The sequence below is a fragment of the Hemicordylus capensis genome, chromosome 1 (assembly GCF_027244095.1).
Source record: "Hemicordylus capensis ecotype Gifberg chromosome 1, rHemCap1.1.pri, whole genome shotgun sequence".
Classification (NCBI taxonomy): Eukaryota; Metazoa; Chordata; class Lepidosauria; order Squamata; family Cordylidae; genus Hemicordylus; species Hemicordylus capensis.
Window position 1 is genome coordinate 92,441,361 of NC_069657.1, and position 288,358 is coordinate 92,729,718.

The window sequence follows — 288,358 nt, forward strand, 5'->3', positions numbered from 1 at the left end:
TGAAAAAATGAATGAAATGAATGAAATTGATCAATTACAGGAGCAGGCTGTGCACCAGTTTATTATTTTTTAATGGGAATACATTTATGAAGCAGGGGCAGAAGGGGATCCTTTAGGAACACACTCAACCAAGTCTATCCTCAAGGAATTTGACGACATTGCAATTAGATGTTTATTCCTGCATGCCAGCATGCAGAGATATAAATCAAACAATAAAGACAAACAGTGTATACCTTTTGCAGCTATATAAATAATAAAGTAAATAAGGATAATAACTCTTCAGAATGCCCCCTACAGATCATTTAATCCCTTGTGCAAGAGATTGTCACAGATTTTTCAGTGTATGTGTTGTCTTCACATGTAAGTCACTGACTGATATCCAGAGTAATGCAGTGCTGGTGCCCTAACACAGTATTTTTCCTGCTAGAACTTCACTGGTACTATAAGGATGGGAAATTTTCAATGACTTGCCCATCTCTATGAAGTACATTGTGCATGCTGGAAATATGTCTCGGAGAGTTGCACAGCCCTCAGAGACATATTTGCAGCAGGATAGATAAAGATTGCCCCTCCATCCTAGCACAAGTGCAGCATTAGCAACATGAGCTCTGTGTTTGGATGTCAGTCACTGAAGTATTAACTTGTTCTCTTTTATTCTCTAATGAATATTTTCCAAATGTCCTTCCCAAATGCGTACACTGTGCTAGTGTCTGACAGTAAAACATAGTCCTATGTAGGCACTGGACGTATTCACTCAGTCCTCTGAGAATCCACTTCAGGTTGGCACTGTGTCTTCTGTGTTCTTGTTCCATATTATGTAATGCAAAATTGATAGTTTTTCAGATAAACTACACTTTAAAAAGACCATTTCTCTTGAGCTGTGTGTAAAAATTTCATAGAATCAAGTCAAGCTCCACACCCCCACCCCCCTGGAGATCTAGATATGTTAGTGAGCACTGATGCTTTTTTCACATATTAAAATATTATAGTAATATTATTTATTTATGTATTTATCATATTTTCATACCACCTATGTAAATCTCTAGGCAGTGTACAAATCCCAACATTAAAATCACAGGTTAAAATACATAAAACACGATAAAAACAATATAAAACAGATAATTAAAATTATTAAAATTCTAATTAAAAGCTTACGAGAACAGGAAAGTCTTGAGGGACTTCCTGAAAACAAACAGAGAAGGAGATGCTCTTAGTTCAGCAGGGAGCATATTCCAAAGCCCTGGGGCAGCCACAGAGAAAGTCCAGTCTTGAGTTGCCACCAGATGAGCTGGTGGCAACTGCAACCGGTACTCTCCAGAATATTGTAAAAAGTGGGAAGATTCATGGCAACAGAGGCATTCTCTTAAATAGCCTGGTCCCAAGCCATTAAGGGCTTTATAGGTAATAACCAGCACTTTGTATTTCACCCGGAAACATATTGGCAACCAGTGCAGTTCTTTCGAAACTGGTGTTATATGGTCCGTTCGTGTTGTCCCAGAGACCAATCTGGGTACAGCATTCTGTACCAATTGTAGTTTCTGTATGATGTACTAAGGCAGCCCCACGTAGAGCGCCTTACAGTAGTAAAGTCTGGAGGTTACCAGCATATGTATCACTGTTTTAAGGTCATTCAACCTCTAAAAATAGACGTAGCTGACGAATCAGCCGAAGCTGATAAAAAGTGCTCCTGGCCACCGCCTCAACCTGAGAAACCAGGGAAAGCTTTGGTCTAGGAGTACTCTCAGGCTACGTACTTGATCTTTCAGGGGGAATGTAACCCCATCCAGAACAGGTAGATCTAAACCATCCCTCAGGTCAATTCCCAAATGCCACCTCAACAGCCAAAAGAGAAAAGCCCCACTGGGATTCTTAGCCAGGAGAAGGACAGTCTGAGGAATGCTTAAGCCATTGATTACTTCCTCATAAATTGATTACTTCCTCATATTCATAGTAAGTGTGAAAAAGTGAAAGTGGGGTCATGAGAGTTGTTTAATTGAAAAAAATCTCATTTGCTATGATAGAATGAGAATTCACACCTTTTCTATTCACCAAAATTCACCCCTCTGCCCAATCACTCTGAAATTGGGGATGGGTGGTAGCCTCCACCCATTAGGCACTATCTACCAGCCCACCCCACTCCTTTGGGGCAGATCCACTTTCTGCCCCCAATCTGCCCCAAAGACACCAAAACTTCAAATAATACCAAAAAATCAGGCCTCTGCCCAATCCCCCTGAAATTGGGGTGGTAGCCTCCAACCATTAGGCACTACCACCCCACCCCACTATTCTGCCCCAGTCCCCACTTTCTGCCCCAATCTGCCCCAATCTGCCCCAAAGACATGAAAACTTCAGAAATTCCCCCCAAATCAGCCCTTTGCCTAATCCCCCTGAAATTGGGGTGGTAGCCTGCACCCATTAGGCACTACCACCCCACCCCACTCTTTTTGCCCAGATCCCATGCTATGCCCCCAAACTGCCCCAAAGTCACTAAAACTTCAAAAATTTGCCAAAAATCAGCCCTTTGCCCAATTCCCCTGAAATTGGGGTGGTAGACTCCACCCATTGGGCACTACCACCCCACCCCAAAATTTTGCCCCTGGGTCCCTTTTTTACCCCCTGAATCGATTCAGATTTGGATTCGGATTAAATCCGAATCCGAACCAAATCAAGGGTGATTCGGGTGGCCCATATTCGGGCACAAAACAGAACAGGGGTGATTTGGTTTGGGTCCCGAACCGAATCACCGAATTCCCGAATTGCACACCCCTAACTAATAGGGATGTACAAATTGATTCAGGTACAAATCGATTTGTACCTGAATCTAGCTGATTTGGAAGATTTGGAGACTAAACTAATCACCTCTGTGGTTCATTGGCTAGATTTGGGTACAAATCAAATTGCACCTGATTCAATTCAAATTAATTCAAGATTTTGATCCCTCCAATTAATTCCCTCAGATTCCCAGCTTTCATTTAAAACAACAACAACAACAGTTAAGCTCTAACCCTTGTAGAAGTTGAGTTAGGGAGCAAAATGTGTGGTCACTATTTTTCAAGTGTTTGGATTCTTTGATGTATAATAAATTTCCCTCAATGAATCCCTGTGAAGATTCATTACACACCTTCGTTTCTTCTATTCATTTTGACTGTCTTTTCGACAGTGCCACTTGTCAACTGCCATGTGCCAACTACACCCCACTCTGACCTGCAAGGCAGTGAGGTACTACTCAGTTTATGTTCTAGGATTTTTTTCAAGTGTTTAGGCTCTTTTGTGTCTAATAACCTATCCTCATAATGAATCCTTATGAGGATTCATTATACACCAAAGAGTCTAAACACATCAAAAATTCCTGAAATAAAAACTGAGTACCCAGTGGCTTGTGGGTTTCAGGGTAGTTGGAACATGGGATGCCACTAATTCCTCACCCCCACCTGCAAAGCAGTGGGGACAAAATGAACAGAAGAAATGAAGGTGTATAATGAGGACACCAAAAAATCTAAGAACTTCAAAAAACCTAAAAAATAAACTGAGTACCCCAGTGTGTGTGTGTGTGTGTGTGTGTGTGTGTGTGTGTGTAGTTGACACATGGCAGTTGACAGTTGGCACTGTCCAATGACAGTCAAAATGAATAGAAGAAATGAAGGTGTATAATCAATCCTCATAGGGATTCATTATGAGGAAAAGTTAGTATACACCAAAGAATCCAAACACTTGAAAAAATAATGACTGCACATTTTGCTCCATAACTCTACTTCTACAAGGGCTAGAGCTTAGCTTTTTTTAAAAAAGAAAGAAAGCTGGGAATCTGTTTTAGGGTTAGGATATGGCAACTTCAAATGCCGATTGTTTCCTATGGCAGAAATGTTCAAAATCAGTAAAAATTAAAAAAATCATTAAATATCAACCAAGTTTCCCACTGCCTTGAAATTTGGGTGGTAGGTGGCACCCATGGGGATCTACCCACCACCTAAATATGGTGCCCATATGACCTTTTTAAGTGGTCCAAATCCAAATTGAATCAAAGCAAATACAAATCAAATCTAGGGTGATTTGGAGGGGGTGGATTTGGATACAAAACAAATCAGGGATTATTTGTTTGGGGCACAAATTGAATTTAAAAAATCAATTTGTGTACACCTCTAGTTACTAGCACATTGAACTGAGCCAGGAAGCAAATTAGAAACCATTGTAATTTATATTCTCTGTGATAGGGACATAACATATTATTTTTGAATAAATCAGCTGCCTGGTGACTATATTCTGAACCACCTGTTGTTTTTAGAAATTATTCAAAGGTAGTTCTATGTAGAATAATATCAAAGTAGTCCAATCTGTTTCTGTTTGCCATAAAGTCACTAATTATTTAAAGTAACAAATAAAGGAATTAGGCATATGAGAATCTACGAACTTGCTTCTGATATATGCTAAAAGAACACACAAGCGTAGTCTCACCATAAAATCAGATTTTGCAGTAATTCCATTGGAGATCCAAAAGAATCCCAGTCATGTGTTTACCAAAGGTTTGGTTTGTGTTTTTGTTACAGCTAGGATGCACCACTCTAGTTAGTGCTGCTATTTGTGACATGCCATTACAGTTGGATCAGGGCATGTTTATTCTTACAAATATTTATTTATTTATTAGATTTATATACTGCCCTTCCGATATGGCTCAGGGCGGTTCACAACATGATAAAAACAATTAAAAACAAATTAACAATTAAAATCAAACTATTAAAACACAATAAAACCAATAAAACAGCTAAAAGCCCTAAAAATCAGGGCAACAATTTAAAACAGTTTAAAACAATTAATCATTTAAAACTCTGGAAGGCCAGGCCAAATAAGTACGTTTTAAGGGCTCTCTTGAAGGTCAGCAATGATCTCAGATTACGAATTTCTGCCGGGAGTGCATTCCATAGCCCAGGAGCAGCTACAGAGAAGGCCTACCTCTGCGTTGCCACCAGACAAACTGGTGGCAACTGGAGACAGTCCTCTTCAGATTACCTTAACGTGTGGTGGGGATCATGTAAAAGAAGGCGCTCTCTTAGATAACTCGGACCTAAGCCGTTCAGGGCTTTAAAGGTAATAACCAGCACTTTGTATTTTGCCTGGAAACATATCGGCAGCCAGTGTAGCCAGCTACTAATAAATAATTGTTTATTCATAGAAACACAGGCTTGCTTATATACCATTACCACTTTGCTTGGGGATGGAAGGGAATAGAAACATCCACAGCTGGCCCACATCCCATAGAGCCTCAGCCCACACAATGGGAAACAACCACACTGTATTACCTTTCCCACATGGTCTCCTCATTACATCTATTATTAGAGTGTCCTAGGCAGTAGAGGCTGGTGAGGGCACCGGTGGAGGGGCGGGGAGAGGCACCTTTAAGCGTAAAAGAATAGGTGCTTATCTCTGCTCCCGCCACACCTGAATGCTGCTCGGAGTAGCAGCATGCCGCCCAGCACCCCCTGTGGCTGGGGATCACCTCCGCCACTCACCTGGCTTCCACTGAGCCAATCCCCTGCCAGCAGCCATGTGAGTGGTAGAAGCAATCCCCTGCTGCAGGGGGTGATGGGTGGCACGCTGCTTCTCCGAGCAGCGTTCAGATGTGGCAGGAGCAGAGATAAGCACCTATTCTTTTACTCTTAAAGGTGCTTCTCGCCGCCCCTCCCCCCCACCAGCGGCGCCCTCACTGGCCATTACTGGTACTAGGAAGCAGCCATACAAAAATGAAAAGAATAAGTACCACGACATATAACTGAAATTGAAATATCACTTTATGCGATCAAACGAATGCAAAAGAATCCCCAGGGCTAATCCACATTCACTTAAAGAAAACTGTGAAGTGGCTGGTTATGCTGGTGACAAATATAAATTAATATTACCCTGGGTACATTCATTGCTCATTATCAATAATGTCTGCTCTTTTTGATATGAAGATACATTTAGGGAATGAGAGAGAACTTCTTTGTGACACTATCCTTAGAACAGAAGCACGAAAACTTGAAGCTCAGTCCTTATATCTATCTTTGTAATGCAGAATGACCTGATTGTGTTTTATGAAGTCTGGAGTTCGGGAATTCATTTTGCTCTTGTGTATAAATCATTTTATAAATCCAGTTTACACAGCCTGCCTGATTTCTTTCTTGCCACTGAGTGGCTGAACATCCTGTAATATCACAAAAAATATGTTGTGCTTCTTAGCAGAAAATGATTTATTCAGTAACATTAAACTCAATCCTGGTTTAACAGTAGATGGGGGCAAACTGACTCATGATAGTATCTCAATTTAGCAAACCTCTTGTCCTCAAGAGAGGTCCCAATAGACAGATCAAGAAGCTAAAAATAATCCACTTTCATCCATGAAAAACATTTCCTCCTTCTCTTCTACTTTGCTGGCAGGCCTTAAGAAGAGTTCTTTTCAAATGACTGCATCTGGGTATTGGACAGATAAGATATGCACTCAGCTACCTTCAGAAGATATCAGCTTACACTAGTCCTTACTAAGCTCAGGAAAGGGAAATGTTCATTTGGGTTTCCATGACATGGAAATGTTGTAGATGAGCATCCAACATGTTACCATGTAGACATGCAAAAATGTTAAGCACTCTTGATAAATTCAGTACATTAACGACATGATACTAGGGGTGTGCATTTTGGAATTTTCTCATTTCAATTTGTATCTGAATCAAAACACCTCTGTTTTGTTTTTTACCCAAATTTTCTGAGTCCGAATTACCCCTGTTTTGTTTTGTAGCCGAATTTTCAGAATCCGAATCCGAATCAATTTGGATTTTAAAAAAGGGTCCCAGGGCAAAAAGAGTGGGTGCTGGTAGTAGTGTCCAATGGGTGGAAGCTACTATAATGGAGTTTTCAGCAGCCCCATAACTCCACTTGGGGGGCACCGGGGTGGCCCAGAGCGAGTAGTTGTGTAGTGCACATAGGGTGTCAACCACCCCCATACCCACAAGCCCATGGGGTACTGGGTTTTGTTGTTTCTGAGATGTTTAGTGTAGATTCTCTGGTAGCATATGAGATTTTCAGTGAAAAACAAGAATCCACTCTCAAATGCTACCAGAGAATCTACACTCAGAACACCACAGAAACAACAGAACCCAGCACCTCATGGTGCTTCTCATGGTGCAACCCATAGGGGTGGTTGGTACCCTATGGCACTACACCACCACTCGCTCTGGGCCACCCCGGTGCCCCCCAAGTGGAGTTATGGGGCTGCTGAAACCTCCATTATTCTCTATGAATAAGATGCATACATTTTAACAAATCACAAATCATCTGCCTAATTCCTTTGGAATCTGGGTGGTGGCAGACTGGCAGGCACCCATTGGGGCACTACCACCCAACCCACTCTTCTGCCCCTGAATCCATTCCCAGGCTGACATGCACTAGCCATAGCAGGCTGGGCTCAGGCTGACAACAAGGCAGACATCATGGCAACTTGAGGCATGCAATGCTGCAAACTAGTTCTCTCTCTCCCTCTCTCTCCCCCCCTCTCTCTCACTCTCCAATGAGGCATAAAGGCAGAATGGTGACTACTAACTTGCTGAATGAATTGAAAACCCCTTCTTGAACTCCCCCCCACCTTGCCCCTACTTCAACCCTTCCCCTGGCCAATGTGGGGTCAGTAAAGAGTGGCAAGAATACAAAGAGCCAATGGGGGACAAGGAGGGAATTGTCAGCAGGCCTGCCCATGCTTTAGGTCACCGATTGGAAGGCTGGAAGGGTGGGAAATTCAAAGAGATGTCAAACACAAAATGGAGACTGACTCAGAGATCATCACAAAATGGAGGTCTGAAGCAACAAAACATTTTGTAGCCAAAACAGGGACATTTTGTTTTGTATACAAAATTTTGGATCTGGAAGGGAAGAGGGAAGATCTTGGGCTGGCAGTGACTGTGTTTCTGCTTCTGCCCTACCTTTCTTCAGGTGTGTTCCATCTATGGGGCTGACTCTGCTGCTTTAAAGCTCAGGCTGGGCCAGGGCCTGAAGAAGGGAAGAGGGAAGATCTTGGGCTGGCAGTGACTGTGTTTCTGCTTCTGCCCTACCTTTCTTCAGGTGTGTTCCATCTTTGGAGCTGACTCTGCTGCTTTAAAGCTCAGGCTGGGCCAGGGCCTGAAGAAGGGAAGAGGGAAGATCTTGGGCTGGCAGTGACTGTGTTTCTGCTTCTGCCCTACCTTTCTTCAGGTGTGTTCCATCTATGGGGCTGACTCTGCTGCTTTAAAGCTCAGGCTGGGCCAGGGGCGTGAGCCTCTTGGCGTGAGCCGAAGGGCGAGAGCACAAGGACTCTCGTCCTTGTGGCTCTCGGCCGTGGGGTGAGCTGCCTGGGGCCCTGAAGATCTTTTCCTCCTGCCCTGAAGATCTGTCTTCCCACAATCAAAAAGCTAGCAGGAGATCACGCAAGTCTGGTCTTGGTTTTTTATTAAGCCAAGAAGCCGTGGTGGTTTATTCTGGGGAGATGTGCCTGGGGGAGCGAAAAAGTGGGTCTGGAGTGGGGGCGGCAATATCATGGGTAGCGGGCAGAGGGAGGTATGGTGGTGGGAGTTCGGCAGGCCGTTACAGGGGAAATCGGTCCAGGCAATTGAGGCCTGTTCCTTTTTCCGGCCCTTCTCCCAACCCTCTGACCCTAGGGAGCTCTGGGAACACTCCTTCGAGGATTAGGGTGCTGCTGCTGAATGCCAGGTCAGTTAACACAAAAACATCTCTTATCCACGGTCTGATTGTGGATGAGCGTGCTGACCTGGTATGCATGACGGAGACCTGGTTGGATCCGCTGGGCGGGGTTGGTCTCTCTCAGCTTTGTCCTCCAGGTTTCCAGATCGTGCAGCAGCCCCGCCTCGAGGGTCGGGGAGGAGGCGTTGCAGTCATCTTTCGAGAGACTCTCCCCGTTTCCAGGTGCCCGGTCAGGCAATCTCAGAATTTCGAGTGTTTGTCCTTGAGGGTGGGCCTCCGAGATAGGCTGGGGATTCTGCTGGTGTACCGACCACCCCACTGCACTTCAGTCTCCCTACCTGAGCTGGCGGGGGTGGTCTCGGAGGTGGCCTTGGGTTCCCCCAGGCTTATTGTTTTGGGGGATTTCAATGTCCACGCTGAGGCCCCCCTAGTGGGTGCGGCTCAGGATTTCATGGCCTCCATGGCAACCATGGGCCTGTCTCAATTGGTATCGGGCCCTACCCACGTGGCGGGACACACTCTGGATCTGGTTTTTGCCGACCGGGAAATAAATGATCTGGAGGTGGGGGAATTTGAGACCACTCCCTTGTCATGGACAGATCATCACCTGGTGGGGTTTAGTTTGACTGCTCCGTCTACCCTCTGCAGGGGTGGTGGGCCGATTAGGATGGTCCGCCCCCGGAGGCTTATGGATCCGCTTGGATTCCAGTCGGCCCTCGGGGAGTTTCCAGTGTCCAGAGCTGGTGACCCTGTCGAGGCCTTGGTTGATCTCTGGAATGGAGAGATGGCCCGGGCTGTTGACACGGTTGCCCCCAAGCGCCCTCTCCGGCTTGGTGGAGCCCGTTCAGCTCCTTGGTTTTCCTCGGAGCTTAGGGCGATGAAGCAACTCGGGCGACAGCTGGAACGACGCTGGAGGAAGAGTCGTCACGAATCCGACCGAACACGGGCTAGAGCCGATTTTAGGGACTATGCCGTGGCGGTGGGGGCGGCGAAGAAATGCTTTTTCTCCGCCTCCATTGCGTCTGCTCAGTGCAGACAAACAGAGCTGTTTCGTGTGGTGAAAACCTTGCTCCACACATCCCCCCGGACAATGGGGGAGGAGCCATCTACAGCTCTTTGTGATCGGTTTGCCTGTCGCTTTGCAGATAAAGTCGCTTGCATCCGTGCTGACCTGGACTCCAGAGTTTTGGCAGTTCCAGCAGACGTGCCTTTGGTACCATCTGGTCCCGTTGTGTTGGATTCTTTTCGGTTGGTGCGGCCTGAGGATGTGGACAAGATCCTGGGCAGTGTGCGGGCGACTTCGTGCGCTCTTGACCCTTGCCCTTCATGGCTAATAAAAGCTGCCAGGGAGGGGACAGGTAGATGGCTGGAGGTGATCGTTAATGCTTCATTAAGGGAGGGCAGGATGCCATCGTGCCTTAAGGAGGCGGTGGTAAGACCTCTATTAAAAAAGCCCTCCCTTGATCCCTCCAACCTGGACAACTATAGACCTGTGTCTAACCTCCCCTTTTTGGGCAAGGTGATAGAGCGTGTGGTGGCGTCCCAGCTGCAGAGGGTCTTGGATGATACGGATTATCTGGACCCTTTTCAATCTGGCTTCCGCCCCGGGTATGGGACTGAGACTGCCTTGGTTGCCCTAGTCGATGACCTACGCTGGGAACTAGACAGGGGGAGTGCGTCCCTGTTGGTTCTGCTGGACCTCTCGGCGGCGTTCGATACCATCGACCATGGTATCCTTCTGGGCCGCCTCTCGAGTATGGGGATCGGAGGCACTGCGTTGCAGTGGTTTCGGTCCTTTCTTGAGGGGAGGGTTCAGAAGGTGGTGCTGGGGGACTACTGCTCGGCCCCGTGGCCGTTGGCCTGTGGGGTCCCGCAGGGATCGGTCTTGTCCCCCATGCTGTTTAACATCTACATGAAGCCGCTGGGAGAGGTCATCCGGAGATTTGGACTGAGTTGTCAGCAATATGCGGATGACACTCAGCTCTATCTCTCCTTGTCATCTGATCCTAGGGAAGCGGTGGATGTCCTGAATCGGGGGCTGGAGGCCGTGATGGGTTGGATGTGGGCTAACAAACTGAAATTGAATCCGGATAAGACGGAGGTACTGTTGGTCAGTAGGAGAGCCAATCGGGATGAGGAGATTTTACCGGTTCTGGATGGGGTTGCACTCCCCTTGAAGGAGCAAGTACGCAGCTTGGGGGTACTACTGGACCCGGCTCTGCTTTTGGAAGCTCAGGTGGAGGCGGTGGCCAGGGGTGCCTTTGCACGGCTTCGGCTGGTGCGCCAGCTGCGTCCCTTTCTCGAAAAGGCAGATCTGGCCACGGTTACCCACGCCTTAGTCACGTCGCGGCTGGATTACTGTAACGCGCTCTACGTGGGGCTGCCCTTGAAGAATATCCGGAAACTGCAGCTAGTGCAAAACGCGGCAGCGAGGGTTTTATCCGGAGCTGCCCGTTGGGAACATATCACCCCCATTTTGAAAGAGCTGCACTGGCTGCCGGTTCGTTTCCGGGTCCAATTCAAGGTGCTGGTTTTGACCTTTAAAGCCCTAAACGGTTTGGGCCCGGGGTATCTGAGGGACCGCCTGCTCCCAAGGGTTGCTGCCCGCTTGACAAGGACATCTGAGGGGGCCCTGCTCCGGGTGCCGACAATGAGGGAGGCCCGGCTGTCGTGTACTCGGGACAGGGCCTTCTCTGTTGCTGCCCCCAGACTCTCGAATGCTCTCCCAGTGGCCATTCGTTCCTCGGACTCCATCACGGCTTTTAGAAAGCTTTTAAAGACTTGGCTTTTTACTCAGGCTTTTACATGATCGTTTTCTACTGCAGCTTCTTTGTGTTTTTATTTGTTGTATTTGTTGTGTTGTTTTTAATGCCTGTTTTTATATGTTTTTATATTTTTAACATGATGTTTTTATTGTCTTTTTATTGTATGTTTTTAACTTTTGTAAACCGCCTTGGGGTTATCTTTTTAACGAAAGGCGGTATATAAATGCAAAAATAAATAAAAATAAATAAATAAAAATGGGTGGTTTTTTTTTGTCTACAAAACACCCCAAATGGGCTGTTTTGGGTACAAAACATTTTGTATTTGAAACATTTTGCACATCCCTACATGATACCCAGGATTCTCTACTGAGAATACATGGAAAACATCCACTTCCCACTGCTGACTATATGGACACCCAAGCTGTGTCTGGAAGTCTGATTTCTTGGGTTGTGATATAAAAGTAATTGACAATGGAAATAAAAGCCAGTTCAAATCTTACAGGGGCCATGGGATACAGTATTCCAAGTGATGGTCCTATCTCAGAATACAATTGGGGAATGGCTCAGCCCTGTTCAGGCATTATGACCGTGGGGATGCTGTATACAGTGCTGGCAAGCTCTACCTCTGCTGTGATGCGAATGAAACACCCCCCTCTTTAGATAAATTCTGTAACCATGGAGAGTGAAGGTGGGGTTAAAAAGCATGTCACCATGGGAGTTGGACTTACAGGTGTGCTCTAATGCAAATTCAATTTTTATTGGTTTACATATTTTAACAATAGTAATCATAATAAACATAATAGACAAAAATGGACTTCCCGCGCAGCTCTCTTCGTGAGACATCCAACTATAAAATTTACTCTTGCTATAATAAAAGTACAAAACAGAAATTTAAACCTTTAAAAAAAAATTAATCTACCCAACCTGCATTATTCCCCCTCCCCCCGCTTTCCCCCCCTAAATTTCAAATCCTGCTGTAAGATCCATAGTAGGAAAATAATTTTTTAGGTACAACAAAAAAAGGTTTCCAATCTTCTTTAAAGCATTCTAAATTTTGATCTCTTATCAGTGTTGTAAGTTTTGCCATCTCCGCATATTCCAAAGTTCTTATCAACCAATCTTCTTTTGAAGGCAGTTCATTACTTTTCCATTTCTGTGCATATATTATTCTAGCCGCTGTAGTAGCATACATAAAAAATGTCAAATTATTTGTAGGAATTGTTCCTTGTGTTATTCCCAGCAGGAAGGATTCTGGCTTCTTAGGAAATGTCATTTTGAATATTTTCTTTAACTCAATATATATCATATCCCAACAGGCCTTAGCCTTCCCACAGGTCCACCACATGTGGAAAAAAGTACCTTCAGAATATCCACACTTCCAGCACTTGTTTGAGACATTTTTATACATCAATGCCAGTTTTTTTGGTGTCAGATACCATCTATACATCATTTTATAATAATTTTCTTTTAAAGCATAACATGCAGTAAATTTTAAATCAGTTTTCCATAGTTTTTCCCAGGCTGCCATTACTATATTATGCCCCACATCTTGAGCCCACTTTATCATAACCGTTTTAACCACTTCTTCTCTTGTTTCCTCCAGAAGTAACAGTTTATACATTTTAGAAATTAATTTTTCATCATTTTCACATAATTCCTTCTCAAAACTTGAAATCTGATCCACAAATCCAACTTTACAGTCTTTCTTATATATTTCATTTAACTGATAATACTGAAACCAATCTTTAACCAAGTTCTGCGTTTCAGTTAAACTCTTTAACTTACATTCCTTTTCCTGGAAATATAACAAATCCCTATAGGTACCCCAATACCTTTGCATATTTACTTCTTTACGCGATAAGGCTTCAATCGGAGATACCCACAACGGAGTTATAGGTTCCAACCAATTTTTATATTTTAGCCACACCCTCATTAAGCTCCTTCTCACATAATGATTCAAAAAATCTTTATGTATTTTGCTTTTTTCGTACCACAGATAAGAATGCCATCCAAATCTCCTATCAAAACCTACCAAATCCAGTATTCTAGGGTTTCTTAATGTTATCCATTCTTTAACCACGTCAAACACACAGCCTCAAAATACAACCTTAGATCTGGTAAAGTAAGACCACCTCTCTCCTTTGCATCAGTTAAATTCTTAAAATTAATTCTTGGTCTTTTCCCTTGCCATACAAACTTAGTTAAGTCTTTCTGCCATTGCTTAAAACAAGTTATAGGGATAGTCTGAAAGAGAAATAACATTTTTAGGTAAGACATTCATTTTCACCACTGAGATTCTTCCCATTAAAGACAGATTCATTTTAGACCATCTTTGTAAATCAATTTCCACTGTATTCCATATTCCATATTTTAACATAATTATTTGTAAACAACAAAGAATTATTGTTCGTTAGCCAGACCCCCAAATATTTAACTTTCTTCTCCACTTTCAGTTCACTTATTTCAGAAAGTCTGTCCTTAGATTTCTGATCCATATTTTTAGTCAAAACTTTAGTTTTGGCCTTATTTATATAGAATCTGGCCAACTGTCCAAACTGTTGTATTTTTTCCAGGAGTCTTTCAATCTTGTCCATAGGATTTTCTAAAAAAAAAGTACAACATCATCCGCAAAGGCTCTAAGCTTGTAATCTAGTGTGCTCTAATGGTTAACGTACATAACCCACAGGAACAATAATGCCTGGACATGATTTTTTTCTGAGTACCCCATAGGATCCTATGGGTGTTTTGGGAAAGGTTAAAAATTGTTTTAAATCACCTGCTTGCCCATTTCTGTTGTGGGTTGTGTGGTAGGTAGCACCCATCATGCCCTACTACACAACCCACTTTGATGTCCCTAGGAGCTACCAATGGAGAACAATGGAGTGTTTTGAGTTTCCCCATTGTTCCCTATGGCCAGAACAAGCTGCACTCACAGAGTGCATACACAAGTTTTCCTATGCAATTTGCAATGCATTTTGCAACCTTGCCTTGAAAAACAGTGCAGAAGTACACAGTAAAAGGGAATCAATGCCATGCAGGAGCTGCATCTCCAACACCTCTTCTCATCATCTCATGCAGAGATCCACGACTCCCACCGTCTCTCAAATAATTTAGAACTGGTCTCTTGGAAGTGCCTTGGTTCACTGATCTGCTATCCTGGTGCCCACAGAGCCCTGTGGTTTTCTTTCGGTAGTATACAGGAGTGGTTTACCATTGCCTCCTCCTGCACAGTATGAGATGATTCCTTTCAGTATCTTCCTGTATCTCTGCTGCCTGATATAGTTCCAGCAGGGATTCAAACCGGCAACCTTCTGCGTGCTATTATTTATTTATTTTTATTTATTTATTCAATTATTATACCGCCCTTCTGAAAAGGCTTAGGCAAGCCGAAAAGGCTTAGTCAAGCATTTCCCTGCTGCACCATTAGGTAGCTTTCAATTGTGCACTACTTCAGGTTAACTAGAAAATTTTCTTGTGCCTCTCAAATATATTGTTGCTTTGTATCTATGTAGTTTGTTTGAGACATAGTAGGGATGTGCACAGAACTGGTATGGCTGGTTTAGCTCATATTTGAACCAAATTTGAACCAACAAAGCTTGGTCCAGTTCCAGCTCTGGCCGAATTGGGCCTGGTCTAGTTCAATCACTGAACTGGGCAGGTTGGTTCAGGTCAATGCTTGTAATGGGGAAACCATTGAGGATTCCCCTTTACTAACAAAGGCGGGATTCTCTAAGTGGGGGTGAGGGGAACTTAACTTCCTGATGGTGGTGGGATGGCAGTGGTGGGCTCCTCTAACCCCCCTGCCACTGGCTTCCCAAATAGCAGGACAACTCCATGGTCACAACAGAGAAAGCAGAAAATTGGACTCCTTTGGGAGACGACTATATTCGGCATTGGCCCTTCATTTGAGGGTGGCCAACTATCAGGCATAGAATGCCAGATATAACCATTTCCTTTGGGAAAAGGTGGCCCCCTTCTTGGATCTCCTACCACAGGAGGAGGATGATGATGATGATTAATTATTCAATTTCTATACCACCCTTCCAAAAATGGCTCAGGGCAGTGTACACATAGAAATAATAAATAAATAAGATGGATAAGAAGGATCCAGACCAAGCCTTCCTTCGGGAAGAAATCCAGGTGACCAAGCAAGAACTGTTTTCAGCTTGGCACTTGGCAAAATGTGTGGCCAAGGTTATGGCCATGTCAGTGGCACTTAGATGTCATGCCTGGCTGCGTGCTTCTGGCTTGCACTACAAGGCCCAGGCTAGGATCGAAGACCTGCCATTTGAAGGCACTAGCCTTTTTGTTGAGCAGATGGATGACATGCTCCAAAAGGTCCAGAAGATGCAGAGCACGGCAAGGTCTATGTCATACTCTTTTCCTGTGGCCAAGACACAACAGCCTTCCAGGTGGACCCATACCAGCAGAATTCATCCTTCCAACAGCAATCCCCTTCAGACTGATCCTTTTGTGGAGGCAAGCCACCACCTCGTTATAAACCAGGCTCACATTCGAGTAAGCCATCTTTTCAAAAGCAGTGCTAGAGACTTTCCCCAAGAAACAATGACTCGGGGAACTTTAGGACTCATCTGGCGCCGTTTACAGACAGATGGGAAGAGGTGACAATGGACCAATGGGTCCTATCCCTGATACGTTTGGGGTACACCCTTGAGTTCCAGGAGAATGCCCCACGGTACCAGATTGTGACCACTCAGTCCAACCCCGATCTTCAGTGGGAAATCGCCGCTCTACTTTCAAAGGATGCGATAGAGTCCTTTGATCCTAGGAGCCCCAGTTTCTACTCCCGGTACTTTATAGTATCGAAACCAGATGGAGGCCGGCGCCCCATACTGGACCTCAGGGCCCTAAACAGATACCTAGTGTACAGGCATTTTTGGATGCTGTTGATACCAACCATCTTGAACATCCTGGAAAGGGGGATGTGGATGGTGTCTATTGACTTAAAAGATGCCTATTATCATGCATCGATCAGAGCACCGCCATTTCTTGCAGTTTCAGATAGGGGGGATTCCTTATCAGTTCAAGGCACTGCCATTTGGACTCATGACAGCTCCAAGAGTCTTCACGGACTATGAAGCTCTGGTCGTTGCATTCCTACAGGAAAAAGGAGTGCAGGTGCTCCCGTTTCTGGATGATTAGCTCATCCTGGCGTAGTCCAAGTGGGTAGTCTTGGATGCTCTTGAGATCGTAGTACAGATGTTGCAGAGTCTGGGTTTTGAGATCAATTTCAAAAAAATTGCGGGTACTGACCCGCAAGATTGTTTATAGGCCTGATCTTCGATACGGTATCAGAGAGGGTCTTCCTCACGGACACGTTCATCCTGGTGCTCAGGAGGCTAGCTTTGAAGTTCCTATCCGGAGGGCCGCAGACCATGCAATCAGTTCAATGCCTACTGGCATTGGCGGCCACCATTTATGTTCTGCCTCAGGCACACTTCCGTATGTGTATCGTTCAAAGGTGGTTTCTGGACACGTTCGACTCTCTTCAAGATCCTGCACACCTGGAATGGATGCCCCCCTGGTGGGTGTGCACCTCCGTGGCATGGTGGATGGAGTTTCTCCATTTGTGCTTTGGGGCTCCCTTCCACTGCATTGAGTGATCACCACCGATGCTTCGGAAGTCAGGTGGGAAGTGCACCTAGACAGTTCTCGCCTGAGCAGGCATTGGTCTCCAAGGGAGAGGGCCCAATATCAACTACTTGTTGTTGTTGGCAATATTCATGGCTCTCAAAGGGTTTTTGCCAAGGATTTCGGGCTGCACAATGACTATACAGACAGATAATACCATGGCAAAGGCCTATGTAAATCGGCAAGGGGAGGATTCTTGGAGGAGCCTTCTCTCTCTCTCTCTGGAACTTTGGAATTGGTGCTTCACACATGCGGTGTCGCCCCAGGCGGTCCACATATGGGGTGCCTTGAATGTCCAGGTGGACAGATTAAGCAGGTCATTGATGGTCTCCCATGAGTGGACCTTGAACAGGGGTGTTCTGGAGGACCTGTTTGCTCAGTGGGGGACTCCAGTCCTGAAACTGTTTGCTGCTCCTAAGGCAATGCCCTGTGTACCCTTATTGTTCTGGGGGGGGGCAGGGGGTGAGTTCGTTGGGAGACACCCTTGTCCAACCATGGACAAGTCATCTGTTGTATTTGTTTTCCCCGTTTCCCCTGATTCCAAGAGTCCTGAACAAACTAAAACTGGACCGCTCAGAGGCCATCCTGATAGTGCCTTGGTTAGGAGGCCTTGGTTTCTGAATTTGAAGGGACTGGTGGTGACTTGGAAAAAGCTTCCACTCCGATCGGACCCCTTAACCCAGGACAGCGGCCGGTTGCTCCAATCCCTACACTTGACAGCCTCGAGGATCCTGCCAACTTCCTGCCAAGATTGAAAGACCTTCTGGTGGCAGCCAGGAAGTTGTATGACACGGAAATCGTATGACCACAAATGGACTCATTTCTGTTCCTTTGCTTCCTTGCATGGATTTGATGCATGTAATCCCTCTGTACAACATGTGTGTGATTTCCTGAGGTCTCTAAAGGAGTCTGGGCTGAGACGTTCATCCCTGAGGGTATATTTAGCAGCCATTGTGGCCCATTCTCCACTTAATCGGCCTTCATGGTTTAAGAACCTGTTGGTCAAGAGTTTCCTAAAAGGCTTTTCTCATGTTTTTTTCAACGACCCTGTCATGGCACCAGCCTGGGATCTGTCGGTGGTGATGGCTGGCTTGCTAAGACCTCTGAGTCCTTGGCTTCAGTGGAGCCACACTTTCTGACCTGGAAAGTCGCCTTCTTGGTGGCAATCACCTCTGCAAGGAGGGTTAGCAAATTGCATGCTTTAAGGGTTGATTTACCATATTTACAGTTTCACAAGGATAAGGCCAGATGTCCACTTCCTCCCAAAAGTGCTTTCTATGTTTCACCGCGCTTCACCCCTCATTCACTCTGTGTTTTTTCAGACTCCCTCCTCTGATGCGGATCATAGGTTACATTGGTTGGATGTCAGAGGGGCATTGTCTTTCTACTTTCAGTTGTCTGCAGAGTGGAGGAATATAGCCTCACGGTTTGTTCTATGTGATGGACTCCATAAAGGGCTCAAAGTTTCCACTCAATCCATGTCCAGATGGATAGTTTCAACAATAGAGCTTTGTTATCAGTTAGCTCATAAGCAGTTGCCTGCCACGGTTAAGGCACAATCCATACGGTCAATTTTAGCTTCATGTGTTAATTAATCTTTCATTTTCTTCCCATGTGCAGGGTTCCTGGGTCTCTTTCTTTCTGACCATGTAGGAAAGTCTCCTGGGTGGACCCGCTTTGTTGGGTCTTTGTGAGTATCTCACTTCTGGCTCAACTTCTGCTTTCCCTTCTGGTTCTGGTTTGCTGGTTAGCTCCTGGCTTATGGAAATTTCTTCTTCTCTTGGTTCTTTTTTCATCCAGATCTCTGGTCCAATTTCTGGCACCTTCAGATAGATAAAAATTGGTCTTTATTTTTCATCGAAATATACTACACTGCATATTCTCACTGTTCCAGTGGTCACATCAATGATTCTGTATCCTTTTTCTCCTAGTGTATATTCAGAGAGTATGAATCCCCAAAATCTGCTTGCATCCTGCATCCTGCAACATGCAACTTGCCATTTGCAATAGGGAACAATTCTTTCTTTCTGCTATGCCATTCTGTACTGGGGTGTAAGGCACTGTTCGTCCATGTTAAGTGCCTTGTTCCTTTAGATACTTGGCCATTTCCTTTGGTGTAAACTCACCCCCATTATCAGATCTTTGACATTTTCTACCAAGCTTGCTGCTCACTATTGCAACATACTCCTTATATTTCCTCTAGAATTTGGATTTTCTTTTTAAATATATAAGTAAAAGTGTATCTGGTGCAGTAATCCATGAGAATCAAGATATATCTGTTTCCTCCTAATGATTCAACTTGTTTTGGTCCACAGACATCACTATGAATCAACTCTTGGTGGTGCTGTGACTTTTTGTTTTCTGGTGAAAGCTCTTTCTGACCACTTTGCATTTAAAATGGGACAAACATTGAGAATCATTACTTTTGCAGGGCTGAACTCTCAAGGTTCTTGCTAAATCCTCCTTCTCAAGTAGAGAAATTACTTTAACTTCTCTATGCAATCAAGCTCAAACAAGCCACTTTATCTTAAAGGACCTCTCATTAACAATTCCTGTTTGTCTCTGATGTAACAGTGATCATTCTTGAACTTTACTTCATAGCCTCTGCACATTGCATGTTTGCTTGCTTTCAAATGTAGGGACATAAAGTGTTTCCTCAATTCTCAGGATTATGCTCCTTCCCAATGGCAGCTTGCACCTCATTTTTGCTTTCCTTCTGCCCTCTTCAATGATCTTTCTGCCATCTAAAGGGGAAGGATGTCAGTTCAGTCCCCAAATAGCAAAACAAAACCAGTTTGGTGAGAAAGCAGCAAAGCAAGAGATCTTGAGACAGTTCTTTAGTATTGAAGAACTATCAGGATTTATTTAAAGAAATGGTTAGAAATGAATGTGAAAAAGCATGCAGCTTAATTTCAGCTGTAGCTCATGGCTGAAGCGAGAGACCAAAACAAATAGACATCTCTGGAGAGACAAAATGGAGACTAACACTAGAATAACAAAGAAGGGAGGAGTCCACCACTTTTATCCATGACCCTAAAAAACCCCAGTGGTCGCTATGAGACATTGCAGCTGAGAGCTGATGCTGCCAGGGTCCTAGCTCCAACACCATCAACAAAAGATACTGGCCTTTTATTATTCAAGTCCAACTCATTGAACAGTCCCTTGTCTTTAGTCAGATTTAGTCAGTTGTGCCACTATCAACTAGGGGTGTGCAATTTGGTTTTTTGGTGTTTTGATTTGTATCTGAATTGAAACACCCCCATTTTATTTTTGGGTCTGAATCTGACCCATCTGAATCACCCCAGATTCGATTCAGATCCAAATTAATACAAATAGAAATACAAATAGATTCAGACCAAAAAAATGGGTCCCAGGGACAAAAGAGTGGGGTTGGGTGGTAGTGCTTGATGGGTGGAGGCAACCACCCAAATTGCAGAGGAATTGGGGAAAGGGCTGATTTTAGGTGAATTGTTGACATTTTAGTGTCTTTGGGGCAGATTTGGGGCATAAAGTGGGATCTGGGGTGGAAGAGTGGGGTGGGGTGGTAGTGCCTAATGGGTGAAGGCTACCACCCAAATTGCAGAGGGGTTGGTCAAAGGGCTGATATTTAAGTGATTTTAGAAGTTTTTGCATCTTTAAAGTTTTTCTCCTTAAGGAACAATGGAGGTTTCTGCAAATGTATCGCTTCACTTCAGGGGGAAAGGGGCAGCCTAGAGCCGAGTTTGTTGGGTGGTAGTGCCCAAGGGGGGCAAGGAAGCTGCCAGAATTATTCAAAGGAATTGCGCAAAGGGCTGATTTTTAAGTGATTTTAGAAGTTTTCGCGTTTCTAAGGATTTTCCCCATAAGGTATAATGGAGGTTTCAGCAGCCTCATAAGTGCACTTGAGGGGTGCTGGGGTGGCCCAGAGCGAGTGGCGGTGTAGTGCACAGAGGGTGCCAGCCACCCTCATGGGTTTCTAACCAATGGGGTACAGGGTTCTGTTGTTTCTGAGGTGTTCTGTGTGTAGATTCTCTGGTAGGAAATGAGATTTTCAATACAAACCATGAATCCACTCTCATTTGCTACCGAGCACACACACAACTAAGGGCCACAGTAAAAAGCAGGGTTATGTGGGTGGTCAGCACCGGGATCTGTGTAGATCCCAGTGCTGCACATGAACAGCCTAACTCAAGATGGGCTGCCCTAGCCTGGGCTAGGCTGCTTGTGTGAATAGGCTCAGTATATTATCTTGTTTTTCTTTCGCTTACACACTGGTAAAAACATTTTTGCAATTTTCACAAGAATGCAAAGAATTCCTTGTAAAGCAATTTACTGGAAATCCGAAGTCCACTGACAGGAGTTCTCTATTAAAGGAAGTAATCAAATTAAGCCAAAAACCTATCTAGCAAAGGAGAACTGCAGATATCTCAAGTTTAGGGTAGGATGTGAGAAGTATAAACACTGATATTTCCTCTTTGCGAACAGAATGTTTCATTTGACTTTGCCACATTAAAATAGCTGCATACGAAATCAAAGGAGCTTACAATGGGAATTCAATATGCCAATATGAAATCTGAGAAATTATGATCTTGCTTATTATTACAGTCCTAATCAGAAAGTCAGCACACCCAGCAAACAACAACAAATGCAGCAATGTGTCTTTGGTTAGAAATATAATGCCAAGAGCACAAACCAATAAAAGTAATAGGACAATTGTGATAACATTCTGCTAGGTGATGGCCCCAAACTAGAAAAAATATTACTAAGTTATTTTCTAGAAATTGTTCTGCTTATTTGAAGCTTGAGTTTTACAAAACAAAAAAGAACTTTTTTGAGTGAAATGAAAGTGGATGTACATAGCTTCTCATCAACTTCCGTTCCTTTGGCTTCAATATGGTTGGAAAGGGAATCCAACATCATTTCTTTCCTCCTCCTCCTCTCTCTATAGCTGCTAACTGAGCAAAGAGTCACCTTTTAAAATTTTGATTCTCTTTAGCAGGGGGACAGAAACTGTTCCTATCCAGCCCAGCCCAGCAACCCTCCAGTGGCCGTTGCTGGTATCTGATTGATTGATTGATTGATTGCTGTCAAGTCATTATCAACTCTTAGCGACTACATAGATAGATTCTCACCAGAATGATCTGTCTTCAACTTGGCTTTTAAGGTCTCTCAGTGGTACATTCATTGCTGTTGTAAACGAGTCCATCCTCCTTGCTGCTGGTTGTCCTCTTCTTCTCTTTCCTTTAACTTTCCCCAGCATTATAGACTTCTCAAGGGAGCTGGGTCTTTGCATATGTGTCTTCACACGTGTCTGAAGTATGATAGTTTGGGCCTGGTCATTTGTGCCTCGAGTGAAAATTCTGGATAGATTTGTTCTATGATCCATTTGTTTGTTTTCCTGGCTGTCCATGGTATCCTCAAAAGTCTTCTCCAGCTCCAAAGTTCAAAAGTGTCAATGTTTTTTTCTATCTTGCTTCTTCAAAGTCCAGTTTTCGCATCCATAGAGTGTCACAGAGAAAACCATTGACCGAATGATTCTAATCTTTGTAGGTATAGACACATCACAGCATTTAAATATCCTTTCCAAGGCCTTCATTGCAGCCCTACCAAGTGCTAGTCTGCGGCATATTTCTTGACTGCTGGATCTTTACTGTTGACAGTCGATCCTAAGAGTCAGAAGCTATCCACCACTTCAGTGTCTTCATTGTCAATTCTGAGAGTGGTTGCTGTACCCGTTGTCATTAGTTTAGTCTTCTTGACATTTAATTGTAGTGCCATTTTTTCACTGTGTTCGTTGACTTTCATTCTTAGAGCTTGCAGATCATCTGCATTCTCAGCTAACAGAGTGGTGTCATCAGCGAAGCGCAGGTTATTGATGTTTCTTCCTCCAACTTTAAAACCACGCTCATCTTCTTCCAAGCCAGCTTCTTTCAGTATATGTTCAGCATATAAACAGAATAAATAAGAATAAATAACGAGAAAGTATACAGCCTTGCCTCACTCCTTTGCTGATCGGAACCAGTCTGTTTCATCATGTTCCGTCTGGACTGTCGCATCCTGTCCTGTGTATAGGTTTCTCATGAGAACAATGAGATGTTCTGGAATGCCCATTTTCCTAAGGATATTCCACAATAGGGATGTGCACAAACCAGTCCGGAGGCCATGTTGAAGGCCTCCAAACCGGTTCGGAACCTGGCCGGTCCGGCGGGGGGGAGGGAGTCTAGCTTTAAGGGCGGCAAAGTTTGGGGGGGCGGCAGCATTGCCAGGAAGAAGAGGAAGTTACCAGCATGCATACGCCCACTGCGGCGCACGCGCCCGTCACCTCCATATGCGTATGCCACACACATCACAAGTTGCATGTGCATGCAACGTGTGATGTGTGTGGCACGCACGGTGGCAGCGGTGGGCGGGCGCGCCACAATGGGTGCATGCATGCTGGTAACTTCCTCTTCTTCCTGGCAATGACAGGGGCAGGGGCGGCAGAGAGGAGCACTGCCGCCCCCCAAACTTTGCTTTTAAGTGAAGCACCAGAGGGGGAAGAGCGGCAGGAGGGGTAAGTACTACCCCCCACCCTTAAAGCTAGACTCCCCCCAGTGCCGGACCGTGCCTCTGTGGTTACGTGCACATCACTATTCCACAACTTGATATGGTTGACAGAATCAAAGGCTTTTCTGTAGTCAATAAAGCATATTGACTTCTTGCCCCGTACCCCAAGGAGACACCAGGTACTGGAGTAAACGAGAGCCACAATTTATTTAAACTTCAAAGGAACTTAATTAATGAACAGGGATTGGCTCTACACCACCACAGTGCGGTATCTAAAGGCATGCTCACCAGGGCATGTCTCCACATAGCCTGGGGCAATGGACCAGGGCTCCAGGCAGCCCCAATGCTCTAGAGCAGGAGCTGCCCATTTTAGCCGGCCTAATGTCAGGCCTCTGCCATAGAAGCACCCCCCAGTAGCCACCTAGCCATGCCGGGGAGCATAGCCTGACAGAGTAGATCAGTCTAAGCCAGGCCTCCCTGAGCCGCCCAGCCTCTAGGGAATTGACCTGTCCAAGCTATAGCCAAACACTTACCAACAGGTGTTCATCAACCTCAGATGTTATCCCAAACTGCACTGTACCTGCCAAATTGTGACCAATGAAAGAACAACTAACTACCTAGCTAATAGCAATACAGTTCAGAGCAAGTGAAAATGGACATTCACCACAGGCCAATCAGAACAGAGGGAAAGCAGCTGCGCCGTCTAATCAGGCAGTGAGCAGCTTGATTTCTGGTATTCTTTGGCTTTCTCGATTCTCCAGCGTCCATCAGCAATGATGTCTCTTGTTCCTCAGCCTTTTCTGAAACCAGCTTGAACATCTGGCATTTTCCTTTCCACGTAGGGCTCTAATCTGCATTGGATGATCCTGAGCATTATTTTGCTAGAATGTAAAATTAAGGATATTGTGTGATGGTTTGGGCAATCTGTTCAATCTCCTTTCTTTGGTATGGGTATGTAGACTGACCTCTTCCAATCTTTGGCCACTGTGTTGTTCTCCAAATTTGCTGGCATAGTTTGGTTAGAGCCTAGACTGATTTTTCTTCTGTTGCCTGCCATATTTCTGTAGCTATTCCATCAATTCCTGTAGCCTTCCAACTTGGTAATGACCAAAGTGCTGATCTAACTTCATCTTCCTGTACTAGAGGTTCTTGCAAGTAGGGAATATCTTCTAGAGTATCTTGGATGTTGTTGTCCCTGCTGTACAGATTTTCGGTAAATTCCTTCCATCTATGTTTGATCTTCTCTGAATCAGTTACTAATCTGGCATCCCTTAAGATACCAATTTGAGGTTGGAACCTCCCTCTGAGTTCAGAGATCTTTTGCAAAACTTGCCTTGTTTTTCTGTGTCTATTTCCATCCCCAAAATCTTCACAGATGTCATTGTAGTATTGTTCCTTGTCTCTTCTAAAAGCTTTCTAAAATTCCCTATTAAATTCCTTCCTGAGGTCTTTATCTTTCATCACTTTGGTTTCTCTCCTCTTCTGGGCAATTTCCACCATCTGTTCTGACATCCATTTTGCTTTCTTCTGTTTCTTGGTCTTTGGCAGTCTCTTTTCACATTCATCCTTAACTACTTCTTTGATTTCATTCCACAGTTCCTCTGGTTCCCTATCAATGAGGTTCAGAATTTCAAAGCAGTTCCTGATGTTCTCCTTGAAAATGGTGGGTACATTCTCAAAATCATAATGTGGAAGCTGGATAGCTTTCCCCCCCCACTTCAGCTTGACTTGGAACTTACACATGAGCAGTTTGTTATCGGTTCTACAATTGGCCCCTGGCCATGTCTTTGTTATTATAACTGAGCTCTTTCACCTTGCACCAATAATGTAATCAATTTGATTTCTGTGTACTCCATCTGGTGATGTCCATGCGTATAGTCGCCGCTTTGGTTGTTTGAAGAATGTGTTAGCAATGAAGAGATCATTGGCTTGACAGAAACTAATAAGTATTTCTCCTGCTTCATTTCTGTTTCCTAGGCCATATAGTCCGACTGTTTTTTCCTCCATACCTTTTCCAACTTTTGCATTCCATTCTCCAACCACCAGCATCACATCTTGCTTTCATGTTCTGTCAATTTCAGAATGAACTTTGGCATAAAACTCATCAACTTCCTCTTCTTCTGCATCAGTTGTTGGGGCATAGACTTGAAGAACTGTCATGTTAAAATATTGCCCACTAAATCTAATTGATATTAGTCAGTCACTGTCTGCAGTGTACCCAAGTACTGCTATTGCTATATCCTTCCTGACTATGAAAGCAACACCATTCTTCCTTTGGTTTTCATGTCCTGAGTAGTAAACGCTATGGTTTTCTGACTGAAAGTGTCCCATTCCAGTCCATTTTAATTGACTGATGCCCAAGATGTCAATCTATTCATTTCATCTTTCACTGTGTCAAGATTTCCCATATTCATACTTCTTACGTTCCACATTCCCATTGTTATTCGGGGCTTCGGATTTTCTTTTCCCACACAGCAACATCAACTGCTATATGTCCAAAAGGCTTTAGTCTAACCGCATCATAAACAATACTGGTACTCTGAGAGATCCTCAGCTCTTCCTCAATAGCATGTAGAGTACCACAGGAACATAGGAACACAGGAAACTGCCATATACTGAGTCAGACCATTGGTCTATCTAGCTCAGTATTGTCTTCACAGACTGGCAGCGGCTTCCCCAAGGTTGCAGGCAGGAATCTCTTGCAGCCCTATCTTGGAGAAGCCAGGGAGGGAACTTGAAACCTTCTGCTCTTCCCAGAGCGGCTTCATCCCCTGAGGGAAATATCTTGCAGTGCTCACACATCAAGTCTCCCATTCATATGCAACCAGGGCAGACCCTGCTCAGCCATGGAGACAAGTCATGCTTGCCACCACAAGACCAGCTCTCCTCTCCTGAGGGGCCCATCCGACCTGAGGGGCCCATCATCCAGCAGTACATCGACAATCATTCTATTTTGTCTATCCATGTGGTTTTCTTGGTAAAATACAGGAGGGGTTTACCATTGCCTTTTCCCGCGCAGTATTAAATGATGCCTTTCTCATTGTCACTGAAGTGATCATCTACCTCTAGCACCTTCCCATATTGCTGCTGCCCAACATAGGCACCTGCTTGCTTTAGCTGGACAGCTGGGATGGCCTTTGTGCTTTGGGTGACCCTACCGGGAGTATACCTCCCTGCTTCTTCTGCTGCCAGTGCTGGGAACCTCAACAGTGGACAATTATCTTGGGATGCAAGATAGACTTGTAGAATTATGTCTATTGATATATTTAATTAGAAACTCTTGACGGGGGACAGGATAATGTAGCAGATATGACTGCAGAAGCGGGGGAAAGGTCATTCTGGCCCAAGTCACCCGCTAAGAAGAAGGGCTGTTGGGAAGTTTTGCAGAAGTCTGTGGAATATTTTGAGATACTCAATCTCTTTGTTTTGGTTTTAAAGATAGAACACTGAGCTGCTCAGAGTCCTATAGATGGACTCAGAGATAATTAAAATACACAGACAAATAAATCAGATAAGCAAATGAGATGTTGTTGACCTTCATAGTGATCTAATCCAAAATACACATTTGTCTGTCTCAGAAATGCCAAGTTATACGACGAACTGAGTGCCATTTCACCTAAAAGTTCTTTTTCAGCTCACCATGTAATGTTTGAGTCTACACATGTGCATTCAGGCCAGGCTCCTAAAGGCACATATAGGCCATATGCACAAATTATTTAACGTTAAATCCATAACTTTCACTGAAACAGTGATTATTATAAAGTAACATAAACTAGAAAGCCAGCTGCTTTATAAGCATAAATGTTATGTGCAGTGTTAATATTAACCCCTCACTCTCAAGAACTCTCAGTGATAGCTGTGAGCTATGAGAACAGATCATTTGATCTTTGGTGAGCATCTTCTCTGTATCTGGGTTGTCCCCTGCTCCTCCAGACAAGAGAACAGGAGGCACATGTAGTTGTGGGGTGAGCAGCACTTGGTACCTTGCCTCAGGTATCCAAACACCTTAGGCCACTTTTGTTCCCAAGGTTCCCATGGCTGAGGATGGGTTTGAAACCAGGCAACACTCTATCCCTCCTACTACACCTGTGTTTTGGTTTGGTCCTAAGTAATTGTCCGATGGAAGCCAATGTGAGGGGAAAGAATTAGCATATTTAAAATGTAGAACTTACATATAAAACCTTAATTTTGATTTTTGAATTTTTGTAATTCAAATTCTGTTCACAATGTTTTGCAGTTTGAGTTTTATATTTTGAGTGATGATTGATGTTTGGTGGTTGATTTCAGCCCTTGCTCAAAAATCTGTATCATGACTTGAATCTGCAAGCTTATGCAGATATGAAGGTTCACAGCTCATGCTGTGTGTATTCTGAAGCTGCTCTATTAGAAATTCCTTATCCCAGTTGGTGCAGAATTCATGTGTCAGGCTTTCTAATTTCGTTGATAAACACAGCTCCTGGCATTTGGTTGATGTTATCAGTTATCAGCACACACTGTAACTGAGGGGTTTCATACAGAAACACTTATTTCGGGAGGATATCAATGTCTCTCTAACTGAAGATAGACTGTAAATAGAATCTGGCTGCAGCAACTGTTGTGTATAAAATTAGCATAGATTAAAATTCACGTCCAAACATAGGGATGTATGTTTATTTATTACACAGGGCTTTTTGTGTAACCGCAATATGTGAAATGAAAAGAACTGAATATTTGAAGGACCTGCCAGCCATTCCTTTTCTTTTTACTTTGCAACCAAACAGTTTAAGATGCATGAGCAATCTGAACATTTACCAAGGTGGTGAATCATTTTATGAAAGAAAACTGTCTACCACTGTTAACAACCACAACTCTTGTTTCCATTTTAAAAAAACAACAAAAACATGGACCAACAATATAAACTAAGATCATGTAGTGTAGGGAACAAGCATGCAGGCCTGTAAGAGAAATAAAATCAAGAACATGAGAAAAGTAGTGACGTATCAAACCCATCTAATGATGTAACCCAACAATTTGTCTCTGACAGTGGCTACTTAAACATCTCAGAAGAGTGTGCCACAGGGCAAGATAGTGTTTGTCCCCAGCAGAGACGCACTGCCTCTGGTTTTAGATTTAATGCCTAATAGCCATTGGGCAATAGTCCTGTTCAGACATTGGGGGTTGGGAGTACTCATGGTGTACTCATGTACAGTGCCGCATACCATGCCCAGAAGTCTCAGCCCAGTACTGATGTGTCAGGAAGCATCATCCTCTCCGTGCACAGTTACAGTATTTGTCTGAAGAGGCTAATACTGTAGACATGATGACAAGCGTTTCCATGATTGGAAAACTGGCACACTACAGCCTTCTGATCACAGAAGTGCTTGCCATAATGCCTATGGTGTTCACCTCTTCAGACAAATGCTGTAACTGTGAAAAGTTCTGGGACACTGTACAGAAATACAGAGTCCCCTTTCCCCCATGTCTGAACAAGGCTTTCAAAATATCTGTTTATGACATTGGCCATCACAAAACCTGTAGCCATGATTTATTCCAGTTCACTGATTTAGCAATCCAGAAATCTCTCACACATGGTAGGGCACCACAACTATGTATATGGTGTATAATGGACTTGTGCACATACTGTCGAATGGAAACAGTAGCCTGACATCCTGACTTATGAAGTGGGTGTACAGCACAGGCACACTTGCTTTGTTCCAGAATGAATGGGGGTATTTTAGTGATTTTCCCTACCCCTTTAAGTACATGATGACCTCCAAAAATATGTCCTTGAAAGCTGTGCAACACTTAGGAACAGAGTTTCAAGCATCACTGAGTGACCTGAATGCTTCAGAGGGAGGGTCAGATTGGCAAAAATTGTGCCCTTCTGACTTGGACACCTGAGTGGATTTACTCTTGAATAAAGCAAATTCACATGCACTTCCTTTGCTGCATACCTGCTTCATAAATCATGTTGGCCAATATCTTTTAAGTGACACTGTGATAGCCCTTCTCCTCAAGAAAATGGATAGTTCTGAAGTTTAAGTTTCAGAGGTTTTATCTGCATTTTAAAGAGTTGTAATTGTGTTAATGTTTTAATTGTTGTGTTTTTTGATTGTGAACCTCTCCCAGATTTGCATATTGGGTGGTATACAGGGGCATAACTATAATAGGGCAAGGGGAGACAGTTGTCTTGGGGCCCACTGCCTTGGTGGGCCCCCCAGAAGCAAGTCACATGACTGACTCCCCCAGCTGCGCACCCACCCAGGCTTCCTTCAGTTGTATTCATCCTCCAAAATTGATGTGAGTGTTAAGACCTGGAGCTACTAGAACAGCATGACTTTCTCTAGTACCATGAAATGACTTGTATCATCCACAATTTACAAAACCTTTTAAAAATATAACTCTGCTTTTTGTTACCACTATTCAGCCTCATTTAAGATTTCTTTACTTCATGAGCTGAGCTTTAGTGAGTGGGGGCATTTTAAAATCTTGTCTCTGGGCCCACTCCAACCTTGCTACGCCCCTGGCGGTATAGAAATGTGTGGAAGGAAGGAAGGAAGGAAGGAAGGACCCCAAACCTCCGGTTTAAGATGAGAGTTAAGGTACTTTATATTTTCACGGGCTCTAAAAATAATGGATATGCCTAGGTAAGGTGCCCATCTTAACTTCCGTGATTCCATGTCCCACACTTTGTCTTGAACAGAGATTCATCAGGCAGAAATTCATCAGGGGCATCTCTAGGAAGTGATAGGGGAGGCTGAACCTGTTGAATGTCTGCCTTGGTGCATCCCTCCCCCAATGTTCAGCTGAAGGACCAAGGCAAAGTGTGGGTGTATGGAACCTCATTTCTAAAGCCATTGTCATACACTAGACGGTACAAAGTGTTTACAGTTTAAATGGTGTGGAAGTTAGGATGAGCACCATAACTTGGAATTTCCATTCTTTTCAGAGCACGTTTGAAAATGTGAAGCATCTTCACCTTCATCTTAAATCAAAGATTTTTGGATTACTGAATTTCCAGGCATTTTAAAAAGGAAAAACTGATTAGACACTATGGGGAAGAGTTTACCCATGCTGGTCTAGTGGAATCTTCCAATTCTTAGGTAAGCCTCTAATGCAAAACTTCTCTGTTCAAAGGCAGTCTGCCATCACCTTATATGCCACTGTAAAGCCCTGTTCATCTTGCCTCCAGCTTGCATTCCCTTGTAAGTTCAGTTGCCACCTCACTGTTGCCACCTGTACCTTCACATGTCCATTTGCCATCCTGTCCCCACTGCCTCATATAGCTTGTAAGGACCCCTGTTACTTGGCCACCAGCTTGTGCTTCCTCATAAGCATTCACCTTGTCACAACCCCTTGGCACCTGTTTTCATTCCCTCACAGCCATGTTCATACACCACTCCACTGAGGCCATAGAAATAGCACTATGTCCTTGTGTGAGTTCTCAGCCAGCCCCATGGGCTCTGCTTCTATCAGAAGATGCCCTCGCAGCACTGGGAATGTGATGAACTGCACCAGAGATGACCACAGTGGAAACAGCACCAGGGGGGTGCTGTAGATTCATTTGGATTCCAGCATCCAATGAACAACCCTAGCAGCCAACACCTGTTTTCTAGAGTTTAAGGGTCAATTTTTAAATTGCTTCGTCTTAGCCGCTTTACAGTAGTTCTGCACCAGATTGGAAGGGATGGTGTCCCCTGGTTGATGCCTGCAAAATTTCAGGCGGATTCAGCAGACAATTTAAATTTCATCAGCAAAAGAGGAAATCTGGGTGATCCCAGGGGTGAGCGGTGCAGCCCTGGAGGCAGGGTCACATAGAACCCATGCACCCTATTACACCTCCACCTCTGTCTTCATGTTTCCCTAGGGTAACAGGAGAAGCCCTGTACCATGTGGGAGGAAACATGGCCATGGTTCCTTTTCAGACTGGCATTCCCCCAGTTTTTGGAGGCTTGATGCTGTCATGGGTGCAGGGGCATAGCTAGCCCGCTAGTGGCGTGTGTACGGCCGTGGCAGGCGCCCCGATAGCCCCGCCCCCTGCATCTGACATCAGACGCAGCGGATAGCCATGCCCCTCGCATCTGACGTCAGACGTGGGGGGCGTGGTCTGGCTCCCGAACGGAGCCTTCAGGCTCCGTTCGGGACAAGCAGCTTAACTGCTGAAGGGGCCGCGTGGCCCCTTCGGCAGTTAGACAAAGGCTGGTGCTGCATTCCCAGCGCAGCCCAGGAGCGGCTCTTCCCTACAGTGAAGAGCCATGTGAACGCAGCACCAGTCTTAGCTCCTGAAGGGGCTGCGCAGCCACTTCAGGAGCTAGTTAGGCTGGCGCTATGTTCGCAGCGCCAGCCAGGAGCAACTCTTCCCTGCCTTTTCAGGGAAGAGCCGCTCCTGGCTGGCGCTGTGAACACAGCACCAGCCTTTGTTTAGCTCCCGAAGGGGCCGCGCAGCCCCTGCTCGGGAGCTAAACTACCGCCCCCCGCGTCTGACATCAGACGCGGGGGGCGTGTCAGGGCCATGAATGGCGGCTCCTGATTGGGCATGGCTTGGGTTCTTTGAACCCGTTCACCCAATTATAGCTACGCCCCTGCATGGGTGTGAGCCATAGTATGGGTCAACGTGCATTATCCAGTGGAATGAAGTGGCTCCCATGCTAGAGGGATAATGTAAGAACTAAGTGACCAATGAAACAGCACATTAAACATTGGCAATTGACTCAGTAACCAAATTTTCATCACTCATACTGGAACCCTGAACAGTAATAGGGACAATGTGGTAAATCATGCCAAATAGGGCCACACAAGATATGCCAAGGAAATATACCAAATATAACACATTTAATAAAACAAGTGTGCTGGACTTTTCAAAATGTGTCAGTTTGTGCCATTATGACAAAATCATACTTGTAGGCTGAAAGAAAACGGTTTTTCATGTCAAAATTATATTGTAGTAGTTATATTTACTATGGGTCTCAATCTAGCAACATATAGCTGTAACGTTCAGAATGAGTTAGCTTTGTTTTCAAATGCCAAAGGCATATAACAAAACACAGACCTGGCTGTGATGCTCTGTGTGTGCTGTATTATTTTACATTTCCTTGGCTGACATGAACATCTCATATTCTATATTACTACAATAGATGATTATTTTGTACCCAGCAGGAGTCCTGGTGCTTTTTTCATGATTGCAAAATCAGATGCCATGAAACCAGAGTAATTCAAGGAAGTTGAGTGTGTTTAGGGAGAGCTATTGTACCCTCACTCTGCTCCAATGTTTGCTCAGTTTAGCAAAATTGTGGGCAATCTAAATATTGTAGTTCTGTTAAGTTGTCTTTTGGTGGGCATGTATCAGAAGTGAGCTGTAGTCAGTCTCCAAGCAGCATCCAAATGAATGAAGTTGATAGGCATAGGACAAATTCACATTATGATGATGATTTATTGTGGCCCCTATGGTGTTGAGGTGCTCTTCAAATCGTTTTGGAATTGCACCTAGGGCACCAATTACCACTGGGGTTATTTTCGTCTTTTTCTGCCACAGCCTTTCAATTTCAATTTGTAGATCTTTGTTTTTTGTGATTTTTTTTCTATTTCTTTTTCTTCTATTCTGCTATCCCCTGATATTGCTATGTTGATTATTTTAACTTGTTTTTCTTTCTTCTCGACTACAGTTATATCTGGTGTATTGTGTGGCAGATGCTTGTCTGTCTGTAGTCGGAAGTCCCATAATATTTTTGCCATAATATTTTCCCATAATATTTTTGCATCTTCGTTTTCTACAACTTTTTCAATTTTATGGTCCCACCAATTCTTGGCTACAGGTAGCTTGTATTTTTTGCAGATGTTCCAGTGTATCATCCCTGCTACCTTGTCATGCCTTTGTTTGTAGTCAGTCTGTGCGATCTTTTTACAACAGCTGATTAGGTGGTCCACGGTTTCATCTGCTTCTTTACAAAGGCGGCATTTGCTGTTTGTTGTGGATTTTTCGACTTATTGCATTTGTACTTAGTGCCTGTTCTTGTGCAGCCAGTATTAAACCCTCTGTTTCTTTCTTCAAGTTGCCATTCTTAAGCCATTGCCAGGTCTTGGTGATGTCTGATTTTCCACTTATATTGTGCAAATATTGACCATGCAGGGGCTTATTTCTCCATTTTTCTGCTCGGTTCTTGACTTGTTCTTTCTTGTAGGCCTGCTTTCTTTCATTGGTGTTGAATAGTTTCGCATTCTTGACCATTTGAAGTGCATCTTCTTCACTGTCCTTGATATATTCTTCAAGGCCTCTTTTCTCCTCCTCTACTGTTTGATGGACTTGCAGCATTCCTCTTCCACCTGAGCTGCGAGGGAGGTATAGCCTATCGACATCACTGTGGGGGTGCAGAGCATGATTGATGGTCATGATTTTCCTGGTCTTACGATCTAGCGTCTCTAGCTCTGCCTGGGTCCAGTTTATTATTCCTGCAGTGTATCTGATAACAGGTATAGCCCAGGTGTTTATGGCTTGTATGGTGTTCTCGCCATTGAATTTGGACTTGAGGATTTTTCTAACTCTCCTGATGTATTCACTTCCAATTTTTCTTTTAACTTCAGTATGTGCGATGTTATCAGCCTGGAGAATGCCCAGGTATTTGTAATGTTCTTTCTCTTCCAGGTTCTTGATCTTGCTTCCATTGGGTAGTTCTATTCCTTCTGTTTTTCTTATTTTCCCTCTGTTCATTATTAATGCAGCACACTTGTCTAGTCCAAACTCCATTGCTATATCGCTACTGAATATACAGACAGTGTTTAGCAGTGATTCGATTTCTGACTGGGACTTTCCATACAACTTCAGTTCGTCCATGTACAGCAGATGGTTGATTTTACTTGATGTTTTAGATGTTTGGTATCCAAGGCCTGTTTTGTTTAGTATTTGTGAAAGTGGGGTCATGGCGATTACAAACAATAGAGGGGATAGTGAGTCCCCTTGGAAAATGCCTCTTCTAATGCTAAGCTGTCCAAGTGTCTCACCATTGATTGTTAACTGTGTACGCCACATGCTCATTGCTTTTTAAATAAATATCTGAATGTTTTTGCTGACACCAGTTGTTTCTAAACATTTTAGTATCCATGTGTGAGGCAATGGATCGAAGGCTTTCTTGTAGTCAATCCATGCAACACTTAGATTTCTTTTTCTTCTCTTGCCATTTTCTAAAATCATTTTGTCAATCAGCAGCTGGTCTTTTGTGCCTCTGGTGTTGGGGCAATTTCCTTTCTGTTCAACTGGAAGCTGTTTGTTAGTTAATAAGTGTTGCATCACTTCATCTGCTATTATTCCAGTTAATAATTTGAACGTGGTTGGCAGGCAGGTGATCGGTCTATAATTACTTGGGACTGCACCTTTTGCTTGGTCTTTCATTATGAGATGAATTTTCCCAGTTGTTAGCCATTGTTCAATATCACCTCCTTGCAAAATGTGATTGAACTGTTTTGATAGTTGTTTATGAAGGCTTGTTAGGTGTTTAAGCCAAAAGCCATGCAGTTCATCATCGCCTGGCGCAGTCCAATTTTTAATTTTCTTTGCTCTTTCACTTATTAATTCTGGTGTTATTATTAGATCTTGCATTTGTTGGTTACATTTTTCGACCTCTTTCATCCAGCCTGCTTTTTTATTATAATCTATTGGATTGTCCCATAATTTTCCCCAGAATTGCACTGTTCCTTCTTTATTTGGTGTTTCTAAGTTTCTTGCAGTTTCTTCTTCTATGCTTTGGTAGAAATGTTTCTGATTCGACTGGAATTGGAGATTCTGCCTGTGTTGTATGATTCTGGCTTCGTATCTGCTAATCTTCTTTGACACTGCTGTTATTTGCTGCTTTATTATTTCCAGGACTTCTCTAATTTTCCTTGAATCTAGGTGGTATTTTTGGATCAGATACTGTTTGGTGTTTTCATTCTTCAGCTTCTTGTCTTTCATATCTTTCAATTTACTAGCATCTGATCTGAGCCTGGAGATTTTATTTTCTAATCTAATCTTCCATTTAGGTGATGTACTACTTTCTTTTTTTACAGGTCCACTGATCTTATATCTGAGCTCTTGTGTTGTTATTGTTGTTGCACTGTACATTAGTTGGTTTGTTTCTTGCAGATTCTTGGTTGTTATTTCTGCAAGTGCAGCATTGACATCTTTTAATGCCTGAGTAAGTTGTTTTTTGGCAACTGTTTTTAGAGCTGGAAGTCAAACCCTGGTGGTTGTTTGGTTTATGTGCTCAGGTTTTTTTTTGCTTTAGTTCTTGTTGCATCATCATCATCATCATCATCATCATCATCATCATTTCCCTATACTGCCCTTCCAAAAATGACTTGGGGCGGTTCACATAGACAAATAATAGATAGATAGATAGATAGATAGATAGATAGATAGATAGATAGATAGATAGAAAGATGGATCCCTGTCCCCAAAGGGCTCACAATCTAAAAAGAAAACTAAGAGACACCAGTAGCAGTCACTGGAGGTACTGTGCTGGGGGTGGATAGGGCCAGTTACTCTCCCCCCTACTAAATAAAGAGAATCACCATGTTAAAAGTTACCTCTTTGCATGTTAGCAGTGGATCAACCCTATCAAGTTTAGACATAATCCATCACATATCCCTTTAGTTAGATTCAGATATAGCTATGGATTTCCTTAACTGGTGACTGAAGTCAGTAATTGACTTCATGGAGGCTAATAAACTGAATCCCAATCCAGATAGTGCAGAGAGTGTTGTTGACCCTGGGAAGTTGTGTTCTCCATTAAGGATCATTGTGCTCCCCATTAAGGATCATGTTCACAGCTTGGAAGCACTTTCAGATCCAGCCTTGCAGCTGGATACTCGACCGTTGTCTGCAGCATGTAATACCCTTTACCATTTTTGAGTGATGCATTTGTTTTTCTTCTTGGAGAGGGAGAGTCTGGCCACAGTTATCATACATTCAGGCTAAATTACTGCAAAGTTCCAAATGCAGTAGCCAGATTGTCAATTAGGGCTGGCTGTAGAGACCATTTGAGAACACTGCTGAAAGAACTGCACAAACTATGAGTGTGTTTACAGGCTCAATTCAAAGTGCTAGTGTCAACTTTTAAATCCCTAAATGGCTTAGGGATCCAAGTAGGAAAAGGACCACCTGTTGCCTGATGAATCTGTTCTGGGGATGTGCACAAAACCAATTTTGCTGGTTTGGCTCGAATCCAGACTGGATCTGAGCCTACCCGGCCCAGTTCAGTTTTGGCCCAGTTGAGCCATACCAGGTTTAAGTTTGAAACAAGCCAGTTCGACCAACTCAGAGCTATACTTGTAAAGAGGAATCCGTTGAAGATCCCCCTTTACCAGTACAGGGGCAGGGGGCCTGTCCTAAGTATAGAGTGGGAGGGAAGGAAGAAATTGTCTACTCACAAGTAGAAAGACAACAACATACACAACAAAGGGGCACCTTTTAAATTGATGGTTCTGATAGATAGATAGATAGATAGATAGATAGATAGATAGATAGATAGATAGATAGACAGATAGATTACAAGCCACAGCTGTGATGGCAGCAGTGGGGATAAGTGCAGGGGTTTGTGGCAGGGGTGGAAGCTCCCCTCCACCCTGCCAGCCTTCCCCTGAGTAGGATGGGCTGCTAGTGGCCCAGTTTGTACATTTTCTGGCCTGGTTAGGGCCTCTGAACAAACATGGGGGCCACTTTAGTGACCTCCATGCATGTACATAGGCTATTTGCATAACCACACAGTTAGTACTTGTGAGTACAGATTTACTCCCCTCCTGTCCCCTCTATATTTAGGACATCCTCCACTGGCCCCGTACTGTTAAAGGGGAATCCTCACTGATTCCTCTTTACTAGTATAGCTCCAAACCAGCTTGGTTTGAAGCCGGTCTGGTTCTACCCCAAACACATAGATCCAAGCCAGTTCTATATTTAGCCCAGCTCAAACCGAGCTGGCTCACACACCCCAAGTTTGTTCACTAGTAAGATCTGCTTCAAAAGCCTTTCTCCAGGTGTCTCTGCTTTCTGAGATGAGATGGGTTGTCACAGGACAAAGCATTTGCAGTGGAGGTGCCTCTCCACCACTTCCAGTCACTACCCAGGCATGTGTGCCTTAAACCAGGGGTGCATTTAGGTAATTTTGGAGCCTGGACCTAAAGGCCTTTGGAGGACCGCCCCCCCCAATCACTGCAAATTAAGCATCACACACACACACACACACACACACACACCATGACAAAGACGGTAGTTTTAACATGTGGGTTCCTGAGAGCACAAACAGCAACTGAACAAACAAGGATGTAATCATATAAAACAGATATATTTATGCAAATATGCATTAGCAGAAACATTTCAACACAGAACTTAACATATTCCCATCCCACACATTTCTTTCTCCCCTCCCCTCTCTGCTTCTAAAGCACCCGACATAGGTCATAATCACACCTGGCCACCCAGCACAGTGCAAGGCATCGGAAACCACACCACCCAGGATAGACTAAGGAGAATTTGAGGTCCCCCCAGGTAGTGTGGAGGCCATGAACTTCAGCCCTGAAGTTCAGGGGTAAGAGCACCACTGCCTGGAACCTGATTTCCTATCTTTTAGGAGCCATGCAACATCTGTTCCTTTCTTCTCTTCTTTAATTGCTTTAATATTTGAACCTTTTAAATTACATGTACTGTTTGCAATAAACAAAATTCTTGCTGCTTTTAACTTTTCTTTCTTCTTTCAGTTTTATTTTTAGCTATATATTTATTGGTCTCCTCCTCCTTTGTTAATAGTGTGCTATAGTGATGTTCATAAATCTCCTGAGAAAAGTTACTGTCTAAGAAACTTGATGTTTCCCCTTAGCAGGGACCCTGAATTTCACTGCAAATTTTACTTTGTGTGAAATTTCACTGTCAACACTAGGAATGTGCGTAAACCTTCTGAGTAAATTTGCTTGTCCTGTAAGAATTCAAGTGTTTTCCACTGAGAATTAATAGAAGCTTCTTCTTGGGAGAAACTTTGAAATTTCCTTCCAAATTTGTCTTCAAGTTCAAGCTTTATTACGGTCAGAGACCAGCATAAAATTTGTCTGTTTAAAAGTTTGGGTGCCAGTCCTAACTGGAAACCACTTGGAAGCTATATGTGATATGAAGAGGTAAGATGAAACCTATCCACGTGAATACTTTTTGTTATGTTTGTTGGTTTTAAGTGATGTTTGGTTACTTAATTTTATTGTAAATTACTTGTTTTTATTGTACACCACGTTGAGTAAGGCACCTTTTAAAAGTGGTGATTCTCTTTATTTAGCAGGAGAGGAGCAACTGGCCCTATTCATCCCAAACACAGCATCCCTCCAGTGCTGGAGTCTATGTTTCTTTTTTAGATTGTGAACTCTTTGGGGACAGGGAGCCATTTTGTTTGTTTATTTATTTAAATTTATTTCTCTATGTAAACCACTTTGCGAACTTTGGTTGAAAAGTGGTATATAAATATCTGTCATATCAGTGGTTAGAGTGCTGGACTGGAGAGACCCGAGTTCAAATCCGCATTCAGCCATGATACTAGCTGCGTGACTCTGGGCCAGTCACTTCTCTCTCAGCCTAACCTACCTCACAGGGTTGTTGTGAGGAGAAACTCAAGTATGTAGTACACTGCTCTGGGCTCCGTGGAGGAAGAGCGGGATATAAATGTAATCATCATCATCATCATCATCATCATCAAATATTCACAGCTCTCCCTTGAATGAGCAGGAGTCGATGCAAGCAATATACAGAAAACCAGTGTTCAAATATTCACTGCACTAGAGTGATAGAAGTGCTCAGATTCCAGATTGTTGCTAACAACTGCTGGGCTTGTGGGTCCCTCTCATTTTGTTTTGGTTATCACTACTCTCTTGTAGTGTAGCTCAGTGATACAACATGTGCTTTGTATGCAGAAGATCCCAGATTCCATCTCTAGCACAAGGGCATAGCTACAACTGAACAAGTTGGGTGGGGGAGAAATATTCCTTGGCCCCTGAGGAAAGGAGGTTCACCAGCTGGGTGACAGCTTGTTCTTTGCTCTTCTTCTCAGGCCTCTCTGAAGAAGGTGTGGGGTGAGGGCAGAGACCCATCTTCACTTTTAGTCCTAGGGCCCACTTCAACTTTGCTGTGCCCTTCCTCTGGCAAAACACACCTGTCTGATACTCTGGAACGCTCAGCTAAATGGTCCGATAGTCTGACTTTTTATAAGATTTGTATGCTCATATGACCTCAATATCAAAAGCAGATGTTTCCAACTCAGTGTGGATATGTGGAAAACCTTTTATTGAGACATTGCAATATGCAAATATATTTATTTACACCAGGTTAATTAATCCATCAAACAAACAAAACCTAACAAACATTGTTTTATTGACAACTCTGATTTTACCTTGTTATAACAATGTGCTAATGCAGCAAATGGGCACCTTTTAGAGTGATGGTTCTCTTCTGTTTTGCTGGCGGAGAAGTTGAGCAACTGTCCTTAGCATAGCATCCCTCCAGTGGCTGTTGCTAATGTTCCCTTGTTTGTTTGTTTTTTAGATTGTGGGCACTTTTGAGACAGGGAACCATCATCTTCTCATTTGATGTATAAAGTGCTTAGAGAACAAAAACTGACATCCTAACTAAGTGAAAAGCACTTAAGAAAAGGCAAATAAAAGTTTAATAACTGTATTTATAGAGATAATGATTTTAAAAAGATAGAGTTTGGTTTGACAATAAAGCTTTCTATTGCTTATGGAAACATACAGAAGTTGTAAATGATACATTGCATTTCATTCAAAAGGAAATTTCAATCCTTTAAAACACTACAGAGCCACAGGTGTGAAAAATATCAAACTATGTTGTCACTTCACGCAAATGTTTCATTTTTGTCCTCACTGGCATCTTTGGTTAATATATATTTTCTATTTTTATGTATTTATATGCACACTTCTACAATCAAAGCCTAGTGTGTTGCCTTTAAGCATGAAACATTTTTTGTTCATTGTCCTGCTTAAGCTTCCTTTATTCTTTAGGGAGGGGGATCTCTTTGAAGAGTCCTCTTGATGACTGTTAAATAATTGATATCCAAATGTTCACACCTGTGCCTTTGAACATGGTTACAAAAGAAAACTGGCCCCAGAAAAAACATGAACAAAACAGTCATTAAAATAATGGTATTGTTTTATTTTCAAATAAAACATTTTCATTATAGTGGGTACAAAATTAGATGCTCCATGTTTTATAACATTTTCTATTAACAAGCTGATGATTGCTAAATAGTACAAACATCTAATATCCTTGAACACATTGGCTTACATACTGCACAGCACCAGGATGATTCATGTGTGGTGCCAATGCACTGGCCCTATGCATCCCCAAACTCCAGTGATGCAGAAGCTCTGTTGTTACTAATGATTGCTTCATTGCTACAATGACTATTCTCCCATTAATGATTATTCTCCCATTACTCTATACTCCCATTATTTTGCCACTTCATGAATGCTACATAAAATGATGATCTCGATCTCTCTCTCTCTCTCTCACACACACACACACCCCAAGCCCTCAAGGTAGCTCTTAAAATCAATAACACACAACAGTAAAGAACAATATTTAGAACACTGGCTGACATTCAGACTAATAAAATGTGGGTGCTTGGTGAGAAGTGCTAGTGCTGCTTAAGGTTTTGACTAATACAGCACCAGCAATCATAGTGCATGTGTGTGAGAGAGAGAGAGAGTGAGAGTGAGAGTGAGAGAGAGAGTTTTAACTGCCTCCTCTTCCTCTGTAAGAGCTTTATACCACCTGAAAATATGTTTCTGGTGGATGCAAAGCTGTCGGGGGGATATTTTATGTTGACACAGAGTGCTTCACACACACCCATGTAACTAATAGTGCTACTTTAATTGGGACCTCAGCAGCAGCACCAGTGCTTCTCTCTCTGTCATGTAACTTGCTTTGTAAGTCTGGATGTCAGCCACTATCTCCAAAATATTCCAATTTAATTTAAAATATATATGATTTATATGATGAAAAATCATATATGCCCCAAAGCATTTTTAAAATACAAGCCATTAAAAAAGAAAAATAAAACAGCAGTAAATCTCTCTTTCTCTGACTGCAAGTTGAAAGAAGTCATGTGATTAAAGGTAAAGGCCAGCAGTTTGACTTGGTAGAAACAAATCTGGCCAAGCTCAAAGCTTCAACAAAGGTGTAATATGTTCCCACTGGCTCACTGATTCTATTGTGGGCTGCTGCATTTTGGACTGATTGAAATTCTGAAAAGTCTACACAGGGTGCATTACAATTTGGTGTCTGATGGCCACCAAAGCATGTTTCACAGTGGTTAGGTCAACATTATTTAGAAACATCTGCTGCTGATATAGCCTAATTCTTGGAAACAGAGATTTACCTGAGCACCTGGAAGATGTACCCTGACTTTTCAAGTGTGTGAGCCCCAATTCCTAGATCTCCTGGGGCACACATCATTAACATCTGTGTCTTACCTGGATGAGGTGAAGAAAGGATTCTTTAAACCACTGTGAACTATTTTAATTGATAATACTAGTGTTTTGTTTGCTTATTTTTTTCCTCATTGACATCCCTACCCATCTCCCTCTCACAGATACCTCCATTGCTCCTAACTGGACATTCAATACACAACATGGCATTACATTGGTATATGCCAAACTTATTTTAATGACTTTCCTAGGACAGGAATTTTAATGTGAAAGATGACTGTGATCCCTCTTATGTTTGCTGATAGATATCAGTCTACCTGGGCACGAGCACTGTTGGGTAAATTGTCATCATTCGGCCTCTCTGCTGAACATTTAATATTATTATTAGATTACAGTCAGGCTAAGGAGATCCTCAAAAAGAAGGTCTTGGACATTGAACATCAGAATGATTTAAGCTCCATCCTGGAGACCATGAGGGTGCCTTGGTGACTTTAACCAGAAACCTGCTAGCTATCTATTGTCCCTTCCTTTACTGAGCCATCACAGGGTTTTCCTCCGAGCAAGATATGATGCCTTACCATCAGCAGTTTTATCTGGAAGATTGCTGAAAACCCCTCTGGCCAGTCAGTTCTGCCCCTGTGGCTCAGATGAGATTGAATCTGTCCACCATGTGCTGCTGTTTTGTCCTCTTTATAATGATAGCTGATGCAGTCTTATTTCTCCCTTGCTATCACGCTTTCCTGGCCAGACTGCTGAATTTTACGCCACATTCCTCCTTGCAGATAAGAAACCTTCTACCACCTACAAGGTTGCCAAATTTTGTGGAGCTGCTGTTAAGATCTGTCAGCAGCTAATCTCCAGTCCTTCTTTTTAGATGCTGTTACATGAGGCTTCTATGTTGGTGTATTCTGTATGATTTATTTCTTATCTGAATGTAGTATCATCTGTTTGTATATATAACTGATCAATGATTGTAATAAAGCTATTCATTCAAGACTGTGCTTTCAAGCAGTGAGTATGAATATGAATACGATGGATACTTATATACCGCTTTTCAACCAAAGTTCCTAAAGCAATTCACATAGATATAAATCAATCAATCAATCAATTAATCAATAAAATAGATCCCTGTCCCCAAAGGTCTCACAATCTAAAAAAAGAAACATAAGATAGACCCCAGCAACAGCCACTGGAGGGATGCTGTGCTGGGGATGTATAGAGACAGTTACTCTCCCCCGATAAATAAAGTGAATTACCACTTTTAAAAGGTGCCTCATGCAGCCCCGTTTGCGAGCAAAAACACACCCCTGAATCTGACATCAGATGGTGTGTCTGATGTCAGATGCAGGGGGCGTGGCTGGGGGGGCACTGGCAGCAGGCTGAACTGTGGTGCCCGCCTTTAGTGGTTCACATGAATCAGCTCATTGTGCAGTCGGGGCAAGGATGCACTCAGAAAGCCCCTATTCTGACATAATTTCGGGGTGTCCTATTGTTCTGTTGGAAGTCCTTTAATCGTATGAGAGGGGTGATAATCTGAATTGCCACCCACACACTGCAAATCTTGTTTAAGGATTCTGTACTGGAAGTAGGGGGTAATTTGGATTAGCATTCCTCTCATGCAATTAATAGATGTCCCAATAGTGAAGTGGGTTGTCCTACAATAACGTTATGACAAGTGTGCACTCAGTGTGTCCCTGCCTTGATCACGTACTGAGCTGGCTTATTGTGTGAACCAGCGCCTCATATTTCTTTTCAGAAATACAGGGAGACAGGGAACCATCTTCTCATTTTTTCTATATAAAGCAGTTTGAGATCCTTTTGTTGTTGTTGGAAAGTGGTATATAAACAATAGTAGTAATATAGTCAAATAAAAGGACTTGCTTGGTTTGTTTGTTTTTAAGAACAAGGGTCTGCCTTAGAGAACTTTCTTCCTCCTCCAAATTACCTGCATTGCAGGAAGGATGCATGCATGCTCAGAATGTATTTTATTCTTTCTCAGAGCTATCAGAAATGCATGTTGATGCCCCATGCATATAGATTTTGCAAGTCTCTGAAGAATTTTAAAAGAGAGCATATTTAAAGAGGGTGGGGATACATAAGCAATCCTGGCTCTTTACAATTCCATATCTCTTTGGAAAAGGAGTGTTCCCACCCACTGGGAAATTAATCCTATGCTAGGAGAATAAATACTTATAATTCTGTTGTAGGAATTCAATATTATCCATTCACAGTTCCTTTTCAGTACAGCAAGAATTAGTAGAGAACATTTTGAGTTTCAATCAAAACAGTGGATTGTGCCACTGTGCAAATGGTATGAAACATACAGACTTACAAAGAAAGGCCTAACTAGTTGACTCTACATGATAAATTCTCACATGTTACAGGAGAAGCACCAGTGTAACACCAGTGCTTTGGAAAAGATCCAGATGAATGCTTCACCAATGCTTGCACAGGGAGGAGGAACGAATTTCAACAACTTTCCATTACCTCGGAAGCACTCTGTGCCCCCCCAAAAATATTTCTCTTAGGGCTGTACAATAAGGATGTGCACAGAACCAGTTCGTTATGGGCCTCCAAACCGGTTCAAAAGACCAATGGTCTGGCCGGTTTGAAGGTGGGGGGGATAACTTTAAGGACTGGGGAGGATGCTCTAACACCCCCCCCGGCCGCATTTCCCCCACTGGCACTGTTCTCAAAAATGGTCCCACCGGGGCAGCACCATACCCCCTTACCACCCCAGTATGTCGCGGACTGGAAGTGACCAGAAGTGGCCATCCTCCCCTGATACATCCATGGTGGAGACAGAGGTACACTAACCCCTAGATCTTGGGGACCCGGCCTGTTCCTCCAAGGTCCGGGGGGGGGCTCCAAATGGCCAGGGGCCTTGGTAGCCACCCCGCACCCTCCCCGCCGAACCTCTGCTGTATTTTTTAAAAAACTTCTTACCATAGTCGAAGGGTGGCTGTGGGGGGGGGATCAGGGCAGTCCTTCTCCCTCCCCCCCCTCACCTGGTGGCAGGGAGACCAGAGGGATGCTGTCCACATCCATTCGGACTAGCGTCTTTAACAAAGCATCAGGTGCACCTTGCACTTCGTTAAAGACAGTGGCCTGAAAGGATGTGGCCAGCGTCCCTCCGGTCTCTCCATTGCTGGGGGAGCGGGGGAGAAGGGAGAATGGAGAAGGACCACTCCCCTCCCCTCCCTACAGCAACTCCTCGGCTGTAGTAAGAAGTTTTAAAAAAACAACTGTGGAGGTTGGGGAGATTTGGAGGATCCCCCAAAGGAGGTTTCAGGGGGCCTTATGAATGTGGGACCCCGCACGTGAGGGGTCCCCTCACAGCTGGGGGGTCCAGGTGGTCTGGGTACCCTGATTAACTTGGTGTGCCCCTGGTTGGAGATTAGTTAGTTAAACACTCCTGAAGCACTGGTGCTTCTCACATACCACTGGTGTTTCATTAGCCTGGATGTCAGCATTTGTGGTGTGGCCCCACAGCCTTCTTCAACTCATTCTTTCCTTCTCCCAACCTAAAGATCATCCCTGCTTCTGAGATAACTGACTCAGAAACATCCCCCTTTGATCAGTTATCTGCCTCTGCAACGCTTTTTGCATGAGATCCTCCTTCTTCCTTGACTCGCTTCCCATTCATTATGGGAATGACCAGATAGCTCCTCCCTTCCTTAGGCATCTTCGGTTTGGCTGGTGGGTGTGAGAGAGAAGACATGTTATTTGCCAGGGTTCTAACTGTGAAGAAATGTTTCTTCCAATTCTAAAATTTAAAGTCTGGAAAATGGCAGAATTTGGGGTTTTTTAGGGCAGACAATCGTATTTTCTGCATATATGCTGAACCTTCAAAGAAGACTGCTTTAAGAAACACAGGTCCTCCAAGCCAGAAATAGAAGTGGTTGTTTACTGTACTTGGTATCCATTTCTATTTGCAGCATGGTAAAGGTGATATATTTGAATTAGGTTTCTTTAAAAAATCCTTCATAGTAGTATGGGATTAAGTTCCAAACCTTGATGAAAAGGCCACAATTAACTATGTGCGGGGAACAGCTGTTTACTTTTTCATTGCCATTTCTAATTAATTGTGTATACCAATAATTGCCAATGGTTATATATTTGTGAATTTGTTTTATTATTTAATGCCATTTTATTTGCTTTAAGTTAAAAGTGTCACTGCTGTAATTACCAACTCCATAATTACTTTATGGTGTGTCACTAATAAAATGAAATTACTTGAGAAATTTAACATAAATCCCCATTTCATGCAATAACTACTTGGATCAAAATAACTAATTTAAGTCATTCGTTGCTCAACAGTTGGGTAGACTCTGAATAATTTTTCAAATTGTGGAATTGGTGCAGTAATAAATGTGTCATTCCTTAAAGGACATTTTTATATTTAGGAAGTTTGAAAAAATTAATAGTTGTGTCTTATGAACTACAGAATGAATGACTCATTACTGTCTAGTGTTTCATGCTGGGCTGTGTATGTGAATAAACTTGTTCTATGTATTCCTGTTTCTGGATTAATGTTGTTACCAAAGCAAATGGTACCGGCTCTCAGTGATATGGGACAACTTATAAAATGATGGTCTTATTTGGTACTGGGTTTGCAGGCAACATGAACATCTCAGAAAGTGTTGAGTCACTGTGATACAAGTACACATAATCACTGCAATGTAAGTTGGCAGGAACCATGGGTTCCTGGGGAGTGCATGCTCCCAGTTTGAGCAACTACTTCCACATTGTCTGAGTTGTGGCCATCATCCAGTTCCTGAAGTGTACCTCCCTCCAGAAACCCGACATTTGTAACCTTCATTTGAAGTTGGGTGGCAAATGTTGGTTGGTGGAGGGAAGTTCAGACAACCTCAGGAACCAGAGGTTTGGACAAAATGGAAATGTGTGGAAGTAGCTGCTTGCAACAGGAGCATGTGCTCACTGAGAAATTATGGTTCCCACCAACTTACTTCCTGGTAGTCACATGAACTTGTCTGCCGTGTATTAGACTAAGATAGGTGAAACCTAGGTTTGAATCCCACATAGCCATGACAATCACTGGGTGATCTTAGCTGGTCACTATCCCTTAGCCTAACTTACTTAAAAGGGTTGTTGTGAGGGTAAAATGGAATGGGGGTTGTGAGGATAAAAGGGTTGTTGTGAGGCCGATAAATGATGGGATCAGAAACATAATAAAATACATTATAATAACCAGTATTACAAAGAAGTCATGTGGAGCATACTGCAGTTTAATAGGGATGTGCATGGGACGCTATTTGTATTCAGTTTCAAGCTGGGAATTGAACACAAATGCCCTGGAACATTCTGTCAGAACAACCAATCAAGCCAGTTCCAACAGAACGAGCTTGGTACACTCAAAATGTTCCAAGTGCCATTTTGGACTCCACAGTGACACTTTTCTGGCCTCTGCAGATGCACGGTTGCCATTTGCATGGTGGTGCTGAACTGCATGCGCAGAGGCCATAAGAGTACCATTTTGAAGCCCAAAATGGTGCTTCGAACACTTGAAATGTTCTGACTTGGAATGGGCTATTCCATTCCGAGCTCAGAACAGGCCCTTCATTTGAAGGGTGTTCTGTTCTGAGCTCGGAACACTCGCAACAGGCCATTTCAAGTTGGAATGTTCCAAGATCAGAACATTCTGTGCAACCCTACCGTTTGGTACATGCTGTTTGCATGCAGACAGTCCACATAGTAGGATACAACATGAATTGTGGTCAGATGATCAAGCACTGTTTGGTTGTGAGACACAGTGATGGAGTTACTGGTATTCCAATGTGTCCTTGGAACATGGGCCCACTCTGCCCCTGGGGCCCTTCCCCACCCCCCTTTTCTCCCACCAGCTGGTGGCTCATCCTGCTGCTCACCAGTGGTAGTATCTGCCCACCTGTCTTGCCCTTCGCTGCTTCCTCCTCCTCTTCTCTGGCCCATTGGCTGTTCTGCCTGCCTGCCTGCCTGCCTGCCTTCCTGCTTTAGGCTCCCAGTTGGAAGCAGCCATTTTATTAATTTTTTTTATTTTTGCGGCTCCCAATGGTGTTACAAAAAATATTGAAGGGGGCTCTTTTCATTAATTGAACATGGGTCTCCTCCAAGTTCATTATACTACTGGTGAGAGGTGGGAATGAAAACAAAAAACAGAGGCATTATCCTTGGCTTGGTAATGCCCTGTCTTTAAATGTGGGGTGGAGCTCATCTCAAACTATTTTCTATAAGGGCTGGGAAACCTTTCAATTTAATTTTTCACGAATTTAGTTGCTTTGGTCATGTTGGGACCAATTTTATAGTCATTGTTCACTGTTATGTAGTTTAATTTAATTTATTTATTTATTTATTGAGATGATATAATGATGATGAAATACACATTTTCCACAATTCACCAGCTTTTTTCAAGACCTCTTTAATGTGCAAATATATTTTAAACAACAGGTGTTCAAGATAGCAGACGTTTCAATGTAAAACATCAGCTTCAGTGTTATACAAAAGTGGCTGAGTTGTTCTCTTAAATTGAAGTCAACATCATGATTCTGCAAAAAAAAAAAAAAAAAAGACTGACAGCAATCAGTCAATCCTGTTACACTGTCAATCCCATTACAAAACCCCAATATCTCATACTCAGAGGGAGGGAAAAATGCCCAACTTCACATAACAGGGAGAGCAATAATGGAAGGGAGAAAATAAAACAACATAAAATGAAGTTCATATCCACACACAATAACCAATGAATTTCATTGCTTCCATCATTTCCCTCATGACAGTGAGTTGAATTTAAGAGCACGGCTCAGCCACTTTTGTATAGCACTAAAGCTGATGTTTTACGTTGAAACATCCCTAGCACAGTACTTCCAGTGACTGTTGCTGGTGTGTGTCTTATGTTTTAGTGATGTGCGGTTCGGTCCGGATCCGGATCGGTTCGTCCCGAACCGGTCCGGATCCGGCGGTTCGATCCCGGACCGAATCGGGCCCTTCTGGGACCGATCCGGACCGAATCCGAGTCGGTTCGGCTCCGAACCGGCTCGGGTTTCCCGAACCGGTTCGGGAGTTCAATTGAGTCTCTGGAGTGTCCCTTTAAAGTTTGAAGTGTGTCCTCCATTTTGTGGCTCATTCCTGAAACTTTTGCTCCTAGCATCCATTTTGTGATGCTATTTTCAGGCATTGTATTGGCTGCGCTATTGATCCTTTGATTGGCCAGAATGAGTCCTTTGGTCTGGTAGGCTGCTTGGCTGTTGCACTGTTGAGAGCTGGCACCCTGTTGGCCGTGGGGGAGTGCAAAGGTGGGGGCTCCCAAAGGAGGGAATTTCAAACCTATATAAACCCAAGCCTCTTCTCTGGAAACTTCTCTTGGCTGCAGTTGTGGGATCATCTCTGAGACCTTGCTTGCTCTTTTGCTGCTGGTGTCTGCTGTGAGTCCCTGCTGACTGTGTGTCACATTAGTGTGTGTCTGTCTCTCTGCTCTCTGTGTGTGTTGTTGTGTGCCACCTTGTCCATCTGCCCTCTGTCTGTCTCTGTCCAAACCTCTTTAATACTTTCCCCTCAACTTTTTCCAACTTTTCCTGTTGTGTGTTTTCTGTTCTCTTCACCCTTTCTCTCTCAACCCTTCTTCCAAAGTTTTGGCTTTCCCTCCTTCCCCCCCCCCCTCTTCTGCATTGCTTTCCTGTTTTTGTGCCTTGCCTGACTTTTGTTCCACTTTTTGAGTTGCATTCAATTATTGCTTCTGTGTAAATTTATATATTTGCTGATTTTGGTTTTTAATTAATAGCTATTGTTATTGCTGGCTGCCTGTCTGAGTTGTGTTTCTGAGGATTTAGTTTATATTATTGCTGCAATTTGATTCCTTGTGTTCTGATTTTGATTGTTAATTTGTTCCCCTCTGGCCCTGCTCCTAGCTTCCCCCCTCCCTCCCTCCCTCCCACCCAGATAAGATTGTTTCCCTCCTGTGCTGCTGCCTGTTGAGCCTTGCATTCTTTGGATTTCTTTGTGGAATTAGGTTCTGGTTTTGGTTTTGCTCCCTGTGTGTGTCACCCACTCCCCCAGTCCCTCCCCCTGGTAGTTGTAAACCCCCCCCCCCGCCCTGAGACTTTCTGGCTGCCCTTTGGTTTCCTTTTTTTTACTTTGTGTATAGATTGTTTGGATTCAAATTTGATTGTTCCCCTGTGGTCCTGCTCCTAGCTTCCCCCCTCCCTCCCCTCCAGAAACCCACTCCCCCCACTGCCACCTCCTCCTCCACTCCTGCCCTGCCTGCCCCCTCCCACCCAGACTGAGTGTTGTTCCCCATCCTCCCTGGTGCTGCTGCTGCTGCCTGTTGAGTCCTGTCTTAGTTACTTTGGTTTTTTGTGTGAAATCAATTAGCTTCTTTTGGTTCTGGTTTTGCTGTGTGTGTGTCCCATTCCTCCCTGCTGGTTGTTGTTGGTTCCTCTCCCCCCCCCCAGACTTTCTGCCCATTGTTCCCAGGTGTTGTTTTTTTTTTTTACCCCAGGCCCCCTGCCACAGACTAGCCCCCAACCACACACACCCTCTCTGCTCCCCCCACCCCACCTCTTTTCCTCCTTGCCCCCGACTCTCTCCACTCACCCCAGGCCCCCTGCCACACACTAGCCCCAACCACACACACCCTCTCTGCTCCCCCACCCCACCTCTTTTCCTCCTTGCCCCCGACTCTCTCCACTTACCCCAGGCCCCCTGCCACACACTAGCCCCCAACCACACACACCCTCTCTGCTCCCCCCACCCCACCTCTTTTCCTCCTTGCCCCCGACTCTCTCCACTCACCCCAGGCCCCCCTGCCACACACTAGCCCCAACTACACACACCCTCTCTGCTCCCCCCACCCCACCTCTTTTCCTCCTTGCCCCCGACTCTCTCCACTTACCCCAGGCCCCCTGCCACACACTAGCCCCCAACCACACACACCCTCTCTGCTCCCCCCACCCCACCTCTTTTCCTCCTTGCCCCCGACTCTCTCCACTTACCCCAGGCCCCCTGCCACACACTAGCCCCAACCACACACACCCTCTCTGCTCCCCCCACCCCACCTCTTTTCCTCCTTGCCCCCGACTCTCTCCACTTACCCCAGGCCCCCTGCCACACACTAGCCCCAACCACACACACCCTCTCTGCTCCCCCCACCCCACCTCTTTTCCTCCTTGCCCCCGACTCTCTCCACTTACCCCAGGCCCCCTGCCACACACTAGCCCCAACCACACACACCCTCTCTGCTCCCCCCACCTCTTTGGACCGCTGCTACTGCTGTGTCCTCCCCCCACACCTGAATCCCCCCTCCCTGCTGCGCTGCGCTTCTCCTCTCTCCTCTTTCTCTCTATCATCTCTCTTTCTCCTCTCTCTCTCTTTCTTTTCTCTCTCTCTCCTCTCTTTCTCTTTGTCCCTGCCCCCCCTCTCTTTTCTCTCTCTCTTAGTCTTTTCTCTCTCTGCTCCCCTTCACTTTCCACCTCCTCTCCCACAGCTGCAGCCACACACAGTAGCCTACCCACCTGGCGGCTGCCATCGGTTTTTTTTTCTTTTTATAGTTTTTGGTTGATTTTGTCTCTGCTTGGGGGTGAGTTGAGCGACACAAACAGTGTTGTCTCCTCACTTCTGCCCCTCCATCGTTGTTGAACTACCCCGGTTGCCTGTGTGCCTCGTGCGGCCGCCCTGCTGTGTCTCAGCCCAGGGTGGCTGGCTGGCGGCGGCGAATCCGTGACCAGCAGTGAGCGGCAGGAGAAGGACCGGAAGAAGAGGGGTTAGTGCGTGTGCGATTGTGCACCTTTTGTTGCCCCTTTCTCTCCCTAGCTGGTGGTTTTAAATAGGGACACCCCTATTCTGAAATGCATTTGGGTGTGGGGAGGAGGGAGGGAACCTTGGAGAGGAGATGTACTGTTGTAAAACTTGTGTCTTCATGCCCATGCCCAGTAAAGAAATTGCTGCTGTGTGTTGCGTTGCATTGCATGCGTCTTGCAGGTGGTTTTTGAACAGGTGCCTTCCAGAGTGCTTCCTTGCCTCTGGGGCAGTCTGAGTGGGGTCCAGGGTTCTGATGCGATGCTGCCACTGCTGGGCCCATGCCATGCCAGAGTGCTTCCTTGCCTCTGGGGCAGTCTGAGTGGGGTCCAGGGTTCTGATGCGATGCTGCCACTGCTGGGCCCATGCCATGCCAGAGTGCTTCCTTGCCTCTGGGGCAGTCTGAGTGGGGTCCAGGGTTCTGATGCGATGCTGCCACTGCTGGGCCCATGCCATGCCAGAGTGCTTCCTTGCCTCTGGGGCAGTCTGAGTGGGGTCCTGGCTGGTCTCTGATGCTGCCACTACATGCTGGGCCCATGCCATGCCAGAGTGCTTCCTTGCCTCTGGGGCAGTCTGAGTGGGGTCCTGGCTGGGCTCTGATGCTGCCACTACATGCTGGGCCCATGCCATGCCAGAGTGCTTCCTTGCCTCTGGGGCAGTCTGAGTGGGGTCCTGGCTGGGCTCTGATGCTGCCACTACATGCTGGGCCAATACACACGCATGATGATGATCATGATGTTCAATCCATGAGGCTGCCATCAAGTGTTTGCTGCTGCTTGCTTGCCATGGCATTGGGCAGGCAGAGTCACAGAGTGGGTGGGTTCAACCTCTGTGTTGGTGTGACTGGGTTCTGGTTTTGGTTGTGTGCAATTTAGAGTCACTAAATAGGCTGCATTGAGTTTGAACCACCCCCCAGAACCCACACTTTGTGTTCCAGTTCACTAAATAAGGGTTTCCTCCTTTGATCTGCAGGTTCCCAAGCGTTGACTGCATCCCTCCCCCACCCCCGGTAGGTGCTGTGCCCTCCCCCCATCCACTCCCCCCCCAAAAAAAGCTAAAAACTTGCCACCCACACCACAACTACTCCACCCAACTGCCCGTGCCACCCTCCCACACCGGGGTTCCACCCTTTAACCCCCTATTTTTCTAAAAAAAAACCCTCCCAGACCCATCTCCCCAATTGGCTTGGTGGTTGACTCCCAAATTCAAAAAGGACACCCTCCCCCTCACTTCGATTGGCTTCCCCCCCCCATATCAAAAAGTCTTCCTTTCCCCCCCATTGGCTTCCTTTTTTCAAAACAAACTTCCCCCCCGCCGCCTCCAAATCAGCTGCCTTTTTTTTGGCCCCTAAGCCCCTCCAAATTATTTTTTTGACCCTGTCTGGCCTTCCTCCTAAAGTCTCCCTCCTTCTGACCTAGCAGCATGTCTGAGCGCCGTGTGGCGGGCAGGGCTCGCTCAAGGCTGGCAGGCAGAGGTGGGAGAGGCCAGGTGCGGGGTGCGCCTGCGGCACGGGGAGGGAGAGGACGCGGGGAGCCTGAGGACACCCCAGTTCTCCCCATTGGAGAATTCTTTTCTCCGGCCCCATCTTTGGTGCGCAGGATTCAGTTCCCCACGCCTGCTGCCGCCAATCGCGGCAGAGGCAGAGGCACCGTTAGGGCTGTGGCGGGTCCCTCCTCGCCGGCGGCACCAGGTGCTGCTGAGCTACCGCCAGTTGTTGAGGTGGAGGAGACTGTGGAGTTGGAAGAGCAGGTAGAGGGCGGTGAGGACCGTGCGGCTGGCAGCGATGCAGCCAGGTTCTCCCTCCCTCTGGGGCCCCTTCCCCCTATCCTTTCCCCGCTCAGTGGGGCCCCCCCTCGTGAAGCCCGACACTCTGGTGGGGAGCGGTCTGGCGAGGTGGTGGAGGAGAGGCCTGCCTCTCCGATGCCAGTTCAGCCGGGCCCTTCCTCCGCTGTGGAGGGCGGAAGGGGCGGGTTGGGTGGCAGCAGTGGGCAGGCAGCGGCGGCCGCCCCCCCCGTAGGACTGCAGCCACCCTGCGAGAAACGGCCTAGGACGGCGCCCAGGGCACAGGAGGCCAAGGGCAGTGGTGCATGGGTGCATTTTGAGGTCCCTCAAGATGCCCCATTCCACGCCCGCTGTGTCCACTGCAGGATGCTTGTCAGCCGTGGAAGGGACCCTGCGCACCTGGGTACGACGCCTATGTGGAGACACCTAGAGCGTCACCACCCAGGTCTCAGGGGACAGGCTGGCAGCGCTAGTGCGCCTTGTGCATCTGCCACTAGGGCGGGCAGCGGCAGTGTGCCAGCCAGCAGGCAGGCTACACTGCCCGTCCAGCGGTGGACGCAGTCCTCGGGCAGCCAGCGTATTGTTCGCGTGGACCATCATCACCTCACCCGCCTCATAGGGGAGATGATTTCCACCGATGACCAGCCGTTTCAGGTGGTCGAGAACAACGGCTTCCGCCGTATTCTCCAATACCTGGCTCCCGAATACGTCATCCCCTCAAGGACGACGTTCAGCCGGAACGTGGTCCCCTCCCTGTACCGCCGGTGCAGGGAGCTCGTGTCGGCCGAGCTGCGTGCAGCTCCGGCCGGGACAAGCGTGCATTTCACGACTGACCTCTGGACCAGTGTCAGTGGGATGCACGCTTCTTTCCTGGCCCTCACTGCCCACTGGTGGGGACCGGAGAGTGAGGGGACCTCCGCGGGCGATGCTTCCGGGTCCGGCGCGGCTCCCGATGCACTACGGCACAGGTGGGCCATCCTGCACGTGGAGACGATGGACACGAGGCACACCGCGGAGGAGGTGGCGGCCGTACTCGACCGCCAGATAGAGGAGTGGATTGGCGGGTGTCCACACCTCTCCCGCGGCTTCATTGTCACCAACAATGGAGCCAACGTTACCGCCGCTGTCGAGACAGTCATGGACTGTGTGAACATACGGTGTATGGCACACACGCTCCATCTGACCGTCAGGGACGCCCTTGGCCTTAAGGAGCTGAGGGCGTCCCAGGAGAAGGGGGCCCGCCCCATCGCAGGTGCTGTTGCTGCCACGGCCACGCTTGTGGATAAGTCCCGCAAGCTGGCCGCCCACTTCCACCGCAGCGAGAAGTCCAGGAGACTGCTTCGCCAGAAGCAGGATGACCTTGGCCTTCCTCGCCATCTCATCCCTACGGATGTGGAGACGCGGTGGAACTCCACCTTCCTCCTGTTCCAGCGCCTGTTGGAGCAGGAGAGAGCCCTTGTCGCCCTGGCGAGGGACGAGTCCTTGGATGTCTGCGACTTCTCGAACGCAGAGTGGAAGCAGATGTCCGAGGCGGTGTCGGCACTCGAGCCCTTCCAGCTTGCCACGAAGGGCTTGTGTGGCGACACCACTCCCTTGAGCCAGGCGCTGCCCACAGCTGTTGGTCTCGAGAAGCTGATGGGTGGACTCCATATCTCTCTGACCACGCCAGAGGGTCGTGCTCTGGCTGGGAGGCTGAGGTCTGGGGTTGACAAGCGGCTCGTTGATGTGCTGGGAGACAGGGAGGAGTATGTCCTCGCTTGTCTCTGTCACCCAGCCCTCAAGGGCAATGCCGTGAGTGCCGACGACTTGCCCAGGTGGAAGGGCATCCTGGTCGAGAAGGTTAGGGAGGAGGAGGCCGCTAGGGCACGCAGAGACCAGGGTGTTGGTAGTGGTGCGGGGGCAGCCCTCGCAGCCCAACCCGCACCCAGCAGCAGCATGGGCGGCCAGCCGGCGTCAGCTTCCCCTTCCCCTCCCTCTTCCCAGTCCAGCAGCGCGGCATCCCAGGCGGCGCCATCGCAGCAGCCATTTGCTACCGACTCGAGATCCGCCCAGTGGTTTCAGCGGTTCTGCTATGGCGCCATGCCTGGTATGCGGGAGGCTCGACCTGCCAGGCCCCCCTCCAGTGCTGAGCAATGCGTTGCGCAGTACTTGGAGGAGCCTGTGGAGGGAGACGGCGTGGACTGCGCACAGTTCTGGGCGAGCCGCCGCCAAGTCTGGCCGGACCTGGCGGTGGTGGCTGTGCGCCTCCTCTCCTGCCCCCCAACCAGTGTCCAGAGCGAGCGGGTGTTTTCACGTGAGAGTGGATTCATGGTGTCTCATTGGAAATCTCATTAGCTATCATAGAATCTACACTCAGAACACCTCAGAAAAACAACAGCACCGAACCATCACTCCTATCTCTACGGGGATTGCTGGGAGCGATTGAGGGCATTTTTGCCATGGCCCCGGACCCACTTTGGGGGTGCTGCCACCCCACAGAGGTGGGTCTGGGGCAGCCCTAAACCCCCATTCTAGCCAATGGAAAAAAAATTTTCTTCAAAAATTCACCAATAATACTAGGAGCCACCAATTGCCTTGGGATTTTTGGGGTGGAGGACACCCATGGGTGGCTACCACCCACCCCAGCTTTTTTGCCCCTAAGGGCTCCACATTGTGAGTTATGGGCAAAAATTAATTTTTAAAAAAAAAATTGTAAAAAATCAGAGGAAGGTCCAATCGACTTGAAATTTGGGTGGCAGGTAGAACACAATGTCCCCTTCAAAACCAGCCACTTTTTGTGATCCGAACCAGTTCGGTTCGGATCCGAACCGGTTCGAAACTGAACCGGACCGGGGTGGTGGTCCGGCAAAACCAAAACCGAACCACCCCGGTCCAGTCCGGACCCGGTTCGGACCCGAACCGAACCGGGAGAACCGGTTTTATGCACATCCCTAAGTTCAGACATACAGTTTAACTGCAGTTAAAGCTAACAGTGTTTGTAACAGCAGTACACCGGAACACGGAAACCCCCAGTTACGGCCAAAAAGTTAACTCTAGTCTGCCCCAACTAACTCCAATTTGAACCTGAGATTTTCCCCATGGTTCACTGCCGATAACTGTGGTTATGTCACTGAAGCCTTATGCCCGAGCCCTGACCCATCCCTAACCACAGTAATACACCCAGTTCCTAACTCCAATCATAGAGGCGGTGGTGCAGACTCGCTCGAGGATGCGGCTGCTCCATGCTTCCGGCACTGCTCACTGCAGCCACTTGGAATACCAGGCCCGCCCCTCTTGTCAGCCAATCAGCTATGGAGTTGCTAGGCTACAGGGATGCCAATGCACCTCATCCTGGACCGGCACCCTGTCAAGCCGCTCAGCCGCTCGGGCCTGGCAGTCATGGGTGTCTACAAGCACAAGCCCCCCAAGTGGGAGCACAAGCAGGGTACCCACTGGGAGGGGGGGAGCATCAAGGCAGACCCAAGCAGGGAAGCTGGAGCAGCCAAGTTCTATTCTTCACACAGAAAGGGTGAGGGAGGGGGGACCCAGCCCCTTCCCCAGGTGGGAAGATTTGTTCCCATAGCCTTACTCATGAGAAGAACCATCTGTTGGGCACTAATGCAAACAGTATGAGGGTGTACTGGGTCTGTACTAGAATGCAATATCGGCCCATTATCCCATGTAATGCTCTTGTGAGAGTAGCAGACTAGAGGGAGCGAGGGAGTATGTTCCATGCAGGAAAGCTGCAGGGAAGGGCACTTGGGCAAGTGCTCTCCTTGTCTCAGTGACCGTTGCCAGGCCACTGTCAAACCCTGTGCCCTGCCAACCCAACTGCCAATGTGGAGATGTGAACAGTAGTGGCTGGCCCTGGTGGCCGATGCAGACATCCCTGGGTAGGTTGAACATGGGGCTCTCTACTCTGGGAATCATCGCACCTCCATATCTACATATGCTACAGCACTGGCCCTGGCGCAGGAGTTTCGAACAGCTGGAAGGATCTGCTCTGTAGCTCACTGCTGGTACCATCCTTGCAAATGATTTGCGTGGGGGTACTAGTGCTGGGATCTAAAAGGCAGACCCCCCCCCCAAAGTTATCGCAGAGCAGCCGTTCTACTTTTCATCAAGTGAGGGTGGGGAAGAGGGGCCCAGCCTCTTCCCCTTTGGGAGGGTAGATGTCCACAGAGGCTAGCTCATGAGCAGGACAGGTAATTGAGGAGAGCCTTGGGTCAGATGAGATCCTTCTTCAAGGAAACCTCTGCCCAACCCAGGGCTCAGTGTGGAAGTGTGGGAGAGACAAGCCAAGGGGACACCCCCCAGACAGCTCATGAGAGGGACCATCAGAGCGCAGAGGAGAGAAATGAGCTGGTCTGGCAAATCTGCCATGATGCCAGATGGCAAAACACCCCCTTCTCTACCTAACACCTCCCTCAGGAGAGCGTCAGGCCATGGTGCTCTGAAGAGAGTGATGATGGTTTCTGGCTCATGACCACAGGGAATCCCAAGGTACATTCCTAGCCTTGGGGACCACAGGCAAGCTGCTGCAACACTTTACCCCTTTCTACCCGCATATCATTGTGCATGTGTGTACCCTTTTCAGCCCCCTGGAGCAGCAACCACCTGCTGCTGCACTGTCTGGAGAGTGGGTGGGGCTCCCCTCTCCCATCCATCCCAAGGCTGTCAGATCTGCATATGGCAATGGTGTGAGCTGGGAGATGTGAGTCCTGAATGGGCAGAGAAGTTTGTGGCTTGATCCATCCCTCCAGCAGCACTGCACACTCACAAGGAATAGGGGGCATCTAGATGCCCTCTGGGTGCTTTCAAGGCCGCACAAGGGAGGAGTGGGGGAGGTCTGGAGGGAATCTGTTATAATTTTTAACAAGAAAGGGTGAGGAAGTGGGATCCAGCCACTTCCCAGGTGGGGATTAGAACCCTGGCTTACTCATGAGCAGGGCCAGTGGGATAAAAATCTCTCTAGTTTTATTTTTCATTCCATTTTTGGAAGGGCGGTATAGAAATCAAATAAATAATAAATAAAATAATAATAGTTTTTGGAGCAATATTTCCTCTGTGATGAGGATGGCTACCAAAGCCCATGTGGACTCTTGAAAGTGGCAGTCTGTGGGTGCAAGGGGTTGAGCTGTGTTTGGAAGTGGCCGGAAAAGCTGTTCCAGAGACTGCTTTCCTGGTCCTGGAAAACCAGCCCACCGCCTGGCCATCTGCACTGTGGACAGGAGTGAAGGGCGTCTATAACAGATCCAGCTGCCAGGGGAGCAGGGAAAAGTGTCCTCTCTCATGATTCCCTGCACCCACTCATCTGCATGCAGCACACAGATGGGCTGGACCCAGGAACTTTAAGATTGTAGTGAATGTGCTGTCTGGTTGGCTCACCCCACGGGCATGCACACGGCTAGACTATGGAGCCTGGGGATGTCCTCCAGGGTATGAACACTTCAGAGGAAGGATCAAGGGAGTGGGTTTTTTCCTTTCTATTTTTCAATAAGTAAATTTGGGGCCCCCACTAGAGCAGGGCCACCTTCGATTCCCTGATGGTTAAGTGGCCAGCTCATCTCGTGAGCACACAGTCCGCAGGTGGGGATCACGCCTTAGTGGGCACAGGCATATCCTCAATAGACTGGCCCTCTCATGAGAGTGAGAGCCCACCAGGCAGCAACCTGCTTGGAGCGGCTTAGCAATGGGTCTGGGTGGATTGCTCTGCCAGGCTCTCTCCTCACAATATCTTCCCATGTCATGGTGGGGCAGGCCCCCCAGCATTCTTTGCCGTGCTGCATCTGCAAATCCCATTCTGGCAAATGTGGGCTCTCCCCTCCGATCCCCAAAAGAAAGCAGAACTCCATCCCCCCTGGACCCTGATCCCCCTGGGGATAGGGGTTTGCAAGGTGTTTTTGTGGTACGTGGCTACTTGTGGGGGGAGGTGCCAGGGCTGGCAGAAGCAACGCTCGCATAGGGCATTTAAAGGTCTTTCGATGTGTGCTTCCCCTGCAGAGGGCAGGTGGGGGACTCCAAAAATTTCAGAACACACTTGGTATGTCCCACCAGAGACCATGTCCAATCACGCCTGAGTGGCTGATGCGATGATGCTTTACCCACAGTCTGGCTGTGGATTGGGCTGAGAGGCCGAGCAGCAGGGAGAGGCTCCCCGCTCACTCTGCTAACCACAGTTAGTTGTACGTTAGTGGTGTGATTTGGAGTTAGGGTGTTTAACTCCAGGTACTGCTAAATACAGTTACTCTAATGCTAAATACAGTTGTTTTGTACATGTGAACTGGGCCACTGTGTTGCGAGGCAAGCTTCATGCAAAGTTTGTTCCCTAGCTGCTTGTGAGGATGGAGCTTGCTCTGCCCTCCTCAACCTATGCAGCATGTCAGCCACTATTTCTAGTTTGGCCCTAAAAATTTGGATATATGCTTAAGAAGACAAATCAACATAACACATGCAAACCAGTTATAAGGTCACTAAAAGGACTATAAGAATGAAAATCACAAAATAGCCAGTCAACTTGAGGGAAATTAATTTGTATCTCCTAAGATGATAATCAATAAATCAAGTCACTGATTATCATATTAAGACTGCAGCACTAGATCAGGTTGAGCAATAAGTTTGAAACTCATAATGCACTTCCTTTGACAGAAAAAAAATCATAATATTTCATTCATTCATTCATTCATCCATTCGATTTTTATACCACCCTTCCAAAAATGGCTCAGGGTGGTTTACACAGAGAAATAATAAATAAGATGGATCCCTGTCCCCAAAGGGCTCACAATCTTAAAAACAAAACAAAATCATAAGATAGACACCAGCGACAGTCACTGGAAGTACTGTGCTGAGAGTGGATAGGGCTGGGGGTGGATAATATGATGTAACATCAAACTATTGTATTTGACATTGGCATTACATTGGTTCACGTAATAAGGCTATGCACATTTCCATATTTTCTCATTTCCATATTGATTGACACCTTATATTAATTTCTACCTGTTCACTTTTGTAGTGTACTGATGATTTTTCCTCACATTATCCTAGCTTAATCTTCTTATGATATCTTATCATTAGTTTATGTCTCCATTCCCCTGAATTTCCTGCTCCTTTAGCAAAACATATGTTCTATTTTTTCTTGTTTTGCATTGAATATCTGAATCTTTGATCCTTCATTGCTAACAGTCTATGATGCACTTTGTCATGAATGCTTCATGACATTGTAGGGATTCCAAACCTATGGTGTTCCAGATGTTGCTGAACTATAACTCCCATCATCCCCCACCACAATAAACTGTAGCTGAGAATGATGGGAGTTGTATTTCAGCAACATCTGGAGTAACATGGGTTGGGAACCATGGCTCTACTACTTCCCTGAAAAACTGGCCTTGGTCAATACCAAGGTCCTGGATCAGTGAAAAATCCTTATCTCATATATATTAAGATTAGCCATAACCACAGCTTAGAGCAGATGTTGGGCAGTTAAGTGAAGCAGACATCAAGAATGAGCAACATTGTTCAGTACCACACAACAGAAATCAGTCAGCATATTCACCAGAAAATAATGACTCAGCCATTTCCTATGGATGTGCCATATGAAGGAAAAGGAATGAAATATGATATATAACAGAGAGAGGAATACAAATCTTATAAGCTTAGAGGGCTGATTTGGATGATAGTTTACCTTTCTTGTAAGTAAGAAGGGGAAGCACAGAGAGTGTGCCCATTATGATGTCTTCCATGGACATCCAAATGCCTTCCTGTTGGAGCTAGGACCATGGTAGCATCAGCTCTCAGCTGCAGTGTCTCATAGTGGCTACTGGGTGGGGGATTGGGGCCATGGATAAAAGTGCTGGACTCCTCTCCCCTTTATTCTTCCAGTGTTAGTCTCCATTTTGTTTCTCCAGAGATGGCTGTTTGTTTTGGTCTCTCTCTTCAGCCATGAGCTACAGCTGAAATTATGCTACAGGCTTTTTCACATTTGTTTGTAACCTTTTCTTTAAATAAATCCTTGTAGTTCTTCAGTACTAAAGAACTGTCTCAAGACCTCTTGCTTAGCTGCTCTCTCACCAAATTGGTTTTTCTTTGCTATTTGGGGACTGAAATGCCATTCTTCCTCTACACTTCCAACATGGTGTGTGTGTGTGTGTGTGTGTGTGTGTGTGTGTGTGTGTGTGTGTGTGTGTAGTGGGGGGAGGTCCTCTGCTCATCAAAATGGTTGCTGTACACAAGCTCCAAATATTTAACCAAGTATTTGAAGAATGGGTAGAACAGCCACCCGGTGAACAGCTTCCTCATACAATAAATAGGCATGCTGGGAGGATTCAGGATGTGTCTGGAAAATGTCAGGATGGGTACAGTGTCAGAGCATCCCCTTCCGAATTGTGTGGGCCAGTAAGGTATTATCCGAACTGGCCCAAAATGAAACATTATTCCTAGAAGTAGGGCATTTATAGCAAAAACAATACACTGCTTATTATTCTGGCACTCTCCAAGAGCAATAATTGTATTAGATAGAAACTACAGGTTACACATGGCAAGACAAATGTTTAAGAATGTGGTCATCAACTTTGATTTGATGATAGGACATTAGAGAAGATATTTTGGCCATGTGGCATTGGATAGTGGGAGCATGAGCTGAAAATATCCAGAAGACACTAGCCAGGCTGGAACCAGAAGTCCAGCTGAGAATGAACTGGATTATATGAGAAAATGTGCAGTTCTATCCCATAAAAATGTGGCAACAATAATTAGGTCAGTGAACTTCGTCAAGGTTTGTCATTGTTTTCAGTATGGCTGGGACTGAATAATGAATAAATATGTGCAATATAATATTGTTGAAAAATAGATTCCTGATGATTAGAAATGAATACCCCTTATTGGAAGATATGGACACCGAGGAAAAACAAGGATAGAAAATGTAAATGAAATGCAAAACAAGGGCTGTTCACATGACGTCTTAAATGGGCAGGCGGGGAGGCAAGGCAGCCTTCCCACAGACAATCAAAGCAAACAAGTAAAGGCTGCCGATCTTGCGTCCACGCATGTGCCTGGGTGACGATCCACAGTGTGTGGCTGGGAGGAGCAAAGCACATCCTTGGTCCTCCATGCACCCACAATTCAGCGTGTTTGCATCAGAGCAGCTGCCTTTGGGGTAGTAGCTGTTCCACTCCATGTGGCTGCCAGTCCCCCATTTCCCTCCTGGAAATGGTGGTGGGCCTAATAGAGGTTTTGTTAAGGGAAAGGGAAAGCGTCAGTGTATTATACACGGATAAGTCAGCATAATTTGCCCAAAGTGATCAGGAGTACCAGACAGAAAAAAAACCTGGTTCCCCCGAAAGGGAAGAATATTAAATAATTGAACAGTTTTACTGTTCATAATGGAAGCTATTTCTAAAACTTCTAAGCTATTGTTATATAACAAGTGAGAAAGTTAAAACCATGTAGCATGATTCATATAATTGCTAATATTACAGCTGAGCTATTTAGAAATAGAAATCCCTTGTGTGACAGAAAAGAAAAATAACTATACATTATGCATTCTTCATTTCCCTCAACCAGCCCCCATGCGCCTACTATTTGTAAAGGTTATATATGGGAGAGCTTATGTGTGCTGAAGATAAAATATGGTTTTGTGATTCACTTAGCTGCCCAACAACTGGGCCAAGCAGTGGTTACAATGGCTAATGTTAATGAAAGATAAGATAGGAATTTTTCACTAATTCAGGTCCCACCAGTGCCAAGGTCAGTTCCTCGGGGTAGCAGCACAGGAACATTAATCATTTCTTGTATTCTGTGGTGGCCTAGTTCACAGACAAAAGTCTGGAATTCAGGGAACTATAGCCATGGCTTGAGGGCTCTCAGAAAATCAAAGACAGAAAACACTTGGCATCGTCCCAGAGAGCCTTGTATTGAAATGTTTTCTCAAAAAAAGTAGAGAGAGAGAAATACAAGGACGTATATCATAAGGAAGACATTCTAAAAATGGTGGGCCACCTCAGACAATGGTGATAATTTATAATAAATGCATACACACTGAGACCCTGGGTAATGGAGAGAGGAACAGCAAATAAACTGCCCCCACAGTATTTTGTAAAGCAGAGTTGTGCTGTTTGTGCAAGGGGTGATTTTTGCCCCTCCCTTCAAAGTGCTCCCTTTGATCTGGAAGGAGGACCCTGAGGGTGTGCAGCCCTCAGGGACCTACTTCTGGGTTACAGGGAGTGTTTCCAGGCAATTAGGGAGAGGGGATTGGTGGAAATTATTTCCTCTCAGGGGCGGAGCCACCATTGGGCTAACAGGTTCAAAGAACTCAGGCCACCGCCCCTCAGGGGCCATGCCTCATGGGTCCAACACGTCCCCTGCATCTGACGTCAGACATGGAGGGTGCTGGTTTAGCTCCCAAGCAGGGCTACATGGCCCTGTACGAGAGTTAAATGGCCAGTGCTGCGTTCACGGCGTGGCCAGGAACTGTTCTTCCCTGCCTTTAAGGGGGAAGGGCTACCCCAAGCTGTGCAGCAAACACAGCGCTGGCCCCAATTTAGCTTCTGAACGGGTTTCTCAGCCCCGTTTGGGAGTTGGATGGCCAATGCTCTGTTCGCAGTGCAGCCAGAAGTGGCTCTCCCCTGCCTTTAAGGCAGGGAAGAGCTGCTCCTGGCTGCGCTGCAAATGCAGCTCCCACCTGGCTCTAATTCCCGAACAGGGCCACGGTGTGTGGCTAGCCCTCATGTCAGACGTGGGGTGCAGGGTGAGCGGGGCCACCGTGGTGGCCAGGCACGGGCTGCTTGCCATCTGGCTCCGCCACTGTTTCCTCCCATGTGTGCAGTGTAACTCTGCATTACAAAATGCTGCAGAAGTGTTTGTATGCTGTGCCTTTGCATCATTAGTTAGAATATCTCCTGCATGTACAGATCTAATGTGGGTTTGGAGACTGAGGAAGACTTCAATGTGTACATGGAGAATATCTATCACATGGCTTCCTTCACTAGTATCTCTTTATAGTAGATGCTGGAGTCAAAGAAGGTATGACTATCACTATCATGCCGTGGTTCTGAACTTCCTAGGGACATCTGACTGATGAAAAGTATGATGGCTCATCCCTCAAAAGAGAGAGAGATAGATGTTGGAAATTCTCTGTGGTGAGAGAATCCCTTTCTCATTATAGCAGAGTGCACAGAGGCACAACACAGCGGAATTTAGTTAGGCATGCGTGTATGCTGAGAGTAAAGTAACTTGGAGCCAATTCATAGTTTCAAATCAATATAAAATGCATTTATTAAGGAACTCCATTCTAGATAGGAAAGTGAGGAGTTAGGATCTCTAATCTAGCTAGCTAGCTGGATGCAGATGGATCCTGCATCTTCTCTGCACACATGGTGCAGGGAGAAAGGCTTGCCATGTTGCAAGGTAGAAGGACAGGTAGGGAAGAGAGAGAGGAAGGAAGTTAATCCCTGAGATTAGCAATCTACATTTCAAAGGGATAGTATCAGAGCAGTGGAGAAGGGATGACCAATGTCTTGACCCTCTAGCCCTCTGACTCACTAGTCTGTCCTCCACTGTCTGCGACAAGAGACAGCACAAAGTCCTTTAACTTCCAACAAGAGAGAGAGAATGAAACCATTTCCATATTCCTTAAAGATTCAAGTTGCTTCTGTTCATTTCCTCAGCACAGACACTACTCTTAGATTACCATATCATTGTTCTATGAGTTTGTAGTGAAACCCTCTTTAAGTAACTGGTCCAATTCATCCACTTTGCTTTTATTTACAAGGTGGATCACAGAGAGAGAGAGAGCTATTGAGTCATCTATAGCTTTTTTCCTCCTTGATTTATTCAGCATTTGTGATCGATATATGATGCAAGGGAAAGTCCAGGGAGCCCCACAAGTCTTCAACAGGCTTGGAAAGGAGTGCACAATTGGCAATCTAGAATTTCAACTGCTCAATGTTCAAGCCAATACACCACTATGGGTGTCTGAAAACAGATAAGAGAGGCTCTCTTATTTAGCACATGACCTCATAGTATGTCTTGTTGGCATAGCTACAAAGAGCAAAACTGATAACCACTTGTCCCTTCCGCACTCATTACATGAGGTGTCAGTTAAACCCTGGTATCTTTTTGAAACTTCCTATGGAAAATCACACGAAAGACCTGTCCTATCTAGGAACTTCATCTTGGTGTGCTTTGATATGCTTTATATTTCCACATGAGGATGATTCAACCAACTTAATATCCTTGTGAAAATGCAGGTGGTAGACACTCATGGAAGGACTGTCCCATTTCAGTTTGTGCAGACGTAAATGGGCCTTTATTTTTAGCTGACAGCTAAGAGAGAGGATTAGAAAGCCCTCTTTGGTGTGAACCCAATTGACCATTTAAAAAAGTATATCCATAAATCTAGGCTTCCTCATTCTATAGCTCTGGATGTTCATTAGCAGTGAATGAAGTTAGATGCAGATCCTGCTGAATAAATGATTTCAATAGGTTTCCTTCTTCAATATGTTTTACTCCTTTATGACCTTTTGAAAAGTAAGGATTAAACCTGAGTGAACTTAATAGGCTGAAATATTTCTATACAAAGTGTTTTCCCAACAATTACCATTAAACTTACATTTAAAAGCACACTGGGGGGAAAGACCAGTTAATCAGATAAATTATCCATTACATTTAGTTTGCCCAAACCTTAATAGAACACAGAGACCTGACTCAATTTCCTGCTGCAATCATTTGACTGCAATGTCTTTGCTAATGTGTGCATGTCACCCTTACACACTGAAAAGTACTGCAAGTGAAATATGCAGATGCCCCATCCAGAAAAGTCCATCACTATATTTTCCACACAGTCTAAGTAGCCAAATTGCCCAGGGATACACCGTAATGCAATATGGATCATGATAAAAAGCAAAACTCTACATAATTATCTCATTTCCAGTGACAAATTGTCTTTTTATTTCCAAGAAGGAGGTACTATGAGATAAAAGAAAATAAAACTTACGTGAAGCATGCTGCAAGTCATCAGCATAACAAGAGAAAACTATCTGCACAAGGAAGAGCTAATGAGATTACATTGGATCCCTAGTGTATGTTGTATGACCAGAACCTATTTAACAAAATTAGAGTCTTTCCTGTTACTAAGCTTCCTGTCACAACTTAGTCATTAAAAACCAAAATATTCTACAAACTGTGATCTGATTACCCATAAACAGAAAACAGATATTTTGAATCTATTCCAGTTACTGTACTTGGAACAAGCAGGAAATTCGATTGCTATTTACAATGGACTGTTGGACATTGAGTCGGGAATTACTTCAAGTCATATACTAGCCATAAATGCACACTCTTGGCCTCAGTATCCCATCTTTGAAGTAGAGTAACATGGAGTGGATTTCTGTGAAGGCATAAATGGTGCACATTTTTATTTGTAGATTAAAAAGTGTTTATTTCAAATTGCATGACAAATATTACATAAGCTGCAGTGCTATCCATCGTTATGAAAATTATGATCCACTCAATTCAGTGGAATAAGGAAGTTAATATCCTTACTTTGAAGGATATTAGGAGATTTCTTCCCTCTCATGTTTTTTGCTACTGAGTGGTTTTACAGTCCAGGCAGTCATGGTAATCGCTTTGATTTGAATTCATGATCACACTGTTACAAGCAACCCTCCCTTTCAGTCCAGACTATATGCTTATGGGTCTCCAGGCAGTACGAGGAATTGTTCAGATCCAGATTGGCATTACCAGATACAGAACAGAAATATTTTAAATCGAAAATATAGAAATATTTCTCAGTGGAATGTTAGAGACCGTTTGGCATCAGTGCCCCTCTCCCATATTGATATACCAATAACAAGAGGGCTGAACAGGTCTTTGAGTAAACCAGATACTTGGGAAAACCCAAGAACAAGTCTGGTATGCATATCCTAAGAAGCCTTCCTCAGGAAATTAAAGGTAATCACTAATAAATAAATTCATTGGCAAAGCAATTTCCCTGTTGAAGCACAAAACGTATTTCCTTCTACTGATTACGCCTACAGGACTAGAACAAGTGGCATAGGGAGGGCATAGGCAGCCCATGTTTGGGCCACCCATCCCCCAACCCAGAGATGGCCCCACTGTGTGGCATAAATTCTCCCTCTGGTCCCCTTGTGTGGTGGCCTCTCTGACCAAGCAGCCTGGGGTAGGCTGCTCTGCCTCCACTGCTCAGCTGGCTGTGGTGCATGTGCAGCAGCCATTTGAGTAGTTCGCAAGGAAGCCAAGTGCTGTGCTGACCACTCACCCACCACAACCTGCTCTGGGTCACCCCGGTGTCCCTCAAGTAGAGTGACAGTGCTGCTGAAAACCCCATTATTCTCTATGGGAAAATGTGTGAACTTTAAGGCATGCAAACTTTAAAAAATCGTTAAATATCACCCCTTTGCTTAATTTCTTTGAAATTTGGGTGGTAGCTTCCACCCATTGGGTACTACCACCCACCCCAGTATTTTGCCCCGGAACCCCTTTTTTGCCCTGAATCAATTCAGCTTTGGAAAATTCAAGTACAAATCAAATCTGTGGTGATTCGGAGGGGGCAGATTTAGACTCAAAACTAATCGGGGGTGATTCAGTTTGGGTACAAAAAATTGATTCGTGCACATACCTAGTTAATTCTTTTAAATATAAAACTGAAGTTCATAAGTGCAGTATTTGAGGCATTCCCTTACCTCACATCCAATAAGGATATCTCTTATAAGACGGTGCCCAAAAAACTGGCATTATTGTATAAAAATGTTTCAAACAAATGTTGGATGTGTGGGCATATTGAAGGTAGTTTTTTTCATATGTGGTGGACCTGTGGGAGGGCTAAGGCCTATTGAGACATGATATATAATGAATTGAAGAAGATACTTAAAGTGACATTTCCTAAGAAGCCAGAATCCTTCCTGCTAGGAATAACACAAGGAGCAATTTCTATAAATAATTTAACTTTTTTTATGTATGCTTCTACGGCGGCCAGAATATTATATGCACAGAAATGGAAGACCAATGAACTGCCTTCAAAAGAAGATTGGCTGATAAAGATTTTGGAATATGCAGAAATGGCAAAACTTACAACACTGATTAGAGATCAAAATTTAGAACGTTTCAAGGAAGATTGGGAACCTTTTTTGGTTTATTTAAAGAATTATTTTCCTATTATGGATCTTACAGCAGGATTTGCTATTTGAAATGCAGGTTGGGCAGATTAATGGTGGTGGAAGGTTTAAATTTGTGTTTTTTTAATTAATTTTGTAATAAGGGTAAAATTTATAGTTGTTATCACGCAAAGCGGTGCGCGGGAAGTCAGTTTTGTAATTGTGTTTATTATGATAGTTATGGTTATTATTATTATTGTTAAAAGTTAATAAAAATTTGAAATAAAAAAAAATAAAACTGAAGTTCATAAGTGCAGTATTTGAGGCATTCCCTTACCTCACATCCAATAAGGATATCTCTTATAAGACGGTGCCTGCTGCAACACATAATATGCACTGACTTCAAAATTATGTTTTTAATATGCAAATATTAAGATCCTGCCTCCCCTCCTCCCTCGTCCCAGCTGAGGTTGTGTGAAGGACCTCTTTGTCTACTTTGGCCTGGTTCACACAAGCATTTGATTCTAGCTGCATACCAACGTTAGTCTGATTGTGTGAAACTATGCCAAGGTGGGAATCTTAGATTCAGACCACAAACCACCTTTGTGTGGATTCACACAATCACACCAATGTCAGCAACTCATATTAAATTGGATTCAAATGATTTTTTTGAACCAGGCATCTGTCTTGGTCTTTCAGCCCAACATTAGGCTGGGGATGGATGCAGCCATACAGAGCTTCAACACATTCTGCTTCCCTAATTCATTGCTAGAGTTTCCCCTGATGAATTTCTGCCTGGTGTATCTCTACAAGGTCCATTGCTTTCCCAAAATATCACCTACTATACTGAATGTATTCCTCAATGGATCTGCAACAAATCTGGGAAGGGGTGGCACTATTCAGCTAATTATATTTCAGGAAGATCTGACAACTGGTTACAATTTTATGGTTCATAGAATGTCCAGTGTTTAATGCATTTATTCCTTATAAAACATACAGTTGTTTCTATCACTGTAGAGTAAATGCTACATAATTAAGTGCACAAATAAAATGTATCATCATCTCATTAAAAAAGTAAGTTTTTTAAAAAGTAAATTCATTTTTTCAGTTTCTTCAGGGACCATTTACAAATTGTTGTATCTCAGACATTCTTAGATATACTGTAACTGTACTAAATTTGGAAAGTTGGCATCATGCAACACCTAATTACTCTGTGTTGAATTTCAGGAAGATGGGACACATGATTTTGATGCATTGATGACCTGAAAAATATTTAGCTCAGGCTGCTTTATCTGCATTCAGCTGAGGAGGAAGCCCCAATATATTTGTGAGCAAAAATTCTTGATAGAATAATCAGGTCCCACTTCTGCCACACATTTCGATGCATTACAGGAGTTGATAGTTACTCTTGTATCATGGGTTTCAGAGTTAAATAATATAAGAATAAAACCATCATATTTTCTTTCCAAAACAACGAAAGCACATGCCCCTATTGAGCCTTTTCTAAAAACAAGAGGAAAAAAGTATATTACACTCCACCAAAAATTGTCCCTTACATGTGAAAAGCAGATTTTTGAGTGATCAATTTCAATATTGCTCTCGCTTGATAATTTTCCAATGGATTGATATGAAATTTGGAAAGTTAGTGACACTTTTTACCTAGTCACTCCATGATCACTTTAGGTGTTTTGGAAGAATTTCATGGCAAAAGGAATATTCAAGATTTATAATAATGTCATGCAGTTTTTCTCACCTAGTTTAACTATACAGGCATTACACATATATGGACTTAATATAGTGACTTCATGAACTTAGTAATTATTAAGCAAGGAAAGATCAATACTCCTACAATCCTTTAGAACATTTCCAAGTTATTAGGGCAGAATCCTGATGTTATTATTGCAGTGTTCAGTGCATTGTCAGATGGAAGCGTTATCAAAAGCAGATTTGATGTCTTCATATATATTTGAGAAAGAAAAGAATGGGCTGAACTGTTCCTGACCCCCGACTATGACATCAATACCTACTTGGTGAAAGGCGGCACACTCATGAAGACTCAAAGAAAAACAAAGACAGAAAAAGAACAGCAGTGAAACTATTTCATGGCAATTTACTGTAAGCATTCACAGTGTGGTCAGCAGGATTTATAGCAATTAAGCTTTCATTAATGTACATCACTGAACAAACACAAATATGCTGGGTTTTAAGCTAAGCATAAAAGAACAGGGCATATTTTTCATCATGTGAACATTCTCAGGGCATTTCTAGGCCAAGACTAATTCCCTTGCAAATGTATTGTGGGATTGCACTGAGAGCACAGCTGCATGCCCATGATTCTAAGAATGGAATATGTTGTGTGAGTGAGACACAATTTATTTGCTTACATGCAGATGATGAATAGGGGGCTTGCTAAAACTCAAATGTTTTCTTCACAACATACGCACAACCATGCTGACTCTGTTGATCAAGCAATGGTCACTAGTAGTACCAATTCTGCAGAGGAAGTGCATTAACAACCGGTTATACTTGCATTTCTAAAGGGGAGAAGGAGCAATGTTTTCTTTATGTAACAAAGACAAGCGCAATATAAGCTAGAATTAATAGTTAGCCTTTTGACCATATTTAAGCCTGATTAGCCAAGAGACATGAATTCCACGGTGAAATAAACTAAAGTTTCGACTATTACTCTGTCACTCATATGAGCATATCTATAAATTGCTTGGGAGCATCTAACTAGGAATGTGCGGATGCTGATGTTCCTTCTCCTGTGCAATATCTCAAGGAGATTACTAGCTGTGTGTGTGTGTGTGTGTGTGTGTGTGCACGCACACACGGTCTTTTCTTGGTCTTTCATGAGAGCTGCCAGCCGCTGGCATCCCTTTGATAAATAGAAAGCAGCTGGTGTCCCAAGGATGGCTATTAATCTCCTCAGAAGATGAAAGTTAAGTGGGGGAAGCTGAGCAATGCTTTGTAATTACTGATTCATGCACTCCCTTCCTCGGGATAAAAGGAGTATGAAACAGCTCCTACTTGGAAGATGGATTAGTTTTAATTGATATATCATCACTCTAAGAAATGAGAATAAACCGCATTGTGGCAAAACTTGAGTCAAAGCTGCTTATTTAGGACAACTATTAGCTGGAAACATGAATTTGATTACACTTTCTGCATGTCTGTACTCAAAAGATAGATGGGCTAGAGAAGTGGAAGGCAGCCTTGGGATGTAGGTCTTAGATACTGCGCGTGCACACACACACACACACCATTGGAAGGAATCTTAGAAAGATTTTTAAGACTTTAACACTATTTATTTGGCACTCATGAAGCTGTAATTGGTTTTTGCTTTGGTCAACAAGGAAATTTACCTATCATTGGGCTATGAATACTTAACAATAACTTTAGTCCAATTTAGATACGACTGAGTGTTTACATACAAAAACTGCACTGTAATCCACAAGTGCATTTTGTCCATCTAGTGAAAGCAGGTATTCAGATCCTTCTGATTTGAATACAGATGGACATGAACAACACCTTAAAGTTAAACATAGGCTTGGATTAGTTTTCCGAATGGAAATGTTTGTCAATGGATCAAAGATGAAGATTCATAGGGAAGTCTATTAAACAACGTATTTCTGATACCGATTTACAGTTAGAAGTTATCAAAATCCCAAAAGGTGTTTACCTTGGAGATCAGCTTTTCAACACAAAACCCGCTGCATACTTAAATAATATTTCTTTTTCCAAGTTCAGACGGGCGCTATCTTTAGTTCGATTAAATGCACTCCCTACAGCGGTGCTCCAAGGGAGGTTTAGGGGGGGTTCCTTATGCATCCCGACTTTGCCCTTGTGGTTCAGGCGATATTGAGACTACTGAACATGTTATTTTACATTGTGACCTCTACAAGAATGATCGGTCAACACTTACCTTGCTGTATCTTGTGATGTTTCCTGGTTATCCAGATGAGTCACTCTTAAAAATTTTATTTTCAAATTTTAATCATAAATACACCAACACAGTGGCTAAGTTTGGTTATATTTTATGCAAATTACGTTCTGTTGTGTGTGATAATGTTTCTGGTCAATGACCGAAATAAAGTATGTTCTGTTCTGTTCTGAAGATTCATAAAATTGCAGGCTTTCTTATACATATTGAGGGCTATGCTTCTTGCAGTATTGGAAACAAAAACAAGATTCTCATATTATGCCTGGATTTTTGCTGTTCCAGTATTGATTTCTGATATTACCCATTGTGCTCTAAAAGTGCCAGGGAAGCAGTAAAAGGAGAAATGGCATGCCCTCACCTCTTTCCTGTGGGCTTCTCAGAGGCATCTGGTGGGCCACTGTGTAAAACAGGATGTTGGACAAGATAGGCCTTGGGCCTGATCCAGCAGGGCTGTTCTTATGTTTTCCACCTATGATGCATGTGCTTTTGCCCTCAACTGAAATTAAACTGAAGTTTGCTGACATTTCTTCCATTACTCTTCCTACTGTAATAACATGGACAACATTACACATGTTAAATTCCAGCAAACTGATGGCTCACTATTTATTTATTTGATTGATTGATTGATTGATTGATTGATTTCTATACCACCCTTCCAAAAATGGCTCAGGGTGGTTTACATAGAAAAATAATAAACAAATAAGATAGATCTCTGTCCCCAAAGGGCTCACAATCTAAAACACACACACACACACACACACACACACACACACACCAGACACCAGCAACAGTCACTGGAGGTACTGTGCTGGGGTTAGATAGGGCCAGTTACTCTCCCCCTGCTAAATAAAGAGAATCACCACATTAAAAGGTGCCTGTTTGCCAAGTTAGCAGGGGCCTATGTAAGGACAAGTGACATCCTGACTAAATGTGCACACATCTTATGTGAGATGCACCCATGCAGTGGAGGTTACTAACTCCAGTACCATGATCATCCCCCTTTAAGACCACAAGCATTCTCTTCATGGTTAATAGCAGCCCCAAGGAAATGACTTCTGTTGGATATATGGAATTGGGCAGCGGGGAAGTTGGGAACTAGTGCCCTACGTTGCGGCTGCAATCCAAATCACTATCTTAAAAACTTTTTAACTTATTATTATTATTAGAAGAGTGAATGCAAACATAAAATATTAAATGAATGGAACCCATCTGATTCATTTCCTCCACATTCATTTGGAAATAAATGAGCAGTTCTCCCAAGGAGTAATGAATGGCTTACTCATTTACAACCCATTCATTCTTCATTCAAAACTCATTCAAGTTGGGATGATGTGAACTGCAGAGGGCAAAAGCACTCATCACCTACAAAGGACTCTTAGAACAAAAGTGTCGCTGTAAGGCTGCTCCATTAAAATTAAAATTTAATGGAGACCCTGCTCCCCTTAAAATGGCTGCTGGGGAAAAGAGAGCTCATGCCCACTCAGGTGACCCATAGGTCATAGGTCATCCCATAGGGGTCCTCCTTGGGAAGTTTTTTGCCTTCCATCTTCCATGGAGCAGGTTGTTTAAATTGCCCATTGATCTAATGCACTAGCATTACTCTATTAGGGTCTATGGGAATAAGAAACAAAAGATAAATGGGAGTTACAAAAACAAATGAAGTAATTATGAAGTAATAATGAAAGAATGTGCTCTTTCCTGAAGGAATACTTAAATTAATAAAGTTCCTAGCCAAAATGAATGGAATACCAAATGGGGTGGGTGGGGATTTTTGCACATCTCTAACAAACATGGAGTGACCACTCAGTGGCCCACATTCTGATCAATGATGCATACACACAACCAAATGAAGCACACATACATCAGGTATATGACTGCATCAGCAGTGTAGGCACTTGTGCATGGGGGCAGGCACTGTTTCAGCCATTCTCTCCTTCCCCTGGCCTGATGAATTTTACATCATATTTCTCCTTGCAGACAAGAAATCTTCTATTACACATAAGGTTGCTAAAATTGGTGCGGCTGCTCTTAAGATCCACCAACAATGAATTCCGACCCTTTAGATCATACCATAAAACATTTACTTTGTTCATGTATTCTAGGATAGATTTCTTATCTGATTGTTTTATAATTTGTTGTGTTTATGTCTGATCTATGATCGTAATAAAGCTCTTCCTTCCTTCTTCCTTCCTTCCCTTGGAAGCACTCTGTGCAACATGCAAATATGTCTCTGAGGGTTGCACGGCCGACATAGCCCTCTCTTGTGTTTCCAAGAGAGTGTTTCTGGGGGAAGGGGGAATAAAGGAAATGCCCCCACCCACCTCCACCTCATGCATGAGTGCCTGTGCTGTTGAAATGGGAACACATCTGCTGCATGTATGTTTCTTTTGGTTGCATTCATAAAGTGTTATTCAAGATGTCAGTCAATGAGCAGCAATTTCGTTTGTTTCTTAAAAGAAAGGAATAGGAACTATATAGATCTAATTTTTGCCCGCCGAAAAGGCAAATCAAAATGGACTAAATCTCAGAGGGCCAGGTTTAAACCTACTATATGATACAAATATGTTTTATTAATTAAATCTTTTCATTATGATAAATGACAATGGCATAGCAGTGACAAACCTCTCCTTCAGCATATTTTATTCACATTTTTATCTTGCATTGTTTAATCGGTGGTTATTCCTCTCACAAAAATTTAATTGTTCCAAAATGTCACAGCTTGGCATTTATTCAGAAATGGCAAGATTCAATTCCCTCTCTCTCAGCAGTAGGAAAAAAATATGTTAATACCACTTTTGATGATATTACCTTATTAAAAGGTAAGGGGAAATGCCCTCAAATTCAGATTGGTTGTCAGCTGAGGAATGCTCACTTCCCCTTATAGTATAACACTGGGGATGTGCTAAACCGTTCAGGTACAGGATGATCTATACCCGAATCAGATGATTTGTGCACAAAACAAAACTCCCATCTACAAGTCCCGAAAGATTTGGCTCCAAAACAAATCGCCCGTATTTCAGAGCCAAATGTTTCGTTGTTTCAGACCTCCATTTTGTGGCGATCTCAGTGTGTAGTGTCCATTTTGTGTTTGACATTGATTTGAATTTCCTGCCCTTCCAGGCGTCAGATTGGTAAACGAAAGCATGGGCTGATCGGCTGACAATTGTCTCCTTGTTCCAGATTGGCTCTTTTGGCTCTTGCAAGTGCTAAATGACTCTGCATTGGCCAGGGGAAGGTAGAAGAAGGGGCAAGGGGAGCAGGGAGAGGCAGCAGCCACTATTCTGCCTTTCTGCCTTGTGGGAGAAGAGAGAGAGAGAGCACTCTCCTTTGTTTTGCCTTGCTGCCTATTGTTCTGCCTTGCCAGCCTGCCTTGCTTGCCAGTGCCACCCAGACTGCCAGTGCCTGTGCCAGCCTGGGGTGGATTCTCTGCTGCATTCATTGCTTTTTTGTAGGGAAAAGGAGAATTCTAGAGAAGAAAAGAGAATTCTATCTGATTTTCTTTTCATCCCCTTTCTGCTGCTGAGAGAATCACTGCCTGCCTGTGCCAGCCACCAGCCCCAGAGCACTTGCGGCCACTGGCCACCTGGCCAGCCTGCCTCTCCCTCTCCCCAGATTTTCTAGGCTTTTGCCCCAGCCCACCCACCCCCATTATGAAGACTGAAGAAGATTGAAGAAGAAAGAGTAGACTCACAAAGACAAGACCACAGAGTGAAATACTGGACGAAACGTGGGTGAAGCTTTAGACTGAGTGAGTAGTAGCCATTTAACACACACACGTCTCTGGAATTGTGTATTCTTGGGGTTTTTTCCCCTGTTTGGAGGTAGGTTTCGGGTTGCAATTGAATTTAAAAATTTGTGTGTGTTTAGCTTAGAAGAAGTTTAAATAGGGGTTCTGTCTGTGGGAGGGATCCCCATTAGCTAGTACTAGTAGGTGGTTAGAAGGGTAGCATAGCCTTGTGGTTTAAAAAAACAATTCTGTCTTTTTCCCATTCAAAAGATTATTATTTTTTTTGCACTTTTAAAAAACAGAAGCCTGTCCTCCAGCCCTCTGTGCCCATCATATATAGTATGATATAAATATTTTCTACCCAGCTGCCTACAGGCTCTGAGTGGGCATACACTCCAGCCTCCTCACTGAGCCCATTTGCCACCCTCCCACCTCCAACTTTGCTTTAAACAAGCAAAGCCTTCATCCAGCCATCGCCCCAGGCTAGTAGTCCAGCAGCAGCACCCTATATTGTGTCTGTTCCCTGTGCCCAGACCAGCAGCCTACAGGCTCTGAGTGGGCACAGACTCTAGCCTTCTCCCTTACCACCCACCCCCACTCCCAACTGCAGGGGGCACCCTCTGGTGAAATCAGCCCAGTCCTTGTTCTTGGCCCTTCTCCCAACTGAGTGCCCCCTTCCCTGAGACACTCACCCCACCTCTGCCCCTTGCCCCCCAATTCTTTCAAAAAAGTTTTTTTAAGTCAGTTTAAAAAAGAAAAAAGCCCCAAAAGAGATGGCTGGGAGGGACAGAAGAGTGCCCAGGTAGGGTTTTTCTTGCTGGTCGTGGGGTGGGGGGCGGTGACAGGGCCCTCGCCCCTGCTTTGGTGCACAGGCTGGACTTCCCTCATCTGCCTGGCCCTACTCCGGGGCCTGCAGCTGGGCAGCAGTTAGTGAGGAGGGCCTCTCCTGCCAGGCAGGATGTGGAGGTGGTGCAGGTGGAGCTGGCTGCCAGCCCAGCCAGATCCACCTTGCCACCCTCCCCACCAGTCCCTTTGGGGGGTGGGGACCCCAAGGTTGCATCTGAGGAGGCCCAGGAGGAAGCCCCTGTGTTTCCTGTCTCTGGGACTTCCCGGACCAGCCCTGAGGGCAGTGGTGGTGGCATGCCCCAGAAGTTACCAGCAGAATTGCCACCACTCAAGCAGCCCCGTGTTTCAGGAAAGTCCAGCAGTTTGGTGGGGGACCAAACTGATGATCCCAGCCATGCTGCCTGCACCCACTGGAAGGGACTTGTTAGCAGGGGCAAGGACCCTAAGTATTTCAGCACATCAGGTCTGCTGTTGCACCTGTGGTGGTGGCACCCAGGGGTCCAAACCTCTGCTGGCAGCAGCACTAGGCCAAGTGCCTCCTTTAGCACTAGCAGCAAGCAGTCAGTGGCTCCTGCTCCTAGGCATGAAAATCTGACTGAGCAGTGGGTGCAGCCTCTGGGGAAGCGGTCTGATCTCTCAAAACCATATCTTATTACCTGGGCCATTGGGGAGATGATGGCTTTGGATGATCAGCCTTGGCTTAGGACAATCAGTCTGCTCCAGCTGCTTGCCCCAGAGTACAAAATCCCCTCATGCACCACCTTCAGTAGGAGGGTGGTGCCCTCCCTGTAACATGTGTGCAGGGAGGCCGTGTTGGCCCAGTTGTGTGCAGCAGGGCCCAGCACCAGTGTGCACTTCACTGTGGATCTCTGAATGAGCCGCAGCGGGCTGCACACTGCCTTCATGTCCCTGACAGCCCATTGGTGGGGGCAAGAGGGTGAAGGGACATCTGGCTCCGCTGGAGCTATATCCATCTCCTCCCATGCAGGCAAGCCTTCTTGGGCAGTGTTGCATGTGGAGGTGATGGACACAGGCCCCAAGTTGGATGAGTTTTCAGTGATCATGGACTGACAGGTGGGGACTTGGCTAGCCGGGGAGCCAAACCTCTGCCGAGGCTTCATGGTCACTGACAACACAGCCAACATGAGTTGGCAGCCAGGCAGGTTCAATTTGTGCACATCACTTGCGTTGCACACACTTTGAACCTGGTGGTGCAGGATACGCTTGGGCTTAAGGAGGCGAAGTCCAAGCGCCAGCAGAGGTTAGGTTTAGTTCCCGCCTCAAAACCTGCTGCTTCCGTTGCCGCAGGTTCTGTGTAGTTGTGTGTTGCTTGTTGATGAAATGCTTGGGGGAGGGAGGGCAGGGCACATTTGAGGCTGTTGTTGGCCCTAGTCGACTGCCCTAGTCTGCTGCACCTGTGATATCACACTTGCTTGCTTGCTTGCTTGTTGCTGGCTGCTGCTGTTACCCTGCATTGGAAGGGGTCACATGGGGCAGTGCATTTCATTGTTGTTGTTTCACACTGTTGACTGTAGGTCAATTGCATTTCTGTGGCGGGGATGGTGGGACACAATGGATGTGGTGAGTGACACTGTGGATGTGTGTGACCTTTGGAAACCTTGTTCTTTGCAAAGCTCTGCTGTTGTTGTTGATGTGTGCTGCATCCACCCTATGGGACAATGGGGACAGATAGTGCCCATTTCTGCCTGTGAGTGCCTCCTAGGAGTGCCACAATGGGTTGGGTGGTAGTGCCTCAATGGGTGCCTGCCACTGAGCAAAGGAATTTGGCAAAGGGGTGATTTTTAAAGAATTTCTGAAGTTTGCACATCTTTGGGGCAGATTTGGGGCAGAAAAGGGGCTTTAGGGGCAGAAGAGTGGGTCGGGTGGTAGTGCCCCAATGGATGCCTGCTACCACCAAGATTCCAAAGGAATTGGGAAAGGGGTGATTTTTAAAGAATTTGTGAATTTTGCTCGTCTTTAAGCTTTTCCCACATAGGGAATATTGGGGATTTCAGCAGCCCCATAACTGCACTTGGGGGGCATCGGGGTGGCCCAGATCAAGTGGTGGTATAGTGCACAGAGGGTGCCAATGACCCCCATACCCACAAGCCCATGGGGTACTGGGTTTTGTTGTTTCTGAGGTGTTCTGAGAGTAGATTCTCTGGTAGCAAATGAGAGTGGATTCATTGTTTGTCATTGAAAGATGCATAAACTTTTAAAACTCTTTAAAAATCACCCCTTTGCCCAATTTATTTGACATTTGGGTGGTAGCTTCCACCCATTGGGCGCTACCCCACCTCTTTCTGTCCTGGGACCCTTTTTTTGATCAAAATCTATATGGATTCAGATTCAGAAAAATCGGGTACAAATTGAATCTGGGTGATTTGGGAGTGGTGGTGTCAGATTCGGACCCAAAACAAATCGAAGGTGTTTCAATTTGGGTACAAATCAAAACAAAAAAATTGATTCGCGCACATCCCTATATAACACCACTTCCTTGTTTATCAAGCCATTTTGGTCTGACTTAGTCCATTCCTTGTTCCATGATCACCAACGGCATGGTGTATCATAGTAAATAATTTCTTCTTATTTTACTGTCATTTTTCCTACTTGTTTGGATTCCTGACTAGGGTTTCAGATGCTTCTTGACACCCTTTTATCCATGTAATACAAATATCAAGAATGTCATCTCTGACACTGGAAGTCCCACCTCTGCCATGAACCCATTGTTGGAGGGGGGCAACTTTAATTTTGCTGCACTTAAAAGTTTTTGTTAGACCATCTCTCCCCCTTGTCCCTTTGCCCCATACCTCTTTTGTTACAACTTTGCTAATCTGTCTCCTCTCTCCCTTGATAGAATGACAAGCTTTATAGAAGAACTCTAGAAAAATGTGATTACCTTCTCTCTTGGAGTGACACACTTCTACAAGTCTCCCCCAACGCATGTTAAAACTGAATATGCGTGTAGTCCTGTTACAATTATCTTACTGCCAACACTTATCTGGTAATCAGTATGTTGAAGTAAATTTAATTGTGATAAAATGTTATTTAGCTTGCACATGTACAACTTTTGGTTTTGTATAATATTTTCACCCTTCCCTGGTACACTTCTACTGAATGCAAACTAGAGGGCTAAAAGCTTTTAAGTGCTGCTAAATGAAGACAAACAACGTTATACTGGCATGGGAGTGCCAGTATATTCTGTTTCAGTTCTGCTACAAGCTGACAATGTTTGTAAAAATTAAATGCCCTGTAAGTACTCCCCACCCCCCACTGCCAATGACTGTTCAAACATCCCATGGGCATGTAAAAAAAAATACTAAAAGGCCACTTTGATGACATTAAATAAATAGTGGGTTTCAATAGCCGCCTTCACACCAGAGGCAAACACATCAGAGTTTAAAAATCATTGTAGTCTGGGTGCAGAAAACTGAGGTTTCATCACCAAGCCACGGGTCAGTTTAGCCCCCACATCTGATTTGTCACCTTAGGTCTGCAGTGAGTTTCGCTGCCGAGACCTCGGGGTTGAAGACAGAATCAAGTTGTTCGAATTCTGCCACCATGTTCTAAGCAGGGTTGAGGGTGGCAAGCTCCTCTCCATCTCTTAGGGAATTGGCTGCCATGGCTGTCCTCCATGCCATATGCACAGCCAGTACCTCCCCTTTGCAATCTCCCAGATTGCATATTGGATCATCTGGGAGCACACAGTGGGGATGGAGGTAAAGTGCAGGTATGCTGGATCTGCGGATTACTGTTACCAAGTCAATTATCTTTATGTAAGAGATGCTTCCCAAGTATGTTAGTCTTCTTTCAGAAATTGCAGGTTGTTCATTGGGTGGGTGGAAACAAAATCTCTATTGTTCATAGGAACATAGGAAACAGTCATATATTGAGTCAGACCATTGGTCTATCTAGCTCAGTATTGTCTTCACAGACTGGCAGCGGCTTCCCCAAGGTTGCAGGCAGGAATCTCTCAGCCCTATCTTGGAGAAGCCAGGGAGGGAACTTGAAACCTTCTGTTCTTCCCAGAGCAGCTTCATCCCCTGAGGGGAAGATCTTGCAGTGCTCACACATCAATTCTCCCATTCATATGCAACCAGGGCAGACCCTGCTTAGCTATGGGGACAAGTCATGCTTGCTACCACAAGACCAGCTCTTCTCTTGTTCACACAGAACAAGAAGGGATCATGGTCATAGCACTGACAATACTTGACATTTGCACATTTCAGCCCCTAGGAGGTTGTGCTGTTTATATGGCTGCTGATTCTGTCTGACTGCATTTAATTATATTTTTATTATTTTGTTTTAAATTATTGTTTTATGGCTTTTTAATGCTTCTATTTCTTCTTGTGAACTACCTTGAGATATGCTTTTATAGAAGGCTCTATAAATATATAACAATAAATAAGTAAAAATACATAAATAGATTACATGTGTAAAGAATTTCACACTCAACCTGTCATATGAAACACATGAAGCTGGCTTAAATAGAGTGAAGCCCTTTATTTATGTAGCAAAATACTATTGACTGGCAAAGATTTTCAATTCTTTAGGCAGACATTTTCCTCCTGCGTTTCTGGATCTCAAAGATCTCTCTGAGCTCCTTGGGGATTGAGCCTGAATCCTATGCATTGACATTCTGCCCTGTTACAGAGCCCAGACCCTAGGCTAGTATTATTATTCCATTGTTGCAAATTTTGGCAAGAGGGAAGAACAGTAGCTTGCCTAAGACCACGTGGTGAATCCATGGCTGTGTGGCATATGTATCTGGAATATGTGTATTTGGAATATGTATCTAGCATTCACAGGGACAAAATGAGGCCCATTGCACCTCTGTCATATCTGGTTACAATATCAGTATACTAGCCCATATCCAGCCCATCACTGCCTCCAACTTCTGCTTCAGAACATCCACTGCCTCCTAGGATCAGATAACAATGTGAGATAGTACTGAGTGTTCTACTCAGTCATATTAACAACAGCCCAAATCGCCTGATGGCCTCTCCCAGTGATTTCATGTATATCCCGCTCTTCCTCCAAGGAGCCCAGAGCGGTATACTACATACTTGAGTTTCTTTTTCACAACAACCATGTGAAGCAGGTTGGGCTGAGAGAGAAGTGACTGGCCCAGAGTCACCCAGCTAGTTTCATGGCTGAATGGAGATTTGAACTCGGGTCTTCCCGGTCCTAGTCCAGCACTCTAACCACTACACCACACTGGCTCTCTGACTAAAAATTGAACTGTGAGACCCTATAGTCCAAGTGGTTAAGTAGAAGTCCCCCAGTAGCACCTTCTGGACTCTGCCTTTAGAAAGGACTATAACCTCACCCAAACTATGCTACTAGTGCCCATATCCTGTCCAGAAGGATATGAAGGTTGATGGTATAAAATGTTGCTGTCTAGCAGAACCAATAGGGACACACTCCTCCATCTACATCCCAGAGTATGTCATCTACCAGGGTGAGTGGGTGACCAAAGTGATTTCAGTCTCAAACCCAAGATGGAAACCAGATTGAAAAGGGTCCTGGGACTTTTACACACAGCAGGCTTTACCATGAGTTTACTGGGAGGCTTAACTGCAAACTTCAAGTTGTCCCAAAAAACCAATTCAAAAGTTAGATTTTTTTTTACCCTGGATATAAATTGGGCTACACTCTAATGCACATTGAAAAATCTGAATCGTGTGTGAACTGCTCCCTGATAACCCACAGGGACTTTGAGTTAGTCTGGCCGATATGTGAATGTACCCTCTCCATTCCAGAGGAGATGCAAGTTAAAGGGCTTTAAAAGCCTCGTGTGAAAAATTTTCTGGTAATCTGTATCCACACAGCCATCGCATGTGCAATCATCTTGATAAAAGGACAGATCTATCATTATCTATGTTGCAGAGATCAAGAGAGTGGTCTTATGCTTTCATAATAGTGGTCTTACCACCACATCCTGAGACTCAATAGTATCTTGCCCTTCCTTAATGAAACCTTAATAACTACCCGTAACCATCTATCTGATCCTCCCTGGCAAATTTTATTAGCCATGAAGGACAAGGGCAAGAGCACAAAATGCCACTCTCATGTTGTCTAAGATCTTGTCCACTTCCTCAGGCTGCACTAACTGAAACAGAACCATCACAACAGGACCAGATGATGCCCGAGGCAAGTCTCCTGGAACTGCTAAAATCTTGAAGTGCAAATTGGCCCAGATGCGAACAATTTTATCTGCAAGGGGATATGCAAAGATCCTGAAACTGTAAGTAATGGAAACAAAGGGAGCTCAAATATGAACTTTCAAATTTATGCATATCCTAGTTCAAAACTTAGTGGCTCAATGGCCCACCCATGGAGCCATGCATGGGGTCAAGGCATGTGTGGTTTCAGACATTCCACCAATCATGCAATTGTACCCTGGTGTCTGTCCCAGTTCAATGAAGGAAATGGAAGAGAGAACCTGGAGTTGCACATGCTCAGTGGGACTTCCTTGTTTTATGGTCTCCCAAGTTTCAGGTTTGTGCACATTGTTGCTAGTAGGGGTGTGCAAGGTTCGGAGTCCCCCCCGGTCCGGAGGGGGGGGGGACTGTGACTTTAAGCGGGGGGGTGGTAGTACTTACCCACCCCCGCCGCGCTTCCCCCTCCGGCGCTGTTCCTTGTTAAAATCTTCTTGGGGCGACAGAGCTCCGCTCTGCCGCCCCTGCCCCCGTCGTCGCTTGCAAGGCTTTTAGAAAGACGAGCGCTAGTGGCGCGCATGCGCTCTGCACAGCGCGCGCGCTCGTCTCTGACGCTGAGGGGGAAGCGCGGCGGGGGTGGGTAAGTACTACCACCGCCCCGCTTAAAGTCACAGTCCCCCCCCTCCGGACCGGGGGGGGACTCCGAACCTCCAGACCGGTCCGGCGGTCTGGCCAATGAGGCCAGACCAAAACCGTGCACACTGCTAGTTGCTAGAGTTGCATGCTTGTGTTCTGAGAAGGAAAGTTATTCTAAACCCTAAACAGCTTGGCTCAAAAAAGGTAGAAAAATGAAGATGATCAGGGGCGTAGCAAGGTTGGAGTGGGCCCACATACAAAATCTTAAAATGGGCCCCTCGCTGATATACAGTACACACACAAACACACTTCACAATATATAGTGCATTCACACTCACATCCTCATTATGAATACGGTGAATATCTAGTTCACAGGGGCAGATCCAGCAGGAAATTACAGGGGGGTGCAACAAGAATCCCCCCTTTAAAAGATTCCACCCCAATATAAATATCGGGGCTTGGATTTTCTCTCTCTTGCAAATGCACTATGCCATAGTGCACTATGCACTATGCCAGGGCCAAACTGAATGAATGAATCAGTTTATTACAGCCATAGGCCATACAGAAAACATACAAAAATTAAAATTAAAACTAAAATTTGGTGGTGGGCCAGATTAGATTCTGATGCACCTCTGGTGAGCCACACATAGCCTTGAGCCCACCTCACACCACCTCTCTTCCTCCTCCTCTCTGCTCTTTCTCTCGTTCCTTTTCCTTTTCTCCCCCCCCCCCAAATTAGCTGAATTCACTACTTTTTACCCTAAAATACACTCAGGGAAAGATTGGGGTTTTTTGATTATTTTTAGAAGAAATTTGGAACATACCTGCTAATACCAGCTTTTTGCATGGAAAATCCTATCACTCTTCCTCTCTCCAAAGGTTTTGCTAGGTACTTAAAAGATCCAGGGGGTACAACACAGGTGGGTGGGGAGTCATGTGATGTGCTTCTGGGAGCCCCCTTGAGGCAGTGGGGCCCCAAGACAACTGTCTCCCCTTGCCGAATAGTAGTTACGCCCCTGAAGATGATCACTACAATTAGCCTGACTGAACTGGCACACAATGTCAAATGTATTCTTAATTGTTGCAGTGTTCTTCCACCATTTCTCACCTTATTCTTTCCTGGGCCATTTGTCCCAGCAGTTTTGTATGCAGGGGTGTAGTTATAATTGAGCAGATAGGTTCAAAGAACCCAGGCTCCACAGCTCCACCCCTCCCTATTTTGTTCATTATCTCCCTCATTCCAAGGGGCCACCAGGGAGAGGGGTGAACACAGGCCCCCTCTCCCCTAGCTATGCCCCTGATTGTATCGATGTGTTACAGCAACTGGTAAAATAGATGTTGATGTCCTCCTACCTGGTGACCTGCAAAGAGGCCTATATCATCTGCACTGATACAAAGAGAAGAGAAGTGGTTCAAGCATTGAGGCTTTAGTGCGGCAAGTAAAGCTGTTTATACTATGGTTTATAAACATTTGAAAGTGTGTCTAAACTTTTCACACACACACACACACACACACACACACACACACACACACACACACACACACCCCTCACTTGTAAAACATTTGTCTACTGAATCTATTTAATCATTAGTGCCCAACTAAACTCTTGAGTCTTTAAGCACACAATGAGGCTATTCACACTATTCAGACGTACTGTATATTCACACGCATGTGCAAAACTGGGCGAAGGGAATTCAGCCTGGTTTTGCATGCACATGCAAACTGCCATGTGAACTGCCAGGAAACAAACCTAAACAGCCACCCTTTAAAATGAGGTTAAGGGAGTGAGTGCACCCTTAACTTCATTTTTTGGATCATGTGGCAGCCATGGCTGCCACAATGCAGGGAGCCTGGGAAAGGGAGAAGGGATCCCCATGATGCACTGCACACTCACACGCTACATCCTGGTAGTTCTGGGGGCCTGTACGACACATCCCGGCCCCCGACCCTCTCTGCTGCCTGGTCACATGGGTAATCATCTGGGCGCTCAAGAAGCACGCTTAGCAAAACAAGCTGGATCGTCTGCAGGGAAGGTAAGTATCACCTGCTTTCCCTGCAGCCCGCCCATGAGCCCTTCTCACTGATTGTGAGAAGAGGCTCAATATCAAATAGCTCAACAGATTGTTGGAAATTTTTCTCAACTGTATAGTCATATCTCAATGCAGCCTCTGCATTTTAGATTGTGAGCCCTTTGGGGACAGGGAGCCATGTTATTTATTTATTTCTCTATGTAAACCACTTCAGAAACTTTTGTCAAAAATGGTGTCCAAATATTAATCATATTCATATTCAGTATACAAAAATGAAAAGAAGGGAAACTTATCAAAACTTTCACAATACACAGAATTCTCATCCAAATTCTTTTCCCAGACCATAAATGGGTTACATACTTAATTTTAAAAGATGTCATTGCTCTACAAGTTGCCTCTAGCTTACATCTGAAGAAGCATGATTACATTATTTCACTCAACATACGGTATATGTCAAATGAATTATACAGCAAAAATAAAGGTATCCTTTTCCCTTGAAATCAAATGCCTTCCATTATTAAACTGACCTTTAAATGTACCATTTTGTTAGGCAAACATCATTATATGAAATTAGTCACAGCTTTCTTGTTTTGTGCAAGCAAATCTTTGATTACTGGCCTTTCAATAATGCCACTATTCGCTTTAATAATGCATGCTTCTCTGCTTATCAGCTTTTGAAATCAAAATGGTGCATTCTGCTAGAAGTCATTCCCATTGCTGCATTTCATTTTAGTGCATGGCAGCCAAACACTAACATAATTGGTGCAATCTGTTATTTACCGATATGCCTCAGATGCAGGTGGTAATCCAGTTTTGTCTTGTAAAAAAGGAGAGAGTGAAAGAGATCAGAAACTGGAATAAGGGAAATTGTCGGACAACACTTAACTTCGTGTGTGTGAGAGCTGCAGTCCAAAGGCTGCATGGGATATTGCTCTGATTCTTTTCTACGTACTCTCAGGTGGGACACTTCACTCAGTTTTATTCCCAGATAAAATGATATTGTTTTTCATAGTTTACATTATGTTGCCGTGCATGTGCAGTGGCCAGCTGAGCAAAAGGGGCAGGGAAGGCCACCCTAGGCTGCTCCATCAGGAAGGCTTCTGCCATGTGTGCGGCAGGAGAGAAGGGTGCCGTGCAGAGGACTGCCACTGGATGCCTGTCGTGGTGAGTGTGGTGGCCCCCAAAAGAACCTATGTGCACAATTACAGCTCCATTCCTGAGCAAGCATGACAACTGAAAGAATTCTTTTTAAGTTGTTGCTTTATAATTTATTTTTCACCTTCCTTCTCTCCCTCCCTTGAAAATAGGAAAGGGAGGGAAAGGGGAAGGGAAATAGGAAAGTTTGGATACAAACCTGAAAAGCAGAATTAAGATCTGAGTGTGTCTGTAACGCCCACCATTATTTCCAGTATTATTATTAGCTTATGGTGTGGATTAACACTAGAGGCTCCCTGAATTTGGCAACTAAAGGGTGTTGTGATCTCCCTTCCCCTTTCTTAATTGGGAGTGGAGCATGCCCAGAAGGTCCTTAGAATATTCTGGAGGTTCCGGCCCCAGCAAGGAGAACTGAGAAGGAGAAAAGGAGATTTTGGAAACCCTCTTTGTTTTTAATGAACTTGCTTCTTTATTGCAGTTCCTCTTCAATCACGTTGTGCACCAGTTTGAGACTCTGGACAAGCCCAATCAGCTCATCACATGTCTGTTTTCTTTTTTTAAGCTGCATACTGATGAGATCTCTTGGAGGAGTGGTATGAACTGTGCAGAAGTGCTGTTGGGAAAATTTTCTTAAAAGAAATAAACTGGAAGTTTGTGTTTGGTCTGGTTTTCTTTATGAAGCCACAAGCTACTCTGTGGAAGAGAAGCTACCATAGAATAGCCTTATGATATCATTGAATGTATGTTTTATGATTTGTACTATTTTGTAAACAGGTATTTTAAGTTTATCTTTATGTATGCTTAACAAATTTATATGTACAAAGAAACTTTAAATGATTATAAATCCTTGAGTTTGGCATTATAGTATTTATTTCCTGCAATCACTGGTGGAAATAAAAAACTTTCTGTTTTTATTTTGTTGTAAACTGCCCAGAGATGTAAGTTTTGGGTGGTATAAAAATATGATTGATTGATTGATTGATCAATCAATCAATCAATCAATAACAGAAAATATAGAGAAGCTATTCTCAACACCAGCAAAAACAGGGCTTGAGGTCTGAAGGTGGGGTTAGCACTACTGTGTCGAACCTCAGCAAACTCCCAAACAGGGCTCTGTCAAAAGAAGGTCACCCAGTTCTCAGCCCCTCCTCTAAAACCAGGTTCAGCAAGCAGGGGAGGTTGCCTACCCCCTCCCAGTGCCCGTGTGGAGCCACGGAATGCTGTGGGACCCTGCTTGAGGCTCCCTCCCCCGGAATACCATAGAGACTGGATAACAGAGTGGGCTGCAAAGCACAGCAGAAGTTTGCTTGGGGAAAGCCTGTCCAGCAAACAGCACTGAGCTTCCTTAAAGTGGCAGGCACCTTGCAAATGAGCCCAAGGGAAAATATGAACATAGGCAGCTGCCTTCCACTGAGTCAGACCATTAGTCCATCCAGCTTAGTACTGTCCGGAGGCTCTCAGGCAGGTTTCCCGCTCAGCCTGACCTGGAGATGCCAGACAGGGAGGTCAAATCCTTCTTCCTATAGCAGGCCTATCCCCTAAGGGGAGTAGTTGCACAGACACATGCCATACTACTCTTTCATTTTACATTTTAATAGCTGACCCTGCACAGAGCATCTGTGTGGTCTTGCACTGAGCCTGTGGCATTGCACCCCTACTATGCTCTTGCTCGCTCTCACCGCCCCACAATGCTCTAGCTCACTCTTGCCTCCCGCAACTCTCTCGCCACTCCCGCAACTCTCTCACTCACTCTCGCCCCCCCGCTCGCCCCCCACAAGTCTCTCGCCACTCCTGCAATGCTCTTGGTCCCTCTCGCCCCCCGCAAAGCTCTCACCACTCCCACACCACTCTTGCTCACTCTCACCACCCCCACTCGCCCCCGCAAGTCTCTCACCACTCCCGCAATGCTCTCGCTCCCGCTCGCCCCCCACTCACCCCCCACAAGACTATCGCAACTCCCGCTATGCTCTTGCTCACTCTCGCCACCCCCGCTTGCCCCCGCAATGCTCTTGCCACGCTCGCAACTCTCTCGCTCACTCTCACCCCCGCTTGCCCCCTGCAAGTCTCTCACCACTCCCGCAATGCTCTCGCTCACTCTTGTCACCCTGCTGTCCCCCTGCAATGCTCTTGCCACTCCTGCAATGCTCTCACTCACTCTCACCACCCCCGCTCACCCCCCGCAAGTCTGCCCCACAAGTCTCATGCTCATGCTCTCTGTCCTCCATCTTTCTATCTCTGTCTCGCAGTCCTTGCTTCCCCCTGCCACTACCAGGGACTGTCGCCTGCTCGCCTGACAGCCTCTGAGCTCCCTGCTCCCTGACGCTTCACGGCGCAGCTCAGCCAACCGTCTGCCACCCTCAGCCCTCAGAGCCAACTGTCCAGCTCCCAAAGCTGCTCCCAGCCTCCGAGCTCCCTGCTGCTTCACACCGCCCCCAATCCAACTGTCAAACTGCTTTACAGCCACGCCACAGGGCTCATGGCCCGTCTAGAAGAATTAATAATATAGAATATCCCACTCTTCCTCCAAGGAGCCCGAAGCAGTGTACTACATACTTTGGTTTCTCCTCACAACAATGCTGTGAAGTAGGACAGGCTGAGAGTGAAGTGACTGGCCCAGAGTCACCCAGCAAGTGTCATGGCTGAATGGGGATTTTTGTGCTCCTCGTTTCCCCTGCAAGTCACTGGACAAGAGCAGGAGTGTCCCTGCCCTTGCCTGCAGCTGCCCTTGCCTGCAGCGTGGTGTAGTGGTTAGGGTGTTGGACTAGGACTGGGGAGACCTGAGTTCAAATCCCCATTCAGCCATGAGACTTGCTGGGTGACTCTGGGCCAGTCACTTCTTTCTCAGCCTGACCTACTTCATAGGGTTGTTGTGAGGAGGAACTTGAGTGTGTAGTACACCGCTCTGGGCTCTGCCAGTTCCTAAACTGCACAGGTGATGGGGCTGCAGCTCTCCCCTTCCTGTCCTGGTGCCTGGGGAGAGGGGCTGGAGATGGCTCTCGTGGTGGCGAGGGGGTGTAACTGGAGTGACTGTGACCACTGGATTGACAGACTGTCCACACAAGGGTCACGGAGTTGGATGGTCAGCCCAGCAGCCACTCCCGCTCTGCCCGCCACTGCCCTGGCGGGGAAGGGGAGCGGTGCGCACATGGTGACTGGGATACTTGCAAAGTGTTTTGGCCTCATGGCGGCAATGGCAGTGGCAGTGGGGGGCTTGCGGGGGCCGCAGGGGGCTCAGCAGTGGGCATTGCAGCTCCTACACCCACTCACCTGGTAATGTGAGTGGCCTCTGTGCATGCAGAGAGGACCAAAATAGGTTGCAGATTGACGTCCCTGTTACTTGGGAGGCTGCCAAGGAGTGGCAGATTGATGGGGTGGCAGAGTCGCCAGTTGGCTATGGTGGCAGTAGGGGGGCAAGGGGTGTTCTTACCGTCTACACAGACTATACAGTGGGATGGGGGGGCACGGAGGCCACAGCTGCAGGGAGGGTGAGGGGGTGGGGCAGGTTCCCCCTTCTGCCTCCCCAAACCATGCTGTTGTATGGTAGGATGGGGCGATGGGGGCTGCCACAGCAAGAGTGAAGCGGGTGGTGGCACATGTGGCAAGGAGGGCAGGTGCACACTCCCCATTGCCTGCTTGTCTACCCTTCCACTGTGATCAGGGGGGCAAGTGGAGAGGGGTGGTAGGAGACACATCTCATCGCCCTTGCCACCAGCTTAGTGCCTGGGCTAGTTGTGGGGCATCTGGCAGCTGCTCTCACCAGCATCTGGCAACTGCTCCAGGGGGCATCTGCTGTGTCCCCCCCTGGATCTGGGGTGTGTGTTGGGGTTTGTGTGTGTTCACGATGGCTTTTCCTTTGCTGGCAGCTGCAGCTGCTCTCTTCTCTGTCCTGCCTTGTTGTGAGCAGGGACTTTTGGGCATGGGGACAAAGTTCAGTTCCTTTGACAGTGCTGCAGTTGCCAGGGAAGGGTTAACTGAGGCTACCAATCAGGGAGCAGCAAAGAGGGACTGCAGCTTGGAGCCCTCTGAGTGGTCTCCTTTGGTCACGTGCTTGCCTCATCCACTCAGGGAACTGCTGTTGTGAGGGGCAGGGCTGGAGGACCAACAATGCTACCTTGGTCTGGAGAGAACCTTAAAAAGTTAATCATGTGTCGCTCACACTCCCTGCCAGGTTTGCAGCATGTGCCCGTCTGTTTGCTATGAGGTAAAAATAGGGTTCTATCTGCTTTCAGGGGGTAACCTTTTTTTCTGCTCATCTGAATAGCTTCAGAGACTTGAACCCCAAATCCCCCATTTCTTAAGAGAGGTTACATGTACTCCATATTTTATTCCAGCATCTCAAAGTTCAGTCAAATTATCATGTTACAAAATGCACACACTTCCAAGCACAATGCCAAATAAGTGAGTTAATCCAAAAATTCTACTTCGGTTGACCAGTTCCTCAGACTTGAAGCATCTTTTCTACCATGTGAAATAACAAGTTGGCTTCCTGACATAGTATAGAAAACCACCTTAGAGATCACTCTGTGCTTCTCCTGAGACTCCTGATGCCACCACTCCTAAAGCCAGACCTGCTACATTGTCTTTTGTTGACAACATTTCATGCTTGTGAATGATGAAGCAAAGGGCACAACCTGGCTTGTCTTATGCCAAACAATGTGGCAGAAGAGAGAATGAGCAAATGGTTGAACTGCAAATGCAGAAGATCAATAAGCTCTGCCAGTTACCCATTGGCAGTGGAATCAGAGAAAAAGAATCCAACAGAAGCATAAAGGAATTGGCATGTGATAGCTTCAAAGTGATTTTACTAGAAGGGCAACAGGGCTTTGAAAAGGGTGTTTTGACAAATCAGATGGATTAGTACAGGGATGGAAAAGCAAAAGTAGAAGTAAAGTAAGTGTCCAGCATAAAAGTAGTAGACTGTGGTAGGATGCCTTCTCTGCAGATGGGTGTTTTTTGTTTTTTGTTTTTTTGTTCAAAGCAATTCTCTCCTTTCCAAAACATTTCAACAGAAATGAGATGCATAATAGTTAGGCAACAACTATATTAATTAAATTTTAGGATCTGCAATGTGACAAATCAAATTAGTGTCTGTACTAATTAGGGTTCCCAGGGATTCCCAGATGTTATTGACCACAACTCCCAGAATCTCCAGAGGATTCTGGGAGTTGTAGTCAACAACATCTGGGAATCCCTATTAGAGGGAACACTGTCCTAATGCTAGGACTGACACAGCATCAGCAAAGGTGATTCCTGCCTCATATGAACAACTCTGCTAGATCAGGTCCAAGGCCTATCTAGTCGAGCAGTTTGTTTCACACAGTGGCCCACCAGATACCTCCCCACTTCTTGAGTGAGCAAACTAGGCTCAGAGGGCAGTAGTAATCACTTCATTCCTCTGGCCTCTTCAAAGCCACACAGTTGACTGTACTGAAGATTTTTTTTCCCTGAGACACCCATGCCTAGATGTTCTGAGTAGGTAAGGAAGCAATTCTTCAGAAGAGTTCTGAGTGGGTGAGTTGAGCAAATCCTGAGAAAAATTCAATCTCCAGACACCCCCAGATACCAAAGCCCTGACTATAGAAGTGCCTTTTCCACCCAGAAAAATGGTGGGGCAGCGGAGGAACAGGTAAGGATCTGCTCACCTGATCTGCTCACCTGATTTTTAAAGTAATCAATCTCTGCCCTACCAATCTGGTCCTTAAGGAGGTGTTGAACCAGTTCAGGCATATTCCTAAATGTGGATGGTGTTGAATCTGAATCCAAATTTTCTGAATGTGTACAGGCCTAATTAGCACCCAAAGGAAACAAACACTACAAAAACTGCAGTTAATGTGTATATTTTATTTAAATAGTTACACAAGGCTAGATTCCTCTTCTGCCTGGCTAACCTTATTTTTTCGTTTCCTTTTTCTTTCTTCTCTCTCTTATCTTCTGCCACACTCACCTGCTATCTCACACCACGTATGTGTCTGCCAGGGGCTCCTTGTTACATTTCCTGGGAGCACCTCCTAACCCCTCTAGCTGCAGTACTGGAAGCTCACAGGCCTTTTCCAATTTTATGTAGCAGTGCCAGAAACTACTGCTCTCCTTGTCTTCTCCTTCCTGTTCTCTCTTTCTCACATATGTAGGCCTGGAGAGATTGGAGAGCTCCACTCCCAATTTCCCTGCATTATATTTGCCTTACCACTTGGTTAGTATTCAGAGAGTCTTCCCAGGCATCTTCAGGTGTAAGCTTGATTGGGCTGGCTGAGGCAGGCTTACATATCCAGGCACTTTTCTCTTTCTCTGCTCTTTGCCTGCTGCTGCCCCTGCAGTGGTGGTGATGGATTACACCACTCAGGTGGATCATGGAAAAACTTGCACTTGGGGGCCACTTTCAAAGAACATCTGAAAAACAAAATACTCATTAAATATAGTAAAGAAATGCAGAACTGGGCGAACATCTCAATGATATTCAGTGTGAGGCAGCCATCACACATAATGGTGAAAAGAAACAGAATAAGATTGTGCACACAACTTCCTGGCCAACAGATGAGCGGCAGCCATCCTTGCCTTCGCTGCACCATGGACCCACATGAGCATTGGTACGGCAAAGGCAAGAGCAGGGAGCGGGAGGACTTCCTCCTCCCACATCCCAGGGTGCCCTGCACCAAGGGCACAACAGCTTCTAGCACTAGAGCAGCTTCCGCAATTGGCATGGCCACTCCTTTCCCCCGGCTCATTGCAGGACATGGCAGTGGGCCAGGTGAGGGGATTCTTTTGACCTGGCGGCAATTGTGCACACAACTGCATGCTGAGGTTAAACAAACCTCAGGTTCCTTTAACCTCGTTAAACAGCTGGGTGAAAATGTTGGGCTAGCAGGGGTGGACGCACAAGTATTGGGAGTAATCCCAGCACTCCACATGAGCAGCCGAACCCAGGCTGGGCAGCCCAAGCCTGGTTTGGGCTCTCTGTGTGAATAGCCTCAATAACCATCTCCTAATATGCTGGATTTGTCTGTCAGAAAAACTCAAACATACTGCTGAGGAAATGGCTCAAATGTGCTGTGGTAGGAATGACAGGAATGAGTCCTGAATGGCCCAGGAGACAACTCAGACCTAAGAAGAAAATTCTTAATAATCACAGCCTAACATGAATATTTGGTAAGGGGAAGAGCTTCAAGCATGAGAGAACAGAGGACCCCAGTTATTTCCCCAGACTTGCAAAGATCTTGTCAAGGCTGCAACTACACACAACTTATCAGACTCTGGAATAAGTATATGTAGACTCCATGGTGCTTCTGGTCCATTTAGGCCTACCTCAGATAAATATGAACACCACCCTCAAAACGTACACATCCCTTGATCCAATACATAGCCAGACATGTCATTACACAAAGAGACCACAAACTCACAAATCTTAAAGGCTCATATAGAAGCAAAAAGAAGCACAGCCTGAAACAGTAAATCACAGATCTTGACTATGATATATTAACTCCTGGAGGCTAATCTCATGATGAGGGGAAACCGGGCTAAGGGAGCCCAGCCTCACGGGCGAGCCCAGTGGTTCAACAGCGGCTAGCTCACCAAAGTAGCCCTCTCTTAAAATGAGGTTAGTCGAGCGAGCGCCAATCCTACTACCTCCATGATGGAGCTGGAAGGCCTCCTAACTTGATTCCACACAATCACTTCTACTCAGGTTCTTCCCCACCTTGCTTCCATACAACTGAAAGTTGGGAGCACACACAGCCCCAAACCTGGGTAGAACACAGTTTTTGGTTGTGTGAATGACCTCACTGAGGGTATTCCCACGATCAACAGAAAACAGGCTAAGGGAGCTTAGCCTGCTTCCCATCGATTGTGGGACCCAACGAGCTTGCAGGCAAACCTGGTGCTCCCAAGGCGGCTAGCCCGCCTAGAACACCCTCCCCTTAAATGAGGTTAATGGAACAACTGCTCCGTTAACCTCATTTCTTTCCTCGTGTGTCACTGCGGTGTGTGGCAACACACGAGTAGACCCCCAACTAGGAGGCTGCAGCCAGCGTCCTGGGCTCAGTGGTCTCTCCAGTATGTTCTGCACACTCGTGCGGGGCATCCTGGGACTTCTGGGGGCTGCACAGCCCCCAATCCCTGAAGCCCCTGCTGGCTCCGTGACAGAGCTGGCAGTTGTGTGGGCGGCTGATCCAGCCACCCCAGGGCTGCCCTTTGATTGTCTTCAGGGAGAGTGGGCTAAGCCCACTTTCCCCGCAAGCCCAACAGAAGCTCTTCTCATGGATCGTGAGAAGATTTTCATTGTGTTATACTTTTGATGGGGAATCTCAAGTACCACAGACAAGAGAAGGAGAGTATGGCTTCTTTGAGATAAAAGGACAACTGATTTAGGGAGGAGCTCAAAGAAATATACGATATTGAAATAAAAATCCAAATTAAAATTGCAGTGGGAGTTTCTAATTTAAAAAAATATGTTATATCTAATCTGATGTTTGGCCCATAAGAACAGGGCTAACATTCTCCCAAAAGGGGAAATGTCAGTGGGTCTATTCCCACAATCTGCAAAAATCGGGCTAGGAGAGCCTAACCCAATTTTTACAGATTGTCAGAACCACCGGACTCAGCTGCGAGCCCGGTGGTTCTGGAGCGGGTAACTCGCTCAAGAACCGCTGCCCCAAAACCAGGTTTGCGGAGCAAGTGCTCCACAAACCTGGTTTTTAAAATCATGAGTAGCTGTGGCGCAGCTTTGCACCACACCTACTCATGAGTAGACCCCCGGAGGGGAGGAAAAAAGCTGCCTCCCAGCTCCAGGGGTCTCCCCAGTATGCTCTGTGCGCTCGCACAGTATGCCCTGTGCCGTTAACCACATTAACGCACTAACCACGTGGCCCCCAAGCTTCCCAGCCCCCGCCGGCTCCAGCTCAGAGCTGGCAATCATGTGGGCAGCCAATCTGGCCGCCCAGGGCTCCCTTCCCGCTCATGAGCAGGGAAAGCAGGCTTAGCCCGCTCTTCCCGCTCACCGCCCCAAACTGGGTCTCAACGATCATGAGACCCGGTCCGTTATGTTTTCTTGACTGCAAATGGTCAAGAACCTCTTTTTAAAATTCATCATCTAAAAATTGGTTCCTCTGACAGCTTCGTATCCTCCAGTGCCAACATTTCGCCTAGTACAGCTGCAAGGGAACTGTATCAACTGCAGAACAATGGAGGATTACACCTGGGTCACAGTCTGGCCTTTCATGCATGTAAGGTTTACAGGGATTTCTGTGCAAAGTGATGACATTCTGTCATTCTCTCTTACTGTAGATATATGGGGTGGGGGGTCAACTTCAGAAGATTTCAAGACAATTATCAGAAGTCTGTTTGCTAGTCTTGTCACTAAGAAGAAAAATACTAGAACTTTCTGTGCAGAAATGCATAGGCATGCTTGCCCAATAGACAGTATAAAGTCATCTGGTGTCTAAATTGTTTGGTCTTTGCCAGCTACAAGTTCTTAGCAAATTATTACTGCCAATGCTAGGAGGGGATTGACATATGGGGGACAAATGTTAGGACTGCTGAGGTCTGAAATACAGTTTGTTCCATTCTAGAACATTTTCTAAGTAGGCCATCCAGAACTGAACTTACCAGTGCATAGTGAGCAGTTCTCCTCTCTGAACACAATGTTGCTTGCCAGAACATTGCAGAGTTAGGATCCCTTCAGGCTTATCACCAGATGTCTAACTGCTGTGTGGTCATACTTTGTGTTGATGGAAACCACTGACGCATTTTGGCTTGCAAGACCCAGTTCACTTAAGTTTGCAGGTTTCAGCATTTGAGCTGGCAGATGGAGTAGCAAACACATTGCCTTCGGTTGTGGTGTGTACACTGGAACCATCTCTTCTTTTTCCATCACAGGAGCTAAGCAGGAAAAAGATAAAGTTGTGCTTGTTACAGCAGCCGCCGATCTGTGTAGTGCTCCTTGAAATTAAGACAGAAAACAGCATTAGCAATGAAATCAATTCCAGACAGTTGATGGATGTCTTTGCCCTGAAGAAGTCCCACTGTTTCTTGAGGTTGCTGAATTTTTACAAGGAAAAGACAGCAATTACTTTTTTTAATTTTTTTAATGCTGGCTCATTTCAATGGGCAATGTGCAGGTCTTAGCTAATGCTGGCCTAAAGTTAGAAAAGGAACAAGACAGCCAGGCTCAAATGCTTAATGGTCTTCTACTAACATACCTATCTCTGTGTCACAGGTAGACAGGCTTGCAAAAATACCCAACATTACAATTTTAGTCATGGGAGTATCCTAAGTTAGGGAGTCTTTCATTAAGTATAAATATTGCACGGTCAGAAGCTGTCATTATAGAAAATGCTTGCAATACTATGCATCACACTTAAATCCAAATTATGTGGCATGAAATTCTGTGTTCAGATAATTTATGCAAATCGTAGTTGACATCCAGACTAACAAAGCGTGTGTGTGGTGATACATGCATGCTACAGGGAAGGGATGGTTTTCATTGATTGCTTCTTCCCGCTATAGCTGACCAGGACGTACAAAGATATACCCCAGCAGCCCTCAGAAACATGTTTTTAGAGTCACCGTCGGCTACAAAGGGAAGAGCAGATACACAAATATTGCTAACTGAGCAAAGAGGCACCTTTTAAAGTGGTGAATCTCTTATATTTAGGAAGGGGGAAGTAGGTGGCCCAATTACCCCCCAACACAGAATCCTGTCAGTGACTGTTGCTGGTTTCTATTAGAGATGTGCACGAATCGGATTCTGTGATTCAAACAAGCTTGATTCATCAAAATAGTGGCCAGCTGTTTCAGTGAATCAACTAGAGTTGATTCGAGTGATTTGAGTTATTCGACTTAGGGAACAATGGGGAACTTGAAATACCCCATTCTTCCTCATGGGGAGGTTCTAGGGACACCAAAGTGGGTTGGGTGGTACGGTGTGATGGGTGCTACCTACCACCCAACCCACAAAAGAAATGGGCAAGCTGGCAATATTTATTTTTATTTTTTACCTTTCCCAAAAACTCCCATAAGATCCTATGAGGGTTTCGAGGAAAGGATAATTTTTTAAAAAAAAAATCCTGCTTGCCCATTTCTTTTGTGGGTTGGATGGTAGGTAGCATCCATCACACCATACCACCCAACTCACTTTGGTGTCCCTAAGACCTACCCATGGGGGGAAATGGGTGTATTTCAACTTATTGTTGCCTATGGCTGAAAAAAACTGCACTCACAGAGTACACACACAAGGCAACCATGCCTTGCAAAACACTGCAGATTAGAAGCACACTCTCCCACCCAACAGAGAGCAACACACATTTAAAAAAAACAAAACAACAACAACAGTCCAAATGGCCAATAAAGAATCGCTGACCCAGAATCCACTGCCAGCCACAGTGCCTGCGCTGCAGTAACATCACTGGCACAAGTTGCTCCCTCTCACACAATTATGATTCCTTCAGCATTGCAACAACCACATTTTGACTGAATACACCTTGCAATGCAGATTGCAGAGCATCCCAGAGCAGTGAATGAAGCACAAGTTAGTTTCAAGGCCAGACATGGGGCTCATCTCACTGCAATCACCAAGAAAATATTACACACATAGAGCTGAGCTGCCACACTGTCCATTTCTTGCCACAATACCATCTCACAAACAGACCAAACCACAACTCAGGGAAGGCATGCAGACACCCAAGTTCTGCCTCTGTCAATTTGAGATCCAGCAAAATCAGATATTTAATAATATAGAAGCAATAGCACAGCATACTATACTCAGTGCTGAAAAAGAAAACCAAAAAAATCAAACCTTCCTCTAGTTCTTCCTTGCTCCTCTCTTGATGTATCCTCTTCAAGGGCACACTAAGGTCTCTCTCTCCCTCCTCTCCCCAGACCCTTTGAAAACATTTTTAAATTACCTCCATTTTTGTTCCCTCTCCATCCTCCCTCCCCCCAGCCATTGGGGGGCACATTTGCCCATGACAACACTTGATTTGTATGATAACAAGCCAATGAAGAAGCAAGGACATCTCAAGCCAATCGGAAGCCAGTGCCAGAGAACTAATCCTCAAGGGGAGAAATCCTGCCAAAAAGGTGCTCAAAACACTCAAATCTATTTAAGCTCAAATCGGAGTTGTTTTGATTTGAACTCAAATCAGGCTATTTATTTTAAGCAAATTTTGTTGCAAGCTGGAATAACTCGCATTCTCCAAATTTGAGCTCGAATTGATTCAAACTCAAATCAATATGCACATCTCTAGTTTCTACCTTGTGTTTCTTTTACATTGTGAGCCTGGGACCCTCTTATGTTTATTTTTCTGTGTAAACCGCTTTCAAAAATTCTTTTGATAAATGGTATATAAATATCAGTAGTAGTAGTAGTAGTAGTAGTAGTAGTAGTAGTAGTAGATCAGCCTCATCCAAAACAAATTTCTTGCCATTCAGTGGATTTATCACAGTATTAGAACATAAGCATTTTTATTTTATTTTAGGTGACATTTTCTGATAATACTGTTATTCTTTTATCTGCACTTGGAAGTATTAAAGTAAAGCAGATATGCATCTAGGATAAACATACTACCCAATTATGGGTAGCCAATTAGACAACAGAAATAAAGCATAAGTATTCTTGAGTAGTATAAGAACATAAGAACATCCAGGATTTGCCATCATTTGTTCAATCCAAGAAGTCTGCAGATTTCTCATCATTTCATTTCCTATATGTGGGGCATTCTAGCAACATCTTAAGTTATCTGTTTTGCATTCTATAGTATTATTAGTACTGTCTACAGTCTTGGTTTGTAACTAATATTTCAAAAGGATCATGTTTTCAACTGAACAAAGTAGAAAGGACCAGCAGCATTCTTCTACCTGCTGACTCCCTCCTGCACAAATCCAGACACAGCAAAAGGCTCTTCAACACATATACCTCTGTGCCCATGTGAACCATAGGAGAAGCATTGATAGAACACCTTTGCAGCTCATGATTTGAAACTGCTTATACATAGGAGATGCATAAAATGAGGTGTGTAATAATATTTAATCCCCTTTTACCAGGGGCAGCCCTTCCATTAAGCAAGGTGAGGTGGTTTCCGCAGGCTACAGGTTATTGGGACACCAGTGAGGCAGCAAGATAACCACCTTCCCCCACTTTAAAGGGAAAAAGAGAATGAGGAGGGTGAGAATAAGCATAAGGTGGGAGCAGCTTTTGGCACCTTACTTCACCTTACCTGTTTTCACAGTCCTGGCAAGGGAACTCAAATGTGTGTCAGCCTTCAAATTCATTTGAAACACGTTGTTCCAGTAAGAACTAATCAGACTACTTTCCTTTCACTTTCTCTACATCTGGACTAAATTGGGTGCAAATCGAGGTCCACAAGTTAGCCCACTTGCTCCTCAAAAGTTTACGTGTCTGTCATCTTGGATTGGGGTGGATGACATCATCAAACTACACCGTTGAGGTGTACCTGTGTCACTCGCAGCAACTTTACCCAATTTGGTTCAAATGGGTTAGGCAGTCCACACATTAGCTGACTTGCACCTCAGAAGTTCATGTGACCACCATCTTGGTTTGGGGTGCATGACATAATCACAAACTATGCTTTTGAGGTGTCCCTATGTGTCACTCACTGCAATTTATACCAATTTGAATTGGGGTGGATGACATCATCACAAACTACACCATTGAGGTGTCCCTATGTTTCTCTACAGCTGTACCAATTTTGGTTCAAATTGGTTAAGCAGTTCACAAGTTAGCCCACTTGCACCTCCTAAGTTTACATATCTACCATCTTAAACTGGTGTTTATGACATCATCACAAACTACACAGTTGAGGTGTCCCTGTGTGTCACTCACTGCAAGTGTACTTAATTTGGTTTAAATTGGTTAGACAGTCAAAAATTAGCCTGCTAGTGCCTCAGATGTTCATGTGGCCGCCATCTTGAATTGGAGTGGATGACTTCATCACAGACCATGCCATTTGGGCATCCCTATGTGTCCCTACAGCTGCAACAAATTTGGTTCAAATCTGTTAGGCGGTTCACAAGTTAGCCCACTTGCACCTCAAAGGTTTATGTGTCCACCATCTTGGATTGGGGTTGATGACATAATCACAAACCATGCAAATTAGGTGCCCCTATGTGTCTCTACAAGTGTACCTGATTTGCTTCATATTGGTCCTGGCATTGAGAAGTTGATGTGGGGGGACACACACACACACACAGAGAATGCCGGGTGATCTCATAAGCCTACTGGAAAGTACGCTAAAAAGGGAGCTGATCTGCATAATAATGTTTGGGAGGCCTGGGATCAGGGATTATATTAGGGACCTATAGAAATATTTCAGTCCCAGGCCTCAAGTTGCTTTTCCTCGTCTACAGTGATATACATACAGACAGACTCCTAGGAGATACAGAGGATGCACTATATCTGGACTCTTTCCTGAGACACCCTGAAATATCGAATTCTTGTGATGCTATTGTAAAGTGGAATGGAGATCAGCTTGCTGAATTCTACCTTAGAGGCTAGACATAGAGTAAAAAATGTTGGTGAAAGAACAGTTAGAAAGACAGTTGAAAAGAGGACAGTTGAAAAGATCTGAGAAGAGAATCCAGAGGGTAAGAAAGGCTTAAGATAATTCAGAGGGCCTCTAAATGTATAGAGATTCATATTAGTTTGTTGGAAGTGTGGAAGAGGCTTTACGTTCATCTGTTCTGCCCTTAGAAGAATCATCTTTGAAGAACAGAGATAACATCATGCAAGTAACTGAGAAGTCATCTTTCTAGAGAAATGTCTATCTGTCCTCATTCTCCAAAAAGGGAATACAGTAACAACACGGTTCTCCTATGTAACACAGAAAGATGTTTTATTTCTTTACAGCTATTTTCTGAGAAATGTACAGTAGGGATGGTGACTGGACTGTCCACCCCAGTGGACAGTCTATTATGAGTGGATATATCTTACCATCATTGGATTACAATTCCTGTGATAGTTTGATGCAGCTAATAGGCCTCAATCCATTCCAGACCCACCACTAATTTGGCCTCAGAATAGAAAAAAGATTTAATGTTATCTGGTCCTCCTCTTCCCTTCCCATGGATGGCTTCACTGGTTGACTCCTGCTCAGGGGTGTAGCTATAATTGAGCGGACACATTCAAAGAACCTGGACACCCCCCGCCCAACGTCTGAGGACCCTCGAGCTCCACCCCTCCATATTTTCTTCATGATCTCCCTCACTTCGAAGGGCTGCCAGGGAGAGGAATGATCACAGCCTCCCCTCCCCTACTCACACTCCTGCTTCCGCTCATAAGAGGGTCCATAATTCCACCATTGTCTCCTTGACTTCCCTACCATTTTATTCATATAGTTATTGGCAGCTTCAGTGCCGTGTGCCACATACATGACTCCAGCACATCTGGGATAAGGTCTAGTGAGACCTAGAACTACATTGCCCTAGTGATGTCCTTGCCTGTCCAGCACTACAGCAACGTCTTTCAAAGATTGTGCTTTGTCACACTTGCCAAAGGTCCAGAGATGAATCCATTTCTGGTGGCAATGATGGGTAAATTGGGGGCCTCCCAACAATTCCCACCTACCAGTGTTTGAAATACTTTGGATAAAAAGGCAAGGGGAAATGCTTGTATTCATTTGTAATCTAAATAGATAGTATAAATTTGGATTACTGGTTCAAGCAGTAGCATTACAGCATGAGAAAGAAAATAAATGTAGCTTTTCACATTTACCTAGAAGAAAAAACTACAGGAGCATGGATTCACATAGAAAAAATGTGAGCTCAATGGAGAGACATAATTATTATTTAATTATTAAGTACTGATGTGTTATTAGAGCTGAGCAAATAGTACTCAAGGAAGCTATTCAGACGAGCAGAAAATAGGGTTACCTTCTGAAAGCAGATAGAACCCTATTTTTACCTCATAACAAACAGATGGGTACATGCTGCAGACCCAGCAGGGAGTGTGAGTGACAGACGATTAACATTTTAAGGTTCGTCAGCCACAAGTAGCATTGTTGGTCCTCCAGCCCTGCCCCTCGCAACAGCAGTTCCCTGAGTGGATGAGGCAAGCACGTGACCAAAGGAGACCACTCAGAGGGCTCCAAGCTGCAGTCCCTCTTTGCTGCTCCCTGATTGGTAGCCTCAGTTAACCCTTCCCTGACACAGCAGCACTGTCAAAGGCACTGGACTCCGTCCCCATGCCCAAAACACCCTGCTCACAACATGGCAGGACAGAGAAGAGAGCAGCTGCAGCTGCCAGCAAAGGAATGGCAAACGTGAACACACACAAAACCCAACACACACCCCAGATCCAGGAGGGACACAGCAGATGCCCCCTGGAGCAGTTGCCAGATGCTGGTGAGAGCAATCGGCCTCCATAACTAGCCCAGGCACTAAGCTGGTGGCAAGGGCGATGAGATGTGTCTCCTACCACTCCTGTCCAGTTGCCCCCCTGATCACAGTGGACGGGTAGACAAGCAGGCAGTGGGGAGTGTGCACCTGTCCTCCTTGCCACATGTGCCACCACCCCCTTCACTCTTGCTGTGGCAGCCCCCATCGCCCTATCCCACTGTACAACAGCATGGTTTGGGGAGGCAGAAGGAGGAACCTGCCCCGCCTCCTCACCTTCCCTGCAGCTGTAGCCTCTGTGCCCCCCCATCCCACTGTATAGTATGTGTAGACGGTAAGAACCCCCCCCCAGCCTCCCCCACTGCCGCTGTAGCCAAGTGGTAACTCTGCCTCCCCATCCATCTGCCACTGCCACTCCCTGGCAGCCTCCCAAATAACAAGGAAGTCAATCTGCAACCCATTTTGGTCCTCTGCGCATGCACAGAGGCCACTCACGTTACCAGGTGAGTGGGTGTAGGAGCTGCTCTGCCCACCACTGAGCTCCCTGCGGCCACCACAATCCCCCTGCTGTCGTTGCCATTGCCGCCATGAGGCTGAAACACTTTGCAAGTATCCCAGTCACCATGTGCGCACCGCTCCCCCCTGGCCAGGGCAGTGGCGGGCAGAGCGGGAGTGGCTGCTGGGCTGACCATCTGCCTCCGTTACCCTTGCATGGACAGTCTATCAATCCAGCAGTCACGGTCACTCCTGTTCCACCCACGACCACCACCACAGGAGCTGGCTCCAGCCCCCCCCTGCCCTGCCCCTCCATCCCTCTTGGTGTGCAGGACTCATGTCACACCAGAGCAGGCACACTCACTCTACACATGCAAGCACATACATATTGGGGGTGCCAAGATTTCATTGCCAGCATGAGGGACACATGTTTGGGGCTGGGGCCTTGGGGAGAGGGCTGAGAGGGGGCAAGAGAGTGAAGAAGTGGGTGGGGAAGGGGGATCAAGCATGCAAGTGGCGGGGAGGGGGCGAACGAGCGGATGGGCAAGTGAGTGAGCAGGCAAGTGAGCAAGCAGTTCCTCCACATTCTCATCACCCTATCAGTGGTGCCCCTTGCCACCCATCCTTCTGCACTGCACCCATCTATGGGTGGTGATTCTCTTTCTTCCCAGGGATCTTGCACCGGGACTGCACCGCCTCCCTTGAGAAGAAGCAGCCTCATCTCTCCAAAAAGCTCACCCTGTCATGCCATCCTGCAACACCATTCAGTCATGCCTATCCCCCTACAAAAGGACCCGAAGTTTCACTGTCCATACACCTCATCTCCTTTCTCCTCTCAGGCACGGGTGCCCATTGGCCAGGCTAACACAAATAAAGGGGGGCTATGTTCCAAGAATTTGGACCCAGCATCTTTCCTCGAAGGGGAAATTCACATGGATTACAGTGTTTCAGAGTGTGTGCAGACAGCAGTGCCTGAAGCCAAACATCTGCATGGCTGCTGCCTTGAGCTCCTGCACCTTTTTGTGCCAAAATGTCATCCATGGGCAAGGAACACTCTTTGCTGTGTGCACTGGCCCTGCTACCTCTGGGAGGGGAGCACTGGTGGGTCCCCGCTAATGGAAGCCGTTCTCCCCATGGCAGCTGCTCTCTCTTTTGATGCTGCCACCCTGCTGCAGGCTTCTTCTTACCATAGAGTAGACAAGCATGCACTCCCTCCCCCCACCCCACAGGCACCAGGAAGGGGAGAGCAGCAGCCCCATCACCTGTGCAGTTTCTACCTGGAAAGGGCAAGGGTGCTGTTGCCCTTGCCTTGGCGGTTGGCGCGGGGTGGTGGTGGTTGGGAAACATCTCCTCTGAGGAAGCAGATGGAAGGAGGAACCGGTGGAGCCCAGAGCGGTGTACTAAACACTCATGTTCCTCCTCACAACAACCCTGTGAAGTAGGTCAGGCTGAGAAAGAAGTGACTGGCCCAGAGTCACCCAGCAAGTCTTATGGCTGAATGGGGATTTGAAATCGGGTCTCCTCAGGCCTAGTCCAGCACCCTAACCACTACACCACACTGCAGGCAATGGCAGCTGCAGGTAAGGGCAGGGACACTCCTGCTCTTGTCCAGTGACTTGCAGGGGAAACGAGGAGCACAAAAATCCCCATTCAGCCATGACACTTGCTGGGTGACTCTGGGCCAGTCACTTCACTCTCAGCCTGACCTACTTCACAGGGTTGTTGTGAGGAAGAACCTGAGTATGTAGTACACTGCTCTAGGCTCCTTGGAGGAAGAGCGGGATATTCTATATTATTAATTCTTCAAGACGGGCCATGTGCCCTGCGGGGTGGCTGGAAAGCAGTTTGGCAGTTGGATTGGGGGTGCTGTGAAGCAGCAGGGAGCTCGGAGGCTGGGGCAGCTTCGGGAGCTGGACAGTTGGCTCGGAGGCGGCAGGCGGTTGGATGAGCTGTGCCATGAAGCAGCAGGGAGCTCAGAGGCTGTCAGGCGAGTGGGTGGCAGTTCCTGGCAGTGGCAGGGGAAGCAAGGACTGTGAGACAGAGATAGAAAGATGGAGGACAGAGACCGCGAACGAGAGACTTGTGGGGGGAGAGACTTGCCGGGGGGGTGAGCGCGGTGTGAGAGACTTGTGGGGGAGAATGGGGGTGGTGAGAGCATTGCAGGGGTGGCAAGAGCAGGTGAGAGAGTTGTGGGGGTGGCGAGAGCGAGCGAAAGTGTTGCAGGGGTGGCGAGAGCAGGTGAGAGAGTTTTGAGGGGTGGCGAGAGTGAGTGAGAGCATTGCGCGCGTGGCGAGAGCAGGCAAGAGAGTTGCGGGGGTGGCGAGAACGAGCAAGAGCATTGCGGGGGTGGCGAGAGTGAGCACGAGCGTTGTGGGGGTGTGATGCCACAGGTTCAGTGCAAGACCACACAGATGTTCTGTGCAGGGTCAGCTAGTAAAATGTAAAATGAATGAATATTATGAAATATGTGTCTGTGATAGAGCTGCTATATGAAGGCGATAGGGCTGCTATAGGAAGAAGGATTTGACCTCCCTGCCTGGCATCTCCAGGTTGGGCTGAGTGGGAATCCTGCCTGAAAGCCTCAGGAAGCCACTGCCAGTCTGTGTCGACAGTACTAAGCTGGATGGACTTATGGTCTGACTCAGTGGAAGACAGCTTCCTATGTTCATATTTTCCCTTGGGCTCATTTGCAAGGTGCCTGTCACTTTAAGAAAGTTAGAGCGAGTGCTGCTGAGAGCTGTGGCTGGCCAGGCTTTCCCCAAACATTGTGTTTGCTTTGCAGGGCACTCTAGTATCCAGGCTCTATGGTGTCCCCAGTGAAGAGGAGGGGAGGGAGCCTCAAGCAGCATCCCACAGCGTTCCATGGCTCCACACAAGCACTGGGTGGGGGTAGGCAACCTCCCCTGCTTGCTCTACCTGGTTTTAGAGGAGGGGCTGGGAACTGGGTGACCCTCTTTTGACAAAGCCCTGTTTGAGAGCTTGCTGAGGTTTCACACGGTAGTGTTAACCCCGCCTTCAGACCTCAAGCCCTGTTTTTGCTGGTCATGAGAATAGCTTCAAGGTTGTTTGCTTTTTGGCAGAAATTTTCAGTTAAAAAAAAGCCTCCTCTTTTGGTCACTCCATGTAAAAATGGTCACTTATACAACTATATTGTTCTCATTTTCAATTGCTCTCAATTTCCTTCCAGGACATCATTGCACAAATTTGATTGGCTCTATAGTACTGACATGGGTGATCCCTAATTGGGTGGGATTGTCCATGGGATTAATATAGACAAAGCACCACAAAGCACCAGCCAGAGTATGGGGGGTGGGGACAAAGCACCAGCCAGAGATGGGGGTGTGTGGATTTGTCAAAACAACATCAGCCAAGGGAAACAATGGTACTAATGAGAACCAAAATAAAAAGTAAATATTCTCTAAATAGAAGTTGATATTAGCGGGGGGGGGGGGGGGAGAGAAATGTAAGTCCAGAATGGCTTACATTCTACATTTCAGTCCAAGAGATGCAAGAGAGAGGTGTGCCCGCTGGTGCTTCCATGGCACTTCAAATCAGATCAAAGCTGCTTCCAAAGGCAAGGAGACTCCATGCCTACTAAGGAGCACATCCTTGCACTTCTGATGGTGCTCTCATTGGGAATTATGGAAGCATCATTGGAAATGCAATGATGCACTTCTTAGCAGGCATAAAGCCTACAAAGGAGTGGAATATTATTAAACATATTTATATTCCACCCCTCCAGTAAATACTGCTTAGGTTTGCTCACAAGATTAAAACAATGAAGCGATTCTCATGACCAGGGAAAATTGGGCTAAGGGAGCCTAGCCCGATTTCCCCTGGTCGTCTGCTGCCACAAGAGCCATGCGGCTTCCGGCAGCAAACCTCAAAAATGACCCCTCCCCTTAAATGAGGTTAGCAGAGCAAGTGCTCCGCTAACCCCATTTTGTTAATCAAGTGCTGCTGCAGTGAGGGTCTGTGCTGCAGCAACACATGAAGAGACCCCCTGCTGGGAGGCTGAGACAAGCCTCCTAGTCCCGGGGGTCTCTCCAGAATGCCCCGCACACTTGCGCTTGGCATCCTGGAACTTACAGGGGCCAGTTGGCCCCCGATCCCCACCACTGCTGCCGGCTCCATGATGCCAGCCACCCAGGGACAGCTCCCTGCACTACCCCAAATGGTGCTTCACACCAATTGTGTGAAGCGCCTCCATAAAAATAATATAAAATTTAAAACAATAAAACATATAAAGCACAATGTAGAATGAAAACTATTAAAACAAGTGCAATAAACAATTCAAACCCATCAGGCCACAGTAAAATATATTAATATTATTTAAAATATTTATATCAGACATATAGGATCTTGCATATATGATGGTGGAGGCACAGATCCTTCAGAAGCAGCACCACCAGGCTTAATGTGCCACAAAAGCAGTGCACGCACCACTGCCTTGGATCAGTGGCTTACTGCATAGAATGCAAACCACTTTGCTGTTAATTTCTAACCCAAAATTAAAACTGGAAAATACCTGACAAGCTCTAATTTAAGTACAAGTCATCAAAATTAAACTCGTATTCTAGTCACACTTGTTACAATCTGAAGAGCATCATTCAGATAATTCAAATATTTCTGTTGAAAGATTTCAGTGCCTTAAAAGCTTTGTCTTTGGCTGCATCACACTCATATTAGTTAAATTCAACTTTTTAAAATAATGGTGTGTGTGCGGGGGGGAGGTGTGTACTTTCTACAAGGACCTTTAAAGTTCTCCACCTTGACTTGAGTTCTGTGTTGTAGTAATAAATGCCAGTACTGGTTTCTTCTGAGTGCCTCTGTCCCACTCATTTTGACAACTTTGGCTTCATTTGCAAAAACTCTTTTTTTTTTTTTTTGTCATATTGAGAGTCTCATGAAGGTGATGGGATTCATATGAGTATAGTCTGAGAAAGTGACTGAGAAATCAGGCCACTTAACTAAATAACTAGGTAATGAAACTCAATATTCTGATGTGGTTTATTCTGTATCCATGACTAATGTACACTGAAAGTCAATTTAATTCACCACTTACTAAGCCCTATTCATTCAAGGTTCCCAAAGATTTCTTTCAAAGTGAATTAACTAAACTCAAAAGCACTCTGAAATGGTAGGTAAGGGCTATTTACTTCATTTTACAGATGCAAAAATCAAAGGATAGTGAGCTGAATCAAGCAAAATGGCAGTTAAAGCAAGTACAAGATTGAAAGCCCAGAATCTCCCTTTCCTCAATCGCCTCCAAAAAAATTGCCTAACACAGAAGCAGAGTACTGTATTTCTTTAGGGTCTACCTGCCATTAACACCTTTCTCAAAAAATTAAGAATCTACCTTATTGGCCATTGCTTAATGCCTCATCAAGGCTTTTCAGACAGCAAGCTTTACCATGGGTTTACCACGAGGCTTTACTGCGAATTTGGGGCAAAACGAATACTCCAATGCAAAAAAGAAAAAGATTTATTTATTTTTACCCCAGACATAAATCAGTTCCAGTACAGAGGGGGAAACCCATTCAAAAAAATAAAATTGTACACTGCCCCTGACTTTCATCTCTGGGCAGTTAACAGTAACAGAACAATAACATAAAACAAGTTAAAACATACACAAAAACCTTAAAACAATTTAGACCATCTAAAAATTAAAAAAAACTGATTAAAACAAATTTTAAAAGCTGAAAAAGCTTGGGTGAAGAGGTGGGTTTCCAAGTGTTTGTTTTTTAAAAAATTTCCAGAGATGAGGAGGATCATATATTTCAGTGGGGAGCACATTCCACAGTCTCAGGGCCGCAAGCGAGAAGGCCCATCCCAATGAGGCCACCAGCCGAGCTGGCGGCAACTGGAGACGGACCTCTCCAGATGACCTCAATGGGTGGTGGGGCTTGTGTTGTGTGTGAAGTGTGAATTGTGTGTGTGAAGTGTGAATTGTGTGTGTGAAGTGTGAATTATGTGTGAAGTGCTCTCTGAAATATTGCACAGACTTTGGGGTAAATCTGGCCGATATGTAAACACACACACACACCCTCCCAAAATAAAGTTGCCATCTGAAAAAGCTCGTGCATGATTGTCAGGCATCTTCATGAAACAAATATTGGAACAAAATGGTAAGACTACTAGTTTTCAATGTCAGGTCTTAAGCTGTTCAAAGTTACTGTTCTTACTTTACTTGGACACACACAGTCAGATGTATCATGCTAGTGAATGAAAATATGTTATTCACTTTCATTGTCACATAGTGCAAAGTGACCAAATTCACTGTTCACAAGCGGTGTATGTGTGTGTGTGTTGCCCTGGGTCTCACATATAGACAGGGGCAACCTCAACATTGACACATGTATTCAGGAAGAAGGAAGGATGGGCTCAAATGAACATGCAAGCCTTTTAGAGTCTTTAAAGCGGCCTGATTGGTCAAAAAAACATTGACAGAGATTCCAAGTGTCCAGTTGCTATCATTGGTCAATATGTTATAGGAACATAGGAAACTGCTTTATACTGAATTAGATGCTATCTAGCTCGATATTGTCTACATTGACTGAAGAGATAGAACTTGGAACAAACACTTCAGCTTCAACCAACTTTTATAAAAATAAACAAAGGAATAACAGTAAATAGAAACAAGCATCTAAAATTCCTCTATAAAATAATTTTCTCCTTCCTTTCCAATATGACACAAAAGGAGTTGTGTTTAGTTGCCAGGATGTTGCCTGGGTGACCCAACAAGTTGATGACCCCATGATGTAGGTCAAGGCTGCAGGCTTCCGGATCCGTTGCTCCTTGCTGCCATTCAGTTCCACGACATGCAAATCCTCTCACCCTTTGTTCTCCAGCCTGCTTGCCCCTTGCCTCTACTGGCAATACATAGCTGCCTTCACTTGCCAAAGTCTCCAACCCACTATTAATTATCACCCACAATTATCTTCTTCACTCTATTTTCATCTCTTTTCTTCCTCTCCCTCTTCAACTGTCCTCCCCTCCTTATCTGCTGCTTCCAGGAGTGTCCTCCATTCTCTTGATCCCTCCCCTTCTTCACTGCTTCCTGGAGTATCTGCCACAGCAGTTTTCAGACAGGAGTCTTCCCCAGTCCAACCTGGAGATGCCAGGGATTGAACCTGGGACTTTCTGCATGCAAAGCAGATGCCCCACCACTGAGCTATAGCCCTTCTGCACATCGTTTATTTTATTTTTATTTATTTATTTACATTTATATCCCACTCTTCCTCCAAGGAGCCCAGAGCGGTGTACTACATACTTGAGTTTCTCCTCACAACAACCCTGTGAAGTAGGTTAGGCTGAGAGAGAAGTGACTGGCCCAGAGTCACCCAGCTAGTATCATTACAGTCATACTTAAAATATATTTCATGAAAAAGGGGCCATCTAATACTGGATGGATTAGAATGAAGGTGAAGCATATTTAGAAACATGGAAAACTCCCAAGGAAAGCTTTTCTGCCCAAGGAACCTTACACCCATAGTCTGATAATCTCTTGTATTAATTTCATCTCATGGTAGGATTACAGATCTATACCACTGTTTAGCATTATGTAAATAATTCCTCTTTCCCCCCCAATTACAAAACCAATTAAAGCACAAGGTTTCCATGTTTCCTTGTACCTTAACCATAAAGTTCCATTCAGCCAATACATATCTACCCAACTGCCAGCTACAAACCCCACTATGTATAGACCTAATCTAAGATTATGAAATTGCTGTGAGCATCATACAATTAACACAAGTGCACTTCATAAAATTCAATGAGTTGTTACTAGGCTGTGCTGAATGTTCATCTGTGAAGATATCCAAAGAAAAGGTTGTTTTCAGGGGCTATCCCCACCCCCCTACACACACTCTTTTCTAATATATTGCTTGAAGTGCTCATCACAGTTGACCACAGCCATTTCTCCTCTTGCTGCTGCTGCTTCAGTTCCATTTTCCCTTTCCTTTCCCAGGGTTATAGTCAATCAAGAATATGTAATGAGCATGAAGCTAACTTAGAATGAAAGTAATTACTTAGTGTTTCTTGGACTGGTCATATGGATAATCCTAGAGGCGGGTCTCACAATCAGTGAGGTCTGCTTTTGCTGGTTTTGCGGAGGGCGGGAGCCCTGGATGGCTGGATTGGCCACCCACATGACTGCCGGCTCCATGATGGAGCCGTCAGGGGGTGGGGAGTTGGGGGCCACAGGGCACCTGGAAGCTCCAGTATGCCCTGCGTGAGCGCACAGGTCATACTGGAGAGACCCCCGAGCCAGGAGGCTCCCGTCGGGGGTCTACTCATGAGCCATAGCACTGCGGCTACTCACGATTTAAAAAACTGGGTTTGTGGAGTGCTCGCTCCGCAAACCCAGTTTAAGGGGAGAGCTAGTTTGGCGGGTTAACCGCCAGGAAGCCACCGGGCTCGCCTGCGAGCCTGGTGGCTCCCATGATCAGGCAAAATCAGGCTAGGCTCCCCTAGCCCGATTTCGCCTGATCCTGGGAATAGTCCCCTAGTCAGCCAGCAGCCCATAGCTCTTATCTACCAAAAAGGAAGAGAGGGGCTTGTGGTGAGTCACTGCTTTCAAATGAGTGTAGATAATCATATTGGAAAACATTTTGCTGCCTTTCACAGTACTATCCCAATTCACCAAAAGGGGAGCTTTTTACAGCCACCAAATGTTTTCACACACACACACAAAATGATTTCTTGCCTTTGAATTTAGCCCTAGTTATGACAGGATGAACCTGTTCCCATAACCATAGATTCACGGAGAGGAGAGGGTTAACCCAGGAATCTGTGGTCATCTGGGGCACCAAGAGTCCTCCCAATCCAGCAGTTCTGAACCTGGGTAGCTCAGATCTACTACCCAGGTTAAAAGGGAGGGAGGTTGAAAATGGAGCCCATCCTATCTTTTGTTTCAGTCATCTGTATTATTAGTCATCGTATTATTAGACTTGGGACATTTATTAGATGCACCTAAGCCTGTAACCTTGCTCTATCAGAAACTTAAATACATTGATAAGATTGATATTGATTACATCTGAGACCTTTGGAACAATGACCTTGAATACTCCATTTCATTAAATCAGTGGTGGGTCGCCTTGCGGCTAATACAGCAGAAACCTTTCCTATGGGACACCTCAGAGAATGTTTAATAAGGGATGGATGCAGACTGCAAGATGTTGGCGGTGTAATCTGTATGAGGGTCCACTTACACATATGATTTGGTCTTGTCTGGTTATTGCACCCTTTTGGCTTGAAATTTATATGAGATTGCAGTTATCACTCTCCATTAAGGATGTTCATGTTTTGTTGGGATACATCTCCAGCATATGGACTCTAGCACTACATAAAGAATTGTGGATTCTTCATGCTAGGAGTGTTGCCAAAAATATTATAATATAATACTGGAAGAACAAATTTACTCCTGAATTGCAGCTTTGGATTACTGATATGTGTTCGCTGTCAGCATTTGAACTGGAGTATTTTTGCCATCATCCCACCAGCAGGAAGGATCATCTGGGGTGGAGGGGAGATAAGTTTGGCACAGCCTTCCCACCCACCCACCCACCCAGCGGTTGTTAGGGGTGTGCACAGAATGGGTTTGGCCAATTCAGTTTGAATCCGGACTGTATTCAAATTGACCTGGCCCGTTCCAGTTCTGAGTCCAGCTGAGCCAGATCCGGTTCAGCCATCTAACCAGGCTGAACTGGTTCATAGGCCAGTTTGGGGATATACTTGTAAAGAGGAATCCAGCAAGGATTCCCCTTTACAAGTAAAGGGGTATTACCTATCCTAAGGCCAGGGGAGAGAAAGCATAATTTTCACCATATCCAAGGCGGTAGTGGCAACGGGTGGGTCCACGAGTGGAGACACCAGCAGTGGCAGGGGGCTTGGAGGAGCCCCTGCTGGCATCCTGAAGGACAGTTCACCTGACGGAGGCTCAAACAGGGCCGCAGTCAGCCCAGGATATCCTTCAGATGGCCAGTGGGGAACTTAGTGGAGCTGGTGCCCCCTGCCGCTGATGTCTCTGCTGCTTCCGCCCCCACCTTGGATAATGTACAAAGTACTCATTCTCTTCCCCCCCCTTAGGATTAGGGGTGTGCATGGAACCATCGGTTCAAGGCCAGACTGGCCTCAAACTGAACCAGGCCAGTTCGGTCTGGCCTCCATCGAACCCCCCTCAGTCCAGTCTGGCAGGTCCACAAACTTTTTTTAAAAATTAAAATGAAAAGTAATTACCTTTATCCCCTTCGGGGGGCTTGCTGTAGCTGCGGGGTGGTGGTGGTCCGCGAGGGTTCCCTCATCACAGCTGTGGCCGGGTAAATGTAGTCTTTTTGGCCCTTTCAGGCCTCCATAAAGGCAAGCGGCTGCCATTTTGCCCGCCATCGCACATGCGCAAATGCCCCCTGTGAGGCCGTAGTCCATGCCAGGCCTCACAGAGGGCATTTGCGCATGCATGGCGGCGGCCAAAATGGCCACTGCTCACCTTTACAGAGGCCCAAAAGGGCCAAAAAGACTACATGTACCCAGCTGCAGTGGTGATGAGGAAGGCCAGTGGGGGGAGAGGAAACACTTGCGGACCCCCCCCCCCCCGCAGCTACAGCGTGGCTGCCTTCCTTCTCCTCCTCCCATCGGGCCACGCTGTATGTGGGGGGAAGTCGCCTGGGAGCCGGAAGTGAGGGTGGGCTGGGCGCAGCGGCGGCTGCTGCCTCTGCATGGAGGCGGCGGCGCTCGGCTGGCTGGCCGTGCTCAGCGGTGCGTCATCCCTGGCGGAGCTCCTCTCAGTGGCTGCTGGCGGCGGCTCAGGATGGGGGAGCCACCGGGTGGAGAGGTGCCAGAGGCCGGCTCGGTGCTGTGCCGGCTTCTCATTCACCGCCTTCGCAGAGCCGCGCCGCGCGCACGCCCACCCCGTCCTGGAGGCGGCATTGCAGATGGACAAGGGGCGGCAGGGAGGTATCCTGCCTCCCCAATTATTACAATAAATACGAGCGCTGGAGGGGGAAAAGCGGCAGGAGGGGTAAGTAAACCCTCCCCGCCCTTAAAGCTACCCCCTCCACCTGAACCGAACCGGCCAGGTCCGGACCGGTCTGGATGATCCAGAGGCCTTTACAATGGCCTCCGGACCGGTCCGGACCCATCCCTAAATCTGAACACTTTCAAGGCCACATGTTGGCTTTTAACCAGAGATTTGTGTAAAGTTTCCTCAGGCAGGATAGCTTTCCTTGGGAGTTTTCAGCATTTCTAGATAGCAGCTGCACTTTCATTATCCAGTATTAGATGGCTCCTTGTAGGTTTAATATACTTTAAGTAAAACTGATGTGATACATAGAAACTTGCTACTTTGTGCCTTTCAGAACAGGTACTCATATGCTGGTAGGAGCCTGCTCTTTATTTGCGTGTATACCCAGATGGACTATACAAAATAATATTGAAAGGGTGTTCTTACCATTCACAGATATCAAGGGAATGTTACCTTAATAAGCAGTGAATGAATGCAGTGCTGTCTGTAGAATCCAGCACATCCGTAAATGCTGAGCTAACATAGGGTCAAGAGGGGGGAAAGAGCAGTTTATCAAACTTGACATTCATAGGCATATTCCTCCCTTCCTCTGCCCAGTTCAGGCTGGTAAAAAATATCCTTGGGGCATTTCACTGAAAACTTGACAGGGGGAAAAAAGATATTGTGCCTTTGATCCTTGGCTATCCTTTTAAAAAACCTTATTAGATCATGAAAATTCACTACACACCTAGTAAATGTGGTTTACTTCTCCTTGGGCTTTCAGCAAGTTTCACTCTTGTGATCAATGTCTTTGGAATGCTGCCAGCAGTAGCACAGTCTGGGATATAATAATGTGCATGTGTTTGTATGTGTGTGTGTGTGCGCGCACACACACACACATACACCCCATATGAGTGAGTCTGATTATCAGTGCTATCAGACTGTAGGACTGAAAGAATTGGCCTCTCTTCATCACATTCCATTCAAAACAGAAGCAAAATGGAGAGATCTCCAGATAACCCGAGGCATGTCACCAAGGGCTATTATATCACTCAAAAATCCAAGATGGCTTTTTTTAAACAACAGGTGATGAGGATGATGGGCTCGGTAATCTGTGAAATGTAATATCCTGTGTTTTATCTCCATCTTCTTTGGTCTGCAATATGCTGAAAAGTTTTCTACAAGACTGTTTCAAAGTCACATTAAAGTTGTGGCATGTCTTTAGCAAAAGGAGTCATACAATGAAAGCTGGAGGATGTGGTCCAGAGTCAACAGACAGCACCATTTGCACACTTGTTGGGGCTGGCTGCTGATACCAGAACCTGAGGTCCTAAAGCACTGCCCTGTAAGAGTTTCCCCTTAGAGACAACTTTAAAGTTATTCAAATACACCTGATCTCTAAGATGGATTGTGTATGTAAACCCACTGAAGGAGGATATCAGTCGCAGCCAGTGAAGCCTGCCACAGGGTGGTGGTGGTGGGGAGGGTGGCAAGGGCAGTGGAATATAACTTTAAATAAGGGCAAACTTACCTGCCACTAGCACCCAGCATCCCATAGGAAGTGGTGGTAGTGGCCAACCCAGCATCCTGTGGGGAAGGAGTGCAACTTTGCCCATGTCTGGACACTGCACTGAACTCTGGAGGAAGTGTGGTGTCCAGAAGTAGGCCAAGTTGCAAAGGATCAGACGATAACTTCAAATTTATTGCCCCAGTTTTAAAGGATTTTGTCATGTTAAAACCCTCCTGTCACCAATATCTGCTTAATGCAACTACACTGCCACCAATCTCTAGTTGTCCTAAATGTGATATCATCCTTCCTATAGTAGGTGCTCATGAGACATGGACATGGTTTTAAACACTGAGATATATAGGGCCAACGTTGTAAGGGGTAGGTGGGATTTTCAGCACAGTCACAACTTTCCAATCAGGTGTAAAAGAAATAAGGAAAGCGGGGGAGGGAAAAATAAATCCCCTAAAGGGGATTAACTAAGTAGCAGGTCTCAGTTCTATTCTCTATTGGACCCACAAACCAGATGCCCATTCTCTTTCTTGGAGCCACCATAACCGAAGCCCAAGAATAAGGCAACCTTCTTCCAGACATCAGTTGGTGGTTAACTGATGAACACCAAATATTCTATGGCAGGTTTTCAGTTTCTGAAGTCTGCTTAGGCAAGGAGTCTGGAGCTGACACTCAGCTTTTTAAATGGAGCTGTAAGACCTGTTCCCCCTCAGCCTTTGCTGAAGACCAGCTCCAGTATATTTCCTCTTCCCCTTTCTTTACTGAGTCAGCTTTTCTTTCAGCTCTTCCAAGTTTAACTTCTGAGCCACTTGTAGCTGGGTGGCCAGATCAGCTGCTCATACGACTGCTAGCTCCGTCATGGAAATGGCAGGGGCTGTGGGGAGCGGGGGCCGTGTGGCCCCTGGAATCCAGGATGCCCCACGTGAGCACCCCGCGTGCTTGCTGCCTCCCAGCCGGGGGTCTACTCATGTGTCTCCACATACTGCGGCAACACACGAGTCACAAAATGAGGTTAACGGAGCGCTCGCTCCATTAACCTCATTTAAGGGTTGGGTGGGTTAGGTGGGCTAGTCTCCTTAGGAGCACTGGGCTGACCTGTGAGCCTGGTGGTTTCCACGATCCCTGGAAAGTGGGCTAGGTTCCCTTAGCCCACTTCCCAGTGATCGTGAGGATAGCTTCACTGCTTTGATTTTTGCCAGAAATATAAATGTTCTCACATTTGTCTTTCCTTATGCCTGAAAAATCTGAAAAACTGGATTGCTCAGGGAAAACATATAGAAGCTATTCTCACGACCAGCAAAAACAGGGCTTGAGGTCTGAAGGCAGGGTTAGCACTACTGTGTGGAACCTCGGCATGCTCCCAAACAGGGCTCTGTCAAAAGAGGTTCACCCAGTTCCCAGCCCCTCCTCTAAAACCAGGTTCAGCAAGCAGGGGAGGTTGCCTACCCCCTCCCAGTGCCTGTGTGGAGCCACGGAATGCTGTGGGACCCTGCTTGAGGCTCCCTCCCCCGGGATACCATAGAGACTGGATAACAGAGTGGGCTGCAAAGCACAGCAGAAGTTTGCTTGGGGAAAGCCTGTCCAGCAAACAGCACTGAGCTTCCTTACAGTGGCAGGCACCTTGCAAATGAGCCCAAGGGAAAATATGAACATAGGAAGCTGCCTTCCACTGAGTCAGACCATTAGTCCATCCAGCTTAGTACTGTCTTAGTCCTGTCGACTCAGATTGGCAGTGGCTTCCCGAGGCTCTCAGGCGAGGTGAGAGTCCTGCTCAGGGTGAGAGTCCCGCTCAGGTGAGAGTCCCGCTCAGCCCGACCTGTCCTCCATCTTTCTATCTTTGTCTCGCAGTCCTTGCTTCCCCCTGCCACTGCCAGGGACTGTCACCCGCTCGCCTGACAGACTCCGAGCTCCTTGCCGCTTCATGACTGCTGTTGCCATGGGCGGGGCTGGAGGACCAACAATGCTACCTGGGGCTGGAGAGAATCTTAAAAAGTTAATCCTCTGTCACTCACACTCCCTGCTGGGTTTTCAGCATGTGCCCTTCTGTTTGCTATGAGGTAAAAATAGAGTTCTATCTGCTTTCAGGAGGTAACCCTGTTTTCTGCTCGTCTGAATAGCTTCATAGTGATTTTTTTTTTTAACTACATAGCCCCTGATAGGTTCTGGTGACCTTCATAGTTGTAGAAAGAAGAATGTAGGGTCAGATCTCCCACAAATACAGTGAATTTATAATATGATAATTTGCAACTTCTAACACAACTAGACAGTCAAAAATGGGTATGTTTCTCAATTTCTCTTTCGCTGTCACACTCATTACTGAAATATTCTGTGCTTCAGATTCCTCATCTATTTGAGTATAGAATCAAATTGTGCAAAATTGTATGATGAGAACAATGTTTAGATTTAGATCGTTTTTATTGAATTCAAGCTATAACTTCTGTTCCTTATAAAAGGCTTAATTCAATTTGGGCATTGCTTATTGCCTTTGCTGGAAGAAAATGGGTGCTAAGATAGCATTAAAGAGAGATGATACATACAGAAGAAATATAGCAAGTCTAAAATAAGTAGAACTGCTTGTTATCTACAACAGCACTCACAGACTATACTCTTTCTATTGAAGAAAGAGTAAGAAGTTATTGAGGCGGGTCTCACGATCAGTGAGACCCGGTTTTGCCGGTTTTGTGGGGAGAGGGGGCTAAGCCCACTCTCCCCACAAATGAGCAGGGCAGGAGCCCTGGGTGGTCAGATCGGCTGCCTACACGTGACGGAGCCAGCAGGGGCTGGGGAGTTTGGGGGCCATGCTGCTCCTGGAAGCTCCAGTATGCCCTGCGCAAGCATGCAGGGCATACTGGGGAGACCCCCGAGCTGGGAGGCTGCTTTTCAGCCTCCCTTCGGGGGTCTACTCATGAGTAGCTGCGGCACGGAGCCGCACCGCAGCTACTCACGATCCCCAAAACCGGGTTTGCAAAGCACTTGCTATGCAAAACCAGTTTAAGGGGCAGGTTACTTGAGCAGGTTACCCGCTCAAGAACCACCAGGCTCGCAGCCGAGCCCGGTGGTTCACACGTTTGTAGGAAATCGGGCTAGCGGATGCTAGCCCGGTTTTCTACAATCATGTGAATAGCCTCATTTTCTTGCAATATGTTGTGAGTTAATCAAAGAATATGAGTTATCTAAAATATATTGGTATTGAAAACAGAGGGGCTATTCACATGCATTGGCAAAACTGGGCTAACGAAGCCCAGCACAGTTTTGCCGGCACGTGTGAACCACTGGGAGCCACGTGGTTGCCTCTGGTGGTGCGTAGTGGTGTGCATGGTTTGGTTCGGACCCATTGGGAAAGCCGCCGGACCGGTCCGGAATTGCGGCAGTTTGGAAGGGCGGGGGTGTCTCTTTAAGGGGGGGTGGTAGTACTTACACCCCCTCGCCGCTCTTCCCCCTCCGGCGCTGGCGAAGAAGAGCTGGTGGAGCGCATGTGTCCTTCGCGGCGCGCGCGCTCGTCTCCACTGTGGGCACACGTGCGCAGCGTGACATATGCGGCGCGTGCCTACGGCGGAGATGAGCGCGCGTGCCGCAAAGGGCACATGTGCTCCACCAGCTCTTCTTCGTTTAAGGCATAGACGGACAACGACGGGGGCAGGGGCAGCAGGGAGGAACTCTGCCGCCCCAAGAAGATTTTTTAAAGCACCAGCGCCAGAGGGGGAAGAGCGGCGGGGGAGGGGGGGTAAGTACTGCCAGCCCCCCTTAAAGAGACACTCCCCCGAGTGCCGGACCACGCTTCTACCGGACCATGCACACCACTTGTGGTGCAGCAGCAAACCCACTTAGGGAGCCCGCCACTTAGCCCAGGTTTTGAGCATGAGGGCACCCTTAAACTGGGCTTAGTGCTCATGTGTTTGTGCTGCATGGCTCCATGTTGCGACCTGAGTATTCTCTTGGCCAGTGCTCTCAGAAAGTATATTATAGGAGTTCCAGGGACTGAGAAGATGCATTCCAGCCCCTGAACCTCCAAACTGCTGGTAATAACCAGAATTCATCCGGGCGGGTGATCCGCCCACCTGGGAAGGAGCCCTTGATCGTCTGCCGGGAAGATAAACATTTTAAGGCTGCCTCCCTTGCAGATTGAAGCCCTTTCTCACTGATCATAAGAACGGGCTCAGAGAGGTGAACTTTGAACCCAACTGCTTTTGAGAGGGGATCTTTAAAAATAGTAAACTGAAAATAAAGCTAAATCCAAAACCGTTGTTACCTTGCACTTGAACCAAACTCCTAAGCACAAAAACCTCTAACTTATCTATTCTATATTTTGAAGAATTAATTGGTTGGTTGGTTGGTTGGTTGGTTGGTTGGTTGGTTGGTTGGTTTGTATGAAATAAAGTCATACTTCCTTATGACCTGCAGATACCAAATTCTGCATACACAATCTTGCCACTGAAATTAGCTGGATGCACTACTTTTTACACTAGAATATGCTTAGTGAAAAATGCAAAAATTTGGGGGGTATTTTTAAGAATAAATTTTCAGTATCATACTTCCTGGTTACCTACAGATACAACAATTTGCAGGAACAATTCTGCCACTTAAATTAACTAAATGCACTACTTTTTACTGAAGAACATACTGAAGGAAAGGTTTAAATAATTTTGTTGTATTTTAAAAGAAGAAATTCTGAATATAATCATAATATTTTAATTGTTAATATAAAAACAGCTTTTAACACTCAATAGTGAGATAAGGCAGTCATCCCTCATCAATCGCAGTTTCCCTAATTGCGGATTTGAGTATCTGCAACTGCGAAATTGTGATCACCCTTGCCAGCTGTGACCCAAGTATCAGCGGTTTGGAAAAGTTATTTTTAAAAACTAAAAATGGGGGAGTTCCTGGGGTCAGGGGTCATTTCCAGATGTCAAGGGGCAATTTCCGGGGGTTCAGGGGTGGTTTTCAGGGGTAATTGGGGATTTCCCCCCCCCACCCTGGTTTCTACCTTGTTTTGCAATCTTTTCTCAACTGTTATTTATCTTTCAATGGCTCTCCAACAGCAAATTCGCCATCCATGAGAGTTTCCTAGAACAGAACCCTCGCGGTTGGCGAGGGGCGACTCTAACTCCAAACTGACAGAATGCCCAAATGAAGCAGAAGATCTTTCTCAGATTTAAATTTATTATGATTCAAATAAAATATTCTTTAGGGTACCTGGTTTCCTGGCTTCATACAGCTCCAGGTTCACGGTCTCCTCCCCCACCCCATCTCCCGCATATCTGACTGAGCTGGAAATACCAAGCCACAGAAGGGTGTTCACCCTTGCCTGATGTCATGCCCTTGCATCCACTGTTTCTGAGGGAAAATACAGGAAGATTTCATTTACGGAAAGGCTTTGCCCCTGTGTCTCTGGGGAGGTGGAAACCATTGAGCATGTACTCCTAGCAAGATAGCCGAGATAAATTCATACTCCCTCTACTACTCAGTTGCCCCAGTTGCTCCAGCCAAGTCTACCCTAAGATGCTGCTCTTGGATGAAAAGTGGGCATGCTGCTAGGTTCTACGCGGTAGTGTGCAAGATTCATCAGACCCTTATTGTCAGCCCATAATCCATGAAGCTGACTTTAACTACTGATTACTCTACTAGATTGCCCCTCCTAAGGCTAGTGCCAAGGGAGGGGAGTTTGTCCCAGCCCTACCCCGTGCAGGGGCCCTAGAAGGCTCCCAATTGGCCGGGGCCTCTTCTGGGGGTGGGGCTTGAAGCACAGCTACTGCTGCCCCCCACCCCACGCTTCAGTTCAGGCTGAGAGTTTGCCAGGGACGGAGCTCGCCAGTGTGGCTCCGTTCCAGTCCGGCCTAGGGTGGGGGGATCCACGGCTTCTTCGGCTGTGGCAGCGGCATCAGCGGCACCACCCAGGTGTAGGCAGTGGTGGCGATGGGCACCTGATTGCCCTATCCCTTCGGCCTTTTGGCCAGGCGATGGCAAGGGCGGCTCCGTGGTTCAGGGCCTGGTGGTCACTCAGCGCAGCCCGTGGAGCGGCCCACTGCTGGTTTGGGGCTTCGGCCCAGGGGGGCGGTCTTTTGGGGGACTGGCCCTAGGGCCTGCATTGGGGCATGAGTTTTTGGGTTAGGCCTTGGGTTCAGGGCCTTCGATCTCATGGCCCTGTGCCTTGCTGGGCTTTTGGAACTGGTGGTGCTGGGGCATATCTGGCCAGATCTCGGGGCTTCCTATCTTGGGGATTGAGGAGGGGTCTGGGTCCCCTGTGATTGTCTCTCCACTGTTTTGAGTCATTCCCCCAAAGAAGGCCAAGGGAAAATCTGGGGGGCAACCTGTATGGCCCCCTCAGCACCCTAACCCTCAACCATCTTCCTCGGATGAGTATGATGAAGACATGGTGCAAATCAGGGGCCTCATCCAGTGTATGGAGGCACTTGAATGGGCAAAAAATATTCCATCTGATAAGGGTGCTGGCCCGTCTGGGGTTCCTGCTCACCCTAGGAAGTGCATGAGGGGGTCTGAAAAAGGCCAGATGTTAAAATCCTAGTCTGACAGGTTGGCATCACTAGAGGGTGTGGCTTCACCTACTGTGGTGCCTGTGGTTGAGAATCCTGCACGTCCTGAACCTGGCGGCCCGTTAGTGCCTGCGACGTTTGAAGTTTCAGCACTTGGTGCGTCCGGCGTACCGGACCTGAGTGGAGGGATCGGGACGGCTCCTTTACTTCCAGTTGATCACACCACACCATTGCCTCCAGAAGGTACCACCCATGGCCTGCGTATCCCTGGCCGATACCTTCTTTGGGGGGTTGGGGGGTTAGCCCCTTCTGGGCTTCACTCACACATGCATGGCCGGGTGGTTCTCTCCCGGGTCCACTGGGTTGGGGTCGCAGGGGGTTGCGGGTCAGGCCCAAGGCAGTCAAGCGGGTTCGGGTCAGCACGATGAGGGTGGTTCTCTCCCTGGTACAGGTTTCTACCCGATGGGCATAATGCCATCGCCTCATCACTCCCCGTATGGGGGTATGGGGCTTCCCCGTGTGACCATTTACTCCCCGCCACTAGAGAGAAAATTTTAAAAGGGGAGCATGTGGATATCTTTAGCCTTTTATTTCGGGAGCTGGAGGTAAAGCATAAAGAAGGGGAATCATGTAAAGATCATGCTGTTAACAAACGAAAATCAGTTGAAAAGACCTGGAATAACTGGTTGTCCGGCTATACCATATATATGGGTGTGATTTTACGGGCGCAGCCGTCTCGGGGCCTTGCTTTAGTTAAGTACCTTGACATCATACACCGTGCGGTGTCCGACTTTGCAGGCTCAGCTTGGCTGCACTATGATGAAAATTTCTGCATGCATGCAGCTTTGGCTCCGACCCTTCCCCTTCAAGAGGCCTGGCTCCTTATACTGTCCCCTTCCCACAATGTGAAGGGCGAGCGCTCTGACATAGGCCATCTGCTGTCCCAGCTGGCAGGGCAGGCAGTGCAGGTCTCCGGGGGTCAACAGTGGGTTCAACCCCAGTTGGTCTGTTGGAAATTCAATCACGGGGGGGGGGATGCTGTAGGAACCCTTGTAGGTTTAGGCACGCCTGTGGCCTGTGCGGCGCCAGGCACCCGAGTTCTGCTTGCCCGCGGACGAAGGGGTGGGGTGCCAATGCTGGGAGCCGGCAGCCCGGCAACAGAAAAGGGAACACACACACCCTCCACCTGCGGGTAAAGGGTCCCAGCCCAGTTAAATTGGATGTCGTGGAGTTGTGGCTGCAGGATTACCCAGATCGGGGGGCAGCTGGATTTTTGGGTAAGGGTTTTGTTGAGGGTTTTCACATACAGTCTGAGTCTGAGTCGGAGTCGGAGTCGGAGTCTGAAGGGTGGCCTTCAGGGCTCAGAACCTGAGGTCAGTGACAGGTATGGAGGCTATAGTTGAACGCAAGAAAGGTAAGGAAGTTGCAGCTAGGAGAGTTTTGGGTCCCTTTGATTACCCCCCCTTTCCCAACCTGAGGGTGTCTCTATTAGGGGTGGTTCCTAAGAAGGCCCAGGGAGAGTTTCGTCTTATTCACCACCTTTCGTATCGCAAGGGGGCATCGGTTAACGATGGCATACCCGACACCTTGTGTTTGGTGCGCTACACTTCATTTGATGAAGCAGTCTGGGTGGTCCGTGCTTGTGGCGCGGGCGCCCTTATGGTTAAATGCGACATTGAGTCTGCATATCACCTTCTGACAGTGCATCCTGCAGATTTTGACCTGCTGGGTTTCTCGTTTGCTGGTAAATTTTATTTTGATAGGGCTCTTCCGATAGGATGCTCTGTATCTTGTGCGGCCTTTGAGGCCTTCAGTACATTCCTGGAATGGGCACTTAGGAAATGGGCAGGGCTTCAGTCCATGTTGGGCTTCAGTCCATCGTGGATTCCCACTAGATGATTTTCTTTTTATAGGGCGGGTGGCTTCTTTTGAATGCCAGCATTTACTGCACTCTTTCATCCAGCTGACTCAGGAGTTGGGGGTCCTGCTAGCAAGACCGAAGGTCCCTCTACTCGGCTGGCCTTTCTGGGAATCAAGACCGAAGGTCCCTCTACTTGGCTGGCCTTTCTGGGAATAGCAATAGCAATAGCACTTACATTTATATACCGCTCTATAGCCGGAGCTCTCTAAGCGGTTTACAATGATTTAGCATATTGCCCCCCAACATTCTGGGTACTCATTTTACCGACCTCGGAAGGATGGAAGGCTGAGTCAACCTTGAGCCCCTGGTCAGGATCGAACTTGTAACCTTCTGGTTACAGGGCGGCAGTTTTACCACTGTGCCACCAGGGGCTCTTAAGTCAAGAATCAAGTTAGATACTGTAGCCCATGCTCTTGCTTTCCGCGACACAAGGTTCAAGCACTGCTGGAATTAGTTAGGGCCATGGGGAGCGCTCGCAAGACCATGCTTTGGTGGGGCACCTTAATTTTGTCTGCCTGGTGGTGGCCCCCTGTTGTGCCTTTCTGAGGTGTATTTGTGATCTGATGGCCAGGTTGCGGGCCCACTTTCATAGGGTACACATCACTCGAGGTATACAGGATGACCTGGCAGTTTGGGAAAGTTTTTTAGGAAGCTTTAATGGGGTCTCATTTTGGAGGACTGAGCAGCTCTTGGAGGCTGATCTCCAAGTACATTCCAATGCTGCTGGTGGTATAGGTTTTGGGGTTTATTTTAGGGGTCGATGGTGCACAGCTCGATGGCCACAGGTCTGGGTAGACGAGGGGGTGATGTGCAACTTTGGGCGCCAGCATTTGCCAACTGCACAGTGCGTTTCTGGTGCGACAACCAGGCCATGGTGCAGGTTGTCAATGTCCAGTCTTCTCAGTCGACCCATGTGAAGGACCTTTTGTGGGTTTTTGTGCTCTGGTGTCTCCGCTTCAGTATTCTTTTCATAGCCCGGCATGTCCCTGGGCTCCAGAATACCATAGCTGATGCCCTCCCATTTTCAGGTGGACAAGTTCAGGGACCTAGCACCAGACGCTTTGCCAGAGCCGGAGCCCATGCCGGACGCCCTGTGGCAGCTTGGCAAGTAACAGCCAGGTTGGCCATTGAGGCTTCATTAGCACTGAGCACCAGGGTTAGCTATGTGGTGAAGGTAGCAGCCTTTTCTGTTTTTAGGCATAGGCATAGTCTCCCCGAGGATTGGCCCATACCCACTGAACATATCATGCAGTTTTTGGTACACCTGCATAATGAGGGACGAGTTGTTTCAACCCTGGCAGGTTATGTATCTGCATTGTCATTTGCATCACAGGCTAGGGGTGTCCCAGATGTCATCAGCGACTGCCAGGTGCGTCGCATGTTGGAGGGTTGGGCTCGTGGATTCCCAAAGCAAGCCGACCATAGGAGGCCTTTAACTTTTGAATTGGTGGCCACAATGGTTGGTAGGTTCCCCTCATTTTGCAGTCCAGAATGGGAGGTGGTCTTGTTTCAGGCCACCGTGTTAGTTTTCTTTTTCGGCGCTTTCCAGCCAAGTTAGGTGTTGCCATGTAGTGGGCGGGCACCTTGTGACCGCTGCCTTCAGTTTGGTGACTTGCAGTTTGTTGGGGGTGAGGCTCACCTTTTCTTGTGGTCCTCTAAGATGGATCAAAGGTCAAGAGGACAGTTGGTGCGGCTTGCCGCCGGAGCGGACACCAGGGTTTGCCCGGTTGCCGCCCTTCAGTGCTATTTGGCACTGCAGTGCCTAGTGCTGGGGGCTGTCTTTTTAAGCACACAGCGGGCAGCCCATTGACACAGTATCAATTGTGGTCTGTGCTTTAAAGAGTTCTTACTTCCCTGGGGGAGTCGGTGGGGGATTTTGGTCTCCACTCCTTCCAGATAGGGGCCGCCACCACGGCCAGCAGGCTTGGCTTACCGGAGGCTGAGGTCCGGCGGATTGGCTGTTGGCAGTCCAAGGTGTTCCTGCGCTATGTGCGCTAAGATTGGAGTGCTCAGCGGTGGCTATGCCTCATCGTGCATTGGCGCTTGTTCCAGCAGCAGCTGGTGTTTTTCAACTGTTTGTTTCTATTGGCAGGTGCTGGCGGAGCAGCTAATCCCGTTCGAGTCCTCATCTGTGGACACTCGGTGGTCTTCTGGGCTTATTTATTTATTTATTTATTTTTATTGTTGAATTTATATATCGCCTTTCATTAAAAACAACCTCAAGGCGGTTTACAAAAGTTAAAAACATACAATAAAAATGACAATTAAAATATTAAGCTAAAAATATAAAACAAATCTAATTTAGAAACTATAAAATACAAGCATAAAAACTATAAATGAGTAAAAACACACAGAAGCAGCAGTATAAACAGTCATGTAAAAGCCTGGGTAAAAAGCCAAGATTTAAGAAGCTTTCTAAAAACTGTGATGGAGTCCGAGGTGCAAATGGCCATTGGGAGAACATTCCAAAGTCTGGGGCTTTCAAGAGGGCCAGCACCTCCCATTTTGGGACTCAGCTTGGCTTGGGTCAATGGGCCCGGGTATACAGGCTGCGGATGTGGGGGATGCTTTGGTCCCAGTTGTTGTAAGCCCCCTCCACAGGTTTTAGTGATTCATTTAGGGGGAAATGATCTGAGTCAGCAGACCGGACTCTCCATCATCTGGCAGGCCTCATCGGATTTTGCAAAGCTGCAGGATTGGATGCCCGGGGTCTGTATAGTTTGGGCTGAATGGCTACAGCGCCGCGTATGGAGTGGGGTGCGCAGATTGAGAGGGGTGGAGCGGGCCCGGTGTAAAGCTATTGGAAAATTAGTGACTGCATCTGGCGGGGCAGTCATTGTATAGCCTGGCCTAGTGCATTCTCAACCCCTTTTGTTTTGCCCCGATGGGGTGCACTTATTGGTGGAGGGTTGTGACTTGTATCTAGTTAATCTTCAGAAGGACTTGTCAAGGTGTTGGAGAGTCTTGGGGCCAGCAGGTTAAGCTAGGCTAACCTCCTGGGTGGCAGGGACAGTGCGGGCTGGAGAATTAGATAAAGGGATTTAACACTGGTGAGCACCCTTGGGCATTTAAGCAGGTTCGGTGGTCAGTCGCTCCCTTGTGGTTTGTGCAGCCCAGGGAGCTGGCTGGTCATGGAGCCGGATCCAGGACTTCGCAGATCCTAGGGCTCAGCGGTCCAGGAGGTGTGAAGTCATGGAAATTCCCAGACCCTTCGGGTTGACTGTGAAGGGACAGAAGCAGGTTTCCACCTGCTTCTTTCTGGAGTCAGGGTGTGTCACCCATTTAGGGCGTGGGCTCTAGACTGTGGAGTCTGAACCCCACCTTTTAGGCCCGAACTGTTATGGGGGGGTGGAGTTTCCCGACTATTTGTCTGTTGCTCAAAATCAATTGGATAATTAAATAAAGTTGTGGCCTGGTTTTTATCCATCATTGTTGTCCGTGTCTTCTTGGGCTAGAGTCTGGGGACAATGCCCCTCCTAAGGCCTTGTGCCACAGGAGGGGAGTTTGTCCCCACCCCGTCCCGTGCACAGGCCCTAGAAGGCACTCGATTGGCTGGGGCCTTTTCTGGGGGTGGGGCTTGAAGCGCAGCTACTGCTGCTCCCCATCCCATGCTTCAATTCAGGCTGAGAGTTTCTCTCCCTCCCATCCCTAGGCTCAGAACGGGCTCTGCTGGTCGTCGTTTTGCGCGCCGGGTAGGAATTTTTGGCTCCCAAGCGCATTGGCCTGGTTTGGGTTTTTTTTCGCCTACCCCGTTCTGAGACCTTTTAGTTAGTGTTAGCTGGCCGCAACTTGGCAGGGACATTGCGGGCTGGGGAATTAAATAAAGGGATTTAACACCGGTGAGCACCCTTGGGCATTTAAGCAGGTTTGGTGGTCAGTCGCTCCCTTGTGGTTTGTGCAGCCCAGGGAGCTGGCTGGTCATGGAGCTGGATCCAGGACTTCGCAAATCCTAGGGCTCAGCGGTCCGGGAGATGTGAAGTCATGGAAATGCCCAGACCCTTCGGGTTGACTGTGAAGGGACAGAAGCAGGTTTCCACCTGCTTCTTTCTGGAGTCAGGGTGTGTCTCCCATTTAGGGCGTGGGCTAAGACTGTGGAGTCTGAACCCTGCCTTTTAGGCCCGCACTGTTATGGGGGGGTGGAGTTTCCCTACTATTTGTCTGTTGCTCAAAATCAATTGGATGATTAAATAAAGTTGTGGCCCAGTTTGTATCTAACATTGTTGTCCGTGTCTTCTTGGGTTAGGGTCTGGGGACAAAGTCATGTTTTAGCTAGTCAATTTATTTCCCTTTTCACTCTATAGTACATCTTATAGTCTCTCTCTTTCTCTTTCTTTCTTTTTTCTTTTTTCTTTTGCATGGTAGAGGTCTTTTATTCACTGATATTTGTAGGTGCACTAGAGTTGTATTATATATATTTCACTAGAGTTGTATTTTGTAATTGATTAATTAATTGATTTTGTATTTTGTGATTGATTTTATATAGCAGATTTTAAATACCGACTATTATTCATCATAGTTAGCTGCCTTACTATTTTAATTAGATGTTTTATTTTAGCTATATTTTATATTTTAGCTACCTCGCTTATACTCCATAGTATATTTTAAATAACTTGTATTCCTTAGACCCTCATTCCATTAGTCTTCCCACTAGAGCAGTAATATAAATCTCAATCTTATAGTTTATAGTAGTAATACATGTAACATTTATTTTCACAATAATCTGATTGCCTTATCTACTTTACTGTATTACTGTGTTAAAACCTATGCTGGTCTTTGACCGTAATAAAGTTGATGGATGGATTGAAATAAAGTATTCATTTTATTATTCAAAATGAATGAATCAATGAATAAAGTTGGAAGATAAGATCCTGCGAATTTCAAACTGTTCTTTTACTTCCCTTTTGCAAGCACATTAATAAATCTATGACATATACAGTTGGCCCTCAAATAGCACTTTTAATATTCACAGTCCACTCCCTGTATACCAATTTAGTTACCGCAGAGGTGGGAGCTTTAGTTATTCATGGTTTTCTACCATCTAATTAAATTGGTATACAGTTTAAATAGTAACTCTCTCCACTTCTTATTTGGTGTTCGGTGAGATTTAAAGAAGCAGTGCAAGAGGTGCAGGCTGCTCTATCCACTTCCGCTCCTTGTACCACTTCTTCTTATTGGCTGAGAAGAGGGGAGAGCGGCTATTTAAACTTGACTCCTTCCCATGCTTCTCAGCTGATACGCAGGTGGTTATTTAAAGTTTAAATAGCCACTTTCCTCATACAGCTTGCTCCATTCACTCTCACCATGAGAGCGGTTGGTTTAGTTAAGGAACCTAACCCCATTTTTTGGATTATGTAACAAACTCCAATATTGTGGTTATCAAGGATGTTATCCCTGCAATATTAAAAGAGCTCCTGGGTTTAATTTCTTGAACTCTCCTAGCAGTTTAATCTACACAAAATGACTTTGCTCAGTCAATGGCAGGCCTCACCAACTAGTTTAAAATAAGTGGTTCAATAAGCTTAAGTTAAAGCACTGTTTTGGGAGTGTAAAAAACAAACACAATCCTCGTATGTGCACAGGAACTTTACCCCTGTGCATTGAGAGTGCCCATGCTCAGCCATAGGGATGTGCATAAAACCGGTTCTCCCGGTTCGGTTCGGGTCTGAACCGGGTCCGGACCGGACCGGGGTGGTTCGGTTTTGGTTTTGCCAGACCACCCCCCCGGTCCGGTTCGGTTTCGAACCGGTTCGGATCTGAAACGAACTGGTTCAGATCACAAAAAGTGGCTGGTTTTGAAGGGGACATTGTGTTCTACCTGCCACCCAAATTTCAAGTCGATTGGACCTTCCTCTGATTTTTTACAAATTTTTTTCAAAAAATTTTTTTGCCCATAACTCACAATGTGGAGCCCTTAGGGGCAAAAAAGCTGGGGTGGGTGGTAGCCACCCATGGGTGTCCTCCACCCCAAAAATCCCAAGGCAATTGGTGGCTCCTAGTATTATTGGTGAATTTCTGAAAAAAAAAATTTTTTTCCATTGGCTAGAATGGGGGTTTGGGGCTGCCCCAGACCCACCTCTGTGGGGTGGCAGCACCCCCAAAGTGGGTCCGGGGCCATGGCAAAAATGCCATCAGTCCCTCCCAGCAATCCCCGTAGAGATAGGAGTGATGGTTCTGTTGTTTTTCTGAGGTATTCTGAGTGTAGATTCTATGATAGCTTATGAGATTTCCAATGAGACACCATGAATCCACTCTCATTTGCTATCACAGAATCCACACTCACTCAGAACACCTCAGAAAAACAACAGAACCATCACTCCTATCTCTACGGGGATTGCTGGGAGGGACTGAGGACATTTTTGCCATGGCCCCGGACCCACTTTGGCGGTGCTGCCACCCCACAGAGGCGGGTCTGGGGCAGCCCCGAACCCCCATTCTAGCCAATGGAAAAAAAATTTTTCTTCAGAAATTCACCAATAATACTAGGAGCAACCCAACAATTGCCACCCCATCTTTTGGGCCCCTCTCTCTGGGCGCCCTAACACGTAACACCTAGTCAGTCCATCTTAATGCCTACCTACTACCACCACTCCTATCCAAGCAAGTAAGAGGAGGACACTCAGAGAGACAACACCCACTCTCTGATCTAACAAAAAGGCCACTGCTGTGCTGCCTGCCAGCACAGCAGCAGCAGCGGAGCAGCACACTAAGCACAAGAGCAGCACACACAGAGAAGAAGCAGGAGGCGGAGCAGCAGAGCAGCAGACCTGCCGCTCTGCATGATGGGTGACGTGATGCCCAAAGAAACCACCGCCTCACTCAGTGCCTGCCACTGACTAGGCCCGACAGACAGAAGCCAGCCAACCTGCTCTGCTCTGCTCTGATGCTCCCCATGGATGATGCACACACACCCTACATCTGCATCCCAATGACCAGACCAGACCAGACCAAGTGCGCAGAGTCAGCACAGGCCAGCAGCCACCAGCCCAGCAACAACAACAGCTACTACTGCTACCACCACAACCAGTGTTGCCGCTACAATAACATTCCCAGTCCAGTCACGCGCGCCACAGCCTGAGCCTAGCACACAGCCAACAGCTGCTGCCAGCCAGTGCCTGGCAAGCCCAGCCAACATGAGGAGGAGAGAGCTAAGTAGACGGCGCACGCACATCACCAACCCATCACGACGACGCAACTGCAAGGGGAGAGGGCACAATTACAGGCAGGAGGAGGAGGCAAGGCAATCCTAGCACAGATTTGAAAGTTTAAAATCCACCAGGACATCTTCTAGAATCTAGACTTCTGTTTTTTCTACCACCAGCTGTAGTGTCTAGTTAGTCAGTGTGCTGTGCAGCTGAGCTGCGTGTGAGGAAGGATGATTGTAGCTAGTTCTTTAGTTTCAGCAGACTGAGCATTGAGCATGGGCAGTGGCCTTGGGAAGCAACACAATTACACGACACTCACCTGCTGCTGCTGGTTCTAGAAGTTGCCTCTTCTCGTCTTTTCACCTCTTCGTGTGTGTGTGTGTGTGTGTGTGTGTGTGTGTGCAGTGAGTGCATGCCTTTTGCCTTGCTGGAAAGAAATGCTTCTCTGGTCCACCACCACATATCTGCTCAAGGACACAGAGGCCCAAGGCAGAGGTGGTGGCACCAGTGTGAGTGCATGTGTGCTGGTGGTGTTTGCCACCACAGGTGTTTTGTGTGTGTATGTGTGCGCTGCTAGCTAGGAGGGGGGAGGGAGGCAGGGAGGGAGGCAGGGAGGCAGGGGGGAGGAAAGGGGAGGGGGAGAGGGATGTAGAGGGGATTGAAGGGGGGAGGGTCCGGCTCAGAGTTGGTCAGCCACATATTTGTGCACACACGTGCTCACGTGTGTGCTTCGGTGGGAGAGACCAGACTCTCATCATCTGCCAGACCGGGGTTGGGGGCAGGTGAGGCGGTGGTGGGCTGGAAGGGAGGGAGGATGGAAGGTGGTGAAGAGGAAGGGGAGAGGATGAGAGGGGAAGGATGGAGGGAGGCATGGGGGGGAGGAAAAAAAAACATGTAGACAGACACACACCACACTACACACAGAAAGCATCCACACACAGAGACAGTGCTAGGCATCCATTCACACAGACAGACAGACAGACAGACACACAACAGGAAGAGACAGACTGAGCCTGCACCACACACACACACACACACAGACCCAATTCCCCCCCTGCACAGTTATCAATCATTATGTTGTGTTGGCAGCCAGTTCATTGCTATTCTGATGGTTTTGGGTTTTTTGCCATCAGCCAACATCAACAGTGACCACAATCAAGATGAACATAAGATGATAATAATTCATTCGTTTCATTTGAAAAAATCACCCAGTCATTTTCTCCATGTAAACCAAGCCCCCCACACATGATTTCTGGCAACATTTTCAATAAAATCAATTCATTTGGCATTCATCATTTTGTTCTCCCTCTGTCACCTTTTTTTCTTTCTTTTGCATAATTTTGAGGCTTGATTTTGACATGGGGTTTTTAAAGAAAAAATTATTTACATGTTTATTTACATACAGTATTTACATATCTACACTGCATTTTAGAACGTATACCCGCCGCTGCCGCTAAGTCTAGTACTCCGTGGGCTGTGCTACTTTGGGGGTGTGTGCCGTGCCCACGCCAGGTCCCCAAATGCTGACAGGTGGATAGATAAAGGGCCTGTGCTGGTCAGCATTGGGTTTCTTTTTAGGTGGGCGTGGGCATTGTAAACATCTGGCCAGTCGCAGCACTACAACTACTACTACAACTGCATCTCTGTGTGGGCACACTACACGCTGCGACTGGCTGGCACGGCTCAGCATCTGTCACGTCAGCTCAGCTAGAGGTGGAAGGGGGGGAGGGTAGGGATAAGCACAGAGGTCGAGCCAGGCAGGTGACCAACCATGGGGCAACCCACGGTAATCACTCGCCCGTCTCAAACTGCAGCTTGGGGTAGCCCAACAGGGGGAGGTTCACCTTAAGGAAGACCAGCTGCTCCACCAGACCAGGGTCCAAGCGGGAGCGAGAGGGTGTCACCACGTCCCTGGCACGTGAAAACACCCGCTTGCTCTGGACACTGGTTGGGGGGCAGGAGAGGAGGCACACAGCCACCACCGCCAGGTCTGGCCAGACTTGGCGGCGGATCGCCCAGAACTGTGCGCAGTCCACGCCGTCTCCCTCCACAGGCTCCTCCAAGTACTGCGCAACGCATTGCTCAGCACTGGAGGGGGGCCTGGCAGGTCGAGCCTCCCGCATACCAGGCATGGCGCCATAGCAGAACCGCTGAAACCACTGGGCGGATCTCGAGTCGGTAGCAAATGGCTGCTGCGATGGCGCCGCCTGGGATGCCGCGCTGCTGGACTGGGAAGAGGGAGGGGAAGGGGAAGCTGACGCCGGCTGGCCGCCCATGCTGCTGCTGGGTGCGGGTTGGGCTGCGAGGGCTGCCCCCGCACCACTACCAACACCCTGGTCTCTGCGTGCCCTAGCGGCCTCCTCCTCCCTAACCTTCTCGACCAGGATGCCCTTCCACCTGGGCAAGTCGTCGGCACTCACGGCATTGCCCTTGAGGGCTGGGTGACAGAGACAAGCGAGGACATACTCCTCCCTGTCTCCCAGCACATCAACGAGCCGCTTGTCAACCCCAGACCTCAGCCTCCCAGCCAGAGCACGACCCTCTGGCGTGGTCAGAGAGATATGGAGTCCACCCATCAGCTTCTCGAGACCAACAGCTGTGGGCAGCGCCTGGCTCAAGGGAGTGGTGTCGCCACACAAGCCCTTCGTGGCAAGCTGGAAGGGCTCGAGTGCCGACACCGCCTCGGACATCTGCTTCCACTCTGCGTTCGAGAAGTCGCAGACATCCAAGGACTCGTCCCTCACCAGGGCGACAAGGGCTCTCTCCTGCTCCAACAGGCGCTGGAACAGGAGGAAGGTGGAGTTCCACCGCGTCTCCACATCCGTAGGGATGAGATGGCGAGGAAGGCCAAGGTCATCCTGCTTCTGGCGAAGCAGTCTCCTGGACTTCTCGCTGCGGTGGAAGTGGGCGGCCAGCTTGCGGGACTTATCCACAAGCGTGGCCGTGGCAGCAACAGCAGCTGGGATGGGGCGGGCCCCCTTCTCCTGGGACGCCTTCAGCTCCTTAAGGCCAAGGGCGTCCCTGACGGTCAGATGGAGCGTGTGTGCCATACACCGTATGTTCACACAGTCCATGACTGTCTCGACAGCGGCGGTAACGTTGGCTCCATTGTCGGTGACAATGAAGCCGCGGGAGAGGTGTGGACACCCGCCAATCCACTCCTCTATCTGGCGGTCGAGTACGGCCGCCACCTCCTCCGCGGTGTGCCTCGTGTCCATCATCTCCACGTGCAAGACGGCCCACCTGTGCCGTAGTGCAGCGGGAGCCGCGCCGGACCCGGAAGCATCGCCCACGGAGGTCCCCTCACTCTCCGGTCTCCACCAGTGGGCAGTGAGGGCCAGGAAAGAAGCGTGCATCCCACTGACACTGGTCCAGAGGTCAGTCGTGAAATGCACGCTTGTCCCGGCCGGAGCTGCACGCAGCTCGGCCGACACAAGCTCCCTGCACCGGCGGTACAGGGAGGGGACCACGTTCCGGCTGAACGTCGTCCTTGAGGGGATGACGTATTCGGGAGCCAGGTATTGGAGAATCCGGTGGAAGCCGTTGTTCTCGACCACCTGAAATGGCTGGTCATCGGTGGAAATCATCTCCCCTATGAGGCGGGTGAGGTGATGATGGTCCACGCGAACAATACGCTGGCTGCCCGAGGACTGCGTCCACCGCTGGACGGGCAGTGTAGCCTGCCTGCTGCCTGGCACACTGCCGCTGCCCGCCCTAGTGGCAGATGCACAAGGCGCACTAGCGCTGCCAGCCTGTCCCCTGAGACCTGGGTGGTGACGCTCTAGGTGTCTCCACATAGGCGTCGTACCCAGGTGCGCAGGGTCCCTTCCACGGCTGACAAGCATCCTGCAGTGGACACAGCGGGCGTGGAATGGGTCATCTTGAGGGACCTCAAAATGCACCCATGCACCACTGCCCTTGGCCTCCTGCGCCCTGGGCGCCGTCCTAGGCCGTTTCTCGCAGGGTGGCTGCAGTCCTGGGGGGGGGCGGCCACCGCTGCCTGCCCACTGCTGCCACCCAACCCGCCCCTTCCGCCCTCCACAGCGGAGGAAGGGCCCGGCTGAACTGGCATCGGAGAGGCAGGCCTCTCCTCCACCACCTCGCCAGACCGCTCCCCACCAGAGTGTCGGGCTTCACGAGGGGGGGCCCCACTGAGCGGCGAAAGGATAGGGGGAAGGGGCCCCAGAGGGAGGGAGAACCTGGCTGCATCGCTGCCAGCCGCACGGTCCTCACCGCCCTCTACCTGCTCTTCCAACTCCACAGTCTCCTCCACCTCAACAACTGGCGGTAGCTCAGCAGCACCTGGTGCCGCCAGCGAGGAGGGACCCGCCACAGCCCTAACGGTGCCTCTGCCTCTGCCGCGATTGGCGGCAGCAGGCGTGGGGAACTGAATCCTGCGCACCAAAGATGGGGCTGGAGCAAAGAATTCTCCAATGGGGAGAACTGGGGTGTCCTCAGGCTCCCCGCGTCCTCTCCCTCCCCGTGCCGCAGGCGCACCCCGCACCTGGCCTCTCCCACCTCTGCCTGCCAGCCTTGAGCGAGCCCTGCCCGCCACACGGTGCTCAGACATGCTGCTAGGTCAGAAGGAGGGAGACTTTAGGAGGAAGGCCAGAGACAGGGTCAAAAAAATAATTTGGAGGGGCTTAGGGGCCAAAAAAAGGCAGCTGATTTGGAGACGGCGGGGGGGGGGGGGAGTTTGTTTTTTAAAAAGGAAGCCAATTGGGGGGAAAGGAAGACTTTTTGATGGGGGGGAAGCCAATTGAAGTGAGGGGGAGGGTGTCCTTTTAGAATTTGGGACTCGGGAGTCAACCAAGCCAATTGGGGAGATGGGTCTGGGAGGGTTTTTTTAAAAAATAGGGGGTTAAAGGGTGGACCCCTGGTGTGGGTGGCACGGGCAGTTGGGTGGAGTAGTTGTGGTGTGGGTGGCAAGTTTTTAAGTTTTTTGGGGGGGAGAGTGGATGGGGGGAGGGCACAGCACCTACCGGGGGTGGGGGAGGGACGCAGTCAACGCTTGGGAACCTGCAGATCAAAGGAGGAAAGCCTTATTTAGTGAACTGGAACACAAAGTGTGGGTTCTGGGGGGTGGTTCTCAAGTAATGCTCCTGTGGGGGGAGCATCAAACTCAATGCAGCCTATTTAGTGACTCTAAATTGCACACAACCAAAACCAGAACCCAGTCACACCTAAACAGAGGTTGAACCCACCCACTCTGTGACTCTGCCCGCCCAATGCCATGGCAAGCAAGCAGCAGCAAACACTTGATGGCAGCATCATGGATTGAACATCATCATCATATGTGTGTATTGGCCCAGCATGTAGTGGCAGCATCAGAACCCAGGACCCCACTCAGACTGCCCCAGAGGCAAGGAAGCACTCTGGCATGGCATTGGCCCAGCATGTAGTGGCAGCATCCGATCCCCTGACCCCACTCAGACTGCCCCAGAGGCAAGGAAGCACTCTGGCATGGCATTGGCCCAGCATGTAGTGGCAGCATCCGATCCCCTGACCCCACTCAGACTGCCCCAGAGGCAAGGAAACACTCTGGAAGAAGGCACCTGTTCAAAAACCACCTGCAAGACGCATGCAATGCAATGCAACACACAGCAGCAGCAATTTCTTTATTGGGCATGAAGACACAAGTTACAACGGTACATCTCCTCTCCCTCCTCCCCACACCCAAATGCATTTCAAGATAGGGGTGTCCCTATTTAAAACCGCCAGCTAGGGAGAGAAAGGGGGCAACAAAAGGTGCACAATTGCACACGCACTAACCCCTCTTCTGCCGGTCCTTCTCCTGCCGCTCACTGCTGGTCACGGATGCGCCGCCAACAGCCAACCCCCTGGGCTGGGACACAACAGGGCGGCCGCACGAGGCACAGGCAACCGGGGTAGTTCAACGATGGAGGGGCAGAAGTGAGGAGACCACACTATTTATGTGTTGTTGCTCAACTCACCCCCAAGCAGAGACAAATGAAATAAAACAACTTTCAAAAGAAAAATAACCGATGGCGGGGACCTCCAGGTGAGTTCGGAGGTAGGATACTGTGTGGCTGCAGCTGTGGGAGGAAGAAGAAGTGAAGGGATGAGGAGAGAGAAAGAGAGAGAGAGAGGAAGAAGAGAGGAGGAGCTGTAATGTAGCAGCAGGGAGGGGGATTCGGGTGTGGGAGGCAGCAGCAGCGGTGACGGTCCCAAGAGGGGGAGAGACCAACAGAGGGTGTTTGGGGGGTGGAGTGTGTTTCAGGGGGTCTGGGGTATGTAGCGGGGATTCGGGGGGCAAGAGGGGGAGAGACCAGAGGGTGTTTGGGAGGTGGAGTGTGTTTCAGGGGGTCTGGGGTATGTAGCGGGGAGTCGGGGGGCAAGAGGGGGAGAGACCAGAGGGTGTTTGGGAGGTGGAGTGTGTTTCAGGGGGTCTGGGGTATGTAGCGGGGAGTCAGGGGGGCAAGAGGGGGAGAGACCAACAGAGGGTGTTTGGGGGGTGGAGTGTGTTTCAGGGGGTCTGGGGTATGTAGCAGGCAGTCAGGGGGGCAAGAGGGGGAGAGACCAGAGGGTGTTTGGGAGGTGGAGTGTGTTTCAGGGGGTCTGGGGTATGTAGCGGGGAGTCAGGGGGGCAAGAGGGGGAGAGACCAACAGAGGGTGTTTGGGGGGTGGAGTGTGTTTCAGGGGGTCTGGGGTATGTAGCAGGGAGTAGGGGGCAAGAGGGGGAGAGACCAACAGAGGGTGTTTGGGGGGTGGAGTGTGTTTCAGGGGGTCTGGGGTATGTAGCAGGGAGTCGGGGGGCAAGAGGGGGAGAGACCAGAGGGCAGGGTGTGTTTTGGGGGGATTAGTATGCGTCAAGGGGGATGAATCTGGGTGGGAGGGGGCAGGCAGGGCAGGAGTGGAGGAGGAGGAGGTGGCAGTGGGGGGAGTGGGTTTCTGGAGGGGAGGGAGGGGGGAAGCTGGGAGCAGAGGGCCACACAGAGAGGGGAACAATCAATGAATCAATCAAAGCAAACCAAACAATATGAAAAAAAGTCCAAAAAAACAACAACACCTGGGAACAATGGGCAGAAAGTCGGGGGGGGGGGAGAGGAACCAACAACAACCAGCAGGGAGGAATGGGACACACACACAGCAAAACCAGAACCAAAAGAAGCTAATTGATTTCACACAAAAAACCAAAGTAACTAAGACAGGACTCAACAGGCAGCAGCAGCAGCACCAGGGAGGATGGGGAACAACACTCAGTCTGGGTGGGAGGGGGCAGGCAGGGCAGGAGTGGAGGAGGAGGAGGTGGCAGTGGGGGGAGTGGGTTTCTGGAGGGGAGGGAGGGGGGAAGCTAGGAGCAGGACCACACAGGGGAACAATCAAATTTGAATCAAAACAATCTATACACAAAGTAAAAAAAAGGAAACCAAAGGGCAGCCAGAAAGTCTCAGGGCGGGGGGGGGGGGGTAACAACTACCAGGGGGAGGGACTGGGGGAGTGGGTGGGACACACACAGGGAGCAAAACCAAAACCAGAACCTAATTCCACAAAGAAATCCAAAGAATGCAAGGCTCAACAGGCAGCAGCACAGGAGGGAAACAATCTTATCTGGGTGGGAGGGAGGGAGGGAGGGGGGAAGCTAGGAGCAGGGCCAGAGGGGAACAAATTAACAATCAAAATCAGAACACAAGGAATCAAATTGCAGCAATAATATAAACTAAATCCTCAGAAACACAACTCAGACAGGCAGCCAGCAATAACAATAGCAGAAGTTATTAATTAAAAACCAAAATCAGCAAATATATAAATTTACACAGAAGCAATAATTGAATGAAACTCAAAAAGTGGAACAAAAGTCAGGCAAGGCACAAAAACAGGAAAGCAATGCAGAAGAGGGGGGTGGGGGGGGGAGGAGGGAAAGCCAAAACTTTGGGAGAAGGGTTGAGAGAGAAAGGGTGAAGAGAACAGAAAACACAACAGGAAAAGTTGGAAAAAGTTGAGGGGAAAGTATTAAAGAGGTTTGGACAGAGACAGACAGAGGGCAGATGGACAAGGTGGCACACAACAACACACAGAGAGAGCAGAGAGAGAGACACACACTAATGTGACACACAGTCAGCAGGGACTCACAGCAGACACCAGCAGCAAAAGAGCAAGCAAGGTCTCAGAGATGATCCCACAACTGCAGCCAAGAGAAGTTTCCAGAGAAGAGGCTTGGGTTTATATAGGTTTGAAATTCCCTCCTTTGGGAGCCCCCACCTTTGCACTCCCCCACGGCCAACAGGGTGCCAGCTCTCAACAGTGCAACAGCCAAGCAGCCTACCAGACCAAAGGACTCATTCTGGCCAATCAAAGGATCAATAGCGCAGCCAATACAATGCCTGAAAATAGCATCACAAAATGGATGCTAGGAGCAAAAGTTTCAGGAATGAGCCACAAAATGGAGGACACACTTCAAACTTTAAAGGGACACTCCAGAGACTCAATTGAACTCCCGAACCGGTTCGGGAAACCCGAGCCGGTTCGGAGCTGAACCGACTCGGATTCGGTCCGGATCGGTCCCAGAAGGGCCCGATTCGGTCCGGGATCGAACCGCCGGATCCGGACCGAACCGCACATCACTACTCAGCCAACATCTTCTCAAGCAGCAGAGCATATGGGGGATGAAGGCAGGGTGATTGTTGCTGATTCCCCCTGTGTTAATGCTCTTTGCCATCCAGAAATGTGTCCTTAAGGATCATATAGCATATGTTTCCATCAAAGCAGGGGAATCAGCAAAACTAGCTCCACCCTGACCCCATGCACACTCTGCTGATCAAGAAGATATCAGCTGAGCTCAGAGGATCTTTGCTGCAGAGAGATGCAGTTTCCTTATGACAATGGGTGGCTGGTTGTGCAACATGTGGGCCATTGAGACTTACAAATTTGCATACGAATGTGCTATAAATCCCCATTTATATGTTGCTAGCTGGGCTGGGCGCAGAGCATCTGCACCTCCGGCCGGCCCACCCACCACTGTGGCTCCCCCCGGCACACCTGGCTTTCTGGCCAACGGGCTGCTTCCTCCCTGCTTCTCCCACCCCACCCCCACCCCGCTTTCTGGCGGGCCAGCCAGCCTGCTTCCTCTCCCCCCCACCCCGCCCGCTTCTTGCCCCCAACCCATGCTTTCTGCCTGGCAGGCTGGCCAGAAAGCCAGCCAGCCACCTCCTCCCGCCCACTCCCGGTAGCAGCTGCCTCCTCCCAGTGGCCAGGCCGGGTCTGTCTGCCACCTCCTCCTCCCAGCGGTCCGGCCACCCGTCGCCATCTCCTCTGGCCAACCGGCTGCCACCACCATTGTCTCTCCATCCCCATCACTATCCCCCAGGCAGCTGCTCTCAAACTCTCACGAGAGCTACATTCATGGGATTAGCGATGGGTATGTTTAGGAGAATTAGATAGATATAGATATTCTGTATACATGCAATCTGAGAACAGTGTATGCATGTAGAGATCTATCTATCTATCTATCTATCTACCTACCTACCTACCTACCTACCGTTATTCACACGTTATGTCCTGCACACATACGCTGTCTATCTGTACCCTACATTTGAGGAGGCTTGTACTGAGGTTCATTTTGAAAATAAACAAATGTACAGTAAGTTACACAGACTCATGTACATGTACAGCATATACAAACAGAGCTTATCTGTGTTTGGATCGAGCTTTTCTGTGGATGCTGGTTGTGTAAGGGTGTGGTGGAAAGTTCCACCTCCAACCTTTGAATGTTGATTTGAACAGGGCCCCGATTTGTATACCATCAGTTATCATCATCATCATCATCAGGATGAGGAGTATAGGCTGGGGGTGGTATGCCCCACAGTATGTTCAGTGTCCATGGATACTCAACAATAGGAAAGGACACGTATTTCTAAGATAACTATTTGAAAAGAGACAGACAAAAGCAACTGAAATGGTTCTGAGATTAGTAGTTTCCTTGCTTCCTACATTTATTTGGAGTCCAAATACAAAATGCTTTTCTAAGATGAAGACAAAGAAAAAGCTAATATAACTAAACTGTGGACTAGTTTGAAATTTCTAGAGACTGACATTTTAAATGATGAATGGAGTGTGACTGCTTTTGCAATCAGAAACGTCTGGGTAGTTCAGATTATGACCTTGTGCTACTCAGTGTGCGCAGAATTTCAGAAAGCAAGAAACCTTGGTCAAGAGCCCACAAATATATTGTTCCCTACCTGAATTCTTTTATAAATGAGCCTCATCTCCGATAGTGACAATAAGTAAAAGTAAAAATAAGAACATAAGAATTGCTAAATAAGACCAAGGTCTATCATACTCAGTTTCACGTTTCCATCAAGTGTGAGACAAATATCTCTGGAAGCTCATAAAGAGAGAACGGTGTGAAGTCATCCTTGTTTTATTCCAGCATATGCTACTCAGACTTGTACTACCTTTGAACATGGAGGTTCAATTCACCTTCTTTTGATAGGGTTTCCTTCATGGAATGTGTCTTTTTTTAAAAGCTAGTTAATGTGGCTATCACCACGTCTTATAGCTTAATAAAGAAATCAATGACAATGTGAAGATGTACTGTCTTTTTCTGAACTTCCTGACATCAATTTCAGTGAGGGTTCTGAGTTCCAATATTCTGAGAGCAGAACAAATCTTTATCTGTGCTGTATATCGTCATAATTTTAAACTTCTGCCATCATTTCTTCCAAATCAAAAAAGACTTCGCTACTTTTGACATTCCTCAAAGGTAGATACTCCAAAAGTTTGATCATTTCAGACTGCAGTCCTACAAGCTACATACACACTTGTTCAGAAGTCCAAATGAACGAAGTGAAACTTACTTTTTAGTAAATAGTTTAGGCTCTATTTATCTTTCTGTACCTCTTGGAGCTTTAAATTAGAGAAGGAATCAGTACTGTACATGGTACACTAAATGTAGCTGAGCTACAAATTTATCTTATGGAAATGACTTAAATGAACTAAAATGCATTTTCTCTTTATGCTATGCTAGATGGTGTAGGGGAAAAACATTTGGAGACTTAAACTAATTCTGTTTTCACCATGATACTCTATGGATGTGAAAGCTAGACTTTGAAGAAGCTGGACAGAAAAGATATTGATGCTTTTGAACTTTGGTGCTGCAAAAGACTTTTGAGCATACCATGGACAGCCAGGAAAACAATCAAATCGATCCTAGAACAAATCAATCCTGAGTTTTCACTCAAGGCACAAATGACCAGACTCAAACTATCATACTTTGGACACATTATGCGGAGTTCCAGTTCCCTTGAGAAGTCCATAATGCTGGGGAAAGTTGAAGGAAAGGAAAGAAGAGGACAACCAGCAGCAATGTGGATGGACTCAATTATGACAGCAATGAATGCACCACTGAGAGACCTTAAAGGCCAAGTTGAAGACAGATCATCCTGGAGAGAATCTATCTATGTGGTCGCTAAGAGTTGACACCAACCTGACAGCACTTAATCAATCAATCAATCAATCAATCAATCAATCAATGGGGATTGGGGGGTTAGGTTCCTAAGCACACTGAAGTGTGCTGAAAATCTCAAGAAAAAGCATGAGGGATCAGAAAAAAGCACAGTATTTTGCTCTCTAGCAATACCTCCCAAATATCCAAATCATCCAATGTTTGTTCTTTTTTGAATTTTTTTGAAATTTTAAATTAGTTTTAGAAAGGATCCACAAAATGGCTCAGCACTACAAAATGGTGAGAGGAAACAGTGGCCACTCAAGAACCACAGATAGGCAAAAATATCCCCGCTTTTGCCCCACAAATAAAGGAACTGGACCGGGTCTCACAATCAGTGAGACCCAGTTCAGCAGGGTGAGCGGGGAGAGTGGGCAGGGAGCCCTGGGTGGCCGGATTGGACGCCCACACGATTGCTGGTTTCGTGATGGAGCCAGTGGGTGCTGGGGAGCTTGGGGGCCACGTGGCCCCCGGAAGCCCCAGTATGCCCTGTGTGAGTGATCAGGGCATAATGGGGAGACCCCTGGAGCCGGGAGGCGGCTTTTCGCCCCCTCCAGAGGTATACCAATGAGTAGCCATGCCACGGAGCCGTGCTGCAGCTACTCACTATCAGATAGCCCAGGTTTGCAGAGCACTCGCTCCGCAAACCCGGGCTAAGGGGTGGGGTACTTGAGCAGGTTACCTGCTCTAGAACCACCGGGCTCACAGCTGAGCCCAGTGGTTCTCACAATCAGCAAAAATCAGGCTAGTAGAGGCTAGCCCAATTTTTGCTGATCGTGAGAATAGCCCCACTGTGTCCCTATTACCCAACCACAGTTACACAAAACCGCAGGACTGTGAATAATGAGGGCCACCTTTACTTTTGATCCTCATTTAAAACAAGGCTTAGAACTTGGATTTGATTGATTGATTGATTGATTGATTGATTGATTGATTGATTAAGTTCCATCAAGTCAAATCAAATCAAATCAAATCTCTTTATTTCGGTCAGCGACCATCAAGAGCCATTAAGTCAGTGTCAACTCTTAGCGACCACATAGATAGATTCTCTTGAGGATAATCTGTCTTCTACTTGTCCCTTAAGGTCTCTGCTATGCTGCCTCATCGTGGTGGTGGTGGGATGTTCCTGGGAGGGATGAGCAAAGTACGGCAGGAGGCAGGAGGTATATTCCCAGTAGGGTCACCCAAAGCACAGAGGTCATCCCAGCTGCAAAGCTAAAGCAAGCAGGCACCTATACTGGGCAGCAGCAATATAGGAAGGTGCTGGAGGCAGACAATCATTTCAGTGACAACGACAAAGGCATCATTTCATACTGTGTGGAAGAAGGCAATGGTAAACCACTCCTGTATTTTACCAAGAAAACTACATGGATAGACAAAATAGAACTTGGATACTAGCTTTGTATCTTATTTTGAAATTCTGGCAAGAAAAGCCAGATTCACTGAGCTTGGCTTGTTGTAATCCAGAAGCAAAAGTATAATCTTTCTTCCTGCTAACTTGGCAAAGAAGCACGTTTTAACGTGGTGATTCTCTTTAATTAGCAGAGGGAGAGTAACTGGCCCTATCCACCCCCAGCACAGTACCTCCAGTGACTGTTGCTGGTGTCTATCTTATGTTTCTTTTAGATTGTGAGCCCTTTGGGGACAGATATCCATCTTATTTATTTATTATTTCTCTGTGTAAACTGACCTGAGCCATGTTTGGAAGGGCGGTATAGAAATCGAATTAATAATAATAATAACAACAACAACAACAACAACAACATCTGCAAAAAATAGAAGCTACCTGTAGCCAAAAATTGGTGGGACCATAGAATTGAAAAAGTTGAAGAAAATGAAGATGTAAAAATATTATGGGACTTCCGACTACAAACAGACAAACATCTGCCACACAATACAGTGCACCAGATATAACTGTAGTCGAGAAGAAAGAAAAACAAGTGAAAATAATCGACATAGCAATACCAGGGGATAGCAGAATAGAAGAAAAAGAAATAGAAAAAATCACAAAATACAAAGATCTACAAATTGAAATTGAAAGGCTGTGGCAGAAAAAGACCAAAATAATCCCAGTGGTAATTGGTGCCCTGGGTGCAGTTCCAAAAGACCTTGAAGAGCACCTCAACACCATAGGGGCCACAGAAATCACCATCAGCCAATTACAAAAAGCAACTTTACTGGGAACAGCCTATATTCTTTGACGATATCTATAACAATTGACAATAAAATTCTGGCATCCCAGGTCCTTGGGAAGGACTCGATGTCTGGATAAAACAAACCAGTCAATAACACCTGTCTGACTGTGTAAACAAGGAATAATAATAATAATGTACCATAAGGTGGGGGAAGTGTGTGCACCAAAAGCTAGGGGCAGTTATATGAACCTGAATTCAGTCCTAGTTCTGCATTACATCTGAACTGGCCATTTGTGACTGGGACCTTTGTGTGTGGGTGTTTTCTTTTAGGGATGTGCACAAATTGAAAATCTTGATTCAATTCGATTTTGAATCCAAATGTGTTTCAATATGAATACAAGTTGAATCAGCCCAAAAACAACTTATTGGATTTGGATTTGATTCAATTCAAATCGAATCTGAATTGATTTGAACAATATGGGGAGAAGGGAGGAGGGAGGGGGAGGAGAGCCTCCCTGCAGCATTTTTGTTTTTATTATTTATTTATTTATTTATTTGATTTTTATACCGCCCTTCCGAAATGGCTCAGGGTGGTTTACAATTTAAAACAGAAATAATTAAAAACAATTAAAACAGACATACAAATATAAACACCAGTTTAAAAACATCTTAAAAAACAATTATACTATCAGAACAATTAAAACCCTGAAAACCAGGTTAACATTAAAACAATTAAAATTAATTAAAAACCCTGAAAGGCCAGGCCAAACAGATGGGTTTTAAGGGCTCTCTTGGAGGTCAATAAGGAATTAAGATTACGAATTTCTGCTGGGAGTGCATTCCACAGCCCGGGAGCAGCTACAGAGAAGGCCCGCCTCTGAGTTGCCACCAAACGAACTGGTGGTAACTGCAGACGGACCTCCTCAGATAACCTTAACGTGCGGTGGGGATCATGTTTTAAAGAAAGAGGCACCGAAGCACTGGGAAATTATATCTGATGTACATAGGCTGCAGCGGGGGGGGGAGGGGCAGAAACCTGACCTGCCACCCCCCTATGGCCCATCAGCCACTGCTTTTAAAAAACAAGAAGCACGGAGGAACATGTGAGAGGGAGGGGGAGGAAAGGCTCCTTTCAGCATTTTTTTAAAGAAAGAGGTGCCGAGCACTGGGGAATTACCCTTCATGGCTGAAAGTAGGCTTTCCTCCCCCTCCCTCTCTCTATAAAGGTTGGATTGATTTGGATTGATTCAATTTGAATTGGGCTGTTTCTATTCTACTTCAAATCTAATCACCCCTTTTAGGAGTACTTTGGTTCAAATTTGAATCTCTTTAATCAGTCGGATTTGAGTTGAATCAATTCAAATTTAAATTGATTTGCACATACCTATTTTCTTTTCAATGTAAATAGCAGCTGTGTAAGGCTCTAATTGAGATAAGACAGCAGAGAGATCGAGGGGCCATGGTAGATTTCCTCCCAGGGCAAACAGCTAACATCTTTTCTTCCCACTGTAATTCCAATTGAGATCAGAATCCAATATGGTTGTTGTTTACATTAAAAACACAAAACACAACATATATGCACACACCACACAGGCCAGAAAGAAAGAAAGAAAGAAAGAAAACTAACCAAAATGTGATATCTGCCTGAAGCTAGAAATATAAGACTGAAATTTGATACATATATCTGTGTGATGGTTGGCAGCAGCTCCAATCCTGTCAATCACCTTTTGAAGCCCAGGGATTCCGAAGGGAAGTCTTTAGTATGGAGCAGAAACTGGCAGTCTTGTTGCAAGCTCAGAGTGTTAGATAGGGATGGACAGGGCTAGAGAGAGGATCTCTAGAGAGATCCATGTGTAGAGCCTGCAGGGCTTCTGTGGGGAGAGCAGGCTTGATGATCCAGCGCTGAGCCCTGGGAGGCCAGATCGGCCACCCACACGACTACCGGCTCCATCATGGATCCGGTAGGGGTGATGGGGATCAAGGGCCTCCTGGCCCCCGGAAGTCCCAGCATGCCCCATGTAAGTGTGCGGGGCATGCTGGGGAGACTCTCGTACCAAGAAACTTGTTGTAGCCTCCCGGTAGGGGGGTCAACTTGTGAATTGCCATGGTACGGAGCCATGCTGTGGTGACTCATGATCAGATAAACGGGGTTAGTGGAGCACTTGCTTAAGGGGACTTTCTGCAATTTCCTGTCGGGAGCTGTGCAGCTCCCATTGCAGCACACTACCACAGGAAAGCGGGCTAGACTCCCTTAGCCCGCTTTCCTGTGGTCGAGAGAATTGCCTCAGGGTCTGTTCTGGAACTTAGGGACTGGGTAGGACAGGATCTGTGCCTATGGGTAATAGACAATCCAACTGTGGCTACCTCAGTCATCTACGTTATTTTGTGTCCATGTACATTGTGTAGGAGGTCTGCCGGTATGTGAACTCTGTGTGTCACAATCTTACATCTCACACTGTCTACACTTTAGCCAAGCCTTGTTATTGTTATAGAAGAAACCATAATGAGTGTAAAGCCCTGCTTTGGTAGAGAGAAACCTTTACGCTGTTTGTACATAAATAGACATAGAAACATAGGAAGCTATCATATACCGAGTGAGACGATTGGTCCATCTAGCCCAGTATTGTCTACACAGACTGGCAACAGCTTCTCCCAAGGTTGCAGGCAGCAATCTCTCTCAGCCCTATCTTGGGGAAGCTAGGGAGGGAACTTGGATCCTACATGAGAGCTGGTCTTGTGGTAGCAAGCATAACTTGTCCCCTTAGCTAAGCAGGGTCTGGCCTGGTTGCATATGAAAGGGAGACTAGAAGTGTGAGCACTGTAAGATATTCCCCTTAGGGGATGGAGCTGCTCTGGGAAGAGCATATAGGTTCCAAGTTTCTTCCCTGGCATCCCCAAGATAGGGCTGAGAGAGATTCCTGCCTGCAACCTTGGAGACGCTGTCACCAGTCTATGTAAACAATACTGAGCTAGATGGACCAATGGTCTGACTCGGTATATGGCAGCTTCCTATGTCCCTATATTCTTCCCAGAGAGGCTCCATCCCCTAAAGGAACATCTTACAGTACTCACACTTCTAGTCTCCCTTTCATATGCAACCAGGGTGGACCCTGCTTAGCAAAGGGAATACGGTAAGTCATGCTTACTACTCCAAGACCAGCTCTCCTTGATTTTGTTTTATTTAAAAGTTCAGCCTGTGTCCAGTGTGTTATAGTTTCTTTTCACACAGCCTACTAGGGCTTGACAGGATAAAAACCCAAGCAGGAAAAGTTTGGTGGTGGCAGCAAAGACTAGATAAATGGAAGCTGAAATAAATACATATTTCTCGGAAATATTGGTCCACATAAGTATAAAGTTTTTAACCTCTCCAGCTTTGGGTACAGACACCCCCCACCAACTCATTAGCAATGTCCTAGGCAGACGAGCAAGGTGCCGCTCCTCACATATGGTGGACTTTAGTGGTGGGAAAATATCTGTTAAAAGGACCATTAAAAGGAGAAGTATAACACATTTTGGTTATATGTACAAGAGAATCCTGTGGTAAAGGTTGTCAGATAAAACTTTTTTAACATCTGTAACAACAAAAGTACTTAACATAGAAGCATATACAACAAGTAGAAAACAGTTACGGCTGCTAAAGTTTGGACCATGAACAAGTCAGCTGTTATAAAAGAATGCGGGGAGAGAGGTATTCCTCGTGAGGGGTTAAGTGTTGAAGACCTGAGACTTTCTCTTAGTAAACACATAGTGCTGCAGGAGTGTGCTGTGAGGAAACAGAAAAGCCTGTGCGACCAAATGCTGAATATTTGGAATATCTAAAGAAAAAGCTGATAGACCAAGCAGAACAGAGAAAACATGAGAAAGAATTAGAGCAGGAAAGGCTCAGGGCAGAACAGGAAAGGCTCAGGTTAGAGCATCTGGAACAGGAAGCACAGAGACAGCTAGAAACTGAGAGACTGGGGGCAGAACAGGAAAAGCTCAGGATAGAACAGGAAGAGTTGAGAGACCAAGAGCTGCAAAGAGAACATGAGGAGAAAATGTTACAAACTAAGGGTCAGCAAAAGAAAAAAGGCTACTCCTAAGGATTTTTCTCAATTTGTACAGGGTTCAAACCCTTATATTTTCTTCTTGTCTTTTGGAAAAGCTGCCAAAAGGTGGGAAGTCAGTGAGGAGGAATTTATGAAATTTATTCCCAGCTTATTTAAAGGAGAACTAGCTGAAATATACAATGACATTCCAGAGGAGAATGCTGATTCTTATGAGGTCTTCAAAGAAGCAGTATTTAATATTTTAGGATGGGACCAGATTATTTCAGTTAAAAATTCAGAACACTACAGCCCAAATCGTATATAGAATATGGTTCCCAGTTGAGTCAATATTTGAAGAAATGCGTTGAGGGTGCCAAAGTGGACACCATAAAGAAAATGATTCAGCTGATTGGTCTGGATCAATTTTTTCACACAATTATCATATGAGCTGAGGGTTAAAGTGAAGGACAACTCCCCAGAGACGATTGTAAAGACTGCTGAGTTAGCAGATCAATTTGCTTTAAACAAGGAGGAGTCTCCTTATACAGCAAAGAAACCTGAGATTAAAAAGGTGGGAAATTACTCCGGTGACACACCTAAGCCATTAGTGAAGGACAGAATTTCTCCTAAGAAGGAGAAACCCAATTTTCACAAGAGCACTCACAAGAAAACTGAGGAAGACATCACCTGCTTTTAGTGTGGGAGAAAGGAGCATGTCAAAGCAAACTGCTCATATAAAAAGATCGGTTGTGACAAGAAGGGAGAGAGTGCAGTGGAAAGTGTCTCTTACCTTAAGACAGAACCCGAAATGCATAACAGTGGGGGTTTTTTATTACCAACTCTGATGTTAAGAAGAGTTTTTTGTTTGTTTTGTTTTAAGAAATAATCACTGTTGGCCAAAATCCCATGTTTTCAATGCTTGACACGGGCGCTATTCTGTCTCTGATCCGGTCAGACCTGGCTCAAGAAAAAGACATGATCCCACAAAGAACCATCTGTGTAAAGGGGCTAGGAAGCAAACATTAGTTTAACATCCCTGTGGCTAGGATGTCAGTAGAATGGCGAAGTAACAGAGGATTATATGAGCCTCCTGGCAGGTATCTGCTCATGAGTCACCACAGCACAGAGTCTCGCCGTGATAACTCACAATCGGGAAAACCACTCGCTCCGCTAACCCCCTTTAAGGGGGAGGGCTTCTTTGGCGGGCTAGAACCACAGGACTCGCCCATGAGCCCGGTGGTTCTCATGATGGGAGAAAACCGGGCAGGGCTCCATTAACCTGTTTTTCTCCCATTGTGAGTATAGCCTCACGGTCTGATAATAATTGTCAGAGGGAAGTTGTTGCAGAGTTAGAATCAGCTGAGAAAGGTGAGGGTGAGTCAGAAGCCTCTCCAACATTGTTTTATTAACTCTGCCTAGTCTTTGCCAATCAGCTGTTTTTTTTTAAAAAAAGAGCTGCAAACAGACAGTACTTTAGCATTAATAAGACAAAAGGCTAGGTCAGCGCCTAAAATGGAGGAAGTGAAAGCCTCCAGAGAAATGTTTTTCTTGGAAAATGGGCTCTTTTATCGAAATTCATGGCCCAGGACTAGCAAAATAGAGAATGACCCAGTTAAACAGTTGATTGTACCTTTGAAATTTAGAATACAGTTCATGGTAATGCCTCATGACCTGCCAAGTTCAGGTCATCTGGGAGTAAAAAAAGAGAAAAAGACAAAACAGTGGCTGCATTATAATTTTTTCTGGCCAGACATTTCACAAGACATCAAATCATATTGTCAGGCCTGTCCAACATGTCAGCACATGGGAAAATGTGGATAAAAGGCAAAGGTGCCCCTCAAACCCTTACCTATTATTGGTCAAGCTTTTAACAGAGTGGGCACTGATATCATAGGTTCATTCACTAAGGCCAATCGGAAGGGAGAGAAATATGTGCTTATGCTGGTAGATTATGCTACCTGATACCGAGAGGCAGTCAGCCATTTTAATGTATTTATTGCTTTTTTTAAATTCACATTATAACCCACTTTGGGATCTTTGGTTGAAATGAAGGCTATTCACGTGATCAGCCTAGTCCAAGCTAGGGCAGCCCAGCCTGGGCTAGGCTGCTTGTGTGCGCAGCACCAGGATCCACACAGATCCCGGCACTGCCTGCCTGCCTGCCTAACCCTGTTTTGAACCCCAGCCTTTAGCCAGGGTTAAGGGCATGAACTCACCCTTAACCCCAGCACAGGGGTTGTATGGGAATCTCCAACTCCTGAGAATCCCCCAATTGCACTGCACTCACCATGGGATGCATTGTGGTATATCTGGAGGCCGGGACATTTTGTGCTGGCCTCTGTAGATCCATACTGCTCCAGGCATGATCCACGTTCCCACCCCTGAGGATGGGCCATCTGGGGGAAAGGTGAATTCTGCACAGCCTCCCCCCTGCCCACATGCACAATCATGTGCATAGCCTTAATGAATTAATGAATGAATTAAGAATTCATTTGGGGTTTTATAGCTATGTTGTGGGAAAGGATCCATACAGGATACTAAGATCTGATTCCTTATCCTTGGAAACATCTTCTTCTTGTATTTTGGCTATGATTTTCCCTCTGCCACTATTAACAGCTTTGGGAAGGGGGATTTAACCTGGTGAAATGGAACAGTACCAAAGAATTTGAGGATGAGGCCCTAATTCAGTGGTAGAGCATCACAGTTTCAATCCTTGGCATCTTCAGCTAGAGCTGAGGAAGAGTCCTATCTGAAACCATGGAAAGCTGCTGCTAGTCAGAGTTGGCAATATTGAGTGAGACAGACCTAACTATAGGCAGCTTATGTTGAGTTAATTCCTACCATAGTACTGATTCAAATCTCTACAGTTGCTTTTTGGTTAAGAAAAATAACAATTGAATTTACAGCACAGGCCCACTCACATTTTTCATTCTATAATGTATATAACATTGCATGTTTGGTGTGATAAATACAGCCAGCTATCATTAGTGCAGCCTGCCTGTCTGTGGGGAAAGGGAAAGGTTGGGTATGCATTCCATGTACATCTGATGCCTGATGTTTAAATGAACGCATACACAGTTATTCAAAGGGGGAGGGGTTACACTCGTGTACTAACATCCTTATACATGTACAACATAATAAGGTTGTACTGATGGCCATTGCAGCCCAGTAGACCAGACAACCAGGAGCCTTCCCTGCCAGACATCCAGGAGCCTTGTGTGTGATGCGTGGCTCAAGCACCCACACGGTCCACACTTCTCTGGGCAACGTGGATTTCTAGAGGCCAGGAAAACAGCCACCAGATATCCCTAAATGCACCATGCAAAGGGATTTGAGGAATTTCCCCTCAAGCTGGGTGCTCTAAGAGCCTGACTCTGTGTCTGCTCGGGCAGGGGCGTAGCAAGGTTGGAGTGGGCCCAGAGACAAGATTTTAAAATGGGCCCCCCCCCAAAGTCCAGGGCCTCCGCACACCCCAGACCCCCAAGGATTTAAGTCTGATATTCCAAAATAAGTATGCTGCCTGCAAATACATTTCACTGAATACACACACACACGTCACAATATATAGTGATATACATTGAGTACTATACATTTGTATTACTTTTAATGCCTAGAACACACTAGAAAGATGAATTATTAAAATGGGCCCCTCGCTGCAGATTAGCAAAGGAGACTTTCAACCATGCAGGGTGAACCTATGTTTGTTTTCTCAGAATTCTGAACAAATTCAGTCAAGTTTGATTGCAGGAGGTTTTTCACAGGAGGCTTTTAAAGCCCTTTAAGACACATCTCCTCTGGAATGGAGGTGCTGCATTCACATGTTGGCCAGATTTACCCTGAAGTCCCTGCAAGTTATTGGGGAGCAGTTCACACACAAGAAAAATAAAATAAAAGCACCACACATGCTTCACAGTTCTCACTCAGACCTTCTGGGTTGCAAAACAACTTGAACATAAGTGCATTTATAAATGAATGAATGAATAAATAAAATTAATAAAATACTGTTCCAGAAGTTTTTGCAATTTTCTGCCATGAAACAAGCCACTTATAGGACTTTTTAGATAGTTTTTTTTAAGTCAGCAAATTTTCCAAGCTGTTTCAAAATAAATATTCAGAGACTTCTCGGTCCCTCCCCCCCCCCCCATATCCAAGCCCTATGGCAAGCAGATCCCTATATATGGGGTGGGGGGGGCCGGAAAGGTAACCACAAAAAGGAGTTCACACTCTACCTGGCAAATGCTGGTCTGGGTTAAGCAGGGCAGCAAGGGGTCTTCTGCTGCAGAGAACACTCTGGCTGCCTCCTCCTTCCTGGCTTGCTTGGGCCCTACTCGAGTTCAGGCTTCACTGCGGCCTACACGGAGGCCTCCGTGGAAGCCCCGCCCACCCACCGATCAGCTGAGAGGCGGGAGAAAAGGAGCTCTTTGCAGCTTCCCTGCTGCTTCGATTGCGGGCCAGCAGAACAAGCAGGAGAGACGGCGAAGAGGGCAAGTGGCTGAGAGGCTATGGGGCTGGGCAGGGGGCAATGGGGAGTCACACGAGGTGCCCCTGGGGTGCCCCTCCAGGCAGTGGGGCCCCCAGACAACTGTCTCCCCTTGCCCTATCATTGTTACGCGCCTGTGCTCGGGCTGCCTACGCCTCAGCAGACACACAACCAGGGACCTGGGTAAAAAGGTGTGTTCACACCCTTTACCCAGGTAAAAGCCCTGGGGAAATTCCTGGAATACCTGGTGAGGTAGCGCCAGGATCAGCCACGATTCCAACAGGTAGGGCTGCCCAAGCCTTGGTAGGCCTACCCGTGTGAACAGCCTCAATGTCTGAATGGGACTATGTTAAATACAACACACATACGATCAGTGTACAGTGTATGCACACACAGAACTGTATGCATATACAGGTATTTACACATTACGCACAACACACACATAGAAGTACTATTCTTATCTGTACTCTGCATTTGAAGGGGCCCAGGTTCACTTTTAAAATGAATGTGTGTGTACAGTCATACAAAGACGTGTACATGAGTACAGACAGCTGTGTGTATGTACAACATACATGCTGAAGAAGGCTCTTCTCTTTGGATATGTTGCAATGAATTCCCTTCTAATACAGAGAGAATACATACAGTAAATTAGGACATGTGAGGTAAACATGAAGGACTAAACCTGTAAGGCATATGAAACATTCTGGTTTTAGTTTGTATGAATTGTTCAAGAAATTGTGCTACTGCATTCAGAAATGGTTTCTTTTACAAATTTAAAATGGATCACTAAGAAATGGGCAAAAATAAAAACCGCTCTCTGCTAATCAAGACTTAAATGTTTCTTTCTAATGTATTTGAAAAATCAAGGCAGGCAAAAGTACTCACACCTACCACCCCCTCTCTTTCGCGCTCTCTCTCTCTCTCTCTCTCTCTCTCTCTCTCTCTCACACACACACACTTTTCCAGCAACAAGAATTGTGGGCTTTTATATGCCACTAATTCTTTTGCAATCCATTAGCTGTTTTCAAAAAGCTGGCTACAGCCAGAAGGAGCAACTACTTCCTTGTAAAGCAGCCACTAGGGGTTAGCAATCACTTGCAAATTGCAAGGCAGCAAGGAAGTACAAATTGCACAGTCTTAAGCACCTGAAATGTCATTTTTTAAATGGTGACTAGTTAAACATACATTGTATTTTGAGAGGAAGATTTTTGGGCTGGGGTTAAGCTGAAGGGGCAGCTAGGGAGTGGATTTCATCCACACTTTTATCCAGAACAAAAGACACCTCCCTTTGATCAGTTTTTGAGCATTGCTGCAGAAGAGACAAATGTGCTTCTACTTAGGAAGCACTGGCCTGAAAAGGTTTTGTTTGAATTACCTCACATTCCTGATTGGGTAGGATCATCTGTGTGACTAGTCCAGGAAGAAATTGCCCACAATCTAAGAATACAGTTCTCTTTATATTAATTTGGAAGTCAGTACCATTTTATTTATTTATTTATTTATTTGATTTTTATTTCTTACATTTTTATATAGCCCCATCCAAAAATTGTGCACAATATAAAAAACTATTAAAACATTGATACAATTAATACAATTTAAAATACAAATAAGAACTCTAAAACTTGAAGCTTTAAAACTATAAACTAAAAGCCTGGCTAAACAGGTCGTTCTTAAAAATATTCAGAGAAGGGGAAACTCTAATTTCATTAGGAAGCATGTTCCAGAGTCCCGGGGCAACTCTAGAAAAGGCCCGGTTTCAAGTCACCACCAACCAAGCCAGTGGCAATCATAACCGGACCACTTCAGATGATCTTAATAGGCAGTGGGGTTGATGAAAAAGAAGGTGTTCTCTTAAATTCATCTAACCCTAGCCATTAGGGATTTATACGTAATAACCAGCACTTTTTATTTCACCCAAAAACTTATTGGCAGCCAGTGCAGTTCTTTTAAAATGGGTGTAATATGATCTCTTCGGGCAACCCCAGAGACCAACCTGGCTGCTGCATTCTGTACTAACTGCAGTTTACAAACTATGTACAAAGGCAGCCCAATGTGGAGCGCATTGCATTAATCAAGTCTGGATGTTGCCAGCATATGCACCATTGTTTTAAGGCCATTTATCTCCAGAAATGGACATAGCTGGCAAATCAGCCAAAGCTGATAGAAAGCACTCCTGGCCACTGCCTCAACTTGAGAAAACAGGGAGAGGTCTGGGTCCAGAAGTACTCCCAGACTACGTACTTGCTGTTTCCCCATCCAGAACAGGCAGATCTAAACCACTTCCTAAGTCTCAATCTCCCAAGGTGAGTACCTTTGTCTTGATTGGATTCAGCCTCCATTTGTTCTCCCTCATCCAGCACCATTAACAAAGAACTGGTTAACTTGGAGTAAATATGTATAAGATGAGGGTGTGAATCAGTTTTAATTTTTCCTCAGTTATGTCAGCTTGTAAGCAAATCTGATTGGCTATATAGCATCAACATTATGTTCACTATATTTATTTATTTATCAAATTTGTACACCGCCCCAAACTTTTGTCTCTGGGCAGTTATATGATCTTTCATTGGATGGCAGCACTCTATGACAGATGAAATTCCTGAAGAAGGAGACAAAATACTTAGAAACAGAAATAGATATGGTTAACGGCGGTAGCAAACAAGCATGAGACAAGCAAATTTTCTTAGCCAAAGAGTTTTTAATTTTGGGGGGGAGGGGGGGGAGAGAAATAGCCAAAGCCAAAATGAGTGAGTTCTTGGTGATGCTCCATTATTGTCCCATGTATTTTTCATATGAAACATTTTGATAAATATCGGCAGCTTGCCATCATTGATGTAATAAAAACTTTGCAAATTTGAATGTCATATTACAGTGTGAGGAAGGGGGTGATATTTCAACGAACCTTTAAAGCACTTTGGGGGGTGTGTGTGTTATGCTTTTGCTCTTACATTTATCTGATCTGCAGCTAAGTCCAAATCTATCGCCATTATTCTTACATTACTTTGCAATCAGTGAGAATTACTTCCAAGTAAATCACTTAGGACAGGAATGTTAATCTTGTTTGTTTTTGGATATACTTTAGAAAGGAAATAATCCTTCCCTTGGGATATTGTGCCTTCTGTCACCCCCATTAGAAAAGCTTGAGGCCAACAGCTGTGACAGAAGTGTGAACTGAAAGAAAAGAACATTGTTCTGGATTATCATTTCGAGACCACAGTCTAGCACACAATCAACTGTTTTAAAGGCCCATTGATTGCATTGGCATTATACTCTTAATTGTGTTCTAGTGTGCACCCAAATGTTAGATATTTTAAATTTGGTTCAGTTTTTGATATAATAATGTAAGTACTTTTTTCTTTGAAGGCCTAACAAAAACAAACCAGAAAAGTGTGTAGATAACTTAAAGTCCATATTCCATTCTAAGTTATAGAGGGCAACACAGAAGAACAGTAGAGACTAGCACAATCCAGAAAGTGCAGGCAGAGTTATTATGGAGGACAAAAGTAACTTGGTTCCATGAGCCATTCCTCAAGGAAAAGGAAAATATCACAAAATCTTTGGTTTTAAAATGAAAGGGGGTTTACATTTTTCTCTTTATTTTGTGCTCTAAAAAGCACAGAAAAAGTATGATGTAAAAGTAGTTATTTTACTGGTACCAAGTTATTTCTCCCCCCCCACCCAAAAAACCCCCTCTTTGGTTAAGAAAATTTGCTTGTTTCATGCTTCTTTGCTGCCACCCTATTCTGCTTCTGCTTCTGAATATTTTATCCCCTTATGCAGGATCTTCATCTGTCTTAGAGTGCTGCCATCCAATGAATGATTATATAGTGAAGATATATTCACTTGATGCTATATAGCCAATCAGATTTGCTTACATGCTGACATATAAGAATGAGCAAAACATTTCGGGTACAAAACATTTTGTACCTGAAAATGGCAATTTCAAAGGTTTTGCAATCGAAATGAAATTAAGAATTAAAAAATGGAGATTCTTCCTTCCGAATCGAAATGACCCTGTTTCAGAACCGAATGTTTTGTTCTTCAAATTTCGGACCTTCATTTCAGCATTGCATGAAATTGCCCTTTTGGTCTCCAATCCTGCAACCAGCCTATGTGAGGCACTGAGTGTTTGTCAAAAGGATTAGAAGACGATAAGATATGCAAAAAGCAGGCACAGCTTCTCTGAGGCCAGACATTTCCTTGGGCATGTATGATTTAGTTAAGAATGTGTTGTATTGTAATGCAATTGTGTACTAAGAAATTCTGATTAAGCAGAAGAGTAGCCATTGCCTACTCTAACAATACCCTGAGCTTCCACTCTGGGCTGCTTGCTTTGAGAATGTCAAAGAAGTGGTAAGGGTGGGGGGGGGAGTTCAAGGAGGGGGTTTGGTTCAGTTCATTCAACAAGTTAGTTACTCAGTCACCATTCTGCCTTTCTGCATCATTCAAGAGAGAGAGAAAGAACTAATTTGCATTGCATGTCTCAGCTCAAGTTTCCATGATGCCATGCCTGCCTTGTTGCCAGGCTGCAAGCCTGAACCTAGCCTGCTATGACTGGCTATGCCAGCCTGGGAATGGGTTTATCTGCTGCATTGCTTTTTTGTCCCTGAGATTTTTTTTTCACCCCCTTGAGAGAATCACTGCCTGCCTGTGCCTGCTGCTGTGTCTGTCTGTGCCCACTAGTGCCATCAGCCCCAGCCCCTGTGGCCACTGGCTGATGGTCACCTGGCCAGCCACTCCCTTTCCCCCCAGATTTTCAAGACTTTTGCATCAGCCTCCCAGCTCCCCCAAACCTGAAGACTGAGAAGAAAATTGAAGATTAGTAGACTCAGAGACCAGACAGACAGAAGTGTGCAACTGGACACACAATGTGGGTCCAGCCCTAGACTGAGTGAGTGTACCCCCATTTACACACACACACACACACACACACACACCCTCTGGAATTCTGGATTCTTGGTTTAATTGAACTTAACAGAGTTGTGTGTTTAGTTTAGAAGGAGTTTAAACAGGTTCTTTAGGAGGGATCCCCGTTAGCTAGTACTAGTAGGTGGTTAGTGTAGCCTCATGGTTTTAAAAAACAATTCTGTCTTTTTTCCCATTCCAAAGATATATATTTTTTGCTTTTTTAAAATTAGTATTCTCTGCCCAGCAGCCTACAGGCTTTGAGTGGGCAACTGGATTGCAATTTGTTTGCATCTGCTCAATAGGTTGTGCTGCTGGTGCCACAGGCATCTGCTGCAGAAATGTAAAAGAGATGCACCAAAAATTGTGTGCTATCATCATCAGCATCACTCTTACTTGTGTAGGTGGGAGGGGAGCCAAACCTCACTGTTCAACTGGCAGAATGTTGTTCTGCACCTTTCCTTATTAACCCACTTTTATGGCCAGATCCCTGGCTGTGTTTGTTACTTGTGGATGAAGAATGCTTGGGAGAGGGAGGGCAGGGCACATTGATACACTGGCCCTAGTCTGCTGCCCTAGTCTGGTGCATCTGTGATATCACACTTGCTTGCTTGCTTTTTGCTGGCTGTTGCTGTTACCCTGAGTTGTGAGGGGGAGTGTGGGGCAGTATGCATTTCATTGTTGTTTTTTCACACTGTTGTGTGTAGATCAATTGCATTTCGGGGGTGTGTGGATGTGTGTAACCTTTGGAAACCTGTCTTGTTCTTTGCAAAGCTCTGTTGCTGTTGTTAATCTGTGATTTTGATGTTATTTGGGGCAGATTTGGGGCAGAAAGGGAGTCCAGGGGCAGAAGAGTGGGTTGGGTGGTAGCACCCCAAGAGATGCCTGCCCACCACCGGGATTGCAAAGGAGTTCACCAAAGGGCTGCTTTTTAAAGAATTAATGAAGTTTATGCATCTTTAGGATTCTCCCCATAGGGAATAATGGAGGTTTCAGCAGCCCCATAATGGCTCTTGAGGGGCACTGGGGTGGCCCAGAGCGAGTGGTGTGTAGCGTGTATGTGTAGTACACATAGGGTGTCAACCACCCCCATGTAGTGCACATAGGGTGTCAACCACCCCCATGGGTTGCTAACCCATGGGGTATTGGGTTTTGTTGCCTGAGCTGTGCTAAGTGTAGATTCTCTGGCAGCAAATGAGAGTGTATGTCATAAATCCCATATGCTTCCAGAGAATCTACACTCAGAACACCTCAGACTTGGCAACTGTTGCTGTCCAGTTCCTCTCATGCCTGCCAACCAGTGTCTCTAGCGAGAGGTTGTTCTCCATGGCCGGGGAAGTGGTGACTCCTCTCCACTCACATCTGGATGCTGAGTTGGTCGAGCAGCTGTTCTTCTTAAAGGCCAACCTCTCCCTGCTGGACTTCCCTGAGCTGGCCGTGGAGGGCAAATGACTCATGTCAACCACATATGCAGCGCCTCCCACACCATGGCAGCTAATCCCTCCCCAGACAAGATGTGCCACAGTCTCTGCCCCTTACTTCTGCTGACAATTCCAGACATGCACACAGGCACCGCCGCACTGCCAGCCCAAGGATGGTGAGATGAGGGACTCCTGCTGTGCTGGCACTCAGGGCTAGGGCAAGTCAGGGATTGGTGCTTCTAAGAGGTGTTGCTGAGAGAGGCTACAACTCCCATTTTCCTCTGTTGTGATGGCTGGCCACCATCGAGACTAGGGGCAATGGGAGTTGTAGTCACTGTCTCAGTAGCATACATCTGTGGTGTTAAAGCTCTCCCTCTTGCAGGGGAGAACCCACTTGCCTGGTCCTGAGGTCCGGGAGGCAGAAGCGGCACAACACCATCCATCACAGAAGCAGGCTGCTGTGTGCACGAATGCGGGCACAGGAATGTTTCTGGGAAGCTATGTCTCACACAGGCTTACGTTGTTGAATCACAAGTTTGATACACCACCACAGGGAAGTTTCAAGCTGATGTGAAAGAAATTAAGATTTGGGGCAGAAAGGGGGCTTCAGAAGCAAGACAGTGGGTTGGTTGGCAGTGCCCCAAGGGGTGCCTGCCACAACCCAGATTGCAAAGGAATTGGTTGAAGGGCTGATTTTTTAGTAATTGTTGAAGTTTGTGTGTCTTTGGGGCAGATTCAGGGCAGAAAGGGGGGTTCAGGGGCAAGACAGTGGGTTGGGTGGCAGTGCCTCAAGGGGTGGTGCACCCAGATTCCAATGGAATAGGGCAACAGACTGATTTTTAAAGAATTAATGAAGTTTATGCAACTTTAAGATGTTTACCCTTAAGAAATAATGGAGGTTACAGCAGCCCCATAACTCCACCTGGGGGGCACTGGGGTGGCCCCAAGTGAGTGGTGGTATAGTGCACATAGGGTGCCAACTAGGGGTGTGCAATTCAGATTTTCAGTGTTTTGATTCGGATCCAAATCAAAACACCCCCAATTCATTTTTGCGTCCGAATCTGACCCATCTGAATCAACCCAGATTTGATTCAGATCCGAATTAATCCAAATACAAATCTGAATAGATTTGGATCAAGAAAACAGGTCCCAGGGCCAAAATAGTGGGGTGGGATGGTAGTGCCTAATGGGTGGAGGCTACCACACAAATTGCAGAGGGATTGGGCAAAGGGCTGTTTTTTGGTGAATTGTTGAAGTTTTAGTGTCTTTGGGGCAGATTTGGGGCATAAAGTGGGATCTGGGAAGGAAGAGTGAGGTGGGGTGGTAGTGTCTAATGGGTAGATGCTACCACCCAAATTGCAGAGGGATTGGGCAAAGGGCTGCTTTTTGGTGAATTGTTGAAGTTTGCGTGTCTTTACGGTTTTCCCCCATAAGGTATAATGGAGAGTGTATCGCTTCACATCCCCATTATTCCCTATGGGGGAAAAAATCTTAAAGATGCATAAACTTCATCAAATCTTTAAAAATCAGTCCTCTGCCCAATTCCTTTGAAATAATTCTGGCAGCTTCCTTGCCCCCATTGGCACTACCACCCACCACACTCTGCTCTGGGCCAGCCATTTCCCCCCAACATGAAGCTATACTGTTGCTGAAACCTCCATTATTCCCTATGGGGAAAAACTGTAAAGATGCGTAAACTTCATTAAATCTTTAAAAATCAGCCCTTTGCCTTTGCCCTAGCTTCCTTGTCCCCACTGGCCGCCACCACCCACCACACCCCACTGTGGGCCACCCCTTTCCCCCTGACGTGAAGCTATACTTCTGCTGAAACCTCCATTATTCCCTATGGAGAAAATCTGAAAGACATACAAACTTTATAAATTCACCAAAAATCAGTCCTTTGCCCAATTCCTTTGAAGTTTGGGTGATAGCTTTCACTCATTGGGCACTACAAACTCCACCCACTCTTTTGGCCCCAGGACCCTTTTTAATCTGAATTAATTCAGATTCATATTAGGGTTAATTTGGATCCAAATCGAAATTGGGGTGTTTTGGATTGCTTAATTTCTGACAAAATCTGAAATGAGGGTGTTTCGGATTCAATCTGAAATACAAAACACACAACCCTACTGACATAACTGAGATAAAATTGAAACCAATTCATACCCTTATCTTATACATATTTACTCAGAGTTAACTAATTCTTTGTTAATGGTGCTGGATGAGAGAGAACAAGTGGCCATTTTGACTTCTTTTCCATGTAAGCAGTAGAGACTTTGTATGGCCTCATATTCTGACTTTATAAATTAACTCTATTGATACAATTTTCACTTTGGTTTTTCAGCTGCAGATTAGGCTAGTGTAACAATAAGGCTATTCTCATTAGCAGCCAATACCAAGCTTGGGTAGCCAAGCCCAGGCCTGGGTGCCTGTGAGAACCAGCAGGATCTACGCAGATCCCATCGCTGCTGCACCTCCAAACCTAGGTCCGTAGCCCGGCTGTTAGCCAGGGTTAAGGGAACAAGTGCATCTTTATCCCAGCTGTTGGGACTGATAGGCACCTAGAGTGCCCATCTCCTGGATCAATCCCCCAATGCACCGTGCTTGTTGTGTGCTGTATTGAGGGATATCAAGAGGCCGGGATGCATCATCTCTGCCTCTGGTCATGTGGGCTGCTTAGCACAGCATGGATAATCTGGGAGTGTGGTCCACGCTCCCAGCAACATTTACTTCATTGTTAGGGGAAAGGTGAGTGGGACCCAGCCTTTCCCCCGACCCCGACACCCCCACAACCTGACACTCGCCTACATGGCTGTGTGAAAGGCCTCAATGAATCCCTGGAGAAATCCAGAGTAAGCCACAAATACTTTATTGCATCTTCCCTCCCCCATTTCTGGCCTGTCCTCTTGCTTACACAGAATACTCACAAAGGAATATGGGAGTCATATCCAGGTCTGAAAATGTGTTTGTGAAGACATGGACAGACCTTCAAGGTCACTGTCACTGACCTTATTAAAGCAAAGGCAGACTAACTTGCAGATAGTGACATGAGAAGGTAAAGAAGGTATGAGCAGGTAAAGAAGGCTGCAGTTTGGGGTGCTAGCAGTGCTAGCAACGCCTGCCAATAAATCCTGATCACCACTTGTGAAGACACAGGCCTTCAGAATGTTCCAGCCCTGGATAGATTATATCATGATAATTTCAAACATCACATGCAGGATCAGCTGAGCTCAAGGTGGAAAAATGGAGGGGGTCTTGCACAGAGATGTTTATAGCAACTATCTCCAAGCTGTAAAGCAATAAATCCATCATGGTCCAAACAGGCAGTGAAGATGAGCTAATCATCACTAACCATTTGGTATGAATGTGAGACTTACAGTCATAGCCAACAGAGAGTGTTCTGAATCATAAGCCCTCTTCAGATGGTTGTGAGTGCCACTGCACTCATGGTTACAGTTCCCAAAGCAAGGAGGAAGTTCCACTCTGGAGCTTTCCCTCAACTCCTTGGGTCGGATGCTAACAGTTACAGCACTGTTTTTGTGGGCGTGCCATAACTGTGATCGCTGGTGCTTCAATGAATAGCAGTCTGGATCCCTGAAAGCTACTGCTCATGGAAGTGCCAGCCATCACAGTTAGGGTGCTTCCCTTTTCACACAAATAACACCGTAACAGTGAACACCCGGTTTGAGAAGGTGAATGACAGCTCCAGGGCTGGACTTCCTCCCCACTTTGGGAGCTGTAACTGTGAGTGCAGTGGTGCTCAAGAATATCTGACAACATCCTAATATCTATAGGAATAGGTGAACTGGGGACAGAAATTTTCAGTTCAGCCTGGCTGGGTTCAGTTTAATAGGATTCATTTTGAGTGGGGTTCATTTCAGTTGAAGTCAATTCAGTGGGCCCTTTTCTGGTACTAGATAATCGCTGTTCTTCCAAGGGCAATGAAACCAGTCTCTTGGCCCTCTGTGCTTCCCTGTGCAGCTACATCAAGGTCAATTTAAGTTTGTCTCCATTTATTCTTCATCTCTTCTTTTCTCCTTTTATCCAGCAGCCTCAGTTTCAGAAGTCCCAAGTGCTTCATTTCACTTATCTCCTTTTAATACCTTTATTCCTTTCCCTGATAGGAAAGGAACGGATTTCTCATATCCTTTATTTTGTGTTTATTTCTTGAACATAATTCCTTCCTCTTCCCTCATTCCCTAAATTTTTCATGCTGTAAACCATTTAATCTTCCGTTAGCACACTGCAAGTACACCACACTCATGCAACCCTCATGCAACTCCCCCACTCTCCTGTGCTTGCACTACTGTGCAAGAGAACGAAGAATCCAGAGTGCTCCCCTCACTCTAGAAGCACTGTGGAGGACTGTCTCCCTTGCTCTTTCACTCCAATCCACTACACAAAATACAGCAAAGCATACCCGCTTCTGTGTTCTTAGTTCAGTACATTCCCTCAAGTCTTAGTTCAGTCATTATTAGGGGCTTTGCTACTTCTACCAGGAGCTCAATGCATCTCTCCCTGGCTGCAGAAAAATTTGATCTCCATAGTCTGGAGAGTCTGGATGCAAATTAGGATACACTGTGGTATAAACTGAGAAGCCCTACCTCTAACTTCCTTTCACCAGGAATCTCTAAAAGGAGTGGGCTAGTAGATATTCCAAAGTGAAGAACAAGGACTCATCTTGACACAAATGGTCTGGTGCATCACCCTAGGCAGGATGGATGACAAGTAATATATGTTTGCAACACATTTTTAATGCTAGCTAGTCTCAGGGTAGTTTCCTTGTACAATTTGCAATAAACCAAATGAGAGTCTGCTAGCATCTCAAGCAATGTCTAGTGAAATAAGCTTTATCCCATTTTTATTCCCCTTTTCTGTGGAATGAAAGTGTTTACCAGAAGACATGACCTCATTTCCCACTCCACCTGCATTTAAAATGGTAATAATTCAGACAATTTAAACGAATGCAAAAAATGTGGGGCTGTAAAAGTGATGGCCGCTTTTGAGAAACTTTTATTTGACTGTGTGATCGTGCTGCCCTTGAATCTATTTGTTTATGTAGATAAGCGTTGCAATGCAGTCATTTGAATCTCATTTTCATAAATATATTTTAACAGAAAGCTCCCTTACTTCTTTCCTTGGAAGTAAACAGACATTTATAAGCAATTTTTGTCTTTAAATTTTTCAAGCTGACAAAGGAAGGCCATTCACATTCAAGGAATCTCCAATTCCCATTTCTTTTCCCTTAATGAAGCACAAAGGACATATTAAAGTACACAAAAATAATTTAAAATAATTGTGATGAAGGCACTACTTTTAGCTGCCTCCAAGCTTTAATGGCCAATATCCAGTTTGCTTGCCTAGTTGGCATCACCTTCACTGGTAAATTGAGCAGAATCAACAACAGCAGCACAGCATAAATATTCCAAACACATTGTGGCTTCAAAAGGGAAAGAAAAAGAGTAGTAATAAGTAGGTGAGCTTGTTGCCTCTTTGTTTACTAGAGACTTATAACTTATAAGAACCCAGAGACAAAAGTACTTCCATAAATGGAAAAAAGTAGATATGGAATGTAAGCCCCAGAGGCTTGATAAAAACTCATTGTGGGGCTTGCCTAATCACCCATAGTAGAGAATGGAAACCATACCCCTCCCATAACATAGCAATCAAAGCTACCCTAGAAGGCTGTATAAGCAGTATTCTATGTATTCACCACAATGCTGCATTAAGAAACTTACCAAGAAACCTACCATAGGATCCTATTCTAAACAGCAGTGGTTCCATGGACATCAGTTTTGGCCACAGTACAGTGGTAAAGCATCTGTTCAGTTCTTGGCATCTCCAGGTAGGGCTAGGAAAGACTCCTGACTGAAACTTTGGGCCTACTGCCTGTCAACATGGATGATACTGAGTTAGATGGACCAATGTCTGACTCAGTATAAGGCAGCTTCCTATGTTAACCTTGGATCTTCATCTGGATTTTTAAAGATTGTCCAATATGAGCTTGACCTTAAAGCTGCTAGTATGCTGACACTTCACTACCTGTTTGCCCCAGTAGTGCAGTTTGTCAAGCCTATCACCTCCTCACCTTGTTTCCATGACAACACTAGGGATGTTCATGAATCAAGTTTTTCAATTTGATTTATACCCAAATCAAATCACTCCCAATTTGTCTTGGGTCCGAATCTGGCCAGCTAGCACAGGTGTGATTTGTCCATAAATCTCCTGAAACAGGTAGATCTGGGTACAAATCGTTTTGTACTCAAATCAATTCGCACAGACAACAGGCACAGTCAGTGATTCTCTCAGCAGCAGGAAGGGGGAGAAAAGAATTCTCTTCTCCTTTCCTCAGTGGAGAAAGCAGGAACAAAAAGCAGAGAATCCACTCCAGACAGCAGGCAGGCAAGGCAAGGCAAGGCAAAGCAAAGCAAAGCAAAGCAAAGCAAAACTCAACTCTCTCTCTCTCTCTTTCTCTCTCTCTCTCTCCTCCCATGAAGCAGAAAGGCAGAATGGTGGCTGCCTGCCTCCTTAAGTTCATTTGAAAATCCCTCCTTTGAACTCCCCCCTTCCCCTTCCCCTAGCCAATGCGGGGTCAGTCACCCCTGGCAACACAAGATTTGAATGGAAATGAACCAATCTGGAACCAGGGGGGAATCACCAGAGGATCGATGCACACTGTAAGTCACCAATCTGAAGCTTGGGAGGGAGGGATTTTTGTTTTTAAAAAAAATTCTGACACAAAATGGAGACAGCCAAAGAGATCACCACAAAATGGAGGTCTGAATCCACAAAATTTTCAGGTCCAAAATCTGGGTGATTTATTTTGGATACGAATCTGGTCAGCTAGCACAGGGGCAATTTGTTTTGTCCACAAATTGCCCAAAACAGGTAGATTTGGGTATAATCATTTTGTACCTGAATCGATTTGCACATCTCTAGACAACTATTCAACTGCCTTGTGATGTCTCTGAGATCCCTCAGAAAGTCCTTATCCATCTTATTTACTTTGGTCAGCTGAATTTCACTAGTTGCCCGAGCTGCACTGGGATTAAACCCACTCAAAAGCAGTCCAATCATTATCTGCCATCACCTGCTAAATTAACAGAGCAGTGGGACTTTTTATGGAAGGGAGATCTAACTGGGATACCAAGTAACCACAGTGAAAGAGCCCAGTCTCTGCTGATTCAGCTCCTCTTAGATTGGTAGCACACAATTTTACAGCAGCTTGACTAAAAGGTAAAAAGTGATAATGTGGTGCATCCCTCCAGATCAGAGCACATCAACTACAGTTAACAATAATAAACACATGGAACATAGAAGTGCAGTCAATTAATTAAAGAAAATGTTGGTTAAAATAAATATTATTATAATTCAAATATTAATTAATAATTATTGATTAAATTAAGCAAATATTCTATTTTTTCCCTTGCTGGTATAATAATCGGCAGATAGGTTATGTTTTATGTGCTGCAGAGGATCCAAAGGAAGAACAATAATTGAATCAGGATCCAAAAGTCTCATTCCTTCCTCCTGTCAGAAGATGAAACCTGGATTCTATGAAGGACAGCTAGCTCATTCCAGCTGTAGGCACTTGTGAGGGCTCCCACCTTGATGGTGCACAGGCTAGGGGGTGTAAGAGCTGGTTCATTTTGATCCAGGCTCAGCCATGAACTGGCTTGGCTCGACAGGTTCAGGCCCGGTTCGAACTGAGACAAATAGGAGCTATACTGGTAAAGGGGAATCTGGTGAGGATTCCCCTTTACTAGTATTTATTATTTATTTATTTTATTATTAAACTTTTCTTATATACCGCCTCCTCCAAAGACTTGAGGCGGTGAACAACAACAATACCAATAACAATTTTTTTAAAAAGATTAAAGGACAAATGACTTGCAAAACAAGTAGGTCTTAAGAAGAGACTTAAAAGCAGCTAGGGAGGGGGCTGAACAAATCTGGGGGGAAAGAGTGTTCCAAAGAAGAGGGGTGGACACAAAGAAGGCCCTCCTAATGGCCCAGGCACCACGCAATACACCAGGGCCCAGGACACTGAGGAGAGCCAGCTGAGAAGACCTCGCAGGACGGGATGCAACTGGCCGAGAGAGGCAATCCCAGAGATATAGAGGTGCTAAGTCCATAAGGGTTTTGTAGGTGAGAACCAGCACTTTGAATTGGACCTGGAAGTGAATCAGTGCAGCTAGCATAAAAGAGATGTGACACTATCAAATCTATATCCACCCATGAGGAGGCAGGCCACTGCATTCTCGACTAGTTGAAGCTTCAGAATCATTTTCAAAGGCAATTCCAGGAAGAGCACATTACAGTAATCTAAACAAGAGGTAACAAAGGCATGAGTTACTGTTGCCAGTATATGGGCAGGGAGGCAGTCCTAAGTATAGATGGGGCAGGAGAGGATTAAATCTGTACTCACAAGAACAGGCTGTGGCAGTGGTGGCCAAGTGGGGTGGCAGGGGCTCCCCTCACTAGTCAAGTGCAAACAGGTTCAGCGTCAAACATGTTCGACATCGAACCAGTTCAGTTCAACTGTTCGGGGTCGAACCCAACCACCTCCTGTTCAGTCCGACTTCTGACCGAACCCCACCGGGGGCTCGCGATTACCCCCCCCCCCTTTTGATCAATTATCCCCTCTGGATTCTTCCTCTAGGTGGTGGGGGCCAGCTGGGAATCCTTATTGGATTCCCTTTTACCAGTATATCTCCAAGCCGGTTGAATCAGCTCAGTTTTAACTCGAAGCAGATCTGGTTCAACTGGGCCAAAATCAGACCTGGCCTGGTCGGCTTGAATCCCCTTTGGATTCGAGCTGAACCGGCAAAAACGGCATTGTGCACATCCCTAGAACAGATTGCCCCAGTCAGGAAAATTCCTACACTGAATTCTACAGTGAATGTGGAGGTTCTAGCACCTTTATCCCCAGCCCCAGCATTCATCAAACCTTGTCTGTTGCCAGCTCCTCATCATTGGCCAACTGTCCCTTAAATAGCCCAGCACAGTATTTGCAGGTCTCATCTCATGAGAGCTGCGGACACAAACAAAGTCTTGTGAGAGCTGCAAATCCCCGCATCCTCTCTCCAGGATTGCCCTGTTCTGTCAGGGCCAGCTCTGCTCGTGAAGCACACGCACGGCTGCAGATGGGCCTTCCCATTACCAGGGGTAAAATTTGCCCCAATTATTCTGCACTCGCCCCTTTCCTCCTGATAGCACTGAACACAGAACTTAGTCGTATATGTATAGATCTTTGCCTGTGAAATATATGGAGGGACACAATCCGCTTCAGGAAGTTGGGTGGGGTGAAACAAAGCTCAATCCTATGTGCGACATATACTCTTGTACCTCAGGAAGGAAGGAAGGCAAGTTCAGAGTCTGGATAAAACAAACGTTCAGAAGAGGCTTACAAATTATTTAATATTTTCAATTTAACTGGTTGCATCTCCAGTTCTCTATGACAAGTCATCTGTTGTGCTCCCTGACACACAGGAGGATCCTCCACTCCATGCATCAGAGTCCTAGTGACTATATCCCACCAAACTCCTATACACAGCTCACCTGGTCATACCAGAATCCTCTGTTTCTCCCACAGTGGCACAGTGGGAGGAAAGTGCTTCCCTGATGCTGATGCTACAGTTTAACTTGCACCCTATGCATCTGAGTTGGTGCTAAGTGTCACATAGTAGTTTAGCTGGCTTCCCCTTTCCACGGGCAAGTGTGACATCATATGCAGTTATGTGAGCACATACTTCTGTTTCCTATGGAGAAGGGCCAAAACTCAGTAGTAGAGCAGAACTCAGTAGCAGAGCAAGCAGAAGGTCCCTGGAGAGACCATTTCCAGGCAGGACTGGGGAAGATATTTGCCTGAAATGCTGGAACGCACCAGTCAGTGTAGACAACACTGACCTAAATAAACTAATGGTTTCTGACTCTCCATAAGCTAGATTTCCACATGTTGTTTGAAAGCACTCTAGTGAAAAAACTGATCCTTCCTATAGAGCCACATAATCTGATGAGCAAACAAAAAGGTATCTAAGGGAACGTCTTCTTTGCTATGAACCGAACTGTCCATTGAAATCATCCGGAGAGGTTCGTCTGCAGTTGCCACCGGCTCGTCTGGTGGCTACTCGGGGATGGGCCTTCTCCATTGCTGCCCCGAGGCTTTGAAACACACTTCTTGCTGAAATAAGAGCCTCCCCATCTCTTACAACTTTTAAAAGGGCAGTCAAGATACATTTGTTCACCTAAGCTTTTAATTAGATATTGTTTTAATTGTCTTTTAATAGTTTTTACTTTTACAGTAATTTTTTAATTGTTGAAATATGTTAACCTTTTTATTGGTTGTTTTTATTGTTTTGTAAACTGCCCAGAGAACTTGCATTTTGGGCAGTATAGAAATACGCTAAATAAATAAATAAATAAAAGCACAAAACCAGGGGTTAATGCTGTCTTTGCATTAGAAAATTGCCTGCACAAAATGATTTTTCCTGTTTCCCCTTTCCATCTGTTGCCCTGATGTCCTGAAACATATGTCCCTGAACTGAGAACCCCCAGGGACATACACTGGGGGCAGCAGAGGGAAAGGGGATTGAGAAAAATAGATACATATGGACAATGTTTTAATGTGAGTGCAGCACGAGTCTGGATGCTTTTCAAATCAATCTTTGTTTCATTGTTTTTGAGCCATCTGCACTAGATTTAATTATTGGAAATACCATCAATGGTGTGATTAAAGAGATCCATTCCTAGGAAGTTGGGGAAAAATTCCACAGGTTTTCTGTTAGCTCCTTATGGACAGCATTATCACAGTAGCAGGGTTAAAAGAAGTTTTAATAGAAGTGCCCACAGCATCTCTCTTACCTGTTCTACCACCTAGAGATAAATAATTACAGTAAGCCATCTTTATTCAGGGGGTTCCATTCCTGCTTATTTCCATGGATAACTAAACCACAACTAAAGAGAGCCTAATTCTTTTGGGGACTGGGGGTGGGGGCGTGGTCAGGTTCCTAAGCACAAGAAAAATCACAAGAAAAATCAAGTGGGAGCAGAAATAAGCACAGTACCTTGCTCTCCAGGCAGTTTTTCACACCAGGCTTTTAAAGCCTTTCAATTCGCATCTCCTCTGGAATGGAGGGGGGGTGTTCACCTATTGACCAGATTTCCCTCCAAGTCCCTGTGAGTTATCAGGGAGCACTTCACACACAATTCGGGGTTTTCACAGTGCATTAGAGTGTAGTCCGATTTATATCCAGGGTTAAAAAAAAATCCACTATTTGTGTTGGATTTGTGCTGGGAAAACTTTGATTTTGCAGCAAAGCCTCCCAGTAAACCTGTGGTAAAGTCTGCTGTGTAAAGAGAGTCCCAGCAGTCAAAACTTCTAAATCCTCCAATTTTTTTGTTCTTTTTGGAGGGTTCTTTTTTCTTTTTTCTTTCTTTCTTTTTTTTTTTTTTGGAGGGGTGGCAGAAAAGAGCCAGAAAATGGCTCAGCACAACAAAATGGTGCAGGGAATGACATCAGAAGTCATTTCCAGCCACTCAAGAACCAGACACAGGCAAAAATCACCCTATTTTCATCCCACGAATAGAGAAATTGGGTCCCTATGACCAAACCACAGATACGCGAAACCATGGGGCCATGGATAAGGAGGGTCATCTGTACATAGCCTTGCATTATTTTAATGAGTTGTAAACTACTTCGGAGAACATTTGATTGAGAGAGATATGTCATTAAAATAACTTTGCTGCCTAAAAAGGCCCCCTTAGTTAAATGGCTAGATAAAACCAATATAATGGACCTGAAACAAATAATGCTTCTTTTTAAAAGAAAGTGGAAACTTTGTTAAGCTCAGACCCAATTCAATTATGAATGGCTTATGCATCTTGGCAGCCCTAAAAAAATTAAGAGATTGCCCCTTATTTTTTTCCTATTCATATGAGGTGAATCAATAAATAGGATAAGGTACAAGAACAATCAATTATTTAAACTGCAATCAAAGAGGCAATGAGCTGTGCATTACTAGCACCTTTGGTTAGATCTTGGTGCCATTTGTTTATGGCTAAGGTGCACTTTTATACATTTTAAACTGCCCTTGTCCTGTTTTTACTGGAGCCATTTTTAAAAAATAATTACATGTGTTAAATTATGAAAATAAAGTTCTAGGAAACCTTTTCTGCTATTAAAATTACTTGTATGCCATGGTGGGCTGACTAATTTTCATTGCACCCTTGGTTATATGTGTTCCAATCTTCAGTATTGTAAATCTGAGACTAAACAGGTTGTGTCTGTGAGGAGAATTCCAACAAGCAACCAGATTAGTGGACAGAACCTTGTACCTCTTGATCATGTGAGCTCTGACTCATCTCGAATCAGCTACCAGGATAAGTAATCTGACTTCTCACTAGGAACCTGCAATATTCTGTCAAATCACACTGCCAGATTCAGACTGAAGATAGATCTGTTAATATAAATAGCAACTTCTAAATTTTATAGCATTATATTTACAGCATGCCATCACTTTTACAAATTAAAATATATTTTTTCCTTCTAAATGGAGATATAGGTTTCTTGGTGGTTTATCTGGGACTGTGGCTCATTAATAACACAGACTTGTCTTGTATGACAGTCTCTCTGAGAAACAAGCAGTTTGCATCGATTTTTAAAGTGTCTAAGGGCTTCAAGCTTTTATTCAAATACTGGGGGCAATAATAGCAACATAAACAAATTATGTTCTTTAAATCATGCTGTATCTCAATGTCTTTTTCTGTTGTTGCTGTTATTAACTCTTAACAATGATGCTTCAAATTCAGAACAAACTAAACAGGTAGATGCCCAGATCTCACTTATTGGTGAGAAATGACATCTTCTGATTTAAAACTTCATACTGTTGTATGTGAGTCAGTCATTAAATTTAGGGATGAGCAAATTTATTTCATTCTAGAACTAGTTGAGACATATTCATGTCCAGCATCCCACTGCTCCTCCTTTTGCTAATCTGTAACTTTCTTTTTAATTCAGCTAAAAGTAAATATGTATAGATACTCTAATATGTATTGCAGTCCATTATTACATGGGCGGGAGCAATAATATGTACTGGAATTTATCTGTGCTTCTCATAAGATGTGCTACTATTTTCTTTACACAGATTGGCCCAGTTCAGGCATAATGCAGAACCATGGGTCCAATGGAACCGTGGTTCCATTCTCCCCTCCCCCCACTCTCCATCCGCGTTTGGATAACAGGGAGACTGCAGAGAGTTGGAGTTGCTGGCGGTATGGGCTACCTTCTTGACAGAAGAACAGCCCAGACAGTCAATCGGGCCAGAGTGAAGGAGGAGTTTCCTCCCTCAACTCTGTTTCTGTGGGGCCCAAACTGCCAGCATTCAGATGTAACACTGGCACTGCAAAACTGGCGTTAAGGGTGGCAAAACTCCACTCTGACTGAAAGATCTGAGTGGAGCTTGGCAAGGGAAACTGCAGGTCTCTTTTTGCCCTTAGCTCCAGTTTGTCAAATTCAGATGTGCGGCTTTAGAAACTGGAGGTGAAGGGACCTCTGATTTCCTATTTCATCTGAATTTGGTCATTGATTCTATTCTCCCGGCCCCACTCTTTGTATGTGTTCAATTTTGTCTTTTAAGCATCACACACAGCCTCCCTCTGAAGTCGTAGTATTCTTTTCTATGTTCTCTAATATTACATTCCCAATTCGTATACCATCACAGTGACAAGAAAGCAGTGGTGTGCAATGGTATCTAACATGGTTACCCCAGCCCAATAAGCCCTTTTTAAAACGAACAAAAGATGCCAGCCCTGCGCTTGCTGGTCTGTTTGTAATACAGATGGAAATGCCTTGTTCCTTCAGTTTTCACACTGGTTCTCTTCAGTACAACAACCCTGTTTCCAATTCCATCTCTTCTCTTTTAAAAGGCAGCAATAAATTACATGCCCATTGTCATGCAAATTATTTGCCTCTGACCATCCCTGTCTGTTCAGAACTTCCTTGATGCCTTTTATTTTCTTTATAATCTGATTACGTGGGACAAGCTGTGTTCCATATACATATCACAGTGGTTGTTAGATTATTCTGTCCCCTGGTCTGTTGTGTAATATTTGCTGTGTTGAGGTGTGTGGGTGATATGTGGGTGGCTGAAGGGACATAAACTTAAAACTGAACAATTACCTCTGTTCAGGAAGCTATATGTAATATTACTTGAGGAAATATTAATTATGCAATATTTAATTGCCTAGAAATGCTATACAATTATCCCAAGCACTTTTGAACTAATTATACAAAACTCTGGAAAGTTGAGGATCTAGGAATCCTTGCAGTTCACATTTTACAGAAGAAGAAATTAACAATGTATACATAACATTAATAGCTATGTTGTTCTTAGAAAACTCCAAGTCAAGTCAGGCAGGTCAAAGGCAAATTGATTATGTTAATATTTGCCCATGATTCCTATTGGCATGCAAGTGGTGTGTGTGACACAAATAGCTTTTCTCCTGAGTAGTGGCAAAGGTGTATGTGGAGAAGACAAGCTGTTAATGGAGGGTCAAATAGAACTGACAGAGAAGGAAGGTGAAGGTGAAAAATCATATCTGTCTTTTCTTCTGACCCATCAGAGACAGGAATTTTGGGGAAAAAATCTAAGTCACAATCTAGTAATACCTGCATTAGGATCAGCCAAAATGACACAAGTTCTTGAGCAGCTAGCTTTTGAGTTCTTCAGAAATCTTCATCTGGCTTCATGGGAAGAAAATCAAAAGAGTGGGAGAGGAGCTGGGTCTTGTGAAATGGCTCAAAAGGTCGACATTATATAACAAGATGGAATCAGGCAGAATTCTTCAGACTCATGTTGATTAGCTTCTCTAGATGCTAGGCAATGATGAGATTGCATCCAGGGCTTGTAGGATGTAAAAGGAACAATAATCCCTGTAACCTCATTTTTAGAAAAATCCAGCCATTTACGCTGTTCTATCTCCAGCACAAAAAGCACAAAGCCCCTTGTAAGGGAGCAGATGTAAAAGAGAACATAGCAGTCTTTACAGTAGCAAATCTGGACATTAATTTAGTGCTTCAGTAGGCAGAAAGTCAATGGAATTCAAATTGGTAGTATTGCTTAGTTGTTAGAAGATATTCAGCTCTCAAAAAGTACAGTTGGCCCACTTCATATATCAGCTTTATGTATTCACCCAAGATTTTAAACTTCAAAATCTTTTTTAAAAAACCAAAAATGAGTGAGCATGTATTATATAGATACATTACCGAGAGAGCCAAAATTGGCTGTAGCTCTGTGTCAAAGGTCTACTCAATGAAACAAATGTGTTACTAAGTAATGCATGAGAACCACAGTGACAACAGCTTCAGAGTGGCCTCATTCACACATAACAGGGAATCAAAGTTGCAGGGACCTGCGGTTTCCTTACTGTTATATCCAAATGCCTGCAACTCCAGTCCTGTCCATTGTGCGGCCCAAGGTTTCACTTAGGAGACTCCAGTTTGAACTCTCTGTTTGTAGTGAGTTTCACTGATCAAAACCAAGGGTTCATGGAGCCACCATTCCATCCAAATGCAGCACTGGAGGCCGCATTCAGCTGGACTAGAGTTGATTCATCTCATATGAAAAGGGAAAAATAAGGGGAAATCTCTTGCTCACTGCAGCGATGATGCTCTTCTTGTTGTCTGAATGAGTACTGGAGAGTGGGTGGTGTGGAGGTATTGGAGCTGCAGGTCCATTGGACCCATGGTTATGAGTGAAGTGTGAATGCAGCCCATCATTACTACCAAGGGAATTGTTTACATGGCCAAATTAAGAAGAGACAATATTTGGATACAGAATTCTAAAATATACCAAATTAAGTGAGATTAATAAATAGCCATAAGGAGATGACTATAAAGTTGACTTATGAAGTGGGAAAATCCAGTACAACACTTTTGTTAGAAAAATATCAATTTGATTAAGCAATAGGTGTCTGAAACAATTGCATTATACATAATTTAAGACTGAGCATGTGAGACACACAAAGAATATTTTGTCCAAAACAAAACAAAGACAAAAATAGAGCAAATAGCCATAATAAAATATAGAAAATCAGTGGAAGGAACCCCAGGAGATCCAAATTCAACTCTGACAGACACAAAGTGTTCCTTCATTAATGAAGATGTATTGCTTTGCTGAGTTAAGAGGAAGATGTCTTAAATTAACAGAGATATCCATTATGAAAACAGTGTCCCAGGTCAGCATTTCCATAATGTCCATATTGTCAAGAATGTTCAGTTTCACTGAAGGACAAATGAAGGAAAACAACTAGTACCAAGCCAAAACAGGGGAAGGGAGTACATTTTGCTAACATTTTTGTTTCTGCAAAATATGCTCCCACCTTTTTTCAATTGTTCATACTTATTCACAAAAGGGTACACAATTAATCTCAGGGGACAGGGATGGGAAAGAAGAAAGGTATCCCATAGGTTGAGGTAATCAAGCTGACACTTCTGTGCCCCCATTCAGTTATGTGTTGTTGACTTCTTGGAACAGAATGTGAATGAACATCTCCATGCTCAGATTGGCTTGCTAGCTAATTTCATGGAACTAGAGCTGAATTGGGATTTTGAAGCACAGTACTGGTGGATAATGAACAGAACCAGAACAATGCAACAAGACAAGAACTTCAACTTGTTGTCTGAGCAATGGGGATGCCTTCTCTCTTCCCATTCACTGTGAGAACAATGGGGAAGCTTATTTTGTTCTCAGCAACACTGTCACATTGTGATATTTTATTTAAAGAATTTAAGTGTATCTCTCTGGGATTAGCCAGAACCACAGAAGAGAAACTTTGGTTCAGGTGTTTACTTTGATGACTCCCGAGAAAATGATCAGATTCTTACTGTTCCCCCACAAACAGTTTATTAGGACTCACCACAAACCAAAGAATGAATGCAGCAGAAACAAGGTAATTCAGCTGGCTGAAGGTGCTTGGACTTCCAGTGAAATCTGAGGACCCTGCACAATCTAAAAAAAATATTTTTCTACCCCTTCAATGGTCATAGCTAGTTACTTTCTTCTCATTGGACCTCTCACCTAGTCACAAGCATTTTACACAGCTGGGTCCCAAGTATTTCCCTGATTTTGTTGTTCCACTATGACAATCTGCAAGATTGTCTTTTCTTTTTTGCCAGGCTTTTACCCTGTAGTTTACCTATTTGCTTCCCCCACCCTTTTCCTTTTCCTTTTCTGTTAGTTACTTTAGTTTTATTTAGAATGTAATTTTAATGCTGTCTTGTTTTGCATATTTTTGTACACCGCCTAGAGTCTTCGGAGTGGGCAGTTTATCAAATGTTTCTAATAATACATACATACATGTCTGTGCCCCCCCCCACAGCCCGCCCTGTATCCATTTGAAATCTCCTCATCGTTTAGCTAGTAGCCTACATTAATTCACTACCTGTTTGCTTTACTTATGAAATTTCCTGCTCAGACAGCTTCTGACTCACAAATTTCTGCAAGGTCACTTTTGAGTACAGAGGTCTACATTTCTATTAATCTCTATTCAAACATATACAAATGTTTGGTCAAGTCAAAGCTCTCCTTATCAATAGCTACTGCTAATAACAGAAATTGTGCAATAAAATCTCCAACATACCTGACTCTGATTAGCCATGTGAGTCTATGACACCATCATGTTCATTGATTGTCTAGGGTCATGCAGTGAAAATACTTTCAAGGGAAAAATGACACAGCAGCAGAACAGGGAAACAGGAGCATTTAGGAGCATGAGAACATGCATGAAAGAGGCAAGTTTAGGATTTTGCTATGGACTCTTTCACTCCCCCCCAATGGTTACTTTTGTATCAAAAAAGAACACTGGATGACGCACAAAAATAATGGTTAAATATTATGTTGCCAAATGGAGGCAACATCTTAGATAATATTGTATAATACCTATTATCCAAATATAATTGCCACAGTTAGAAATATTGCAACAAAGGTGATCTTGTTCAGATTGAAAATAGAAAATGGCATTCTGGTTGTAGTGGTTTAAAGTTTTATCATTATAATCTTCCCACCTTTTCAGTGTTCTGGTTAGTAAGTGAGAAAAGAGTAGCATCTTCATAGGCATTTCAAGCTGATTTATGTAAGCTATTTATTGAGACAGCATTCAGCTTTAAGTGTTAACTGATATCCCTTAGCTTCTAGAATAATTCTACTTATTCCCTTAGGAAATAAGTCCCCTAGGACTAGAATAATGCAAGAAAGCAAGTATGGATATATTTATGATGGCAAAAATCCCATAAAGCCTGTGCCATATAATCTTCATAGAAGTCACCTCATATGAAGAAGAAAAAAAGCATATTTGTGCTAATATATTCACAGAAGATTTAGCAAGTCATGTTTGCAGAAGGTTTAAAGTTCATACACAGCTCAAGTTTATGTGGTTTTCTGACTGATGTTGTAACTGCTTTGCAGACTACTATGCTAGGAACTAGCCTTTCAGGGTGAATTATCTTATTGCAACTGGTCTAGCTCACTTCGGTAGAAACTGGACTGTATTTAAATATCATGCCCCTCCGTTATGTAAACCGCTTTGGAAACATTTGTTGAAAAACAGTATATAAATATTTGTTGTACTCATAGTAGTTGCCATCATCATAGTAGTAGTAGTAGTAGTGGTAGTAGAAGTAGTAAAATATTAATGTATTCATGTATCACAGCTCTAACCACTCTTACTGCAGAATGACTTACTATAGGTTTTATCCTCTGCATGAAGGTCCTAAACCAGTCCTGGTCCTGGTCTTTGGCCTCAGAATTTAAAGAATGGGAGAGTCCCATATGTATGAAGACCATAACCCTATTCTTTACTTGTTCTCTGTTCTTAGGAGTTGTGTCACTAGCCATGCTATAGGTGATGTTGCCCTGACTCTGTCTTGAAATATGGACCCACCTGCTGCACATCCTTCTTTGTCCTCCAAGAAGACCTGCAAGGATTCATGAGGGAAGGGATTGCTCACCAGTCATTTTAGCAATGGGTCCATCACTCCACTTCTTTCTGGTTCAGCTGAAATTCTCTTTCCTTGCTGGGGCAATGGAGCTCCTGCTTTGGACTGCATTGCGCAGACGTGGCATAACTGAATCCAGATAAGACAGAGGTACTCATTGTATGGGGTTGAAACCCGGGAGATGAGTTTGATCTGCCTGTTCTGGATGGGGTCACACTTCCCCAGAAGGAACAGGTATGCAGTCTGGGGGTGCCTTCTATCATCTGATACGCTAGCTGATATGCCAGCTGCATCCGTTTCTTGAGATAAATGATCTCAGAAAATATGATGGTAACCTCCAGACTGGATTACTACAATGCGTTCTATGTGGGGCTGCCTTTGCATGTAGTCCAGAAACTACAGCTGGTTCAGAATGCAGCAGCCACGTTGGTCTCTGGGTCATCTCGGAGAGACCATATTACTCCTGTATTGAAAGAGCTGCAATGGCTGCCAATAAGTTTCCAGGCAAAATGCAAGGTGCTGCTTATAACCAATAAAGCCCTAAACAACTTGGGCCCTGGGTATTTAAGAGAACGTCTTCTTCATCTTGAACCTTACCGCCCATTGAGATCACCAGGAGAGGTCTGTCTGGAGTTTCCACCAGCTCATCTGATGTCTACTTGTGGACAGGCCTTCTCTGCTGCTGCCCCAAAGCTTTGGAATGTGCTTCCTCCTGAAATAAGATCCTCCCCATCTCTAAGAATTTTTAAAATACTTTAAAGACACATTCACTCAGACTTTTAATTAAATACTGTTTTAATAACTTTATTAATTTATTGTTTATTTGCTCGATTTCTAGACCACCCTTACAGAATAGCTCAGGGTGGTTCACAAATATCATGAAACAGTTAAAATCAATCAATGATCGGCAATAAAAAATTTAAGATACAATAAAGCAGCTAAAAAATAAAACAATTCAAAGCCTTATAAAAAAACACGATATATTAAAAACACATTAAAACAATTTAAAAACCCTGGAAGGCCAGGACAAACAGGTAGGTCTTTAGGGCTCTCCTAAATGCCAATAAAGAATTCAAATTACAGATTTCTGCAGGGAGCACATTCCACAATCTAGGAGCACTACAGAGAAGACCCGCCTGTGGGTCGCCACCAGACCAGCCGGTAGCAATTGGAGCAGGACCTCCTCAGATTATCTTAGCGTGCGGTGGGGATCAGACTGAAGAAGGCACTCTCTAAGGTAACCTGAGCCATTCATGGCTTTAAAGGTAATAACCAGCACTTTGTATTTTGCCTGGAAACATATCAGCAGCCAGTGCAGCTGTTTCAAAACAGGCTTAATATCGTCTCTCCGAGTTGTCCCGGAGACCAGCCTGGCTGGTGCATTTTGAACTAACTGAAGTTTCCCAACTATGTAGAGAGGCAGCCCCACAAAGAGCGTATTACAGTAGTCAAGCCTGGAGGTTACCAGCTGCTGAAACACTGTTCTGAGGTCATCCTCCTCAAGGAATGGACGCAGCTGTCAAATCAGCCTAAGCTGATAAAAAGCACTTCTGGCCCCAGCCTCCACCTGAGATACCAAGGTGAGGTCTGGATCCAGGAGTACCCCCAAGCTGCTTACCTGCTCCTTCCAGAGGAGTGTAACCCCATCCAGCACAGGGAGATCTAACTCATCCCTCAGATTCTGAGCCCCTACAATGAGCACCTCTGTCTTGCTTGGATTCAGCTTCAATTTGTTATCCTTCATCCAGCCCATTACTGTCTGTCAGTAGGCATTTAAGGAATTAACACCATTTTCTGATGAAGCAGGTGAAAGAGAGAAGTAGATTTGGGTGTCATCAGCATATTGATAACACCTAGCACCAAATCTCCTGATGACCTCACCTAGCGGTTTCATGTAGATATTGAAAAGCATTGGTGAAAGAATGGAGCCCTGAGGGACTCCATATAACAGCTCTCATTTAGAAGAGCAACTGTCACCAAGCTCCACCATTTGGGATCTGCCCAAGAGATAGGAGCAGAACCACTGCAAAGCATTGTTTTAAACATTTTTAACATTGTTTTAAAAGATTGTTTTAAATTGTTGTAATGTTTTAGCTTTTTTGCTGACATTTATTTTAACAATTTTAAATTTTTTCTGTTGTCATCTGTTTGTTTTAACTAATGTTTGAACTTTTCTGTTGTCACTTATTTTATTTTGTTGTAAACTGCCCAGAGACGTAAGTTTTGGGCAATATAAAAATATGTCAAATATAAATAAATATATAAACAAACAAACAAACAAACAAACTGGGCTCCTTCATTCTTTTTGCTATGTAAACCACTTTGAGAACTTTTTAAAATGAAAAGCAGTATATAAATAACAATAATCATAACAATAACAAAAATAAGAATTAGTCTCTGCTGGATAAAATGAAAGAGACTAAATACTTCATTAAAAATTAGCTGTGTGTGGAGATTTTTTTTCACTCTGAGACCCCTTTTATTATTATTTATTTATTTATTTATTATTTATTTAGCACATTTTTACTTTTCAGGACTCCTGTTTGGTATGTTTCTAGGAACATTAGGACCCAGAGTTGTCTTTTTCAAGACCTTCTTGTGCAGTCTTGATTTATCCCTCCCCCATTCATGCCTAAATCTATCAATTTATCAATCTACTATTTGTCTATTCAAATCTGAGAAGAAAAAACCACCCTGTTTAACTATTGCTTCATTGCCAGCTACCTCCAGCTTACTTTAACTGTTGCTTCAATATGCAGTCATTCCTGGTGGGTCTATTTTTTAATCCCATTTTTTCAATCGTGTGTCACCGTGGTGAAGCTCCACATCATGGTGACTCACAAGGAGAACCCGCACACTAATGTGAGGGAGCCAGTAATCGTGTGGGCAGCTGATCTGGCCAACCAGGGCTAGACACCCAATCGTGTGCGGGGAGAGCGGGTTTGGCCAAGCCTGCTCTCTGTGCAGAACCCTCATAGGGATCCCCCCATTTTCTTCTTTTAGAGAAGTGCATACATTTACAAAAATACACACCACCAGCAGGTAGTCACTAAGGGTTATTAAACTGTTCCTAGCCACACTGCCAAAGAAAGGAGAAACAGGTATTATGAGTCTTAAGTGAATGCCACCAGTGTTACATGGTCACATAAGCCCATCTGCAGGTGGTGATAGTGACATTATTATACTACTACCTACTAAGCTGCATTTGGTACTGGAAGAGTGAATGCAGCAAAGCAAAGTTTTCCACAGGAGAGCTTGGGAAATAACTGGGAGCAATTGATTACTAGAGAAAGAACAGCTGGATCTAATTAGGATTGAGTGGAAGCATTATCACAACAAAAGAACTTCAACAGAAATGACTGAAACAAAATGTTGTCTTCATATGTTTTTTAGTCAGCACAAAGCAGAAAGAACTGGCTTTTCTGTCTTAGTGCAATGCAGGTTAGAGATTGTGCTGAGTGGGTCTACATGTATACAGGCTCAACACACCTTAGTTCTGTGTTAATTATCAGATGTACATGTAGAGTTTGGGAGCAGAAATCCAAACTACCCCTCCATCCATTCCCTAGACATCTGAAAAGAACTTGTAACCAATCTATTTCTTGTTTCATTCATGTCACTTATATTTGTAGGGAATTCTGCAATCTGCTTTGGTAATCAGAGATAATCTAAGCCTAGAAAAGAGATGAAACAAGGTATCTTCCCTGTATGTTTTCCTTTATTTTAACTAACTTCAGACTTCAATACACTTCTGTGAAGATATAAAATAGACTGAGACTGAATTTTGAATGGTGTTATTTCCCAAGAATAACTGATTGTGGGTTTGGATGATATGCTCTGGACAGCTCCATCCCACGTGATTAGGGCTGTGAGCGTTAACATCCTGCCCACTTCCTGTTATTTTTCTGCCTAATTGTGTGTGTCTGCAGGGTGGTGGTGGGGTCATCTAACCATCCCTTTACATGATTGAAATACTACTTAAAGTAGAATTTGAATCGTGTAAGAGATTTTTGTCACCCCAAAACTCCTGCAACCAGGAATGAATGAGGGCTCCAAAAATCCTCACATTCACTGGGTTCTTTTGATGGTACTGGCTGTCAAGAATCCCAATACCCAAGAAGACACGAGGAGAAGTGAAGGGATTATATTTAATCAAAACAGATTTATTTTCTTACCAATATTCAGACGGATCACAGCATGCAGCAAAATCACCTCTCTCACACAAAGCAGACAAAAAACTAACAGCCTCGAGATACTGTATACCATACCCCCAAGGGAACCTCGACTTGTTCCTCTTTTTGCCTGATGCTAGGTGCCATCAAATTGATTGACCAGATCAACTTCCTCCTTTCCTCCTCCTGTGGTGTGCCTGAGCCACCCTCCCTGAGGGAGAGAGCCCGGATGGTCTTGCATCCACTGGTCCCACCGACCCCCTCTTGCTCCAGATCAGGGTCCTAAGTACCCCACCCTATCTGCCCACGCACCCGACGGTGATTGGCCAGATAGAGGAGTCCTGACCATTGATGACCCACGGCTAACCCGTTCCATTTGACATTTTACACCATTGGCTAGGGAAGATGTCATCGGCCAGGGGAGATGCGAAAGAGGAACAAGGTTCCTCTTGCCAAATGACCCCTCCTCCCAATGGAACATCAAGCCCTGGCCAGTTTCGATCTGAGATATTGAAAAATGAGGAAGTGTGTCCAAGCCGACAGGCCGACTTTCACTAATATGAGACAAAGGCACTATGTGGGGGCCGCCCTTGACAGCATGGAAAGTTTGCTGCAACAGAGGAACCTGGCCTTCACTCATAGGAGTCAAGACCAGGGCCTAAATTGTGTCAACCAAAACTCATGTCAAGCATCTATTCAATACAATGTGGTTAATCTATCCATACATCTATTTAATATAAAATTGAGCCGAGCAGGCCTTACAATCGCTTGTGGAGGGGCAGTTGAGATGACTCCCCCAATGGGAGTGAAAGTGCCCTGGCATGCTTGAAAGGGGGCTGGAAACGCATAATCAGAATTCTGCTCATATAGGATGAAGTTGGTCAGCTCTGTGTGTATGTCAAACTTAATATAACATGAAGGCGTGTTACTAACAAAAGCCCATTATAAATATACATTTGTAGAGCTCTTTATAGGGATGAAAGGTGGCATATCAAAAAGTAGTATGATTGTTATTCCAATCTATTCATAATGAATATTACAAACAAAAGCAGAAATCTCTTTAATCAGCATTTCACACAAGATCCTTTAATACTGACAGACCTTCATCTGGGAAGGGCATTAGTGCAAGGCTTAACATGAAAATATTGCAGATCAATGGATTAGCCCTTCAGGAGAGGGACTAATTATTTTAATGAGAACATTCTAATTAGGGAGGTTTGAACTGATGATTAAGGAATCTTGCACATTTGGAATTTTAATAGGGATGTCAGGTAAACATGATAATACATACTTACTAGGACTTGTTTCCAAATAAGTATGCTTGGCAGTGCAATCTTTTGTTTCCTGTTGATGAAAGAAAGGCTCCACTCTCATGGTTCTCATAGTATATACTTGAAAATGTAGTTTAATAGTCTGGTCTGATATTAGGTCAGAATCCAACTAATTAATAGCATTTTTTTAAAAAAAAAGATGAGATATATTAGCAAGTAAAAACACATGTTATTAAGCATTATCACATGTTATTGCTGCTGAATGACAATGATCCAATACAAAAGCTCAATAGTGAACAACATGATTGGCTTGGCTCATATGGCGAGTTAAATAAATGATACATATTGGTGGCGGGGAAGGAATGTACCATGGGGACATTATTTCCCAAGACCAGCAGGATGTCTAAACCAGCCCTTTTAGAGATTAGTTATGTATGGTCTGTAATCGCATCAATATTACTGCTGATGAAGGGTCCCACAGACTTCTCCTGATAACTTATTTATATAGTTTTCCCTAAGAAAAGCTTCCATTAGATAAGAAGACAGGAACATCAATACTGAAAGATCAACACCTCCTTTTAAAAAAATACCACATCAACATTAAGTATAAATTTAAAACTGTTGTAAGCTCATGTCTTGTGCAGGCAGAATCCTCTGCATGGATAATAAACACAGAGAAAGGGGAAAAGATAGTGCCTACTAGCCTCACTCCTGGTGGCCATGCACTGACTGGATTATTTATTTAACACATTTGTATACCACCCAAAACACAAGTCTCTGGGCAGTTCACAACAAAACAAGAAAAACAACAGATTAAAAGATTGAAACATTACAACAATCAAAATTCAAACATTAAAACTATTAAAAACACAGTTAAAACAATATCTAATTAAAAGCCTGGCTAAACAAATGTGTCTTGACTGCCTTTTTAAAAGATTGTAAGAGATGGGGAAGCTCTTATTTCAGCAGGAAGTGTATTCCAAAGCCTCGGGGCAGCCATGGAGAAGGCCCATCCCTGAGTAGCCACCAGATGAGCTGGTGGAAACTGCAGACTAACCTCTCCAGATGATCTCAATGGGCAGTGTGGTTCATACCGAAGAAGGTGTTCTCTTAAATACCCAGGGTCCAAGCTGTTTAGTGCTTTATAGGTTATAAACAGAACCTTGTATTTTGCCCAGAAACCTATCGGCAGCCAGTGTATATCTTTTAAGATAGGAATGATATGGTCTCTCCGAGGTGACCCTGAGACCAACCTGGTTGCTGCATTACAAAACAACTGCAGTTTCTGGACTATGTACAAAGGCAACCCCACATAGAGCACATTGCAGTAATCAAGCATGGAGGTGACCAGAAGATGTACTACTGTTCTGAGGTCATTTATCTCAAGAAACAGATACAACTGGCATATCAGCCGAAGCTGATAAAAGGCACCTCTGGCCACAGCCACAAACTGGTACACCAGGGAGAGGTTTGTGTGCAGAAGCACCCCCAGACTGCATAGCTGTTCCTTCTGGGGAAGAGTGACCCCATCCAGAACTGGTAGATGAAAATTCTCTCCCAAGTTCCGACCCTGCACAATAAGAACCTCCATCTTATTTGGATTCAACCTCAGTTTGTTACCTCTCCTCGAGCCCATCATTGCCTCCAGGCTGGCATTTAGGGACATTATGCCTTATCCTGGTGATGTTGAAATGGAGAAAAGGTGTCATCTACATACTGATAACACCCTGCACCAAATCTCCTGATGATCTCTCCCAGCGGTTTCATGTAGATGTTAAACAACATCAGAGGCAATATGAAGCCCTGAGGGACACTATACTGAAGTTCAGTTTTTGAAGAACAATAATCCCAGTGGGACACCATCTGGAATCTGCCCAAGAGGTAGGAGTGGAACCACTGCAAATCAGTGACTCCCATCCACAATCTCCTCAGACATTCCAGAAGGATACTATGGGCAATAGTATTGAAAGCTGCTAAGAGATTCAAAAGGACCAACAGAGTCACACTTCCTCTGTCAATTCCCAATTGGAGATCATCCATCAGGTTGACCAATGCAGTGTCCACCCCATAGCACACCCAAAAGCTGGTCTGAAATGGGTCTAGATAATCCAAGACTGCCTAGAGTTGGGAGGCTACCACCCTCTCAATTACCTTGCCCAGCCACGGGAGATTGGAGACAGGCCTATAGTTGCTCAACTCTGAGGAATCCAAGCCAGGCTTCTTCAGAAGTGGTCTAATAATTGCCTCCTTAAGACAAGGAGGCATCCTGCCCTCCCTCAGAGAAGCATTTATTATCTCTACTAGGCCTTCTACAACAACCTCCCTGCCAGATAGTATTAGCCATGTCGGGCAAGAGTTAAGAGAACAGGTGGTAGGCCTCATCGCTACAAGCAGCTTGTCCACATCCTCACAAGTCACAAACTGAAACTGATCCAGCCTGACCACATAAGAGGAGTCGCTGGACACCTCCGATTCAGACACTGCAGTAATTGTGGGGTCTAAATCTAAGTTGGCCCAAATACGAGAGATTTTATCAAATATCATTAAATACGTCACAGGGGGTAATATATTGTTCTAAATTCTGATCCAAGGGAGGAGGGGCACTTACTAGCTCTCTCACAACCCTGAACAACTCCGCTGGATGTTTGCAGATGCAGTACGGGCTGAAAAGAATTGCTTCTTTGCCGCACGTATTGCCAGATCATAGATCTTCAAATTGCTCTATGTTGTGATATGTCAGCCCCCATAGTTCTTCCTTATACCAAGGGGCCAATTTTGAAGTGGGTCAGAAAGGATGCTTAGGAGAGATCATGTCTACTGCCCTGGTGAGTTTGCTGTTCCAATTCTCCACTAGGGCATCAACAGGATCACCACCAGAGCACACACTAATTCCCTCCAAAGCTTCTTGGAACCCTATCGGATGCAATAACCTTCTCCAGTCGACCATTCTAATGGGCCCCTCACCCCTGTGAAGGTGGGGTGTGACTGTGAGTCCAATCTTAACCAGATGGTGGTCCATCCATGAAAATGGGGAAATCAGAGGAGTCCCCCCCGCCACGGAACACCACCCTGATCAGAGTGAAAGAACAGATCAAGTGTGTGACCTGCAATGTGCATCAGTCCTGAGAGCCTTTGTGATAGGCCCATAGTTATCATGGCCACTACAAACTCCTGAGCCTCTCCAGACAAATTGGTCCCAAAGTGGACATTGAAGTCCCCAGCACCGCAAGCCTGGGGGACTCTAACACCAAACCTGAGACCATGTCCGTCAGCTCAGTTCAGGATTCCATTGGGCAGTGGGGCGATTGGCATACCAAAAGAAGTCCCAGTCTATCCCTGGTCCCCAAACTTTGATACACACATTCCATATGGTCAGACACTTCCACAGGGATCCTAGTCGGGGAGCAGTTATTCTTATAGACCACAGCCACTCTACCTCCCCACCCACGTCCCCTCCCTTGCTGCTCAACAGAATACTCTGTAGGGAGAAGCTGGGAACAGACTGGGCCATCAGCCTCCCCCAACCAAGTATCTGTAATTCATACTAGATCTGTCCCTTCATTCAGAATCAAATCATGGATGATATGAACTTTATTCTGCACCTACCTGGCATTGCAATGGAGCAAGATGAGGCTTATTCTGGAAAGACCTGGAATTACAGAGCAGCAAAGTGAGGTTCTGTGGGAGTTTAGCACTGCTCTCCAAGGTCAAAGAGCTGGCAGGACAGCCAGAAGGGGAAACAAATAATAAATTTCTGACTTCCCTTCCCCTGCAATGACTCGCTTACCTGCCAACGTTACTTATTCTATTCCCCACCACCACCGGAATAGGCACCCCACAGTCAGTGGATATACCCCCTGTCTCCCCATCCCCAGACGAACCAAGACACATCTGAAACATCTAGAACCTAAAAAACAACAGAAAGCCAAAAAAAAAAAAAAAAAAAAAAAACCAAAACCCCTGGCCCTTGCCCTTGTTGCCCTCCAAGGTGGCTCCCCAAAGGGGTAACCCCCTTTGGTGTCACCCCTTCAGTGGCGCTCCCGCCGGTATTGGGCCCACCACCACAGGCCAGTAGCCCTTTTATAAGCCCAGAAAGATGTCTAATCTGGGCAGCTGGTCCTCAAGAGCTGCTGACTCATTCCCTATGGCCCCAATCCTGCACAGACTCATTGTGTGCCCAAACAGATTATAAAAGGGGCAAAGGGGGCTTGGCCACCTTATTTTTTGTGATGGGTCCCTCAACTACTGTTTTCAGGCTATCAGGGGGCATGATTTGGCAAAAACTGGGAATTAGGGATGGGAATGGGGATTAGGGATGGGGATTTTGGATTTCATTATGAACCCCCTACCTCCCCCACCCCTGCATAATTCAAGTACTGGCACATAGCCTATGATGTATAAGCTACATGTGCATAGGTCCTCTCTGCACAATCTGATGATATAGCTACACAGAAAAAGCACTGAACTGTTAATTTTTTTCTTTAAATCACAGAACACAGAATGACTAATGTCTTTAATGATGTTATTTTCACAGTATGTGTTTGCACAGAGTAAGTGACAGTCCACTGGGGTACCTAATATTTTCAGGTTTGTATATTGTATTAGGCTACATATTTTTCACAGCTGTTCTATTATTGGCAGCTCTGCACCCTGGCATCCTGCCCTTCCATTATTTTGGATATGTGATCACAATGAGAACAGCAGATGGGTGTTGAAAGGCCTAACTAATATGGCTAGCGAGGAGTGTCTTCAGCTACTTTTCAATCAGGATGTTCTTAGCATGATAATAACAGCATCCCACACCAATACAGATTGTGTCTGTCTGTCTTACCCTCTTTAAGAGCATTTACTTAGTGGCTCTAAACTTCACAAGATGACATAAAGTAAATTGCAGAGCGGCAGAGCGGAATACAATACAGCTACTGAGAAAAAACACTATTTATGTATGCAGATGTATAATTTATGCTCCCACATGGGAATCCGGTGGGGTTTGGTAACCTTTAAAAACACATTGAGGCTGTTCTCATGAGCAACCAAGCCCAGGCCCATGTGGACTGCTAGGATCCATGCAAATCCTGGCAGTGTGGTGGCACCAAATTCAGTGCCAAAGCCTGGTTCTTAGTCTAGGTTAAGGGCACAGGCATGCCCTTAACCCTGCTGCCAGGTTAATGTGTCAGCGTGGGCTGCTTGCAGCTCCTGTTGACACAGAGATGGGGGCCTGGAGTTCTGTCCCCTGGGGGAATCCCACTGCTTGGTGTGCAGTGCACTGTGGGATACCTGGAGGCCAGGACAAGAAGTCCTGGCCTCAGAATGATCTACCCTGCTACCATGGAGCAGCACTGATCATGTGGGAGTGTGCTCCGCACTCCCATCAAGCACAGCATGATCATCTGGGGGGGGGCAAGGTTTATGAAGCCTTCCCCGCACCTCCCCACCCATCTGCCCAGTCAGTCGTGTAATAAATACACCTTCTGTAATAATATTCTTACTTATCTATAAATCTTCTGCATGCCTGCCTTTTGAGCTACCTTGCCAGAGTGGGCAGGAGAAGTATCTGAAAGCTAAGGGCCAAACTTCACAAGAATTTACTAGTACTTTTGTGCTTGTTTTGTTTTTTTAAAAAGTTTTTTTTTAAGTAGCTGTGAGAGGCTCAACCAGGACTGGAGCTGTGACATTGGTGCGTGTGTGTGTGGGGGGTGGGGGTGAAACTCTGCTCCTGCCATGGTTCTGATCCAGACAATTGCATGAAGAAGAGAAAAAAACCTTGGAAGTGCTAATCACCTACTTCTTGTGTGGGGAAAAGGAGGGCAAGCCTCAATTAAATCCAGAAGCCCCTACCCCCTGACCCACTCTACCTTTGGTCAAATCATGCCACTGCCCAGCTTTTTTAAAAGGCTAGATTGATAAACAGGTCAGTTAAAGCCTCTTACTATGAAACATATATTTCTACATATTTAACATTTATTTATTTATTTATTTAAAATATTTATACCCTGCCCCTCCAGTACAATACTGCTCAAGGTGGCTCACAACAATAAAATAGACACACTATACAATAAAAGTAATAAAATCAACCAAACTGAGTAAACAAGTTAAAAAGTCAGGTTAAAAACCACAATCAGTATTAAGTTCAAATTAAAAGTTATTTTAAAAGCTAAAAACTATGAATTATAAACACTAAAAACTAAAGAACCTACCAGATATAACCAAAGATGGAGCATTAAAAAGCTTCATTTAAAAGGTGTGTTTTTAGTTGTCTTTTAAAAACTCTGCGGGAGGGACCATGGCGAAGCTCTTCAGGGAGGGCATTCCAAAGCTGAAGGGCCACAACTGAAAAGGCCCTGTCCATATGAAACTTTTACTCAGTAAGCAAATATGTAACATATTTACTGAAGCAAAAATGTACAATAAAACTGTCCATAAAGAATAATTCAGTTGTGGTAGAAAATTCTAGCCAAGTTTGATTTAATAAGAAATGATGACTAAGCTGTTACCCATGCATGGATTTCCTCATGTGTGAGATGTTGGCATGTTCGCACCTGGTCTTGGCTATTGGAAGCATGGCAAAAATAACATCTGCATCACTGAAACTAGCGATTAATACATTGGCCAGACTCTTACTGACAGAAAATAGCTCTGTCCCAATACATTATTTGTGAAAGATGATAATACAAACACTTACTTACATGTCTCACTGCATAATGTGGACAGTGTAGACCTGCTCGCACTGTTATGGGGCTCTAAATCACCTCGAGGTTTTTCATACCCAGCTTTTCGTTTGCATCTCCTCCAGAATGGAGAGGGTGCATTCACATATCAGCTAAATTTACCCCAAAGTCCCTCTGAGCTATCAGGCAGAGCTTCACACACAATTCAGGTATTTTATTGCACACTAGAGTGTAGCTAGCTCGATTTATATACAGGGTAAAAAAAAATCCACTTTTTGTATTGGTTTGGGGGGCAACTTCAAACTTGCAATAAAGCTCTCAGTAAACCCACGTTAAAGCCTACTGTCTGGGACAGCTCCTGGTGACATTGCCGAGGAAGGCAGAAATGCGTGATTGCATGTTGCATATAACTTCCATTGGGAATAATGGAAGTAGTGAGCAATGTACAGTCATGCAAGGGTCAGCATTGCCAGTACTTACCTCTTGTGCAGCAGCATCAATAGGTGATTTAGTACCCCATAGCAGTGCGGGCTGCTTTGTACTGCCTACATTACACAGTGGGACAGGTAAGCCACTAACATTATGCCAGTGACCTATTGACGTTATGTCATAAGTGCTAGTTCATTTTGCTATCATATTTTAATGTAAAAAAATGCAAGTTCATACTGATGTTATGTCGTAAATGCTTGCTCAACTATTTAGCATCATGGTAAAATGGTCATATTAACAACATATGCCAGACCTATTATCCATATATTCACTTTCAATACAGTGAGAAAATAAATCAAGGTCATTCATTCATAAACATTCATGGGGGCAGAGTGGGGGACCTCACCGCATTTTCTTAAAGAGAAGCTCAAACTTACCTGAACAAAAATAGACTGTTTGTAAGCATAAAAACTGTGTTCTAAATTGATGAACAATGCCACAGGGGATATTTATACACAAAGAAAATAATTCAGTCAACAACAAGGAAAAAACAATGTCAGAAATGTACCCCCACAAGGGATATAGAGTCTCATCAGAAAAATGAATGCGCAAAAACCATTTTAGCATGTTATTATTCTTTGTCAATGAGCAGAATTAGCAATTTAATGATCAAGTACTTATAGAAATGCTAACCTTGTGGCATGAGCCTTTATTTTATCAAAACAAGCAAGTTATTCAAATTGTTCACTTATAAACATGGCAATATGAACAAATCTAACAGCAGCATTATTGCATCTGATCTCTCTCCAAATTTCTATCTGATGCCAAGGATTAAAGATGGGTTAAAAATGTAAAGTGTGCCATCAAGTCAATTTTGACTCCTGGAGGCCACAGAGCCCTGTGGTTTTCTATTGGTAGAATACAGGAGGGGTTTACCATTGCCTCCTCCCGTGCAGTATGAGATGATTCCTTTCAGCATCTTCCTATATCGCTGCTGCTCGATATAGGTGTTTCCCATAGTCTGGGAAACATACCAGCGGGAATTCGACCTGGCAACGTTCTGCTTGTTAGTCAAGCATTTCCCTTCTGGGTCACTTAAAGTGACAATAGATTAAAATACATTATAAAGGAGCCATCAGTAACCTAGATGGCACATGTCAAATGTTAAAATAATGCCTACTCCCAGCTTAAGCTCTACTCTCAGTGACCACTGAAAATGCTAATATTTTAGGTTTCTAAGATATACAGTGGCTTCTATGGGGGAAGTGCCTGAACATATCTTCTTTGTAATGAAAGATTTCTTAGCTTTGTCAGGGCTAATTAGATGAGATGACAGAAATCCATGATTGTCTTTCTGTCTCTTTATAGTTTATCAAACAGCTTCTATGGAGGTGGGTGGAATTCACATCAAATCATGTTGTGGGGTGGGGTGGGAGGAATATATTCTCTTGGTGCTGTTTTCCCAGTGAAAGTGGCTCCCATGGTGCTGATGTGATACATTTATCTTAATAGGGCAACTAACAACTTTGGGAAAGAGATTGATCTGAAAAACAAAACTTGGCGAAATAGCAAAGCCCCACCCACATTGGTCTGGTCCTGATCTGACTCAATGAGGTTATCTGTTCTCATGAGCAGCCTAACCCAGGCTAGGGCAGCCCAGACAGGGAACCTGGGCTCCTAACCTGACTTTTTACCCTGGCCTTTAGCCCAGGTTCAGGGCGCAAGCATGGCCTTAACCTTGGTGTCAGCATTGTGTGTATGCTCGGCACCTAGAGAGCCCAACTCCTGGGGGAATCCCGCAATGCATTGCGCTCATTGTTTTTGACTGGTTTTCCTGGCCTCCAGGGATCCGTGCTGCCAGGTCCAACCCTGTCTTCCCCCAAACCACTATCAAGGATTTTGATCGTTTGAAGAGCCTTCATATTTACATGGCTGCTATGTACTAAAGTTTTAAGGAACAGGAGATGCAGTCATGTCTCTCTATTGTGGACTCTCTGATAAATTATACAAGCAAGTAAAATCACAGAAGACCACTGTGTTTTCCATTTTTGCCTTTGATAGATAAACAGCACAGAGAAAACCCATGAGATCCAAACACTCTCCAGCAAATAGTCTGGTAAGAACAAAGGACACCCCCACCAACACTTGGACACCAACAGTTTGTTTCTCAGAATCTGTTCACGTTTTATGCTTCATTTTCTTTCTTTCTTCCCACCTCCCTCAATTCCACCTCCCATTTGCTGCTCCTTGTCCATTTTCTGCAGGAGCTTCTAGTGACAAACTTCAGAGAAACAAACTGGAAAGGGACACAGCTATTAAGGTACAACACTGTTCAGTTGTCCATCTCACCAGTGACTTCCCAACCAGGTTGGTTGTCTATAGCTGGCCACAGGTACACCACAAAATATATCTCTATCATAATATACTAGGTTATGAACAGCTGTGGAGCATCAGACCATGATGTATGGATTCCAGCATTGCAGAACTGAAAGTATTAGTTTCAAGCTTATGTGGTGATTGAATGGTTCCAGATTCTACAACTAGAGGTGCAATATATGACTTCAGGCAAAGCATCAAACAACATGGGCAGGGGGAGTGTAAAGTGTGCTAACTGCAATGCTTTGCATGACCCATTATTGGTGAAGAGAGTGCTGGCTACAGCTCTGTAAAGCCTCTTGATTATTCTGTCAGCCATTACCATCTGAATCCCACATCTCATCTTTCTACTGCAGGGGTGTCAGGCTGTTGGCCCATGCTTGCTCTGCTTCCTTCTTTCAGAAGTGGAAGCCTTGGGTTTCTTCCTTCCTCTGCCACTACCTTTTCTCCCCTCCTCCTCCTCCCTCATGGTTGGGCTCTTGTGTGTGAAGCGCTAGCCTAGGAGAGGAAGAGAGGAGGAAAAGAGGGAGGAGGAGGAAGACAAAGTCAGAAGACATTTTCTCTTGGCATGGGAGGGAGGAAGAGGGGAGAAAGAAAGGAAGAGAATGAGAGAAAGAGGGAGGAGAAGGACGAAGAAAGAAGGGTAAGTGGAGAGTAAGGGAGGGGGCAAGAGGGGCTCTGCTTTTCTTGGGCAAGATGTTCTTTTGGAATTATTGATCTTTCTATTGAGTGTTAAAATCTGTTGAGAACATACCATAAGAACATAAGAATAGCCCGGCTGGATCAGGCCCAAGGCCCATCTAGTCCAGCACCCATCTAGTCCAGCAATAGATAGATAGATAGATAGATAGATAGATAGATAGATAGATAGATAGAGTGATAGATCCAGTCTTTCCCTGAGCATATTCTGGTGTAAAATAAATAAATAAATAAATAAATAAATAAATAAATAAATAAATAAATAAATACCCAATCTTTCCCTGAGCATATTCTGGTGTAAAAAGGTAAAAAGTGCATTCAATTAATTTATGTGGCAGGGCAAGGAAGGAGGTTGACAGACAGCAGGTACAAGACAGGTGTGAGGTGATATAAAACTTCATGAGAGACCCCTGGAAGTGCATTAGAATAAAATCCGCCCTACCACCCAATTGACTTTGACATGCCCATTCTACTGCAAAAAGAGGACATCATTGCCACTCTGGGCAATGGTTTCTGTGCTTCAAGGGACTTCAGGAACATGGCGGAGCCCATGTGCAACTCTCCAGTCTCCCTGTGCACACACTGTTGCACAAAATCCTTTAAAATTAGGAGTGCTTTCTGTGCTCTCAGAGTATTCTGTAAGATTGGAAACACATTACTGATGTTCAGCACTATGTTTCCAACATTACAGAGCCCTTCTGGAGGATGGGCCCTGATCCGTAAAGGTTTTTGCACAACAGCACACACACAAGGGGAAAAGGGGAGTTGCATGAGGGCTTCCAGAACATCCCTGCAGTCCCTTGAAGGACACGTGCTTAATTAATTGGCATGTCAGCTAGTATGTAAGGAAAATAACAGAGGATCAACATGAACAGAATGCCTTGCTTTACCAGCAAAAAAAATTAGCACCTCAACACATTTGAGTTAGGCAGAAAAATATTCTGGGTCTGTCACTTAGATTGCCTGGTGGCATAGAAATCCCAACACTCCTCATATTAAAAATTAAAACATGATCCTAGCAACTAGCAAAAAGACATGATTTTACAGTAAAGTAACAGAGAAACGGAGATAAATTGACTTCAGCTATTACACCACAGGCTGAAGTCCTCATTCAGGCAGTGCTTTTATTGTTGGGGAGTATCAGAATGAGAAGAGAAGGTCAGTGTGAGAGTGAGAGCAGTACATTAAAGCACACATGAGCCCAATAAGCATTCTGTATGTATGGTGCATGTGTATTTTGAAAGGCAGAAGAAAATTAATATGCACAACAAGAACAGAATGAGTCACCAAGTGTAGGTCCCAGCATATTATGAACAAAAGTAGCTTTGGAAAAATGTTGCACATTCTTAAAACTTTATTATTTTTGTTTGCCAACAGAAGATAGTAGCAGCTGTGAAGTGAAGAGTAAAAAGAAAACAAAGACCACTATGTGGGTACACTTTTGAAATTTCAGAGGAAAAAAGAAATCAAACACACACTTCAAAGTGTGATTGTAGTTTTGATAACAGACTTACTTACATGGATGTGTGTGTGTGTGTGAGAGAGAGAGAGAGAGAGAGAGCGAGAGAGAGCTGCATGGTCCCTCCATATTGTTCATATGCTGAATCATTTGTGCATTCCCCTATTATTTTTGAAATATAAACAAAATATGATTGTGATGAACTCCACTTGCATTGGCAGTGTTGATATATTTTTGCCTGCTTGGCCTTGTTGCTTTTAGAAGTTCAAACTCCATCTTGAGTAGTCAGTTAAGTTGGAAGGGCGGTATAGAAACTGAATGAATGAATGAATGAATGAATGAATGAATGAATAAGTTGCACACAGTGAGGGCTTCTCTCATTCTCTCCCTGCCAGCCCCACACCTAGCTCCATAAATATTCCTGAAGTATCTACAGCATCTTCTCTATTTATTTTTCATTCCACTAAACAGGCAGAAGATTGTGATACAAAAGGAGAGCCACACAGTGGGGATTTGGGACAGAATGTTAGATATGGACCTTGGAGACAAGCCTTTTTTTTTTTTTAAGCACCACTCAGACTCTCTTAGCCAGGGTATGGATGTGATGACACTATGAAGCTCTCCTCATGATCAGTGAGAAGAGCTTCTGGTGAGTCTGTGGGGAGAGTGGGCTTAGCCCACTCTCCCTGCAGACAATCATGCCTGCAGCCCTGGGCAGCTGGATCTGGTTCCCATGATCAGTAGAAAGTGGGCTAGGCTCCCTTAGCCTGCTTTTTACTTATCATGGGAATAGCTTCTATAGCCGCCTTTGGATGTACCTCAAAACTGTGGCCACAGTTTGCCTGCTGTCTCCCAGCACACTTCCAGACAATTATAATCCTCAATCCGAGAGCCGGCAAAGGGGGCAGGACTAGCTGTGCAGGCCTCCTCTGACCCTGGAAGGACTGCCCATGCCAGCCAACAAAGCAGAAGCTACGGGAGGAGCTTCCTCTCTTAATTCCAGTTCAGGCAATTTGCCCAATCACAATGGAGCCTTCAGACTCTCAGTTAGGTGAGCGAAGCTGAATTGCAACTGCGGGTTCCACCAGAAGTTTGCGGGAGAAATCATAACTGAGTTTGGATCTTGCAACTGCGTTTCTGATTTTCCGGACCAAGGTGACTGTGTCTCAGATTTCCCGTGATATCTATACGCAGTCAGAGTAACCTCAGGCAAGCAAGTTACTTGTGCGTAGCCTATCCTTCCTTCTTTAAAGTAGCAGTAATTCCATGTATCCCATCCTGCTTTTTGTCTGTTGAAATTATAATGGTGGTAGATATTTTGTCCAGATCACTTGTGACTGATGTGTGTTTCCTTTTTTGGATGACCTTTTTTGTTTTTTCCTTCTTCTTTTTTTGGATGACCTTTTATCAAGGTAGTTCTTATGTTCTTTGTCAGGAAGGTATACTTTTCCACTTGTCTCAGTCTAAAAAACCCAATAACTTATTGAGATAATGTACAAACACTACTGGTATTCATAGGTTTACTGCTAATGAACATGGAGGTTCCACATAGCCATAATGCTTGCTATTTACTTTGCAACTAAAATTTACAGGTTTCTAAAGAGTTTGACTTTTTTCCAGTTGCTTGAAATTATGTTGAACAAAATATTGTAGTTTAAAGGGACAAAGAGGGAATGGGTTAGAAAAGGAAAAATTAAGATCATAGAAAGGGACCAAAGAGTACGGGGGTTGGTCAGAAGAGGAAGGGAAGCATAGGGGCAGGGCCAAATTGGGCCACAAGTATTCTGTTGCCCAAGAGCCCATAAAAATCTGGTGCTGGTCTTGATTCATCCAAGATGTAAATAACCCTATACTTTGTTTTTGTATCACCTAAACTACTTATACCATGATTATAACTGTACCTTATAGAATAATAAGGGCGTCCACAATTTTGTACTCTATGCTTTATAACAAGAAAGAAATAAGTTCATGGACAAAACAAAACATATTAGTGCACTTTATATTAATGGAGCAATTATTTATTACTCATTAAAAAGCTATTAGTAAAACACTGTTGTTATTTATTATAAGAAATATGCAGCTCACTGGAAAAACACTTGGTAATATGAATTAGTAAGTCATAATATTTATTAGATGAAAAGTAATAGGCATCCATCTAAAATGGAATGTTCACAGCTGCACAAAACACGGTGTGAATGTTCAGAGGTGGTAGCAGTAGTTCAAACTTTATGCATGCCAAATATGTGCATGTGTCCCTGTACAGTTATTCTCTTATCACATAGATAAGAGAATATCACATAGATAAAGAGAAAATCACATTTTATCACTATTACAGCACTTTGCCATTTGGATGCAACCTACAGTTCTCAGTGAGGCGCTTCTGTGAAGTGCCTCAATGAGGTCTGCAGGGAGAGCGGGCTTAGCCCGCTTTCCCCGCAGGCAATCAGCAGTGGAGGCCTGGGCAGCCAGATTGGCTGCCCACACAACTGCTGGCTCCATTACGGAGCTGGCAGCGGCTGCAGGGATCAGGGGCTGTGCATTCACCGGAAGTCCCAGGATGTCCCACGCGAGTGCAGGGGGCATCCTGGAAAGACCCTGAGTCTGGGAGGCTGCTTGCAGCCTCCTGGCCATGAGTCTACCCGTGTCTCACCACACGCCACATCAACAAACGAGCAATGAAATGAGGTTAACAGAGTGCTCACTCCGTTAACCTAATTTAAGGGGAGGGTGTTTTAGGCAGGCTAGTCACCTCGGGAGCACCAGGCTTGCCTGTGGGCCCGGTGGTTCCCACACTCCACAGAAAGCGAGCTCAGCTCCCTTAGCTCGCTTTCCATTGATCATGGAAACAGCCTCAACATCTTTCATCCTGAACATCATACCTGTTCATATAATCTCAGGTCTGTATTTCCATTCAATAGGGGCATAGGGTGTTTTTCATACTTTTACAAAAATATTCTTGGATGCACTTATGCATATAGCTATATTGAGAAAGTGGATAACACTGCATGGTATTGTATAATGATTGTATGCAATGTTGTTCTTATGCATCCCTGATCTTTTTTTCCCCCTTGTGGGTCTTACATGCAATATGCTATGAGAATATCACCACTTCCCCTGGCTTTGTGCTGCAGCACGGACCTGCCTCACCTGGCTTTTGGAAAGGCATAAGGCTTGGGTGGGGTTGGTGGAGATGCTTAGACAGGGCAGCTTAGCTGGCTACTATACACAACTCTTCAATGAGTGTCTCAGTTGGTGTCTGATCAGGATTTTCCTCCCTCTCATGCTGGTACGGTGTTGGAAGCTATGTTTTGGAGGCTATGTTGGAAGCTAAGTAGGGTTTTCTTCTTTTTCTTTTCTTTTCTTTTTTCTTTTCTTTTTCTTATTTGCTTCCCCATAGATCGTCCATAATAAGGGAGCTCTTTCAGCTATTACTCCAATCTGTCAACAGTGCACAGGTTCTGTGTGAACAGGGAATAAGAGTAGGGTGCTTGACTTGTAGACATCCAACGTAAGCAACCTTGGACATGTTTTGGGAAAGGGTGGATGGTCAATTGGGTTAAGGCTTGATGCACAAGGGCTGAGATTGGGACTACTTCTTACTTTGGAGGCACCATCAACCTGAAAGACTGAATGGCTTAGTGGAGAGGAAACAGAAATTCTCTGATCCCACTTAGGAGTTGGCAAGGAATAGGTGTATCTGAATTTGTTGGATCCACTGTTCTGAGCCAGGGTGTGATTGTCAAAGAATATTGCAGGAAAGAGATGATTGTCCGACCTCTAGCCTGTGTGTAGTGTCTGCCATTTCACTCATGTAAAATTGTCTGTATGTAAAATTGCCTCATGTATTTCATGGTGAGGGGGCAATGGACTTTCATTCACAACTAATTCAAAATTTCTTACATAAAATATCTCAAAACCTCAGATATTTGCAAAAACAATTTCTGAGGTTTTCAAGAACATCTTTTTGCACAGCCTCACTGAAAACCCTTTAAAACTATTTCCCCTCCTATGGAACCTGAACCAAGACTCATGCCTATCAAGCTGCAGTTCCTAATGGAAGCTTCAGAAATGTTCCATAATTAATAGAATATGGAATTCAGGGGACCATATGACCATACATGTTGGGACAAATAATTTTTGGAGGGGGCGGGAAATGTCTTCCCACTTGAACATTATGCAGCGAATGGTTCATTCTTTTATTTTCTTTTTCTCTTTTTCATAAGACTATTGGCTCTACTGAGCCTTGCAAGGCCAAGATGTATAAGTCACTTGAAGCTGAATAGAGTCTAAAGCACATCTGTGCAGTCACTGTTGGTTTATTACTCCCAACTTTAGTGCTTTATACAGAAATTAACAATGATAAAATTGAAGCAAATGAAAGGAGAAGATGCTGACCAATATTATTTATGGCCAACCTCAAAAATAATTTCAGTGCTTCAGTGTTTCTTGGACCAGATCAAAAATGCTAATTTAGTTGGCAGTCTTGGCCAAATGCTTAGCCATTATGCCCTTGGCACATTTCCCTTGAAATCAATAAGATTGTGACATAACTGAACCCACTGACTCACGAGGATGCAGCCCAGGAAGGAAAGAATATTGGCTTCACTCCCATTTATGGCTGTCTAAAAGGAATTCACACTCCGCATTGTGGTGATTAATAATATCTGTTAGATCACTCTACAGTTGTGACCATCTGATCTGACAGGCTCACCCTTTCCATTTAAATTTTAATACCTATTACTAACTGGGGACTATGTTTATTTAGGTTTGACATTACTCTTTGAATGAATTTCTTTTGCAAATTTGGGTTGTTGTTTTTTAAAACATACTGTATTTTATATCACAGGCTTAACTATGAAGAAAGAAGAAAAGAAGCAAAATGTTTAATAATGTTAAAGATAATGAGACATAATTATGACCAGAGGAAAACAGTTGAAGGAATATTTATGAACATGAGTTTTCATGTTGCATTAATTAGTCCAAATGAAGAAGTAATTCTGTGTCAGTTCTGTGACTATGAAACAACAAACAAAAGACATCCTAATTTGCAGCTCTATCAGATAATTTGCTTTAAAAAATTGTCCCACCAATAGTTATGGACAAATATATTTTCCCCTTTCAAATACTTGAAGTGAAAGCCTACTTAAATCTTATTGATGAAAGGCTAAATACTAAGTTTGAGTCAAAAGGGGGTAGGAAATTTTTACAGAATTGAAAGGCACCCCACAAATCCTTCAGTAATGTTTAGAGTTAGCATTGCCATGAAAGGGATGAAATTGTTCATTTCTTCAAGAAGTAATGCCCTGAACAGGATTCATTTGCCCTCAAGTTCATGAATGTCTAGGATCACCAATACAGGAGGAATTGCGTTCACTCTAAATTAGTTTTCATTCCGTTTTCAGCCCTATGTTAGCCAATCATATCCAGTTAAGTGTTGATGTCACTTTTCATTCAGTGACATCCTAAGGGTTGTGTCCTAAGCAATATATGAGGCTATTCTCACAATTGGCCAAAATCGGGCTAAGGGAACATAGTCCGATTTCGACCAGTCGTGTGCTGCAACGGGAGCCCTGCGGCTCCTGGCAGAAAACCTCCCAAAGTACCCCTCCCCTTAGCTGAGGTTAACGGAGCGAGAGCTCCGACAACCTCATCTTTTTGATCATTTATTGCTGCAGCACGGCTCCGCACCATGGCAACACACTAGGAGACCCCCGGCTCAGTATATGGCAGCTCTGACCTCTGACTCAGTATATGACAGCTTCCTATGTTGCAACATTTCCAGCACCATTTTGGAGACCTGTTTTTACCTTGCTGAATGGTTTTCTGGCAATGGCTTCTGATTGGCTTGCAATCTCCTTGCTTCTTGGTTGACTTGTCATACAACCGCCTGCAGCTGCCCCAGCTCATCTGGTGGCTACGCAGAGCTGGACCTTCTCTGTTGCTGCTCCAACACTCTGGAATACACTCTTTGATGAGTTGAGAGCCTCCTCTCCGACAATCTTTAAAAAGTCATGAAAGACTTACTTCTCACCTAAGCTTTCTAATTTAGTTGTGATTTTAAATTGTGCTAAGGGGTTTTATTTTTGTGTTTTGGTTTGTGTTTATGTTTTTGTAAGCCACCCAGAGAAGGAAATTTGGGGTGGCATACAAATTTTATAAATAAATAATAAATATAATAAATTTCCCCCATTTGCTGGGGGGAGGGAGGGGTGCCACAAGGAGGGAGTTTCAAAATGTCTTTAAAGAGACTAGGAGGCAGAGAAGAGTCTAGAAGCTTTGTTTCTTGTCAGACCATCTAGCTCAGATACCAGGGAGGGAACCTGGAACCTTCTGCATGGTTCAGATGATCATATCAGACACATACAGATGATCTTCCCAGAGTGGCCCCATCCCCCAGGGGAAATATCTTAAAGTGCTGCTCACATTTCTTCCTGCTCCTTCCATCCTTTTCAGATTCTTAAGACAGCTGAGTTCAGAGCTGAGCTGCACAGGCCATGTCTGCTCTGGCCTCCTGTCTCTCTGTGGCAGGCAGGATGGAAGGAAGAAAGGTTTGATTTGTGGTTTTATCAGCACTTAGTATAATATGCTGCACTACTGCTGTTATAACTATCTAGTTTTGCTGGATCTCAGATTGACAAAGGTGGAACTTAGGTGCCTGCTTTCCTTGAGTTGTGGTTTGTTTTGTTTGTGCTAGTGTTGTGGCAAGAAATGCACAATGGCTGCTCTCTTTCCCTCTGTTTGTATGTTTGTGTCTGTGTAATATTTTTTGGAGATTTCTGAGATGAGCTCCATGTCTGGCCTTGAGACTAATCTGTGCTTTCCTCGCTGCTTTGATCTGCTCTGCAATCTTCATTGCAAGAAGGCAATTCTCATGACCACTCAAAAGTGGGCTAGGGAACCCAGCCCACTTTTGAGCAGTCATGAGAACCACTGGTTTGTGGGTGAACCCAGTGGTTTGGCGGCAGCAAGCCCACCTAAATATCCCTCCGCTAAAATGAGGTTAGCCTCCGTTAAACCTGTTTCTGTGATCATGAGTCACCATGGCACAGCTCCGCGCCACCCAAACCCCCTCAGATCCTATGGGGGGGGGGGTTGGAGAAAAGATTAAAAAATTGTTTAAAATTGCTTGCTTGCCCATTTATTTTGTGTCTTGGGTGGTAGGTAGCACCCACTACACCCTACCACACAACCCACGTTGTTGTCCCTATGATTGCCCATTGGGAACAATGGGATATTTCAAGTTTCCCCATTGTCCCTTATGGCTAAAACACTCAAAACTTTTCAAGTTTTGTTTTGCTAAAACAACTGGTCTGACTGCTGTTTTGATGAAACATTTTGGCCATCTGTGTTTTGTTTCAAGCTCAAAACAAAATATGAAATTTATTTTGTGGACATCCCTATATCTTTCAAAATTACAGTCCCCATTTTATAAAAAGAGGAATTGCAACAATTCATTTTATCAAGGGAAATTATTTAAATTGTTGATTACTTTTGATTTGTCTCTACTTTTCATCCTCCTTCATTATCCATGTACAGAGTAATTTCCTTCATTACCTCCCTGGAGCAGCCTCCTAAACTCAGAGATAGCTAAACATACCAAGTAACCAGAAAGACAGGGATGGGCAATGATGAATTTAAATAGTTGTTACTGGCAGTGTTTAAGAATCATATCCACATGGAAAGGTTGCACACTTCAAAGCTGAGTGTCAGTCTTAAGAGGCTGGTGAGGAGCAGAGTTGCTGTCCTCTCTGTGGCCTATGCAAAGTCACTTCTTCTGCTAAGAGATATGAATGCTTACTGTCTGGAATTGTTCAGCAGTCCTAGTGAATGCAGCCTTCAGTAAAACATTCCATATGTCTCTTTTCTGTCCCTGCAATAAAAGGAACACACTGAAGAAAGGAAGTCCATGAAATGAAGTCATTATGAAACTTGTTGTCTATTAAGATATTCAAGGGAGGTTTGTCTGAAGGTGCCGCTGGCTCCTCTGGTAAAGCCTTCTCTGTAGTTGCCCCAGAGCTGTGGAATGTAGGGGTGTGCACAAAACCTGTTTGCCTGGTTCAGTTCGAGACTGAACCAGACTTGAACAGACCTGGGCATATTTGGTCCCCCCTGCAACAGACCCCCCCGCCCAGCTTGGTGTGAATTCAAGCTGGTTCCAGGGTTCGAATGTAATAATAATAATAATAATAATAATAATAATAATAATAATAATAATGCACTCACTATCTCTGGTGCACTGCCATGGCCATGGGGGGGGGGCGTGTCCTCTGGCAGTTTCCCCTCCACCCGCTGGCTTCACCCCGGACTCAAAATGGCCTGGCTTGGGCTATTTTCAGCCCGTTCTGGACCTCTCTGTGCTGGGGGGGTATCCATTTTGGAGGCCACTGAACATGCGCACTGGCCATCTGCATGAACTGCTGGAGACACACACACCCGCAGGGGTGGTTTCGGCCGGGGAGGTTCGGTTGAGGTCAAGCCGGTTCACACATTCCTAGTGGACTGCAGTTCCTTCCAAGATTAGAGCTGCTCCATCCCTGTTGACCTTTAGTAAACCGCTGAAGACACATCTCTTCAGCCAAGCTTTTAAGCTATTTGGTGGTTTTTATGGGTAGCTATGTCATTTTGAACTTTTATATGTTTTAAATTGTTTTAAAATTTCTTGGTATGTTTTAATAGTTTACCCTGCCTAGAGACTTCGGCAGTGGATGGTATAGAAATATGCTAAATAAATAAATAATGAATACATCTGGAAAGTTTCCATGTTGCACACATAATCCACTGTTCACTGGTAGCCAGCCAGTGCCAACCCCAAAGCATGTCCCCAAATAGCCAAACCCATGTCCTCTCATGTGCATGTGCTGGCACCCAACAAACCAAATATCTTCCCTAGAGGCACATTGTGAGAGAAATTGCATTTAGATTAGCAGTACATTTTTAAAAATGTCATCTTTGTCTTTCCATTATCTCACTCTTCCAATGGACCTGCCAGAAAGCAAATAAACAAGGGTGGGGGGATGCAAATAAAATGCGGTCTCCTCTTTGTTTGAAATGTGCAACATGACACAACTTGGAAGGAAAGATCAGAACATTGATTCTTGGCTCCTGTCACCCTCGTTGCTGGCTGTAGCAAAAAGAAGTGTGTTTTTCAGCAGGCAGAAATTGACAGGAATACATAAGCTGTGCTGGCAAGAGCTCTCATGTTTGGCGTTTACCAGTCGGTGCACTGAGCAGATGGCTTGCCAAAAATAAATTAAGACAAAACAAAATATACCAAGCTATTCTTCAGCAAGGCACATGGAGAGAGAGAGAGAGAGAGAGAGAGAGAGAGAGGAATGTACTAAAGATAGCAGAAATCAACCATAAGGCTATGGCTCTAATCCAACAATGCATACAGATCAGCCATGGCTATGCATACTCTTATAAAACAGGTGGGAGGGGCTCAGCTGTTAGTGGGAAATGGGGAGTAGAAGGTTGGAAGGATGAACCTAGGAAGAATCCAGCATCATCTCCCTATCTAAAAGTCAACTGCTGTTGTTTGTTTGTTTGTTTGTTTGTTTGTAAAAAATAATAATTTCTAAATCCCCTGATGATTTCTCCCCGCAGTTTCATGTCGATGTTAAGCAACATCGGAGACAATACGGAGCCCTGAGGGACAGCATACCAAAGTTTAGATTTTGAAGAACAGTCTCCAAGAGACACCATCTGGAATCTGCCTGTGAGGTAAGAGTGGAACCACTGCAAAGCAGCACCTCCTACCCTCAATCCCCTCAGATGTTCCAGAAGGATACTATGGTCAATAGTATTGAAAGCTTCTGAGAGATTCAAAAGGACCAACAGAGTCACACTTCCTCTGTCAGTTCCTAATTTGAGATCATCCATCTGGCCGACCAAGGCAGTTTCTACCCCATAGCCCACCTGAAAGCCAGTTTGAAATGGGTCTAGATAATCAGTTTCCTCCAAAACTTCCTGGAGCTGGGAGGCCACCACCATGCTTTAATATTTTCAGTATTTAAAGCATGTTCAGTCCCATGTTGGATCAGAAAGGGAAACAGCATTGAACAGTCCCATTTGTATCTGTGCAAGGGAGCATGGCTGAGTTGCCTTAGCAATAGGGACATTTTCTCTTTCAGTATCTCTTGACTCCTTGCAAACCATTTGTTACCATTTTATTGCAAAGTGGAGGCAAATACCACGGGGTGGGGGGCACAAACTGCTTTCAAAACATGCCCTCAGTTCCATTCAGCATTTCAGAAAATTTCACACTTTATATTCTCTGCTTGTACAATCTGTTTATCGTGGCTCACATACTGTGCAAATGTAGCTGCTCACCCCGGCTTGTATGCGGCACAACTTCTTTGCCTCATCCTCTGTTCGAATGAGGCACGAGGCTTTGGGGGCTATCTGATTGAAGGTGGAGGATAGATAGGATCAGTGTGCTCCTTCTGCAGGCTAGGAGTGTGCACGGCAATGTTAAAGACCGCTGGACTGGTTCGGAGGTCCAGCGGTCTGGGAGGGCGGGGGCATGTAGCTTTAAGGGGGGGTGGTAGTACTTACCCCCCCCACCGCCGCTCTTCCCCCTCCAGCACTGGTGTGTTTTAAAATCTTCCTGGGGCGGCAGAGTTCCTCTCTGCCACCCTCCTCTCTGCCACCCCTGCCCCCATCGTTGTCAACCCAAGCCTTCAAAGGAGTACAGCCAGTGGCGCACATGCGCCCTGCGTGGCATGTGGTTGTTTTCACCGCTGGCGCGCGCGCCGTAACATATGCGGCGTGCGTGCGCCAGCGGCGGAGACAAGCGCGCCGCGCAGGGTGCATGCACGCCGCTGGCTGTACTCCTTTGAAGGCTTGTGTTGACAACGATGGAGGCAGGGGCAGCAGAGAGGAACTCTGCCGCCCCAGGAAGATTTTAAAACACACCAGCGCTGGAGGGGGAAGAGCGGCAGCGGAGGGGGGGGGAAGGACTACCACCACCCCTTAAAGCTACATGCCCCCCAGTGCCAGACCACACCTCCGTGGTTCCGTGCACATCCCTACTGCAGGCCCATCCTCCATTCCTTCTCAGTCCAGCTTTGGAAAGCAACCCCCTCCCTCCTGGGGTGTAGGCATAGTGTGGGCTTCAGCTGGCCATTCCTTTAGAGAAGGGGCGGGAAGGAAATTTTTGTCCCCCTGCTGATTGGCTTATATTGGGTGGTGGGTTTTTTGGGGGGGTGGGGTTTGGCCTGCCTTGCACTGTTCTCCTTAGTTAGCTAGGCTTCCCGGTCACAACAGCAGGTACAGTGCGGCCTACCTGGGCAGTGTGGACTTCTGAGCACCTTAAAGCATGCATTTGGCAGCAGGAAAAGTCCTTGGCAGTCCTAAGAGTCTTTATAGCTCAAGGAGGGCTTGCTTTGGATGTTCTGCAGCGTGCTGAGGGATCACCTGCCTTACAGGACTTTATGGCTTGAGGCAGATAGCTTTGACAATATGTAAGCTAAGATGGCAGCATTAACCACAAGGCTGATGTTGGCTGGAGTCAACGTGTATGGCCTGTTCACACTTAGGTTGTCTACTAGGGGATGGCGAGCTAAACCTTATTTTGTCTGAATAATTTGAATAAAGTTGTGGCTCCTTAATTCTAATTATCTGTCTCATGTTTTCATTTGGGTCTGGCTGCAACTTCCATGTACTTTGTAACAAAATGTGCATGCAGTTGCACAAGTGCACTGTTGTGCACACCCTTTGGCTGTACTATCCCACAACCACATTTGTGCAATTTTTTGCATGTGCACAAGAGCACACATGTTCATCTGTGTGCATCTTGTGTTGTAACGTGTATGGAAGTTTGTATAGTACATGAACCAGTGTTGTATACATATACAGACCTGTACACATCATGTTTAAGGCATGTACATTTCCTATCTTTGCTCTGCATTTGAGGGGGGTTGTACCCAATTTCTTTTTCAAAGTGAATGCCAGTACTGCTGAACTTTACACAAAAACAGGTGCATGTGTACACACCTGTATGTACACACACCTGTACACATGCGATCATGTTTGAACAGAGCTTCATTAAAATGTCAAAAGAGACCCTTTGTACAGATGCATTTTAAGGCTATAATCCTAAGCCTAATATTTGGTTGTTAAGTTCCAATGAAATATAAAATTTAGGTTAACATTCCAAAGAGATTCATTAAGAAGAAATTAATATAACTTCATTCTGATTATAAAAAGTAATTCATTACCCTTACAATTCCTTTCACAACTGTAGTTCTTTTCAAGATTTGTTAGCCTAGCCTAGCTGGAATGTACACTGTTGAGAGTGCAAAGGCCTCCTTTTGTCTTAAACATCCTTTTTAAATAGTTCACAGCATAAGGATAGCCTTTTCTTTTTGCAGGTCTCTGGAAACAATTTCTTGGCTACCTTCCAAATGTCATTTAGTCTTTCAAAAGAGCGTATTTAGCATATTGTCTTGCATCATTTGAGGAGCTGCCAATCTCACCATTTTCAATTTCCAAGTAAAACATTTCTTTTGTAGAAAATAGATTTTTCTTCATCTTCTATTAACATACATAAGAGAGTGTTTCACTGAAGATGTGTAGTAGATAAGCAGTAAATTTGCCTATTCAACAGCCTCCTGGTTCATCAGGACAGGAATCTTCAGGACCTTGAGTGGCTGGGAAACATGCTTATGATGACTATAATAGTCAGTACCATGCTAGACTTATGAGAACAGAAGTTGATTATATTTTGATTTTCCAGAAATTAAATATTATGGAGTATGGGAAGATGGCTAAATCCTCATAAAGGAGAACATACAATGCTGCTTTATATCGAATCACATCCTTAATCCATCTAGTGCAGTACTGCTCACACTGGCTTACATACAACACAGTGAGCCGCATACTCAAAAGGGATGCAGGCTTCTCCACTGCATTGGACTCACCACTCCATCAGTGCTTCTAGAAGTCTGAAGAGGATCAGTGCAGAGCATCATCACTGCTATGCCCAACTTCCATTGGGATTGCTGGAAGTTGGGTGGGGCAGTGATGATGCACAGTGTGTCATTTGCACTGAGCCACCTTTGCTAGAAAGTGAAACATTGATCGAGTGGTGAGTCCAATGCAGCCAGAAAGAGTATATTTCTCTTGGGTGTGCAGCCTACTGCACTGTATGTAAAAGAACTGATTGGCAGCAGGTCCAAGGAGTCAGACAGGATTCTTTTCCAATGCCAACCCTGCTTGGAGATGCCAAGGATTAAACCTGAAGTTCCCTGCATACCAAGCATATGTTCTACCACTGAGCTATGCAGCCCAGTTCCATACTGTAGAGATCCTGTAGAATGCTCAGTGCTCTGGGGGCCATGTTCATACAACCACACTAGCATATTGTAAACGTGTATGCAGTATTTGGCCCACTCTAACACAGTTATGAAACCACCTCATTAGGTGTACTTGTGGTTAAATATACAGTTATTGCATAGCCACTTAAGGCGGTTTTATTGTTATATAGAAAGGAAAGGAGAGTAAGCAAAGCAAACCACTGAACCCAGCCCTAGTCCAAACTACCTAGGGACAGACCTAAACTTCTACCTTATCCAAACCACCCTGGGATCACAATGTTTGTGGACATGAAATAAGATACTTTGGGATCATCTCAGCTGTGGCACATTTGCAACTCAACCACCTCTGCCTAATGAGATATTGCAGTATAATTCTGTGTGGCTGGGAAAATGTATGCACCCTAGTACTTACTAATCAAGAAATGGTATATGCTTATCAAAAATGCATATATGCACATCAGAATGAAATAGCTGCGTCTTCTCATGTGCTTGAATATACAGTATAGCCTCTTTGAATATATGTACAATCCTAATATTTCTAATTCTAAGAAGATTGGTATTTAGAATTAGGGATGTGCATTGACTAATTCAACTGTGAACCAGTCCTCTATGACCCAAGCCAGTTTGAGTGGTTTCAATGTGAACAGCTTTGAATTGGTACACTCTGGTTCATCAGCCAGACTGGCTCAGCCAGTGGGACCCACAGTTTGGTCTGAATATGGACTGAACCCACCCAGTCTGTGCACACCCCTTTTGAGAAGCAGAAACACACACCAGGAAGACTAGTGACTGAATTTAATGATATTATTGATATTTTTCAAACTTGCCAAGCTTCTAACTGTTTGAAGCATATGTGCACTCCTCAACAGAAAGGAAGAGGCATTTGTTCTGGCTGTGTTAGGGGTCCAAAAATAGGCTTCTTTGTACACCCCTTTTGCCCCTATTCTGGATATTCTGGACATGCCTGTCCATGGGGGTGGAGGTCAAGAATGAGACAACCATGTACAACTGCAGCCAAAAATCTCCTAGGAGGGAGCCTAACAGTTGCTCCCCAACTTAGGGCAGGCTAGTCTGGGCAGCCCAACTTTTCGAACCAGCTTCCCTTATGGAGACATTGGCCATCCTGGATACCCAGGGCAAGGCAACCAGGGCTCTTCTTTTTACCTAGTTACACTCTTGACCTAGCCACTGATGTCACTTAGTCAGTCTCTCAGACTCAGTCTAATCCCAAGAACCAACAAGCCAAATATCCCTCTAAAGTCAACATTTTGCATCTGTCCTCAGGAAATCCATCATTTAGAGATAATTAACCTCAAAACCCATTGTTCTCAGCTAGAGGCTTCCACAGCTAACCATTAACCTAGCCTAAGCCCCATTCTTACATGTAACCCTCACTTCTAGACACATCTTTCTTCTCCTATAAAAATAGCCAGGGAAAAGCCCCAAACTGTGCAGCCTCTGAAATCAGTCCCAGAAGGTTGTTGCTCCCTGATTTTCTATCACCACACCCCATCTTCTTCACAAAGAAGATGACTAAGATGGCAATCCCTGTCCAACTCCAGGCCGGACTAGCCCTGCACCAGCTGTGCTGTTGTCACCACCTCCCCAAAGTCAGAATGGTGCACTGACCAGGCTCTCCCAGCACTCGGGGTGAGTGCTCCCCCATTCTCCTGCCCCTCACCCACCATATCTCAACACCCATAATAAGTGTGCCTGGCAGAGACAAGCCCTGCAGCTGTGTCTAGGAAACCCCCTTGTGGAGAAAATCTGTTAGAGCAGTTGGGATCTTGAGAGGGACAGTTAACAGGAGGAGTGTGTACTGTAAAGTCACAGAGTTTGTGTCTGTGATACAGCCTGGGAGAAGGATGGGTTAAGGAGAGCCAGGAAAGGTTCTGTAAACATAACACAGTTGTAATTCTAATATATGAGCTCTGGGAAGAAAGTGAGTGTACAAACCAACTCATAAAGGTGTGTGTACATACCAGAAGAAACTGAAAGTATTCTGTATTGATCAAAGAAACCATTATGTAACCAAGCAAGGCAACCCTACTTATTAAGTAGAGAAACCAGAAAACCTCAGAATCTGTAAATTAATACATCTTTATTCATTTTCTGAAATATCAAAGGAAAGTGTCTCTGTACTTTTACGCCTACATCACCGTGTTACCAAAATTGAAGACCCTTATAAAGCGAGTTTCTGATTATTAAGAGAGAGCATATATGGGGGCAGCAAAACAAGATCTAGTATTAGGAAGGAAAAACTTTAAAGAAACCTTAGCAAATATACACAAAACCACCCGCCTCTCATCACAAGCCGACACCTACTAGCAGCTCATCCTGAAGAGCCAGGGGCAGTGTCACTAAACAACGTGCAGGTGCATCTCCTTGGCAGCTCAGTTTGATCTTCTCTCTCCCATCCCACCCTGCCCTGCCTCAGTGTTAATGAGAGTTGTGCTGCTTGCAGACTGGGCATTCATCAGGTAGAATCAGCCCATGAAGCTCTTCCTGATGAATGATCAGCCTGCAGGGAGCATGGCTTTCATTAACACTGGACAGAAATGCAATAGAGAGGATCAAATGGAGCTGCAAGGAAGGAGAAGTAGATGCACCTCATTTGGTGCTCCCCCACATCCGCTGGCTTAAGGCGCTGCTTCTGACCTGCACAGATAGGCTATGAGCTCTCTGAAAGTTACTCCAAATTGAAGTAGAATATTACACAAACCAGGTCTTCAAGGGGGCTGGGGGCTATCACAAATTAGGTCTCCACAAGATCAGCAATTGATGCAGAGGTCCTGGAGGACATCTATAAGGTAGGGAAAAGGCTCATCCTGACCTTGGTTAAATAAATGAATGAAGGCAAAGTTGATTATCATGACCTGCCTTGCATGGTCCTGTCCTGTTTGGGGTAGATGGTAACTCAGATCTAGATTTTTAATGGGACTCCTGTATTTATGGGCTCTGACTCCTAGCACACAATAAGCAATACTAGCTGGGCCAGATGAAGAGCATCTGCGCCTCCGGCTGCCCACCACCACCATTGCCCCCCGCCCATGCCAGCATGCTCAGCTTTCTGGCTGGCCTCTCCCCACCCCACACTTCTCTCCCCCGGCCCACTTCCTCTACCCCCCATCCCCACCCCATGCTTCCTGGCTTGTGGGCCAGTCAGAAAGCCGGCTCGCCACCTCCTCCCAACATTATTTCCAGAGGTCAGGTCAGGCCGGCCCACCACTTTCTACCGCCTCCCCCCTACTGGCAGGCAGCCGGGCCAGGCCAGTTCTCCGCCACCTCCTCCAGCCAACCAGCAGCTAGGCCAGGACCAGGCCAGCCCACCATTGCCACTTCCTCCCGCTTCCTCCTCCTGGCTGGCATCCAGGCCAGCCTGCCACCGCTTCCTCCAGCAGACTGACAGCTGGGCCAGGGCCAGGCCAGGCTGCTGCTGCCACCACCTCCTCCCACCGGGGGGCAGCTGGACCAGACTGGCCCACCGTCACCTCCTCCGGCTGACTTGCGACTGGGCCATATCCAGGCTAGCCCACCACTGCCTCCTCCCACCTCCTCCTCCCGGTGGCCGGCCCAGGCCGGCCCATCACCACCTCCTCTGGCCAACCATTGGCCGGCCCAGGCCAGCCCACCACCACCACCATTGTATCCCAACCCCATTGCTATCCCCAGGCAGCTGTTCTTGTGAGAGCTTCCATGCATGGGGTTAGTGACGGGTATGTTAAAGAGAATTAAATATAGAGATAGAGCCCAGAACTGCACTTTTTAACTAGAGTAGTTTAGGGGCGGGTGGGGGGAGTCTAGTCTTTCTCCCACAGTATGTTCTGTCAGGCTTAGACTTTTGTAGGATTTGAACTGGGCACTGATGAAGTTCAAACCATTCAGCCCTCATTTTTCAGTGAGATGGTAATAGCGACATTAACATATTCTACATCTGTGTCCACGTAAATAGCAACAACAGATGCAGTGCTCTAGTGCCAATATTGCAAAAATATTATCCTAGTCAGAAATACTCCATAATAAATAGGTTAATCATTATTAATGCCTTGAGTTTCCATCATAAAAACATTAATCATGATGAATTAATTTGTAATTAAAGTAGATGCATTATTCATTATATATAGATTAGCATTTCAGGGCTACCACCATGTTGCGCCTTTCACAAAAACTCTTGCAATATTACACAATGGATGCCCGTTCAACGCTGCTGCCAACATTCATACAAGTTTGCTTTTCTGTTTTAATTCAGGGCCATTTTACTACCTGTCCCTCCATTAATTGAGGCAAGAAAATGGTTAGTCTAGTTGGTCCCATTCCATATTATATGTCAGTCCAAAATGGGAAATTGCAATAATTACTGAATTTCCATATTTGTAATGTCTACTGAGGAACATCAGGTAAGATACAGTGGCCCACAAGCTGCACAGCATAACACAGGCAGTGCTGGATCACCCACACTGCTGTAGGGACATTCTGAAAATGCACTTTCAGGTAGTGTGCTTTGGAAGTACTAGTTAGATTGGAAAAAAATTACTGATAGTCAAGAGATGTATTTCCTATCCAAGTAGCGCTTCCAGAGTGTGGAAGACTTTGGCTGGAGGTGGCCTATAGACACCAGACTAGTAGCCATTGATAGAATTTGTCTAAGCCTCTTTTAAAGCCATCCAAGCTAGCAGCCATCTCCATCCCATGGCAGAGACTTCCATAGTACTGTGTGCAAAAGTACTTCCTTTTTCTGGTCTTAAATAGCCTCACGTTCAATTGCATGGGATGGCCCCTGGTTCTAGTGTTATGAGAGAGTGAGAAAAATTTCTCTCTGCCCACTCTCTCGATTCCATGCATAATTGTATATACCTCTATCATGTCTCCCTGTGATTGATTGATTGGTTGGTTGATTAAGCGCAGTCAAGTTGGTGTCGACTCTTAGAAACCACATAGATAGATTCTCTCCAGGATGATCAGTTTTCAGCTTGGCCTTTAAGGTCCCTCAGTGGTACATTCATTGCTGTCATAATCGAGTCCATCCACATTGCTGCTGGTCATCCTCCTCTTCTCTTTCCTTCAACTTTTCCCAGCATTATGGACTTCTCAAGGGATCTTTGCATAATGTGTCCGAAGTATGATAGTTTGAGCCTGGACATTTGTGCCTCAAGTGAAAATTCTGGATTGATTTGTTCTATGATCCATTTGCTTGTTTTCCTGGCTACCCATGGTACCCTCAAAAGTCTTCTCCAGCACCAAAGTTCAAAACCATCATGCTTCTTCAAAGTCCAGCTTTCACATCCATAGAGTGTCATGGGAAAAACCATTGTCTGAACAATTCTAATCTTTCTAGGTATAGACATGTCACGGCATCTAAATATCCTTTCCAAGGCCTTCACTGAAACCCTACCAAGTGCGAGTCTGCAGCGTATTTCTTGACTGCTTGATCCTTCACTGTTGACAGTCAATCCTAAAAGGCAGAAGCTATCCACCACTTCAATGTCTTCATTGGCAATTCTGAGGCTGATTGCTGTACCCATTGTCATTAGTTTAGTCTTCTTGACATTTAATTGTAGTCCCATTTTTCACTGTGCTCCTTGACTTTCATTACTAGAGCTTGTAGATCATCCTCATTCTCAGCTATCAGAGTGGTGTCATCAGAGTATTGCAGGTTATTGATGTTTCTTCCTCCAACTTTAAAACCATGTTCATCTTCCAATCCAGCTTCTCTCAGTATATTTTCAGCATATACATTGAATAAAGAAGGAGAAAGTATACAGTCTTGTCTTACTCTTTTTGCCAACCTGGAACCAGTCTGTTTCACCATGTTCTGCCTGGACTGTGGCTTCCTGTCCAGTGTATAGGTTTCTCATGAGAATAATGAGATGCCCATTTTCCTAAGGATATTCCACAACTTGACAAGGTCGACACAATCGAAGGCTTTTCTGTAGTCAATAAAGCACATATTGACTTCTTTCTGGTATTGTTTGGCTTTCTCAATTATCCAGTGTGCATCAGCAATGATGTCTCTTGTTCCTTGGCCTTCTCTGAAATCAGCTTGAACATCTGGCATTTTCCATCTAGCACATATTTCAGATGTTCAATTTCTGTGTAGACATTTGATCTAGTTGTTGTCATGTTAGGGAAGCACTGTGCTTGTAGGATGCATCAGGTATAAATTCATCAGGTATATATCTAGCAAGTGTTTTGGGAAATTGCACCTTTGAAATTTCTAGCCGTGTGCATCCCTCTACAACCCAAATACCAGCTGACAAATTAAGGCAAAATGTAGGTGAATGGAGTTTAATTTATAAAGCCAGCATAATATGCAAATTGTCTAAAACTTTTACTGCTTAAATCTGCAAAAATTAAGGTGACCACCCTAACTTGCAGTTTGTATGCTCTTTAGAGCACAGGAACACACACACACAGACACACACACTCTTTAGTTTAAGATTAAACTTGGTACTCTCAATTTTTCTCCTGTACTCTAAAGAGCATACAAACTGCAAGTTAGGGTGGTCACCTTAATTTTTGCAGATTTAAGCAGTAAAACAAGATAAATGCCCCTTCCTTTCTTCTCCTGGAGCAGGTAGGTTTATCTCCTTCAATTTGAGATTAAACTTAAGATACTACTAGTTATTGCATTTTGCTCTAAAGAGCATACGAACTGCAAGTTAGTATGGACTGCATCAGAGTTCTTGCGATTCGATTCAAAATATATATTTTAAAGGTGTGCATGAATCAAATTTTGCAATTTGGTTTTAGTTCAAATCAAATTGCAAAAACCTGGATTGATCCATCAAAAACAGCTGGCTGGGCTGGCTGTCTCGACAAATCAACCTCAAATCACTCTAATCGATTTGAGTGATTCAGGTGCCATTTTGAGGCCTGTTTTTCTGGGCAGAACTGGAAAAATGGTCTTCAAATGATACCCTATTTCTGGGAAGAGCTGGTCTACCAATTGGGTAGGTAGACCAGCCCTCCACTCCAAACGCAGCATGTCAGCCCGCCTCAGAGGACTTGTCTACCAGGTCCCCACTGACCCCAATTGGTAGACCAGCTGTCCCCAATTGGTAGACTACCTGTTAGGGATGTGCATGGTCCGGAGCAGTCCGGACCAGCACCGAAGGGGGGCCTGCATTTTAGGGCGGGGAGGGCTTGTTTACCCCTCCCGCCTCTTTGCCCCCGCCAGTGGCCGTAATCTATGGTAAAATTGGGGCGCTGGAAACCAGCCGCCCCAGCCGCCACCGCCCCCCCTCCCCCGTGAGCAGATTAGAGAAGGAAAGGCTACTGCCGCCCTGCCGCCCTCCCGCCCCGCCACCCGCCACCCCCCCCCCAAGTGCTCACCAAGTTTAAAGAAATTAGAGAGGAGCTCGCGAACAGAGCTCCTCTCTTATCGAAGCCTCCGGCCCAACTGGGGCTTTGGGCGCGCGCGCACGCACGCTATTGCTCTTTATCCGCTAGAGCTTTTGCCGGAGGCCCGGTCTACCCGCCGGGAAGAAGCCGGGTAGACCGGGCCTCCGGCGATCAGAGGCCCGGCGGGTAGACCGGGCCTCCTATCGCCGGAGGCCCGGTCTACCCGGCTTCTTCCCGGCGGGTAGACCGGGCCTCCGGCAAATGCTCTAGCGGATAAAGAGCTCTAGCGCGCGTGCGCGTGCGCCCAAAGCCCCAGTTGGGCCGGAGGCTTCGATAAGAGAGGAGCTCTGTTCGCGAGCTCCTCTCTAATTTCTTTAAACTTGGTGAGCACTCGTGGGGGGGTGACGGGTGGCGGGGCGGGAGGGCGGCAGGGCGGCAGTAGCCTTTCCTTCTCTAATCTGCTCACGGGGGGGGGGCGCGGCGGAAGCAGCGGCGGCTGGGGCGGCTGATTTCCAGCGCCCCAATTTTACCATAGATTACGGCCTCTGACGGGGGCAAAGAGGCCCTCCCGCCCTTAAAGTGAGACCCCCCCAACCGGACCCGGACCGGCCCAGTCCGAACCGGTCCGGCAGTTCGGAGGCCATTAGAATGGCCTCCAGACCGGTTCGGACACCCCCCCACTACCTGTCCCTGTAAAATGAGCCTCAGAATGGCCCTCAAATCACCTGAATTGATTTGGGTCAAATCAGAGGTGTTTCTTCTCAACTCTGAATCAGGACCCATATTTTGAGGGTGATTTGATGTTGAATTCCCAAATCACCCCTAATTTGACTTGAATCAATTTGTGGTCAAATCAAATTGCACATCTCAAATATATAATGCAAAAACTAGTCTGTCTGGTCCACTCTTTGTTAAAGAAAGCAGTTTAAATGTACATTTACTATATGAATTCTCAAAACTGATCTAGTTTTAGGTTCAGCAATGTGATTTGAATTTTCAGTTTCTTGCTTTTATTACTTTATTTAGTATAATTAAAACACTTACTATACAAATTAAGATATAGCAATAAAGTTTAGTATGCATATTCATGTAGGTGCATTCAGGACATGTGCCTGATCCTACTACTGTGTATACTAAGCCAAGATGGTTCCCTCCCCGCTCCCCCAGATATGCCACAACAGAATCTGATTCTAGTGTTGCAATTCCCTGCAATATTTTTTCTAATGTCAGTTGGATGGTAGCTTAGACATTATACATGATTTTAAAAAAACAAAAACAAAACACAAACATATACAGTATGATTTGACAGGGAGCACAGACATTTGTTTTAAGGAGCACAATACCTTGAATACAAACAACATCTTCCAATGTACTTTGGCATTATTTCTCCCCATTTCCCCCCCGTACTGTTAAAGAGAGGTCTGACATTCCCACCTCGCAATTGCTTGACATAAATGAAAAGTATTTTAATTACTCCAAGAAAAGATGATTGATTAGAGCTGCCTGTGGTTAATTGTAGCTTCATTCATTTAGGATCTGACACAAGTGATTATTTTTTAATTACAAAACCTTTAACTGTTTTTGGAAGAAACCAAGAATAATGGAATGCAACCAGTATTTGTTTAAAATTTATGTGCAGTGATGGCTTAAGGTATTTTTCCTGCCATAGACAGATAAACATTTTGCTTAGCCACCTCTTAACATGTATTTTGTCCTATGCTGAGCATCACAACACTGGCAAGACATACAACACTGGCAAGACATACAAAACTGACATACAACACTGGCAAGACATACAAAATGATCCAGTGTATGGATCCAATGTATACTAGGCATATATTCTTATGAAAAGTGAAAGATGGAAGAATTGAAGATTTTATGTAGAACTTTTATTTATTTATTTAACATTTTATATCCCGCTCTTCCTTCAAGGAGCCCAGAGCAGTGCACTACATACTTAGGTACCTCCTCACAACAACCTTGTGAAGTAGGTTAGGCTGAGAGAGAGACGTGACTGGCCCAGAGTCACCCAGCAAGTCTCGTGGCTGAATGGGGATTTGAACTCGGGTCTCCCCGGTACTAGTCCAGCACTCTAACCACTACACCGCTCCGGCTCTCTATACTAGGCATATATTCTTATGAAAAGTGAATGATGGAAAAATTGAAGATTTTAACTAGAACTTTTAAGCATCGCAGCATTCTTCCCCAGCTAAAGGCAGCCTAATCCATAGTCCATTTAGGCTGATAGAAAACGACATGGTTCTGTGGTCACCAGGAGTAGACACCGACTTGAGGGCACAACTTTAACTTTTTACTTAAGCCACCTGCACCTTACCCCAAGCTTGTGACTGGGGCTGATGTGCTTGATTTTTTTTTACAGATATCAGCCTTAGGGATGGAGGGGGTCAGGATTGAGATCATAGTGTGGGAGAAAGGGGGCATTGACCTTTTTACCCCCATCATGGTTCCAGTCCAGATACTCCCTTCCTTCCCATTTTTTTTCTGGGAGTGAAATTCTTTTTGCTGCCAACTGGATTCTGAATGAAGCAAAAACAGTTGCCTTAAGGCAAAGGTTGTATGTGTGTTATGAGGAGCATTGAACATAGCTAAACATAAAATATTCAATGGCTGGCATGTTATACATTGAAATACAGGCAATGCAGATCTGCCCACACTGCTGTGGGAGTGTAACACTTATGACCATGCTCCTGTGCAAAAGAACTCTTCCAGAACATATCTTATCCTTGTGCAATCACAAGTCACACACTACATGCATTATTCCTAGTACAACCTGCAATCACACAATGGTGAACTGTACTGGAAAATCCTTTTCGCATAGCAGCATCACCATCTGTATTAGAGCACCGCAGCAGCTGTTTCTCAGTGGAACATGTCAGCCAGTAAATATTTTATGTTTAGCGATGTTGCAGTATTTTCTTGGCCTTCATATATCTCTTTGGCATCAGATGGATTCCACAGAAACATTCCCATAGTTCCAGAGATAAGACTAGCTGATGGAAGTTATGCAGAATTTTATTCGATGTTGTAGACTGATTTGTACAATCAACAATAGGTCAGGTTGTTTATATCTTGTCACAAACAGATCTGTACGATGTTTAATTTTGGCAATTTTAGATACCCATAAGGTCCATTGGTTCATCGACATGGCCTTTAACGTAAGATGTCATTAAAAAAAATCCTGACTTCATCACTGTACAAAATAATGCCACTGTGTTTTTATTTAATTTGGAAAATAAAAAGTGAGTCTTTCAAAGGAGTGCCTATTAATCATACACAACATTGTATAGTAAATGTGAAAAGCACTGATAATTTCTCCAAAAATGAAAAGGCTAATTTGCTAAAGGCAGTGGAGAAAATCATTACAGAAATGGAAGAATTACTAGAGTCACTTGAAAATACCATTTAAAACTCTGAGCAATTCTACAGAGACTTTATGGATTTTTACTTTATCCAGTGGTTGGGGAGCTAAGATCGGAAAGGTCACTACCATAATACAGAATATGACTGGGTTTTGGGGGGGGGGAATCTGCTAATAGTAACCATTTTTCCATATTACTCCCATATTGGCCTTCAGGATTTTTAGCTCCTGCAAATGGCCTTTTTAACAATGGTTTATGAAGCAACATGAAAGACAATTGGTAATAATATTAACCTCAGTTTTACATGCATTTGCTTGTACCAGTAAGCAAATTCACATTCACCTGGATATTTAGTAACAAAAAAATTAACAAATGATTCAAAACTATTTTCTAAGAGAAGCACCACTGCCTCTCATTCTGGCTATTAGATACCTCCCTACCCCACAACCACATTCCATGGTGGTCCGACATACTTAAATGTAATGTGGAACACTTAAAGGTCATTCACATGGCCATTGCAGCTGGGGTGGGTGGTTCTTTCCTCCCCCCCACCCATATGATTTGCTTTGTGTGCCCACATGATCTGCACTGTTCCAAGTAGCACAGATCTCTGGAGGCCAGGGAAATGAATCCTGGCCTCCAGAAATCCCCAAATGCACTGCATAAGCAGCATTGTGCATTGATAAATTGCCTCTGAAGCCGGGTGCTCTAGGCGCCTGGCTCAGTGATTGCTCAAGCTCTGTGCAGGCAGAGCATTCACATGACCCTGGACCTGGGGCTGAGGGTGCACTTGTGCCCTTTAACCCCAGTTAAGGGCCAGGGTAAAATATTGGGCTAAAAGGGGCGAAAGTGCTGGGATTGGGCTGTTCTTATGTTCTTACATTGTCTCCTCCAATCTCCATGCTTTGTCCATTTGCATTCTACCAGTTCCTGTTCTTTGAACCATCCATGTCCTTTATTTGGAGCTCCCCACCCCCCGCTAATTATATTTATAATCCTTCCTCCTCTATTTGAGAGAAGTCTGTGAGAGGAGAGCTGGTCTTGTGGTAGCAAGCATGACTTGTCTCCTTAGCTAAACAGGGTCTGCCCTGGTTGCATATGAATGGGAGACTTGGTATGTGAGCACTGTGAGATATTCCTCTTAGGGGATGGAGCCGCTCTGGGAAGAGCAGCTAGGTTCCAAGTTCCCTCCCTGGCAGCATCTCCAAGATAGGGCTGAGAGAGATTCCTGCCTGCAAGCTTAGAGAAGCTGCTGCCAGTCTGGGTAGAGACAATACTGAGCTAGATGGACCTATGGTCTGACTCAATATATGGCAGCTTCCTATATTCCTATTTGTTGTAGCCAAGCCTTCTCAAATCCAGAGAAGCTTCATCTAATGAACAACCATTATCAGGTTCAGACAATGGGTCAACTATTTTTATTCAAGATTTTAAAATGTTAAAACTACATGAAGGTTGTAGACTGCTGAGGTGGGCAGATGTGCCAAGTCTGGAGCAGACAGCTGGTCTACTTGCCAACCCCAATAGGTAGATCAGATCTTGGAAAAATGGCACCATTTTGAGGCCCACTTTTCTGGGGACAGCTGGTCTACCAATTGGGGTTGGAGGTAGACCAGCCCTCCACTCTGGTTTAGTGCATCTGCCCAACTCAGAGCACTGGCCTACCAGGATAGACCTGTCCTCTGAGGCAGGCTGATGCACCAAGTCCAAAGCAGAGGGTTGTTCTACCCACCAATCACCAAACACCCTCTGCTCTGGATTTAGTGTGTCAGCCCATACTGCGTAGAACAGTCCTCTGGGGTGGGCAGACACACCAAGTCCAGAGTGGAGTGCTGGTCTACCCATTGATCCCAATGGGTAGATCAGCTCTCTCCAGAAAAATGGGACTCAAAATGGTCCTCGAATCACCCAATTCAATTTGGGTTGAACTTGGGGAGATTCTCCTCAACCGCAAATCAGGCCCTTTATTTTGTGGGCAATTCAATTTGTCAAATCCCTGACTCACCCCCGATTCTACTCAAATTGAGTCGAGGCTGAATCAAATTGCACACCTCTAATTTATAAGTCACCTTTCTATTAAAATAACATTTAAAGCAGAGTTCAAAAATAAAAAAACACCATCTCAAAAAAACCTGAAAACGGTTAAAACTGAAATAGCAGAACTGAGATGATATTTTTAAAATACAAAGAACCATTAAAATGCTGGATGAACAGATGAAACTTAAGTGTTTCCAGAATGATTTTTTTAAGAAGGGCTCTTCCCTTACTTCTTGAGAAAGGGCATTCCACAAATGGGGCTGCACCTCTGAAAAGGTCCTCTTTCCTAACTGAGGGATTGAACTGGTGATGAAGATTAAGATTTCTGCTACACACCATGAGCCATGGATATTGGGCAAATGAATTAAAATTGATCAAAGGGAGAAAAATCAACTGTTCTTGTCATATAGGCTGCAGTCACCTTATCGCAATACTAAGTCCAAATTGCTCAGTGATGATGAAGAAACATTCTCTTAAGGACAGAATTAATTTGGAAATAAATGCCACAGCCATGCTCTAGCCTAAGCTCACAACAGCTAATTCAATTCGAAATGGCTTGTCCACTTTAGAGCAGGATAGGAGAAATCCCAGGTGGCTAAAAAATGGATTCTCTGCTGCTTGTAACTTCAAAACATTCTTTTCAGTCTTGCTTTAGGATGTGTTCGGATTGTGACAAGGGATTAGGGCCACAATAGTGTAGAAAGCACCATTTTTATATCTATCTATCTATCAAATGTGTACACTGCCCCAAACTTTCATCTCTGGGCCCCAAACTTTCATCTCTGGGCAGTTAACAATAGCATAAAACAAGTTAAAACATATTCAAAAACTTAAAACAATGTGTTGATTTCATAAGGTGGTAAAAAGTGGGGTGCCCTCTCCTTATTCTCTTAACAGATGCTTATAGGAGTGTTATCCCTATTCTGTCTGTCTTTCTGATTAACTTGGAATATTTTATTATTTCTTTGTTTGTTTAACAAATTTCTATACCACCCCAAATTCGGGACTCTGGGCAGTATACACTAAATGGGCAGTTTACAACAATACAATAAATTAGTGAGGGATCATATTTTCATGATCATGCAGTGCTTCCACCATTTAAATGAACCATAGGAAAGTGGAACAATTCCATCCTTATACCATTCCAACTGTGTCTGTTTAATAGGTACAGTACTTATTAAGCTCACTGAAGTGTAGTCCTACGGCTGCCTTCGAACATAATGGCAAACTAGAGGCAAATGTGCCAGAGGTTAAAAATTGTGGTAGTACGAAGGCAGAAAACTGCAGGTCTCCTGTAGAACTGTGAGTGAATTTTAGCCCCCAAACCTGAATTGTTAACCTAGGTCTGTAGTGACTTTCAGGTCCGATACCTCAGGTTTGAAGGCAGCAGCATCATCCACACTCCACCACCATACTCGTACCAGTGTTGCGGGTGGGAAGCTCTTCCCCCTTCCCTAATGAACTGGCTAGCTTTGCTGTCCATGCTGTGCACGCAGCCAGTGCCTCCCCCTTTGCAGTTTCCCAGACGCATAGCGGATCATCTGAGAGCACATGCGGGGGGGGAATGGAGGAAAACTACGGGTCTGTTGGAACCATGGTTTGCCTTTATGTGTGAAGACAGCCTATGCTTATTCATAAAGAAGAGGAAATATGGAAAATTGCTCCAAATCCTACTTTGGAGTAGGATTTACTCTAAAGTAAAGCCCTATCCATATGTTTTGTCCAACACTCACACAATGGGTATGCAGTCAGTGTACATAAGTTCTGATCTGTATACAAGGGCAGGCATACTACATTGTGAGCCACACATCCATGAGGGATGTGGTCTGGTTGCTTCTGTACCACCAAGAGACCATACATGCACCTTCTGAAGGTGGAGACAGGGGCGCACCTAGGTCATTTTGGTGCCCAGACCTGTAAAAAAAAGGTGTGCTACAGCACAGAAAACGTCAATAATTCTAGCCGTCATGTGCGTGGCTGGGGTTTGGGGTATGTAGGGGTGAGCCGAGCAGGCCTCACCCACCCCCGTGGTGGTGGGGGCAGTGGGAGAAGCGGGAGCAGCTGCTGGGCCTGACCGTTCGGCCCAGTGTCCCTTGATAACTGCGAGGTGCTCCAACATGCCTGCGCAGTTGAAATAAAGTGTCACAAGCCCCAATGCCCTGGGCTTGCAACACTGTATTCCAACTGCGCAGGCACACTGGAGCACCTCACAGTTCTCAAGGGCCACTGGGCTGAACGGTCAGGCCCAGCAGCCGCTCCTGCTCCACCCACTGCCGCCGCCACCACAGGGTTGGCAGAGGCCTGCTCGGCTCACCACTACTCATCCCACACCCGAGCCGTGCACATGGCGGATATAATCATTGATGTTTTTGGTGCCACAGTTCGGCACAGCAGGGCAGTGGCGGGGCGGGCTCAGGGTTGGGCGGTAGCAGGAGGCCCCCTGGATCTTGGAAGTCACAGACCAGGGCCCCAAGCTCCGGGGGGGGGGGGGTAAGAACACCTCTGAGTGGAGACTGCTCTGTTCCTTCAAAGCTGTTTGTCATTGCAGCCTGTGACCATCCTCCATTGGGAATGATAGGAGCTGGCTGCAGCTGTGATGACAAACAGCTCCAGAGAAATGGCACAGCCTCTTCCTTCAGAAGGTGTGTGCATGGGCTCTTGGCTGGTGTGGAAGCAGTGAGCTATTGAATGTGTGGCCTTCTCTGGGCAATATGCTAGCCAAGTATAGCTATTCACATGTTATGTTGAACACAGGTACAGCAGTACACTTCTTATCTGTACCATGCATTTGAAGGATCTGTACCTACCCATGTTGGGTACATGGATGCAGCTACAGTCATTCATACAAAAACATGTACGAATGTATGGACATCTGTACATTTATAACATTGTGTCTGAACAGGGCTTATCTGTGCACAGGATTGTAACCTAAGTATCTTCTCTGTATGTACTTTATTAGCTTTTGCTGGAGGAACATTTATCTTCTGGATTGTGTTGGATTGTGCCTGTCGAAAACATATACTTTATCTCAACTTAGGCTTTACCTTTCCCAGCAAAATGAACTCCTATGGTATTAGGCTAGGCTAAGGTTTGTTCAAAAAAGTAAAAAAGAAGAGGGATTCGTTATGGGGATGTGCATGAAGCGTTTTGGCATCTCCATCAAAAATCAAAGTGCAAATGTTGACATGCTGTCAAGGCGCATTATTTCATTAGAGGTTTTCAGTTTCACAAGACAGTAGCAAGAACAAAAAGATAGAAACCAAAAGATGCTCAGAAATGCAAAATGCAAACTAAAAAATTACAAAGCTGTTCCCCTCTCTCTTTCTCTCAGAGGGCTTGCCAAAGAAAAACTTGCCCATTTGACATTTCTGTGCCACATATATCCAAACTAGTTCAATATCCACTCCAGATCTTTCCTTTCTGCCCTGACACAGTTTCATTTTTTGTTATTTAAAATGAATCCACTCTCATTTGCTACCAGAGAATCTACTCTCAGAACACCTCAGAAACACCACAACCCAGTACCACATGGGCTTGTGGGTATGGGGGTGGTTGGCACCCTATGTTCACTGCACCACTGTTTACTCTGGCCACCCCGGTGCCTCCTAAGTGGAGTTATGGGGCTGCTGAAATCCCCATTATTCCCTATGGGGAAAAAGCTTAAAGATGCACCAACTTCTTTAAAAATTCTTTTAAAATCACCCCTTTGCCAAATTCCTTTGGAATTTGGGTGGTAGCAGGCACCCTTGGGCTACTACCACCCAGCCCACTCTTCTGCCCCCAAAGCCCCCTTTCTGGCCCAAAGCTGCCCCAAAGATGCACAAACTTCAGAAATGCTTTAAAAACCACCCGTTTGATCAATCACTCCAAAACCTGGGTGATAGCAGGCACCCGTTGGGGCACTACCCCCAACCCACTCTTCTGCCCCCGAAGCCCCCTTTCTGTCCCAAATCTGCCCCAAAGATGTGCAAACTTCAGAAATTCTTTAAAAATCACCCCTTTGCCAAATTCCTTTTGAATCTAGGTGGTTGCAGGCACCCATGGGGGTACTACCACCCGACCAACTGTAGCACTCCTAGGAGGCACCCACAGGCAGTAATGGGCAATTTCTGTCTCCATTGTCCCATAGGGTGGATGCAGCACACATCAACAGCAGAGCTTTGCAAAGAACAAGGTTTCCAAAGGTCATGTACATCCACTGTGTCACTTGCCACATCCACTGTATCCCACCCCTGAAATGCAATTGATCTTTGCACAACAGTGTGAAATAACAACAATGAAATGCACTGCACCATGCACCCCCTCCCAATGCAGAATAAAAGCAACAGCCAGCAACAAGCAAGTAAGTAAGTAAGTAAGTGCGATGTCACAGATGCAGCAGACTAGGGCCAACAACAGCATCAAATGTGCCCTGCCCTCCATACCCCAAGCATTTCATCAACAAGCAACAGACACCGCTACATCTGTGGCCATAAAAGCGGCTTAAGTAAGGATGCAAAACAACATTTTGCCAGTGGAACAGCGAGGCTTAGCCCCCCTCCCACTTACACAAGTAGAAGAGTGATGATGATAACAATGGAAAACAATTTTTGGTGCTTTTTTTTTTTTAAACATTTCTGCAATGGTGCGGAGCCTGTGGCACCAGTACAACCTATTGTAGATGCAAGCAATCTAGTTTGAATAATAATGCTGATGATGCTACAAGTCACAATATGACCCAATCTTCATTGCAAAGAAGGCCACATGGAGAGAACCTGTCCTGTGCCCATCCATGAGGTCCCCAAAATACACAGGCACAACAACAAACCAAACCAAGGTATTTGAATTGCATATATATATATATTCAATTTCTATACTGCCATTCCAAAAATGGCTCAGGGAAGTTTACACAGAGAAACAAACAAATAAGATGGAACCCTGTCCTCAAAGGGCTCACAGTCTAAAAAGAAACTCAAGACAGACACCAGCAACAGTCACTGGAGGTACTGTGCTGGGGGTGGATAGGGCCAGTTACTCTCCCCCTGCTAAATAAAGAGAATCACTGTGTTAAGAGGTGCCTCTTTGCCAGGTTAGCAGGGGTTATAATTTTATATATATACACACACACACACACACACACACACACACACACACACACACACAGCTAGACCTGAGATTATGTAGAGGAAAAACATAGTATGTGTGTATGTGCTCTGCGAAAGTGTTAGTGGGTTCAGGGCTAAAATTTTGGCCATGGCCTCAGAATGCTATGTGCTCTCTAATTCTGCATGACAGACATATGAGGGCACCAGCAGCAAGTTCATCCTTGGCCATGGCTGGGGGTAGGTGGGTGCATGTTTGTATGTGCTGTCCTTCCATGGGTGGAAAAAAGCAAGAGAAGTCTCAGACAACAAACATTAAAGTGACAAGTAAAAGCCAAATTACAAAACAGAAATGCATGAACAACAACTCATCATCACATCATCAGCATCAGCATCATATTATCACATTGACATTCATCATTTTAATTTTGGCATCAATACAGAGGACTGCACACTGCCTTCATGGCCCTTTATGCCCTTTTTCTGCCCTGAATCTGCAGGCTGCTGGGCAGGGAATAATAGGCTGCTGCTAGACTAGGGTGGTGGCTGAAGGCTTTCCTTGTTTAAGACTGCAGTTGGGGTTGGGTGGTGGGTGGTGAACTAAATGTGCAGTCAGGAGACTGGAGTATGTGCCCACTCAGAGCCGGTAGGCTGCTGGGCAGAGAGAATATTCATACTGATCTATATCATGGGCACAGAGGGCTGGAGGACAGGCTTCTGTTTTTTAAAAATGCAAAAAACATTATTTGGGATGTTTTTTTTAAACCATGAGGCTACGCTACCCTTCTAACTGCCATCCCTCCCACAGACAGAACGTGGATCCCTCCCATCGACAGAACCCCTATTTAAACTTCTTATATACTAAACACACAACTTTTTAAATTCAATTGCAACCCAAAACCTCCCTCCAAACAGAGAAAAAACCCAAGAATACACAATTCCAGAGATGTGGTGTGTGTGTGTGTGTGTGTGTGTGTGTGTGTGTGTGTGTATTAAATGGGTACTCACTCAGTCTAGGGCTTCACCCATGTTATGTGTCCAGTTGTCCACTTCTGTGGTCTGTTCTCTCCTCTCTCCTCTTCAATGTTCAGTTCTTCTCCTTCTTCAGCTTTTTTTTTTGGGGGGGGGCAAAAGGCTGGAAAATCTGGAGGGAGGGTTGGCTGGCCAGGTGGCCAGTGGCCACAGGGGCTCTGGGGCTGGTGGCTGCCTGGCACAGACAGCAGGCACAGGCAGGCAATGATTCTCTCAGAAGCAGGAAGGGGATGAAAAAGGAATTTTCTTTTCTTGAATCTGCAGCAACCAGGAACAAAAAAGCAATGTAGCAGAGAATCCATTCCAAGCTGGTACACAGCAGGGGCAGGCAGGCTAGGTGGCAAGGCAGGCTTGGCTCAGGCTGGCAAGGCAAAAGGCAATAGGCAAGGCAAAGCAAAGCAAAGCTTGCGCTCTCTCTCTTCTCCCACAAGGCAGAAAGGCAGAATAGTGGCTGCTGCCTCTTTAAATCTAATTGAAAATCCTACCTTGAACTCCCCCCCCACCCTTGCCCATTCTTCGACCCTTCCCCTAGCCAATGTGGGGTCAGTCAGCAGTGGCAAGAGCCAAAAGAGCCAATCTGGAACCAGGAAAGAATCATCAGCAGATCAGCCCATTCTTTCGTTCACCGATCTGAAGCTTGGAAGGGCGGGGAAATTCAAAACAACGTCAAAGCACAAAATAGAGACTACATGGAGATCGCCACAAAATGGAGGTCCGAAACAACAAAATATTCAGCTCTGAAATTCGGGTGATTTGTTTTGGAGCCAAATCTTGCCTGGCTTGCAGAAGGGTGATTTGTTTTGTGTACAGATTGCCCCAAACAGGTAGATTCGGGTACAGATTGTTATGTACCTGAAACATTTTGCACTTCCCTACTGCGAACGCAGCACTGGCCAGTATTTACTGTCAAGCAGAGAATGCGGCCCCATATGTGAATGAAGCCATGCCCCCTGAGTCTAACCTCAGATGCAGCAGCGTCTGACCTCAGATGCAGGGGGCGTGGCGGGGGGCTGCTGGTGGGAGGAACACAGGCAGCTGGCTGGCTTCCTCTCCCAGTGGTTTTGTTCTCACACCTTTCCTCCTCCCAATTCAAAACAAAAACTCATGTGCTGATGATCTAATTGTTTTGCTGGGAGGACAGAGGTGAAGACCGAAAACAGAGTGCAAAACGAGAGGTGCTGCCCTAAGTAAAAATGGGGGCTCACACCAAGACTGCACAAAATGGCTTTTCTCAGGTTCATTTTCATCTTCTTTTAATCATTTGGCAGCAAACACGCTATTCCACCTCAGTAATGGACATGTTCCATAACACTATGTTTGCCTAATAGGCCCACGTCTAGGCAACAAGATTCAACCCCTGCCCCCACCAAGTTACTCATGACAGCAACGTCCTATTTTAATCTGTGAAATTTTGAGATGAATGGTTTTTATGTTAAAATATCACTAAAGAATTGAAGCTTGATTATTTTTCATTTCCCTACTGTGTCTCCTCACTTTGTTTTCTATACAATGCGTGCTGTCTCAGTTTCTGTTCTAAGCAGAAACTTTACAAAATATGGAGGTGATAGATCAATAGAACTACACTCTATTATTACAAATACCATGGATTATAGTATTTATGGTGAACTAACTGTACCTAGGTATCATAGCAAGTTGCTCTCTGCTTTTTAAAAAGGGGCTATTGTGCAGCACAAATTATATTCTTTTTTCATCCAGTCACTGGACCGGGTCTCACAATCAGTGAGACCCAGTTTCTTCGCGTGTATGGGGAGGGAGCTCATGATTGATCCGGGGATTGATACTCATCATGATACAGGGAGGGAGCTCATGAGGGAGCACATGATTGCCGGCTCCATGACGGAGCCGGTGGGGGCTGGGAAGCTCAGGGGCCACACGGCATCCGGAAGCCCCAGTATGCCCTGCGTGAGCATGCAGGGCATACTGGGGAGACCCCCAGAGCCAGGAGGCGGCTTTTCACCTCCCTTCCGGGGGTCTACTTGCAAGTAGCCATGGCGTGGAGCCATGCCGCAGCTACTCATGATCAGAGAGCCCGGTTTTGTGGAGTGCTCGCTCCGCAAACCCTGGCTAAGGGCAGGGGTACTTAGGCGGGTTACCCACCTAGGAACCACTGGACTCGCAGCTGAGCCCGGTGGTTCACACAATGGGGCAAAATCGGGCTAGCCTCCCCCAGCCCGTTTTTGCTCCATTGTATGAATAGCCTCACAGATTTGATTCCTAGGACTCCACTCCAACAAACTGTTACTGAAACAAATATTCAAACTAAATATCCAGCTTATAGACTTTGCATATTTGAGAGTATCCGATCAAATTCTCAGGACTTTTTTCATTGTTTCTCTGGCTGACCAGTGAAAGCAGTTCTGGAGATTTTAGTGGCTTGATATTGTGAAAAATATTTACAGAGAACATCTTCCTGAATAAATTCAGTTAAGAGTTGGCAAGCCTAGATCCACCCCACCCCTCCTTTACTGCACCTTTGTATTCTTTGTAGAGAGAGAAATACTTATCTTCCAGGAAATTGTATTAAGCATAAAGGTTGTTTTTTTAAAATCCTGTGCAGAGAACTGGAGAAACATAGAAGATGCAAGTGCATCAGTCGTCTGTGCGTGTGTGTGTAATAGCCCATCTAGCTTTTAAAATCCTGTTTCTTTAAATACAATTCAGTACATTAAATTGTTCTTCGCCAAGGGTCATTAGGAAGTTTTATATCTAAATAAGAATCTAATACTACAGCAAAAAGCAAAAGTATTATGTAGTCATTACTTTGGTCTGCTAATTCTTAGACTGTATATTAAAAGCAAGTAAAATGTACAACCGCATTTGAACATATTGAAAAGGCCAAGCTCCTTTCCACCCCCACCCCCCTTTTCATTCAGCCTTGCGTTCCTGATGATCCATGAAGAAGGTTTTTAATGAGTTGTCAATTGGCATTGATTACCTTTAAAAGGCAATGAAATGCATAAACTGTATTGCAAGGTTTTCATTGTTCAACAATACATCCATCCATGGAGGCTATTGGGGAAAGGAAAAGTTAATATGGTTAGGCTGAGAGACAGGAACCAATCTCAAGATCCAATAGAATAAAATTACTTTTCATTACCAGCAAAGAAAATGTGCATGAACAGCTTCCCTAATATATGAGTTGGGGAAAATGCCTGTTTATTTAATATGCCTTTGGGGGGTGCTTGTGTTGCTCTAAAACTGTGATTCTAAACTGGTGAGTTGGAAACTATCATTAGGTCATGGGAGAGCTGTGGCAGAATCTTCTGGAGGGCAGCAGCATATATAATATCACACATGAGGCCACTGAGAGAGTTTAGTAGTGAAACAAAGAAGGTAGCTTGTCTGAAGACCATCTGTTGGTGAGACTCTTTAGTTTTAAAAAATGGAAGGAACCCTTCCATATCAGATAGACAGACAGATAGACCAACCGACAGATATATGTAGCACCAGCTTGAGCAAGGCACCCTTGACAAACTGCCCTCCATGGGCACCCTGCTACCCTGTTTCCCCGAAAGTAAGACCTAGCAGTAATTTCTGATGTACCGCTAATTGCCCTAGTGCATTTTGGGGGGCTAAAATTAATATGACACTGTCTTATTTTCGGGGAAACACGGTACCTGCATGGGACCCAAGAGTTGTTCCTACCACCACATGAAGGCAAAGACAGCCTCCCAGTCATGGAAATAATCTCTTCATGCTTAGTGCAGACAAATGCTGTAAGCTTGTTCAGTGCAGATGAGAGGCTTCTGAGTGTGTCAGCACAAGGGTGGGGTTTGTGGGTGCACTCGGTATACAGGTAGAGCATCTTTTTTCTTTTATGTCTAAAGAGCGCTATTGTGATTATATGTGGAATATAGATATAATAGCTTGCAGCAGGGCTGCAGAGAAGTAACCCAAAGTATGGGCAAAACATAGTCCTGGGGCCCTCCTCCTCACCCCACCAAATACTGTCTTGCAGGCATCCTTTTAATAGTGGGTGCAAATAGCTGCACAGCACAATCTGCCTTCATTTCAATAGTGTATGTATGCACAGAACTGCTATATGGAGGGGGATGATTCACATTGTTCAGAGGAAGATGGCTTCTGATAAATGGGAGTACTCTTTATGCACAGTGGCAAAGAAGACAGGGTGCATGTGATCCACAAACTACTTAAAAGAGAATGCTTGGCTTTTGGTGTCTTCATTCTCCATAACTTCATTGGGATCAAACAGGCAGAAAGGAAGAGTCAATGATAACAACAGTTGAATGTGAGCAATGCTCATAGTTCTAATGTTCATACTTTTACAACAGAGATTCAGATAATAAAGGCTGGATGATATGTGACATTTGGAAAAAAAGAAGAAGCTGGAGAGAACTTGAAATGAAGCAGAATGGAAAGGAACACAGGGAAAGGCCATCTACCCAGAATTCTTTGAACTGCCATGGAAAGAAATGCAAAGGACTCCATAATGTGCCGTAGTCTGCAAGTATAGGCTGGGTTGTGAATAAAACATCTCATAAGGAAAAATAAATGATAAATATTAAGGCCCCCACCAAACATGCAGGGATCTATTTTTCATCAAAGTGCTCATGGCGTATGCAAGTGGGTTTCACTGCAAGCCAGCACATCAAACATTCTGAAAAGTAAACGTTCTATTCTAGTCAAACAAACATAAAAAGCTTTGAACTCAACAGCCTCCTTCAGTACTTTGGCACCCAATCTTCCCGGTGCTCTTCAGCTACTAGCACAGTGTAATAATGAACTGTACAGTAAATATGCAAGAAAGGAGAGCTCTGACTCAGTGGCCTCCAGAATTTTGTTCCCGTGTGTATATCTGTTTGTATTGCTAGTTTCTACAAGAATAAAAGATGCTGGAACTTAGCTACTGATAACCCCTTTGTAAGTGGTTATAAATAACCATACAGTAGATAAGTATGGTTTTGCAGTGCCTAATATTGTGCTTTTGGTCTGTCAACCAGCACTTTAGAATGGCATTCATAAGAAAAATAATTAAGAATGTGGGATAATGTTAGCAAAGTAATGTTAGCAAAGTACCAAGAGGTATTTGTATTCTAATGGCTTCTTTCTGTACTCCTGAAGCAGAAATTAGGGGTGTGCGAGCTGGCTTGGTTTGAAGGCTTAAGCTCAAGCTGAACCGGCCACTGAAAGAATAGGTCCAGTCTGAGCTCGAACTGAGCCAAGCCGGTTCAAACCGAGTGGGCTCAAAGGTGGCTTGATGGCTTGAGCCTCCATTCCCTGAAGGGACAGTGGCAGTGGCCATTTTGTGGCACTAAATGCTACTTATCGATATTGACTAAGCTGCTACTGCCCTGATTGGCCAGATGTGTCTGCTCCTCTGGTTGGCTTGCCAACTGTGTCACTCAATGACAACTGAGACCCAATTGGCCAGAGCGGAGGGACAAGCGGGGGGCGGGGTACAGCATTCAAAGTATACTTAAGGACATCCCCTGGCCTAGGAAAATCACTCTTGCTCAAGCTTCCAGATCAGAGAGAGCTGCTGAGAGAGCTGCTGCTGCCGGCTGAGTCACTGTGGAGTCTCTGGTCTTCACAGAGGTTTGCTGCCTGCTAGCCTTATTGCTTGCCTGAGCTATTGGGTTTCTTGGATTGCTGCCTTCCCTCACTGGAGTTATTTATTTATTTTTCCTCATGGGATTTTTATCTTCCCTCACTGGGCTGTTCGTGTGTGTGTGTGTGTGTGTGTGTGTAGCAATGTACCTGCCTGCCTGGTTCCTGCTGTGCTCAGCTAGCCACTGGCCATCCCCCCGCCCCCTTAATTTATTATTCAATTTATTTTTCCCTTACTGGCTGCCGCTTTTAATTTTTATTTTTAAAGCACAGCTGTGCCTGGCTCTGCTGCTAGGTCTGCTACAGTTTCTAACAACAAACAAACAACAACTTCTTCACCACCACCGTAATAGGCAGGTAAAGGTAAAGTGTGCTTTCGAGTTGGTGTCGACTCCTGGTGACCACAGAGCCACATGATTGTCTTGGGTAGAGTACAGGAGGAGTTTACCATTGCCATCTCCCACACAGTATGAGATTGTGCCTTTCAGCATCTCCCTGTATTGCTGCTGCCCAATATAGGTACCAGGGGGGATTTGAACCGGCAACCTCTGGCTTGCTAAACAAGTCATTTCCCCACTGCGCCATTTAGGTGGCTTCTGATAGGCAGAGAGAGAGGCTTTTCTCTCTGATTAATTTCCCCCCTCTTTTATTTGTTTTGTTTGTTTGGTCCTTAGGCCATTTCTTTTAATTTACTTTGGTTATTTTCTTTTGGGTGGGGGGCTTTGCTGTCCCCATATCTGCCCTCCTTCCCCAGCTGTGAGTGAGAGGGTGGTGCTCTGCTGGGCCTTCAGCCCCTGGTTGAACTGCCTCATTTCCAGCTGAAGACTTCTTGGCAATGGAGAGGGCTTGTAGACGATTTATTTTTTAACCCATTTCACCATATATATTTGGGATTTAAATAGGGCCTTTCTGGCTTGGGGCAAGGGTGCTGTTGATACTGCTTTTGCCTTTTTTAAAATTTACAGGTATGTAGTGTACTGTTGTGTACTTTTGCTGTAGTTGTAGTGTGCAGTCAGTGTAGCAGTCAGTGTAGGTGTGGGTGCATTCCTTGAGAATGCTTTACATCAATTTGCCTGGAATAGACATTAAGCTAACCAGCCTGAAATTTCCCAGATCACCCCTGGATCTGTTTTTGAAAATCGGTGTTACATTTGCTACTTTTCAGTCCTCTGGTGCAGAGCCTGATTGCAGGGATAAGTTATATATTTTAGCAAGGAGGTTGGCAAATTCACATTTGACTTCTTTGAGGACTCTTGGGTGGATGCCATCTGGCCCATGGTGATTTTCTAGTTTTTAATTATTTTCAGACAGTTTAGAACATCATCTCGTCACTTCTCTCTGACTCAGTTCTTTAGCCTCTATCCCCAAAAAGCCTGCTTCAGGAACATGTATATGCTCAGTATCCTTTGCCATGAAGACAGATGCAAAGAACTTATTTAGCTTCTCTGCAACCTCCATATCCTCCTTAATAATCCCTTTGACTCCCTCATTGTCTAATGGTCCAACTGCCTCCCTGGCAGGTTTCCTACTTCTGAAGTATTTAAATAATTTTTTGTTATTTCCCTTGATGCTTTTAGCTAAGCATTCCTCAAACTCTCTTTTCACCTCCCTTATTGTCACCTTGCATTTCTTTTGCCAGAGTTTGCATTCCTTTCTGTTCTCCTAATTTGGGCAGGCCTTCCAATTTTGGAAGGAAGTCTTCTTCTCCTTTATGACTTCCTTGACTTTACCTGTTAGCCATGCTGGCATCCTCCTGGACTTAGTGATACCTTTCCTCCTTTGGGGCTTCTAGTATTGTGGTTTCAAGTAAATTCCATGCATTCTGGAGCAAAGTGACTCTCCTGATTTTCCCTTTCAGTTTTCTTTTCACCATACTCCTCATTTTGGCAAAGTTTCCTGTTCTGAAATTCTAAGTGTCTGTGTTAGACTTCTTTGGGGATTATCTCCCTGCATGTATGCCGAATTTGATCGCACTATGGTCACTGTTCCCTAAATGGTCCATTTTTATTATTCTATTTTTAAAATTCAACATATTTTTATACTGCCCATAACTTATTTCTCTGGGTGGTTTACAACAAAACAGAATAAATGACAACTAAATAAACTTTAGTTAGAAGAAAAGACAGCAAAAAAATTAATACATTACAACAATTTAAAATTTTAAAACAATTTTTTAAAACAATGTTAAAACTATTAAAACAGTATTTAATTAAAAGCCTGGGTGAAGAGATGTGTCTTTAGAGATCGTTTTTAAGTTGTCAGAGATGGGGAGGCTCTTATTTCGGCAGGGAACACATTCTAAAGCTTTGGGGCAGCAGTGGAGAAGGCCCATCCCCAAGTAGCCACCAGACGAGCCAGTGGCAAATGCAGACGGACCTCTTCAGATTATCTCAATGCAGACGGCGTTCATGATGAAGAAGACATGCTCTTAAATACCCAGGGCCCAAGCCATTTAGGGATTAAAGATTATAACCAGCAACTTTTATTTTGCCCAAAAACCTATCGGCAGCCAGTTTAGTTTTTTAAATACAAGAGTAATATGGTCTCTCCGAGATGACCCAGAGACCAACTTGGCTGCCACATTCTAAACCAGCTATAGTGTAGGGGTGTGCAATTTGGATTTTTGGTGATTCGGGACCCGAACCGAATCACCCCTGTTCTGTTTTGTGCCCGAATATGGGCCACCCGAATCACCCTTGATTCAGTTCGGATTTAATCCGAATCCGAATATGAATTGATTTTGGGGGAATAAAGGGACCAGGGGCAAAATTTTGGGGTGTGGTGGTAGTGCCCAATGGGTGGAAGCTACCACCCCAATTTCAGGGGGATTGGGCAAAGGGCTGATTTTTGGGGAATTTTTGAAGTTTTAGTGACTTTGGGGCAGTTCAGGGGCATAGCATGGGATCTGGGGGGAAAAGTGGGGTGGGGTGGTAGTGCCTAATGGGTGCAGGCTACCACCCCAATTTCAGGGGGATTGGGCAAAGGGCTGATTTTTGAGGAATTTCTGAAGTTTTCATGTCTTTGGGGCATATTGGGGCAGAAATTGGGGCCTGGGGTAGAATAGTGGGGTGGGGTGGTAGTGCCTAATGGGTGGAGGCTACCATCCCAATTTCTGGGGGATTGGACAAAGGGCTGATTTTTGGGGAATTTTTGAAGTTTTTGTGTCTTTGGGGCAGTTTGGGGGCAGAAAGTGTATCTGCCCCAAAAGGGTGGGGTGGGCTGGTAGATAGTGTCTAATGGGTGGAGGCTACCACCCGTCCCCAATTTCAGAGTGATTGGGCAGAGGGCTGGATTTTGGTGAATTTCTGAGGTTTTTCTTCATAAGGAGCAGTGTGCTAGATTGATATTCATAGTAAATGAGAGTGTGAAAAAGTGAAAGTGGGGTCATTAGAGTTCTTTAATTGAAAAAAATCTCATCTGCTATCATTGAATGAGAATTCACACCTCAGAAAATAAGGGAAAAATCCCTTCAGAAAAACTTCTGAGGTGTGAATTCTCATTCAATGATAGCAATATTGTCTCATATTGTCACCCACAGGGTTTCATATTGTCACCCACAGGGTTTCTGTGGAAGTCTCTAGTCCTCCTAGGTTTTCTAGCTTGTTAGATTCTGTCCGTTCTTTAACATACAGTGCTACTTCAAGACGCCCCCCTCTGTCCTTTCTATAGAGTTTATATCCAGGGATAACAGTGTCCACTGATTCTCACGGTTCCACCATGTTTCTGTTATGCTCACTATATTTATTTCTTCATTAGCAACCAAGCACTCCAGCTCACAAATCTTAGCTAAGAGACTTCTGGCATTGGCATATAAGCACCTATACGCTGAATCTCTTAGCTGCTTTATGCTTTTTTTTAAGCTCTTTGATTAGCTAGCACAGCTTTCTGTCTGCTCTTTATGCAGTTCTGCTCTGTCCCCTTCTGTTTTATCTGAATCATTTGCACCCTCGTACCTTAAGGGATGGCATTTGCCAAACCGGATACTGTCCAGCTCCTCTCGGCTATTCCCCAGGTGTCATTTTAAAAGCTGCTCTCCAACCTGTTTTATTTTAAGTGCCAGCAGTCTGGTTCCATCTTGGTTCAAGTACAGCCCATCCATTTTGTACAGGCTTTGCTTGCCCCAAAAATGTATCCCAGTGCCTAACAAATCTAAACCCCCTCCTCCTGTCACCAATGTCTCATCCACGCATTGAGACACCTCAGCTCTGCCTGTCTCGCTGAACCTGCGTGTGGAACAGGTAGCATTTCTAAGAACTTGACTTCAATATGCTGCCTATCAGCCTGGCTTCTAGGACCTCCCGGCTAAATTTCCCCACATTGTTGGTGCCAACGTACACCACGACAGCTGTCTCCTCCCCAGCACTGCCTATCTAGATGCTGTGTGATGTCTGCAATCTTCGCACCAGGCAGGCAAGTCACTGTGCAGTCAACACGCAGATCACAAACCCATCTCTCTATACCTCGAATGACTGAATCACCCACTAAAAGGAGCTCCCCCAAAAGAGGAGTATTTTCTGTGCGAGAGAATATGGGCTCATCATCCACAGAAGGTGTCCCTTCTAGAGGAGCATTTCCCTCTTCCTCAGACTAATGCCCTCCTTCCCCGAGACCTTCATTCTCCCTGACAGCAGAGGAGTCAGCAGCCTTGGAGTAGGATGCCTCTACCACATCCCCAAAGGTCTTGTCCACATGCCTCTCCGTCTCTTTGAACTTCTCCAGATCCGCCACCTTGGTCTCGAGGCAACAAACTTGTTCCCTGAGAGCCAGGAGCTCCTTGTACCAAGTACACACCCATGACTTATGCCCATGGAGCAAATAGTCATAAATGCAACACTCTGTGCAATACAATGGGAAGTGCTCTCTCTCCTGCTGGCTTTCTATGTTCATAACTGGTTTTGTTGGCTGCTTGTAGTATCTAGAGATAGTTCATTAGAAAGTTAGGTTTTAGCTGTATTGGTCAGCTATTTAACTGTTCAAACTTCCTTTCTGAAGAATATAAAGGAGAGAGTAGTACTTACCTTCTCTTCCCACTGGGCTCCTTGTGATCAAGGGGACTCGTTTCAGGCTCCCCTGCACACTTCCCAGCTAAACTCCATGTAAAACTCCAGTGTCCTGTTTGCTATCCCTGTTCTCTAAGCTCTGTTTGCTAAGTTCTCGGGGCTTCACCTCTTATTTAGAGAGTAGGCTTCAAACTGAGACACAGGAATGTGGCTCACAGGAATGTGGGCCCTCCCACCAGGTGTGACTCACTACAGTCCTAACTGACACCTCCCTCTGTCCCCCTCCAGGCAGGAAGAAACAACAGCTAAATGCCACAGAGCCACCAATGCTAGCCCTGGCAAGAAACAAACACATACACACACACTAGGGCTTCTGCCTTAAAGAGAAACCAGCCCCTCAAAATCTCCCTTCCTCCTGTTAGTTAGCTTGAAGGAAAAAGTCTTGATATTGTTTTGTTTAGAAAAGCTTGCTTACCTCCTGAATCCACTTCTGCTCTTCTCAGAGTAGGCTTCAAACTGAGACTTCAAACCCTCTTTTTTAAAAAATGCTTTTAATCTTTCATTTTAGCCCTAAAGTTTTTCTTATTTTTGTTTTGCATGTGAAATTAACTAAAATCTATTTGAAACTATCATATCTGTGATTTGAGTAAAACCATGCAACTGACTCTGTTTCTAGCTGGAAATCAAAAGTCTGATTCTTTAATCGAATCCAACTATTCTATTTCCCTGCAGAGAACACTCTTCCAAGGATATGGGCACTTGGTACTCAGCACTTAAAATGACAGGACACTCACTATTTGTGAACTACGAACAGTCTTTTCTACCAATGCAAGTGGAGCACACAAAGCTCGGAAAAATCAGTGGACCAAACATGTCCTTGAATTGAAACAGACACATTAATACATTCATCTATATGTGGTTTTGACAAGCTAATTAATTAGCTCAGAAATATCTGTGGAAACTTGTAAGAAAGGCTTTCAGCCTGAACTTCCCTTTATTTAAAGGGGGCTCTTTTAACAGGAAAAATTCACTCCACCGTCCATTTATAATGCAAATTGTTCCTGTCTCTTTTAAAGTAAGAATTATTTTGTTCATCTCTGCTTAATACTTGATGAGGTGTGTGCATTATATCTGTGTATTATCCTTTTGTTTCTGAAGAGAATGCAGGTTTAACACTTGCTACAAGGAGGGAGCTTCCCCTGCTCCCCACCTTGTACTTCACTGGCAGAAGCTGCTAAGGTGTATTCAAATGTAAATGTTTACTGCCATCTGTGGTCTAGGCCCATCTAAAAAGCATTATCTAAGCCTTCAGTGAGGTTAGAGACCAAATCACAGCAACTGCATGTTAGATTTTGTTGGGGAGTAAAAAAGGTCAAGGGAATTAACTCAGGAATCTTTTTGGTCACATTTTACCTGCAGCTTAGGGTTTAAAATACTAAAGAATAAATCTAGACAGTCAGAATGGCGCTATAATCACCTTTGCCCTCAGGGAAGTACGGAAACTGTCATGGACCTGTGATAGCTTTTGTAAAACTTTGCACCTGTCATGCAACATGTTCTTATCTTAATTTTATGTTGTGAGGCAACTTGAGAAGGGTTAGCCCAGTGTTCTTCATTGTAAGGCCCACAAGCCAGTGGTTGCTCCCATAACCTTAAGTGTGGCTCCCTGAATAATAGTTTATTGGGCCTGTGTGAAGCTTTGGCCAAAGCTGTAAAGACACACTGGCACCATATGGAGGTGACCATTCCCAACAGTGGAGGCCAGTATGGCAGGGTGGAAAATGAGCCACAGGTGCAGCTCATTCACAGTCCTCTCTTCCTTTTCAGGCTGCTTCTCTGACTCTCCCCTCGCCCTGCCATGCCATTAACCACAGGTGCATGGGTTAGTATTTACTAGGTTGGAGATAATCTGGCGAATACCAGCCTAAACGCCTGGGGTAAACACTATGATAGGGTGTGACGAGAGACAGACAGAACGGGATGAGATTTGTTACCTGCACCTGCATCTCAAGAGCCAGCGTGGTGTAGTGGTTAGAGTGCTGGACTAGGACTGGGGAGACCTGAGTTTAAATCCCCATTCAGCCATGATACTAGCTGGGTGACTCTGGGTTAGTCACTTCTCTCTCAGCCTAACCTACTTCACAGGGTTGTTGTGAGGAGAACCTAAGTATGTAGTGCACCGCTCTGGGCTCCTTAGAGGAAGAGCTGTTACAGACCAGGCCTGATTTATATACTAAATATGCTCATTGGCTAGTATACAAAATAGGCCTTGCTCATAAATAGTGTCACCAACGTGACCAAGTTCTTTTATATAAGTGACCACGTGTGATCTGGACGCAAGGAAGAAAGGAGATCAAACCACTCAAAGATTCAATGGGCTTTATTGAGTATAAAAAGAATAACAACATAATCTAGCAATGCAGAAAGCAGAGCACTCTATCAATATTAGCAACAGTATTTCCTAACCAGCACCAATATTCACCCGTGTGCCTAACTAACATATGTGTGTGCAATTAAATCTTTCTAGAGCCTAATACAATTCAGATACAGGCAGAAAAGATGGAGGGGAAGGGAGACTGAGGGCTGGCATGGTTTTGGAATTAGTAGGGGAAATGAAGGGGGGGAAGGAGAAGGGAGCAGGGGAAGGGGAAGGGATGAGGGAATTCCAGGCAGCATATTTACCAGGATCAGAGACTTGAGCGGAGATCTTTTCAGCTGAGGTCTTTGGCAGAGACAGGAGTTGTTGCAGTGCTCAGATCACGGCTGAGAGCTGGAGCACCATGGCTGGGGAGTCTTGATTTTCTCACTCACAGTAGAAGTCACAGACAGCCTCTGACCATGGCAGAGTTCCTGCTTTGCCCCGTGGCTTAGCAGCAAACTCTGGGATCCTCGTGAGCAGCTTTTGCTGTAGGCAAAAGATTGCTAAACTCTCTGTCTAAAAGCCTCATTCTTATAGTGTATTTCTCTTTGATCTCTCATAGATCTCATCTTTTCCTGGGTGTCCAAAAAGGTGATAACTTGCTGCTACCTTCTGAACAAAGTCTTAATTATTCAGGATATTGGCCAGTCCAGAGAGATCTCTGAATCTCATCTTCTGTAAACTCTGTGCTGAGAAAGGGGGGGGGGAATCAGCATCTCAGAGCTGCAAATTGCATCTTCCCCCAAAAGGTGTTAAAATTCAGAGGAGTTAGTAAGAGAATTGATCTTGTATATCTCTATCTAGTGTTTTTCTTGTAATTGAAAGAACATATATGTGTCAGACGTCCAATACATTTGTAGCATCAGTGAGGTGAGATTAAAGTCTACAGACGGATCTCTGTATGCATTTGGCTATGTTGAACTTCCATGGAGAACAGTTCAGTTAATCACTGACAAGATTTAATCACTGTATGACATAATCACTGTATGCATTTGGCTATGTTGAACTTCCATGGAGAACAGTTCAGTTAATCACTGACAAGATTTTAACACTGACTTCTTTGCAACAGGAAAGGAACTCAGCCCCTGGCCTCTTTCACAGTCAGTTGCATTTTTGCATATAAGTGGCCCAGGCCAAGCCTTTGTATTCCTTGCATATCCATTTTAAGAACACAATGCTGGATCACCTCCTCCCTTCACAGAGCAGGGAGAGCAACATCCTAGTTCACTTTGAGTTCAGGTATCATTTCTTAATATAAAATGAAATCAGACACAGGCCAATATTTCACATGCTTCTGAGTTAGTACCTCTGGTTCCGATATGTTATGGACCGTTCATAACAGAGAGGGATATAAAATGGAAATAATAAAATAATAATAATAAAATAATTTCCCACCCCACAACCCACCTGCACCAGTCCCTATTGGTCCCCACCATGCAGTCCTGCAATCTGTTGGTAGGACTCCAAGTCTGGAGTTCTGGTAAGTGCCCCGATTTTGGGCTGCAAAAAGTAGTCAACCAGCACAGCAATGAGGAGTCCCAACAAGACCTCCTTGAGCTGCACTGAGTTGGTTGCCTGATGGCAGCTTTGCATTTGCAACAGTGTCAAAGAAGTCCCTGCAGCTCAGGAAATCCTGCTGGGACTCCCATGGGGTGCAGGAAACGTCTTTGCCACCCAAGGTTGTCAGTGCCCTGAGGTGAAGCTGAGGAATCCTTGTAGGAGGATTCCTGAGAAATCTTTGTAGAAGGAAATGCCCACTGCCCACAGATAACCCTGTGAAATAGGTCAGGCTGAAAGAGAGCAAAAGGGTCAAGGTGACTCGGAAATTTCATGGCTGAGTAGAGATTGGAACCAGAGCTTTCTCCAGCTGCAATATACCATTCTAACCACTGTACCACGCTGGCTCTCTTTTGTCTCTTTTGTTCAAGAACCTGAACAATTACAATAAACAAGTTTTCATAACGTGTGTCTGCACCACTCTGTGTGTAGGTTTTTGTTGTATTAATCAGTGCCTAACATTCCAACTAACAAAGTGGGAAGACTTCAGGCAACAGTGAGGGAAACTCTCCCGGCCCCTGTGTGCATACTGTTGTGCCAGAGCCCTTAGAGGAAGAAGTGCTCTGAAAGAGCTCTGCAGAATTGGAAATATATCACTAACAAAGCATGGGGAGCACTCTGGCATCTAAGGCAGGGGTAGGCAACATGTAGCATTCCAGATGTTGCTGAACTACACTTCCATCATCCCCAACTGTGAAACATTGTAGTTGGGGTGATGAGAGTTTTAGTTCTAAGGGTTCTACAGCAAAAATATGCACACAGGGCGGGCTGGGGGAGGTGGGAAAACTATCTTGGCATATTTCCATTGTCCCTCAAATCATACCCACTTCATTAGATGTCAGCCTGTCAGTTCACACATTTTGCATTTACAGATTTTCAGAAACAACAAATTTCATGAGATACTGAACCCATGAAACTGGCAGCCACGTGGAACAGAGATAACCACAATTGAAAAGCCTGTTCAGAAGAATATGTTCTACCATATTCACATTGTAAATTAACCGGTATCATTTGGAGATTCTAAAAGCACTTTTGATCACAGTAGTTACAAGAATAACTTTCTGTCGGCAGAATCTTGCCAGGACAATACATTCTTTGTGAACGTAGGAGCTACATTTGTTTCCTATGAAGCATCATAGCCGAAACATTTTTTGAGTGGGAAATGCAGTGCTATGGAGGAGGGGAAAAAGAATGTAAGAGAAAATTCAGATGTGCAAATGAAGCAACTTTTATGCTTCATGAGGTACCATGTTTTTGAAATTCTTATTTGCATTAATACCGAATAGACTTGAACCATATTTTAAACTTGGAAATTAATGTTGTTTACTGAATTAATGATAAGAAAGAGACTTCTCTAAATAATGATTGCTCCTTAAAGAACATCACAGTCTGAACTGCTACTTTGGTACATTAAAGCTGCACTGATTCAAAGGAACACTGCCTTAAAAAAGATTTAATGGGACATGAAAACATAAAAATAATGCATTATTTTATAACCCACTACGGCATTCTTGGAAGAAAAGCTTCCCACTCTCTATGACTATTTTATAGGTCTGGGAGGCCCCTCTAAATGTTCAGGTTGATTTCTCTGAGGTCATTCACACAAGCGAAAATTGTGTTCTACCCAGGTTTGGGAGCTGTGTGTGCTCCCAAATTTTGATTGTGTGGGTGCAAACAACTAGGTTGGAGGAAGGAGACGTGATTATGTAGAAGCAATGTAGGAGAACACAGTTTTTGCTTCTGTGAATGATCTTTTCAGTTTTCAAGAGGGCCATTTCCTTAGTAATGGGAACTTGGGCCCAGCTAGTGACAAGTCAGATAAAACTTGGTTTCCTTCTTTCTAAAATGTTCATGATGATAATTCTGAGGTGGTCTACTTTTTTTTTACACAAAAACCACAAAATGAACTCAGATGTTTCCCAGAAACTGCAATAAGTTCTCAAATGTTAGTAATATTAATGACTCTTACTCTTGGTGACAGAGAAAACAAATCTTCATCTGCAGATAGCTGAAGGGCCATTTGAAGACCAGTCAACCAAAACTGTAATGGGTAAGGAAATTCCAAATATTTGTGATGGATCTGTCTGTAGCTTGTGGTTTTTGAGTTTATCATACCATTTCTAGGTTTTGCTGCTGCCTAAATTTCTGCCTTCACATGTAAGGCCAGCCTGGTACCACTTGGGAAGTGGAGTGTGCTACCCACCAAGCCAGTTGGATTGAGGTAACCCAAGAGAGTGTTAGGCAAGTTGAGAGGTGAAGGAAAGCAGCAGCACCACCACCACCACCACCAGGAACAGCCTGGTATCAGACTTGTTGGAGGTGTTCCAACCAAAGGGTGGACCATGGGTGGGCTAGGTCTTGTGGGGACAGAAGCTCCCCACTCAGTTCACCAATGCACAGGTGCAAAATTGCTGGCAAGGCCCACTCATATTTTTGGACCAGGTTAGGAAGGCTGAGAAAAAGAACAATGGTGGCCAGGTGGAGGGTGCTGGTTCCTTTAAAAACAACAACAACAGCTAAATAACTTTATTGACATCACAGTACATTTGAGGGTGCTGGTTCCCTCTTGAGGAGCAGTGAGCAGAAGAATGAATCAACTGGGGAGCCTTTGTCTCCTAAACACTGAGGCCTCTGAGGGAGCATGGAATGAGGCCTGAATTACCACAACACATTCTGAGCAAGGGCAAGGAGCTGACAGTGCAGGCTCTGGTAAACTGCTTTCCCTACAATAGACAATATATGCATAAGCATTGCCATATTGCTTTTCCTTTCTGATTCTGCACACCATGTGCATTTTTTGTAGGTGAGAGTGAACTGTAGGTCTGTTGTTTTTACAAATCTGTAGAAAATTCAAACAGCTTTGAAAACTACTTCTGTGCCCACAATAAAATGTATTAATTTATTTTGCATATATACATCCTACATTTCTTCTAAGGCGAGACTTTTCAAATTTGGCCCCCCCCCCGATGATGTTGGAATACAACTCCCATCATCTCTAGTCACAATGGTTCCTTCTCCTCTTCCTTCTCCTCCTGCCCCTTTGGGTTGCACATGGACAGATCTTAGGCCCTGCTCATGGCCTCACCACTAACAGCGATCTGCTTGTCTGGGACTAGGGATGTGCACAAAACCGGTTTGTCCAGTTCTGTTCAAATTCAGACCAGGTTTGAACTGGGAGGGGGGGTTCGGTTTTGGTTTTCCTTGAACCCCCCAGTTCAGTTTGAATTTGAACTGATTTGAACAGGTTTGAACTGGTTAAAACTGGTTTGAATCTCCCAAAGTGAGTGGGATGGTATATGGCATGCATGGGTACCTACCAGCCAACCACCAAAGCAATTAGACACTCATACAATTTTTTTACAATTTTTTGAAAAATATTTATATTTTTTCTCATAGGGTATAATAAGAATAGAACCAGACCATTACTCCCTATTGTGGAGCACCCATGGGTGCCAACTACCACTCAAACCCCGAAGCAATCTGACACACCTACGATTTTTTATGAATTTTTGAATTATTTTTCTCATAGGGTATAATGGGAATCAAACCAGCCCATTATGCCCTATGAACAGGTTTGAACAAACCTGTTCAAACCTAGGGGCACAAAGCTCGGGTGGGTCATAGGCACCCAGGAGTGCCACCTACCACCCACCAAACCCAAGGCAATCAGACACTCCTCCAATTATTGGTGAATTTTTAAAGTATTTTTGAATTCCCCACAGGGAATAATGGGGATTCCAGCAAATGTATAGCTTCATTTTGGGGGAACCAGGGTGTCCCAGAGTAGGGCGGGGTGAGTGGTAGTGCCCATTGGGGGCAAGGAAGCTACCAGAATTATTTCAAAGGAATTGGGCAAAAGGCTGATTTTTAATTGATTTTTAAAATTTACGCATCTTTAAGCTTTCCCCGCATAGGGAATAATGGAGTTCTCAGTAGCCCTATAACTCTACTTGGGGGGGGCACTGGGGGTGGCCCAGAGCGGGTGGTTGTGCAGTGCAAATAGGGTGCCACCCACCCCATACCCACAAACCCCTGGGGTATTGGGTTTTGTTGTTCCTGAGGTGTTATTCTCTGGTAGCTATTGAAAATCTCATAGGCTACCAGAGACACCTCCCACATCCACACAAACACACCAATTTTTGAAGTTTTAGTGACTCAGAAGTTTTTTCTGAGGTGTGAATTCTCATTCTATCATAGCAAATGAGATTTTTTTCAATTAAACAACTCTCATGACCCCACTTTCACTTTTTCACACTCTCTATTACTATGAATAATATGAGGAAGTAATCAATTTAGCACACTTCACCTTATGAAGACAAACATCATAAAAATAAATTCACCAAAATTCACCCCTCTGCCCAATCACTCTTAAATTGGGGATGGGTGGTAGCCTCCACCCATTAGGCACTATCTACCAGCCCACCCCACTCCTTTGGGGCAGATCCACTTTCTGCCCCCAATCTGCCCCAAAGACACCCGAACTTCAAATATTCCCCAAAAATCAGCCCTCTGCCCAATCCCCCTGAAATTGGGGTGGTAGACTCCACCCATTAGGCACTACCACCCCACTCTTTTGGGGCAGATCCACTTTCTGCCCCCAAACTGCCCCAAAGTCACTAAAACTTCAAAAATTCTCAAAAAATCACCCCTTTGTCCAAACCCCCTGAAATTGGGGTGGTAGCCTCCACCCATTAGGCACTACCACCCCACCCCACTATTCTGCCCCAGGCCCCACTTTCTGCCCCAATCTGCCCCAAAGACATGAAAATTTCAGAAATTTACCAAAAATCAGCCCTTTGCCCAATCCCCCTGAAATTGGGGTGGTAGCCTGCACCCATTAGACACTACCAACCCACCCCACTCCTTTTGCCCAGATCCCATGCTATGCCCCCGAACTGCCCCAAAGTCACTAAAACTTCAAAAATTCGCCAAAAATCAGGACTTTGCCCAATCCCCCTGAAATTGGGGTGGTAGATTCTACCCATTGGGCACTACCTCCCCACCCCAAAATTCTGCCCCTGGGCCCCTTTTTACCCCCTGAATCAATTCAGATTCGGATTTGGATTAAATCCAAATCCAAACCGAATCAAGGGTGATTCGGGTGACCCAGATTCGGGCACAAAACAGAATAGGGGTGATTCGGTTCGGGTCCGAGCCGAATCACCCGAAAACCCAAATTGCACACCCCTACTCTATGTGTCTTTCTAGTTTAGGACAGGTTCTCATTGCCTTGCATTCAATCATGTATGTCCAAAAAGGGGCTGGAAAGGTGGGATTGATTGATTGATTGGCATCCACACTGTCCGTGACTCTAGTTCTTCTGCTGAACTGCAGTAGAAAACAAATTCTGAATCACTATGGTGCCACAGCACTCCTCCACCTACACTCTAGGATTTTGTTTCTCTCTTCACCAGCAGACTGTGGCATGTATCAAAGCCTCCCTTATTAATTTATGACATTTTTATACCACTTTTCAGACACACTTCCCGAAGTAGTTTACATAAAAGTAGCAATAAAGATCCATACATCAAGCAACATGTTTAGATCTTCCCATTCTGGTGTCTTTAGGCTCACTTCTTTCCTCTCTCCTCTCCTTAGAGCAAGATGGTTCTTAGGTAACTCTGAGGTGGCAAATGGGAAGGGATGGGCAACCTCAACTGGAATATAGAAGCTGGATGGTGGCAGCTCCCCAGCCTTTCTCAGTCCCTTTTTTCCTTATCTCAGGACTCATTTGACATCATTGCTCAGTCAGCACACAAATTCTTGAGATTCAAACCTCAATTTCATTATACTCAGCAAACAGAAAAGCTATGCACCTTTCTCCCTCTCCCTCTTTACAACCTTCTTGTTTCTCTTTTCTCTTGGAAAAAGGAAATAAAAATAACCCAACACATGCCTTTACTTGTCCAGACATGACCTGGTTACTCACATTTACTGGTTTGATGCTATAAATCTGGGTCTGCTCTACTGAACAGATAGTTGCCTGCTTCCATAGCTGGTTAGAGTAGACTGAAGAAGTAAAAAGGTCTCCCTAGCATTTTAGTAACTCCACTTTCAAAGTATGCTTTCCAAAATCTAGTTAGTGACCACAGCCACTTAGGGTTGTGCACAAAACCAGCTGTAGTTGTTGGGTTTGAATTTGAACCAGGACACATACACACACACCTGATGTCAGATGCAGGTGTGGTGGTTTAGCTTCCAAACGGAGTCATGCAGCCCCATTAGGGAGATGCATTTAAATCGGCCAAATCTGCGTTTTTAGTGTGGCTGGAATAGCTTTCCCTGCCATTTAAGGGCAGGGAGAGCCACTCCTGGCCATGCTGCAAATGTAGCACTGGCTGGATTTCACTTCCAAACAGGGATGCATGGCCCCATATGGGAGCTAAACCATGCCCCCCACATCTGACATCAAATGCAGGGGGCATGGCTAACTGCTCCCTGTGTCTTATGTCAGATGCTGACACAGGTGGCGGGGCTAGGGGGCTGTGGTGGAGGGCTGAGCCCGGGCCACCGCTGAACTCCCTCCACACCTGGTCTTCAGTATCCGGCAGAAGCCAGAGTTCTGAACCACTTGGAAATGCTGGTTTTTGGTGGCCATAATCTCTCCCATGAACCAGGTAAGGAGATGTCTGTCCAAACTTGAAGCTGCTTACTGCCCGACTCCTGTGTTCATTGCTTGACTGCCAGCATCCCCTGCTTCAGTGAAGAAACTGGTGCACAGCCGTTGTCAGCGCTACCCTCAGAAACACTAGGCCCACTAGCGCTGTCAGCGGAAGCAAGGAGATCTGGGTGATGGTGCCATATGTGTCAGCACATGGCAGTCATCCACAGATGCTTAGCATCCTTCCCCTGACTAACCTGTGCCCTGCAGTGGACACAGCAAATGGTGGTTGGGGCATTTTGAGGAACCTCAAAGTGCCTCCAAACCTCACTCATGGTGGCCTCCGATGTCTTGGATGCCATCTTAGGCTGATGGCAGCTCTACTGGGGCTGCTGGCTGCCCCCCCCCCCGCATGCCAGAAGGACCCGGCTGAGGCTGAAGGCGTACCTCCTCAAAACAGTAGAACCTTCCTCTGCATCTGATTTGGCCACAGAGGACACAGAAGACACCATGACTTGGGCAGCAGCGGCCCCACTGAGTGATGAGGGGAGTGGGGGGCACAAAAGAGAGGGACAGTATGGCTGCACTAGCAGCGTCAAGACCCTGCTCTCCACCCCCGCCATGGAAAGATCAGCTCTGGCAGTGCTGCTACTGGAATGATGGGAGGCTCCTCTGGGTAGGAGAGCCTTTGTTCTACCTCACTGGGAGCAAATAATTTGGCGATGGGTAAGTGTGGCACCCTTGCCTATCTCTGCTCCCCACACCCTCCAGCTCCCGCATCAGCAGTTGGGTCATCCCTCCCTCTGAGTCTTGCTCTGAACATGGCACTCAGATGTCTTTCCTCCATACAAGGCTTTTTTAAAAGGAAAAAAACACCCTACACCCTAGCTAGGCTACTAAACCTAACCCACCCACCTACACAATATATACAATAACACAACAGAAAAGGGGGGAACAAATAAAGGGGACCTGCAGAGCAAAAACCTCCCCCCCAAAGAAACTCTCTCACACACAAAAACAGCAGAAAAACCTCCCCCAAAACCAACCCAGGAGGCCCTATTTAATCCCAGAAATGAAGGGGCAAAAAATGTTGGAAGTTAAGGACTTTGCGCTGTCTCGTGTCTCAAAGACAGTGGAGGACAGACTAGTGAGTCAGAGGGCTAGAGGGTCAAGACATTGGTTATCCCTTCTCTACTGCTCTGACACTATCCCTTTGGAATGTAGATTGCTACTCTTAGGGACTAACTTCCTTCCTCCCTTCTCTTCCTCTCCCTTCTACCTTGCAACATGCAAGCAAGCTCCTCTCCCTGCACCATGTGTGCAGAGAAGATGCAGAATCCACCTGCATCCAGCTAGCTAGCTAGATTAGAGATCCTAACTCCTCACTTTCCTATCTAGGATGGAGTTCTCTAATAAATGCCTTATATATTGATTTGAAACTATGAACTGGTTCCAAGTTACTTTACTCTCAGCATACACGCATGCCTAACTAAATTCCGCTGTGTTGTGCCTCTGTGCACTCTGCTATAATTGAAAAAGGGTTGCTCTTCCAGAGAGAATTCCCAACAAAAAATGGTAACAAAAAGCAAGACACTTACCCCTCAGCATTCCTGGAGTGTTCTAACCTGGGCTGGGCAGCTACACTACATGCATGGGCCAGGGGCTGCAAAAATGATACATGTTTGGGCCAGGGGCTGCAGAACAGCACCTGGCAGCAGCAGCACACACAAACAGCCCGGTGGGGTGCGTGTGCATGCAGATAGGCAGCCTGCAGGTGGGCCACCACCCAAAAAAACTAAATTAAAATAAACAATGAGGGGGAAAGATTAAAATAAAACTGCAAAAACACACTTAAAATCAAAAGGCTGAAAAGTAATTGGAGAGAGAGAGAAAAAAAGGCTGCCTCTCAAAAAAAACACCTTCAACCCCCCCCCCCAAAAAAAACCCCCACAGCCAGGTCTAGGAACTACAAGGGCCTGGGCCATTGAGGACCGCCCCCACTCACCAGTGACTCAGCTGCTGCTCCAAGAATTTAAAAAAAAAACCCATTAAAAAAAAAAAGGCATCATAACAGGCACAACCGATTCCTGACTGCAGAAGCTGGAGACACAGAGAGTCAACCCAGGAAAAAAAGGCAGTCAGGAAAAGTGGGGGGAAGATCCTAAGAAAATTGCGCCAGAGGCCTGAAGCCCTGGCTGGCTGGGCTAGATGCGCAGGAGGAGAAGGCCCATTCACTCACTGCAGAACTTTTTTTTTTTTTTAAGGGACAGCCAGCCAGGGAAAATTACCAAAAAACAAAAGGGAAGATTCCTAGAAAGGGGAGTAAATTCCACCCCCCACCCCCCGCCAAAAAACAGGGCAGAACAGACCTGAAACCAGAAGAGCCAGAGCAACAGAAAGACTCTCCACTGCAGGTGCAGGAGGTGGTGGTGGCGGTGGCGGTAGTGGTGGTGGTGGCGGCGGCGGCAGCGGCAGCAGTATCTCTCTCTCTCTCTCTCTCTCTCTCTCTCTCTCTCTCTCTCTCTCCAGTTTCAGTCTCTGCAGAGGAGTGATTTTGCAAGGCTAGGGCTTACCTTTAAATATTAGTTGTATCTTCTTCCTTTGAAACCTCCCCCCTGGTCTCTCCCCCCTGGCCTATAGGGTGACAGTTCTCCATGATGGGCAACCTTTTCAAGCATACCAAAAGGCCTGACACATCTGGCCAATCAGGAAAGCAGAAACTCGGCCAATCAAATACAGTGACACTATTGTCACAAAATGGCCACCAGTGCCTAAAATGGAGGCTACAACCTTCGAACAGGTTCAAATCGAACTGGGTTCCATTCAGTTCAAATTCGGACCAGCACTGCCAGATCTGTGCCATGTTTGCTCCAAGCTAGAACCTTTGAATCAAACTAGTTGAGATTTGATCTGGTTTGGATTTGAGCCTGTATGCATACACTAACAAACATATTACCCAAGTGCATATGGTTGCATGTAAGTACTAACAAACATATTACCAAAGTGCATATGGTTGCATGTTACTTTTCAAAGTAACTTTGAAAGCCTCATATTATGCCCATTGCCCCCATATGCAAGTGCCTCAGTTTCAGCAAGGTCCTTATTCAACATTCCAGATGTACAATTTCCTTTAGAAAGTTATTTCCAAATGTATGCAAACAATCAGGCAACCTAAGTTCCATAATCCTTTGAAAACCATAAGGTATATGCTTTCATTGAAAATACCACTGAGATTATGTCTGCCTGGAGTACAGGATATTGACTTTCTGAATACTTTTGACACAGAAGAATAAGGATGTTTTCAGTAGGCATTCAGAAAAAAAAGGAGCACTAGTGAATGAATGGCATTCGAAATCAATATTTCATCACAGATTTTTATTGTACATTTTACAGCTTTTTAACTCTTTTCTGATTTTGGTTATGAGCACCAGTGCTTAACTAGCCATGCAATGCATCTTTTAGTGCTGAACATCTGCAGGACATGTGAACAAACCCATTTTTACATCCTTGTATGTCCATTAAAATATCTGGACTGAGCAATTTCTGTGTTGTTGGTTGAATGATGTAGCTAGATAATAAGGCTATTCGCACTGTTGCCCAAAAGTGGGCTAAGGGAGTTCAGCCCGCTTTGGGGCGTTCATGTGCTGCAATGGAAGCCGTGTGGCTACCGGCAGCTAGCCACACTAAATCCCCCACCCCTTAACGAGGATAACAGAGCGGTTGCTCCATTAACCTAGTTTTTGTGCTCATGTGTTACTGTGTTAGGTGCATGGTGACTCATGAGTAGACCTCCCGGGATCAGGGGTCTCTCCAGGATGCCATGCAGCCCCCAGTCCCTGAAGCCCCTGTCAGCTCCATGACGGAGCCGACAGTCGTGTGGGCAGCCGATCTGGCCCCCAGCGATGTGCGGCTGCTTGGCTGCGGGGAGAGCAGGCTAAGCCCGCTCTCCCCACAGAACCCCATCAGGCGCTTCACATGTGTCATGTGAAGTGCCTCATTTTCTTCTTCTATTGCTAAGAAGATGAGAGAAGCAACCTAGGAGTAGAGGGCTGATATTTAGGTAGTAGAAAGCAACACAGCTTAGTCTCGGTCAGATGAAGCAGTATGGACCAATTCATATTGCTAAACAGCAACACAAGTGGTGCTTACTTAGGGCTTACTACTGCATCAGATCAATAAAGCAGGACTGAAAGGACCATGTAATAGCAGTTGGATTATTTGTGAAGAATTGACACTGGAGAGTAGAGCTGGCCTTGTGGTAGCAAGCATGACTTGTCCCTTTAGCTAAGCAGGGTCTGCCCTGGTTGCATATGAATGGGAGACTAGAAATGAGAGCACTGTAAGATGTTTCCCTTAGGGGATGGAGCTGCTTTGGGAAGAGCATGAGGTTCCAAGTTGCCTCCCTGGCATCTCCAAGATAGGGCTGAGAGAGATTCCTGCCTGCAACCTTGGAGAAGCCGCTGCCAGTCTGTGAAGAGAATACTGAGCGAGATAGACCAATGGTCTGACCCAGTATATGGCAGCTTCCTATGTTCCTAGGGCACTCTACTATACCAGTTTCGCTCCTGGTCATATGGTTCTTCCCATGTGATCACAGCAATCTGGCATTTCTTTATTCTTACTCTACTAAAGTGTAAAGGGAGCAACTGCAGAGAAGCAGTTTCACACCATGGCCAATACATGTGATTGACTCTTAGTTAATTATGTTAAAATTATACTAAAGAAAATGGTGAGATGTTAATAGCCCATTCTGTTAAGAGCCCTATGTGGACCGTGTCAACTACCATACTCCATGTCTGTGCTTTTCTCAAAGCAGGAGAAATTAGCTTCAAATGGGTGGAGACCAATCAATGGCAGTATTTGACCTTAAAATTCTGTGGGAAAGAGGGCTGCAACATGGACAAATTGGAAAGGACAAAGGAGAGCAGACAACATGTGTTCTTGAAAACAAAGAGTTGCTTTATTGAGGGATTTCAGGGGTGCAGAAAGTGAAAAGAAGACAGTTAATCTTGAGGCATGTTACCAGGTCACAGTACTGGGAAGGGGGATAGAGGCTTAAGGTTGAGAGAAAGAGGAAAACTGTTTGCCATATCCATACGCTTCTAGCTAGGGTCCATCTCTCCAGTTGCTGAAGCACAAAGTGAGAAATGACCTTTGCCCAGGCAGCATGGGATGCACAGTCTGGTGGCAAGAGTGGCATAGGGAGCATGATGCTATTTATGTTTGTGTGTGCGTACGTGTGAGGGGGGTTATAGGCAAAAACAATATCCTGAGGCATGATTGAAGAGTTTCAGTGGAGAAGACTGAAAGCCTCCTCGTGGAATTCTAGTGACTGCAGGAATTCTTCCGCCAAATAAGGCATGAATATTGAGTATTGATTAGTTTATGTCTGAGGTGGCTCCTCTGTATGCTCCTTGAGTCTTCAAACAAAGAGGCTCTCCACATGAGCAGTGTGGAGAGCTGGATGGGGTGTGGCGTGGAGAGTATGCTCCCCACATACGAGCACTCAGCCCTCCCTGGGCGGCCAGATCAGCGATCAACATGATTATTGGCTCTGTCATGGAACCAGTAGGGGTGGCAGGGATTGGGGGGCCCCCAGAAGCCCAAGAAGCCCCAGTCTGGGGAATCCCCTGACATGAGGAGACTTGCTGTAGCCTCCTGGTTTGGGGTCTCCTCACAGGTTGCCACAGCATGAAGCTGTGCCATGGTGACTCATGATCCACAAAATGGGGTTCGTGGAGCGCTCCATGTGGCTTCCAGCAGTTCACGTGTGTGGGGAAACTCGGCTGGTCTCCCTTAGCCCGGTTTCCTCTGTGTGTGTGAATAGCCTCAAAGAAAATTTCACACAAAAAATTGCTGTGAGCAATCACCTGAAAAGAGAGGCGAGGCAGCACATCATACATACTGCCATATACTCCCTTGATTCTGATAACAGTGGGGACGAAATGAGGTAAGAAGTTTTGTTTAGCCTTGAAACTTCTTATCATCGTACAAAGAGGAAGAGAGCTTGCATTCATTTTCCTTTTGTCTCTTTTCATCTCTAATTTGGGTCTGCCCTGCATCCCTCTCTGTCTATGTTCAGATGCAATCAGAGAGGGATATTTCCTTTAGTCCATAGTAGTCATTTACAAATGACCTGAAAGGCACCACAGGGAAACACCTTGTCAGAACAATCTTTTGTCTGGAATGCAGCCACTGTTACTCTTCCAAGTAGGCTTAGAAAATAAAATGGCTAAGTGGCTAAGTTTGAGAGGTACATTGAAGCGAACATGGCTAGTAACAATTTAGAAGTTAGGAAGCAAAGTGCTGTTCGCAGTTAGAATGCAAAAAGTATCACCCCTATAGGAAGACCTGCCACGGTGTTGTCACTCACCCCCTGAAATACCTGAAAATATTTGTTATCCATTTTACCACTGTCTTTTTTCTGAAGCCATTTCTCTGTATGCCTCCCTGCCTCTCTGTCTGTGCCTCTTCCCTGCCTGCAGCCTAGCCCCTCTGTGTACTTAGGGTGGACTATGATACCATAATTTTGTAAACACCAATAGGAACACACACAGTTGTTCAAGTCTGAATATTAATGAGGCAGGAACCAATTACAGAGGTGGGCAGAGTTTAAAATGCCCTGAGCACCAAGCAGAAGGCACCATGCTGATTGACTCCTCAGGAAGCCAATCAGAGTGCCCAGAAGGTGGGGAAGTCTTTTTTGTTTTAGCTTTATTTTATTCACTCTTTTGTGTTTTATTCAGTAATCTTTTTCAGTTTGTTTGTTCTGACATTTGTCCCAAGGGGGATTCCTTAGAGTGTGTGGGGGAGGCGCCAAGCGGAAAAGGGAGAGAAAGGGAAGGAGAAAATGGAGTTGTTGCTGAATAAAGCTTTAATAAAATCTACTTAAGATTTCCTTGAAACTGACATAAAAAGCCAGAAAGTTCTTTTGGGGCCAGGGGAGTAAATAGGGTAGGGCAGGCAGGGCACGTGCCCAGGCGCCACTTAAGGGGGGCGCCATTTTTTTTGGTTTATAAGAATAACCTTTCCCTTACCAGGACCCCTGTTAGAGTGTCGGACCATATCGAATATGTGTACTTAAGTTTGGGGACCAGGGATAGACTGGGACTTCTGTTGGTGTACCGATCGCCTCGCTGCTCAACAGCGTCCCTAACTGAGCTGACGGACTTGGTCTTGAATTTGGTGTTGGAGTCCCCCAGGCTTGTGGTGCTGGGGGACTTCAATGTTCACTTTGGGACCAATTTGTTTGGGGCGGCTCAGGAGTTCATAGCGGCCATGACGACTATGGGCCTATCCCAAGTGGTCTCCGGGCCAACGCACATTGCTGGTCAAACACTTGATTTGGTCTTTCACTCTGATCAGGGTGGTTTTCTGTGGGTGAGGAATCCTGTGATTTCCCAATTGTCATGGATGGACCACCCTCTGGTTAAGGTTGGACTCACAATTGCTTCCCACCTTCACAGGGGCGAGAGACCTATTAGGATGGTCCGTCCAAGAAGGTTATTTGATCCAATAGGATTTCAAGAAACCTTGGAGGGATTTAATGTTGGCTCTGCTGGTGATCCTGTTGATGCCCTGGTGGAGAACTGGAACAGCAAACTCACTGGGGCAGTAGACATTATTGCTCCTAAGCGTCCTCTCCGACCTGCTTCAAAACTGGCCCCTTGGTATACAGAAGAACTACGGGGGCTGAAGCAGTGAGGTAGACGACTGGAGCACAAGTGGAGAAAGACTCAGCTTGAATCCGACAGATTGTAACATAGAGCTCATTTAAAGACCTATGCTCAGGCGATACATGCAGCAAAGAAGTGATTCTTTTCTGCCCGTATTGCATCGGCAAGTTCACATCCGGCAGAATTGTTCAGGGTTGTGATACGGCTAGCGAGTCCCCCTCCTCCCTTGAATCAGAATCTGGAACCATCGATTACCTGCTGTGATGTGTTTAATGAATTCTTTGTGGGGGAAATCTCTTGTATTCGGGCCAACTTAGACTCCGTCTCCACAATTACCTCAGTCTGATGTGGAGGTGTCCAGTGACTCCTCTTGTGTGATAAGGTTGGATAGGTTCCAGTTTGTGACTCCTGAGGATGTGGACAAGCTGATTGGAATGGTGTGGCCTACCACCTGTTCTCTTGACCTTTGTCCGACATGGCTCATATTATCTGGCAGTGGGGTTGTTGTAGAAGGCCTGGTAGAGATTATAAATGCATCTCTGAGGGAAGGAAGGATGCCTCCTTGTCTTAAGGAGGCAATTATTAGACCACTTCTGAAGAAGCCAACCCTGGATCCCTCGGACATGAATAACTACAGGCCTGTCTCCAACCTTCCATGGCTGGGCAAGGTAATTGAGAGGGTGGTGGCCTCCCAGATCCAGACAGTTTTGGAGGAAACTGACTATCTTGACCCATTTCAAACGCTTTCGGGCTGGCTATGGAGTGGAGACTGCCTTGGTCGGCCTGATGGATGATCTCCAATCGGAAACTGAGAGAGGAAATGTGACTCTGTTGGTCCTTCTGGACCTCTCGGCGGCTTTCAATACTATCGACCATAGTATCCTTCTGGAGCGTCTGAGGGGGTTGGGAGTTGGAGGCACTGCTTTGCCATGGTTCCGCTCCTACCTCTCGGGCAAGTTCCAGATGGTGTCCCTTGGAGACTGCTGTTCTTCAAAATCTGAACTTTTGTAATAGATTTGGGTGTCATCAGCATGCTGGTAGCACCCTGCACCAAATCTGATGATCTCTCACAGTGGTTTCATGTAGATATTAAACAACATTGGAGACAATATGGAGCCCTGGGGAACACCATACAAAATTTGTATGGTGCAGGAGATTTGGTGCAGGGTGCTACCAGTAAGCTGATGACACCCAAATCTATTTCTCCATGTCAGCATCATCGGGAGAGGTGCTCCCTAAATGCCTGCCTGGAGTCGGTAATGGGCTGGATGAGGAATAACAAACTGAGACTGAATCCAGCTAAGATAGAGTTACTCATTGTCCGGGGTCGGAATTGGGGAGATGATTTTGATCTGTCTCTTCTGGATGGGGTCACAATTCCCCAGAAGGAACAGGTACACAGTCATGGGTGCTTCTGGACCCGAGCCTCTTCCTGGTGTCCCAGGTTCAGGCGGTGGCCAGAAGTGCCTTCTATCAGCTTCAGCTGATATGCCAGCTGCGTCTGTTTCTTGAGGTGAATGACCTCAAAACAGTGGTACATCTGCTGGTAACCTCCAGACTGGATTACTGTAATGCACTCTATGTGTGGCTGCCCTTGTACGTAGTCCGTAAACTACAGCTGGTTTAGAATGCGGCCGCCAGGCTGGTCTCTGGGTCATCTCGGAGAGACCATATAACTCCTGTATTGAAGGAGCTACACTGGCTGCCGATATGTTTCTGGGCAAAATACAAGGTGCTGGTTATAACCTATACAGCCCTAAACAGTTTGGGCCCTGGGTATTTAAAGGAACACCTTCTTCGGTACGAATCTCACCGCCCACTGAGATCTGCTGGAGAGATCCATCTGCAGCTGCCACCATCTCCTCTGGTGGCCACTCAGGGACTGGCCTTCTCTGCTGCTGCCCCAAGGCTTTGGAATGCGCTCCCTAGTGAAATAAGAGCCTCCCCATCTCTGACAGCCTTTTAAAAGTCTTTAAAAACAGATTTCTTCACCCAGGCTTTTAATTAATGTTGTTTTAATGGTTTTAATGGTTTTAATTCTGTTTTAAAATATTATTTTAAAATCTTTAAATTGTTGTAATGTGTGTCTCCCCCCCCCCCCATTTTTGTCTTAACGAATGTTTTACTTTGTTTTTATTCTGTTGTAAACCGCCCAGAGATGTTCGTTTTGGGCGGTATAAAAATGGTTTTTGTTTTTTTTAAAAAATGAAAAATTTTTTTAAATGGCCACCAAAAACAAAATGGCCACTGTGCATGCTCAAATGGCCTCTGTGAGGCCCTGGGCCATGCCAGGCCTCGCGGAGGCCATTTGAGCATGCCTGGTGGCCATTTTGTTTTCGGTGGCCATTTTATTTTTAAAAGAATTATTTAAAAATATGGCTACCACACCTGCTCAAATGGCCTCTGTAAGGCCCTAGGCCTTGCCTGGCCACGCAGAGGCCATTTGAGCATGTGTAGCGGCCTTCAAAATGGCCACCCTGCCGATCTTTGTAGGCCCGAAAATCAGCCCAGGACGGGCTGCGGCAGTGAATTAAGAGGCAGGTGGGGGGAATTTTGCAGGACCCCTCATGGCCTTTAGGAAGCCCCCCAAGGGCCTACGGGCTAAAAAATATATAAAATTTAATATAAGTCACTGTACACATATTCCGTTTGGCACTATGTGCAGAGAATCAGGGCTTGTGAATACTGAGCTCAAGCTTATGAGCTAGGATTTTATTCATTTGCTCTTACTTTGCTTCTTGTGATAAGTGAGTTAAATGTGAAGTCTTAATAATATGGCTATTAATGGTGAGTTTGTCTTTGAATCAGTGTGAAATCCTTAGTATTAAGGCCCACTAGGAGTTTCTTGCTCTCTTTCTCTCATTTTAACTGTCTTTCTGAAAGACTAGAATATATTCCAAGCAGTGACACAGTTTACTCTGCATATCCTTTAATTATTTTCAGAGTATCTGGGAAAAGCCATTTATTTTTAAAACTGATGTAATAGTGATGCTATAATGCATAGTAGAGAATTAGACAGACACTTCTGTTTAGTTTTCCAAGTACACCTCCACATAGTATTTGGGTATTTTCATGAGCCCCAGCATACTCAAATTTGTAGTTTTCCAGCATTTTTGGTCTGGTTACATCCACTGCTAAATATTTTTGAAATATTAAAAGATTAACGAGCTTGACTTGTATTTTTGAGCTGATATTATGGTAAAGTTATCTGAAAGATGGGTGTCGGATATTTGGACAGGGAGCATAATTTCAGTGCTTGCCCTAGGCGCTATTTTCCCTAGATACACCTCTGTTTAGGGCATGTGCATGGATTTCTGGGTCCAAACTGCTTTTCCAATAATTGCAGAAGTGGCTCCAGCCATAACCTACCCTGCCTAGCACACCAGAGGCACTCTTAGCCACAGACCTTGGGGATCTGGTCCGTGGCCTCTGGGGTGGGAGCGCTCCCCAGAGCCTTGTGGCTGCCCCACACCTCCCCGCTGCTACCCTGCCTAGCACTGATATTTGCAATTTCCACTGCCATGGCTGGGGGGATGGGAGGTGAGCCAAGCAGGCCTCCCTGCTGGTGGCTGTGGTTGGCACAGTGGCTGGGGGGCCTATCTGTCCATGAGAGCCCCTCTTTTGTCTCTGCACTCCCGGAACACCTGCAACATTTTAGGCACACATAGACTCGGCAGCAAGGTTTCTGCTGCAACTGCTGCAGCCTCTCTCAGAGACAATAGGTAGGCAGTGACAGAGGCTGAGTGGCGGCTGCAGTGGAGGAGGAGGAGGAGGAATAGTGGGGCAGAGGAGAGAGAAGCATATCCATCGAGCCAGCCTGCTCGGCACAAATGTGCCTTTCAGGTAATTAAGCAAATGTCTTCTCCTTCTGTGTCAGCCAAGTGAGAGCTTGGGGAAAATGCAGATGAGGCCACGCCAGCCTCCACCAATGCCTGTGGCCACCCACTTATTAGCCCCTTGTAAACCTCCCAATCCCATAAGTCAAGCCAGCAGTATGGCTGTGTTCGTCTCTCTAGGAAAGTCAGCACGCAGGGGAGGCTTTACCTGAAAGCCTGTTTTGGTCTCGCACTGATGTTCAAGGCTACAAAAGTCCAAGGGCTTCATTTTATTGTGGATTTTGGCCATTTGCAGTGTTTCATTAGAAGTGAAGTGGGAGTAGAGGAATCCTAATGTTTATGGTGGCGTGCTCAGTGAGAAATTCCTTTTTAAAAACTCATTTGCTAACAGGGAAGTTAAGAGTTGAAAGGGGAAACCCACACACATAACATATACATATAAAGAGACTACAGGCCTGTCCTAGGATAGTTCAATGAAACATTAAGCTGACTTGGCCCACACCCTCTGCTTTTTATAAGCACTAGTGTCTAATGTACCCCCCTCCACTGGTTACTAGATATACACTCACAAACACACACACCCTTCATGATTAATGAGATCCACAACCTTTCTTTTTACTGACTGCCCGAGTTGACAGTCACCACCACCACCCCCAGCCACACAAATGGCGGTGGAAATTGCAAATATCAGCACGGTGGGTAAGCTGCAGGAGGTATTTTTAAAAAAATTAAGAAGGGGCCTCACTGGGGGGGGCCCTCTGAGGCCCTTCAGGACCAGAGGAGCTCTTACCCACAGACCTTGGGGATCTGGTCCTTGGCCTCCAGGGTGGGAGCGCTCCCTAGAGCTGATTTTGGACTTAGGTGCACCACTGTAGCACACACACCTCTGCCAGTCCCAGGAACCACCAGACACCATTGACCTGCCATCATGGTTATGCCGCTTACCTCCACACGAATGCTGCAGTTTCCATAAGCAGCAGTGAGGGAGGTCAGTGATGTGCTGGGGGTGGGACTTCTGACCCTATTTTGGCACTTCTAAGTGTGTAAAGTTATTTCTTAATTGAATGCCTGAATAGGGCTAATGTGAATGGTGTGTCAAGGTCAAGATGAACTTTGTTGAAGGAGAGATGGAGTACTACTCTCTGGGAGGGAGAAAGGACTAAGAATTAGCAGGGAATAGGTGGACCTATGCTCCATCTGTAGCATCCATATACCCAGAGCTCATCCTAGGTGGAATACATTTACCTTCCCAGGAAAGAAGTCCACCCATCAGTGAAACTAGAACTCCAGTAGGTCCAGTTGCTTCTATTCATATCAACCGCTTGCTTTTTCTTTCTTCAGCAGCAGTATCTATGAGGGAAGGGTAACTTGGAAGAAACTCACATGCAAGTCCCCAAGTCCCCCTGTGCTTACACTGTTATGTAAGAGACCTTAGAATCTGGAGCACCCCTTGTGCTCTGGAAGGGTTCTCCAAGGTCATTGACCCCCAGAAAGGTATTTCTGATCTTGCAGCACCCTTCTGGAGTATAGGGAGTGCTCGGGACTCTAAGGGCTCTAAGTTAACAGCACATTGCAAAAGGACAATGGGCAGTTGCATGCATCCTTGTATGTGCTCATTAGTTAGGATGTCAGCCACTGTCACCAATTCAGTCAGGAGTTTTCTCCAAACTTTGAAAAAAATTTCCAGACTGAAATTTGAAACAGACTTCAGGGTTTCCTCTAAAGAGAATCTGAAATGTGGAGAGCAATTTCAGAATTCTCTCCACAGGAAAACTAAAATTCAAAGAGAATTTCAGGGTTCCCCCCAAGAAGAAGCATCAGAGAATCATCATCCCTGAAGATGGAGTAAAGATTCTGAATGACTATGAGCTGACAATGGTAATAGTATTGAGCATGTTCAAAATTGTGACTCCGGCACTTCTAAATCCTATTAAAAAATTTTACAGACTAATTAAACACCTGGAAATGTAGAAAGTCACCAGATTGGTATTTTAAGGAGTTTTAGGAACTCAATGTACTCTGTGTTATTACTTGCAGTGAATGACAGTAAACACCATTTCTGCACAGGATTATTCTAAGATCAACATTAAAATTAATCAAACTCCCTTGATTAATCAAAATTATATATTATCATCCTGATTGCAATCATCTATCAAAGTATCACTTTCCTCCGTAATTTATAAGATACATAATCAGTGGCAAGGAATCTAGGGTTTCTCCTTCCTGACTGCTGATAAAATACATGTTAAGCAATTTTTAAAAAATGATGGTGAGGAACAGACTGGCCCATGAAGCCCACTGAGCAGCCTAGATAAGAATGTAAAAATAGCCCTGCTGGATCAGGCCCAAAGCTTATCAAGTCCAGCATCCTGTTTCACACAGAGGCCCACCAGATGCTTCTGAAAAGCCCACAGACAAGAGGTGAGGGCATGCCCTCTCTCCTGATGTTGCTCCACTGCAACTGCTATTTGGAGGCATCTTGCCTCTGAGGCTGCAGGTGGCCCATAGCCACTAGGGATGTGCAAACATGTTCAAATTTGAACTGGTTCAAATTCGAACCAGTTCAGTTTGAAGGTTCGAACTAGAACCATTGAATTGGCAATGCCGATCTGAGTTTGAACTGGTTTTTTCTCATAGGGTATAATTGGGACTTGAACCAGCCCATTATTCCCTATGTGGAGTACCTAGGGGCAAAAAATGGGCTGGGTGTTAGGCACCTCAAATTGGCCCAATTATTCAGCCTCCAAGCTTGAGATTCTCGGTTCCAGTGTGGGTATATGCTCAGTAATCTCCACCATGAAAACAGATACAAAGAACTCATTCAACTTCTCTTCAATCTCCTTATTCTCCTTAATAATCCCTTTCAGTCCTTTATCATCTATGGGTCCAACTGCCTCCCTAGCAGGTTTTCTGCTGATGATATATTTAAAGAAGCTTTTGTTATTCCCCTTGACACTTCTAGCTATACGTTCCTCAAATTCTCTTTTTGCATCCCTTATTGTCTGCTTGCATTTCTTTTGCCAGAGTATATGTTCCTTTCTGTTCTCTTCATTTTGGCATGACTTCTCTTTTATGGCTTCCCTGACTCTATTTGTTAGCCACACTGGCATCCTCCTGAACTTGTTGGTACCTTTCCTCCTTCTTGGTATACATTCCACCTGAGCATCTGTTATTGTGGTTTTAAATAAGTTCCATGCATTCTGGAGTGATTTTACCCTCCCCCCTTTCCCTTTCAGCTTCTTTTTTACCAGTCCCAACATTTTTGATAAATTTCTTCTTCTGAAGTCTAACACATCTGTTTTGGACACATCAGTGTTGGACTTCCTTGACAATTCTCCACTTGCATATATACTGAATTGGATCACACCATGGTCACTGCTCCCCAATGGTTCTGCAACTCTGACATCTCACACCAGGTCCTGGGCACCATTCAGGATCAAGTCCATGGTCACCATCTCTCTGGTCAGTTCCATGACCAACTGTTCTTAGGCACAGTAATTTAGAATGTCTCTAAATGTGACTTCTCCCTTAATACCTGTATGTGCATTTGCCCAGTCTATGTGTGGGTAATTGAAGTCACCCATTATCACAGCTTCGTCTCTCTTTGACACTTCTCTTATTTGCTTTTCCAACTCAAAGTCACTCTCAGAGTTTTGACCCAGAGAAATGATTTGCACATTCCTAATGATTTGCACATTCCTAATAACATATTTCCTTTCAGTCCTAGTATTGTCACCCATAATGTTTCTGTGGAGAAATGGTCCTTCTAGGTTTTCTCACTTGTTATATTCTACCTACTTTTTAATATACAGTGCTACTCCACCCCCAGTCGACCCCTCCCTGTCCTTTCTGTAGAGTTTATATCCAGTAATAACAGTGTCCCACTGGTTCTCACTGTTCCACCAGGTTTCCATTATGCCCACTATATCTATGTTTCCATTAGCAACCAAGCAGTCCAACTCACCCACCTTGGCTCAGAATCTTCTGGCATTGGTATATAAACAGCTATATACACTGGATCTCAGTTGTCTACCTGGCATTGGTGTGTGCTATCTCCCTTACTGTCATTTGACCTTTTTGTCCAGCTGCCCATCTGCTCTACTCCTGGTTCTCCTCTGTCACCTTCTGATTTATCTCAAATGTTTGAACCATCACAACTTAGGGGATTTTGTTTGCCAAACCAGATAGCACCTAGTTCCTGTTGATCATCCCCCAGGTCTTATTTTAAAAGCTGTTCGGCAACTTTTTTAGTTTTAATTGCCAGCCATCTGGTTCCATCTTGGTTCAAGTGGAGTCCATCCCTTTTGTACAGGTTACATTTGCCCGCAAATGTATCCCAGTGCCTTACAAATCTAAACCCCTCCCACCAGCACCACCGTCTCACCCATACATTATGGCTGCCTTTCTTGCTGGTCCTGCGTGTGGAACAGGCAGCACTTCAGAGAATACTACCCTAGGGGTCCTGGACTTCAATATGCTACCTAACAGCTTAAATTTAGATTTCAGGAACTCCTGACTACCTTGCCCAAAATTGTTGGAATCGAAATGCACAATGACAGCTGTCTCCTTCCCAGCACTGCCTAGCATCCTATCTAGCTGCTACATGACATCCACAACCTTTGCACCAGGCCGGCAAGTACCATGTGTTCTATATATGGTACATAAACCCATCTCTCTATGCCTCAATGATCTATTCACCCACTACTAGGAGGACCCCAACCCCCAGAGGAGTATCCTCTGTGTGAGAAGATATGGATGCAACACTCAAAAAATATTCCCTTCTGGTGGAATATTCTCCAGACTGATGTCCTCTTTTCCTGAGACCTTCATTCTCCATGACAGCAGAGGAGCTGTCAGCCTGGGAGTGTGATGCCTCTATCACATCCCTGAGGTTCTCATTCCCATACCTCTTTGCTTCTCTGAGCTCCAGGTCAGACATCTTGGCTTTTTGGAAATGAATGTTTCCCCTGAGATCCAGGAGATTCAGAAGATTCCCCACTCACTGTAGTGTCTCTCTAGGCACAACTGAATCTCTTTGTACTGAGCACACACCCATGACTTCTGCCCCAGTCATACATGTAACACACTGTGCAATACACTGGAAGTACCCACTCCCCTACTGGCATTCTTCCTTCGTAACTAGTTTCATCCATCCATCCATCCATCCATCCATCCATCCATCGATACATTATTACATTTATATACCACCCCATCCAAGAGCTTTGGACCATTCCAAATAGCCAATAAATTGCTTAATGACTATTTAGAATATATAGAGCTTGTTTACTTGAAGCTAGGTCTTAGATGCAGTTGTCACCTAATTAAAGGCTTTAAGCTCTGTCTTCCAATAAAACTATAAAGGTGGGGTAGTACTCATCTTCTCCTTGTGCTGGGTGTCCTCTTTGTGATAAAAGGAGACCACTTGCATTTCTCCCTGCACATGCCCCCACTAAATTTTGATAGCAAACTCCTGGTTGCAAAGTCCTGGGTAGCATGATCTGAGCATTCCCTTCTCCAAAGCTTCTCCAAAACTGAGTCTCCACAAGATTGTGGCCCCATCCTCAAGCTGTGTGACTCACCTAATCCCCACCCACTATCTCCTTAGGCACAACTGAAACTGAAACTGCCCTCTCAAAAACAAACACTTTGACAGCCAGAAATCAAACCCTAAGAAAGAATAGCTCTAACAAACTCACTTTCTTGTTTCCTCTTCTTTTCTTGTTGATTGATTGTTTTATTTGCTTGCTTGCAAAGCAAGAGGAAGGAAAAAAATGTCTCCCCTGGTCTGAGCCTTGTCAGAATTTCCAAAGCTTAAATAATATATATGAACTAATTTTTTTGTCAAATCATATGTGAGGAAAGAAACTTGGCTATGATAAATATTTTGCAAATAGGAGGGCATATCACTTAATAATATCATACTTTATTTTAAGTGGTTTTAATTGTCATATTTTTCTGAACAAAAAAATACAAAACATGATTCTAAGAACAACATGTAGTATAAGAACAACACACAACAACAAAATTAAAATAACACAGTTTTAATTTAAGTTTTCAGACGAGAACATTTTCTTAAGACAGCAGGATCAGTCACTGGTTCTTTAACTCTACCTCAATGTCTGCTATAGAAATCTGGGGAGTCCACTGAACCATATGCCCCAAGGCAAGAACATAAAAACTGAATGATTGAGAAATATCCCTGTTAGATCAAAATGCAATCCATTTCTGTCTTAAATCCAGAGGGGCCTATAGGAGGACTACCAAAACAATTGTAATGATGCAGCAAATTCTGAAACAGAACTCTGCAGACTGTAGACAAGGGGGTTGTTATCCTTTCTATATTATCTGCTCAACACACTCTGCTGTTGATAGGGGAATCTATTTCTTGCATTCCAAAAGAAAAAGTATTTCTTTTAAAAGCCAAATTATGTATTCAACTATAAGAGTTAACACATGTTTTCAGAAACAACTTTGTAGCTAAATCACAGGATTTGTCTCAAAATCCTCTGCCACAGCCCTCAAATTGAGTACTTTTCATTTAGCAGCTACAGAAATTATTTCTAGACTCTAAAGCCAACTTTCAGTACAGTAAAGTATAGGCCACCTTTGAACATAACACCAAGCTGCAGGTAAACATGCCAGAGGTTCGATTTCGTGGTTGTCCGGATGCGTGAAACCATGGTTTTGCCACCCAATCTCAGGTTGCTTTTTGAACCCAAACTGTAATCTGAACCTTTGGTTTGTAGTGAGTTTCACTGCTGAAACCTCAGGTGTGAAGGTGGCATCGTGTTGTCAGAATTCTGCCACCACTGTAACCTGGGTTTCATGTTCAAGCTCCTCCTGCTACCATTGAGAGGCTGGCTCAGAGCAGACCAAAAATGCATCAGTTCTAAGATGGCCACATTTGTCACTGGTCTTTTCTTCAAACTGATGCCCTGCCTCCTGCCATCTCCTTTCTCTTCCTGCCACTAATTGGCAATAGGGATACCGTGTTGCTCCATCCCAAGCTTTAATGCAATTAAAAGTAGAGAACCACAATGGAGAAAGCCCACTTTCCATTGTGTCTTATGCCCCCCCCCGTCAATTCGAACAAAAAGGATTTGATGACAAGACAGGCATAGCAGGAGAGTTCTCCAGCAAGTGATGACTGTAGAAATGTGTGCACAAATATATGGAGCCCCATTGACACCATTAACTGAGCAATTTGATTGCTTCCCAAAAAAGGTCACACATGCCAGGGGAGTGGTACCATGCCACTTGGCAGAAATAACAATGTGCCAACTATATGCATTAAACCATGGAAACGCCAGCAGTGCAAACCTTCCTGTTGTGCAGTCAAAAAAGAAAGAGACAACAATCAGTGAGACCCGGTTTGGGAAGGGAAGTGGGGAGAGCGAGCTAAGCCCGCTCTCCCCACACACGAGCAGGGTGGGAGCCCTGGGCAGCTGGATCGGCCGCCCACACGATTGCCGGCTCCATGATGGAGCTGGTGGGGGCTGGGGAGTTTGGGGGCCGCACAACCCCTGGAAGCTTCAGTATGCCCAGTGTGAGCACAGAGGGCATACTGGAGAGATCCCCGGAGCTGGGAGGTGGCTTTTCACCTCCTCTCCAGGGGTCTACTCATGAGTAGCCACGGCATGGAGCCACGGCTACTCACAATCAGAAAAACCGGGTTTGCGGAGCGCTCATTCCGCAAACCCGGTTTAAGGAGAGGGGTACTTAGGTGGGTTAACCGCCGGGAGGCAACCGGGCTTGGCTGCTAGCCCGGTGGTTCCCACGATAATCCGAAATTGGGCTAGGCTCCACTAGCCCGATTTCAGCTGATCGTGGGAATAGCCTCAACATGTGTTCTACAATTCTTCTGTCTGCGTCTGTCCATTTGCTTGGATCACCTAATCAAGTGTTGCTGCCCAGCAAGGCAACCTTTCTAAGGTGTTTTATGTAGGGTGTGGTCAGTCAGCAGGACATTGATTTCCTGGATGCCAGGACAGTTCTTGTATTATTAAGGTTCACGGGGATGATATTGCTCCTGCCAATTATATATGGTGCCCCCCTAAATTCTGCACATATATGTGTGTTTATACAAATGTTCAGCCTTTCCCCCCACTCCCAACTTGGAGGTGCCCCAGAATGATGTAGTGTGCACACCAGCAAAGGTAAGTCTATCATCAAAGGGGTAACCCAAAGTTTCTGTTAAAAGATATCCCCTAGGATTCTTAAGTGGTTATGTTCTAATTTTTGTACCAGTATGTAGGGGAAGGGAACCCCAGCCCCTTCCCCTAGGGTGTAAGCACACAGTCTTGGCCATACCTCATGAGAAGAACCATCCTGGGTGATGTTTAAAAAAGGGTGAGCTTGAAAGTCCAGTACGACAATAAAGGATCCAATAGATGTACTTTCCCTTCTCTCAAGGACCTCTCTCTGAGAGTGACAGTCCATGGAGACACACAAGTGGGCCGGAGGCCTGTTGCCTCTCAGCCTGGTTGCTAGATCCCTGCAAGCCTCGGGGAAAGGCACCTTAGCAACACTTCCCCCAGTCTCTGTGGCTGTCACAAACCGACAGTCTGGTCTCCCCGAAACACATATCCATGAATTTTTTTGCCCTGCTCAGCAGCAAGTCTTGCCAGGGATTACTGAAAGCATTGGGTGCCCTGCCCCAGGATGCCCCGCAGTGGCCACACCTTCTACACCTGTGGAAGAAATGAGGCTTCACTCTCAGTTTGCATACCTCGAGTTACTTTTATTGCAAAGTGTAATGGCACTTCTTAAGTAAGAAGGACCAAAGAGCTTCCCTTGTTCCCACTATGCAATGCAGGCTTTTGCCTACGGGCATCTTGAAACAAGGTTGGCACAAATGGCCCCAATCTGCAGGACACAGCCTGCCTTTATACAGAAAACAGGTAAGTAGAGACACAGTGGGGACATGCGGAGGCATGGTCATACACCAGAACAGGAAAATCAAAATTAGTCACATTATCTAACAAGGTGAGTGTGCATACTGGAAAAGTCCCTTCTTCTTAATTCCCTCTAGCCAAGCATAATTATCTTTACTTTCTGCTGATTTGAGATTTTTACTTCCTAGTTTCCCTTTCTTTGTGCTTCTGTAGACATTGCACGTTTCCTCAGCAAACCAGCACATTAGGCCCAAGGCTGTTAGTATCTACCTGAAAGTATATGTCAAGCCACCACACACCGCAACAGTGGTCCCAGTCCAACCTGTCTGGCTGTGCACATGGTATCCATCCCCAGTCTTGTCCAACTCTACGCACCCAAAACCACTTGAACACATGGAGTGGACTGGACTCCCTGGAAGAGTTGAGTGGAGATGGGGAGGTATGGAGTATGAGTTCTATTATTAACCATTGACACAAGGAGCCCCACACCAGTCGGGGCCCCTAGAGTTGGATGGCCACCTCATGAGAGTGCAGTTCAATGGAGACCCAAAGTTCATGGAGCCCTTGGTCCCTGCCAGTGGACTGGCCCTCCCATGAGTGGGCTAATTGCTGGCTGGCAAGCCAACACAAGGACAGGAGTGTGTTGGGGCTTCCTGGAATGCTTGGCCTGGGTCTAAGATTCCATGAGCATCGTTTGTCACAGTGGATCAAACTCCAGTATCTTTTGTCTGACTGCATATACATATTCCCTCCTAGAGCATCATCATAATCCCTTCCTAGAGTAACAGAAAACTAGTGCCCCTCTCCATCCCCCGGTACCAGTGCTTCTGCTTGTGTGAGATTGTGTGGCTGCAGGGCTCTTGCAAGGGCAGCAGTGTAAATGGTGTGAGGGTTAAAATGTATTTTTCCTGCTGAGGGTAGGTGATCAATGCTGAAAAGGCACACTTGCACCGGGCATGCCCCTTCAAAGAGTGTGGCCAATGGCTGCTGTTCTACTGACGTCCTGACACCTCACCCACAGTCTGGTAATGTGAGCAGTATGAAGCTTGCTGGGATGCAGCCTTGATCTCTCTGCCCAGAAGCCAGAAGTTGCAAAACTGCGGCTGGACAATTGTCTGTGGGATGATTCCCGGGTTCACAGATTAACCACACGTCCATCCACCAAGGTTTCACACTATGTCAGAAGGAGCTCAGTGCCTTAGGTCACATAATTTTGTTACACTGATAAACCCAGCCTGGTTAGTGCCTGAATGGGACACCACCTAAAAGCCTCATGGAAGCTTTCCTGACCTTAAAGGAAGAGGCTATTCACACGATTGCAGGAAATCGGGCTAGCCTCCGCTAGCTGGATTTTCTGCAATCATGAGAACCACCGGGCTCAGCTTAGCCCGCTCTCCCCGCTCACTCTCGCAAACCGGGTCTCACTGATCATGAGACCCGGCTCGAAGTGTTGCAAAAATTAGGGTTTTGTTGAATGCTTAGTTGCAAAAGTTTTGGCACAAAAGGGAATTTGGCTGAAAATGTCCCCTGGACTTTCTTCCAGTGCTCACATACTACACACCAATTCACAGGTGTTGATAGTTGTTGTGTTGCTGCCCCTTTTTTCCAAATTGGTCTCTCTTTTTTTGAAAAATAGTGAAGTTGTCATGTTGCTAATGAGATTTAATTCTCTGCCATGGTGTGTGGTGATGGCCACCAGCATGGATGCCTTTAAAAGGGGCTTAGACAAATTCATGGAGGACAGGTCTATCAATGGCTACTAGTCTTGATGATTCCAGGTTCATAGGCAGGTTGGCTCCAAATACCAGTTGCAGAGAAGCTACAGCAGAAAAGGGGGGCATGCCTTCATTTCCTGGTTGTGGGCTTCCCAGAAGCATTTGGTGGGCTACTGTAGGAAACAGTATGCTGGACCAGAGAAGCCTTGGGCCTGATCCCTCTGTTAACCACATCTTTTTGCTATTGTGTTGCCATGGTGTGCTGCAACACACTCACGCAGGGCATCCTGGAACTTCCATCGGCCATGCGGCCCCTGATCCCTGTCACCCCTGCCACGACAGAGCTGGCAGTCTTGAGGGTGGCCAATCTGGCTGCCCAGCTATGAGTGGCTGCTTGTCTGTGGGCAGAGCGGGCTACTCTCCCTGCAGTTAGCCCCAAAGCTCACTGATCATGAGAAGAGCTTCACTGAGTAACTCTGCAAGTCACGTATCTGTCAGCCTAACCTACCTCACTGGATTCTTCTGGGGATAAACATAAACATGCACATTTCTCTGGGCTCCTTGGAGGAAGAGCAGGATATAAAGTTAAAAAAATAAAAATAAACCCAAGTTAAATAAGTTGGCCAAGCCCTTTTTCTCTGTGGGGCTATTCTTACAATTACAAAAATTGGGGGCTCGCAGCCGAGCCTGGTGGTTCCAGAGCGGCTAACCCACTCCTGTAGCCCATCTCTTAGCCTGGGTTTGTGGAGCGAGCGCTCCGCAAACCTGGGCTAACTGCTCGTGAGTAGCCACGGCACGGCTCCGCACTGCGGCTACTTGTGAGTAGACCCCCGGCCGGGAGGCTTAAAAGCAGCCTCACGGCTCGGGGGTCTCTCCAGTATGCCCTGCGCACTCGCACAGGGCATACTGGGGCTTCCGGGGGCCATGCAGCCCCTGAGCTCCCCAGCTCCCGCTGGCTCCATCTCAGAGATGGCCATCATGTGGGTGGCCAATCCGGCCACCCAGGGCTTCATTCCCGCTTACCAACTGAAACTGGGTCTCACGGATCGTGAGACCTGGCTCTGTGTGTTTAAATGGGTTGTAAGGATTTTTCTCTTCTGAAATGCTTTTAACTGACAGCTTTTATTGGCCTCCTAATCTGGCTTTTGCTTAGATTTATGGTGTTCTTTTCTCTTTTGGGGTGGTAGTTTTATTGTTTTGTTTTATTATTGTCAGCCGTCCCAGGATGACATGGGCTGAAAGAAGGGGTACACGTGCATTAGCTAAGTGAAGGAAATATTATAGCTTTGGGGTTTTGAAGTTTAGTTTAGTCATTTTTCTTTCTCCTCGAACCAAGTAAATGATTGGCACCATGATCAAGAAGCTATGAAAATATACAACAGCAATCTTATTATCTTTATCTGAAGCTTGACATATCTAAATCTGACATATCTAAAAAATGCTGTGAGGGAAGAGAACCCTGTTTAGGAGACCTTTGACCTTTCACTTGGGAGAATGTTCCCCTAATGCTCATTCTCACTGCAGTGGGGTACAACACAGCAAGACTCTCTGAATCGGGTGATGAGATGCCCAAGAAAAGAGGTTTTCATTTATGAAATATTTCTTTACCTTAGAGTTGTACCATTATCTTAAAAACTTTGCCAAAGCTTTGTTGTTCAGTGCTTATATTTCATCTTGTTTGAAAACCAGGTTTGAATTGCTTTGATTGTTTTCTTCCAGCTCTGCAGAAAAACATGACATGACTTGGTCTAATGAGGTTGTTCACATGAGGTCTAATGAGGTTGTTCACATTTCTATCAGTAAGGGCATTGCCAGTACAGCTACATCCCATTGCAGCCATACATTCTAAGATGAATGTTTCTTGAATCTACCTGTGCCTTCTGGGTAAAATCTGTTCGATATGATTTGTATGAGGCTCAAACTGTGTGCCAACTTCATTTCTAGAATGAGGGATTGAGATTTGACAATTTGATGACCTTAATCAGATTTTGAAAATCTTCAGATTTTTCTATTATAGGCCCTAAAAAAGAAAATTGGCCTTTTGTTTTCTCTAGGAATGAAACTGTAAGAAGAAAAGGGGGGGGGAATCCCCCAAAGAATGAAAATTCTAAACTTACTCCCATTTTATAAAGTATTTATTTATTTATTTATTTATTTATTTGACATATTTTTATACTTCTCAAAACTTATGTCTCTTTCCTCAATAAAAATTTCCTAAGTAGAAACGTGATCTGTGTAAATAAATGTTCAGGTATGAATTCTTATCTGAAAACTGCACCCTCTAAACTTAAAGCTTAAAATTTGTTGTTAGTGTCTTTTCTAAGAAAAGCAAGTCCTTCCTGCCTATGTTTATCAAGGCAAACCTGGTGATCTCATAAATTTTTGTTCTGCTTTTGTAAACACAACAGCTCCCAGAACTAGAGCCAATGAGCCAATAGAGATGCTTAATTTCTTGTTCACCCGGCATTCCAGAGAGGGAATAACATCTCTTTTTAAAAATGTTTCTTTTTGTGTGTGTGTGTGTGTGTGTGTTTGTTTGTTTGTTTCTTTCTTTCTTTTTTTGAGGGGTCTCCATTTCTTTTGTACCAAGGTACCAGAAAACAGTTGGAAATTAGTCTCTTCTTTGGAAATAGAATCAACCAAATGTTTTGGTTCAGGACACTTCTTGGTAACCTGTGTACCATCAGAAATGAAGGATTCAAACCTAAACAGAAACTGACCGAAGAGTGGCACTGATAGGAGGGGCCATCAGCCCTTCCAGCTATCATGTTGTTTTGTGTCAGGTCATAGGTTCGAGAGCTTTATTGGACTCTCCTCCTCTTGTAGCCTTCTCCTCCTTTCCTTTCCCCCTCCTTCACCTCTGTCTTGCTGCTTTTCCTCTAAAACATCTTTCCTTCCATCTCTTATTTAATCCCATGCAATCCTGAATGGATACTATAGCATGTGAACAATCAGGGGAGGGAAATGTCTGCATTGCTTCATCATTGCTCTGGAGGTCGCATGCACATGCAGGGAGATGCCTTCTGCAGCCTGAGATTTAATGCTTGTCGTCCCGTCCCCCCCCCCCCCCACTCTCTTCTCTAACATTTTTCCCGGTCATGTGAGTGGCACAGCTGCTACTAAGGCATGGAGTTTTTTCTGAGGCTTTTTTCATGACCGCAGCCTCAGAAAAAGTACCAGCCAAAGTAAAAAATCACTAACAGTCAGTGAAGCTATTCACACAATTGATCAAAGCCGGACTACCAGAGGCCAGCCCAGTTTTGATCTATGGTGGGAACCACTGGGCTCTCAGGTGAGCCCAGTGGTCCCCTGGCGGCTAGCCCACCTAACAACCCCTCCCCTTAAACAAGGTTAATGGTCCGGAGCAAGCATTCTGTTAACCTTTTTTTTCCAATCGTGTGTCAGCCGCCATGGCTGGCACACTTGGGGTGGGGGAAGGGGGACCCCAGGAAGGCACCACACACTTGCCTTCTTAGGGTCCAGGGGTCCAGGGCACCATGCAGCATTGCTCCCCTTCCCCTGATCCCCAGAGCTCCCGATGGAGCTGCGGCTGGGCACAGGAGAACCTGAACGGAGCAGACGCTTGTCTGGGTGAACAATCCAGCTGTCCAGCAATGAGCAACTGCTCATGTGTGGGGAGCGCGGGCTAAGCCTGCACTCGCCAACTTACCCTCCTGGGCTTCACACCCATTGTGTGAAGCACCTCAGTATGAAGTAAGGACCATGCTACACATGATGTTTAAAACTGTCATGGGACCTAATGTTCCTCACTTTCCTTCACTTTCCTCTGCTAAATAGCACCAGAGGGATGTGATGCAAATTGGTAGGTACTGTGGCATGGGGGGGAGGGCTTTAACCCTTTGCTCTTTCTACAGTTCAGATCCATATCTGAGAGGAGAGTTGGTCTTGTGGTAGCAAGCATGACTTGTCCCCTTTGCTAAGCAGCATCCACACTGGTTGCATATGAATGGGAGACGATGTGTGAGCACTGTAAGAGATTCCCCTTAGGGGATGGAGCCACTCTGGGAAGAGCATAAGGTTCAAGTTCCTTCCTTGGCATCTCCAAGATAGGGCTGGGAGAGATTCCTGCCTGCAACCTTGGAGAAGCCACTGCCAGTCTGTGTAGACAATACTGAGCTAGATGGACCTATGGTCTGACTTAGTGAGGCAGTTCCCATGATCAGTGGGAGCCGCCTGGAAAGGGACCACTCTCCCCACAGATGAGCACTCAGTCTGCTCCAGGCAGCTGCAGCGGCCACCCACATGACTGCCGGCTCTGTCACGGAGCCAGCAGGGGCTTGGGAGTTCAGTGGCTGTTCAGCCCCTGGAAGCTCCAGCATGCCCTGTGAGAGCATGCAGGGCATTCTGGAGAGACCCCTGAGCCGGGAGGTGGCTTTTTGCCTTCTCTCCAGGGGTCTCCTTGTGAGTTGCTGTGGCGCAGAGCCATGCTGCAGCAACTCACAATCAGAAAAAACAGGTTTACGGAGCACTCGCTCCGCAAACCCGGTTGAAGTGCTGGGCTACTTAAGCAGGTGACCCGGTTAAGAACCACTGGGCTCGCAGCCAAGCCTGATGGTTCTCATGATGGGAGGAAATCGGGCTAGCCTTCGCTAGCCCAATTTTCTCCCATCATGTGAATAGCCTCAGTATATGGCAGCTTCTTTTGTTCCTATGAGATCTTTTGGCTACGTTTCCTATCAATATCATCCTTTTCAGTTCTGCTCTTTAGCTAAAAAACCCCAGAACATGTGTGAGCCTGACAGAACCAATGATGTCTTCACCCAACCATGGATACGTGAAACCGTGGATGAGGGATCCACAGATAACAAGGTTTGCCTGTAGTTTGCCCCTGAGAATCCAAGTTTTATGTATTTGTAGTGCCCTCAACCAAAAAAAATACTTTTGCTTTGGCCTTTCAAACACACATATATTTGGCTGTCAATACAGTTTCTAATAAAGTTTCTAAAACAATAAGTTTGATTCAGAAGAAATCACGAGAAAATGTGTAGTGTTGTTTTATAATCCTTCTTTTAACCGCCCTGAGCCATTTTGGAAGGGCAGTATATAAATCTAATAAATAAATAAATAAATAAATAAATAAATAAATAAATAAATAAATACCAAGCAAAGAGGTGGGAAACCAGGGTTCCGGGGATTTGTTTATTATAACGTTTTAAGTAAAATTGCTGTAATCACTAGGCATACACAGCAAATGGGCGTGCGCACGATGGACACACGCGCGATCGGTACTTCCGGCCACTTCCAGCCAATGAGGACAACGGGGCGGCAGGGAGGAGTGCCGGTGGGGGAAATGCAGTGGGAGGGGTGAGTGCACCCTCCCCCAGCCTTAAAGAACTACCCCAGCCAGCAACGAAGCGACTTCGGGCACATCCCTAGTAATCACCCAGACTCATGAAATCATTTTTGTTCCCCCCAATAGGCTTGTTAAGGATTTTATGTAGCACTTATAATACACAACATCAACTTAATTCTGACATTCTTCACCATCCATCAACTTTCCCATTCCCACTGTAGAGAAGCTGAAAAATGTTTATGCAGTCATCGCCATATCTCTTCAGACAGACAAACTTTATTGTGGTCACTGATCAATCATTAGTACATAGCTACAAACATATAATACAGAACAATTTAAAATCTGCATCCATTTCTGGCACTCATTTCTCTTCAGATTTCAAAGCTTAAAATCATACAGGGAAGTTTCAGCACTGGAGTTTTAATAATATGTATTTGATGGTTTCAGTAGTAGGGCTTCATACCTATAAGTTGCTCTTATTCTTAATATTCTTTATTCAATCCTGTGGTGAAACGAAATGTTTCATCTAAGACTATGCCCTATGGACTGTAGAAGTACTCCCCCCAAAAACGCCATTAAATGTTTAAATGGTTTTAATAGCTTATGTTTATGTATTTCATTTATATTTCTTCTATCATTTACATACTTTATATTATCCATTTAACCAAGAAATCTGATTTCATTACATGATGAGCACCAACAGGTTCCTTAACAGCTTGGAAAATCAGGATGTTCATTTATGTGTCTAAACTGAAATGTAGCTGCCTAAATTTGATTATCTGATTGCATTTGACTGATGAGGTACATTGGCTTTGACAGACAGCCTTGAATTTAGACATGGACTAATTAGTTTTAAGCATATTTCCTTAATGGGACCAAATTTAAAAATTTCAAATTCTCATACTTGCTTAGAACAATCTGGCCAACATTCAGTGCAGCATAAAACAGACAACGCATCAATGCTGCTTTGGGTTTGTAGGGAAGCATCAGCAGCCTTGCACATTTGCACAAGAACACAAATACTTCAGAACGTGAACTCCCACTCTGGAAGCATTGCTTAGATTGGAAACATGATGCTAACAGAAAAGCAACATGTTTGTGATCTAACCGGCACTTCCAAAGTACAGGAACCCTCTGCTCCAGGGTTTCTTAACCTTGGGCCTCCAGATGTTGTTGGACTACAACTCCCAGAATCCCCAGACATGGCCTTTGTGGCTGGGGATTCTGGGAGTTGTAGTCCAACAACATCTGGGGGCCCGAGGTTAAGAAACCCTGCTCTGCTCTGACTGCAAACTCCTTTACTCAACTACAGTAAGTAATTAACAGTGAGGCACTTCACACAAGCAGTGTGAAGCGCTGAAAGGAGGTCTGCGGGGAAAGGTGGTTTGACCCACTCTCCCTGCAGATGATCGCTTACCCTTCCTCGGGTGGGCAGATTGCTCACCCAGATGAGCGGCAGCTCGCCTGTGGCTCTCCCGCGCCTTGCCCAGCAGCTCTGGGGGCCGGGTGCAGAAAAACGCTGCCATGTGTCGCCCTGTCCTCCGGGGCCCCAATAGTGTATTGTGCGAGTGTGCAGTGCATTACTTGGAGCCCCCCCCCGCACATGTGTCCGTCATGGCTGCAAGCAGCTGCAGCAGACACATGATCACTTAGCCTGGTTTTGGGGCGTGCTCATGCCCAAAACCTGGGTTACATGGCGAGCTACTTAGGAAGGCTCACCCCTGCCCCACTGCCAGGAGCCGTGTGGCTCCTGGTGGTTCTCACATGCAGTGAAAACCAGGCTGGGCTTCCCTAGTCCAGTTTTCGCTGCTCATGAGAATAGCTTCAATGCTTTCGTGGAGGAAGGTTTCTCAAACTGTAAACTATCTGAAGAAAAAATCAAGGAACAAGTAATCAGGATTCAATACCAAAAAGGTATTAGGACTTTGCTTTTACAGAACAAAACAAGTACAACAGATGGATTTCTAAACAGCCAGATGTGCAAAGAAACTAGATACTTGAAAGACATATGGAAACACTAACACTATTACTAAGTTTCTTGCAGAAAGAAAATGTGCATTTTATGGGAACAAACAGACTTCCGGATCACCCTACCATGAGGCTGTTCTTGCGTGCAGGCAAAACTAGGCTAACAAAGCCAAGCCCAGTCTTGCCCGCATGTGAGAACAGCCAGAATCGTGCCTGATCCTGATCGTGCCTATTTACTTATTATTTCTCTGTGTAAACCACCCTGAGCCATTTTTGGATGGGTAGTATAGAAATTGAATCGAATCGAATCGAATGAATGAATGATCCTGGCGGCACCTTGGTGGCAAACCCACCAAGCCAGCCACCCTCTTTACCACCATTTTTAAAATCATCAGCCAACCCCAGCTGCTTGCAGCAGGGGCTGGGAGACTGTGGGGTTCCTGGCCGGCATTGGTGGAATCCCCATAATACACCATGCTGGCATGCCTGAAGAGGTAGCTGCACATCTGGGTGCATGATCTCTGCACCCAGACCAACAGTGAGGATTGTCTGCAGGAGAAGTAAGCTTTTTGATGCTTCTTCCCCTTCAAGCCCTTTTTCATGGAACATGAGAAAGGCCTCCCTGATGTTACGTCTGGGGAAAAAATGTTCTTCTCATCAACTTTCTTCTCATCGACTTTGGAGAAAAAAAGGAGTGGCAAAGAAAATGAACCATCAAATCAAACCTACGTATTTGGATGAGTGGCATGGCTAGCTTGCCCCAGCACCCTGCAAGAAGCACGAGGCACAATACAGCCTCATTGGCTGATCAGCCTGTACGGGAGCAGAGCTTTGGCCATGCTGCTCAGGCCAATGCCGACAGCCTCAGTCCACTCCGAGAAGGCACCCTCCCCTCTCCCTCCCTAAGGTACTGTCTGGGCTCTAGCTGGTCACCTTTTGGGGCCGGGCAGGAATTTTTTGGGCACTCACCTGATTGGCCAGTGGTGTGCGTCCTTTCTTGACTGCTCCTGACTGTACCAGCTTTTAGTTAGCTAGCGAGGTTTCACCTTTCTTGGTCACAATTTTGGCAGGTACAGTGCGGTTGGGAATAACATCGGAGGCTGGTGAGCACCTTCAGGTAAGTGTTTGGCTATAGATCGGACAGGGCAACTCTCAAGAGACTGTATGGCTCAGGGAGATCTTCCCTGGTTCGATCTACTCTGTCAGGCTAAGCTCTCTGGAATCGCTACCGGGGGGTGCTGCTATGGCAGAGGCGTGGCACTAGGCCAGCTAGGATGGGCAGCCCCTGCTTTAGAGCATTGGGGTTGCCTGGAGCCAAGGTGCATCACCTTATGCCATGGGCCAGGCATGCCCTGGTGGTGCATGCCTATAGATACTACACTGTATGGAGTGGAGAGCCAATCCCTGCTCTTTAACAACATTGTCTTTTAAGAATTTTTAAATAAATAAATAGATAGATAAATAGATAAATAAATAAATAAATAGTGGCCCTTATTTGCACCAATACCTTTGTGTCTCATGTCTTCTTGGGTGCTGGGCAATATCAACAGCACAGAGACACAAATCAGTTTTCTCTGATGGAAAAAGTGTGCCAGCTACCTGGAAGAGAGAGACCAGTTTAGGGTGAATGCTCACAGCATTATATTAGAGAAATTTGGGATGATATTGCAGACATACTGCTCTGTTTACACAGAAGTTGTACATTTTTAAAAGTTTCCTGGCAAGACTAGACCAGAGTTTCCAAAATTAGGGTGCTCTGGAAAGGGATGCAGTGAGAACTTCCCCAAAATATCTTCATGTTTATTTTCTTCTTCGATAATACAGAAGGATGTGATAGATCTAAGACTTTACACAGTATTTTAAAGACAATTTACCATAAGAAAGTGGTTGAAGCTTTCTTAAATATTTCTATAGCTTTCCATGGTTATTTTAGATTTCCTGTTCAAACTGTGAAGCAGGAAGTGTTTTCTCCAAACTATCCTTGATGAAAAATAAATTACAATCAACAATGCTCAGTCAAGACTGTCATTGTTATCTATTCTCTCTACAGAGTGGGATCTTCTGAGAGAAATATCTTGTGATGATCTCATGTCTGAATTTGTTTCCAGGAAAGAAGGAAAGAGAAGACAAATTTTTCACAATCTGAATAGTTTGTCATATATCAACTTTGAATTTGAGGTGTATATTAGTTTGTTATGAAAAGAGGATGCCATGCAGGAGTCCTGTACTTTGCAAATGAACTGAAGCATATGTATTTACCATTCAACTTCAAGGCATAAGATCTTCACATTATGAAGACATAAGATCTTCAGATGTCATAATAGTTCTTTTCAAAAAAATAAGGTATGCACATCTAAGTTGTTCTTCCAACCAAGAAAAACCAACACTGACACAATGCAGAAGCAGTACCACATTTTGTGCAGTGCCACATTTTGTCTTCTCAGCGTATCTTGAAGATGGTTGCAGTTTAGGCATATTATCATATATATCCTTATTAGGATCCCTCTCAAAGAGTCTGCCCATACTGAACGTGTGTACTTAAGTTTGGGGCCAACGGATAGACTGGGACTTCTGTTGGTGTACCAATCACCCCACTGCCCAACAGAGTTCCTAACTGAGCTCATGGACTTGGTCTTATTTGGCGCTGGAGTCCACCAGGCTTGTGGTGCTGGAGGACTTCAGTGTTCACTTTGGGACTAATCTGTCTAGGGGGCTCAGGAGTTCATAGCAGCCATGACAACTATGGGCCTATCCCAAGTGATTGGGATAGACCCATAATTGCTGATGCATGTTGCTGGTCACATGCTTGATTTGGTCTTTCACTCTGATCAAGGTGGTGTTCTGTGTGTGGGGGCTAAGGATGTGTGAACTGGTTCTAGATTAGTAGAGCCCAAACTTTAAAATAAAAATTAGAGCTTTTTCTAATAGAGTCAGTTCTAACTGGCTCAAGTGGCTCAAGCCTCCATTTTGTTTAAGGAAGAGACTGTCATCAATTTTGTGACACTTGTGTCACTTGGAGCGATTGGCTGTGCTACATATCCCAATTGGCCAGATGTGTCTGGCCCTTTGAGTGGCTTTGAAAGTGTGTCACTCAGGGACACCTGTCACCCCATTGGCCAGCAAAGAGGTACAAGTGGGATGCTCCAAGGAGGGTTATTCAAAGTATACCTAAAGACCAATTTGTGGCTTGGAATTTCTCTTTGTCTCTGCTGCTCGTGTCTGCTGGTTCTGCCTACTTTCTGGGAGAGATGAGGAGCTATTGCTGCTGCTTTTGCTATGGCTGCTTTGGTTACATTGCCTTGCGGTCTGGACTGGTGGTCTCCAGAGAGAGGTTTAACTGACTCCTGCTTTCCCACCCACCCTATATTTTAAAAAAATAACATTTAAGTATTTTCCTGACTGGCTATAGTGTGCTTAAATGTGTGTGTGATGGGACCCTAATCCTCCCTACTGCTTGTTGCCCAGCCACCTATCCTGGCTTCAGGCCTCTGGCTCATTTTCCTGGCCATTATTTCATAATGAATCCCTATGTAGAATCTATGTGCCATCAGAGAATCCAACACATGTGGATTCTCTGATGTCAATAGTGTTGGATTCTATTCTGTGTGCCCCCTAATGTGTGGGGCTGTGATTGCTGCCCTGTGGGTGAGTCTGTGTGGGATCAGGGACAGAGAGTGTGAGTCAGCAGTTCCTGAGGACTAGCTGCCCAGATTAGCCACCTTTCTGGTCTTATACCTGTAGAAGGGCTGATTCCCTGTGGCAGCAGGCCCGCCACTGAGGGAACAACACTAAAAGGGTCACCCCTTTGGGGAGGCATTTTAGGGGGCAATGAGGGCGAGGGCCAGGGGATATTTTTGACTGCTGTTGTTTTTTAGGTCCTAGGTGTTTCAGATGTGTTTTGGTTTGTCTGGGGATGGGTAGACAGGGGATGTGTCCAATGACTGTGGGGTGGCTATTCTGGTGGTGGTAGGGAATAGAAGAAGTAAAGTTGACAGGTCAGCAAGTCATTACAGGGGAAGGGAAGTCAGACATCTATTAGCTGTTTTCCCTTCTGGATGTCCTGCCAGCTCTTTGACCTTGGGGAACAGTGCCAACCTCCCACAGACCCTCACCTTGCTGCTCTGTGATTCCAGATCTGTCCAGAATAAGTCGGAAACCGTCCATGATTTGATTCTGGATGAAGGGGCAGACCTGGTATGTATTACAGAGACGTGGTTGGGGGAGGCTGGTGGCCCAGTCTGGTCCCAGCTTCTCCCTCCAGGATACTCTGTTGAGGAGCAGGGGAGGGGACATGGGCAGAGAGGTGGAGTAGCTATGGTTTATAAGAATAACCTCTCCCTGACCAGAATCCCTGTGGAAGTTTCTGAACATGTGGAATGTGTGTACCTAAGTTTGGGGACCAGGGATAGACTGGGACTCTGTTGGTGTACCAATCGCTCCGCTGCTTGATGGAGTCCCTAACTGAGCAGATGGACTGGGTCTTGGGTTTGGTGTTGGAGTCCTCCAGGCTTGAGGAGCTGGGGACTCTTGTGATTTCCCCATTGTCATGGACCAACCACCATCCGATTAAAGTTGGACTCACAGTCACACACCCCTTCTCAGGGCCAAGGGGCCCATTAGAATGGTCTGCCAGAGAAAGTTATTACATCCAACAGAGTTCCAGGAAGCCTTGTAGGGATTTAGTGTTGGCTCTGCTGGTGATCCTGTTGATGCCCTGGTGGAGAATTGGAACAGCAAATTCACCAGGGCAGTAGACATGAAAGCAAATTAGAGTGGATTCATGGTGTCTCATAGAAAATCTCATTTGCTATCATAGAATCCACACTCAGAATACCTCAGAAACAACAGAACCCTGTACCCCATGGGTTAGAAACCCATGGGGGTGGTTGACACCCTATGTGAACTGCACCACCACTCACTCTGAGTCACCCCAGCACCCCCCAAGTGCACTTATGGGGCTGCTGAAAGCTCCATTATACCACCTTATGAGGAAAAACCTTAAAGACGCATAAACTTCAACAATTCACCAAAAATCAGCCCTCTGCCCAAATCCTTTGAAAAAATTCAGGTAGCTTCCGTGCCCCTACCTGGCACTACCACCAACCCCACGCTGCTCTAGGCCACCCCCTTCCCCCCAATGTGAAGTGATACTCCCTTCATTATACCTAATGGGGGAAAACCTTAAAAATGCGTAAACTTCAGAAATTCACCAAAAATCAGCCCTCTGCCCAATAACTCTGCAATTGGGGTGGTAGCCTCCACCCATTAGGCACTATCATCCCACCCCACTCTTTTGGCCCAGATCCCACGTTATGCCCCCAATCTGCCCCAAAGACACTAAAATTTCAAAAATTCACCAAAAATCAGCCCTTTGCCCAATCCCTCTGCAATTGGGGTGGTAGCCTCCACCCATTAGGCACTACCTCACCACACCACTCTTTTGCCCCCATGACCTGTTTTTTTAATCTGAATTGATTCATATTCAGATTCGGATTAATTCAGATCCAAATCGAATCAGGGGTGATTCGGATGGGCCATATTCAGATACAAAACAGAACGGGGGTGTTTGGGTTCGGATCCGAATCGAAACACCGAAAATCCAAATTGCACACTCCTAGTTATAACCTATAAAGCCATAAACAGCTTGGGCCCTGAGTTTTTAAGAGAATGCCTTATTCACTATGAACCACACTGCCCATTGAGATAATCTGAAGAAGTTAGTCTGCAGTTGCCACTGGTTCGTCTGGTGACTACTCAGGGACGGGCCTTCTCTGTTGCTGCCTCAAGGCTTTGGAACACACTTCCTGCTGAATTAAGAGCCTCCCCATCTCTTACAACTTTTAAAAAGGCAGTTAAGACGCATTTGTTCACCCAGGCTTTTAATTAGATATTGTTTTAATTGTGTTTTTAATAGTTTTAGCAATAGCAATAGCACTTACATTTATATACCGCTTTATAGCCGGAGCTCTCTAAGCGGTTTACAATGATTTAGCATATTGCCCCCAACATTCTGGGTACTCATTTTACTGACCTCGGAAGGATGGAAGGCTGAGTCAACCTTTTAACGTTTTAAATTGTAATTGTTGTGATGTTTTATCTTTTTATTTGTTTTTATTTTGTTGTAAACCACCCAGAGACTTGCATTTTGGTTGGTATATAAATGTTTAAATAAATAAATAATAAACTTGTCCTGTGGCTACTCAGAGACGGGCCTTCTCTGTTGCTGCCCCAAGGCTTTGGAATGTGTTCTCTGTTGAAATAAGAACCTCCCCATCTCTGACAAATTTTTAAAAGTCAACCAATACTCAACTGTTCATCCAGGCTTTTAATTAGATTTGCTTTTTTAATACTTTTAACTTTGTCTGAAGTTTCAAATATTTTCAATGTTTATATTTTTTTAATTGTGTTTTTATTGTAAACCGCCCAGAGATGTAAGTTTTGGATGTTACAGAAATTTGTTAAATAAATAAGTAAAATAAATAAATAAATAAATAAATAACTAAATATACTCATGCTGCATCTTCTTGTGTAAATAAGAAACAAATATATCTATCTATATCTATATGCTTCTTATTTACATGCAGCATGAGTATCTATATATTTAATTCTCTAAGGCATACCCGTGGCTAATCCCATGTGTGGCAGCTCTCGCAAGAGTTTGGAGAGCTGCCGGATAGTCACGGGATGGGTGGGAGGGAGAAAAATGGAGGCTGCGGCTGGCGAAGGAAACGGCAGCCAGAAAGCAGGTGGGTGGGTGGCGAGAAACCGGGGAGGGAATCAGAAGCCCACCCACCAGCCAGCCAGTCAGAAAGTATGGGGTGGGGGAGAGAGGAAGCCTGCGCCCAGACAGCGAGCCAACTAGCCAGAAATGGGGGTGGGGGTTGGGGTGGCGGGAGGAAGAAGAAGCCAAAAAGCCAGAGAAGAGGACAGAAAATGTGTGTGGGGGAGAGAAGAAGCTGGCACCTGGCTGGCCAGAAAGCATCAGGCGGGGCAAGAAAGAGGTGTGCGGGCCAGTAGGGGAAGAAGGCAGCAGTGGGTGGGTGGGTGGGCGGGCCAGAGGCGCAGATGCTCTGCGCCCAGCCCAGCGAGTATATGATAATATGCATGTGTGTATGTACACACACACACACACACGGGCAAAATTCCATTCTAGTCCAACTCTGTTTTCAAAGGGAATCTTATTAGTCTCCCTAGATGCCATTAAATCTACCCTGACTAAATACGTTATAATTCAGCTCTCAGAAGACTGCACAGTTGCTGTGCGCTAGCTAACAAGAAAAAGCAGCCTAAAGAGTGGATTCTCTCTCTCTCTCTCTCTCATGCACACACACACAAGATTTTTTTATGGAGACAAGGAATGTTGACTAGGATGTAAGGCTATTTATTCTTGATTCTTGAATCTTCCACGAAGCCTAACACTTGGGAAGCAAAGTTCGCAGTGATTTCAGTTGCTGTTGGCAGATATTTTGCAATTACACATGAAAGCAAAGGTCATAGCATTTCAAAAACCATTAGGAAGCTATGATAAGTCTTCCTGCTTTTTTCCCCTTTAAGCTATCATGATAACCTTTGCTTTTATGAACCAATATCTTAACCTTAAGCATTTCTCAGTCACCCTTTACATTAGTATGTATTATTCATGTAAAATGCAATATGTTTACATAATACATTTTTGGCCAAGTGGGGCCAAAAACAAAACAATACAAAACTAGTCCTCAGCCCTGAGAATACAGGCTATAACCATGTGAAATGAGGCAACACAAACTTGTAGTGGCAGACCGTTTCCCCCTTTCTGTGCAAAGTGCCTTGGAATAGGGTTGTTGTTGTTTTTAAGGAGATGAGAAAGGTGTTTTTCTTTGCAGTATTTAAATCAAGATGCTGCTTCCATACAGTACTTTTCCAATATCAAAGGACATGATTTGAAGAAGAAGGGGATACTACCTCAACTAGAGATGCTAGGCTGAAACCCAGAAAAGTGCCCAGTATTGTTAAAAGCCCAGCCCTCCCTACCACTACTAAGGCTTGATTGAAGTAGAACGACTACAGAGAATTGTGGAATTCTCTGCCACAAGATGTGGTGACAGCCAACAACCTGGATGGCATTAAGAGGGGTTTGGATAACTTCATGGAGGAGAGGTCTATCATCGGCTACTAGTTGGAGGGCTATAGGCCACCTCCAGCCTCAAAGACAGGATGTTTCTGATACCAGTTGCAGGGGAGTAACAGCAGGAGAGAGGGCATGCCCTTTCCTGCCTGTAGGCTTCCAGCGGCATCTGGTAGGCCACTGTGTGAAACAGGATGCTGGACTAGATGGGCCTTGGGCCTGATCCAGCAGGGCTGTTCTTATGTTCTTAATAGAAGAACTGGGAAAGTGTGAGTTCTCATGTTTGAAGACTGAGTCTGCACAGTGTTGGAAGTGAAGGACTATATGCTGTCTCTTGTCTCAATGATGTAGGAGGACAGACTAGTGAGTCAGAGGGCTAGAGGGTCAAGACATTGGTCATCCCTTCTCTACTGCTCTGACACTATCCCTTTGATATGTAGATTGCTAATCTCAGGGACTTCCTTCCTTCCAGCCACTTCCTTCCTCTTCCCCTTCTCTTCCCTTCCTTCTGCCTTACAACATGCAAGCTCCTCTCCCCTGCACCATGTGTGCAGAGATGCAGAATCCATCTGCATCCAGCTAGATCAGTGATTCTCAAACTTGGGTCCTCAGGTGTTATTGGACTTCAACTCCCATAATCCCCAACCAAAGGCCACTGAGGCTGGGGATTATGGGAGTTGAAGTCCAATAACTCCTGAGGACCCAAGTTTGAGAATCCCTGAGCTAGATAGATAGATTAGAGATCCTATCTCCTCATTTTCCTATCTAGAATGGAGTTCTCTAATAAATACTACTTATATTGATTTGAAACTATGGACTGGCTCCAAGTTACTTTACTCTCAGCATACACACATGCCTAACTAAATTCCGCTGTGTTGTT